Genomic DNA, 288,358 nt, shown 5'->3' with positions numbered 1-288,358 from the left:
CTCTTTGTAAAGGAAAAATTATTTAGAGATCATGATGTAAGACCTAAATGTGAGCAAGTCACTTCTGAAGCAGCAGTGAAAGAAACATCTTTGCTGGCCTGAGCAAAACAATTTATCAATTATTAAACATGTAAAGACCAAATTGCTTGTCAGATCAGCTATAAAACTGAGAAATTGAAGGCTTGTAGCAGCCTTCAAGTTTCACATTTTGAGTAACTATTTTTCTTTAATTCTATAAAAATCTATATTTTCTTTCCAGTTCCACTGGTTAATCTCCAAGAGATGGTATCAGTAGGGCTCCAAGTGATTAGTCTTTTTTGTCAAAGCACATAAATTATTACTGGGCTGTTAATGCTAAGTGAATCCAATCCCAGGTCACTGTTGCTTTTGAAAGAACTAAGTCCTGCTCTTCAGCCTGTTTAGCAAGGCTGTCACCTGCTATCTATACGAACTCTTTTCTTCAGCTAGAGATTCAGACAGCACACGCTAAGCTTGCTTTTTGTGCCTTTCATTGAATACTCATAAAATCTAGATGCCTGAATGAATTACCATGCTACTAATACAACCTTTAAAAAAACCATAGAAAGTACTAATAAATTTTTTCCTAATTTGAGATTTTTAATCTAGAAGGAAAAGAAATTAAAACATACTTAGTACTATTGGCTTAATGTATGTGTATGCAATATTTAATTCCAAAATTAAGAAGTTCAGAAGTTCTGAAGTGGAACAGAGACATAATTGCCCTTTCCAAATTGTACTTTCCTAAATGGAAATAGCAAAGGAACACTAGATACTGTTTTAGGATGGTTCTGCACTTAGTCTTATGATGGATCCATTAAGTGGTTTTGTTTTTTAATCAGAGATACTTTTATGCTTTCCTCAGCATACTTTCCTGCACATCACATAATTTTGTGCATATGTCCATAATATCTGTCTATTTTAGAAAACTGTTATTTCAGTCTTCCTGATGGGAAATTGAGGCACAGAGAGACAAAGGGACATTACCGAGATCTCAGAGGACATGAATTAGAGCAGGCTAAAAGATCTAGAATTTTTGGTTAACTTCTAAAGTACTCTACAGCTTTCCTTTGGATAAATCAGTGCCAGCAATGAATTAAACTGCTTAATGTTTATTTGAAAATCAAGCCAAACATTATTAATTTAATTTGGTGAGTAAAAGAAAACCCAGCAACCCAGAGTATGTCTGGAATTAACTTTATTTTGATGTGTATTTTGTGGTAAGAGCAAGATTGTTATTTTTTTCCCATCAGAAACATCTGTGTACTTTGCCAATATCTGCCTTGGCAGTACTTTACTAGTAATGTATATATTTTGCCTTTCAGAAAACTGTTTTCCCAAGGCTGAGAAAAACTGTGAGCAAAATTATGTCAGGAAACACTTACACATGAAAATATGAAATATAATTCAGATTTGATAAATTCAGTGTGAAAAGACACACTACTTTGCAATTCTTAACACTCATCTTTAACCTAAAAATATTCTATTGGTTGAGGGGAAAATGAAGGCAGAAATAAAAATTCACACATCTACAAACAAGAGTAATAGCAATGAATTTAAAACTGACTCTGGGGAAATATGGACAATTGATACAGGAAGTTGAAAATATCTTTAAAAAACTCTGCAGAGGATGGAGGGAAACAAGAAACAATACATGAAGTATATAAAGAAAAAGTGAGATCTTAGTGATGGTTTATATCCTGTTCTCAGCAAGGATAGTAAAAACATGGATCACAATGTGCAAAAGGCAGATTTGCTCATTCATATCTGTTTTGTCAGAAAAGGCAGGAAGATCTATTTCTACCTTAAAGCTAATGAGAAGTATTTTATGCCTCATCAGTAGCTAGAAGTAATGCTGAACGATTTTTTTTTTCCAAATGAGCAGGATCAGACAATAGTTTTGATGCAAGCTAAGGTAGTTTATTTCAGCATACTAATATTTTTTTAATTACAGAATGCTGGGGAAATTAAGAAAACTTAATTAATGCAAATATTTTAAAAGAAAAATCTGTTAAAAATCATACAAAAGACTGACTAAAATTGAGGTAGTAAGGAAATAAGTATAGGTGAGGTATAGTCACGGGGGAAAGTATTTCTAGCGTGGTCCTGTGAAGATCTGTTCTTTCTCCAATACCATTTAGCATCTTTAGCAAAGTCTGGAAAATGTGAGATTATCAGTAGAAAAACTTACAAGTGACAAAATCATCTGTTGAACAATTCATGATGATGAAAGAATGAGCTAGTCTGGAGCGCTCATTGCAATAAATTCATTAAAACACAATATTTTTGTGTGGTCAAAACAGGCCAAAGGAAAAAGAATTTACATAGCAATTATTATTGGAAAATCTGAGTCCTCTAGAAAAGATGCAAATACTAATTTGAAGGTAAGCTACAAGAAGAAAGCTGTGATTAAAATGTAAGATGCAATCCTTTTATGTCTAACCAATGGCATATGGAAGGGATGGTGCTACTCCATCTGTTTATGTCATTACTGAGAACATTCCTGGAATACTCCGTCCATTTATGCTTTGTCAAGGACCTTTGCAAGCTAGAATGGGCTCTAAAGAAAACTGCAAGAAAGGTATGAGGTCTGGGAAATGTGCTTCATCCTGAGACACTGAAGAAACCCAGTTTACTCTGGGCTAGAAGGAGACTTCATCATAATGGAAATTATATTCTTGACCAGTTTTGTTACAAATAAAGTCTAATAAAGTATTTTAAATTAATTTTTAATTTCTTGGTTATTGTTGTAATGATCATAGTCCAATTAATGTTACAGATGGAACTGCTGGAAATTTAATTTTGACAATTCTGAGCTGGAAACAGAACACAAGTATCAAGTGATAGTAGCTAATGTTTGGAACAAGTTCATCAATGTGCTGAATTTTCCATCTGTTGCAGTTCTTTAATTGAGTTGTAACATATCTCTCACAAAGACACCCAGTGTAGAACAGACAGTACAGCTGATGCAGAAATTGCTGTGCCTTGGTCTATAGTTTGTGTACCAGGTCAAGTTAGAAGACCAAAAGGTACCTCATGGGTATAAAATCAGCCAGGAAAAAGTAACTAGGATATACATGGGAGTGAAAAGCAAAACACTCATGTACTATAAATACCAGTATCACAATAAAAAACCACAATGGAATGGGAAAATTATGTTAAATAACAGAAGAAAGTATCACTGGTTTTAATACTTTGCTAGCAATTAAAAGACTGTATTTCTGATACTTAGTCTGTCCTTAACTTCCTTACTTTGTACAAGTATTTTTTGCTAAGTACAGTACTATCTAATTTGCTGTGCAATTTGTACTGATGAATGAGTTTGAATTAAGTTTAAAGTAAATCAAACACAGCGAACACTGCAAAAATTACAGAGTTTTATATATGGTTGTATGTACCAAGGAGGCACAGAAAGTTTTACTTCAGCTATTCTAATAAGAGCTGGAGTGCAGATGAGTCTGACAGAAAAAAAAAAACAAAACAAAACTTATACAAATGTATCACATATGTGTTTATGATCTTCTGTCCTTCTTAACACAGGTTCTCCACAGGCACTTCAGTCTACTCCACTGCTAAATGTGTATATTAATGGCTACAACAGAGCAAGAAAAGACTATAGGTATTAACACTTTGAGGTTTGGTTTTCTTATTTTGGTTGGTTGGTGGGCTTTAGGTTTTGGTTTTGGATTTTTTGTTCATTTGGTTGGTTTTGTTTTGTTGGTTTGGTTTGGTTTGGTTTTTCCCAAACAGAAAGCATTTAGGTCTGTGATGAGAAAGTGCCTTATAAAGCAGCAATGGCACATGTATTAATTTAAGAAACATAAATCCTCTAGTGTCATCTAGCAATCTTTGGGAAGGCCCATAGATTCAAATGTGCATTATGTTTTGTGCTCCACACATATGGGCCAAAATACAACTGTTGGCTCAAATCTGTATATAATGTTATCTGATGCATTATCTTCTCTACTGAAACAGGCAGGCTTCTCTCCAGTGACCTAAACCATATATGGTTTTATACTCTGCTTAATTTTGAGAAAATGCCCCTGTTTATATTTCAAGCCCACTTATTAAAACACATATGTGCTTCTTGGACTGATTACAAAAATGACTGCTTGACAGTCTTCATTACAGACACTTTATTACTTCAACAATGATGAATTGAAGGCTTCTTCAAGTAGGCAATCATTTCATAATACTTTACCTAAGAGTTTTGACCATTTATATTGCTTGGTCTTTTCTCTGTTTCCTCTTATGCTTCTTCTGCCAGTGTTTAGTATTTGTTAAACTTTCTCTTCTAGTCAGAATATTTTTTGAGCTTGGAAACATTCCAGATGGAAAAAAAGGCTTTCTGTGAGCATTGATAAATTATTACGTTAATCCTGAAAATTTACCAATTTCAGTTCTAAGTACAGGGACTATGTGATTTTGTTTATTTGCTTACTTTCTCTGTTTTTGCATCCTTATAAATTATTCTGCACAGGTTTTGTTCATTTTTTAGTCAGTTTTAGCCTCATACAGGAAGTCTTTATGGATTTCATCAATATCATTAGAAAATACTGGGGGTGAGAACATCTGGAAATAAACTGTATGACCCACTTTAGCATACTTTGCACTGTGAAAGCTTGTATATTATTTCAATGGCCCCCAGAGCTGCTGTTCTGGACAGTTTTGCTCAGCCTGCACCTCAAAACAATTCAGCTCTTCTATCCTTTGCTCCCCTAGAATAAATTCGAAACATTGAAGATGTGAGGGAGGATTGTGAACATATTAATGTGTAGATTGCATTTGGTTAAAGATTATTTTTTGCAGTATAGCCTGTATTCTTCCATTTCAAGGCTCCCAGTGCAATCACGAAGAAATTGCTTCTTTGTCTCATCAGGAGAGTCACGATGTATGCTTGTTGCTGCTGCGTGGTGTTTTAAAGGCGTCTGTGTTTAATCATTCATTGGTGCAGCCATTTGCACACGGCTTAGTGAATGGAGCAGTGAGCTAATGAATGAACATTCCTACTTAAAACAGACATATATATCTTTCAAGTTGGATTCCTTCATCTCGGTGGCGCACCTCAGCCCATTGGTTCAGTCCAAAGTAAATCCATAACATGTCATAGCTGGACAGACCTCTGATGAGATTCTTTTCAACAAGTTAGCATACTGTTAAGCCATTATTTTCAAGGTCTCTAACACAGAAGTCCTTGTTGAACAACTTTGCTTTATTTGGCCAACTGTGTGAAGGCACGTTTGAGTGGTATTTTAAATTCCCAATTCATGAATAGTATTCCAACACAAATGTAAATCTTTGTAAGCGTTGAACTACTGCTGTGCATTCTAATAACATATGGAAGATAATATTTTGCCCATTCATAATTAATTAAAATAATTTCTGCAACAACTTTATGTAGTAATATATAGTTGTTTGGGGTGGTTTCTTTATAAATTTGTGTTTTTAGAAGAAGTCATGGGAAGGGATTTTTACTGACTTGTCAATAGTGGTGAGTCTTAAAGCAATAACTCCAGTAACAAGACGCTATATTCATTCCCAGTTGGACAGAGTCTTGAAGAGGACAGTGAGGCAGTGGTGTGAGCTGCTGGCGGGACATGTCTGGGGATCTCCTGGCTCTGCTCTGGAGAGGAAACCAAGGAGAGTGTTGGTTGGCTCACTGAGCCTCCTGGCTGAATCTAACCTGTCACATTTTTAAAACACCCAAGCAACTGTGGGTGTCTTAGAGGAAGTAATTGCTGTTAGCATTCTTTTCCTATTGCTTTCTGACCATCTCAATACTTTCTTAAGGTGTTGCCTTAACAGGAATGTGAACTGTATGTAGGCCTGAAGAAAATTAACAGTGACTCAGAAAATGAAATTTATCTGGAAAAACCACATTCCTTAGGAATACAGTATCATGGAGACTTGATTATTTCTTCTTGTGGAAGGGGCCAAGGTGTTTTATGATACCATACAGTTGTAGCTGAGATTGGCCTCTAGCCCAATCAACTAGTCATTCCTTTCTGGTATATTTCTGTATTGGACTTGTGCTGAAATGCCCACAGGAGATTTGGGTAACTCTCTACAAATGCTTTTGCAGGTAGTGAGTGTTAATATAATTTAAAAAATCTGTTGTTTTCCCACCCCTCTCCTTCTCTTCACCTCTCTTTGTGAAAAAGGTAAATCATTCAGGGGTTGCTTTCAGCATAAACCAGTTTGTTGAATTTAGAGGAAGGGCTGCAGTTCCTCTGTGCACATGATGCTTTCTAATACATCAGACTTCTAAAAAAAAATAAAAAACATACATGAAACAAACAAAAAATACTTTCCTCTCAAAATATCCACACAGGAAAATGCTATGTAGCTAAGCATGTTAATACAAATCTACAAGAAACTTGTGGACCAGATTATGCTCACTGAATTGTGGATATTCTTTTTAAAAAATGAGGGCATGAGACTCCTTCTTTCTTCTACCACCACAAGTTGAAAAACCTAGACATATTTAGCCGTCAGCTGCCTAAGGAAATGTCACTTACCAATGTTTAGGATGATAGATTGCATCCTTTAGATGTGCCATTCTCTCTCCTTCCTCTCTAAGGAGATCCATTCTCAATTTTTTACCCTTAAAACCTAAAAGAATCATAACAAAAGCTTCTCACTTAATTAATCACTTCCACTTCCTCCATTTTGGGAGCATTTACATAGCATAAAATGTGGTGCTTGTGGCACTCTGCTATTTCCTCACATGTGAGCTTAGAATCAGCTATGCTGGTCAGACAAGCAGAACTGCTTTTTAAAAAAAATTTAAAGTAAAATCCTGTCTCAGCTGCTCTTAGAAGAAATACCTATGTGAAAAGGGTTTGTCTCTTTCTCCCACATATAAAATTACTTCTAAAATGTTAAAACAACTTTTGGATTATCAGCATTCAAAGGTAAATGGGACTAGGAAAAATGAGAAGTCTAAGTCACCAACTTCCTATAATTTCACATCAAAAGGTCTGAAATATTCAAGATTATTCACAAATGCATAAATGAATATTGGGGATCATGTAATGCCCAAGATTGACAGGATAGTGGTGAAAACAGCTCAAACCCATCTTGACCAGCTCTCAGTCATGGAAATCAAGCTTGAGATTGAGGTTCCTCCCGGGAAGCTTTTCCCAGTGTCCTGTACTGCTGGGGACAGTCCCTAGTCTGGGTTAGAGCACCAGCCCTGGGGTATTCCTTCCTATGTGCAATGTCAGTATTTGGAAGTTGAGCCTTTCAAGGCCTTCAGTCTTACAGCATTGCTCTCTCCTCTGCAATGGCAGCTAGACTCAGTATGAACTAGACTAGTACTTATACACTTCTTTTTAGTAATTTATGAGTATCATCCAGAATAAGAAATATGCCTTTGAGCCATCTGAGCTGGGTCAGACTAGCTCTGGAGGTGCATCATTATGGAAATAAACTCACATTCCTCCTGGATTTAAAGCAGCCATACAAGTGATACAGATCACAGAATATTCTGAGTTATAAGGGACCCACAAGGATCATCAAGTCCAGCTCTTCAGTGAACTGCGCATATAGGAACTGAATTTGCAATCTTTGCTTTATGGGCTCCATGCTTTAAAAATTGAGTTAATCCCTACTCTACCATATCAGTGTTCACCTGTGATGTACCTGGACTAATAACTCTTCCTGAGAGATATCCAGTACCATTTCTGCCCCAAGAGAAACAGTACTGCAGAGATTGTGCAGGTCAGTAACACACCACTGCAAATGGACAGCAAGAGACAGAAGTTCAAGAATAAGGGAAGAAAAAAGACCAAATAAACACATTTGGTATTTCAAAAAAAAAAACTGCTCAGACCAACATTCTCTCATTCACAGTTTTTCTCATGTTTAATAGTCACTGGTTATAGACATGAGTTTAGCTGGTGACCTTGGCAAACTTCTAGCATCCAACAGCTTCTATTGTTCCATTTGTATGAAGAGCTACCACTCAGTTCATTTGGAAGCTGGTACCTACTCCCTTCATTTGATTCTCACTAGTTCCTAAAGTGGAGGAGAAAATGTCATTCCTTATTTACCCTTATCACACCACGCATCATTCTACAGGCATTAATTATACTGCTTTGTTCTGAGACCTCCTTTAAGTTTTAGAATTAGCAATGTTACTGTCCTGTCTATTCAACTAATTAAGATCTGAAGATCTTGTTTCTTATCACAAGCTGTTTAGGGTTTTTTTAAGAGGTTTCGTGAAAGGTCTTGTAAAGAAACAAGCTCTATCTTTTTCCTTTTATTTAAGGAATCCCCTCTGTAATTTCAGTTTATTTATCCACTAACATTAATGTTTATTTTAGCTTTTACTCATTTTCTGCAGAACCAATGTATTGACCTACATAGATCCATAGGTCTCTTATTTCTAGGTATTTGGTATCAGTTTATCTGCCTTGTTGTCCATCAGTACAAAAGAATTTTTAAGAGGTGTCACTGATCTGAGCTAATACAGGTTTATGTCCTATTAACATGAAGAAAAGGGAATTGAACACACTTATCATCTGGCATGAATTGCACCCCTGATTTTGTATAAGAGTGTGGATCCACCTTCAGTTTTGTGAATCATACCCCTTGTTTCTTTAGCTTTCGTTTACATATCCATGAAAACATGCTGTTTTGCTTTAATGCTATGTACATTCCTTTGCATTAAAAAAAAAAAAAGTATTTTGATTCAAATAGAATAAATTATGTTTTTCAGGTGTGGGGGAATTTTCTTCTTTGTCTTGAAAAAATAAAATCTCTATTTGCACAGAGTAAATACTTTTCAGGAAACCGCTTATGATATTTTATTTTGTTCTGATTATGTATTTGACTTTTTTCCTGTAAACTCAATACAATGTCTCAGATCATACATCTGTGAGATCAAAAATGCACTGTTCCAAAGCACTGGGTAGGAAATGTATAAAAAAATGCAGGTGTCTGAGCAACAGTTTGACAAGCAGAGAGACAAAAGGAACACAGGGAAAGGAACAGTGTCAGAGAAGTGTGAAGACAAAGGGTCTGGAGGCAAGGGTTCGTGCTCAGTGTCATAGGGGAAATAGAAACTCTGCTGGTGTCAGCTTTCTCTCTATAATGCATCTCTGTCTCAATTCATGCTAAATAGATTGGCATGTACTGCTGACAGCCTATTATTTTAAAAGCCATGTGTTTTTTAAATACATATATAGATAATAGTACAGTTCAGTCCCTTAGCTACATTATCAATAGGGCATAATGTCAATCCACATATTTATAGATTTGGTTTATTTTAGTGTAACAGTGAGAGAAGTGTTTTCTTTTCTGGGGGCTCTGGTGACTCCTCTAATGGAGCAGAGAGAACTGGTGTCTTAGTTGTCTCTTTCAGCTGCCAAGAGCTGTTTGGAGATTGAGTCACAGGAGCTCAGGGAATGGCTCAATCTTATGCAAAGCAGGCATCTGCAATAAGGCAGATGAGCTGTGCTTGGAAGTACCTGCTTCTTCCAACTATAAGTTTTCATTTTGTCTTTAGGCTACAAATGGTGTAAGTTACACAGGTGAATCTCAGTTCAGGATGCAGAATCTTTTTACCACTAATGCTGCTGTATTACTTAGCCAGCACAATAATATCCAGTTCTGCTCCTGGAAACAGAAATATTTCAGGGTAAAAGTAATAAAATTTTAGTTACAGTTTGTCTAGCTTCTTTAATATTGTTTTAATTAGTTTTAAGACAGAGAAAGTTGGCAAGCTTTGTATCTAGCCCCTGTAAGAGGAGAGGAGACAACAGCAAAACTTGTCCTTCCAGCTTGTCATGTGCAAATGTCTCACTTCCAAACACCGTTGTACGCCACTCCCCCAGCATATCAAGAGTGGCACATCAGGAATATCCACATACAAGGGCAGGTGTAGGTAACAGGTGTCATCTGAGACTTGGTTGCACTGGGTCGTATATTCCGCTATATGAAGGACATACTACTAATAGCTTGTGCATGTGTGCATTTTCTGCCATAAATGGCGGTTTGCCAATCTCCAGGCCTTGTTTAATACATTATCCTTCTGTCCCACAATGCTTTTTCCCCACTGCAAATTCTTTGTACTGCTCCAGAAGCGCCTCCCCATCTACAGCCGGGCAAGTGGGTAGAGAGGCAGGTGGCAGCTGCAGACATCCCTTGTTGAACGGGGATCACTGTTCAAGCCCTTTGGACAGAGTAATGCGTGAGCAGAGTTCCCTCCAGGCTGAGGTTCAGTCCAGCTGGGGTGACAGGACCTTGCCCTACCAGTCTGCATGTCCTTGATTTTGAAATAGATTTCTATAGAACAAATATAAATCCTCATCTGTGGAGCCTAGATACAATTTCAATGAGCTGTTTTGCTTAAACTAATTAATGAGGGCTGTACTGAAATACATGTGGTCTTAGGAAAACTCAAAATGTATCCAAAAAACTGTTTTCTGCTTGTTTGTTTTAAAATCAGTTTAATTAAATAAATTCACATTTACACCTGATAAAGGCAAGCTATAACTTCTATATTTTATAAAAATAAAGTAAATTCATGTCTTAAGGTTATGACAATATTATTAAAAATACAATTTATGGTTAAAGTTTACCAATGTGTCTATATCCAGATGTTGAGAAATGCTGAAAATTTGTATGCCAAGGTCTTAAGGATACCTTCATTCCATGCCTGCTCTTTTGGACCATACTTTTTTTCCAAGATGCAGTATAATTCCACATTTTAGCCAGACTCCAGACTCATGCTATATAGGCTGTCAGTTGATTCTTCATCGTCTTGCTTTTCTGCAGCATGCCAACACTATTTCTTGCTCTCCAGCTTTCTTTTGGAGAGCCATTTAATTGCACTTGAATGCCTAGTCCCTGGACTGCTGTGTGGAGCCAGATAGCTGAAGATCAGGAAGCCAGTCTTTGGAGTCCAAGATTGCAGCTGGAAGCTGCTGGAACAGACTAAACTAATAGGAGCTGTTAAAAAATAGACCAGAGGCTGATACACATGAGCTGTAAAAGATTTTCTTCAAATTCTCCCTCCTGTAGAAGGAAGGAAGTGCAATCCTTGCTTTCTTGAAAATCTCGTGAGCTCCCAGATCTACAGGGATTTTTATTTTTTTAATTAAAAATAAAATATAATTGCTTGTGGCATCTGAGTGTTCTCCCATACAAGACAGTATATGGGGCTTCTTTGCAGTTTTTCTTTTGCTCCTGCTGAAATCAGCACAAAATCACAGTTTATTTGGGTGGAAACAGAATCTACACAAAGTTCAACTGGCTTTTCGGCTGAAAGCTCACAAGGATTTTATCACTGGTCAAAGCCTCCTTCCTGTCTTATGCAGAATTTTCTATTAACCATACAAGCTGTATTTTTCCACACTGTCATATGTTCACAGAAATATTAGAACTGCCATACCTAATCAAACCAGTGGTCCATCTAGGCTAGTATCCTTGGCTCCAGATGCCCCAGAGGAAGGTGCAGGGAAATTCATATTGTCATTTCCCAGGGGAAGTATCTTCCTAATACAGTCTTTGACTAGCTATTGCCCTGACCATGAGTGCTCATAATCGTTATACACTTTTATCCTATCTACAGGTTATCTATCATGTATGTTCTATTGTTTGAACTATTCCCTACAGGTTTAGGCATAAAGGTCACAATAGGACAGAGGTCATGGGTCACAGTAGATCAAAAGCTATAGCGTGTCAAATGTTGTAACATAATTCATACTCATGTATACAGCATATATATAAAGTGATAGTTCATGCTAAGGCATTGCCTCACATTGGTCTTACAGCTATAGCTCCCCTAAGAGTGTTATAATATGCTATTGACTTTCTTGTGGATTCATCGTGCTGTGAATTATTTCTGGCCAGTGGAATGCATGGAGTTACCTTTTGGGTATTACTTAAGCAGGCGTCTTGTGATTGTGCCAAAGATCTTTTTTGCAGGAGTCAAGGTGTGTATTGTTTCTCTAGATTTTTATTATTTTTTTAAAGGAAAAAAAAAATAGGAAGGGGAAGAAACTGAAGATTTACACTTTGGCTTAAAGATATACTGGGTATATGAAAACAGCTCTTTTTTCACTCCCATAAAGGAACTGATCCCATGGTCTCAGAAGGAATATGTATATGAAGCCATATTCAGTAAACCTTAGGTGTTACAATTTTTCTGTTTTCTTTTAAACTCAAGAATGGACAACTGTCACCTATAGTTTTGTCCCCAGCATTCAATCTTTTAAATTTCCTACATGTTGTTATTAATTTCCACCCCCCCCCCTTCTTTGTTCTGTTCCTCTTGGAATAAAAAAACAGATAAGAAATAAAATAAAAAAACTCTGTAAATGATCATCTTCCTAAGGACGCTTTACTCCTTCTAACAGTTTGACTTTTCACCTTTTGGGTGCTTAGTGGAAAAGCCATTACTTGCTTGCTGAGGAAAAAGCATTTAATGAATCACAAAATCATTCAATTATTCTTAAAAACACTTCACATCACACATCTTTTTCCAAGTAAAGTGTGCATTTTTCACATTTAAATGGTGCATAACTGCCTTGTAGAATGTGTCCCTAGAGTTAGAGTCATTTTAACAGAAAGGTTCCAGGAGTATACAGAGCAGTTTGATATATATAAGCATTAAAAACCTTGCATTAAAGATGTAGAATTTCCTCTTCTCTCTTCACTGTCTTTCAACAACATCTATGCAAAGCTGCCTTTCTGCTGTTGTGAATTGTCTAGCTTTGCGAGGAGCTGAGATCCACATGCTTTGCTTACTTCAGCTTGCTGCACTACCACACGATAAAAATGAAGTAATCGTAAAGCTAATATGGGGCAGCAAAGCATTTAGAATGTTTGGGGGTTTTGTAAATAAAATGAAATTTTCTCTAGGAGGGGGTAGTAAGATATTTTTTTCAGAAAAGTATATTATTTACAATCATTGAGTCTGATGCTGGTCTCACCATTTTTTTCTCTGCTTTTGTAAGAGAAGTGGTTTGTGCAGACTGCAGTAGCTGCCATTTCCTACACAAAGATTTCTTGTTAGGTTTTTTCCCTTTGAGGGGACTTATGTTTTTTAATGGACTTATATTGTAAAACTTTCTTTTCTGTATTTTATGAAAATGTATGTTCTTTGCCCAGCAGAATCAGGTGGCTGACTAGGCTTGCAAAACCAGCTTGAAGGTTGCATTTTTGCCAGGGCAAATATAAGTCAGCCTGTTTATTTGAATGCTGGTATATGAGCTGTACCAGCTAAGGAGCTGGCCTTGAATTTGTAAACTTTCCTGCGCTTTTATATCCCTGTACTTTAAACAAGTAATTTTTTCCATAGCAATAATTTTTTCCTTTTCTTTTTTTCTTTTTAAATTTAATAGGAAAGAGTGATATTTATACAACAGCTTTAGGCTAACTTAGATATCTTACTTAGGCAGAGTTTTAAGAACTAAACCTAGGTGTTTGTACTGCTCTGCATAGCTGGCAGGGAGACAGAGGTGCCGGGGGGCTTTAGGCGAGGGGGGAACTGCTGCAATTCAAAGGACCTAAATCAGATGCTTGAAGTAGACAGTGTGAATAGCCCTCTAGATGGCTGGAATTATTAGACCACATTAGAGAGAGAGGAAAAAAGTGAGGCTGGCATATGGTGAGTGTCCTACATATGGTATGTTGTTTATATGTGTTTTTTCCGTTAGCATTTCTCTTTCCTTTGTTGCTCCACCTCCTCCTGCAGTCTCTCCTAACAACAAAGTTAATTCAAAAACTTCTGCGGTCGAAGGAAAGTTTTTGGACCTGCACTGCTCTCAAAAGAACAAATACCAGGCAAAATGAGTTAGCTCTCTTTTCCATACTCTGCCTTGCTTGAACAGTGCACCACGTGTAATCTTCTATTTCCTTTTATTTCTTTGGAGCCGACAAGGTGTGCATATGTGTTAAATTCACTTGTCATAAAATTTACCATAATTCACCTCCCAAGACTGCGTTTTATACTCACTCAAATATAAATATTTTTTGCAATACCCAGAAAGGATAGGTGCCAATATGATAGACACACGCTCTTCATACTGTATTAATTCCGTTGGTCCAGTCAAATCCTGGTCTTATCCATTGTTGCTTCAGGGAGAAGCTCCCTTGCGCTGCAAAAAGCAGGCTCCACCTGGTTCGGATTAAGTTTGCACTGGTTGGATCTGCCCAGTGATGGCGTAAGAAAATATGAAGCAGAGAAGCCTGCAATTCAAGCTGTAGATTCATGGCCTATAAAACTAAAAGGCCATTATGGTCATCTACTCAGTCTGTCCCCCCCTGTGAAAGGGGCACCAGAACTTTTCTGAATTACTCTTTTTGTGTGTGTGTGTGTGTGTTTGTGTGTGTGTGTGATTTTAACAGAAAAAAAATCATACATCTTGATTTAAGCCTTCCAGTGTGTGTCTCCAACTACATCTTTTTACCACTGGCTTCTGTTACACCTTTGTCACCAGACTGAAAACTCTAGTGTTATCAGATTTCTGTTTCTCACAGAGTTATTTATAAGCTGTGATCAAGTAGCATTTTAAACATCTCTCTGATAACCTAAATAGATTGATCTCCTTGCGTCTTTCATTACAAGGAATGTTTTCCACTCCTTTCATCATTCTTGTTGCTTTCCTCTGAACCTTTTCCAATTTTTCAACAACCTCTCTTGAATTGTGGACACAGTGTTTCCAGAACAGGTTGCATCTGTGCCAAGGACAGAGGTAACACAATCGTGTTGTATGTTTCTCTGGTGATGTACTCTTCGGTTGTTTCAGATTCGTGTCTACCCTCCTGTGCTCACAGCTCTTGGCACTGATTGTCTGCTCTCCAGGCTTTTTCTGGCTGCCTTCAGTCTATGGGCAGGGTCTTTACCTTGTAGCAGTGGCACAGCCTTTGCCTATTTTGTCTATTGACCAGTGTCTTACATTTCCCTGGATCAAAATTTACCATTTATTTAAATGTGCCCAGTTTTCTGAGCAATCTGAGTTCACAGTGACTTGGCTTACTCTTTATTTACTAATCTTCCAATAATTTCAAATGGAAAATTCTAAATATATATTTTTTATAACTGATAGAAGAGTCACCAATAGAAAAAAAATTATAGGGTCATGCATCTGTGGATCACCGTTACAATAACCAGCACTGATCACTTTTCCCCACTTGCTGCATGCTTGAGACTGAGATTTGATTCTATTTAATAAGTACAATGTTGATTTTAATATTTTTTTCAAAATATTATGATTAAAAACTAAAAGACTTTCCAATATTCCTCTACATATTTAATAGTACTAAAATTACCTTTATCCTACCAAATTTATACTCCTATTAAATGATATCAAGTTCACTTCGGCAAGATTATTTTCCAGAAAATTCTGTTCTCATTGCTTTGATTAAAATGAACGAATATTCCTAGAAACTGTTCCTTATTTTGCTTGAGATCAATGTGTGGTTGAAATGCTTACAGACATTTAGGTCATCATATTTATTTTATTTAACTATTCACAAATTTTTTTGTATAGTTCTCTTGAACCTCCCTAGTTCTCCAAGACGTAGTAAAAATCCTCACTAACCATGCAGACTTCTCTGCCAAATGTATTAAAATACCTCCACGAAAATTATTCAGGTCTACAGATTTTAAGAATGTCTAGTTTTATTAGCTGCTATTTAACATTCTCCTGTGCAACTACTGAAACAGAGCATCATACTCATCTGATATGAATACATCATTTGACTTTTCCTCAAAATACAAAGAAAAGTATTCAATGATGCTTTTATTTTTTAAATGTTCTTACAAAAATGCCAGTAATTTCCACTTAGTAATGGAGCAAAACAATTTTTAAGGTTTTTTTGTACAGACTAAAATTTCAAAATGTCTTCATATCGTCCTTATTGCTGTTTTCTCTCTGTAATATTTGACTTTAAATGCCTTGTAATTCCCAGCTTCTAATTTATATTAATTGCTACATTTCCCCTGTACCTCCCTTTCGGTTTTGGGTTTTCTTTCTAGTAGCTGCATTCAAATGCAATGTTGTTTTATTTTCAACAGAAGAGTAGAAGGTTGTTCCTCCATTGTGACTCTTTATGACATGTCTTTTACAATGCATTTAGCAGACTGAAGTTGTCGGACAAGTATTTCCTTTAATACTTTCTTCAAATAACTGTTTCACCCTCACTGTCAAATTTGTAAAAGCCAATTGTTTTATATCAATCAATATAAATATTAGACTTCAATTAGTTTTCTTATAACAAATATTATCAAGTTTTAGGTATGTGCACATAAGCAAATAAATTTTTTTGTTCTCTATTTCCTCTGTCACTAGACTGAGGTCTAGTAGAGAATTCCTCTGGATGCACTTAGAGAAATTGTAATTTTTGATTTGCTTAATGCAGCTAATATTTTGTTATGGACACTCTGAGGTCTCCAGTTTATGTTAATACAATTCCATACCTCATAAGCATTTTTCCTTACTAAGATGTTTCATGACCGGTATGAAAGAAACCCAGACTTTTACAAGTTTTTATTTAATTTTGACGGCAACGAGAATCTTTAAAATAAGGCATATAAAGTGAGATATAAAATGTCAGCCTGATTCAACAATTTGGATCATTGCTTCAAAATAAGTGTGATTTTAAAAATATTGACACAGTTACTGAGGGGTGTGAAAGATTTAACACACAGAAGCCTTTTGGTTTTTTTGTTAGGAGTAAAGTGTTAACTTGGAGACACAGCGTTCTCTCATAGTCTCTGTTTATTTGCAGTAACATATGCAGATTGCTCACTTCAATGCTTTAAGCAGAAATACAAAACATACTGAAAATGCAGCTACAATTATAACAAATTATAAAATTCTGGAAATAGGGTCTGAGGTTCCAGGCTCTTTGAAGTCCGAAGCGCTCAAACTGTTAGACTTCCAGTAGTTTTCTTCATAAAATGCTGTTCCATATTATAATGATTTAACTTGCCACTAGCTGCATGCTAAAGTTTGTTAACTGGACCATAACACCCAATTACCTCACCCTGATTTAATCCTGTTCTTAAAGAGGGTGAAACCTATTAAAAATGGTATAATTACATAAGAATGCTTTCAGGGAATGCATCTCCTAATTCTTTTTACGTGATTCCGCAGAAAAAATTTTTAAAAAGAAATACTGCGTTTCTATTTGTGTCACAAGCATGTGATTCTTAATGACAGACCTGAAGTAAATGTCTACAGTAGACATTTCTAATGTTAAGTATAGCTGCCTTGTAATTATCTGATTTAATTCCTTTGGCCTTTTATATTGCCTATTTAGATGGAAAGCTCTCCTGTTCAGTGCACAGAACCTGACACAAAAGGGCAAAGATCGCTACAGAAATCCTATTAAACTGTTACTGCTAATTCAACCAGTCACCATCTGAACTTATTTGGTGAGGTTTTACATATTTTATCAGCAAGAAAACAATATATTACCTGTTCTCAGTAATTTTTTTGCCAGTCCCTTATGAATGTACAGTACTGACTTTTTCAGTCACGATATGTCAATTCGGAAAGGAAACACCGAACATATTTGGAGAATAAAATCAGTATTAAATGGATTAACAATAGATTTGGCTTCAATGCAATAAATCCAGAGAGTCTCTGCAAACACAGGAACTAGCTACATTTTCTACACAGATTTATTTCCTATTATTTAATGTACATAAAACACATGAATTTAATTTGTTATTGGTATTTTTTACCATGAGGAGAGTCAAGGAAAATCCATGCAACCATGCATGAGTGTAATGTTAAATATTAAAAGAAAATAGCGTATTGTACCAATCAGACAAGAATTCACACCAAAAGGGTTATTAGGGTACGTTCAGGCTGATTTGAGGAAGGCCAAGGCTGACTGGGCCTGGGGGCTAATACACCCTACCACCAGTACAGAATAGTCCTTGAGGCTACGTATCTGGGAAACTGGACTTTCTCTGCTCATGCTCTTTCTGATCAGACTTGTCTTTTTCTGGCAGCTTTTGCCAGCAATCAGATTCACTGAAAACATAAAAGAGAAAATGATTGCTGGAGTTCTGCTGAACAAGCTCAGTGTTATCTTTCTTCTCACTCTGTTTGCCCATATGCACAATGAAAGGAAGCTGGCAGAGGTCCTGGTCCAGGAAAAGAATTAGGGACTTTATCATCAGACAATAAGTTGAGCAAATTGCAGACCACAAACTACTTCTCTTCAGAGTACCCATAAAGGACTCGTGGCTGAACTCGGTGCCTTAGAGCTACAAGGAGGAAGTACAGGGAGGTTGTAAAGATGAGTAGCCAGACAATGAGGGAAGATTGTGCAATGTCTACTGTTGAGCACTGGGCAACGAACACATGAAAGAGTCTAAAATTCTTGAGCCTTGAAGTCCTGGTAATTTTAATTCATTTCAAAAGCTGCAGAAACCCGTCATACTTTTTATTCCAAAATTTTTGTTTTTTCACATAATAGTACCCCAGGGGTTCGCATGGACTATCAAAGATATATAATAAAGCTGTTAACCAAGAAGAGGACTATTTGTTTAATAGTGGTTCCATTCAATTGGAATCAATGAAAGAGTATTTTAAAACCAGGGAGCTAAAAATCAAAAAGACTCGCATGCCCAGTGAAATAAGACCTTTCTGCCCTTTGTTACTATACTATTCTTCCTCAGATTCTGATTCAAGGTGTACCGGGAAGAGAGATTTTAACACTACATATTGTAAAATTAAAAATCATAAAGCAGGACTTTGACAGAGTGACTGAATTCCTTAGAGCTTTTGAGATGATTTTGGAAACTTGGAAAGAGTCCAGAGTTTTGCTAAGTCTTTGTTTTCAATCCAAAATAATCTGGAAATAATACCTGTAACATGAATGACATTAACGTATACCTGTAAAAAGTACATAAACTGGTGGAAATACATCTGCTTAGTCTTCGCAAATAATGATATAAACTTCATCTTAACATGATCACCTCACACAAATCCTTTCAAACATTTGAGTGTTATTTAAAGGCATTATTTCCTCGTTATAAATTGACGTGCACACAGAAAGAGATCTGAAAAATTTTGAGCAGAAATCAAATCCACCAAAAATCTTTATGGATAAACTGTTCCCCTAGTAATCCCTCAATCTGTAAACACCTCAATAAGGCATCTAGAGAAAATTTATTTAAATTCTTATAGACTCAGTTCCTCTGAAGATGCTGCAAAGCTGGTCTACTAACACTGGTTAACTAGTTACATAAGGAACTTGGGAGTCATAAGCACTGCTCAATTTGCTGAAATGAGAGGCTTTCTTCTTTTCCCTGCCTCTAGCTCGAGGATCAAATTTTCTATACAAATTGGCATGGTGTGGTAGATTTTCCCTCTGCTATTCCATATCCTTGATATTCTCTGTGTGGGGAACTGCCACTAATGCCAAAAGGATGCTTGGCTCGTTGTGCTCTCCCGATAGCTACTTCAGAAATGCTGTTAGATTAAATAGCGAGGGACAGCAGAGTTTCAGTTGTGATCCATCAGGCGGATCTGAGAGGAGCCGTTTGCCCTGAGAGAGGATAGACTTTCGAGACATATGGTGCTATAATGGGGGGGTGGGGATTTTTCAATTCCAATCCACCCATTCCGGATGAGAGAGACTGAGCTAATACCCTCGTGTACGGTGCACTGCATCTAGCTACGGAAGTAGCGTTAGGGTGGAATTTATGGACTCGCTAAATTGTTTGCCAGGAAATGTTTACTAGCTATGCACAATAAACGACTGTGAAAGCGTATTCCTGTGTTTAATACGATATGGGTTTTTTTTCCTTATATTTGGGTCATACTATTATGATACCAATAAAGGAAACTTAAAAAAAATGCAGAAAAGAAAACAAACTAGCAATGTATGTTCATATTTATGGAACTTCATTTGGGAAAGTCTGATTGACTACAAATTGTACAGTATAAACTTATTGCCAGGACCTCTGGATACACGCCATGCCTTCCATATTAGAAGTTAAATATATGACTTATTTTTAGATCCAAATATTCTCATCAATAAGTCAAGGTATGTCTTTAAAAAAGGCTCATTACCACAGCTGCAGGGGGTCATACATAATGAAATTAGTGTACATGTGTAAGAGAAGTCTATCTACCAACTTACCAAAATGGATACATAGCTTCCCAATTTAGAAATTAAATGGGCAGTTTTGGATCACAGGAATCTTGGAATTTTGCTCTGGGATGTGACTCTCTCTTCCATGTAGCTCACTGTTGTACTAGGGACTACTGTACAGTTTTATAGGGTGTCATGTATAGGTATAGGTATAGGTCATGTATAGGTATACATTCCCAAACATTTTTCTCTGCTAGGAAGCAAAGTCAGAACTTTCTCTGGTAATCTGTGCGAAGAGTTTTTTCTGCTCCTTCATTTGATTTTATGTGAGACTTCTATTTTAATATAATGCATCTAAGAAATCTCCCTGTTATTTAAAGACAGTGGGCACTAACGTAACTTGTTTTAATCGTACAGTAAGGGTTTGAGCCTGGAGGTAAACTTGCACTTTTGCACAGCCGAACACCCTCTTTCAGCATACACATATGTGTATTTATACATCCAGCATGCTGTTCATGATGGGATTTTCAAGTTTAGTAGTTTTGTAACAACAGTTTTGCAGTTTCTACTTGCATTTTCTGCAAATAAGAGTAACTACAATAGACAAACATACCTTCCCCCTTGCTTGCTATGAATATATCAGAGGAGACTAGGTGATAAAAATAACAAGGAAAGAACATTTAAAATTAGATATCTCAACTTTTATAGCAGATAATTTAACAGTTTTAGTGCAATAAAACTTTGAAAATCAGTTAGTAAAATATTTTATCCACCAGATTTGTTTCAAAATACAATTTTCAGTAGTGTTGGTTGTTTAAATTTTTTTCCCCTGCACTTTTTAAAATTGGTATTACAGTCTAACAAAGAAATTGATGCTGTGAGGTCATTGGGGAGAAGACTCAGCACTTCCTCAAAGTCAAGTATGAAGACAGTTCTTGTTGTAAAACAGTTTAAGTGCAAGTTGTTTCTTTAAAATGTTTTCAGAGTCTTTAGCAAGCTGATCACAATAGTAAAAGTATATGAGGAATACATTATCTCTAATACTACTAGGGATAAAAATGCAGTAATAGCAAAGAGGAACTTCAAGTCATCTTAGTAACAGCAAAGCTTGTTTGTAAAAATGGGAGTGTGTAGATATGGATGCACTAAGAACACATGATTCATACTGTGGGATATTAGTTTTGATTCAAACGTCATTGTTCAAGCTAAAGAGGTTTATGTAAGAGGTTTTTTTATTTTATATAATAAATATCTATCTCAGCTTAAACTTATTGCTTACAATTAGTGACACAAAAAAGACAAAATGCTTCAAAGGCAGTTTACCTGGACAGTGTCTGTTTTATTAGTTTTAATCGGAGTTGCATTGGGTACCGAGAAGGAAAAGACACGACTTTTAGAGTAACACAGCCAAGAAGCTGACATGTCTCGTGCCTTTCTCTTCCATTAGAGACATGCTATGCCTCCAGATGCTGCAGTCTGGATTTAGGGGCATATACCGCTCTTGCACAAGTAAGAGTTGCATATGTTATGAGTTAATTTCGTTTTGTTGTGTTCTTTTGCACATGGCTTTTTTTGAAACAGTGAAACGGAAAATATTTTTAGTTTACCATCTTGTATTGAAATATACTTGGGTTATTAAATAAAATCTAAATCCCTAAGTGATACGTTCTACAGCTTAAATGTACAAATGCTTAAAGTTCATGGACAAATTACCTATGAGGGAATTACACAAATCCAGACTGTCCCTATGTGCTGTACATTGCATGTGTCTCAGTCAGTAAAAAGTGTGCCAAATAATACACCTCTTTTTACAGCTGACCTTCACTAAGCCCACAGTGTTAGACATTTTTCATTTGAAAAAAAAGGATACAAATAAACAGAAATCACACTTTTATTATGGGCACCTAATTTAAATGAAATGTATGAAAATGAATCAAAGAAGAGAGGAAGGTGGCTACTTAAAGTGATTCAGTGCACCAGAGTCCAATATGTAAACTTAGTTGATGTGAAAGTGCTTCAGTCTCTTACTGGAATACTTTATTGAACCCAGCCTGAGATCTATCACATTGTATCAAAGGATATGCAAGCAGGATGCGTAATAAAGCATGACAAGCACAAATATCTTGGAAGGGTTTATTCCAACAAGTAGTATCATATATTCATAGCTCATCAGTAGAGCTGCATTCTGTTTTGGGGAAATAAAATAAAAAAAATAGTTTATGCAAACACAGCTTTGGAAGGTGTAATTCTCAAGGTATGCCACTCGGATGCTTCTTCATTGCATTTAAGAATTTATTGATGTTTTTTAGTGTCACTGATGCCTTACAATAATTTTCAGAATCTTTGAGACTATCTGCAAGTTAAGCACTTCTTGGCATATATTTTTTAGGGAAGTCTAGCTTGATTTTTTTTTAAGTCTTTTCATTCTTTCACAAGACAGAATATCTGCGTCTAAAAACACCCTTACTTTAGTTTAATCTAAAATAATAATTGCAAACAAATTTTATTTTGTATTTAATTTCTTCTATCAAGTATCTGTTAGCATTATCTTATATTAGATTTTGGGGTGCATGATGCTGCTGTGCATTAGCAATTTTTAGGTCTTTGTTTCCTACACCTACTATTAATTAATGTTGCAATCCTGAAAATGTTTCTAGTCAAGCAAATCACTATGAAGACAAATAGGACTCTGTAAAAACACAGGATTACTCCCATGTGAAACTGGCAGAATGAATAGACCCTGAGCTCTGCGGGACAGTGAATATCTTTCTATTCTGAACACTAGCTAGTTAGGGGTTTCTGCTCCAAGGCTAGAGCTCATCACACTATAAATCATAGCAAACACACCTGCAAAGTAAATAACATAATCCCAGCAGCTATTAAAACCTAAAGATTTTGTAATTATTTATTCTTGCAACATAGATACATGCCCATGTGTCTTTTTCTCCCTTCAGAGCAAAGAAAATCAGGAACTACTACAAACACACACTGTAGTAGTATTATACTCACTAACATGTAAAAGAGATGACAAAAATTAGTGACTTACCACTCTCCCAGTGATGGAGGCAGAATTATGAAATATGCCCCCTGCTGCTGGTCCTGCAAGGGCTTGGAAACGTCAGCCAGGAGACAACAAACATTTCAGATATTTGGTATGTTTTTGTTGCTATTTCGGTTTTGTTACTGTAAGCCTACTGTGTATTTACCCCGTTAATCGATGTAAGTCATAGCTTAAATCTGATGCACAAAGTTTTCAATCATCTGTATTTTTCATTCTGGGTGACTCAGACTTGAAGAATAATCAGCACAATATTAATTTTGCAGCACAGTTAGAAGCAAACATTGTTAAAAATACAGAATTATGAAAATGCCCTTCACCTTTTTTTCCATGCACAACAGTGTCTGTATTTTCAACTCCAGTGAAATGACTTTTAAATACATATACAGATCAAAATCCCCAATGTGAATTGTATCAAACAATAAGATGCTTAAAGTGTAAAATAACAAGCCTTTTTTTTTCCCTCTGTGATTAGTATTTTTATGAGGAAAATGGACTGAGTGTAGCATGTAATTGTCAAGATCTGGAGACAGCAAAATCGAAAACATCTTTTTCAGGCATTAATGACTTGCCTGCATATGCATTTTGAGTACATTTCTAAATACAAATGAAAGATATGTATTATTAAAGTGCCCTACAAAGCTAGTCATAGCTGTTTTCTAGTTCAAGTACTCTTAAGTGGAGATAATACTAGAAAGAATAAAAAAATGCTTAATTGTAATGCAACATTCAGATTGGGAAACAAATTGTATTGTGCAAGAGGGTTTGATTTATAAATAAATAATTTATTTAAAACAAACACACCCCAAAGTTTTGAATATGACTTCTGGGACTTTTGGGTATCTAATGTGAAATGCAAGTTTCCCATAGCATGTGAAATGCATAGTTTCCCAAGTTCTAAAAGCATTCCTGAAACATCATAGTTCAGGTGTGAAGCCTCAAGTGCATTCAGAATTTTAATATTTCATGAGTTTATTGAAATTAAATAGGAAGCATAAGATATTTTACTGGTTACAGTGGGCTGGCAATTCAAATAACTTTTAGTGATGTAATGCAAACTTGTAAATCATTTTCAGTGAGGGCCTCATGGCTCAGCAAAACTTTTCTGTAGTATACTAAATTGCTGGCATAACTTTAAAATTTGTAATGCTTGGAGATCATGAAAATAAGAACAGAAGCCATATGTATGTGGGAGAAGTAGCTGAAAATATGAATTCAGGCTTAAAAGTTTTTGCAGATCTGTTGTCTTTAAAGCAAAAATTGTGTCTGATAAGTGTTAAACCATGGCACATGTAAGCGCTATAGAGAGTGAAATGGAAGTACACCACAGAAATGCAATGTTAAAATTATGAGGTACACATTGTGGTCGTGCAATGTCTCAGGAAAAAAAATGTTTCTATGATGAAGTATTGTAAAGATACTGGTGCAGCATAGGTTTAGAATAGTAAATGTGATTATTGTCAATTTTAACTAGTCAGAGATTCAGTATTTTTGATGAGTCTAGAAAATTATTCATTTTCTTTGCTAGGATTTACAGTTAAGGTATTAAAGCGTCTCTGAAATGATGCATAATCCCCACGCTTTATTACTGCTTATATCTGTGGGTTTATATTGCAGCACAGGTACCAAGAGAAACGAATTATATTGCTTCAGAGGGAGTTAAACTGGCAAAAATTTGGGAAAAAAGAAAAGGCTGAAAATAAATATACATCTGTTGTGAATCTGGATTGATTCTAAGGTTAAATGATGCCTGCATTGACCAAATTGCCATGGAAAAATACGAACTGATCATAATTACCGTAGAATAGAACTTTGTCCTCTTGTTTGGTAGGCTCTTGGGTACAATAAAACTTTGGCTAAAAGAAACTGAATTCATATTTGTAAGCTTTCCCTTTGACAGTAAGGAAAATATTCTTAAATTGTGTAAATTGCCATTCTTTTGCTGACTTCAGCAAAGTTATGACAACTTATATCACTCAAATGGTGGTCCCCAAGTATGACTTATCTATCTGATTTTACTGTAATACACATATTGCAAATATGCAAACCACACACTAGAAAGAACTGACAAGAATCCTACTTACATTCTGATAAATATTCAGGAAGGTGGTTCTTTCAGTCTCCAACGTAAAAAATCAGAAAGACTACAAAAGTCCTGAAGAGGAGGAATTGTACACTGGTTCATTCAGGTCAATTTTACATATCTCCTTCCCCATAAATGGTAAGTTAAAAAACCAAAAACGACCCACCAGCAAAACCAAGAAACACAAAGTGAATGCAAATAGTAGCCCATACATGAAAATATAAAGGATGTTCCAAACAGTGTTGGCTCCAGATGTTTTTATGAGTTAAACAGTTTACTGTTTTCACATATTTAAAACATTCTATTTTTTTCACTCGATGTTTATAAGCTTTGGGCAAACTTGCTGGCATTGATTTAAGTTATGCTTTTGTACCACATGTAGGTTAAACACACATTCTGAAAAGGTACAATGCAAACAAGAATTCAACCATTAATATTGAGAAGTAGCAACTGCTTACAATTTTTTCCAGTAATTATTCTGCTATTACTGAGAAGCTTTGCATTGAAGCTATAACTAAAAAGTTATAAGGATGCTATCATATAGCCATAGGTATTTGGTAGCTGCACAGAAACTTTCTGAATCATTTCAGAAAGTGTTTGAAGCTGCTTGTTTGCCTTAACACTAATTGCCTATATTTGCATTCTCCTTATATAGTTTAAAATGAAAGCATAAAGCTCTGCAGCGAAATGCGTGCTCCAGTTCACGCGTGCTTAACACTGATTTTTAAAAGAAGTAATAAGAAAACTTGATATAGGACTTGTGAACTTATTTGGGAACTCAGAAGCCCAGGGGAGCACATTCCTGAATAGAGAGATTTGGATATGAAGCTATTGACAAACACAGATCTGTGCAATTATAGCTTTGCTATTGCATTCTTCTTTTTCTTCTTCACCTTTAGGAATATCTCCTACCTCTCCCTAAAATGTCCTATTTGGCTTGTCTCTTATTTCTCTTGGAAACCTTATCTTTCTCCCTCTTCCTCGCACCCTCTCACTTTCATCATTGTGCTTCACTTATTTCTTTTTTTTTTTTTTTTTTTTTTGGTCATGTGCGAGAAATCCTGCATGGCCATCCCCTAGAATTAAGGCATTTTTACACCGCCTTGGCTTCGGGACTTCCCCGACCTCTTCACAGCTGTGGCTGTGTGAGGGCTGCGGCAGCAGCGGCCCTGGAAGGAGGGGTGCTGGCATTCCTGCCCCTCCGGCCCCGGCCCCCACGACGGCGACTCGCCCCCGTGGCTGGGGCGGGCGGGCGGACAGCAGCAGGTTGGAGAGCGGCGGAGGGCAGCGGTGCGGTGCGGTGCGGTGCGCGGGGGCCGCCCCGCCGCTCCCCCGCTCCCACCTGGGGCCGCCTGCGCCGCCCGCCCGCCCCCGCAGCCCTCGGGCCGCCGCCGCCGGGGCCGCTGCGGGCGCGACGCTCCGCGCCTGTCGCTGTCTCGCAGTTATTGCTTCATGGCAGCGCCTGTTTGTGAGGGACAGCAGCACCCCTGTGCTGGCAGTCCGGCGTGTTCCCAAACTCAAGAGGGGTTCAGCCATCGAGATTTCTTTGTATTCCTCCCTTCTAATATTAGAACACATATTGAAACGATAAACACAATGAAAAGCACAAAATATTTCATCAGTGTTGTAACTGTATATTTCCTTTATTCTGAAGAAATATCAAGTTTTAAACGGTGCACAGAGGCAGCAACTTCTGCTTTGGACGCCGCTCTCTTTGTAAAGACCGCGTAGTTACCGTTAAATCTAAAGACAGTTATTAAAAAGAGTTAGATGTCAGAAAAGGGGGGAATCTTACCGTCGAAAGACTGCTGCAGGTTCCAGCTCAGTCTGAAACTGCAGTGAAAAGCGAAGCAGCTGCTGAACAAAAGTTTTAGATTTTTTTTAAAGAAAGTCTGCAAAACTAATTTCCCACAAAATAGGACTCAATTTCCGTTTAAGAAACCAGCTCTAGCAAAAGTCATACAATTGCTGATTTTTTCCACTAGCAATCTAGCAATTGAAATTCATTTTATCTTTAGCACATGGACCCAAGAATTTAGACTTGAGAGAAATATTTTTCCTTTTCTACTTTTGTTGTTGTTGTTGTTGTTTTGTTTTTGTTTTGTTTTGTTTTGTTTTGGGGGGGGGAGGAGGAGCAAGGTACATCGAGTAGGAAGGGCTGAAGAACAAAACCTCTGCGCAGTGGGCACCTCTTTGGTCATTGATCACTAAATGCGTTATCTTGATTTAAACCAGTTAAGAGACGCCTTGGTGGCTACTGTAATTCCACTACACGCATCGCATGTTAAAAAATAATTTTAAAAAAGAAAAAAAAAAAGGCCCAGATTTTCCAGGTTGTTCCCCAATCCACTAAAGACATTTGCAACGAAGCAAATGAAGATAAAACAAATAAACATTATGCGACTTCTTGTTTTGAAGGGGCAGAGGGCAAGAGGAGAAACTTCTCTGTGCAGCCAGCGTTGCTGGCACGGTGGGCGCCGGTAGGTTCGTTGTAGAACGAGCCAACCAGCCGCCGGTGCTGGGGCACAGCGTGAGGTTCTGGAGGGCAGCCGGGGCAGCGCCGCGGCCCATCGCGAGTGCCGGGGCGGTGGGCGCGGGCGAAGCGGGTGGATGACCCGCACCGGGACCCTCGGAGCGCGGCAGGCGGCCCCGGCCTCGGCCTCGGCCCGCGCGGCCCCGCACGCCGGCGGCCTCGCACCTGGGCTCGCAGGTGAGGCGCTGGCGAGAGCGATTCAGCTCCGGGGAAACGGGGCGGTGGTGGCCCCCGCGTCCCCCGCCCCAGAGTCACCCCCGCATGTCGCCTCACGTCTTTACTGCGCTCCCTCGCCCGCAGCCCCCGAGGGGCGGCAGGACCCCGAGCGATCCGTCAGCCCCAACGGGGCGGTGATGGCCCTGCGGGGGCCGTGCGGCCGGGGGGCACCGCCGCCGATCCACCCGGGGCGATGGGGGTTCGGGGCAGCCGCGGCGGGGAGGCGCGGCCCGCCCGGGGGCAGGGACGAGCGGGCTGCGCCCCCGCGGAGCCGCCCCCCCGCCAGGCCCCGGGCGCCCGGGGCGCGGGCGCGCAGCGCTGCCGCCCGCTGACGGAGCGGCTCGGCGCGGGGACGGCGCTGGCGTTTTGGAGGGAGTTTGCATGTGGTCAGTGCTGTGCTGCTGAGCCAGCCCCCAGCTCACATTACACACTACTGTATTTATAACCTCTCGAAGCTGTTTCCCCCTTCAAGCAGTTCTCTGGGACCACCTTCTATTGGCTTCAACCTCTCCCACTTCTTGACATCTGAGCAGATCTGAGAACGGCTCATCTAGGTCCGCGTGTTTATGCAGCGGAGACTGGCCACTAGGGCTAAAGACCTGGATTATTTGAGCTCAGCTGCCTGCTGCAGAGTCTGTCGGTGCCGTTTTGGAAAAAAAAAATCCCAGCCCCGATCTGTTTACAGTGAAAGTTGACAAAGGGTGGTGAAGTTGGATCTTTCCTAAACTCTCCTGCCTGGAACCTGAGACTTGCATGCCATGGATCACACACTCTTTGGCTGCCTGCGCAGCCCCCATGCCACTGCGCAGAGCTTGCACCCTTTCTCCCAGTCTTCTCTTGCCCTGCATGGAAGATCTGACCACATGTCCTACCCTGATCTGTCTTCTTCTTCTTCCTCTTGCATAATAGCGGGATACCCCAATGAGGAGGGCATGTTTGCCAGCCAACATCATAGGGGGCACCATCACCATCACCATCACCACCATCACCACCACCAGCAACAGCAGCACCAAGCTTTGCAGACGAACTGGCATATTCCTCAGATGTCGTCTCCTCCCGCCGCGGCCAGGCACAGCCTCTGCCTTCAGCCTGACTCAGGAGGACCCCCGGAGCTGGGCAGCAGCCCCCCTGTCCTGTGTTCGAACTCTTCCAGCCTGGGCACCAACACCCCCACGGGGGCAGCATGTGCGCCAGGGGACTATGGCAGGCAGGCTCTGTCCCCGGTGGAAACAGAGAAGAGGTCCGGCAAAAGGAAAAGCGACAGCTCAGGTAAAGGCTCGCGCGTTCCCCAGCAGGGCGGGATCCCCGGGTGGCGGGTGTCGGGGGAAGTGGCGCGGTCGGGCCCCGCGGACCTGCCGCCGCTCGGCTGGGCTCGTTTAGCTCAACACGTTTGGCTCGGCTCAGCTCGGCTCGGCTCGGTTCGCCCGGCCACGGCCGCCGCCGTGCTCTCGCCGCCGGCTGACACCCGGCTGCCGGGTTGCTCCTTCCCTCCAACGCGCTCTCGGGATCTCCATCACTAACGCAAGCTTTATTAAAGCTTCGGGGGGAGAAATAGAAAGAAAAAATTCAGCACGTGATAGAGTATGAAATCAAGGTGGTGGTGGGGGAGAGTTTCCTACAGCCAAGAAGAGAAACGTTTGTAGTTCTGGTGCGGTTTTCAGCATCTGGTCCCGCGGCCCCCTCCCCCTTGCCCGATACGACACCTCTGCTTCAAAATTCAGAATCCAGCGCGCTCCTTCCCCTCCGCCCCTTCGCCGTGGAGCTGACTGCGGCTCCGAGGCGATTGCACAACGCTTGGAAGCTCTGCCTTGGAAGCGGGGATTCGGGAGAGGAGTTGATGCCTTGCTACCCTGTAGGATCTGAGGATCCCTGTAGGATCTGAGTGATCTCTGCATCAAATCCTCAGCGTGAAGGGGCAAAATTTGGACTCTGTGAAGCAAACGGGTGAATGGGAGTTTCAGAAAGCTGCTTCACTTCAGTTTTTTTGGTGTCGGGGACAGAGGAAAGGAAGGAGCAGTCTGTCTTTTAAAATCACAGTAATTCTTACATAAAAACATGTAGACCCACAGTCATTCCAGACTGATGATTTGGCATCAATGAATGGGCAAAAACCCTTGATATTATCTCTGCTTTCTAAAATAGCAAAGCCTTTCAAAGTCCTGCTCTGACAAAAGCCACTCGGTGAAGGCAACACAACTGATGGGACTTCCGTTAGGGCTCACATGAACCGAGGGGTTACCAAAAATATAGTGAGACAGGCAGGAGGCACTTGAGAGAGGGTTCAACAGATTGAAAACTTAAGAGCTGGCGTAGCAAATTATTTGTTATCACAGAAGAGAAAGTGAAAGGCTTTTCCAGATATGTATGAAGTTCACAACTGAAACCATAACTTCTTTCACTCAGAATGCTGTAAGCTTGGTAGAGTGCAAGCAACAAAAAGGATTAAAAAAAATAACCCTCAAGAATACCACCACTTCCTTCATTGTCCATTACATTAGCAAATATTAACAGTTACAGTAATTTATCTGAATTTCGTCTTACATAGCTGGTGTAGCTGTTAAAAACTCGTCTTGCATTTAAAGCTGTATTTAATTCGAACAGTGCTGGTAAAATCTTTTGGTTTGTCTTCTTTACTTTCAATGAGAAAAAGCATTATCTGATTTTGTGAGGTATATGAACAGACCTTGTTACAACTGAGAAAATAACTGGATGCCTGCTGGTGTAAGGATTTATTGTATTTGTTGGTCTATTTAAAGCTAAAGGAAAAAAGGAAATTGGTCCCTTTCACTGTCAGGGAAGTATCTGAATCACTTTCTGTGTATTTTATTCTGCATTGCAAACCAAAAAAACACCAGCGAGGAATGTCCTAAACCTTACCCTGAAGTGACTGGAGTCTTCCACTGGATTAGTGGACAAGAGTTCGAGCCTTTACCCATGGTTATGTTTATCTTGCAATGCACTTCAAGCCTCACTTTCTAAGACTTTCTGAAGATCAAGGCAGGTAACTATTTCCTCCTCCCTTCCGCTAAGAAAAAAATACGACTGTTCGCACAATTGTAAATCTCTCAAACTGAAAATAGCTGTCTTTTGACAACAACTGCATAGCTGCTGTATATTTGGTTTTTCTTCAGGAAAAGCCTGTGTTTTGGACTGAATATTTAACCCCACCCCTTTATTAATCCTGAGCTCTGGTGCTAGATATTTAGTGCTATTCTCATAATATGGCAGCAAGAATTATTTTAATTTGCTGCGTTTCTATATTTGTCATCCATAATTGCCCCTCATTTGATTAAACATCATCGCCTTTATTTCTCATTAATCTTTTTTTTTAAACAAATGACTGTGCTTGAAAGAATTTCTTCCATGCCTTCATCAGACTTGGAACTACTTCAATAGACATTTGTAAAAAATCCTAATAGTAAATAACTAAGAGGTGAAGAGAGAAAGAGACTGCTTTAAGTTTCAGTGCCAGCATTCTGAGGCAATTATTAATGCTTTTGCTTATTTACACATATATTTCCTCTTAAGCCCATCACTTAAAGCCACAAAATGCTCAGCGTTTTCTTGAGCACTGAATCTGTTCTGCATTTCAGAGCTGAATTAACCTTAGGCTACCCCTTTCTTCCACTACTTAGGTTTTGTTTCTGTGTATTTAAGATCACAAAGCTGAGTTTGTAGACAGTTTAAAGAATGTAAAACATGACCATTCCTTGTATCATTTACCTTCCAAATAAGCAACTGTTTCTTAGCCGTATAGCTTCTCTGAAAATTTACCAGAAGGGACACCCCATTTTACTTATTTGTTATGATGATGGGAGTGCAACATTATAAAATTATAAAAAAAAATCCAGAAGGCAAACAGAATTTAGTATGATAGACTGTGTGTTTTTCCCTGGAATTCACATATTGCAAGGGAATGGGAGGATATAGAAATATTCTTCTCTAATCTGTTACAGTTTCATTTGGGATTGAGAAAACAAGGTGAAATGTGCTCTCATGATAGTTATATAAACTGATTTACAGTTTTCTTTAGCCCTAACCCAGATTTTAAGCAGTTTGGAAAGTTCCCTTTGAAGATATTGAAAAGACTGCTACAGAATAGGGTGAAATTTTCAACTGTTCTCGTTGCAAAGGACTGGGAAATACTGCTTATGTAGTCATCATCCCCTGCTTGCTGCAGCTGTCAGTATCGCCAGGTTTTGTAGTTGCTCTCTCATAATCTGCAGAACATTCCTTTCAACCTGCGTAGGCCCAGAAGTGGGTCGGTAAAGTTGCCTGTGAATTGAGGAGTGGTGCGCACAAATCTTTTTATGTTAACATTTTGCTGTGAATAACGGCATCTGCATCCTCACCTTTGTAACTCAGCTCTTTGGATGTCAAGGCTGTACAAGTAGAGGGACAATACTAAATTTGAGGGTTGGTTGCAAATGAAATAGCTTATTTTAAAGTGCCCTAATGGTCAGAATTATCTGTGTGCTAATGAGGTGCGGATGAAAACCATGCTGAGTGTATAGAAAACATATTCTTGGAGTGCTTTGTTGCTTTGTGGTATGAGTTGTTCTATATGGAATATTTTGGATTTTTCTAATGCCTCCCCTTCTCATTACTTGCCTGTGAATTTCAGGGCCATTTTATTTTTGTTTATTATAAAGTAGATTTTGATTCTCAGATGATGCAAAACACATAAGATGCAAAATTACTTCTGTAATTTCCTAAGTTACGTTACTTAGGTCCAAGTTTTCTTAAGACTTCAGTTAGGAAAAAAGCATATTAATGCCAATATAGGACGTGCTATCTAGATTTACTGAGAAATATGAAAAAAAGAGTGAATCTGGTATCCTTAAGGAAGTCTAAAATGCTATGGTGAAAAAAACATCTGTACTATGCTGAAAAGACCAGGGGGAGGCTGAGTACAGTTGAAGGAGTTCTTCTAAGCAATACAGCTATTCAAACATTAAATTGCAAGAGATAAATATATAAGGAAATTGCATTCCTGTTAAAGTCTAATGTAATTAAACGCTTGCCCTCAGGCATGAAAAGCCTTTAAAAAAAAAAAAAATAAACCAAATTTCGCCATGGGAAAGTGCTTTCTGTGTGGCACAGGATTCCAAGAAAAGGCTAGCAGGTAATAAAAATTATTCATATTTTTGAATGTATTTACAATAGTAGCATTTAGAAAAGCATTTCAGGAATCCACTGTTTCACTAGTTCGGCCAAGTGTTTCAATACCTGTTCTGGTGGGTTTTGTTCATTGACAAATCACATGAATAAAAACAATACTTTCCCCCCGCCAAGTTTTAATATTTTATAACCTACCTATTCTCAACATGCAAGCAGCAAAAAGTTGTATCTCCAGGGAATTTATTTTAAACATATCTAAATATCATAAATCATATGTACTTGTTTGAAATGGTCTCTAAAAAGCAGGTCATTTTGATAAATGATTATAAATACTGTGAAATCATGAGTTTTGAGGACTTTTGATTGGTTTCTGAAACATGTCAGTAAGAAAAATGAGCTGCATGCTTGCAGTCAAAAAGCACTGTGTAACTGATTCATCAATATGTCTGTGCTTTTCAGTGTGGTTGTAAACGGAAACAAGAAAAAATACACAATAAAGCATAGCTTTTCTGGAAAGAGTTAATTTGTTTGGTATCTCGTATAAAAAGCATCACTTGCCCATAAGAAAACAACAACAACAAAAACTCTGTAGATTTTATAAATGAAACAATTTCAAAATCCGATGAATAACACACACACTTTTAGGAGAAAACCTTCAAGACTGATTGCTTATCAAATGATGGGCTTACTAGTAAGCTAATTGCTGAATTGTTTTAATAGATGAAAACTTGCAAGAAATTCACCTTTGTTCTCAGGAAATATAATCAAGAACTTTTCTAAGACTAAAATTCTGAAGGACTCTGTAGCTGATACATTTTCAAAATTCCTTGCCCCTAGCCAAAGAAGAACTTTGTGTGGACAAAAAGAAAAAGAACTACTTATGTCTCCTATTTATGCATTTCTGTCTGTTTGTATAAATGATTCAGTAGGATTTACGCTTCTTCTTCTCCCCTTCCTCATCCACCCACCCTTTTAGAAACATTGGAGGGCTGATCCAGACCTTTACGGGATCACAAATGTTTTTTGTGAGAAGGTCCATTGACTCCAGCAAAACCACTGAAGTGCTCAAGGTTTTTTAAGCAATCAGAGCTTAATTATTTTGCATGGGCATTAAAGAAAAATGCTTTGTAATTCTTGTAGATATTTACTGATAAAATGTTCAGATTGTCTGAAAATTGCCAATGGAGCACTTTATATACACATTGAATTTTAACTACACTGGTTTTAACATCCTAGGATAAAATTTGTCCTAGCATACCTAGTGTGACTTCTGTAGTATTTTCTAATGTAAGTAATCAAATGAGTCTTTTTTTTTGTCTTTTTGCCATTTTTAGACATGTCAGTTGTTTAATAAATGTTTTTTAATTGATCCTGTTGATCTGCATATTGTTTGCCGTGTGGAAATACTCGTTCTTTAGTGATGCAATGACTTTATATGCTCTGTCTCAATTCCTCAAGAGTAGGATTGAGCTCTGTGTCTTGAAATTCAAAGGCAGGTGACATTATCTTTGCTTCTGTCTGCTGATGCCCTAATATTGCTCACTGGATTATTGCTTTCAAAGACACTGTTACTTGGCAGTATGAATAGTCACTGTAGCATGTTTCTCTCAGTAGCAAAATGTACTCTACCAAAATGTACTCTACTGTTTTGTAAGTCTCCTGAAAGTAAGCAAAATAAATCTGGTTTCATCTGCTAGACTGAGCAAAGTTTAAACCCATCAGTAAAACGTAGTTATGGTGGGGAAGGCTTCAACCCTTACTTTTGCTATGCTACCCCGTGTCCTTGTTCTAATATACTTAAGAATGCAACTTGAAAGGATGTGAAAGGAAAGTCATATTTTTTAAATATAAATACTTGCATATGTCGCTAATAAGGTTTCTAACTGAAATAGTGTGGTGTTAGAGAATTTTGATAAACAGTGCTTGAGGCTACTTCATTACATCAGTGCACAGCTGGGCACTGAACCCAGTCCTATGATCTGTCTCGAGCCTGTGCCCTGTCCTTTTATGACTGTTTGCCCAACTTATATAATGGCCATACCAGTGCTTTCCTTCCACTTGGGAAGTACTGTAAACTTTTATGAAACTAAAAGCTTTGTGTGCGTGTGTGTGCGTACATGCTTTTTATTTTTAGTAGGCTTTAAAGACTTACAGATCTGCATCACAATTTCTCTAGTACTGCTAGTTGCAGAATACAAGCAAGATGGTGCACAGCCACCCTGCAGAAAAAGCCTTCCTCCTGCTACTCAGCAGGGCAATTGCATCACCTTTACCAGCATCAGCTGTGTGACTGCACGCACGGCCAGAAGCCATTTGACTTCTGGAGTGAGTGTCTGGCGTCTTCCATGAGCATGTAGATGCTTTTCTATTGTGTTAAATGAAAATCTGAATTCAAAAATAGCCTGATGTAATTGTGCTGGGTACATACAGTCCAGTCCTAGATTTTAAGTATTTGAATCAGTAAAAAGAAAGTTATTGAAATAAATGGTTTATAAACAGACATGCTAGGGGAAATTTCACCAGGAAGATACTAATGACAAAACTCCTACTGATTTTTGTTAGGACCACCAGACTTTAAGTTTTGAGTTCTTACTCTAAATGTAGATTAGCTTGGAAGAAGGAGATAGACCAGTTAGCCATAGTAGTGCTTAAGTTTTTTTGTTATACGCTGTCTTGAATTCTTTCAGCGGCAAATACGGCAAAGGAATGCTTGTTTAAAAAACCACTGCTGCCATTGGTCTTGGCTTTCTAGCATGTGTTGTCCTTGTTACTTATTAATACATATTACAAAATCCGTGTCCTTTGATAAGTTTACCTAAAGCATATCCATTTAAAATAATATTGAATAGACAATAGTATAAATCACAATGATGTTATTCATTTTACTCTGCAAATTTTATACATGCATCTGAAACTTCACTAGTGCAGAGTTGCATCACTGCATCCTAACATTCAATAAATGATGCAAAGTGAAAAATACCCACATTAATAAAACGGGATATAGTAGTAGACAGTGCACTGTAATACATGAAAGTTTTCTTCTGAAGTCTTCTATGAAACACTGTAAATAGACTACTTAGGTTGTCAAAATTCTACTTGCTAACATTAGTAATATTAAAGATGTAACGTTCACTGTAGATTAGAAAGGATACCTTTTTTTTCAAGATCTTGGACCTACAGAAGATACTAAGGCACCCCCTATTCAGAATGTGAGTTGATTTTCTATGTGGAACTGTAAATTTTTACAAATAGTTTTGGGGACAGGTCACTTGACTGGAATTTGTACATATTAATAAAGAGACATATGATTATATGCCAAAAGAGAAATCTGGAATAACATTTGGAAATTTGCTACTGAATATTTTATTATTTAATGCTGGATGTAATCACTGAATGCTGTGCATTCTGAAATTCCTGGAGCTTCTTACTCAATGCAATGGAAAAAAGTTGTCTGAACTTTGTATTGAAAACTACCTGTGCTGAAAAAACCTCATAAGAAAATATCTATGAGAAGTTAATGGTCATGTGAAAGAAAGTGATATTGTACTTGATTCAATGTTTTCTTTTGTTCTTCTTTAATAAATGAAACAAAATAATTGACGAAACCAAAGAAGCAAGCCTCAAAGCAATGAATCAAATCTTTAATTTATTATAGAAAAGAATAGTTTTACTAAACCAATAAAATCCAGTGGATTATGAAAATCCAGTGGATTTTTGTTTTCTTTCTTTCTCTCTCTTTCTTTCTCTCTTTTTTTCTCTTTTTCTCTTTCTCTCTCTATTGCGCTCTCCTCTCCTCTCCTCTCCTCTCCTCTCCTCTCCTCTCCTCTCCTCTCCTCTCCTCTCCTCTCCTCTCCTCTCCTCTCCTCTCCTCTCCTCTCCTCTCCTCTCCTCTCCTCTCCTCTCCTCTCCTCTCCTCTCCTCTCCTCTCCTCTCCTCTCCTCTCCTCTCCTCTCCTCTCCTCTCCTCTCCTCTCCTCTCCTCTCCTCTCCTCTCCTCTCCTCTCCTCTCCTCTCCTCTCCTCTCCTCTCCTCTCCTCTCCTCTCCTCTCCTCTCCTCTCCTCTCCTCTCCTCTCCTCTCCTCTCCTCTCCTCTCCTCTCCTCTCCTCTCCTCTCCGTGCTGCTTCTTGGACTAAAGAAAAACTAGCTGATTGAACATTATTTTATAGCAAATAGGATATGAAAAACTAAAACTGAAACAGATTACTGCAATCTTTTAAAAGTCCTTCTTCCTTCTGCATTCTCTCATATCTCTAATAGCTATTTCTTATTTTTAGCAAGTAAGTCTGGAAAAATACTGCCTTACATAAACTATTCGATGCACTTCAGTATCCTCTGCCACTATTGTGAGTTTAATTCTTAGACTGTGATCTTACAATGATTGTAGTATGCATTTAATTTTGTATGTTGGGAGATGAATGAAACCTCAGGAAGCTGAAGTCAAAACTAGCTATTGAGTGGAGCCAGGACTTCACAGCTGAAGTAGTCATGAAGTAGTACTTTGATATGAACACTGCCGAAGTTAAGTGTATGTTTACACATTTTGGTGAATTGAGGGCATTAGTCACTTAAATTTACCAAGCGGAAAAAACTGTTTCCCACTTTGGTCCTCCTAAAAATAGATACTAAAAAAATCTGTTGGACATATGTGGATTAACAATATAGCTCTGAAGAGAGTTGAATGAACTGTGGAGTTTTCTACCTGCCAAGCAAAAATTGGCATATTCTAGATGTATGCAATATATCCTGAGTGTGCACGGAGGCCTCTTTGGCAGGGGGTGTTTTGACACGGTGAGTGAGGCTCCTCAGGCACATCAGTCTCAATAGCTTTTCAAGCCTTTCATTTTCTTTCATCTGGTGAAGAGTACCAGAATGCTGTAGGCTTCATAGAATATGTGGACAAGTAAAAACTACTCATTAAACTGTGCTTATTACTGTAAAAAGAATTGTAGGAACAGTGACTAGATTTGTGAAAATATCTCCCAAATTTGTGAAAATATCAGCTTGGTTTACAGAAGAAAAAAGAATTTAAATTAGATGTGTTGATAAGCTAGACGACAACATATTTTTCGAGGCTTTGGTACACTGAATTGCTAAAAATGGTGTAAATGGAAGCCTGGGCAGCTACGGCAATGTTGACCACTCAAAGATTTCTTGTAAAATTTTGCTTAGAATGCAAAATAGTATTTTCTGCCAGAAGAAAGTAGCAGTATAACTGGGGCTGAAGCACATTCACGCCTTTCAAAGTTATATTTTCAGAACTAGACATTAAAACCTAGTAAAAGTCTGCAATTCATACCCGCCTTATGCAAGGCTTAGGAAGAGCTGAGAACGTTACAAGTTCTTCGCAGTTTGGTTTGACTGACTCAGAATTGACATAGTAATATTAAGCTCTTTTTCTTCCCCTCTGTTTCTATATTCTTATTTTGGGAGTACCACAATGACCTCAAGCTGCAGCTGTGTCTTAAGTCTTTGCGTTCCTGAGGACATTAGAACAATACACACTAATGGTCTCACTCCTGGCTCCCTCTCTCTCCCTCCCTCCCTCTCTCTCTCCCTATTTATTTTTTTACACAAGTCTATTTCTGAAGAACTGAGTGACTATATAGCCTTTCAATTTCCATTCATCCATGCAACATGAGCACTCTCTTAATTTCAAAGTAAAAAATACAACCCTTTATCTTAATTAGATTTCCATTAGATGTAACCTACAATAACTTAAGAACTGCAGTGATCTGCTAAATAAGGTAACATAATGTTAGTTCTATTTGGCAATGCAAGATGAAACAATTATGAGTCAGATAAAAATAAAAGGCTTCATTAGCAGTTGAATTAGCAGTTGAGCATCTTGAATATGCAGAATTATCTCTTTTTTTTGGTATTATTAGCACATTAATTTACATAATTTTTTAATAGCTTATTGGGTCAATAAAGAGAGTGACAATTCTGTTGTTTTTATGAAATAATATACTGGTATTAAAAGTGGCAAATGCAATGTCATAATTTCTAAATTTAAAAAAAAATTATGTGAACCTGCACAGGAGAAAAAAGCTGGAGACAAGAGTGAAATTTTGATTGCTCCATATTATGAAGAAATATTCTGCCGAACTTTCTTGCAGTTTGGCTTAGTTTTGCATTTTAATTTTTACTCCACTCATTCTAACTCCTTTGCTTTTACACTTCAGTACATTGCTACAACTTTATGAGGCAAATATCTTTATTACTTTAATATGAGGGTACGTACAGAAATCTAACAGTATTCAAACCCTATACATCTATCTTTATTTTTCTGGTTCCAAATGGAAATATAGACAAAGACTATTGCTAATTGAGTTTGCAGTCTGCTGGCATGAGAAATATCAGAGATTTCAGATTTTTATATTTGCAAACATATTGGGAATTGATGACACCCAAACAAACACTTTTTTTTGGATAGAGGTTGTGTGTTTCAAGTACAGTGGCTAAAAATGTCCAGCCATTTTAAAGTATGTTTGGTGAAATATAACTTAGAGAATGACCCAGTCCTTTAAAGTTCCTGGGAAAGCCATTTCCTTTCCTCCTGCAGTAGTCATAGCTTCGCCAGTCTGTTACTCTAATTCTGTCACAGCTTAGGTTACTGTGTATAATTTTTCTGGAATTAACAGTATAATGTTGACAAAGTTAAGCACAAGCATGTCATTTACTACCCTGCTGTTGATTCCTTCAGCTCGATGCTCTGTGGCTAAGAAATGTTCACAGCTTTACCACGTATGGGTAGATAAACTGAAAATATTATTTATGGAGACTTTGGCTTATCTTGTGTATTTCGAGCATGTTTCCACAGCTAATTGACAGTCTTAATTCACGCACAAACTGAAAGATGCATCCATGTTAACCGGGAAACATTTGGTTGGGTTTCTTATGTAGATAACTGGAAAGCTTGGTGTTACCCATATAGTGGAGGCTGGCTGCATCTTTTTGCTGGCCTGTTAATTAAAAGGACTTTGTTAATCTAACAGCAGAGTCTTACTACAAAAAGCAGACCTGTAATCTACAATGAGGTGGAAATGCAAGAAGTATTGCTCCTATCTAAGGTGTTAATACAAAACTACATGAAGCCTTTCTAGTTCAGAAGATATTTAGAGGGGAGTACATATTACCTAAATACCTCTGGAAGAGTATTTCTATGAGTTTTGGAACTGAAACAAGTCTAGGGAATATGTGTATCCTGTTGGACAACAAGCACAAAAAAGGAGGTCTCGCTAGTCAGCCTTTGCACCTTCCCTGCCATGTCATTTAATGGCTCATATATCTCTGCTCTCCATAAAGCCAAACTTTATGTGGTAAAGGTCAGTTTCTTTACAAAAGCAGACAGCATTTCCTTTCCTTCCAGGGCAAGAATGCACAGATGTAGGAAAAAAGTGCTCACAAAAGAGACCTAGGGTGAGCGCAAAGCATCTTTTACAGGCATAAAAAAGCCTTTGTCCTTGGTTTCCCCAGTGCAAGGCCACGGGCTACTGCTTTTTCTGACCAGGTTGAGAGCTATGATTTAGAACTTATTTTGCTGTGAGGCTTTGCAAGTTGTTTCTTTTTGTCTTCTCTTTTTTCAACATGTTTTCAGATTGTTTTGCAAATGAATTTTACACCACTTAGCAGAAATTAAATCCTGTTTTTTCTGCCCTGGTCCTCTCCTGGCTCTTATTTTAAGCTTTCCAAAACCAAAGCTGATGAAATGATCATATCTTTCAATCACATCCTTTTGAAATTTCCTTCCCAGAATCATTCTTCTGATTCCACCTTATATTCTCAGAGTTAAACTAATTTCACTGCGAGGCGTTGCCCAGTGCCTCAGTCAATATTTTGGATCCTGTTTCTTACCTACCTCAACATTTTCTCCGTGCTGTCTTAACTGTGTTCTTCCTTTTTCCATTCACACTTTTCTCTGTCTTCAGTATGGCTCACATACATGCAAGAAATATCTAAAACCAATATTCTGTCATTACCCATTGTCACCAAGCTATCATCTCTTTTACCGTGCACTTCTTTTTGGTAACTGCTGGTCCGTCATGGCTCTTCTGTGGACTTATGGTCTCTAAGAAAAGTGTACAAGACAGGAAGTGAACAGGAAAAAAAAAGAACAAAAATGGTCCTTCATATGCCCTCTCTTCTCTAGAGGTTTTTACTTCAAAAGGGTGTGCACCACAGAGAAGATTCTGTAAACAGCTATAGCAAAAATCAAGCGTGAACCAGACCTGACAATACTGGTTTAGGATCTAATATCAGTGATATACCCAGTGTTGAGCAGGGCTGTGTGTAAAAATGAAGTACTTGAATCTAAGCCAAATGTGTGAAAAAAAGTTAACTTTCTTAAAATGCACTCTTTTAACTCCAAGAATTTAGGTAATTACTTGTGGCAGAAGGAATGTGGTTCAAAGACAGTAAAGTCTCATTTTGAAGGGGGCTGTAAACTTTTTAAATAGCATTGGCAAATTGTTCTTTTACTCCAGTTTTCTGTAAGAAGAATTTTAAAAACAGTAAAATATTTTTATGTGATTTGATTTCACTGATATAATAGACATGCGCATATATCTGGGGTATGTATGTTATTTTAGATTTGATATATATACATATATATGCATATATGTATATATGTATATATGCATATATACGTATATATATCAAATCTAAAATAACAGTAGATAGGGACCTGGGTGGTCCATGTGATCTGACTGGAGCAGCATTTGGTTATACTGTGTTATTTTATTTCTAAACATGTTTTAAAATCAGTTTGGGAAGGAGGAGGAAGCTTTAGGAAGGGTGAGAAAAGCAAAGTTCTGATGATACCTTTTGAATGCTTGGGCTTGGCAATTTTTCAGTTATTTTCAATGTCTAGAGTTTTTCAATGTAATATCAGCAAATAGAATGCATGGTAAAATTACAGAATATCAAATCTAAACTCTGGAGACATAAATTCATATGAGGATCAGCTCACAAGATTGGCTGCTTTAGGGCTAGTCTCCAGTGGGCTTTTTTCCGCATCAAAAAAATCACCATAAAATTTGGCACAACCTTCAGGCTCAGTGAAGAGGGTTTTATTCCAGGACCAAAGTAGACAAAACCAGTAGATGCCAGAATTGAGGTGCATTTGCAGAGTAGGACAGAGACAGTTTTACAACTTTTGTCTCAACTCTTCTCTTCCCTTGCTAGGAGTAAATCTCCTTGGCTTTTTGGTAAGAGCTCTGTCAACTTTATAGAGGAGGAAGGGAGGAGATGCTAACAAAAACCTATAAGTGTGTTATGTCAGTAACTCACATTTCTGGAGGACACATAAGAATTTAACTATTTGAGAAGACTTTTTTTTTTTTTTTTTTTTTTTAAACATAGACAAATGATCTTCTGGTCAAAATTTAGAAAAAAAAATAGAAAAGTTATAGACTTCTGACAGTGATGGAGTCCTCCTCCCTTCCCCCACCTCTCATCAGCAAGCTGATGTTTCCAGTAACTTCAAAAACAGAAGACCTCTCTGTAATCCTAAATGTGCATAAGGAACAGATTAAAGTCTTGATTTGTGAAAAAAATTGAGCATATGCTTAAGAGCCATTGACTTCAATGAGAGTTAAATACATCCTCACACACGCTTCTTGAACTAGAGACTAATAAGGATATGAAAAAGGATCAAGAGGCTGCTCCTCTTCAGGAAATGCGGCAAAACTGCCATAGCTGAAAAGTATTTTGGTCATAATCATACTGACTCTCATCACCCCTCACCTCACCTCACTTCCAATCTACACAGAAGAGTAAAAACCCTTCTCTCCATCTCTTCCCCTCTCTTTTCCTCTTTTCTCCATGCTGGTCTAAGCCAGGCTAAGCTTACTCTGGTTCCAAAGAAGAATTACAGACTCTGCAGTGTCCATTAGTGATGACATTATTTCCAGTGTAATGAATGTGGATGATGGTCAGATAATACAGTGGATGGTGGTTGAACAACCCCCCTGAGAGAATTAATTATAAAATAATTAATTACATTTCTGTATGGCTGATTTATCAAGAATCTTATGTACAGAGAAAAGGTACCCCCTGCCAAACAGCAATCCATATTAATATTCTTTTATTAGACGAATGACAGATGAAGTGAAATAGTGATGACTAAAAAGCTTGAGTGTGGGTTGATTCCTTTCAATTCAGTATGACAAAATGGGTTACATATATGGTTTTTGAGTGTGGTACTTATTTATTAAATGCTCATTTGGATTTTAAAAAATAGCTTGCCTTCATTAGCCATCTTGGGAATCAGACTCCATGGTGTAATAAATCTCAGTTGCAGGAATTTTGGCCTGCTACTCATCTTAAAAAAACTCTGAATTTTCTTTTTCTGAGCCTTGTCTCATACTCTACTACAGTCCTCAGTAACTTAACCCTTCTCTTTGTTATCCAGTTTTAAAACACAGTTCTCATACATTCTTATAGACAGGAGTAGCCAGTCTGGGGAGTATTTGTTTTCTTCAAGTCACTCATTCCACATTTTTTGTTTATTTTTCTTAATAAAAACTCTTTCTATGACTGAAGCTCAGAGTTAATTTTGGCATAATGGCCATTTAGCATAGTATCATTTAGAGGACATAATTTTTGTAAGAATTATAGAGCAGTAGAAACTTTGAACCTAGTTTGGAAAAGAAAAACTGATGGGAAGGGTTCTTATTCAGTAAAGGAAAAGCTGAAAATCAACTGTATGTTTTTTTCCACACATTATATTTTACTAAATTAGCTCATGTAAATTAGCAAATACGCTTTCTGCTAACTCTATTTATGTGCTTCTTGAAGAAAAATATCTTCTTGCTTCAAGTCAGAAGAAAACCCAGATTTCCAACTTTTGTATGTTCACTAGTTGCTCTGTCCTTTGCTGCTATATGTGCTGTAAAAATAAAGTGAGATACTCAGGTATTATTTCCTTTTGTCCAGTCATGAACTTGCTTGAACGTGTTTAATATTTCAGTATTCTCTGTAACAGAGAATTTTGCAAAATTTCTGTTTTTTTAATCAGAGATTTTCTTAATATGTTTGAATTCACACTTTTCTGCAGACCAGTTTTCCCACAGGGGGAAGAGGACTGGAAATGGACTATTACTCCCCCAGGGTTAGTATCAGGCAATGCTGTACATTTTCTGTGTGATCTGTTTGAGTTGCAGAGGTGTAGTACTACCATAATTCCTGTCTGTCTTAATAGTTGCCCTCTAACATTTAAATACATTCTTATGATTATTTAGTACAGATTTTAAACATGCTAGGATGTATCAGGGTCCAGGCACAATGATGTATCCTGGACTGTTGCAGAGCATTGCAGCTCCTGTATCAGATTCCATGCCACTGTAGGTTGGACGTAGTTGTCTTAAACAGCAGGAATTCTGTACATTTAAAACTTCCCTTAGCAGGGTGTGCTGATGCACACATTAACTTATATGCTATTTCCACACCATGAAGTGATCTCCTTTTTGTTTTCTTGTATAATTAACTTGGTATTTTTTTTGACTGCTTCTGCTGCTATGTTTTGCTTTGTGCTGATTTTCAGTCTGTATGCTGTTTTCAGTCTTCAAATCCGTGAGTTAATGTTTGACCACCTTTGAATAGCCAAGTAAGATGGATTAATGTATTAAACATTAAACACATTAAACAAAAAAAATTTGTTCTAAAAGATATTGCTTTGAAAGATATAGTTTTACAATGACTCTATTTATACCAGCTACAAATAAAAATAAAATACGGCAAATAGTCCCTAACTGAGTATTCTGCAAAGTTAGTGTTTTATTCATCTAACTATACTAAGGAATTTAAAAGCTGGAAAAGCTGGCATTAAACTTAAAGGGCAATGGAAAGTTAGTAGCCTAAACATTTGTTTTGATTCATATGGAGGGAAAGAATTTGGACCAGATGCTTGAAAGAGCTCAGAACCCAGAAGCCCCCATTGTTCTTCATTTAGGTGCCTAAATGGTAACAGTTGAGTGTGCAGTTTTCTTGAAAGCTGATCCTTTTGTGTTGAGGCAGCTTTTAGGTTTTAGCCTATCTCTTCTTGGCTATAGAACTTAACTGTTAACATTATATTCCAGAATTGTCCCACTTTTATATCCTTTAAGCATTTGCTTATTGTTAGGAGGTCTATTGTTAATATTACAAGGCCGCAACCCCTTCAGCGCGTCCTGAATTTTAAAAATACGTGTCCTTCATGTTGCTTTCATCGTGGAGACATTCATTCTCTGCATCTAATGCTTTGGTAACACCTCTACAAGGAGTTCAAGCAGAGAGTGGACTCTTAAAATGCTGTACATTCATATGCTTTTGTTTGCTTTAGGCTGGCTATCCTGCAAAATACAAAATATTTTAGAGGAAGCAGGGCTTTGCACTTTCTTCCATGAAGTAAGCTTCCAGTCCTAGAAAACGTCTCAACTGATTCTAGTGTGTAGATGGTTGCATATACTTTAGGGCTGATATGATATAGATGTGCTTATACTTTAGGGTTGATAAGATATAGATGATCATGAAATACATAATAGCAGGATTGGGTTAAATCAAGATCAAGCAAAATACCTACTGTGCCTTCTTATAGTTAAGAAAATAATATTAAAGATTAGCTCTTATTTTCACCTAAATTCTGTATGTATGCATGCACACACGTACGTACACACACACACACACACACACATATTTGCACACACACACACAACAAAAGTACCATTTGAAATTCTTCTGTGCTGCGGGGTGTTTAAGATGTTGTCTATGATTCAAAAGCACCTTTGGGCTTCATTCTTGGGTTGTACATTTTAAAAATTTAGAAATACTAAAAGGGTGAGGCTATTAGTAGGCTTAAAAGATGAAGACTAAATTTTAATTAAAAAAGCCCTCATGATACCCTGCAACCTAAAAGTAGAGAAGATGAGTTGCTTTGAACTAAGACAGTGTCAGGAAATCAAGGAAAAAAGTTTAGTTTTCAAAAACTTAGCATTATGATTTTGCCAGGCAAACTGCCCCTGCAGGGAAGCAAGTACATTACTTTGGGCAGATCTCCATGACTATGCTCCCTACAGGAATCCCAGTGTAGATCTTCTAGTTTAATTTCCTTCAATTATCTTGAAACAGTACTGTAGTTACTCTATACTTCAGATCTTCAGTCTATATAGAGGACAAAACCAGCTAACATTTCCTTATGTATAAACAGAAATAAAACATTTAGGATGTCAAACTAGACTGGGAAATAGGAGGACTCAAAATGCAATGACAATGCCAGTTACTAAAAGCTGGGTAATTTACCTATCAAGGTATTTTTGAGCAGGTATGTGTGTCCAAAGAATAAATAGCACTCTTTATTTTACCATCTTAAATAGAGGTATTTTTAACATTTTGATGATTTTTTGAGCCAATTATTGGCAGATGTGCTTTAGCCAACCATATGTCTTGAGGTGATGTACAGATATATTTCTCTGCCTCAACAAATATTCCAGCTTCTTTCCAAATGGTATGTTTGTTTGGCTGATGCACGACCTCAGTCAGCTATTTTTCTGAAATTGAATCCAGATCGAGTGGAATGCCCTGCTGGTTGTGTCTCAGTGCTTGCCTTGACCAGTGTTCTTCACCCTAACAGAGAACCAGCAGTTGTCTGGTTATCTGGGATTTTCAAAACAGGTTCCTGTATGTTATTCATAAGTCTGTTTTACCTTCTTTGACAGATGCAATTATCACAACCAGTTATCATTGGAAAACTATAGCAACGTAAGTCTGGTAGTATCTTTCTCTGCAATATTTTGATTAACTTTTTTCACATTGAAATTATGCAATCCTCGGAATAATCCTTCATACATTGTAAACCTAGCAACTGCTGAAACTCCTTTTCCTCTTGTATTGTATTTGATCAACCTATATTGTACAACCTATATTGAGTCTCAGTAACTTTCATATCAAGTTTCATATTTAATTGCTCCAATGTAAATTTCTCACCCACTAGGAGATATTATGAATTGCCAAATTGTAAATTGTCTCTCCAGAAATAAGAAATTCTCTTCTATCTTGAGATGTAATAGGAAGATAATGCGCACCCATTTTTTTCTTGCCTATCACTGTCTGACTCATTGCCAGGAGATATTCAACAGTCTGGTTCCTTTTGCTGCATTTTCAAGCCTAAATGTAGGCCATCAACATACCTGGATATGTTGGATATGTGGTTATTACATTTCTGTACAGAGCTCTCGGAAATTGTGTGAAAGGTGTAGTATAAATGTACAGATTAGAGCGGAGTGGATTAAATAGGACTGGACTCCTGGAATGCACATCACCCCTTACTATGAGTTCTCACAGTGTGGCTAGAGCCAGCCTGTGCTTCATGAAATTTTTTTTGTGATGTCCATTTAACCAATAAATCTGTCATCACTGAATGGTCTCCATTTCCTCTGAAATAAACAAATCACTATAAGGTTCTTTGAAGCAGCAGACTGCCAGGAAACACAAAAGTCACTTTTGCTTCATCCATGGAGATAAAGTAGTTAGAAAGTGGAAATGAGCTGCAACTGAAGGAGCCTCAGTGTTCTCACACCTGCTAGAAAGTACAGTAGATTTCCACAGAGCAGGAATTCAAACAAACCTCAGATCACTGTGTTCAGTGAAAGTAAGCTTGCCTAGCCAAGAAATGAATTGCAGGCCCTTGGAAACTACTTAAAGCAAGCCAGTTTCACAAGGACAGAGGAAATTTGAAAGAGTCCAGGAAACTCTTCTAGGTCTGTGATATCCATTGCATTAGCTGTTGTTTTCCTGGTCCATATTTCTGACTTCCACACTTCCCATGCTCCATTTTTCAACTAGATGGTCCTCTGCTTGCTGCACATCGTGTTTCATTCCACTGGTCACCCCTCTGGGCCTTGACTGCCTTTAGTGTTCTCATGTGTAAGTTTGCATCTGCTTTTTCTTTACTCTTGAGCTGAAATTTATTTTATTGCAGTCTCTGTTCCCAACAACCTGTGGCTTAAGTGTTATCATCTACCTCTTTTCAATGTGAAAAAATAGTCTTGGAAAGGTAGTAAAGTCTTTAAATTGATCTAGTTGTTTGCTGGTGGTCTATTTCTGCTGAAAAAGGCTGTGGAAGTTAGGCTTCTGATAGGCAAGTATGGTCATTATGAAGGGAAAAAAAAGTATTGATTTTTGCTTCTGTAACTAATTTTTAGGTTAACTTAACTAACACAGTTTACTTAGTTATAAAATTGAAGAAAAAAGCTGTTGTTAAAAGTTTGCAGTTACTTTCAGCAAAGTAGCTTTAAGCTTTCTTCCCAATAAAAATCTGATTCTACTTGTACAAATATCTGTAACTATAAAAACTACAAGAAGCTTCTAATTGAAGGTGAAATCATGGAAGGAAAAATCACTAATAGAAGAAAGCCAACATTTTCAGGAAAATCTAATGAATCTTTGTTAGGAGTGAACCCCTGGCATAGCAGAAACTGAGAATTTTTAAATGGGACAGTTTTACAATGTAGTTTATAAATAGCATTGAAAAACCTTTCACATTTCTTTATCCATTCCATTTTTTAAAATAATTTAAATCTTGTTAAGAGTTTTGACATCAGTATTTCCAGTGACTTTTTTTCTTTGTTGGAATACTGTTATTGTTGGAAAGCAGTGTTATATGCTCAGTAAAAGTTCTATCTTGGATTTGGATTCACAGCCAGTATTTTTTTTTCTGTTAGTCCCATAAATAAAATATTAAATTTGCTCTTATATGAACAAATCCTTTTAAACTAATGTTCCTTTTATACTACTTATTTTTCCACTCTACTTTTTATTGCTATCAAACTTAATGCTTCACATTTTGAACTTACAGTACAGTAGAAACTATTATTATAATTACTTCAAGTGTAACCACAGGCTTCAGTTCTACCCTGTCCAAAGCTTATTCTAACTCCTGTATTCAGATTGCCTTCTGATGCTCTCAGCATATAGTGATTTTTGTGAGTTAATATGGGCATTTAAAAAAAAAAGTTATAAAAGAGTGACTTAAAGAGCCATTCTAGCGTCTGTCCCTTTCCTGCCATGGACCAAGTGTTTGCATGTTCCCAGCACAGTGCTGAAGTGTCTCTATTTTCCTTAGTGGTAATATACTGAAGTATTGAAAGGAATTGAAGATAAAATGCTGTGTAGAACCAGTGAGATGTATAGCACCACACCCTGTCCTGACCCAGGATCTTATTTCATCACAAAACCTCCTGTGATAGTGGGATGGAGCTTCCCTTCATCTTTTCTTTATTTTTTTTGTCTGTATTGACAATGGATTGCATTAATGATGGGGAGATATAAACCAGACCCATAGTAAGATGGTGTAAATCTACACCAAAAGAAGTATAGCACTTGCTATAGTGGCAGATACTAAATCTGATTTTGGAAAAAAATTGGGGCTCCAGTTGATCATATATATTTTCTAGCTCATGTTTAATCCTATGTGGCTCTTTTTATCAGTAACAAGACAAAAGCAAGGAAAAGAAAGGCATGTGTATGTCTGCCATTTGTATGACAGTTCAATTCCTACAAAATATACTACTCCCTTTAAAAAATGGAATCGCTTTCCAAATTGCAATTGCCAAAATATTCTGAAATGAATCCATGTGCAAACTGAAAATGTGCTTACAGATGATTTTTCCGAAGTGATTTTGGTAGCTTTAAGCCCTGGAAAGGCCCTGTTGTTGAAACTACACAACTGTTCAGATCTTGATGCATCACAGGCAAAATGTGATGGGGAAACCCCCATGAGATTAAATAAACTCAGTTATAGCTAAGGGAGGTATGAATGAAATTGCATAAGGATTCTTTGATTATGTCCTTAGATGATTTATTAGTGTTACTGCTAAAGCACCTTGTTACAGGATGAAAGAAAATTTGAGGGCCACTAAATACTTAGCTCTATGTTACAGGCACTTCAAGGAATATTACTTATACAACAACTGTAAAGAATGTTTCTGCATTTTACTGATCAAGGAAGGGATCACTTTTCTATTGGTTCAATTAAAGTCTCTGAAGTTGTAACAAATGTAATAAAGAAGTAGATTTTTTTCCAGATCAAAAATAGTTGGATGAAGTAGCGTTAAAATTGGATCTTCAAGCCATTTTAAGTAATACTGAACTCATAACTTTGAAACTTCTGTTTTTATTTTGATAGCTAGTTTTGTAACAGTTAAATGTTGTGAATTTCCTGTTTACTTTGTCTTCCAGAAAAAATTAACCTGAAAAAGCTATTGTGCAGGCAGCATAAATCCAGTCAAAAAGACATATTCATTTAAGAGTTGGACCTTGTGGGTCCCTTCCACCTCAGATTATTCTGTGATTCTGTGATTCTTTCCTAAGAATTACTCCAGACACAGAACATAAGTTTGGAATGATTGAACGAGCTCTATGTAAACATCAAAAATGTTCAGGTGTTCAAAACAAAAACTGCAGTTGGTTTTTCAAGGCTGGTTCACTGTTTATATTTTTGCTGGTTGAGTACTTCTAGAATGAGATGAACTGAAATAATAAACAGTTTTTAAGGTGCTTTATGAGAACTGAAAGGTGTCATATTCATGAATTCCATATACTAATATGGCAGAAAAGAATTAGCTTCTTCCTGTATGTAATACATAGACCTTTTTTTTGTGCTGTGTATATGTGCATAACTTATTAAATCAGTGCTAAGAGAGATTTTGGTCTGCTCCTATAAACTATGAATTCACTTTTATGGGAATGGAGATTCAGTGTCAGCAGGAAAAAAGACCTGTCTCTGCATTTATGAACCTCTCACACTCCTAAGTTTTAGAATCATTTCAGTAGAGCAGTTGTCTTGGAAAACTCTTATCTTGGAGAGAAAAATCTGCCAGGTTGCTTATTCTGTTTCTGCTGAGGTCTTTAAACAGCTGGAGAGAGACCTTGAGGCAGACTCCTTACTTCAAAGGGGAGCTGGTGTGCAGAGCAGGAAAGGAAAGTGGTCATGTGAATCTTCACACTAAGCAGATTACTTGAGTGTTTATGTAGCAACTCATTTTTTTTTTTTTTTTGAGGATGCATGACTTAATACCTGCATATGCATTACATCAGTTAGCAAATTCTGCTCATTGGTGCCTGCTTTGTTTCGGGTAGGACAAGGCATAATCTCCATCATCTGGAGAGAGAGTTAAGCACAGTGAGCATCAATCCAAGCAAATACACAGGGGCTAGACAGTGACAAGGGCATCTGCCTGCACATCTTAACATCAGGAGGAGGGGGAGTGAGGTGGAAAGCATTCAGAGAGAAGGATGCATTTCAGACAAGTACTTTGGTCTTGTCTAGAGTCAGCTATGCTTTGTCCAAGTGATGACTTGCACCGGATAGAACGTTGCCATTTCCTACATTTTTCTTAATATTGATTTAGAGCAAATGAGGAGCTCAACATAATTTTTGACACTTCAACATTATTGCCTTACTGCTTCCTAACTGCTTTTTTAGAAACATTGAATAGAAATATTGAATACTGAATGAGAAAAGAATGGTACGGATAGTCCAGGACATTGTACTCATAATGATTCACAAGGTTCTGTATCTGAGAGAAAATTCTGTAATAACCAGTAAAAATGGGATAGGTACATTTTATGATCAGTAGCAGCAGAAGATGTAGAGAAATTACTAAAACAGAACAGTACTTTGTTTCATCAAAGTAATTTTCCTTAGAAAAAAAATGGGTACAAAATGCAATGTACTTTTCTGAGCACTTTCTTCTACTTTCCTTTCTTACACACTGGGAGTTGTGGAACAACTTATTGTTCATATCCTACATTTGTTCTCTGTGGGATTGTGACTTGTAAACAGGTTTTCAGAACTGGATTTGAGGTAATGAACTTCGTACACTATGTGTGTTCTTTTGTCAAGTTTAAAAATTATTTTGATTGCCTTAAACATCTCCTGTGTTGAAAAGGAATTTCAAAATACCTCAATACTTCTCAATATACTTAGGAAGGTAAAAATCTAAAAATTGATCTGTGATCTTACTCCTTGGCAACTTGACATATGAATTGCCTAAAAATAAATGTCTGATTTTCCTAGTTATCTTACTGACAAATGGTTATCTTGCATTTGCAATAACACCTGTATAATTTCAGAAATTGCTGCCACTCTGGAACCATCTTTGGATAATTGTTATTTCTGCTTCTTAAATATATTTCTGGTTTATTAAGTCAGATTTCAGGCTATAATGATCTCTTCATCTGTTTAAATTCTTAGAGTTCATGAAAGGAATATATCATACCCATATTGCATAATAGCAATTTGTCATGTAGAAGATACTCTGATTATACCTACAAAAACCGCTTCTTTCAGCTGTTAAATTACAATGTAGCTCAGCAGATCTGGGTATCTATTGACATAGCTCTCACAAAAGGTTTGCACACTTCTTGGAGATGTCTACAAAGGTTTGCTAAGGACTATATATTGTATTCATGTTGCTTTTGCCCTCTTTTATTCTAGGTTTAGACCTTAGCATGTTTCCTTTCCTTAGGCTTTTGCTGAACCTAAGTCTGAGGATATTGCATATTTTGACCTTTTCCTATGATTCTTTAGTTTCCCTCAACTTTTGAGAAAAATGCACACTTTTTTTGGTCATAAGCATACTGCAGGAAATTTCAGAATCAGACCACTTGAGAAAAACATGTTGACTTGGAGAAACAGACTGTGCTGCTGTTGCTTCTGTAGTTGTGCCTCAGTGGGATGAGACATGAACGTCATCTTATGCCCTGTCAGTACAATCTGAATCATGCACAATCTGAATCTTCTTTGCCCTTTTTTTTCTCATGAACTGCTATTTAAAATGGGAATTTTGTCCAATACTATTTATATGTAAAGCAGTCTGTAATTATAAAAAAATTGGTCAGTATTGCCACACCTTTCTTGAACAAGAATCAAAGTCTTTTCCAAGATGGGAACTGTTGTTGTGAGAATAAATTGAAGGAGGTTGTGAGATTTTCCATCTCTCCCTAAAGCCTTCTCTGGTATAATGCCCAGGAGGATAACAGCAAGGATACACTGATGAACTTCCACGTGTTTGTTACCACCATGGAGAAGTGAGGTGCAGCATATGATAAATGTATTGTGAGCTCCTGGGAGCATGGACTTTCCTTTGATAGCATGCAGTGTCCAGTACAATGAGGTAGCCCTTTAAGCACCACTGCTGCACTAATGCAAAAGAATAATACATTTGGAACTTTGTCTCATACATGGGCATATAGTATTTATTCAAAAAAAGAGCTTCTGGGTTCTTTCTACAGCTTTTGAAACAAAAAAAAAAATGTCCTCCTACCTAGGGAACTAGCATTTCTAGCTTCAGTCTTTGATTGACTTGCTGTCTTTTCCAAGTCATAGTATAAAAAAGAAAATTATTAATTTACTTCCCTTTAAGTCTTAGTAGGGTCATGCATGAGGGTCCTGATAAAGCCCCTTCTCTCAGAATTAAGGATGAATATTTTCAAGTAGTAACAAACTGTCTGAAATGAGCTCCTATTACCTGTAGTGTGGATCTATTCCATAGTTTGTGAAGGGCAGGTTCTCTTTACAAACAGGACACCATCCACACAAATAATCGTATTTGGCCTCCATGTTAAGTTATGGGTAAATTAATGTCCTGTTGAAGGATATTTAATTTGAACTTCTTATCTGGTCATTATTGGTGCAATCCAAGAAGGAATGACTGGTGGTTTTTTGATGTTCTCAGTCTTGTCTGTATAGATGTGTTCTCATTTTGTCCACAAAACTGAAGATTAGCTTGCATGGCAGTTGACTCAAGACAACTTTTATTATGTCAAGGGCTTACTGGGCTGTCATAATGAGAATGAGTGAAGAAAGAAACAAGTTGATACTGAAATTTTTAATAAGGACTAGATCAGTTTTAAAGAGTTGAACTAGGGATGGAAGCCATCATTGAAAAACAGGTTCATTTGTGCATTTTTGAATAGCACCAAATAAGTAAGCAGTCCAAACCCCAAAGCAGAGTAACTAAATGATGTAGCCAATGAGGTCTTTTAGGGTGACAGTAGACCCAAGTCTCCCTTGTAAATAAAGGAAAAAAAAAGAAAAACAAAATAAAAACCCAAAAACCAAAACCAACAAACAAAAAACCCCAAATAAACCAAACGAAAACAAAAAATCAACAAAAAATAGAGAGAAGTCAGACTTTAAAGTAAAACTACAATTCTAGAATCAATGTACATGGTTTTTCTGGTGGGTTAGTTGACAAAAAATGATACATAATACAAAAATAATTGATTTTTTTTTTGTTTGTCTATATTTCAAGGCATGAGAAGACACAGATTTCCTGCTTTCAAAAAGAAAGTGAAAATATATGAGAGAAGGAAGGCACCAAATTTTGTTTAGAAAAAGCTTAATGTTCAGCTAAATGCACAGATGCATAAACTAAACACTTTTTATGCTTATACCACTGTTTATATAGTAATGAGGATTTTCCATCAGTTTTCATCAGTTAAACAGTAGCTGCCTTTTTGCTGTTTAATGGAAACAAGGCAGTCTTGCATAAAAACATCAGATGTATCAGCATGTTATGGTATTTGATTTTCATATGAGTTCAGCATAGTTATAACCATAACAGACCAACATTTTAACTTCCCTTCCTTTTGATTTTTGACTCAGATTTGTGAACTGAACTGGATCCAATTTTGCTTAAGGAGAAGGCTGGATTTTTGGATGATAGAGAAAGTCAATATCCAATTTTTCTTTCTGTTTTGAAAGATGGAGAATTCTTGTTTATGACTATGAACATCTGCCAAATGCTCTAACACCAGCAAAAATTAACTATTTACTCAAACCAATGTTTTCAGTGCCCTAGAGGCCTATAAATCCCCTGGAAAACATCACAACAATGTGAAACAACCAGTGCAGTTATTCAACAAAAACCATATTTGTAGGGCTGTGCTGTACCAGAGCATGCTCAATCCAGCCTCTACGATAACTCCAAGCCTTAGTGACATTTGTTCTACTGACTGGAGTCACTAGGGAATGCAGAAAGGAAGGGAGATGCAAGTTATGCCAGTTGAACACTTTAAATAGCCAAACAGCAAGCAGATGAATCCTAAATGTGCTGTGGTGCTAAGGAGCTCTAAGCAGAACAGTGGGTAAGAGAGGGAATGAAGTTGTTCAACACTTTACAGCTGCCTTTTGACACTTTGTCATGAAACAGACAGTTGAGATCAGATGGTTCAGGTTTTGTTTTGCATCAATAGAAACTATCAGCCAGTACATTGCAGGGGTGGTTATGAGAAGCAAACAGTCCCTTGTCTGTAGGTGTCCCCTTTGCCTCCAAATCCTGAGCAGCAAAAGCAAGAGGCCCATATTTAGGGTGGCTATTAATGTGTAAAAAAAGATTGGAAATGGTCTTTCAAAGATATGCAATTTTAAAATAAGATACCCTTGATAAAAATAGTGTAATATCCAATAATTTTATTCAGTTGGGTGGAATTTCCATGACTGAGTAGTTTAAAAGTAGATGAAACAAAGTTTTATGCTGAAAGGATTAACGCCCCAGGGCTTGTGCCTAACTGCTATAACTCTTTTTTTTTTTTTTTTTTTTTTTTTTTTTTTTTTAAAGCTTCAGACCTTTATTCTACTTCTATGGATTCCTCTTGAATTTGAATGCTGCTACATACTGTTTTTCAAAGATGCCAGACCAGAGTTCAGGAGAGTTTTTTTGAGGTTTAGAGGCAGATTTATCAACCACCCTCTTCACCCTGTTAGCACGGGCAAATGCAGAATGCGTTACTGTTGCATGAAGCCCAGCCCTGGAATTGCTGGTTACCGGTATACATACTGGGATTTCATTGTTGCTTTGAGCCTCTGCTTTTTAGTGTGTATGCCTTCATCCCTCAAGTAGGTATGCTAATAATTTTATCGACATTTTTCCCCCTGTTTCTGGGATCTGATAATCTCAAGTACTGTCTCTCTCTTACTGCAGAAACCCAACCCTGGTTGGGGTTGGAAGAAGAGCAAAGAAATGTAACATCAATTTTAATGTCTTAGAAAGTTGTAGTTCAATACTTATGACAGTCAAAAGGCTGGACAATGTGTTACCTCCAGCTGCCAATCATTACAGGAGGTAACAACTGATCACATTAAAGAATGTGGGTACTGATTTGAAATGTTTTAATTGTACAATTAAATGACCTCTTAATTTGTTTTTGGTGTTACAACTTCTAGGATGAAGAAAAAACATTATACCTATCCAACTTTTATCTTCAATATTTATAAATGTTTTAAAATTTTCTTATCCCATTAGAGCTAGGTATTTAAAATTAGCTTTTTTGAGAAGAGTAAAACATATACTGTATAGGATTGTAAAAAATATATAGGATTTACTAGGCTTTGACATGCACTGTCAGAATATTTCATTAGCACAGTACTTTAGCAGGAGGGCCTTTATTCTCCAGCTTGTAGGCAGCAAGCTGTGGGAGGTGAGTGATGGAAGAGACAGGCCCTATTATTTAACATTTGTCTGCCAAATGGTTTCCCTGACTGAAGAAAACAAAAGTTTTAAAAGTTTTTACTTTTGTATGAGTTTAGAGATCACAGAAAGACTTTGCATTACCGATAAGGAGCTAGAAATAAAGCTGGAGAAAAAAATTACTTTATAATTTGAATAAAATGCTGTGGACATGGGGTTTAATTATTGGGTGCTTTTGGGTTGTGGGGGTTTCTTTTCTTAGCATATTTCTTCTCAATGGGCTCACTTGAGACCAGAACTTTATGTACACACTGGCATGTTTGCACAATCAGTCCTTTGTTACTGTATTTTCTAAATGAAGAATTAAGACTTTATAGGGAATATCAACTCCTTTGGAAGTAGCAGACCATTTTTAAAGGTAAAAGAAGGTTTATAATTTTCAATTACTATAACTGTAGTCTCACTATACAACATAAAAAGGAATAGTACAAGTATGGCATTAAAATTTTGCCATTTCAAAAACTGTTCTTGAACCCATACTTGAAATAACTTCCCCTTTTGGATATATAGTATTTTTTTGCACACTAATCTTAAAATACAGGAAGGCCTCCAAAAATTACACTACATCTTTTTGCTCACATGGAAGTTGAAGGATTTTTTAAATTGTACTCTGCCAAAGCTTTCATTTATGAATCACAGGTTTTAACTATGTAAGTTGACAGTTAGCAATCAAGAAAAATTAGTCATCAAAAAGACCCCCCAGACTGTAAAATATTTAGTAAAATATATCTAGAAGAAAATTTAAACCTGAATTATTAGCTAGACTTTATTTCTTTTACAGATTTATTTCCTTCACCCAATATACTATCTAGAGAAGTATTTTGGGTTTTCAGTTTAATTATGTGAGCATTTTTCCATCCTTAACTATAACTAAGCTGTACTATAGGATGAAAATGAAATTGTGTTAGCATCAAACATGACAAATCCCTTGGGTGCTTATAATAGATTCTGCCATTTACGATAATTATTCGAGAAAACAAAAAGAAAGGAAAATGTGGCATGGTGCTAAATAGGGGAACTATTAGGGTAAGTCAAAACCAGCTGATATTCAGAACTTCCAAAGCAGTCATTAGGAGGATTTTTATCTCATATTAACAGACAGTAAGAGTTTTAAGTGAAAAATGAAACTTACATGGTTGGCCTGAAAGCCAGTGGTATAAATAGGTAAAGCATCTGAAAATTTTATTTTACATCACTTTTTGTTTTGGCTTTCCCTGAAAGACAGGTAATTCCATTTAATTGTATGTGGGAAAGTACTTTTCACTGTTTTTCCAGTTTTATAGTTAGTGTTATACTTCAGCACAGTGCTGTAAAGTAAACTGTGAATGAAATAACAGAAGACACCCAGAAAAGCAACCCTATTGGGTACGAGTTTGTATGTGTGTGTGTGTTTTTCTGTTTTGAAAAAAGTCTGGATATCTGCTCAGGTGGGTTATGAGCACAGCTGGACCTGTTGGTTTCATTTTAATGCTTTCTGAGGGATAATAAGATTTACAAAACATGTCACTAAAACATATGCAGGCAAATACATTTGCACAGAAACCTATATTTCTTAGAGACCCAGACAGAGATTACATTTGTGCCTCATGCTGAAAGCTGTAATGCCACACTAGCTGAGCCATGTCCACTAGGGACAGCCACTAAGGCAGAGAATGACCACATGGAATTGCATGTGGGGGTTGTGACACTCATCAAGACTGTGAAATGGAAGGTGATTTGTGATCCTGCAGCTCTGCAAGGTGCTACACATACTTTAGAGGCCAGATATGGGTGTTTAAAAAGGACAGGTTTTAGAAAAACATTTCAAGCAGACTGAATTAAAAAAAAAAAAAAAGAGAAAGGGCACACTAACATAGGATTAAACAGAAGTATTGGATGTTAGATTTGCTCCAGACACTGCTTTTTTTCTGTCATATGTTCAACATATATAAAATTTTCACTACATCACTAAGGGGTCCCAAATAAATCTGTTTCGTGATGAATGGGAAAAAAAAATTAGCTAGTGTAACACACGTGGAAGAATTACATTAAAAATACCACTGTGAAATGGCTTCCTGTTTCCTGTAGCAGCAAAATAATTCTTAGAAAGAGTTAAAGTGGAATTGTTGGTACCCATTTATATTTTCCTTTGTGTAACTGTATCCTGAAGCTTTGAAAAGATGAGTGAATTAGGCAATATGGAGCCCTCAAGAGTCCGTATTAAACTGCTGCAAAGTGTTTCAACTTTTATTGCTAAGTATGGAAAACTAAAATGCTTTATTTTTTGGCTTATGTGCAAAGTCCGTAATTTTTTATTCAAACAGGAGATTATGCAATTGCAATACACTTTTTTAAAAAGCAAACTTATAATTCAGCATAATTTTGACTGTAAGTTCTGCCTGTATATTTTAAAAAAATATATATAAAGGAGCCTAAGAAAATACTCTTCTTTATTCAACTCAAGATTTCTCATGATCTTACACAAAGTAAACTAGTACTTTCAATGGGAGCAAAACCAACTCCGATACCCTTGTGGTTGAGAAGAAATTCCACTGAAATTCTTGAGCTTCTCCAGTTTGCTCACTGTAATTTGGGGAAGAACTTGGCCTATCCTAAGAAACTGGCCTAGATGGCACTAGGGCAGTTTTTCTAGGGCATTTGCTCTAGTGAAGGTACATATTGTGACATAATGATGAGGTCTGTTGCAAGACCTACAAGAATTACTAAAAATTCTGGTTTTTATTTTTTCTAATGTAAGGTCTTGTGTGTGAGGAAGGAGTGGAGGCAATGGCACCGCCTATCTCAAGCACATCAACTTTGGAAGAAAGATCTCAAAGATCTCTAGGCTATATACTTGGTGAAGCCTGTAATCAAATTGCACCTGGATTTCTGCAAACTATGGATAATGTGAATAATGTATAAAAAAAAATTGAAGCCTGTTTGCTTATAGGTAAAACACAATTGTTTATCAGAAGTATGTTTGGAATTTCACAATGCAGATTTATTATAATGGCAGCAGAAAATTAAAGAATTGACAGCTTTCCATGGAGTAACTAAGTAACCACATTAAAAATGCTTTACTCACTGATTCAAAGAATAGTATCCACAAGGTCTGCACTTTCCAAGCAACAGAATTATTATCAAGTGCTGGCTGCTATTTGGGAAGCAAACATGGCTAGTTTTGGAATGTACTGCTGCTTAAATATAAGGGACTTTTAATGCCAATGTGAAAGCACATAAAACTAATGGCCATTTATATAAAGAAGTTACTATATAAAAAAAGGTTTGTAAAATGCATCACTTCATGTATGTTCCTATCCAGCTGTGATTTGGATTCTAATACATTAACAGTGGCAGTCTGGCTTTGCAGAGAAAAAAAATAATGTATCTATTTTGATGATGTTTAAATTCTAGGTAGCACATACAGGAAGCATACTGGTATATTCTGGTATATTACTGGTGACTTTCTCAGCAGCAAGTTGCTGCAACAGTTTTTGTATTCCTTACCCACATCTCAATTTTTGCTGGCAATATCACTTAAGTATTTTTCCTTTAAAAAGGTTTCCTTTTTTTTTTTTTTAGATGTGAGTTATATATGGCTTTCTGTTTAACCTGAGTCCCAGGACACTGCTTAGTATTTCTGACAGGACAAGGGTCTCTGATTTGCAAAGCTAAAGTAAAAACTACAGCCTATGATTTTAGGGAGATACGACTTATTGAGAGGGGATTATCTAAGTTGTGTGTGTCTTACACTCATTTCTCTTCTCAAGCACTTCCCTACAGTTTATAGTACTTTAGATCTTTCAAATACCATCTTGGCAAAGAAGACCTATTTTCCCAAGTAAATTTTTCCCAAGTATAATTTTGATAAAATAATGTAGCGCCAAAAGTAATCTTTTAATGCCTCCTTGGAGTTCTGATACAGCTCCTCTCCAGGGAAGAACTTTCATCATAATGATGAGAACCATGATGACTGAGGTATGCACAGTGTTTGGGCTGGGTTTGGTTGGTCTGGGTTTGGTTAGTCTCTTCCTCTTGGTTGGAAAGAGAAATTATATAAACTTCTATCTCAACTAATATTTTCTTCACTTGTTGATCTTTGTTCTAAGAAGCTCCTGTATGGAAAATCTTTTGGTTTAATTTTATAGGTCAGATATTACTCTGGAAGATTCACTCCTAATTATTGGGGAGATGGTCTTGATAGGTCTCAACATCATTTAATGAAGCTCCTCTGCATGAGAGCAAGTTATAAAACTCATTTGGTAAAAAGCCAAAAAAACCAGCACATGTTATTTGTTGCTGCATGTAAGAGATGTATCTGCAGAATGTACCTGCAAATGGCAATTGTCAATCAGGTGGATAAAATGTCATATTAAAATGCAGCTTGTAAAGTTATTTTCAGAGAAATCCTGTGTCTCCTTTCCTATGAGAAGCTGTGATTATATGCACATTTTGGACAGAGATTAGTGTCTCCCACGCGAAGATCTACTCACTAGATCACTACTATTCTCACTCACATGAGATAAAACATATGTTGTCTTCCATATCTGCACGGCTGGAAGAAGCAGTCGCCTGTATATGCTATATGGTTAGAAGGTAGAAGAATATCTTTTCAAGCAGAGTTGTCTTCAAGAACCGGCAGCATTAGCTGCTACAGTGTTATGAATCAATGTTTCCGATACTGCATTATAATTCCTAGACTTTTATTTTCAGAAGGCAATAATAACAAAATGTTGGCAGCAACAGCCAGTAGGTAATGGTTTAGGACAGTATATAGTGTGTTTCAGAATACCCACAGGTTTTGCTGTGCCAGGTCAGTGTTTTCTTTGGGTGTGGATATGAGGCTGTTTTAAATTGTTAATTGTCACAGACTGTTAGAAAGCATTAACTCAATAAGCAAACAAAAGTTTGCTTTCCTTAGACTGAAAAGAAGGATTCATGTAGTTTTGACATCGTACTTGTGCTACTGTGCAGTTTTGCCCATTTGTACATGCAGAGTTGTGAATTATGGAAATGATGATGTTGTCTGTTCCAATATTTAGTGAATTGCAGCTCCTGAAATACTTTTAATAACATTCTCAAAAGAGTCACTCAGACTGAAGGCGTTCAGTGATTTGGAAGTATACTTTTTCACTAGGCAAAGTCCTTTAAGAACATTATTTAAATGACTGTGAAGAGAAAGGAAATTATGAAACAAAAATAGATTAATAAAGTCTGCAAAATTTTGTGCAAATAAGAGTAGATGCATGAAAGTAAACATAGATACATAGACTTATTTTTTCTTCTGTACAAAGATTATACACAAAAGTAGGGAGTAAAGGTTTAACTTATGAACCTGCAAAGCATAAAGCAGTGTTTTGGGTACAGGGTAAGTTTTCTTATTAATTCTGAGCATCTTTGAATTGAAAATTTAGAAAAAAAAAAGTCATATAAAAACTTAATATTCTGTATTAAATGTCAAAAATGTCTGAAGGTGACTGTTTCTTGGTAAATCTTGCTCTCACATGTAGTTTCTGGCAAAAAAATAGGAACCATATGGACACCTTTGCACCATCTCCTTGCTAATTTTCTCTTAGTTCATATTGCTCATATCTTAAAAGAAAAAAGAAAACTAAGCAAGCATTTTGACTTGAATCACATATCATTATTGTGTTCTTTTGATTTTTAGAAGGTTTTGTTACATATTAGTTATTTAAACAAATATCAAAGATTTATGTTTGAAAGAAATAGTCTTTCAAAAAACATTAAAATACTCAGAAGTAGCAAGATTTTTGCTTTTAATACTTTGCATAGATTGCTTCATTGCAAAGTAGATACCTATGTAGTAGTTGTTTTCTGCAAACACTTGATCATAATTTATAGGAAGATATGCAATTAAGGACATATAAATGATCCAATTTCACTATAAATTAATAGTGAAATAAATTTAGAAATTGTTTGCTAGTGCTGGGGGTTTTTCAAGGGTAAGTGCTGGAAACTGTTAGTGAAAGTTGAAAACCTGAATGTTGAGCAATAAAGGCGAAATTCTTACGGCCTTTTTGTCAAAAATCATTAGTGGTTATTGTCACTACTCACTCTCAGTGTGGATATGAGGATCTGGTAACCTTTTGTAACTACCAATAGAACACTAGCACTGATTTATTTTTGAAAATTTTTACCGGGGGATTTACATTACTGGTATTAACTGAATGTTCATTTCTGTCTGAGAAATGAAGGTATGTCAGCTGTTGAACTAGTACAAGGAAAAAAATAGGTGCTTCTTACAAATTTTACCTTTGATTCTGACCCTACCTGGTTACTAGCAGATCTCTGTAACATAAATATCCCCACCAGTCTCTTTCCATGTTCTGTAATCAGTCTTTTTTTTTTTTCCTTAGGCATGTATCAGAAGTAAAAACATCAAAATTATCACTGTTCATATTCTACACATAGGAGTTTGATCCTGTGTTTGCTTGGCATGCTTCAGCTCTTGATGTAAAGAGAAGGAAACAGAAACTCTGCTGGGATAATACAAATGTTTAGATTAAGAATAAACCATTCCTTAAAGTAAAGCAGAAGTAACTTTTGAGGGTGGGGAAGAGTGTGATTAGGAATTATTTTTTAAAAAATAAATCTTGAGCTGTTATTAAATTTGGCAAAAATCTTAGTCTTCAAAGATTTGTGGAACTGCCATTTATAACTCTAATGTCTTTCCAAACAGTACCTTCTTACATCAGTTACCAACAAGTATTTTTGTCTAACAGGAGATATTAAAGATGCTGCCTGGAGTTTTTGAAAAGTGATAAAAACAGTTCTAAGAAAAGGCATGACCTGCATCCCTCAAAGCAGTGTTTAACTGCCTACATTACTTGACATCTAAAGAACAAAGGTTTCCAAAAGAGAGACTGATAAGGTACAAATACCTGCATGTAGGCTACATCTTCTGAAAGTGTGCCAGAATTTGTCTGGCAGAAGGCGGAAGACAGACAATATAGATTACTGTATTTTTCATCAAGTGGTTAGTACCATCTGTATGTATTTTATGTGTGCCTTTTGAGAGGCAAGTAGTCTAACTGAGTTCCCCCTAGCTTTGTTCTCTGCCTCTACACCTACCACTTGGCATAAGATGTAGCCAGTAGAAGAAAACTAAGGTTCTTGGGACCTTTTTCTTGCCTTAGTTGCAACAGCTGCAAACCAGATGTAGGCTGATGTGAGTTCTGCCAAGAATCTCTTCCAAGTCTCCCACCCATTTTCCACCGAAGAAAAGCTAGTCAGGTGATATGAACAGAGTCCTGAAGGTCAGAAAGAGATGGGAGTTCCCAATCTTGGCTTTATAGAGACTGTTAAAAAAACAACAACCTATTAGTAAACCTAGATTCTTTCTCCTTGGAAATTAAAACAACCCCAAATTTTAAAACTAAAATTCCAAGCAGTACAAGATCAATAGGACATAAAAGGCAACTGTCCATGAACCACAGGAACACTGCAGCAAACAGGTCAGATGACAGCAAGAGACTCATAATCACTTAACTAGTGTCCATTTAAGTCTCTTTTTAGATATATTTTCAATATCTCAAATGCATTAAGCAAAATACCATTGTCTTGCTGGCCGTATTTTTGTTGAAACAGATTTCCTGGGATTCCAGTTGCTCTGTTGCATTTACCTCAGTATTGAGAGGGAGTAAACTCTGTACCTGTCCCACTGCTTTCAGCAGTGTTTGAATATACCATGTGATTTTTAGTGTATTTCAACTATTACAAATCCAATCAATGATATTCTCAAAAACAAATAAAACCCTGCAACTTTTCCACTGTGTCAGTCTGCTGGTGGAATCTTACTGCTGACAAAACTATGGCTGTCAGGCATTTAGAATCCAGCATTGAATTAAAGGTAGTATCCAGCAATGGAAGAAATGTTTAAATAACCAATAGTCCAAGAATGCTTATATTTGCACAGGTTCAGTGTGGGCTAACCTTGATAGCAGTTTTGAATCCTGTCTGTTGTCAAAGATGATGGACATATGTTACCTGTGCAGTTATATTTCCCTTTCCTTATCCCAGTATTCCTCCTCTTCCCTTTTCAGTATCCCAGGAACCATTGTCTCTGAATGTTATGAAAAACCATTTGCTGCTGTACAGCAAAACCATTTTCCTCATGGAACCATCTGCTTGCAAAAATTGCTCATGTTACCAGTCTCAGTCACTTACAGAGATCTGTATCTTCCTGGGAGACATTTGGATCAGTACTCCTTAATTTTTTTCCTTCAAATATTCACAATAGAAGTAGCTACCAAGGTTTTATAGCCTTGACCCCTCTTTCTGTTGTGTATCCAGACTAATGTCTTCATTTCTAGTATTTAATTTTTGCTATGGTATCAGTGTCATATGTAGGTACATTACTTTTATTTAAGGACACAACCTCCAGTCTGAAAAGCAGTGAGCCATGGATCTTTCTTACAGCAAGTACTGACATGGGAAGACTTCTTGGCTCATGGCCTCACACAGGCACAGGGTGACCAGGACAGTTATAAGAGGACTTTAGAAATTACTTGCATAAAATTAATTTCTGTGTCATGCAGCACATAATGACTATGCACACCCATCTGCTTTCAAACCTGGATGAAACATATCTGGCAGTATAAGAATGGTAATCCAAAATGGCAAGAATAATGATTTAGGTATCTCTCTTCAGTGATTCAATGGAATGGGGATATACAGGTTTGAGTATTTAAATTCAGGTGATCTACTAATATTTGGACCTTATAATGGGATAGCAGACAGATAAATTTAAAGGAAAAAAACCAATGCGCATGTTCCTGAAACAGAAAAACGTGGAGAGAAGTTACAGTGACTCTAGTTTGCCTACTAGTATAAAAGAAGAAATGTGAATTTCTAGGTGTAAAGTAGTTTTGAAATATCAAGTTTTCTATGTTGAGTTTGGAAATAGACCTTGGCCCCACACTATTGTCAATGGGCCTGCCATCTAATGTGGTCCTACCCTAGGAAATCCCTACTCCACTTGTGGCTGAACAACTCCCAGATACACATAACAACTTTGGTACATGCCCTCAGTCAGACAGCCAGCACTACACTTCACACTTGAAGCAAAATTCTGTGTGTCATGTCAGCAAAAGCAGAGGTTTGGTGATATGCAGCCATTAGCTTTAAAATATTTAAATTTATTGACTATACCATTGAGTCAAGAATCAACAGCTCTCATAAAAAAAAACCCAAAAAACCCCAAAGTTCCCTTCCAAGTAACAGAGTGACTGACAAAAAGTGAAAACATTCTTATACCTTTATAGAAAGTAGATTTGAAACCAGACTCACTGGCCAGTTGGACAGGCTCAGGCATGCTGATGATTCATCTGACACAGAGTCCCAGGGAGTGATTTTTTTGCGAGCCAGTTCATTTGGATGTTGATGCACGTTTCTATTTAAATCAGCAGCTGAAGTGTGAATTAATCTGTGACATTTTTAAGATGGTTCGTGAGGCCAGAATTTGACTAATGATACTTGTACTGATCTCCTGCTAATTTTGGATTTATAGGTGGCGTATCATACCCAAACATACAAATGTCTGGTCTTTTTTTCTTTCCACTCTTTTTTTTTTTTTTTTTCCTAATGGTCTGAACATTTATTTATTTAACGTGACTTCACTGACAGCAATAGAATGGCTGTCACTGAGTTACTGAGTTCAGTAGTTTGGGTCAGGACCAAATATACCTGTTTCTGAGAGTAAAAGGAATTATGACAGTGATAATGAAACTTTCAGCAAAGCTCCTCTGATTTTGACCAAAGTATTCCTTAAGTAATGAGATTTGGAGGCAGTAATTTTCCTATACTGATACAGCTGTGCCAAAAAAGTTCCTACCTGCACCATAGCATGAGTAGAAAATCCCATGGGACATGGGATAGGACCAACTTCCTTTTGACGTGTTCAGTTTCCTGTGCTTTGTCTGTTAGCTTTCCCTGAAAGTGTAACTGCACTAAACCTTAAAGTGTCTGCTGCAAAACAGCTTTGGCTTAAGGTATTAGTGAAATGATAGGGGAGAAAGATTCTTGTATTACTCATTATACAGTAATCAAATGATACATATCCTGTACTGGTTGGATGCACTGAGAGTTGTCAACAGTGGGAAGGAATTGAAGCTTTGGAGAAATTCTTCAGAAAATTGTTAGAAAATGAAACACTGCAAGGTTTTAAGCTAGAGTTTGATGTGTGTCAATGTAAGCAGCAGCTCAAGTCTGCCAGAATTATTTCTGCTTTCCTGATTTACAATGAAGAATCCATAGGAATGAAAACAAGGGTGTGTTTCAGAGAGAAAAAGTTTGAAAAATGTAACTTTAGCTTTTTGTTGTCTTTGGGCTTGTTTTCTATTTAGCTATACACTTGTTGTTACATCCATTTTTGCCTTTTTTTTCTTTTTCAGATTCCCAAGAAGGAAACTACAAGACAGAGGTCAACAGTAAACCCAGGAAGGAAAGGACAGCTTTCACCAAGGAGCAAATCAGAGAGCTAGAAGCAGAATTTGCTCATCATAACTATTTGACCAGGCTGAGACGATATGAGATAGCAGTAAATCTGGATCTCACTGAAAGACAGGTACTGATGAAAAATAATGGACTTTAAATGCCTGCCCAATATGTACCAGTTATTAGTAGCTCCTCACAGAAAAGCTCCTGTTTATAATGCTAATATTTATGTTGATACATCGGATTGAATGTTTTTAGCAAAATTATATACATTTATTATCTCTCTGCTATGAAAGCAATTTATACTTTTATATGTACCACTTACAGATTAATTTCATGTCTTAGGCAGAGATGGAAGATAAAAGCATGAGTAATAATCTGTTAGATGGGTGCATGTCGTTTCTAATCTGTCCACACTGATGTCATTGAAGAGGGGGTAGGTCCCAAACACTGTATGCACAAGTAGTTGGTTTGCCTGCATGCAACAAATACAAGCATCTTGATTCAGTCTATTAAGTATATGCAGTGGCCATTAATGCAGAGTTTCTGAACATCCTGTTTCCAGATGGCAGCAAAAATGGGAACGCCAGCAAAACTGGGATACAGGCATTTTAAACCCCTTTATCTTACCCTGCTCTGGGAAAGCAGAGGAGATGATGGAATTTCTTATCACTGTTATTGGTTTCCTGCTCACCAAACCCTGGTCCAGGAAACACTTCTGCATGTGCTTAAGTTTCATCATGCATGTTGTCACATTGATTTCTAATGGAAATATCCATGTTACACATGTATTAAAGTGTTTCAGGATCTCATCTCTATACACTAAATAGGTAGTGAAGTCACATTTCAAATAATGATTACATGAATGTACACATTTTGAAAATGTGTTTTAGTAAAGACATTTAGAATACCAGCCTCAAGTACACAAAATCTGATTAAATATTTCCTACAGTTTTAATATTAAAATAGAAAGCTTTTTGCCCACTGATAGACGGTCATTCTTTTTTCAGGAATCAAAATGAGATTGAAGGATTGCTTTAGCTGCAATCAGTAAGATGATGATATAGTCAAAAGTAGGTATCAAAATAGCATAATGATTTGTGAAGTCTACATATAAGATTTGCAATTTTCTTGAGTTTCATTAACACCTGCCATAGGTACATATATCAAATCCAGCAAAAATCCAGCCTTTTCTAAAAGAAACGGAACACATTTTTTACTCACAAAAGCAAATGCAACAGCTTTTTGCTTTGAAAGCTTCTAGAGAATGGCTGTGCCTTCAAGCTTTTCAAGAAAACACAGCAATTTCTTGTTTGATTTGACCACAGTGCCAGGTTTCACTGGGGTAATTTTCAGTTACTTAAGAATGGTAGTTACATTTGTGAAGCACATTATTTTGTATCAAACAATGGGTAGAATTTTGCCTTTTTTCATTTCCACTGTCTGTGCTATTTAGACTCACACCTGATTTTGACAGCTGAGGGGAGAAGGAATGAATTCTTGTCTTGGTGACAGAAGTAGAGTCGGCATGAAACTGAACCATGATAAATAAATTAAAAAAAAAAATCTGATGGCCAATTTGACAGTAATCAGTCAGCTGGGTATATCCCTACATTTAATAATGGTGAATTTAGCCTGGAATTTAAGTGTTGACCCTAATAAATTCTATATTCTTTTCTTCAAAGACAATTTTGAGTAGTACAACTAAATCAAGAGACAGTTCACTATCCTGAAGGGAATAGTTAATCTAAAAGCATTTAGCATACTGAAAAGGGACAGATAAATATTGAATATTATTTCTGGAGGAGAAAACAGAGTCCAGCTACATAAGTACAGACAATTTATTTAAGTCATGACAGTACTTTCTGTTCTCCAGCTGTCACAAAGCATCAGTTTTAAGCATTCTGTGGATTATCGTGATAATTTCCATAGCATTGTCATTAGTCTATTTAATTGTGTAATCTAATCCTCCTCTGCTTCCCCAGATTATCAGAGAGGGACAACTGAGCTCCTAGAGATAACTCCCTTCCTTCCTTCCTTCCTTCCTTCCTTCCTTCCTTCCTTCCTTCCTTCCTTCCTTCCTTCCTTCCTTCCTTCCTTCCTTCCTTCCTTCCTTCCTTCCTTCCTTCCTTCCTTCCTTCCTTCCTTCCTTCCTTCCTTCCTTCCTTCCTTCCTTCCTTCCTTCCTTCCTTCCTTCCTTCCTTCCTTCCTTCCTTCCTTCCTTCCTTCCTTCCTTCCTTCCTTCCTTCCTTCCTTCCTTCCTTCCTTCCTTCCTTCCTTCCTTCCTTCCTTCCTTCCTTCCTTCCTTCCTTCCTTCCTTCCTTCCTTCCTTCCTTCCTTCCTTCCTTCCTTCCTTCCTTCCTTCCTTCCTTCCTTCCTTCCTTCCTTCCTTCCTTCCTTCCTTCCTTCCTTCCTTCCTTCCTTCCTTCCTTCCTTCCTTCCTTCCTTCCTTCCTTCCTTCCTTCCTTCCTTCCTTCCTTCCTTCCTTCCTTCCTTCCTTCCTTCCTTCCTTCCTTCCTTCCTTCCTTCCTTCCTTCCTCCCTCCCTCCCTCCCTCCCTCCCTCCCTCCCTCCCTCCCTCCCTGCCTGCCTGCCTGCCTGCCTGCCTGCCTGCCTGCCTGCCTGCCTGCCTGCCTTCCTGCCTCTTTAACACTACCTTAGAAAAGGAAAGCAGTAAGATTTTTAGTTTGATAGAATCCAGTTCTGTATCTTCCCACAGTAAAATGGTCTGAGAAAAGGAGAGGAAGAAACAAAAAAAAAAAATGCATTAAAACTGTATTGTTAATCAAAAAGTGAACACTTGAGGGGAAATTCTGGACATATTTTTCAGTTTCTGAATCATACTAAGCTAAGTAATATTGTAAAGTAAAAATGTCTCTTTTAAACCAAATTTATTGCTTTGATAGAAAAATGGTGTAAATAGCATAGATCTGGGTATGGGTTTCCACGGTATATGGCAGACTTCAGAAGCTGAATGCCATAAATCAAAAGATGGCTCTTCTTGCATACTTGTTTTAGATCAGTATTCCTTCAGTGACTTAAAAATGTACTTCAGGGTGAGCATGGTGTGACATTAATACTTCTTTTCTCTCCAGTTAAGAGAGGGAACTCTCCTCAGGACCTGTCTTTACATCATTACCAAAATGATTCATTACCCTTGAGTGAGATAACAGCACTTATTTTCATTCTTACTAGCATTATTACTTTTTTTAAAACTAGCTGTGCCTACAGAGGAGACCATATTTGATACCTACCTTAAACAGGTGCAAAAAAAAATTATCTAAAGTATATTGATGGAATTATCTGCCGTGCCCCCCCTTTCTTATGAGGTAGCATTTTTAGAAAATTGCTGTTTGCAGAACCATTTTTCTTTAGTATTTTTCTCCAAAGCTGCATTGCAGAAAATGCAATAGCTGATAGTTCCTTTGTTTAAAATAAGTGAACACACAGGTGATAGCCTTGATCTCATCACATGCTGTAGACCTCTTGGTGTTGGGAGATTTCTTGGTCTCTCATTGAATTTGCATACAGAGAATTGAAACTTCCTTGAGATAGTACAATGGCAAAATAGTAACATTGACTATTGGGTGAAATAATGCATCTGCTTGGAAAATAGGTTTGAGAGCAGACCTAACCTGTGATGGAATTATTTGTTTAGCATTATTTTTTCACTAGGATTTTTAAAAAAAGACAAGCATATTATTCAGATAAAGAAGAACAACAAAATAATCTGGGGAAAGTATTGTTGGGTCCTCTTAAAGCTACAACTTTCAGTTATTCCCCAAGATGTGAGATAAATCATGTAGCCTATTATCTTGAAAAATCTCTATCTTCCTCTTGACTATAGTGATAATTTCTACCATACGCCACAGATTAAAAGAGGCACTGACCAACTAACACTTCATAATTACCTTTCTGGCATTTAAACAAGCTGTAGAAAAAAACATATGTCTAACCATATTTAAAAAGCTATATAAGGGTATTAAAGTTTTCTGCAGTCATCAAAGTAAGGGGTATTAAAGTTTTCTGCAGTCATCAAAGTAAGGCTTCATTTGACTTTTGAAATAACTTACAAGATCAATTCAAACATAAATGACTCATGGAAGGCCATTTTACAAAAAAATAATAATGAAAAAAAAACCCTAACAACATATGGCTCAGGAGAAGGAAGTAATCCTATCACTCCCTAAAAAGGAAACTTGAGTTACAAGACAGGAGGATGACATTAAATAAGTGCCTCAATTGCCTAGATATTAAGAGTGCACTATGAGAGCATTATAAGCACATCTGGTGGTAGGATGGCTCTATTATGGTATTGTAAGAACTCCAGAAATATAGGTACATATAATTCTTGCTCCCTCTCCTATAGAGTGCACTCACAATCCAGATCAGGCAGCAGTTAATAATTTTCAGCTGGCTGGCCTCTATTATATTTTGAAGAGCTAGTTAGACTAAAAACTATCTAAGCTCCCTAGATATTTGTAACCTTGACAAATGCATTCTTGGCTTTTTTGTACCCCCAGATAAACTTGGAGAAGGTTCCATGCAGACTTTTTAATATCTCACCGTGGGATGAGGGGAGGAAGCAGCTGCACTGGGGTATCAGAGGAGTGGCAAAATGGACATTTTTATGGAGTTGATCCTGCCAAATATAGAAAGAGTAGGAGATCTTTCCATCTCGCAAGATCTTTTTGCATGGAGCTAATCAAAAGAGTAATGTTGCAGTTCTTCAGGCTAGCTAAGGTTACCGGAATAAACAGTCCAAATATGTAATGCTTCAGTTTGCCAACATAAACGGAAAATCCCACCTAGTCAGATTAAATTCTGCTGATGGCAACGAGAGGTTTATTTCTTCTCAAATTTAATTTCCAATATCTGCCTAGAAGCTACCAATCATTTATAAAAGGCCTAAAGCCATTGATTTTGCATAGGCAAAGGACAAAATTTTGTCCAAGTGAAGAATGCTTTTGTATCAACTGTTTGACTTCCATGCATGTGGTACCAACATGGAATGAGTCACAAAGAAAGAAGTTTTGTGATGCCTTTTTCCTTCCAGAAATGGAAACAAGCAGCCCTATTATTTAAATTATACTTTGGTGTAGTACCATAACCCACACTGTAGCACTGCATTGTTAAGACCATGCAAATACTACATGAAGTTCACCATTAGAAAATTTTTCTCAGGACTTGGTTACCTCAAAATTTCATCACAAGTGACTTGATTAAAATACTTCTCAGCATTACAAAGGTAAAGGGAGGCTAATCAGTGCATTTTTTAGACTTCACTGGTAAGGTAAGAATGGCTTCACTTGGTCACCCAGGCAAGAAAACAGGGGGATCAATATTCATTCCTCCATCATGTGTTAGTCCTGCATAGCCTCTGGAAGTGTAAATGTCTCTTCATGCATTAAATGGCATAACTAATTTTCTACTTTAGGAAATGAGTTTTCTGAGGTTAGGTGGTGAATATTTTCAAACAGAAATCAATCAAAACCAAACTATATTGAAAGGACAGGCTTGACCATATCTGTCTGTCATGCTGTGACATCTTTGAAAGGCAGCTGCTCATTCCACACTTCTATGTGTTAAGCACACTCTATCCACACTATAATAATGAGAATGTGTGGCTTGAAATCCTTTAGATTTTTTGTTTATTTAAAGTAACACTCTTAATAAAATAAAACTTTGCTATTTGTCTTGAGAAATAGAAATACCAGCAGTAAGAGTTACTGTGCTACCTGTGCTCTTTCTCAGGAAAGAATGCAGCTAGAAAACTTAGTTATAATTTTGATTTGTATGATAATTCTTTTTAAAAAATCACATGGGAAAAATTAAATCAGCATATTTAATTTGCAGTATTGATTGAATTCAAACAAGCAATTCATATTCAAAGATCCAAGAACTTTAAGCTGTTAGTTGTGAATGGACCCTACACCTGCAGGGGAAACCCGTGAGATTCTGGGAGGGGAGAAACCTCTGCCTGTGCCAAGAAGCATATATGATATAGACAGCAATATTAGCAGCTCATACAGCTGCTTTTAAAAAGTTTGTGAGGCACTGCCATTACCTACCCCTGGTCTTTCTTAGACTCAAGTTGAGAAAGATGTGGCTTCTTCTGCCACCTCTTTAGGGAGAGGGGAGCTTATAAATCTGTAATTTGTAGTCACTTTAAGAAATAGAAGAAATCTGTGGAGAACAAATTATTTTGGAGAGTTAAGAATGAACATGTGGAATAAAGGAGATTTTTTTTTATGCAGCCCATTGAGAAATATTGATCTGTGCAAAATGGGTGCAAAGTAATGAACATTACAATTTTTTTATCATGAAATAAAATACTCTACATGTGAGTAATTCATGGAGATAAATGTCTACACAAAGTAGAGGAAAGTTTAGCTAAAGGCCATTTTCCCCACAGATTAGTTTGCCACCATTTGTTTATTTTGTAGATTTGGAATCACACGATCATAGAATCATGGAATTGTTTGGGTTAGAGTACCTTAAAGATCATCTAGTTCCAACTGCCCATGGGCAGGGAACATTTCACTAGACCAAGTTGCTCAGATCCTCATCCATTCCAGTCTTGAACACTTGCAGGGATGGAGAGTTTACAACCTCTCTGGGCAACCTCAGCCTCACAGTAGAGAATTTCTTCCTAATATCTAATCTAAACCTACCCCTTTTTCATCTTAAAACCATTCCCCCTTGTCCTATCACTATATGCCCTTATCAAAGTCCCTCTCCATCCTTGTAAGCCCCCTTTAGGTACTCTACATATGTAAAGGAATGGATGAAAGTAGACTCTAAAAATTATAGGTAGAACAGACCTCTAAAAATAATAGGTAGGAGAATAAGGTAGAGGGAGTTTTAGCAGCAGCCCCACAGACTGCCTTCCTTTGCCTTTAACCAAAAAAAGGAAAGACTAATTAAAGAAAAAATACATCCTTAGATTATGTAAAAGAAGTCACTAGGAGAAAGATACCTGAAATAGTGTTCGTCTTTCTGCTTAAGATATGTTAACTGTGAAATCAATGTTCAGAGGTTTTGATTCAGGAGGATTAGCTGCTTGATCATGAAATAAATTTTGAAGACCTTTGGTGGAGAAGGCAACTGTTCTTTGGATGGAGCACAGGGAGGCAAACTGAGTGCTCGAAAAGATTTCTGAAACTGGAATGAAATACTGCTGCTACTGCTGTCCTCTGAAATATAATGTCTATTCCATCCCTGTTTAAATGTGGGAGGTAGAAAGGAGAATGTATCACCTAAGCAGTACCAAAATCTCAACTGACTTTTATGTAACGATAAACCAGAACTCACTCCTACACCTTCCTGGGTGCCAAAAGCTCCAGCTGTCCTTTGTGCACCTGCCAAATCCTCCCCTTTTTCTCAACAGCTGCTGCAAAGTACTTGCACACATTCAGTGCAAAGTTCTGTAATGTAACATGAAGCAGATAATTTTAAATAAGTGAGTAGGTGACTTAAATAATTTTAATCACAGGGTTCTGGTACCACACCTTAATTTCCAAAGATAAGTCAATTTTCTTCAAGTGATGGATTTTGGAAATATTTTATAATAACTAAGAAGACATTTAATACAAAGATTTATTTAAATTAGTTTTAATCTCTAAAATATATTTGAGATTTTTATAAGAATTTATTTGGAATAGAAAATGGAATTTCTTCAAGTCATATTCTATGAGCACTTACATTTATTCATAGGTTGTACACTTCTATTTACTTCTATAAGTTTCTGAATAAACTATCATGAAAATACTATTTGTATGCATGCAAAAAAGGCAAGCTTCAGCTGTATAACAGCAGGGATTTCTGTAAATTTCAGGAGTTTGACTTTCCTTAAAACTTGGCAGCATAAATGTACTTTCTAAAAATAACAGGGATGTTTTCAAGGCCAAAGAAAGTTTAGAAGTAAACCTTATTTTTTTTTCTAATTTTTTAAAACTCGGGGTTATTTTTTGTTATTCATATGTTTGTCTGTATCAGAGGAAAGTAAATTGAAAGATTTAAAAATCATAAAAGCAAAAGAAAATGGACAGCCGCTGACTGAGGCAGAATGCTTTAAAGACTTGATGCTTTATGCTTTTATGCTATTCTGCTTGATGCAGAATGCTTTAAAGACTTGGTCTTCATGACATATAATTTAGGTACATTAAAACATGGAATTTAGGATACTGACTGTAAAGACTCTTGCTTAGAAATATGGATCCCTTAAAGCAAAAGAATAATTACAACTGGCACAGCACTCTTTCTAATTTTTAAGGCTCTTTAGATATCAGGCCTCAAATTTTAATCTTGTTTGGGATTCATGCCACTAAAACCTAGAATAGAAAACTGGATTTTAGGAAAGAATTTTTAATTTCCAGAAAATAGCTTTTATGAAGAGAAAGTATTTTTTCCTAAAATAAGAAAGGGAGCCAATAGTAGAACTGCAATAGTTTGAATTCAGTCATTACTTTTTCATTCAATTATTCTTAAAGTTAACATGACTGAAAGGTTCTGCTGAGGAAGGAGCACTAAATCAGAAGTTTAGGAAATATTTACATTTTGAATCAAAATGAGTTGTTGATGTCCACATAAGGAATTTATATTAAAGATACACATCCAACACAGCCCATCGTGTGGCCCTTAAGACTACTAAGGACCTATATATCATAAGTATGCAATAATTATTTTGGCAATGTAGACACTAACAATGTCAACCTCATTGTTTTGACTTCCCTCCTATGATTCCTACAGAGCAGACCTTAAAATAAATTGGTCACAGCAAAAACATTTATCTTGTAGATCAGGAGATACACGATGAGAAATAATTTAGTCATATCTAAAGTAACAGTCTAATTATCAGATGTGGAGATGCAGATGCTAAACAACTTGTTGACTAAGGGAAAAGAAACAGGGCTTTCGTGCCAGTAAGCAGATGTGCTCAATAGACCAGCTCATAAGTGCTGATTTAGAAACAGCTGTTAATGCTACCATCATCTTTAATATAGCTCATTTCCCTCCACTTTCTTTGTTTTCTGTGCATACACATGCTTACTCTATACAGTCAAGTTGTGCTAGTCAAAGGGTGGAGATGAGGGAGTGCATTTCAATAAACAGTAGGCAATCAGGACTTGATTCTGAGAGGTAGGTGGTGAGCACGGTCAGACTCTGCTGGAGCTAACTTAGCCTTAAAAGCTTTGTAAATCTTACTAAGTTTGTCACAGTAGATCTTTAAACTTCTTTAAAGGATACAATTTTTTGCAAATGTTGTAAATGTCACTACTAGTTCTTTCACTGGGGGAAATTTCAAACATTTTTCAAGTTCACTTCAGTAGAGATTTTTTCTCTTTATATTTATTTAAATTTTTATTTATTTCTCTTTCAGTCAGTCACTGTCACTCTTGATCTATTCTATTCTATTCTATTCTATTCTATTCTATTCTATTCTATTCTATTCTATTCTATTCTTATTTCTTTTATTTTCTATCTTCTTTCTTTGTCCTCTCTCCTTCATGTTTCTCAGGGTGTTTTGTTTTGATTCATGTTTTTTACAAGACCTGAAACATTTAAATTAGTTGTGTGTTTAAAAAGCATGTTTTTCCATGAACCAAGATAAACTGATGCTCTGAATTGCTTCACACAAAGTTTGCTTCACTTCCTTTCCATTACTAAAATATCGATAGATCACATATCAGTAACAATTATACCCTCTATAACTGACCTTTAGTTCCAAAGGAAGTTCAGAATTCCAATATCTAAATTTGATCTCTAGAGGAAATGACAAGTGAAGTACCTGTCTCATATTATTAGCACATGAGCATTAAAGTCTTCACTTAGAGTCTACTGAGCTGTATGAAAAAACTCACATTGACATTAGTGTACTTTGGATCAGATCAAAAGTGGACTTCAATACTTCATAATGGAGGGCATAAAGAAATATATAGTAAAAAATATTTTGTATATGTATAATGCATTCCCTTATATAAGAACCCTGCTGTATATTAACGCAGCAAATGGCATCAAAATAAATTTACAATATTTTCAATTATAAACTTGACTATAAATGATTTCTAGTTTTTGAGAATAATCTTTGAAATACCAATAAGGCAATTGCTTATTTATATTCTGTAAGTAAATTAGATGCAGTTTATTTAAAGTAATGAACAAAAAAGCCTTTTTTCCCCTTTTTAACATTGTTACCATTTTCTCTTTATGGGAAGGCTATATGTTTGTCAGCAGTATATTTCCTCCTACGATATTGTCAGGGTTACTTTCATCCTTCTGCACTCAAGAAAGTGCATGCAAAGGTAGCTGGAGTAATTTCAGCCCAGCTTCCCCCAACTGCAATGTTTCCCATACAATGGGTCGCATGCAGACATAGTGCTGTATGCTGGATCCTTGGAGGAATATGCAAATGTATCTTGTACTCATTCTTGAAAAGGGAAGTCATCATCTCTTAACTGATTTATATCAACTAATATGCAGATGCTGACCTCTACTAATCCCTGGTGGAGGCACTTTAAGGCATGATCTTATGAACTGATCTGAAGGCTGGTGATCTGAGTGAAGAAGTACTCCCCAGCCTGTATTCAGTTACTCATTACCTGGAAGCTGAGGTCAATCTTTTGGGTTTAATGCTCAAGGAGACAGACTCCACTTAACTCTGCTGTTGTCAGGTGGCCTGAATTATAACAAGCAGAACCAAAATGTATTGTCATAAAAAATGAAAACCTGGATAAATTATTAAATAACAGTAGACAACAGTCAAAAAATGTAATCTTAGCAGATGTGAGAATTAGTTTTGTCTTTGAGGGAACAGAAAGAACAGAAATGAGCACCTGTAATAGAAGCCACACAGTAATCATCCTGTTCATTCCTGTCCCATCCAGGACAGTGTCTGACTGCTCTCAGGAGTATTAGTTTCAGTTTCTCATCCACAAATGAACTGACCACATCCAGAAGGCCTGGATATCTCCTGTTCCAGTAGCTCTCCTTTCAAGTTAAAGTAGGTTGTATCCAGGCTGTGCACTGAAACTTTTACTTCAAATGCATCATTGTCATTTTTCTTGAAACCATGTTTTCTATACATTATTGCTCTGTTCTAGGCTTTGAGTCATATGAATTATTCTGTGAATGTTCAAGGACATAAAAATATACAGAGAATTGCTTGGACCTTTTAACAATTACTCCAATCCTATAATTTCTTCTTACCAAAGAAAATTATCTTGGCCCTTATTTCATAAGAAGTTTGATAATATCCTGTGATAATGGGTCTAATCCAAAGTGTATTATTTTTGATGTTCAGATAATGATTGCAGTTGCATCTACTGCACTATCTGGCACAAGTAAAGCAGTGTCTTTTGCAAGGGAAACTTCACTGTTAAAACTGCAAAAATTAAACAAAATAACATTATCACTTCTCCCAGAAAGCAGCCAATGCTGTACCCTTTTGAAGATGTTGTTTCCACGGACACTTCTGGTACCAGTCCTGATAAATTGGTAATTTCCAATACCACAGCAGCCAGTAATAAATACCTTCCCTTTTACACATTTTTCACTTTGCAAGCTAGACTTTTTTGGCTCTGATGAGTTGACTAGAGGAAAAGATGTGCTCTGCTTTAAGGTTCTTAACTAACCTGGAATAATTTTTCTCTGTTCCCAAGTGATTTGCTTTAACAGCTCACTTTGGCATTAACAGGAATATAGAGTATTAAAAAAATAAATAACTTCTCTTACTTCCTATATATATATACACAAAGATAGTGATGCTATCTATCAGTCAGTTGTAGTAAAATTTTAATGTAAAATTCAAAGTGATAGTAAAGGTTAAAAACTGTGAGGTTTCCTGGATGTGTAAGACAGATTCAGCAAAACAGCATTTTTGTGGCTCTATTACTCATGTTGTACAATATGTCCTGCTGTGCCTAGTGCTTGCTGATTCTTTTAAAACTCTGAAACACATTCTGCTAAGCACAGCAGAGGATATACCGGCATTTCTTGCTCTTTTTCCAAGTTAAATGTTGCAGGCATTGTTTATTTTTCTATGGAACCTTCTTCATCTGAAGAGCTGCACACACACACACACACACACACACACACACGAGATTTTTCAGCAACATTAACTCTAAATGAATCAAACCTAACCATATTCTATTCATACTGTTCCCAGTGACAGTACTTGAAGCTGATCTGAAATCAGCCTTTAATCTGGTCTAATATATTTGACAGCTGCTATGCACATCTTTTTTTTTTTTTTTTTTCCCTTTACTTTTCTTTTGGCTATTGAAAAATATTGTGGTTTGCAGTGCAAATAATTTAGGTTTACTTTTCCCTCATATATTTCCATACAGAGATGGGGAGGAGAGGAAATGAGTTTCAGCTGGAGTAAAATCTTGGGGTTTAATGTGACTTAAACACAGATACATTTTTAATCTTCCACGTTATGAATTTCTTTTTCATTCTTATCTGAAATTATTTGCTAATTTTGACTTAAATTTATAAATGCCTTGTCTTCTGACTTTGGGGGTATTAATTTGTCTAAAAAATTTGATCAGGGTCTATGGTTAAATGTAGCAGAATAAAGGATCAGTTGACTAGAATAATTTGAATACCTTTGTGAAATAGAAAGGGAAGTCTTAAGCTCTTATAGTAAGAAATGGTCTTTTAAATACTTCAGCAAGTTAAAAAAAAGGCACCTTTAAAGTGCTGCACCTGAAACTCATCATCAGGTTACAGAAACAAAGAAGAAAGCAATGCCAACTTTTCAGGCAAGTTGCTTTGCAGAGTAACTACCCTCTGATGAAGGGTTCTGTTACTCAAAATGTATGTTCTTTTGCACAGTCCCTTGATGGAAGATATTTTTCTTTTGTTTCTCTCCCTGACAAATGGCATTAACATGTTTTTCAAGAGTATGTTATCTTTCCAATGTTTTCTAAAAGGCTCGGAGATGTTCCTACAGAACTGTCTGCAACAGATAGGCCAGCTGTCTTAAGAGTAACCCCTTTTCCTCCCTTGCAGTCATTATCCCCAGTGTTCACATTCTATCCAAAACTGAATTGCCTGATCTTCAGGGAAACCTTGCTAAGCTCTTTAGTATCCAGACAGAAAGGCACATTAGGAAAATACAATCCCCAAGTGCTGTGCTACAGGTAGAAAGTTCATTTTTACCTTCAGTGACCCCGTCTTTATTTTCTTGTTTTGTCTTTCTTCTGTGAAGGTAAAAGTTTGGTTTCAGAACAGACGGATGAAATGGAAGCGTGTAAAAGGGGGCCAGCAAGGGGCAGCAGCCCGGGAGAAGGAACTGGTGAATGTGAAAAAGGGCACGCTGCTCCCCTCCGAGCTCTCCGGCATCGGCGCTGCCGGGCTCCAGCACACGGGGGACTCACTAGCCAACGACGACAGCCACGACAGCGACCACAGCTCTGAGCACGCACACTTATGATACACAGAGAGTGTCCGAGCTCTGTTCTCAGGAAAGATGCTTTGCTGGAAGGCCTTACACAGGCATCGTTTACTTATGCAAGTGACTCTGGCAGTGATCTTTAAAGTTGTTATGGAAAATTCAGGCTTTTTGTGTCTGCTTTTCTTGATTCTTAGATGGTTTACAGTAAGTGCCATGTCTTAAAGGTGCCTCAAGAGTGGAGAAGTGGAAGACAAACTTACTTTGAACATTCCAGATTTGTTTGTCGTTTTTATGACAGCGGGCAGGTATTTTTGCTTAAGCTTGCACTGAAAATTACATTGCTCTCAAAGACGTTATATTCTGAAAACCACAGTGCCACAAAATCACTATCTAGTGGATAAGAAATGTATTTTTACTCTGTATATATTTACCTTACAGCATTTTCCTGTCTTCACTAATTTTTAGCAATGCGTTCATATTAGCTGATGGCAATAGTCACTCATGACAATAAATGGCTTTTTGTCTCTGTATCTTTGTTTTGTTTTACCAAAGACATACAATACATGCAGATACTTTTGTTCAAGTAGAGAACAATACAATAGTGTCTGCTAGGACACATCCTTGTATGACAGACAAAACAAACCTTATGTTGCATTTACTATCAACTGCTGCTAATAGGGTATTATTAAATTTACCTAGCTCCTCAATTCTTCCTATCTTATAATTGCAAAAAACTGATTTTTACAATCATAAGGATAGTCCAGTAACCTGCCAAAAATGTCATGATCCACTCATGCTCAGTGGAAACTTTCCAAAGGATTATTTGTCTCTACTTTGTCATAATTGAGTACATTGATAAATGCTGAAACTCTACAGAAATGTTGTTGCTTCATGTTCAGTTTGAAAAAACAGGAGATAAACTGAAAGCTGTTATCAACTGCTTATGTTGGTAGGAATCAAAATATGAAGGTAACTCTATATTGTGTCCCATGAGTAAAATCAAAGCATATTTTCTGTTATAAGCTTTTGTGTACATATAGGCAAATACCAAACCCCAAAATTTACTGCAAACTATTGATTGTACTTTGTAAAGAAATATGTTTAATAAATAATCCTTTTTAAATAACTCTGGTCTCTCTACAGTGATTTCATAGGACTCTAAAAGGGATTTCTGCCTAAGCAGCTCTGTCTACTTTTGTGTCTTTTGGAACTTCGTCTGAGGACAACACAAAGCTGCTTTCAAATTTAGGCTTTTAATCTTGGACAAAGCTTCTACCTTGATCCATTTGGGAAACTCTTTCCTTTAGCGGGAAAAATTTAACTAGCAGCTAATGATGTCTTCAGCCAAAACCAACAAGAGTCTGTTCCCCCATCTTTCCAGATTTAGAGCAAATGTAAAGGGTTATTCTGTAGAACATGTTGAACTGGATGAAAGGGAATGATTATAAGGAAGGGATGCATACTTATATTAATCATGCCTTTGTTCAATAAAGTTGTTTAATAGAAAAACGTCAAAGCATCTCCCCAAAAATTCAGAGATTAATTGGACTGGGTAGTGTAATAGAAGGAAGTGGGTGAAAAAAAAGAGGGAGCAAGAAATGTGCACATCCTAGCAGGTACTTGTGAGCATTCACTGAAACTCTGCTAAGTGAAGCAGTAGGGCACCATGAAATTTAAATGCAATCAAGAAATCTGTGTCTATTTTCCAAATCCTTTCCACTGTAAGTTTGATCTTTCTTGCACATTAATTGTTATCTTGACCACTTTAGTTTAAAATATCAGAGCAATGGGTAATTAATTTCTTAAAAGATTTCAGAGCATTTTATTGATTCCAGCACTTAAGGGGCTTTGCATTTTTTTCTCAGTTCTTTCTCAAATCCCTTTGTCATATAAAAGTGCTGAGAACTGGAATGGGATAAGACAAGTAAGCTAACTATTGTGAACACTTATATTTTTAATTTTATGTCTGGGAAAGGTTTTTGGGTTTTGCAGGGATTATCAGAACAGAAAAAACTTACAGTGATTCATACTAAAGCTTTTTACTCTTGGCTATTTTTTCCTCCCCCTTAAATGAAATATAACTACATTTCAAAATGAAAAATTACAATGGAAAGTTGAAAATAAGTATCTTTAATTTTCAAATAACACTTCTTAATCACAGAGATTTACTCAAATATAATGTGACTTGTTTTGCTAGTAAAGGGGAGAGAATGTCTCCCAAGTACTCTTGGCCAAAAATACCTTTTGAGGCAGAATTGTTTATTGCTGTCATTCATGAAAAAATTACAACTGCATCTGAAAACAGATCAACCCAGTTTTAGCTGACCCTTTACAAAACAAATTGAAATGTTTTCTTTACATTACCTGAAATGCACCAATGTGTTCCTAGCCCAAGGCATTTTGCGACATGTGTTACTCTGTTAGTGGCACAAGGATTGGACTGGCTTACTTGCCATGGGGAAGCCAGCTTTTCCTACCAGCTTCAGCAGTGGTGGACACTATAATGTCAGATTAATAATGACTCACTGGAGCTCATTTGCTTTTATATATTTCTTTCCATTTTAATTTTAAGCCCAAGGTCTTTTGGCATCATTTGCAGATGAGAGCTGTGGTGTAGGAATCAGTTTCAATGTAATTTAAGGCCCCTGGCTGTTAGTCAGGGCCTCCATATGGCATAATAAGAGGTTATCACATTCATCTGTAAAAACTGCAAATGTTTTAGCAGTTTCTCAGTCCTTTATTACCTCTGTCCAAGTCATGCATGCAGGACTATCACCTGAAGATAGAGTTGGTTGAGATCAACAAAAAGAGAAGACCCCACAAAGCAGTGTAAATGAAGAGTTTGTTAAGTAGTAGCTGTAGTAAGAAATAAACCACAGTTCCTTTTTTTTTTTTTTTTTTTTTTTTTATCTCTTCTTTTTTCTTTAGGAAAACTCCGAAGATTTTAAAAGGGTACTCAAGAAATTTTTACTGGCCACCTTGTATGACAGGCCAATAAGCCTTGTGGGATTAGATTCAGGGCTCTAGTAAATGTCCTGTGATGGTTCTTTCTTTTTAAATATTATTTATCTCTTGAATGCCTTCTATGACAACCTATTCCAACTCTTGCAATCCTCACTCCTTAACTGTATTCACAAAAAAAAGAACAACTATGTGGCTCTTCAAAGAAGAATTGAATAACATAGTTAAGATAAGGTGTGAGAATGTGATTCAGGATACTAAATAATTATTAAAAGGTTGCTAGTTCTGTTCAGAGGACTAATTAACACAAATAAAGTGTGTTGCCACATTCCTGTTCTTTCCATAAATGATTTTTTAAAAATTCTTGTTTGGAATTTGTGAACTAAAAACTTTAAAAATCTTTGTGTATTATGTTTATTAAGGTTATATACTCAAACGCAAATATTTAATTCTGTTGTCTAACAGAATAAGAATACTAGCTCACAGATTGGCATCTCTCAAGAAAGAAAAAATTTGGACACAAATACTTTTCTGCTAATGTTTGGATTATTTTTTGGAAATTTTGAAAATTTAGTATCCATTAAGAGAAATTTTATGAAATGTTATTTACATTGGTGACCAACAAATTCATGATTCACTCATCCTTTAAGCAAATATCACAATAATTGATTTCTGTAGAAACTTTATTGTCTCATAACCACATGACCCTATAATGAAATCTGTATAATAAAAGCATGCTCCAAAACAATATAAAGCAATTAATGTGGCAGATACCTGTAGGAATAGTTTAGTATTTAGGGATAGATTCTCATCCCTAGTGTCACCATGAACATATAGACACTGTATATGTAACTTATGGTTGCATATGGACTTCAGGGTTTTTACAAATATGTCTATTCTGAATGCTCACCACATTATTTGCCAAAAAAGTCACATGCACAGCTGAGAAAATACTGAAATGGGCATTTGCCCAAATTAAAAATGTATCTTGAAAAGCGCGCTTAGAAAAATTTTATAAAATCACCACAGAAATGCATTGAAGGGAGTAAAACCTAGCAGGGAAGAAAAAAAAAGCCCCAAAATTTGGAATTACAACACATTGTAAATAATTTTGTATACATATTTCTATAATTCTTGCGTAGATACCTATTCACTGGAACTGTGGAAATAAAATACACAACTTTTCTTCCATAAGTGATACTAAGTACAACATAGAGCTGTCACTTTTCTAATTTTAGCATATTTGTGTAAGACATTTGATTCTGATGACAATATTATGATGAAATCTCAGGATTCATTTTATATGGAATATTTTTGCAAGAAAGAAGTGAAGGTCCTTCTAAGGCAGCAAAGGACCTCATCTAAAGCCTATAGATGGCAATGGAAAGATTACGATTGATTTCACAAGGATTTGGACTTAGCCCAAAGTACACACAAAAGTTCATACAAATCAGTGAACAGTCCAGGATTAAGACATTAGCCAATAATTTCCAAAGTGACTGCTGACTTTGTGCCTCCATTATGACATACAGTATCCTGATTTCAACAAAGTTTTGAGCACACAGTGAAAATTAGGACCACTTTATTGAAATGTGACTTGAGAACCCCATATTAAGGGGTTATGAAAATTCTGGTTTTGGTTCTAACAGGAGGCATAATGCAGGATTTGTATAGCTGGCAAATCATCACATTAAGTTATTAAATTGTAGGTTTCATAAGCAATATGAAAGAATCTTGTTATGCTGCTTTCATTCTGCAATTTGTGGTATTAGCAGATAAGAAAAATAAAGTGCATTATACAAAAAGGTAGGTCTGAACAGATGTTCCCAAATGGTGTCGGGGGGTAGGGCTGGTGAGGAAAGTAAAACTTTCCTTCCATTCTGATGTCTGACTTGAATTTCTCACAGTTTTTGCAGACAGTTTGGCTCACTTCCAACATACATCGTTGCCTGTCTGGTATGAAAAATGCCATCTGTGGTGTATGGAAGTTCTTTCTTTAAAAGTGGCCTGCTAATTATTCTTCAGGCAGGTGTTACCAAAGTGAAGTCAGGTGTCAAGCAATAGCATAAACTTTAAATTGACTAAAATTGCTCTGTTCTTCTGTACTGTTCTTTCCCAAAAGAATAGAATGGAATATAAGAGAGAATTGAAATGTTGGTTGATACAGCATTGAGATGACTCATGCAGCAGTATATATTGTGGTGACACTCAAAAACTGAAAGGTAAAGGATGTGGGTTGAATGAAGTGTATACATTTAAAATAAATGTCCTTCTGATACTTACTGGTCCTTTACGCTTGCATTGCCATGCTGCAAAATGTTAAAAATCCTGATGTTCTTAGAAATTTCAGACAGGGTAAAAGGTGGAGGAAAGAATTTCCTTCTGTGCTTTGGAAGACTGGGAAAGCTGTTTGATGAAAACGGTGTGGAAGATGGCTGTTTCGTGTGAATGACACCTGCAAATTCTCACCTACATTCACTCTCCAAACCACTCATGCCTTAAAGTTTTTTGAAGATTAATAGGATGGTTAATGAGCCAGAATCAACACATCGAGGGCTGCAGGCAGCCATTCAGCTGATCCACGAGCCCCAGCTCCCAGGATAAGGACTGCTGCTGCCTCTCATTTGCAGCAGTTAGTGTGCTGCTCTGTTCCTTACATGACATCAGCCCTCCCAATTGAAGATGAAAACTCACCACACTGAGCCAGATGTTACAACATTTCTCTCTCCCTCACAGATGAGTGTTGTTAGGAGGTGAGGGATCACTAGTATAAACGCAAGACTTCCTGTTTTCTGTGCCGTTTTCAGAAGATTTTTTGAATAAACAATCCTTTTACTATTTGTAATCTTGGTGTTCAGAATGACTGACATTGTTAGTGGTTTGAAAAATGAGGATGAGGAAAGCACAAGCACATTTACTCCTTTTGACAGTAAGACTTTGCATTGTTTGCTTTATCAGTGATGAAAGTAATCCACTTTCTCTCCTGCCTTAAGCAGACCCTTGCCAAAATATTTACAATAGACTGATACGATGCTGAGATAAAGAGCAGTCCTGTAAGTAACTGAGAATATAGTGCTGTTACATTTTTGATCAATCCTGAGACATCTGGATGATTTTGAACTACTGGTCTTCTACTATGAAGAACAGTTTTACTTCCATAAGGACTTCCTCTCGTGTTTTCAATATCAAGCTTAGCCTCTAACGGCCTTAGCATATTGTGATAATGAGATGTACACAAAGCACTGGCATGCAGCATTATTGAGATGATTTCCTTTTTGGCTCAGCCAGATTCCTGTTAAAAGTTATACAGACTCTTAAGAGACTAACAAAAGAAGAATTAAAGATTCAGCAATGGCACGAAGATAAGCCTGATGAAGCTGGAGTTAGGCTCTCATGAAATTAAAAGCAGACTTTGTATGAATACATTTATGAAATATACCATTGCAATTTCATTACACAACAAAACCACAAAGCCCTAAAACCATTTTTTTGGCCCAGGTTGAATACCTATCAAAATCCCAGTATTTGTAGAGTGCGTTCTTCATTAAGATTCTTCATTACAGAATAGAGGCTTGGATAAACACATTCCAACTAAAAAAAAAAAAAAGAAAACAAAGCTGAAATTTGCACTGAAATTGTTTCTGGGCTGTAGTGCATTAATGGCTAAATCCCATCCCATACCTGCTCACAGTATAGATTAAATGAGGATGAAGCCATAAGTTTGTGATCAAACCCATCCTACAACAGCATTTTAAATTATTTTGAGAATAGAGCATTTGACAGTTAAATACGAAGATTTCTTTTCAATCTAGAAGGAGACTATCATCTTCTAACATATTTGCAAATATGTGCAAACATCTTCTACTGCCTCACAATAATATAAAATCACAATGGTTTAAAAAAAGGCTTCTTCACTGAACACTCTTTAAGGAGTCAACTTTGCTGAGTCTGATAAAACTCTGAGGACAAAGGCAGATATAATTTTATTAGAAATTTTGTCAGCAAAAGATTATATTATCATAGTGATATTTAAATTGGCATCTAAGGAATCATGTTGAAAGGTATATGCAACTTTAAGCAAACCATAGGCACCTCTTATCTGTGCTTTTGCCTATCACTACTGTGCAGCTCTTTCTGAGGAGAAACTTCACAGCTGTGGAACAATTCCGAGAATGGCAATGGAAGAAATGAACATGAATGATGATATATCTACCTGCAACTGCACTTGGCTAGAATGCTACCTGTATATTTAATTTTTTGTTCCAATTAGGAAATTGATAAGATTTTGCTCTGTCTCCACACTATTGCAGTGGCTTAGGCATTCTGCATAGGTATGATTCAGAAAAACAAACTCCGATTAAGTACTTAAACGAGAAATTGAGCAATTTGGAGAATTTCAGTTGCCCAAAATAGCCAAGAAAAATATTGTAGAGATCACTGCCCTTATATTTTGAAAAAGTAAAATGAAAACTCTCAGCTTCTGAAATGCCAGTTGGCATAAGGTCAAAGACATTATTAATATGACAGTGTCAGTAAAACAAGATGCCTCTGAAAAAAAAAAACCATGGAAAAAAAGGAAAGATTCCTTTAAGAAGCCTTTACACTGGCAGTTTAATTTTCTCCCTACTTTGGAGCAAAATTTGGGGATTGTTCAGTTAAAAAAACTGAAAAATTATAAAAGCAAAAAAGTGTTGTGAACTAAATTTGAAATGTAGATTTACATGTTTTGAATTCCTTTAGCTTTGTGATGACACCTGGACTCAATAGGCATACCCATATTCAGTGGAACTTTCAAAATGCACCTGATGTTAATATTAACTTTCTTCTCTGAATTCTGAAGAGTTGATAGAGATAAGCCTGTGTTTATTTTCAGTTTCCTGCTCCCCATTTCTTCCTCTCACTGCATGCCAAATTAAAAGACATACCTATCCATGGCCCACAGGAAAGGACTAAGGAGGTTACAAAAGTAGCTAAAATGTCAACAGCAGTTTTACTGACTGAGAACCATGGCCTAAAATCTTCATTCACATTCACAGGTTGAGAGGTCAATGTACATTTTTAATAACTGAAATGTACTATTTTTAAATTGAAAAATGTATTTTAAATATAATTTACTTAAAACATCTTATTAATTGATTCAACTATTCAGATTATGGTAGATTTTGTAGTCTTTTAACTATGAACACATTCCCCAAGTGTCTCATAAATCCCTTAAAATCTAGAGAGCTGATTCATGTAAAAATTCTGGAACTGATTCATTGCAAACCTACTCTAAGTAGATAGAACTGACCTTGATAATTGCATCTGGACTCCTGAAGAAATTTTTCTAATTTTCCACTATTTTGACTTCTAGTATCATGACAAACTGCCACAAAAAACACCCACAAACCCCTAAGCATTCCCCAAAACACTACGCATACAAATCTTACCAATTGGGCTTTGGCTCAGATGCTAAAACAGTAAGTGTTTCAGAACAGGTAAACAACACAGCAAGGAAAACCATACAAACATCTTGATCACAGCTGCTGTATAAGTTACTCTGCAAGGATTCCCCACAACTAAATATCAGGGAATACATTCCATACTTATGACATATGAATTTGAAGCCTATTTGATTCCCCAAACATAAAAAGAGATTAGAAACATTCATGAATATATGGGAATGTAGAATGAAGGAGGAAAAACTAGGCATTCCCTAAGTGAATTTTGTAGTTGATAGTCTTTTTTCCCCCTCAAAATGGTATGCATCCCTAAATGAAATTTCATATTGCTTTTCACTTACAGTCATCATATAAAAAAAGAGGACAAAAAAAAAAAAAAAGCAAGGAAAAAGCTTTTCTATGGTAAAATGTGACATATGTATTACATGTAATTTGAGAGCATACAAATTTCAATAATTTGTTTTTATAAATAACTTATATGGTTATTCTTGCTTTTTCTATATTAAAGTGTGCAGCATGAAATGAACTTCAGGCTCGCAAAATGAAATTCACTCAAAGATTGAATACATTTATCTTTAAGTTTAACATCCATTTCCAGCACTTATATATTACAGTAGTCCTTAATTAGGTCATCATATGCTACCTTGTACTGGGACCTCTAACTAATTACTGGTCTAGATTTCAAATAGCCAAAAAATTTTGGGGTGTTAATGAATTTTCACTTGCTTGCTTTCCTTTAAGTTTTTTTTTCCTTCCTTCTTTTTCCACTAGCAGTTATTTGCAGATTTTGGTGTATTTATTAATGCTCTTGTTTTACTTTTTCTTCAGTTCACATTTCAGCACTTAGTTCTTCTGTAAGCTTCCAGGACCTTCTGGAGCCACAGCTTCAGCCAGTTACTTTCTGACAGGAATCCTGTTAATTAAAAAAGACCTCCAGCTTCTGTACCTAATGGCTGATTAAGAAAGAATATATTTAGGTCAGCAGGACTTAGCGGAGAACAGATATTTAGTTAGCACCCATTTGGGCAATTAAAGAGCCAGATAAGCTGTGGAGAGCGTGCCGCAAATGCCTTCAGGTAGGAAGCAATTGTACAGCATTGCAAGGTTTAGTTCTCAAAATGTGACCTATAAATTACCTGAAGTATCAAAAGAACTGGAGCAGTGAGGCATGTCCTTATTCAGGTTTAGGCTGCAGGGACTTCTTTCTGGGGTGGTCTTACAGTGGGAGGTGGGCTTTAGACACTGGGTCAAAGTAGTAGTAGGAGGATGTGTGTGACCATGCGGCTTCAAGCATGGCAGGCAGGTGATGGGCAATGTTCTCACAGTGCCCCTGGAGCAGCATGAATCAAATAAAGGGGAGAAAGAGGCTACTTGTGGATGAGTGGTGGGTGGTGACCTTCTGAGAGGAGAAGGCTGTCAGCTTATGTCTCTGGGCAGCAGGAGAAAGGCACTTTCTTTGCCCTCAGACCTGAATTTGTGGTACTGATGCACTGACTTAGAGGTGAGGAGTGAGAACAGACTCTGAGAAACAGGGGCACAGAGGCAGCTGGGCCAGAGTGAGTGTTTGCTCCAGAGTGGTAGGGGACAGTGGCTGTGGATTCGCTGGGGGGTGGGGAGCTGGCAATGTCCATCTCTGTACAGACCTACTGGCACAGAAGGCTTGTTGCCTGCCAGAGGCCCTGGTAAATTATTCCTTGGAAGTAAAGGGGATTTCCACCTTTCCATAAGTGTTCCACTGCCTTTAGTAGCTAATTTTTGTAGTCTTTTTAATTTATTTGTACACATTAATTACACTCAGCATTTATAAATCACTGTAATTTATTTAAAGGAGTCATCTACAGAAAACAATCTGTTTCTCAAGGACTAGGGATTTGCAGGCTAGAAATAAGTAGAGTCTATGTGGTTTTCTTATGAAAGAAAAAATATTCTCTGTTCCTTATAATAAAGAAAAACTGCTAATTTAAAGCCAGATGATTCTTGAAGATCTCAAGCTTTAAAATATTACCCAAAGACTTTTATAAAGTACATCTGTTGCTGATACTAGAGTAGATCTTTTAAAAATGTCCAGTGTTAACAGACAATAGTCTTTCTGTGAAGTTCAAATATATAGGCATACTCTTTATAATTCTCCATGACTGTTCCTTATAAAAACAAAGCAAATCAGCATTTTGGTTAGCCATACTTGAAAAGTTCTACTTTCTATGCTTCCTCTTAGAAATTATTCAAATGATTCCTACTTGTGCACAGGGAGTAAAGTGGTAGCATGTGCTATAATCTCATGTGTACTTCTTGTGTCATGAGAGGTCTTATAATTTGGGATCTAGTGTTGATATTCATCTGTTCCTAACTCAAAAACATGAGACTGTTCTGGTGATAACAAATAGTAACTTTGTATCACTGTCCACGTGATACAAAGAGCTACGAAATAGGTTATAACATGTCTAATAAGATGATCTTGATGTCTAAGATAGCTAACATGTAAGCTACATAATGCTAACTTAACATGTAGTTTGCAGCACACAGCAGCCTGAACCCTGGTGTTCCTAAAAAATTAAACTAAAATATGGCTTTCAGAAATAAAAGTGCAAGAAATTGCACAGCAGAGAGTGCCAGATAAGATTTGGAAATATTCACAACAGGTGGGCAGGCTGTTCTTCTAAAGTTACTTACTTGATAAGTCTGCCTTGAAGATGGAATTTATTTTTCCAGTAACTCCCGTCCCATTCCCTCTCACACAAAAAAAAAAAAAACCAAAACAAAAAAAAAAAACAACAAAAAAACAACACATTTTTCCTCAGTTAGAACAAAAGGTTAAATTATTTCAAGTGCATACAAAGATGGAAAGGATAACAAAAATACCCCAAAATAGTGTCTGCCTTACTCTTCAACCTGCTTGAGTATCCTGATGACTGCTCCCTGCTCTATGGCTACCAGTTCTGTGTAGAAGAAATGGAAAGTTAGCAGTAAGTTGCCAAGTGCATGGCATAACATTGATTAATATGCAAGAACTTCCTTATCTTCAGGTCTCTGGAGTCATTAGTTCTTATTAAGACTTGTGTATATATATATATATATATATATATGGAGCTTATAATAGAAACAAATAAGCATTTGACTTTTTTTTAATGGTAGGGTTTGTTTAATGTGATATAGGGTTTATCAATGGCAAAGACAACACTGAAAATATTTTATAATACCAGTTTTATAATAAAAACATACATTTAGTGCTCCTGTGATGACATCCACTGCAAAGCATGAATGTAGGTGCTGTATATTTGAAGTGGCGATACAAAAAATTATGACATCTACTTGTGTACTCATTTAAAGTGTACTCCTTTAAAGTTCTTCTATTCACAGATACTACTGCATAAACAGTAGAGCATACTAAGCCCAGCTAGGTTCTGGATATGATTTAGTTTACTGTGAATGACTGCCAAGGCAGACTATATGGCCCATCCCAATTTCAACCTGCCCTAATTCCCTTTATGACTTTATTATTTAGTGCTGTTTTACTGCTCAGAGAGACCTAAACAGGAAGACTCTGGGCGTTCTCTGTTCAAGAAGTGGGTGGGATGAAGTTCTTCAGAGAAAACAAAATATGATCCACCTACAGATCATATTAGGCCAGCTCCCCAATTTCCTCTAAGTAGAACAGAGGCCTTTGTTGCCTTAGTTACTGGAACTATCTACTAGTCAACAGCAGGATTCCAATCTCCATACAGAACATCCTCCTGAGTTTTTAATGGCAGTTTAAGATGGGAAATATTAACTTTTCTGTTTGTTGATTTTATTGTAAAGAGGAAAAAATAGATTATTTAAGTCTTTGCAGAAAATAAAGTAATAAAAAAAAAATCAGCTCTCACAAAAAATTCTGCGATGTGACTGAATAGAGGGAGCATCATGTGGAAGAGGCTTAGTGCCTCCAATGAAGCAACATTCCTTTATCTTCCATTACTTTCTTAACAACAGAAAGAAGGAGCACTGAAAACTGCATGCTAAGTTTCAAGGCACAAGTCAACAACAGCATCTACGTTGGCAGAGCCAGACCACTGAAGCTTGTGAAACACTCATAAATGCTCCAGATAAGATTTCAAACTGTTTCCCTCACCAGAAATGCAGGTATTGTAGTGTTATCTCCTATTTCTTCTTGGACATGGAAGCTGGAAAACACAACCTATTATTTTTCCCTGTGAAGCATGATCAAGCCCAATTTCCATCCTTCCCGTTTGAAAGCAAGAGTTTTAGTACAGTCATACTGGGGTGACAACTTACAATGACTTGGAGGTCCAAAATAATCTTTTAGAAAGTAGAAAGTCCTAAAAACTTGATGGACTGTCTTCTTTCCCAGAACGGTGTGATATGATGTAGTGATTCTATGATACTTAAAATGTATCTCACTTTGCGTGGCCATGGGCTCCCTTGCCTGGCTAATCATTCTCACCCCAGAATGGTCCCCAGTTCACTGATAACAATTTTTGTGGGATTAAGTGTAGGCCATTTTACCTCTGAAAGCTGATGATGGAGCAAGATGAACACCAGCACAAGACCAAGGTTCTGGGTCAGATGGCATAGCTGAGGTGAGGCTGAGTTAAAGGAGCTTGAATGTGAGAGTAATGTCACAGAAATACTGAGGCTAATCTAAATGAACAAGCAAATGTTTTCTGTCATTGCCTGCCATGGAGATCTAGTCAGAATGCTGTTGATTTGTGTGATTTTGAGTAAATCTGGAATTTTTATTTAAATCAACTCAGATTTTAGAAGTTAACAACTAGATTTTTATAATAATTTTAGATTATCATAAATCACCAATGAAGTTGAGAACACTAGGATGCAATTTTAAAGCATTTAAATAAATTTAACAATTTTTTTACTTACAGTATTAGAATAAACTATACATATTAAGAGTGTCCAACTCTTATTTCATCATCAATGCCCTTTTACAAGACTTCTTTGTTCAGCTAAAAGTAGAATGTTTTATTGGTATTTCCAGTAATTTCCTGACAGCCATTCTCTACAGTAGCATTATTCAAACTGCAAAATATTGTTTAAGTTGACCTTCCACACTGTTGTTTAAATGCAACTTTTTTAATACAAACATCACGTATGTGTAATACTTCAGTTTTTTTAATGGCAATTTCTTTGCATAGAACTTTTCCTAAGCAGAAACTTTGGCTGAAATTACCCAGCGTAGTTCCTTTCCAAAACTAAAGGCTGATGCAAAGTAATTTTTTTTAATGACTATCAGAATTTTAATTGTGATAAAATCTTTTACAGCAGGATTTGCAGTCTATTTCTTCTGCAAAGACTGTAAGTGGAACTGCACATTTGAGATGAAGTTATTGTTGAGACATTGTGTTATTTTATTTTTGGCTAATCTCTTTAATCAGAAATCTTATTTGTACTAAGACCAAATATCAAGCGTGATTGACATTTGACATGCTCCTGAGCTTCAGACTGAAGGTCTTGAATGCACAAAGCCTGCCTTTGCATTTCTAAAAGTAATTTTCTACAAGGATCTAGCATATATCTCTTTTCACTCTTTCTGTTTCCCTAGTTTTCATTCCTTCATAATTGAAAGCATAAGAGATGGCTCCCAAAGGCTACCTTTAATGCAGTGATGTTAATTGAAGCTATACAAAACGGAGCTATGATAAGCCCTATTAAAAAAAGAAAAACTTTCAATGGGAAGAATGCTGGACTAGTCCATACAGCTGAACAGGAGCCAACGGGCACACCTTGGCTTGTTTCTCAAAACCCTCAACATTTTATTTTTATGGAACTCCAAACCTGAGCAACAATTTCTGTTTTTATGTGGAAATCTGTGTAAAATTGAGAAAGGGTGACTTGAGCTCTGCAGATTTTTGAGGGTGAGAAGGGAGCTGGGGTGTGCGAGAGCTTTCTCCCAGCTTCCAGAAGTGGGCCAGGCAGTGATGACACATACAAAAAAAAAAAAAAAAAAAAAGAGCCCCCAAACATATGCAAACCTCCAAAACAACACGATGCCGGGGAACCAGAACTGGGAAGCTTTGTCCAAGGAAGCCCTTAAGCCCTCGGGCCCATGGGGTAACGAGGCGAGGCCGCGGCGGGGCGGCGCGGGGGGCGGGCGGTGCGCGCAGTCCCGGCGAGCGCAGCGGGCGCAGCGCGGCCTGGCCATGGGCGCTGGGGCGGGCGGCCCGCGGGACACCGCGCCGGGCCAGCAGCTCCGCGCTCTCTTCTACGCGGTGGCGCCCGGAGAGAGCTCCTTCCGCACGGTGGAGGAGGTGCCCGACTACGTAGAGAAGGTGAGAGTTCCCTCCTTTCCCATCCTGGCTGCATCCCTCGCTCTTCCCTTCGCCCACCTGCGCCTGTTTTCAAAAGCCACGGGCGGCTCACAGAAACCATGTCCGCGAAAGGGCACCTAAGTTATGATAAAACCGTCTTTCTCTCATGGGCTTTCTGCCTGTAAGCTGCCAGTGTAACTGTGCCCTCTGTTTTCATGTATTTAAATGATGATTTCTCCTGTACCAAGAGCTGGAGTTTTCCGAGAAGCACCCAGATATCTGAGGCTTGGCGCTAACATTATATCCAGCAGCACGGATAAGATGAACTGTGACAGCAAGCTGAACTGAGGAAACAAGTATGATACTGTGTTTGGCTCTTATGGTTCTTAAAGCAAGCAAAAAGTCAGGTCTCTCTTGCCCTTAAGTCAAGCTCAAAGACAGAAAAATAAAAGGTTTCTAATTAAAATAAAAAAATAAAGATTGTTTAAGAGAATTTAGAACAAATATTTGTGTTGGGGCAGTGCTGTGTCCTAAATATCCAAGGCAAGAGTACAGAGGTCGTGGGTGAGAACTCCCTTGTCAGCAGGCAGCAGCATATCCTTCTGTCCCACCCTGCCAGTTAATTCACTTCCAAGAAGATACCTTTGCCCCTTTTGTCCTACCTATTGCTTGTATCTTGATTGTCAGCTCCTTCTGAGCCCAGATCGATGTCAGCTGTTCACAGAGACAGCACATAAACACTATTTTGTCCTTATCAAAGTAAATTCAGCCCAGCTTCAATAAAGAGCTGCACTTTTTACATGGGTTTTGATAGTTGTGACTAGCTCCTCTGCCAGGTGTGCCTTGGACTGCTGTGCAGCAGCTGCTGGCAGGCTGCAGTGTGGGTGTTGTGTGCTGTGCAGAGCAGTACAGCGCCGTCAGCAGCTTTCTGGGAGTTGTAGTATGCAGCAGTCCCTCACTGAGGGATGTTATCAGCAAAGGTAAACCCTTTTATGTAAGGTAAGCAGAAAGCTGCTGCAAGCCCAACCTGTGTATGCGGTGTCTGGTCAATGGACTGCTGTCCTCAGAGGTGTTTTGCAACTAAGCTATAGCACCATGATTAAGGCAGATCGGTGGTTTTGCCTAGTCAGCCACTCTCTCCCTCCAGTTCTCTCTGCTGTCTCGGTCCCTTTTACTATTCCCACATTTCCGATGAAATATTATTCACTTTCTTGTCTGCAACATATCTTAACATCCTTGGGCTTTCTTCTCCCATATGCAATATTCAGGTCAGACATTAGCCAAAGCTGGAATTTCTTTTACTAGACACACAGTTGTAAGTCTGTGAAAGGTTTCTTAATACTTTGCATTATGAAAGTGCCTGCAGGCTTCTGCTGTTGTAGAGCAATGTTGTCATAAGCTTGTAAAGGAATATTTCTCACAAGAAAACCAAAACAAAACAGCATTAAAAAAAGGTTTCCCATTACCGTTATACTTTTCTTCAATTCCTGTCTTAGGTTGTCTGTGCTAGATTTCCCTCCTGACAGTGCATTTGTTGCTAGAACAGATCTTTTGATGCTTGTCTCGGTGAGCATATAAAAATATTTTTGTGGCATAACTATTTTAACTCTTTGGCTTTGGTCTGAACTTAGGCAGAGTTCATCCCTCCTCTTCTGGCCTTGTTTATGGGCAGATGACAGCTATCTACAGTCCCTCCCCAGCTGCTATTCTTGACTGTTTAGGGAGCAATTACACAAGCAGTATATCCATTGGATTCATCAGTGATAGATTTAATAGTGACCTGATGAGCCTTTCAAGGAGGTCTTGGGAGTGCTAACTCCTTTAGTTAGTACAGACACAGAAGTGGGTAAGTGGATATCTGAACTCAATTCAACACAGAACAAAAAAAATTCTAATGTAGACCTGGTAACAAATGAAGGCCTCAGCTCAAATAATTCACTCTAAAATACAATAATGTTGATGTGTGTGTGGAACAAACTACTAATTACATTAGTGTCTCTAAATGGTGTGGGATTTTTTTTCTTTTTTTTTTTTTTTTTCTGAGACACTGTAGTGGAATTTGCATCTCAGATCTATGATCTCTTGGGTATCAGATGGATGAAAGTATTTCTAGGACATTAGATGACATGGCTACAGCTGTGGGGATAGGCACCTTTCAACATGGCAGGTGGCAGAACCTCCAAATTCACCCAAATATTTGTGGGTTTAGCAATCTGCAAAATTGAGATAGTTGGCTTACAAAATACAGGCACTTCACAGGAGTGGCCCCTTTGAGTTAGAGTCACCTGTGCTGTTACATCTGGGTAGGAAATGACAGCAGGGGGTGAAGCAGCTCTGGTTCTGAGAACAGAATAGTTAGCTTAACTTGTGCCCTGTACTTTCTGTCCCTTGTTACATTGCTTCCATTTTCAGAAGCAATGGTCCTTGCACTGTTGCTCTGTATGGTGGCAGAGCTCTATGTAGAGGCCTCAAGTCCTGTTTATGACATAAGCTGATCAGCTGCTACCAGTGACAAGCAGCAAAGCTCTGTAGCAATGCCCAGGGAAAAGTCACCCTTTCAACAAATCTCCAGAATTCTGGGAAAAGGGGTGTGAATCTTGGATAATCATAATAGAATTTATTATAAGACTTTTTGTCATGTAGAGTTCAAATCCCTTAATTTTTCTGTATTTCTGGGAAGTATGTCAATTTTCTTTGTCCCGGACAGGATGTACTGATGCTTGCACATTCATTTTAAGAGCATCGTCTTTTCTATGGGTGTAAGATTAGGCTCTGCAGGCTTTGTTGGTTGGTTTTTGGTGGTGGTTTTTTTTTTTTTTTTTTTTTTTTTTTTTTTTTTTTTTTTTTTGGGTTTTTTTTTTTTTTTTTTTTTTTTTTTTTTTTAATTCTCTCACAATCTAGAGATGGGCAGGTGGAATGATTCTTCTTGTTTGCCGAACATAGTTTTCATGAACCATAAATTTGCTTTGTACCTTGCTATAGTCTGAAATTATCACTTCTGCTCTGTAAAGACTTACATGAGTCAGACTTCTGAAGAGACAGTCCTTCTGCTGAGAACTCCAAAATGAAAACTTCAATAATCACTGTTTTCCTTTTCAATGTACTCTTTTGAGAGCCTAAAGAATAAGTTCACATTTAAACTCAATTCACATTTCAGGGTTTGCTTCTAAATAATGAGGCACAGAACCTTCATATTTAGTTTTACTTGAAAGTTGGGATTCTCATGTTATAAAGGTCTGGGACTTTAAGGAAACAAAAATTGTTTCAAGAATTGCAGTAAAACTATGAGTATATGCTGAATTTCAACCTAGAATAGTATTCTTTGCAACAGTATAATGTGGAAACTGATTTTAATTGGTCCTTTGCATTCTGTGGAGTTGGTTACTTAAAATGGAACCCTCTTACACAGTACTCAGAGTAAGGCTTTCATGTTATCGATCAGTTATTCAGCTAAACCACAAGCTAATGCAAATCTCCATGGAGTATTTCTGCTGTTGGGTGAAGAGAAAAAAACTGGAAACAGAGAATAAAGCATTTATTGACCAGAAGATATCAAAAGGATCTATCTTATGTCACTGACCTGTGATGTCAACAGTGGCTATTTCTTAACTTTGTGCCATTTTGTTTTTAGAGAAAACCCTTGAAAACAGTTGTAGAGATAGCCATCCTCAATGGGTTCCTTAAATGTCTTCATTGTCCTTTTAACTTAAAAAAAAGTAAAAAAAAGCAGGAAAAAAGAGAAGTAGTGGTTAGGCTAGTGAGACTATTTTCTCTCTTACTGTCTCCTTTTTTCCTGAATTATTTGCATTCTTCTTCTGTTGCATTACATCTCATCCTTATGCTGTGGGCAGTTTGGGTCAGGGAATGCCTTTTCATTCTCCATGACAGTAGCTGTCAGAGTTATATCATAAATAATACATCCTAGCCTAGATGCATTTTATCCCATTGATCTACTTTGGACCAAGCTTAATGAAGGTATGTGAGAAAGATAGTAAGGGGTATGCCATATATCTTTTCTTTTATAATCTCCTTGATGAGCAGGAGTTTAAGGATAAGAATGTTTCTTTCTCCTTGCTATGACACTCCCCTTTTGTGAGTCAAAAAGTGGTGCCAGCTGCTTGGCTGTTTCACAGCTGCACAGTGGGATGAAAATGTTTAATGAAATCAATGAGACAGAAATTATAATAGTATACATTAATATAAAGTCAAGTATTTCAGCTCTTTCAGAGGTTGCTAGGTAAAATGAATCATCACACGGAATACAAACATTGTACATTTCCTATTAACTGTTTTTATTTCATGAATAAAGCACTTCACTTTCTCTGTTCTAAGCCCATTCAATTTGCTCTGCAGCTTCTGCTGTTCCATACCTTAAAACTCCTTGTAGTCTGTGCTAGAACTTCCTCTTAATATTGTATATTAATAAAGTGTATTAAAGTGCATTTGTATTAAACTTCTCTTTTCTCTGCTGGAGTGTACAGCTATGGTCATCAACCTTTGTTTGCTAAGTTAGGAATCTATTATTTGATTATATCAGTTAGGAAAAGTACATTAAAAGTCTTATCTACTTAGAAATTAAATAGATATAGAGAGTAAAACAAGGAGTATTTATTTTTTCCTAGTATGTTTCATTGGTTCCAAATGGAAGGTTTTAGGGTTTCCTTCTTCTTTTATTATTCTCTTTTATAATATATTTTATTATTTTATTATTTTTTACTTATTCCAAATATTGAAAGATTTGCCACATTGGTTTTCTTGGGTGCTGTTTAGGCTTTATGGCCTTTATGGGTCTTCCCTTTTTTTCTAGTTTTTTATATCATCAGTTGGTGCCTATTGGAAACAGGCTTTTAGATGCCTAAAATGCTGTTACAGAGTATAAGCTAGGCACCTAAACTGAAAGGTGTCATGTTGATATTACGCTCTGTCCATCTGTTATTGTAACCTAACCCTATGCTGCTGAAGTGATGAACTTTCACATTTTCTAGACGTTATAAATCTCTTGCTGTTTGCATGGTTTGAATCATCCAATTCTTTTTGGACTGAGCAATCTGTTCTGTATCCATCTTAGTCTCTTTAGTGTCCCAGCCTAGTCGGAGTTCCCAGATCATATCTCACTTGGCAACAAAAATGAGCGCCCTCCAAAATGCAATGGTATTTGCAGAGACAACATGCTTCTATTAAAATGTTGTATGCACAGGAGCAGCCGCTGTTCAGTTGGGAGGGTTCCAGGCAGTGAAGCTGTAGGTGTTTGCAGGCCATTTGAAGGGAGGAGAAGTAGCCGCAAACTTCCAGGGCAAGTATGGCAGTGTGGTGCCTCCCAGAGTGGTGCAGAACTGGTCTTGCATTTCTCTTGCCCTGCAAAACATGGTGGGAATTTTATGCCTTAATATAACCAAAAAGCAGTTGTCTAAAACAGGTGTCTCAAAGGTCACCTAAAGTTTTCTTCAGATCAGGGGAGGCTGTTGAAGGAACATTTGCTTGCACAGAGATGTGATAACTCCTTCCCATTTTCCTTGCCACAGGCCTTCTAGATTTTGGTGGCGATGGCTAAAATATTGTCACTGCCTCATTCCTTCCACACGTGAAGTGCCAGAACTGTTAGGACTCCAGTGTTAGTAAAAAAAACCAACAACAACAACAACAACAACAAAAAACCACCAACCAAAAAAAACCAAAAAAAACTCTACGACTTACTGTTATTCAAGCCTTTTTCTTGTTGACTGAGAAGATAAAAAATTGAGAACAGGTCTGACAGTCCTCACCAGTTACATCTTTCACTAATGAGTATTATTGCTGTGCATTTTCAGCTTGCCAGTTGATTGGGGATAGAAGATGGACAGTGAGAATTGAATCACAGACTAAAGCAATGTTGTGAGTGAGAAAGTTTCGGTCTTGCTCATCATTATACTTTTCTGCAGAAAGGCAGAAAACTATTTTGCAGTCAGTATAATGCAAAGAAAGAGGGGAACATTGTATAATTGTCACTTGGTCTGGGAAGAGAACAGAGTATGGCCCAAATTGGCACGGGCTGCATAGTTACTAGGTTCACTGATGAAAGCACATACAGAAGAACTGTTGTTGTCTGCAGTGAAAAGCATGGCAATAGAAATGCCAAGTAGAAAGAAACTCACTTTACTATATCTTTCAGATAATAATATTGGATACCAAATTCAGTGGCTGAAAATAGTCAAAAAACTTCATATGCTATCAAACCCAAACCAGATTCTGTTCTACTTTGTGGTTGGAGGAGTCTCCACAAATATTAGTACTCTCACTGATTTACTTAAATATGAGAAATATTAGTTTGGAAAGACTTTTATGTTTTGTTCTGATAATGTTTGAGTTTATGTGCAGAATATACAAAAGAAAACACTGTGGGAGGAGGTTACTGCAATAGATTTATGCTGGTGTTGTGGATTAAATGGTAGCCTTGGTTGTTCTGATTTTCAAGGTCCATGTTATGAGCTCTATTACAGGAGTAGCTACTGAAGTGACAGCCAATCTGAGAAGCATCTCACAGCATAAAGTGCTAAAGTTAGGAAAAGTGTATCTAATTTTATTTTGTTATGACTTTTTTTTTTCAAACTATTTTAGAGTATCCCATTCTTCATTACTTTCATTGGGCTGGAGTTTGCTGTCAGCTGGATTCAGAAGCGTAAGCTGCCGGGTCGGATCAATGATGGCATAAGTTCTCTTTCCTTAGGTATCCTGTCCCGACTACCAGAGTGAGTATATGAATACAGTCTTGAGATTGCTTGGGTTTTAATCACTAAGAAAGAAGAAAATATAATTATGTATTGAAGTTGTTACTGCTAATCCAAAATTATTAAACAAGGCATCTGGACCTTTCTTTATGCAATTAAATTTTAGTGACATGTATAAAATCTTTCTAACCTGTAAGGCTAAATATGATTCTTACAGGGTGTTTTCCAGCTCCACAATACCAATTTATCATCAATTATATTAATCTGTATTGGACCTTGCCATCACCTTTTGCTATTTCTGGGACTTCACCTGACTTTACTATATCTTATATTAGACTACATTTTAAAATCTGGGTTTTTATTTTTTCATTAAAATACAGAAAGATAACAAAATAAAATCAACATACCAAGTCTATTGTTTTTGTTAATCTTTAAAAATAAAGCTGGGTGCATATAACCAGATCAATAGAATTGTGAATATGCATGTGATCCAAAGTGCTTTGAACACAGTCATAATCTTATCCTTGACTTCAATGGATTTTAATCACTGAGATAATTATTGCAAACATGATCATATAATTCACTCTCCAATTTAAAGGCCATAAGATTTACCTGAATTAGTTTGGTGAGCAGAATTGTATTTTAAGGAAATAGCCACTGTGGATTAACTGTGAATCCCAGTGAAAAAATCCAGCAAATTCTTTATATAAATAGCTCTGTTTTCCAGAAATTTTAGTTATTTGTAAGTAATATCATGTTTTAGATATGCCTTTGCATGACATGAGCTTCCAGATGATAGATTTTATTGCATATTTTCTTTTTGAATGGGATTACATTTCTATTCCTCATGTATGAATTTGCAGGTAAACATCAAATTGTATATAATCTCTTCATTAAAGGAAGAAAAGTTTTTATTATTTGAGTTTTACTATATGGTGTATTTGCAAGCCTTTCAGTTATTCCCCCAGCTTTTTTTCAGAATCCTCTGCAGTTTTTCAGCCTTCTTAGTGTTGATGTCTCAAGTGCACTCCATATTTCAGAAATTACTACATCAGTGCCAAATAATGAAGTCATTTGTTCTCTATTTCTACTTGTTGTTCCTCCCTTTATATATCCCAGATCCTTTGAGCCGTCTTTCATCCCTGAATACTTTCTTGGATTCTGTGGCTTACATTCCTCATTCATAGGCAGTATGTTCTTATATTTGGCCACATAGAAATACATGGATTGTACATTTGGTCCTCCTGAAGTAGCCTGAATCCATGAAAAATTGTCTTTGTTACCTAGAGATCTCTGGTTTATGTCTGCAAATTTTACTAGGAATCTTTTCTTTCAATCCAGATTCTTGATCAAATACATTAACAGTGCATAGCAACAACAACAAAAGATGATCCCTTCTGGCTAGTAGAACTCATTTTGTGAAATGTGTAAATCACCTTCTTTGTAATCTATTGATCATTTGCCATTTGGTTGATTTTTTAAGCTTTCTAATCAATACAATGTTTTACAAGGTCCATTAGGTACAATTTCTGATAGACTGTGTTAATTATCAGTAGTAAATACACCTGATGAAACCTTTGAAAGACATGCTCCAAAACTCTTCAAATATCTGAAAATGAGAGTAATGAGCTTTCAATATGAGAAATACTCAGTCATAAAGATATGTCTTCAAACAAAGTTATGTCTAAGTTGAGAATTTCATGAAGTTATTTTTACAGCTAGTATACATATTCAAAGTATATATATTCAAATAATTTTTAATGAATTGTGAGCATGATCTTGATGGAGCAACATTAAACCTTTCAATATGTTTTATGATTTATTTAAATATTTGTCAAAAAATGAGATTTGTGTGCAGTAACACACAACCCTGATAATGGGTTACTGTAGTCTGCATGAAGCCAATATTGAAATAGATCAAATGCCACTTCTTCAACTTAATCCAAATTTTTTAAACTTGACAGGCATACTATGCTGAATATTTATCTTTATTCATCTGAAATATTCAGAACTGATTAAGTTAAACAAAGGGCCTGAGATACATGTAAAATAAGTTTGAATGGTTTTGCAAGTCCTTTTGGCTTTATTTTAATACTGAAACAATTGAGATACACTCATTCCTGGAAGAAATGCTTGCTAAGAAAACTAGTGTTGTGTGTGTGGAATGCAGCTTTGCAAGGTGCTGAGTACTTTTATTATTTTGGCACTCAGTTCTTTGCTGCAGAATTTGGCTTGTGGGCTATGCAGTTTTCTTTTGCAAGATTGTTACAATTGAGTGAACCAAATGAACCTTAAGGACTCAAAAGTTGGCAGGGTCAGGCAAATCTCCAAGATCAGCACACCTATTTATTGTTACACCAGCGCAAGAAGTCTCTTCCAGGTTGCTTGTGCAGCTCTCATGACTGGAAATACCAGACCCTCCTCAGCAGTTCTTTCCAAAGAAGAGTCCTGTAACACTTTATCTTTTTGGCTGAATGTGGAAGAAACAGGGAAAATACAGACTTCCTAAATTATTTAATCTCATGTTAATATTGCAGTTCTAATGGTGACTGCTTAGTGTTACACTTCTTTTATAAGTAAGAGGAGTTGTGAATTACAGACTTGCTACAAAGGCTCTAACTGAAGAAAAAAGAACGCTTTACCCTTCTGTCTTGTGCTTCCATGGTGTGAAAGAACTGGGTCAGACCAAAAAAGGGAGGGAATAGCACAGGCAAAAATCTGTTGCGAAGATTTTCACTTCAGTCTGTCCCTTTCAGGAAGAAAAAAGGTAGGGAAAGTTGACAGAAACTGCTAAAACAATATTTTAGCAGAACCCACAGCATCAGGGGAAATAGTAGTGCAAATCATTAACAGCTGAAGGTTAGATTAACACACCATTGATTGTATCCTCTCCCAGGGACTAATTTTCATTTTCTCAACTAGCAGCAATGGTTTGCCACTTCCTTAAAAATCTGTGGTTGGGTCTAAAATGGTGGCTTCAGTCTATTAGTTAAAATGAAGCTTCCAATGTGTCATTGCAAAGAGGTCTTTACATTTAATGAAAAAAATTAGGAGTCACTAACCATAGTCGGCCTCTAAGTATTTTTTCCATTTCACAGTCTGTATAACAGAACTATTGCATGTCTTGAGGGCAAACGGTATTTATTTAGTGTTTCATACTTCAACTTTCTGTTGAGAAAGTGCAAGTCATAAATTGTTGATACTTGTATGCCAAGTGTTAAAAATGTAGATGCAAGAGGAAAAGTCTAATCAGACAAGGCAGTTGTTTTCAGGCTTATTAGACTCAACAGCATGCAGTAAGTTAAATGGTTTGTGCATACATATCATCTCTTGTAAAGTAACCCATACATTTCTTAAGTATAATTTTCTCTGCATTAATACATACTATGCATTCCTCTGCATGTATAAATACTAAATGTTGTATGGAATGAAAATTAATTTGGGAGAAACTTGTATTACTATGTTTACTCCCAGGATCCTAAATGTTAGTAAAAAAATTCTGAGAACTTTTATTCTAAATAAATAAATAAATAACTTTTCTAGCTAACCATTGCCAAGAGACTTTAAATGCTGCTTTAAAAATATTCTCCCAAGAGAAAGTTTATTTTGGGTATGAATATCCATTTTACAAGTATATGCATTATTTCATATTGACCCATTTCTTCTTTTAAAAGCAGCAGAACATAAATCAAATCAAAAACTGTTTGGGGGATAACTGAGGTAGGTATGTTTTCAAACTAGTTGGGAAAGTATTTGTTCTTTATGGTCGTGCTCAATTGCCAATTTTTAGTTGTGCAATGTATGAGTGCATATGTTTATAATGTCTGACACAGTTTGGTCAGTCAAGTCTGCAGTGAACTTCTCCATTTCTAAAGAGAGTATTACAATCTGTATACATTATTTACCTTGATTTTTGAATCAGAGGAAGTTGGAGTTCTCTGAATTGTTGAACATGAGAATGGAATGAGTAAATGCTTTTTCATTAGCTCATGCTAGTAAGTATCTTAAGATATCTACACATCAGCAGTAATTAAATCAAAGGAGTACAAATCCTGTTTCTGCTGTAGACCAGTGTATTCAGTTCTGTACATCATCTGGATTTTAAAGAATCTTTTTTTTCAGAAACTGGATTGAAGAGGCAGTTTCATGTACATTTTAGACCATCAGTGCTCCCAAATGAAGCACCTTTGATTGACTGATACTTCTCGTTGCTCATTCCTCCCTCTGTGCCTTCAACCCTCTTTGGCCAGCATCAGCGTTTGTGTTGTGGTGAAGTGGCTTGGGAAGCAGGTTCAGTACCTCCCCATCACATTAACCTGCATCAATTCTTACTATCTCTGTGCACAATCTTGTGCTAGAACAAGAAATGGGATTGGAAAAGAGCAGCCAGGGTTATAGGACAAGAAACACTCAATGCTTTTGTAGTGTTACTGAGTTATCTGCTCTGTAACATATATAAAATTGCAATCTGAAACCAAAGGTTTTCAGTTTTTAAGAGTAACAACATGCAGTGCTGATTAGAATATACTCGCTTCAAGTTGGTGCAAGTTATTCACAACCTTGTGGAGCTAGGAGTGTCTTGACAGAAGAGAAAAAAGTTGCCTACATGGATTTAACCATTTGAAGTATGTGCTGGTTTCCTGAGGTATCTGTTAGATACATTGTATGTGACTATAGAAAATTATAATCTCATAAATTACTGATTGCATTTCTTAGAAGAAAATTTGATACATGCAGTTTCTTGTAAATTATTTTTTTACTTCAAGGCTTATTAAGTACATTTTTTCTTCACATCTGTTTGACTAAGACTTTGGGCAGATGTTTGTTTAGAGCATGGTCAGATGTGTTGCTTCTGGTCCAGCTGCCCCCTTAGATCTGCCAACTTAACTGCACATTTAATTGCTCCCTAACCTGGTCCTGACAAAGCGATCTCACTAAAAGCAGAAACAAAAGCCTCCCAAGAACTATAAAAGAGGTGTTTAAGCTCAGCTGCATTCATTTTGACAGAGCCAGGTCAGGGAGCAGCTATGCATGCAATTATGGTGGCCGGTCTGAGGGCTGGTAACCACCACACTTAGGGCAGTGATGAGCAGATGGGGCCAAACTGGAAAGGTAGTCACTTAACCTGGTTAAATGGGAAGTGAAGCTGCTGTGCCATGCCATGCCTTTAAACCAACTGAACTTCTGGCTACTGCACTTCTGCCTTTCTTGTACTCACTTATGTAGTCCTCTCTTTCTCTTGTGTTGGTACTGGTGCTCATCTGATCCCAGAAGGAGTTATTTTAGTTCACTCTCTGAGCAAAATGGTATTTGCTTTAGACAGAGAGACAAGGAAGTTGTCTGGGAATGGAAAAGGGGCAGCCAAGAGCTGTCAGGCTTTAGGTTCAGTCTCTACAGAACCTGCAGTCACAATCATGCCTGCAGCAGCTAGTTATGGCAGTTTAAGGCATTATCAATAGATGTGTCAAAAAATATAATTTTTAATAAGTAACAGGCCTGAAAAGACAGAATCTACTCACCTACCTATTCCTCTCACTCCCAAGTAGCACTAGGTAGTTACATATTTCACAAGAGCACCCTCCTGGCTTCACTCTCCCATATACACTGTTGATTGTTCCCACATTTTGTCAAAGGTCACAGCCCTCACAGCTCTGTCAAAAGGAACAGGTTTTGAATTAACTCACTAATCTTCTGTAGGTAAAGTAGTCAGAGTAAGATAAACAATTTCAGTAAGGGAGTAATGCTGTGCACCAGGATCTGATAGGATTTTCAGCACATAAGCCTGACTCTGGAAGGGGATTTTCAAAATCAGTTCATTTAAACTCATGGCAGTGACTGTCTTACCTGAATGGTTTTTGTTTAATCTAACTAGATTGTGGGTTTTTATTTGGTTTTTTTTTTAAATCTGGTCTGCATTGATGAACCAATTGGGACTAAGTTAGTAAATTAGTTACTCCTGTGTGGATTGATTATCTTGTGTTCTAACTGTATCACTTTAACACAGTTTATAATTTTGGCATAAATCATGCCATGTCTTCCAGTAAATCCAAATCCAGCTGTGCCCAGTAAAGATGCTAGTGCTTCCTGCCTGCTCTCTCATGCTCATCACTACCTCCCTAATCCCCTTTTACCATCTGCACCCTTCCCAGGCATATCAGAAGCCTTATCTTCAGAGGTTTAAACTGTAGAATTTTGGTACTCTGGTTCCATTTGTTTGAAGCAGGCTGGAGAGCACATGTGGGCATTGCTGCTGGCAGAACACAGGAATATCAGTGAGACAGAGCTACTTTTTAGTGATGACTAAGGAAAGATCTGAGCCAGAATTTGAATCTCTGGAGTTACTAATTAAATGACTTATAGGCTACCTTGCAATACAAGGAAGGATTTGGGAGAGCTTGGATGTTCTCAAATTAATTGACTGAAACAACTGGTAGTCTCTATGTTCCATAATGTTCTGCAGATTGCTGTATTTCACACAAACCTATTAGGGATCCAGTTACTCTTTTAGGTTGTAACCTCTTACATGGAATGCATATTTTTCTACATCCTTAATATTGTATCATGGTCTTTTTCTGTACAGTGGGGCCAGTATGTGGCTTGGTGATTGCCCTTTCCTAATGTCAGAGCCCAGCTTTACACTTGCCATGTCTTGAGAAGCAAAGAGAAGCTGTCAGGGTACATTTTCAAATATACTTGTGCTCTTCTGTGAAAGTACTGTAACTGAATTTACAGTACAACTTTTACAACTTATTGAAAATATGGTAATAAGCTCAGTGGTGTCTGTAGGTCACAAAATTTACTGGTTTCTCAAATCCATTAAATGTTGTGCAGATTTTTTTATTCCATTTTTTTTGGTATTTTTGATAAGCTAAATTGTGTCATTTTCACACATTTTGAAAAAAACTTGAAGAAATTGCTTCTGCATAGAGTACCCTTCTGACTGAAGGACATCTCTGCTAAACAATGAATTAATCTTAAATCAGGACTCCACTAGATGGAGCACAGTGGTAGCATTTTTAGAGCTGGCCAGTCATTTCTTGGGTCAACACTTATAAGTTAGGAAGATTGGGGAAAATGTCTCTTAATGATTGTGTAAACCAGTGTTACAGATCTGAAAAGAATAGACTTTCACCACTGTGTATCACGGACAAAAACAAACTATTTAAAACATTCAGAAAGTATGACCAAAGGAGTTCAACATAAAATCTCATGTAAATATTTTTCCTTATTTAATCATTTGATGTGCTATGATGTTTCACTGAAGTTATTTCACTGTATTTTTATAGACCATAGGAACTCTTACCAGTTCCTTTGGTTTTTCTGAATCTACCTAGAACAATCTGAATTGAATAGAGTACCCTTTTCTCATTGCTTGTTTATATGTGACCTTTGAGAATATTATAGGCTTGTTCCCAACTCAACTTAAACTATAATGCAAATTTGCTCATCTCAGTGGAACAACCAAGTAGGACAGATCAAAATCAGACCCTCAAATGGAAAAAGGTCCTATTCAAGCATTTGTATTAAAGACACATGGTGATACTTGCACAAATATTGAAAAATCAGGAGCATTGCCTTGTAGGAGATGACGTTGCAGAATATTCCAGTTTGGTGTATCCTGAAGATACTGGAATATAATTTACTGCCCCCAGTGCTGGGCAGGTATAAATAGGTATAAAAAAATACAACTTTCATTCTCATAAAAGAGGAATAAGCTACAGTGCCAGAAGCTCAGTTGTACTGAGGGTTTTAAACTAGGCTTTTTAGTCTTTTAAAGATAACATGTAGTTAAAAGTATCTGAAGACCTTTCATAAATTTAGGGCATAATGAGTTACTAATGTGGATTATATCACTGAAAGCAGTAGAACTTCTCATGAAAATATCTCTGTTGTATTTTTAACTGATACAACTGAAAAATTACATATTTATGAGCAAAGATAAACAAGTGACTTGAATTATGTAGCAAGACTAGAACTTAATAAAAAAGTGAGCACTGTTGCTATTTTTCTTCCAACACCTCTTGTTTCACCTTTTATGCCAGCCACTACTGTAAATTAATATTAATGTCATAAATTAGAGAATAAAAAGTGAAGTGCAACAGGAATAGGTTTGGTGAATAAAAGGGCAGCTCTGTCAGGCAAAATATTGTGCAATAGTGTGTAAAATACAACTAGTAGGGATACCTGAGTCACTTTCCTTTTACTTCAATTTGAATTTGATATTTTCCTTTGTCCTTGAGGAAACCTGGAGGTTTCTATTGTTTAGGCTAAAATGCTGGAGAAGAAAGCCATACTGAGGAAGAGGAGAGGCTTTGATTCAGCTTTTGTGTCTGGTGGGAGCATTTTCTCAAAATGTAGGTGCTATTTCCTGTAATCAAGGGTTTTCCAGAGCCTGATAATAATTTCCCAGCTGTATCATTTTGGTGAATTATTCTTTAGCCTTGGGTTTTGCATATTGAGAATGGGAGAGGAGATATATTCATCTTGATGATAGAAAACAGGGAATAGAACTCCCACAACTCCCTCTCCCTTTCCTTCCACCTTGTGGGAAGTTTGGCTTTGTGGTAAAGCGTGAAAAAAGCCTTGACTGCAGTGTGTCAGGCATATTTCAGCTCGATTTGTGTCAACCCTAATAAGTCAGCTGACAAGGTAATAAATTGGGTGTCTGTTCAAGACCTGGCACCTGTACAGGAAATAAAAGGGGATTTCAGTTGCAGCAGACTTGCTTTGTTTTACAAATGAATCTTTTCACAAGGCTCCTCTACCTCCTTCCCCCTTCTCTTTACTGAAATCATGTTATCAAAATGTTTATTTCAATTGTGGCTGGAGCCAGTGTTTTATCTGGAAAAGAAAGCTCTATGAGTATCCTTGGGAATGGAAATCCTTATGATTTCCATTCTGAAATAAAACCTTACAGAGCATTTAATTATTCATGTATCCTGCTGTTACATAAATGGTCTGAATATCTTCGAATTACTGAGAAACTGCCTTTGTTCAGCATTTTGAAACCTTACATTTATATAGTTTGAATCAGGCTAGGAAAACAGAATTTATTTAACCCAGGGAAACTGTAGTAGTAAGATCTCACTATTTTTAATGATAATATAACCTTGTGACCAGGGTGTCTTAACATGGTTCCCTCTGTGCTTGACCTCCAAGGATACAAGTCTGTTACAGCCCTCGAGAGCACAGCTTTTGTAGGTCCAGCTGTAGGGTTGTGTTTTTAGCTCAGGGGCACCAGGTCAGTTCCCAGTGTGATGTGAGGTGGTGACTGCAATAGTGGTGAGAGCTGAGGCAGTTTCCTTGGACTATTCAATTTTGGTACACAGATCTTCCTCCATGCTTGGAAAAGAGAGAACAGGTCCTGTCTCTGACCCTTTTCATTTTTGGTGACTGTCCGGGACACCATGGAAGGAGTTTCCTAAAGGTGTGGTTTCAGGCTCTATGGCTGGAGGAAGCACAACAGGAACTTGTATTCTTTGGAAATGGGCAGCTGCCTTTTCTTCCAATTGAATTTCTTCCACTTTTTCCCTCCTTCATTATCCCATAGGGATCTAGAATAAGTAGATCTTCATTTCCACATGGAGAGTTCATCTCCCAGAATTTCCTTCTTGGAGTTTTTTAATTAGAGAAAGTGATAATCTGACCCAGTGGAAGGGGGAAATGGTTTATTAAAAACAAATATTATTGCCATTAATTAAAGTACGTACTATCTTTAGAAACAAGGAGACAAGAACTCTCAAGGTCATAACAGTTGCCTAAGTGTGCTTTGCACATAATAAGAAAATTTTCAGCAGTGATGTTCAAAACCCAAGAAGATAAATCTATGTAATGTATATAATAAAGTTTTCTATACAGGCTGTCTGATTTAGAATTTATTATTCTTTATGCAGAGGATTGGACTAGATGACAAAAGCCTTACCTATCCACTTCTATCACATTTATGGTTACAACGTTTAAATGAGGAAATAAAGTTTTCTTAAGTTCTCCTAGTATTTTCAAGAAGTGAAAAAGGAACTTGAGGGGAAAAAAAGGGGGATTATAAACCTTTAAAACTCCAAGTGAACTTTAGGAATTGTAATTGAATGCAAGCTCTGGTCTTTCCTAGCACACTGTAAATTTAAAAAAAATAGTTGAGCAACTCTTCTTTCTCCAGCACTGTCTAGTAAATATGATGGATTACTCTAAATTAATTACAGTAATCAGCTAACGTTATGTGCTGTAGAGTTAAGATTCAAGCATGAAGGAAAGAATGTAGAGAAAATTGCATAGATGAAAAATGTATTGCAGGGTTAGCTCAAGGTTTACACCTTGGCCTCAGCCTGTGGAGAAAAAAAAGAAAAGGACTCAAGGGTGAAATACTGAAAGCTGATCAAAAATGGAGGAAATGTTCCAGGTCACATATCTTTGGATGTACTGCAAAGGCATTATATGTTAATAAAAGCAGAAGAATAAAGTAAGAAAACAGTACCTAATAATAACTGATACTGTATGTTGCAAGAGGTGTTTTAAATTTCCTGGTCATTGAAAAGATGTTAAGAAATGCCCATTTCTTTGTGTTTGAATAATATCAGCTCCCATCTGACCTGTTGTGAAATGGATTGAGAATTTATACTGAACTTTACAGATTCCTCATGAGGTGAATTGCAAAAATCTGCTTAGACACATATAATCTTCTTTAAAAATATTTATAGAACACAGCTCTTATGAAAATTAAACATGTTCCAGGTGTGTATGGTCCACCTTCTGGACATAGCCAAGTTGTTTTTGAAGTTGTAGATACACCTGTCCTTGCTAGTCAAGAGAAATTCTTCATGGTCAAGCTGCTAAAATGAAATGAACTTTCATGGGGTTTGTTATGTCTTGGTTTTATTCAAGAGAAAAGCCTATGTGATTATAATAAAGCTGGGAATGAATTGTAGGTAGGATGTGCACCTGGCTGTGGAAAAAATATTAGTTCTTTACTTCTGAGCAGCAACTACTTGCAGTGCTTCAGCTCTCCGGATGAAATGGTGGATGTGATACTATTATGCTTGCAGGTTCTTATTGGGAGGTTCAGATTACTTTTTTTCTTCATTACTAGTGGCACCACAGAAACTTAAGGTGTTTTCATCTAGCTTTATTCAAAATACTTATGGGAAGAGGTGCAAATGCCAGGAGTATAAAAGCTCTGAGTAAAGCGGATAAAACAAAAAGATGGAGTTCAGCTATAGCCGGGTGGGGATGGCTTGTAAGCTGAAACAACCATGTTTGCTGAGCATCTCTTCTGTTTCAGTGCAGCTGCCCAAAAGGACAGGGCATGGCCAGACTCTTTTCAGGGATGTTATCCAGATGTGTGAAAAAAGTCTTTAAAGGGGAAGGAGTATATATTTTTAGTTTTGCAGATTCTAGTATTTTTCTGGCCATGCTGTCAACTATATCAAAAATAATCTAGCTGAAAAAAAAATTAGGCGAAAAAGGGAGGGTATTGAAAGAAATACCTCTGAGAAGTGGTACTGAGGCAAGAATGATCAGATGTGACAGAGATGCACAGGGAATCTTTCAGCTGATTTCAATGTAAGGTGAAGTTCTAGATGAGACTAAGGTGAAATACAGAAGTTGGTCTGTGTTTTGGGTGAGATTTTGCATGGCTGAAACACATACGTGCAATTTGTTGCCACTTCCATTTAAGTAGTGTCTAGAGGTGTGCTATCTGCAGTGTTCTTTGGAAGCTCCCTGGATTTGTATCCCAGAGTCTTTCTTCAGCTATGAATATGTTTTATAGATTTTCAAAGCCTTACTTGATGTTGTACAAAAGTGTTGCTGATAATTTTTCTACCTCCCCCCCCCACGGAACAGCAGCAGCATAACATCTGAGAAACACATTTTTTGTGTGTGATAATCTTATTTCTTACTCTTAGGCCCTAAACTGAGGTGAATGTCACCCATTGATATATTAAAAAAGTATATTTGTGACTTTTCTATGATTAGTATCTTTCCCTTACTTCTCTTTTTTTTTCTGTTTGCTGCTTTTCAGAGGCTGATTTAATTCAGTTCACCACTGTTTCACTACATTTTCAGCAGCACAACAAAGGAGAGTAGTAGGAGATGGTGTGAGGAATCTGCTACAAATCCTGCTATGGACTGGTTTCTTCTACAAAATTGCCAGTTTAAATATATATACATCTGCATCTGAGGCACCATTTCATAGCTACCAAAGCCACTTGTCACCTGGGCCATCCCAGTGCCTACAGCCTCTCAGTATTCAAACCTGGGTTTAATGCTTCCTGATTCACCCAAAATCTCACCCAGCAAAATCAAAGTAATTTTTTTGGAGGTAGCTCAGCGCTCCAGTTGGTGAAATCAGGGTGCTGAGAGAAGGGTGTGACCATGGCAACCCAAATTTGTATTAATCTGAGCAGCTGTGGAGAGTTACTACTAGGTTTGGCCTGCCCATTCCAGAGGTAGTTTCTCTCTCCTTCTCCTGGTCTCAGTGCTGAGCCTGTGTTAGGCCAGGGACAGCTGTCCTGTCTCTGTAGATCAGGAACTCAGCAGCAGTGAGAGCTGGTCGCTTTCCTTGCCTTTGCAGGTTCATTATTTTTTAATTTTACTTTCTCAGAATCCAATTGCCCTTCCCCTTTTTTTTTCAAAGGCACTGGTCTTTGTCTCCTCCTGCTGCATTTATCCTCCTCTGAAGTGAAGCGATATGATGAGCAGATCAGACATTTCACTGCTCCCAGAAGTCCTGCCCCCTTCCATGTTCTTTCTTGTAATAGAAGCAGTCAAGGTATTTTAATGTAATATGTTAGTGTTTCGGCGTAATTGCTGCTACACTTCAATCACTTCTGACTTACTAGTTAGCAAGTATGGGTTTCTTCCAATTCTGGGAAAACAGGAGCACCATAACACCTGCAGAGCACAGGAGTGCTTCAGCCTTTGAGTGTACCTAATGCCATAACACAGGTGATGAGCATGTGGGAATTGGTTTTTGAAACCTTGCAGAGTAAGCAAAGGTTCTACTGAAGTCAATAGTAGTCTTACTTGACAGAGGTTGAAGAACTTGGACACTGGTTTTATGTGTTGTAAAAAGACTTCCAGCTGGTAAATTGTAAATATATAAAAGTTTCTGAAATGAAAACTGACAGAATTACTGATAAAAAATTCTGGATCTCTATTTCAGTGTTTTATTCAGAAGTATTGAGTTAATTAGTTACATATACGTATGGAATAACTACAGACTCTTTGAACTGCCCTGGGACTCGCCGTGGACATGGTATTTGACACTTCTGGGAGTAGACTTTGCATACTACTGCTTTCATCGCATGAGCCATGGTAAGACTTCACAAGTTTTTCGTGTTTGAACATGCAAAATACTTTAGTTGTCTATTAATAAAGTGAGGTATTCATTTTTGTTTCTATAGTTGATCTACTCTAAGCATATATAGCTGCTCTTCCTTCCAAGGGTAAGCAAAGAAACCTTTAGCATGGAAAACAGTTAATGCATCATAGTCTATACAGTAAACATGCTTTTGTGGAAGGAAGGAGTATCATTTGGAAAGCAGTTCAACCGAGAAAGCGAAGCATCATGAAGAAAAGTAAGGAAAAAAATAGTAAGTACATAAAAATTTGGGTTCAATATCCCTATATACCTATATGAAAAATCCAGCAAAGTGTGGATACTATTTCAAAAGAATCTGGTGGATGTACCAACTAGACAGCAGTAAAAAGCGAGGTGACCAAAATAATGGAGTCTGTGTAAATAATGTCAGCCATTTCTGTACATATTTGTGTGTGTCATTACATATTTCAGTTCCATAGTGAAAACAAGTATCAGCTCTAGCCTTTTATACCCTATCTGAAAATGCAGTAACACTTTCTATCAATTCTAGTTCTGGGCCTGACCTAGAGTCTGTAGCAATGAAATAAGCAATGAAATAAAAAGATAAAAATCTTTTTGTTCTTTAAGAGGCCTTGGACTGGGCTTCTCAAAGCCAAGTGCCCACAGCTTGCAGAAGCTGTGGGATGTAGTAATGATACTTTATGTAGTGTGCTTTCAGAAAGGGAAAAAGCTCTGCTGCCAGTAGGTCAGTGGAATATATGGAAGTAGGTAAGAAAGGAGCCTGAACTGCTGCAAGGAGTGGGAGAGAGGAAGGGTCCCTCCCAGGTGGGGATGGCAGGCGGGTGTGAGAACAATGCAGGGTGGGTGTAAAGGGATAACAATGGTGGGGGGACGGGCGGGAGGTGAGGAAGCAGGGGGAGCTGGAACAATGTGTCGAGGGGGACATCACGGCTGGGAGCCCTGCGTGGGTGTACGGAGACTGGGAATACACTTCATAAACAATGACATTAACAGTGCTGGCAGGGCTGCAGCCTCGGGCTAAGAACTGCACAAGAGCAGGAGGCTATTCCTGTGTTTTAAAATAAAAATAATTGCCTTCAAGTGTTAGAAAATCACTAGCTTGGCTGAGCTTTCTCTGGAGTCAGTGGTAAAATTCCCACTGGCAGAGAAGGGAACAGGGCCATCTCTGCACTTTGTAAAGCAATGGATATATTTCTGTTCTTGCAGCAACTTTGCATTTTTGATGGAATGCTTTGGAATTAATCTCAGTAGGTGTTTTAGAAATAAAACCAAGCCAATTCTATATGTAATGGAGTTGAAGAAACTTTAAGAAAATGCTGCTCTTCTCTTAAGAAGGTCAGTGCTGAGCTATTCTATAAATGTTAATTTACTTTTCTCCAGGTTACAGAAATATTGTTCGCTGTTAGATCTGTGCTACTTAGCAGGGAACTGATGAAGCATTGTAGAAAATCACTCTTAAGTGGAGATTTTAGTTTAACCAACGCTCTTCTCTGGTCACACAATGATGAAATCTATAGCACAGCAACACAGCTGTGAAAGTCAGTTGGATTGGAAGTTGCTGAGGAAATTCAGGGAGATGGTTTTAAAAAGTCAGGAAAAACATCTTTGCAAATTGAGACAAAAGGGCACTGGAAAAGTTGCTGGTACAAGCAGACAGAACACACCTTTGCGCTAGAAAGTGACAGGGCCTGGTGATTCAGGCTTGGATCCTACAGCAAAGTTAAAAATTAATAGCACATGTATATCCCAGGAAGTTCAAGCTGTGTGGGCTAGCCCTAATTGTTTCAAACTGAAAAACTAAAATTCAGATACATTTTTCAGTTGTTTCTTAGAATTTGATATAATTTGATACTAAGAATTATCATCATCATGTAGCTTTTCCTGGCTGCAAGCAATAATTTAGTAACTCAACCCCTTGACATTTTTACTACCTTATTTCATGTTGTCCACAAATAACTAGATTTTTCATTCTAGTATTTCATAAATTGTCTTGAATCACTACAGATTTTAAAGTTTCTTCTGTAGGAGAAATCCTACTTAGCAATATAAAATTTTTACCCAGCATTTGTGGAGATATTTTTTCCTCTTCACTATATGCATGTAATAGCTATTATCCTAAACTGAAGTTATACAGCAACAAAAGGAAGTATTTTTAGGTGTGATCTCATTTTGCAAAGGATAGAGTTATTCTAAGTATGTACTTGTATTTTCCATTGTTTGCAGTAGCCACTGAAAGGTTAGAAAATAAAATGCTTCACCACTTATTCCAGCATTCCTCTGGGTCTGATCCAAAAGCCATGGCAGTCAATGGGTCTACTTAGACACTGCTCTTTCTCATGGCATTTTAATGAATTTATAAATCCATGTTACTTTTCCCTTTGTTTCAGTAAAAACACCCATTATGGCTGTACTACTAAAAAAAGTATGCTATAAAATCACAGGTTTTACTTGAAAACATTTTTTTAGGGAGGGTATGTGTGGGTTTGAAGGATTTCTACCAGGTATTTTAATCTAGCATATATGGATTACTCCTCAAGTTTCCTCTCCAGGTGCAGACCTTGTGGAGTTAGTCCTGCTAGTCAGGGGGATTTGGTGGTCCCAGAGCAGCGCTGAGCCCCAGCACACCCTCCCCGCGCCCTGGCCTCAGTGATACTCCTGTTGCAGACAAATAACAACGGCAGTAAGGAATTTGGAAGCTCTGTAAACCGATTTCTTCAGCAGCCACACCTTTTAATCACGGGGGAAATCTAGAGAATTCCAGATCCATGCAAAAACACTGGTGCTGGTGCAGAGCCAGCTGTGGGTGTCTGATGCCCAGCTCTGGTGTGGGGTGCTGTGCTGGATCCAGGGCCACCCCTGGCCTGAGCAGGTCCCTTGGCAACAGCTGTGTGCTCAACCCTGTGCTCCAGTGGGGAGTAGTGGGGGGTTGCAAGGCTCTGGTGCTCTGTAAGGGAGTAGTTTTTAATCTATACTTCCTGGAGGATCACATCCTGCAGAACAGAGTGTGTTTCTGTCAGTTGGGGGAATCTCCTCTCCTCTGTCAGGCCCTGGAAGAAACTGTCTCTTCTTAACAACAGCTTCCAACACCTCTTCTCTTGTTCTCCTTTACTGCTGGGGAATTTCCATTGCTTCAGCGTCCCTCCCCTCAGACAACCTGGGAGAAGCGAGTTTCCTTCGGCAGGGCCAACCTCCGCAGCAGCTGCATTGTTCTGCCTGGGCCCCGCTGGCCGGTGTCAGCCGCTCACCCCATTGTCCGCTGGTGGCTTCCAGCTGCCCTGCGGGATACGTGACATGGTCCCTGTCAGCGAAGGGCCGAGCCAATATGAGCTGATGGTTTGAGTTACATCTGAGGTCATAGAATATACCTCAACTGATGAGTATATCCTCAGCAGATTCCCCAGCTGCTACATAAAATTTCAAGTTATTGGTGTGTCTCTTAATAATTCTGAATTTATTTATAGTGGATGAGAAATGAGCCTTCTACACCAGGTGTATTGTAGAGCAATAGACTTCAAGCTTTTCAGATTCTCCCACCCCACAAGACTGACCTTTTGGCCAAAGCCAGCTTCTGAAGGGTCAGAGGACAAAGAAAGAAACCCTGAAAACTAACATCGGCGTTGTCCTTCAAAAGACCATGCCTCAGACTGTGGCAAAATGTCTCAGCTGAGGGTGTTGAGAAACTTTTCTTCCTAAGACTTCAAATAACTGGAAGTTTTGTGAATTTTTCAACTCCTGTTTTAAAGAACTTTTAGAAGGGTGTTTCTCTTAGCCATGGCTTACATTGCTTCTGCCTCTTCTTCCTGTGAGCATCTTTTGTTACAGTTCCTTCAGCAGCAGAACTGACTTCAGAAGTTTCTGGCTGCTCTTTCCTATACCTTGCTGCAGTTCACAACCCACTCAGTCCTAAAAAAAATATCATGTATGGAGACTGTGTGCATAAGACCACTTAGAAATAAACCATGTTAAAAACCAAGGTTGTGTTGCATTTCTTTCTTAAAAATTCAACTCAGTAGTCATAGGGATCAACTTAGCCATGGAGCAGGACATAAACCAGATGTGCTAGCTGAGAATCTATGGGATTAAGTGGAGACTTGAGAGAGAGCAGACAATTTTCTGAGTCAGTAGTGCATAGGCAGGTAACTCATTGTTTTATAAGGAGCCAGCGTGGATAAATTAGCACAGGTAGCGTCTCAAGATTTATGCAGTTAAAATCACTGGAATGTGCAACAGTAAAGTCCAGTCCTGTTCTTTCTGATAATTATATATGTATTGTATAGTAGTATTAATCCTAATGTGTTACTGGATACCAATGCAATACTGTGTTGTTACATGAGGATATGAATTTAACCTCGTTAGAAGAAAACACAGCTCAGAGGCTCGAAGTCTCTTCACCATCTATACTTGCTGATCTTTTTTGGAGGGTGTATTGAAATCATATGATTGTACTGTCTTTATTTATCTGACCCATTCCTGCCTTTGAAGTGCCCCTTGCATCTGCATTTTATAATGTACTTGTCTGAACTCAGTATATTAGTATGGACTTATTATGTAGATATTGTATTAAGAATTGATACTATATTGAAATAATTTTTTTATTTACAGGGTTTTGGATTTATGGGAGGTTCATTATAATAACATGACATCTGACTTTTCTTACAAGATTTTTCAGGAAAATCTGTATTCCCCTAGAAATACAGCAAATTGTGATGCTCTTTTGCATGCCAAAGGGAGACAGGATTGGGTGGTGGTGGTATTTTTAGGCTTATTTTTGCCTGTGGGAAAATACTGTTTTTTACCTGACTAGAAATTCAGTACCATATTGATTATCCAAAATGAAACAAATTTAACTTTACCCCAGTGAAAGACAGAAAATGTTGGGAACTGTCAAATGACTGGATGAGGCTCTGCTCTTTTTCTTGTCACAGCTTGTGTTCATTGCAAAGGGAATTGATACACAGTCATTAAGAGAAAAATATTCTCTTCTTGTGAATGGTACAGAAAACATTTTTTTGCTATTCTGTCAGTTGTTTTTTTTCTTTTTTTTTAAACAGGCTTGTGAGAGCAGGTATTAAAATGCTGTCCATACTAGCCTCACAAAATTAGCAAAAGCAATAGCTGGTTGTCATATTTTCTATTCCATCTTCTGATCGATTCTAGTCTAATACCTGCAGACAATACATCATGAATTAAGATAAGTACATGGTTCAGGTGATTATGACTCATTCATTGCCATTCAAGTTGACTGTAAATAAACTACATAATTATTTAATTTCTGTATATTTGTTCTTGTAACTTGTCTTTTACCATTCTCTTATGTTTACACAAGAAGAGGTGCTCCTTTAATGTGTCTTTTAATTTTTTTGAGTGAACACTGAATTTGTAGAAGACCAAAGTCAATCTTAGCAAATCAAGATATTACCATTCCTTTTCATATTAAAAGATACATTTTCTTGAGAAAGTTTACCGGAAAACTACATCATCTGCAATGAGGCTTCCTGATATGGAATGTCTAGAGTCCCATAAAATTATAGGAGGCTGCTTGTATTGTTTTCAGGTTGTTATTGTTCATAACAAGTTCCTGTTGTTTGAAATACTGATTTCATGTGTGCTGGCAAGAATAATATCCTGATATGAGGACATTTAGTCTGTTAATTTTATTGTGGCATATGCAGATACCTAAAGCCTCTTCCTATTTTACTTTACATGTGGTGACATAATAATTGACTTTCTGAAAATTCTATGTAACCTGAAGAGCTCAGAAGATGGAAATATGAGGGAATTCACTAGAGAGTTTTTGCTTAATTTTATTTTCTGAATATCCTAAAGACATTCAGGTGAATGGATTTTCTAAGTATTTTAAATGTCAGAGATAATTAAGAATAATGGTAGTAACAAATCTGCGAATAGGTTGGATGTCAGACAAAGTGATTGGCTGTGGATTTTTGGCTCTTTCTAGCTGCTGTAGGATGTGGTCTGAAGTGGGAATACAATGTAGTGAAGGGTAGGACATGGCTTTTTGTTATAGGTGAGGAGTTCAACTCCATGGTCTGGATTCAACACTATGCTTGCCATGATTCTTACAGGATTTCTGTAAATATCTGGTAATTGTGGTTTTTCCCCACAGGATACTGGGAGAGAAAGGCCTGACTGTTATGAATTAGACCTTGATAAAGTACAAAAGCAATCTTTTTTTTTTTTTTTTTTCTGATTCCAGAGACAGTGTATTTTAAATATCATGAAATACATAGTAATGAAAGTGTGAGCTGACAATATTATGACACAATTTTTATGCCAAAATTCAGGTGCTAATTCCATCTCCTCTCAGCACTATTCATCTTCTCTCAAGCTCCCATCATGAAAAGACCTGGCAAGCTCCCTAGTACAAAATGAAAAAGAAACTATTCCTCTGTTTTCCTTGTTTATCATTTTATGGTTGGGAAAGTGGCCAGCACAAGGTTAATAATCTTTTTAAGTATTATGTATTTTCCTGCTTTGAGGATTTACATAATACATTGGCATTCAAGAGGCTCTCTACATAGATATGCCTTAGATGTATGGGTGTCCAGACTGTAGAATTTCATCTTTTTTCCTGCCTGCAGTGCCTGGGTTTTTCCTGAGTGCACAGATTAAGGAAAAAGTTCTGGATCTGCTTGTACAAAAGCAAGTTTGCAACATGCTTTTTCAGTAAAACATTAGAAAATGTGGTGAAGTGGGAGAAGAATGTTTGTTATAAATTAGCATGGGTTGGCCATTCAAAAAATCAGCTGTCTTCACACATTCGTATCCTTGGCTATTGCTGCCCTCTAGGCTGTGTTCAAATTTTAAACACAGAAAAAAAAGAATCCATTTCATTTGAGTAGAGATGTGAGTATGAAAACATCCAATTCACTGTGCAGGGAAACAGTTCATTTGACAAACTGTTTCAAGTGTGCTGCTGAAAACCAATGAAATGGTGCATAACACTTGTGTTTTTTAAGGTGTTACAGAACATAAAGTAAAATGTGAATTATCCAAGTTTTAAAGTGAATCTTTTTTGTAGTTAGTTAGTGTGGAAGAGAAGAAGCTAGTTCTTCTGAATAGTTTGAAGATCTTACTGAAGTTTTGCCTGAAAAAAGGTTTGAAATAATTCTCTTGTACACTGTTTGGCTTCCTAAATGTTATAGAACCACCTTCAATCAGGTGGCTTCAATAAGCTGAAGAGAGAGAACTGTATGTTTGTTAGTTCAGCTACTTATTCAAGGAGAAAAGTCCAGCTATGTCTATCTTCTCTTCCTTTTTATTTTTTTTTTTGTTTTAAACTTTGAATATGTATCTTATGCTAGAAACTTGTATTTCACGTATAAGTGAAAGCCCATCTGAGAATATATATTTCTGTTTCCCTTGACTTAATTTGAAAGTTAAATAGATATTAACCTTTAGCTGAAGTTACTTACTTCAGCTAAAGGTTAATATCTATTTCCTGAAGAAGTTGCAAAAAAATCACTTAATCTAGGCTCATTTCAAACCAAAACCAACTGCGGTGATTTTGGAAATGCCACCTCAGTTTATGATAGAGCAGCTCTGCACACTGTCTTGCTAGAGGACTATGTCACCTCCATGTTATACCAATCTGTTGAAATCAGCAGATCAGCAGTAAAAGGTACTAAATACAACAACTCTTTTTAATCTGTGATGTGAAACTGTGATTATAAGGAATTAGATTTTGAGTAAAAGCACACTCCATTTAATTCATCAAACAGCCAGCAGTGGTAACTATTTTTTTGTCACAGTTTTAAAGTAGAAGCAGAGGCCTAGAGGAATGAAAGGCATTGTTAAAACAGATAGCCCACTGAGACGCTTGTGCTTTCTCTGTTACAAAAAGAAGTTTTTTTCTCCTTCTGTGCTGGTAAAAATTGCCTGGTCGTTACTGCTCTATCAGTCTGTATAGTTTTAGCATGGAGAGAGAAATGAACAGAACGCTATCTCTGCACTTCCACTCCGAAGCAGCACTTTAGCTAATATGCACTGTGAAGATGCAACTTCAAACAGCTCTTTTGAAATTTCTTTTCAAACTGTGCAGAATTTAGCTTCGGAGCCTCTTTGACAGTGTACCTGCAGGGAAAGGTAAGGTGGTTCCTGTGGCCCATATGTGATTGTTTGGCTGGGACATGTGAATTGGTGCACAGACCCAGCGCTCCTCCTTGGGCAGGTGTGCTCCTCCTAAAGGGTTTTGAATCACATTTCTGTTCCCTGGCGGGACATGGCTAAAATATCCTATTTCTACAGTATTAGGACCAAGAACAATAAGAAACTCAGAATGCCTTTTTAACCCAGAATAAAAGTGCATTCCATCCCAAGCCCCAAAAGGCAAGCTGTTTCTTTCAGGATGTTACTCAGATTTCCAGAAGCTTGATGTCTGTAATAGTTTTCCTTGCTGGCTAAACATCTAGTGAGGCCATTACCATTTAAAGTACTTTACATTTCAAGATTGGCAATTAGCATTTAAAGTGTGTCTGGAGCAGAAAAGCCATTATTGTATCTGGTCAGTACTCTTTGCATATATGTTTCCTTCAGTGCATCTTTATTGCCTTAATAAAGTATTTAAACTGCCAAAACTGCTTTTTGAGTGTAGGAAAGGCAATCTTTTCTGCATCACGCTCTATCTAAATTGATAGCATGCTGGTGGAAGATGTAACTTAATAAAAATTATCAATCAGATTTTTACCCCTTTTTCTTTTGTTTTTTTTAGTAGCTAAAATTATCAGTAAATCCTTTTCTGGTATAACTTTTTTTTTAATAACCAACACTATTTCTCAATTAATTTTACTCAAGGATCAGTAAATATCAAAGCTGAATAAATTCATCAGTGCTAACTATTTTAAAAGTAAAATTACTTTTTTATTATAAATGAAGAGGTACAAAATAGAATGTCAACATCGTATTACCAGAAGATACCTACCATGTTCACATGTATAAAGCTGTATGAAAGACAGGTATCCTAAATAAGAGTCGCTGTTTTATGGTCTTTATAGTTGGATTTTGTAACGTACTTGCATTTAAGGACTAGATGATGACCTCTGGGCTACTTATTTTGAGGGCTACATGGGAACAGGAAATTTCTTTTTGCTTCTGGGAAACAAAAATTGTGACTAATCAAATCATATTGGTATGTATGTGTGAGGAAGTACAAGATTTTGTGGGGTCCAGGAGGAGAATTCTTGATTCTATCTAGTTACTTATTTTCCAGAAACCCTTAAAAATTTTCCTTCTGAAAAAACTGTGGCCATTCTCAGCCTTTCTGATGAGGACATTGCACCCACTGACAGTAAAATGGTGTGGCTATTGCTTCAGGCTGTGTAGTACAACCTGGACATGTGACCTTGTAAAACACAGGAGAGATTTGCCTGTGCTAGTTTTAACTTCTATAAAATTAGAAGAATTCCTTTCATTTTAATGAGCAAATATCGTAAATATCACTGTCATTATAAGCATACCTTGCCATTTGGATTTTGTAAGTTCAGGAGGGTCAAAGCTATTGCTAAGTATGGAAAGGGAAGTGCAAACTCTCAGCCTGTAGTAACACTATGGCATGTGACATGTTTTCACAAGGAATCATTTCAGACATCAATGATGTCATGTTCATGCCTTCCATCACCTGGAAACTGGCCTGTTAAATTGAGTCAAAAAGGTAGGATTTTATTGATTTTACAGCAGTGGTAAGGAAAAGATATGCTTTCTATGTGCATCATATATTTTACATGCTTTTATGCTTTCTTTTATTTTATTTTAAATTTTAGTCACTATTAACACATACAGATACTGAGATGCTAAAATTCTGTAGTTATAAAAATAAAATCTTGTATTTTTCAAAATTGGTAACCTATACTGTGTTATAGAACTAAAAATAAAAGGAGTTTTTCACCCCAAGCTATCTTTTAACTTAATGTACTTCTGACTGGAGATTAAGATACTAAAAAAATCCCCAAACAATATAAAAAAGGAACTCTTCTTGAGTTGTTCAGTGGCTAGAATAGATGTGAAGCAGGAATGAGCAAATGTGTCAAAGCCAACACTCAATTATTTCCTACTATTTCCAGATTTGCTCTTCTGAGGTCTCTTACCTACTCATGCTAACATGACTTTTTTTTATTATAAATGTTGTTTTGCTACTTAAACATGGTGGGGGGGGTGGGTTTAGTTGATTTAAAGTTGAAAAATATATCTAAAAATATTATGGAGAAATTCAGAATTTAGTATGTAAGCTTGTTACATCATTAGCAGATTCCCTTGGACCATATGATTAAAATGAATCTGAGTCATGAAGACTTTGCAGCGTTCCTATTGAGCAAATGACAACGTGCAAAGTGCTGACAGTACACATATAAAATAAATTCATACTAAATTATAGAATTTTACCAAGCCATAATATTATTGTTTGCTCTTTTGTCTTTAAATATGGGTATGATTATTATGTTTGCCTCTCTTGTAAAAGTACTTCAACTTCACCAAGCAGAGTTAAGTTGGAAAGCATGAAGCTGGTTCAGAGAAATTATTGGGAAGAACTGCATGCAACCTCAGCTAAACAAAAAAACTTCAAAAAAACTCTTTACATTGTTTGAATTTTTCATTTCTTTTCTGAAATTTTTTGTGAAGCAGTTTCAGATTGGATATCAGGATAGAGATATAGAAACTTTAAATACAGCAGTGTCTTTAAATTACTGAACAGTAAGAATAAACAAGCTTTGTTTCAGAAATTATTCACATTTTCCTTTACTCAGTATCTATCTTTGGTGATAAAAATTGAGTTCCTTAGGGTGCTTTTTTTTCATAGTTAAACTGCAAATGTTTTGCAATGGAGATGATTTTTATTGTTCCCTTCTGTAAAAGAGAGGAAGGGTAGCACAAGCAGATGATAAGACTTTCCTAGCACAGTGGCAGAAAAGGGACTACCTCAGGAATGACTTCTTCAGGCTGGTACCTTCAGACCAAAGGCAGTACTTCCATTACAATAATTCTGCAAGTAAAGTTGGTTTTTTTTCCTTTATTTAATCGTACATTTCCTGATTTTTGTCTATCTGAAGTATAATTGACATAAATTTTGCTATATAGTCTATTCACAAATCATTCTGTATTCTTGTGATTTTAGTATATACTGGAAGTATGTAATATATATGTATACATATAAGCCAAAAGGTGTAGGATATTTTGCATGCATTGCAAATATGACTGTATTATTATTTCAATTGCATATGCATGTACCCTGTGACTACAGAAGTTCATAGTTACAGAATAAAAACCAGTCAGAGGAATCCGGACTGCTTATTTTTATACTTACTGATATCCCAGGGAAAAAGGTAAAAAGCAGTTTATAAAACCTGGACAAAAGAAGGATGTAACTTTTTTTTTTCTACTCCCTTGGGCTGAATCTCAGCTGAAACAACTGACAGTTTTTGGACTCACTGAAGGAAATGATGAGTGAAGATAAATATCCAGATGTTTGCTGGCCAGATGTGTAAGGTTACATTTTGGAAAGTATGAATTCTTTACCTGTGTCTCCTGAGAAGGAAGATGTAAATAGTAAACATGCTATATTTTTATTTCTACAGTTTGGAGGGAAAAACAGGGTCCAAAGTAAAACTTTGTTTTGTCTTCAATATAGTGTTGTAAGAATGGATGTAGGTTGAACATCTATATTTGCACAGCATGCAAGTGGCATTTTTTTATAGCCATTATGTCTGCATGGCTAACTTAGCACCCTTTGTACGTTGTTTGAATTCAGAGGAGATGCAGCTTATGGAACTGTCTTAATTTTCCAGCAGTAGGATAGAGAAAGTCACTGAAAGTTTCCTATTTTCTATTCCCATGTTTCAAACTTATTATTTATGACAATGAAAAATGCAAAGCTTGAATTTTCCCCTCTTTCCCCAGCCTACACTAGGTCTCTCCCTTCCCACCTAACATACAGATCTCCTTTTCAAATAAATAGTTGGAAGCGGCTGCCTGCTAATACAGCAGCACAGCTCATCTCAGCCTGTGCTTGCTCTCAAACTTGGGAAGAGGAAAGAAACGTCTTGTTGAAGTCAAGTAAATAATTTAGCTGCTAGGCAGTAGGAAAAATATTGGATTTGATTGTGTATTATTCCCATATGGGTGAGATATATTTAAAATTGAAACAGAAACCACCTCCCTTAAAACTTAAAGTGACAGATTTTCAAAAATTGGCAGCCAATTTTCGCCTATAATTGTACTTAATGTGGAAGGGCTTTTCCTCTGCTGATGAGGGATAAGAGGGTCTTGCCACCATACTAGCAGTGAGGCAGAGGAGGCCCCTTCCAGCATGTAAAATTTGCTGGCCAGATATTTCTCCACTTCCTTAGGCTAAAGATCTCCTGAGGGCTGGAGACTGATTCAATGCATGGGAGGTGTTTAACTCATTTTTGTGAACTCCCCACTCCTTAGGAACCCCGAAACACGCATGTCAAGAGAGAAACCTTAAAAAACAAAACAAAACACAACAAAAAAAAAACCAAACCCAAAAACAGCAACAAAAAAACCAAACCAAAACAAAAAACCCAAACACGAAACCCCCCAAAACTCCCACCAAAACAAACAGCAAACAAAAACCCAAAGAAACCCCCACCAACATTTAAACAGGGTTATTCTTCTCCTGGGCAGGCAGTGTTACAGCATGTTCTAGCACTGCAAATTCCCTTAACTGGCATTGCCTACAATTTTAAATGCAAGCACCTGAAATGGTTTCTAATCATGTGCTTATGTAGACTTATTTTGTGTTCCCATTCTGCCATTTTATAAACGTTAGAAAATATAACAGCATATAATTACAGGAGCCCAGACTTTTCCTCCTCAGAAAACATAAAGAGCTTTTCCAAATACTTGTTTCGAAGGCATAGGATTTACAACATCTAAATTCTTCAATGACTTACTAATTTCTTCTCAGTCATATATGAGAACAAATAGGCTCTGGAGCATGACCTGAAGATTGGCAATTGCAAGGATGTAGAAATAACTTGTCTCAATTTCTGTGTAACGCTCAAAACATTGCTGGAAAGTGTTATGTGCTCAGGATGAGGAAAGATGTTAAAAAGTGCAGACTGTGGAAGTATCACCAGGTGTAATTCTTGCTGAGTCTTTGCATACAAAGAGGGAAGGAGAGCTGTTCAGAAGAGAGAACAAGAGAGATGGAGAGTGACCATGAAGAAAAAGTGACTATAGAAGTGGCTTAATTCTGTTTCTGTGAGTTTAACCCTGCTCCTAGGATAGCTGCTGCTCCCCATGAAGAGAGACCAAATTGCTAGCCTCTGGGAAAAAACCCTTCAGCTAAAGGTTGAGTAACCAGGTGGCACTTGGAGGCTACCCCAGTCCATCACTGCAGCTATGGCAACACAGCTCCCAGGGGAGACAGGGGCTCTGGACTCTGCCACCACTTGCAGCTGTGGCTTCCTTTTGCAGGTGGGAGAACACGAGAACAGACTGACGATGTCATTCAGATTTGCTACTCAAACTAGTAGTTTGTCAAATGTGTCATGGTGGTTTATCTTTGTGAGTTGCCAGGACTTTCAGTATCATTCTCTCTCTCAAAAACATTTTTTGTGGTGTTGGCTTTGAAATAATTCTGAGAATATTTTTCCTTGGCTTTGACTTTTGTGCCTATAGGATACACTTTGGGGTATTTTTTGCTTCTGGGAGTGAAATAATTTTTGTAGTAGTTGTTTTTTTTTTTTTTTTACAACTCATTGGGTCGACTCACAAAACTTTAAAAAATGTTGTTTTTTTAAGTTGCAACAACAGTGGAAGCACTAAGAAATTTTGGATATCACAACAATTAGAAGGAGAAGCCTGGGACAGGCAAAATGGGGTACTTTCAAATAGGAAAATACTTTATGTGCAAGTGGAATATGAAAGCATTGCTGGGTGGGACAGAAGGATGTGAAAGAAAACAGTAGGCATTGAGGGCAGTACAGAGGAATAGACGCAGAGTCAGGATGAGTTTAGGAGGAGTGAGGAAATTTATTGATGGACTGATTTATGGCTACTTCATAGTTCAGGGATAAAGCACTGCAGTATAGAAGCTGTTAGAATGCTTGATGTTAATTACAAAATTAGAGTTTGCACCAAAAATAAATTAAAGTCTTCTCTTTATAATTAGACTCTAAGAAATCCTGTAATAGCTAAGATGTACTTTTGCCATAAAGTTGGGCAGCCCTGTTTGTCCTGCTGAAAATACTCTTGTTGCTTCCCAAATAGTTATGCTTCTAAATTTTGTGATTACCAAGAAAATATAATGATTTTCCAACATTCAGAAGTAGCAATAGTAGTTTTAACCAGATGAGTTTGGTAAAATTGCTCTCTACACTGTTACCTCTATGCTGTTGTAAAGGAAAAGGCAATGGCAAGTAATAAAAGACTATACTTTTATGTATACTATGTATATTATTCTTGTATACTTTTTACCTCTTTGCGGAGGTCTAAGATTTTTTCATTTTCTTATGTTCAGTAAAAGGCTGATCTAATATTTTTTAGTTACGTACAGATTTATATCTGTTAGTCAAGTAACACAAGCATCCCTTGAGAGGTGGGCTACTGAGCATTAATGTAATTGCTGAAAAGTTTCACACTTATTTTTTAGTTGGGAATAATATCCAGTATGTAGTGGGGGTTTGTGTGAGATGATAGCACCACATTTTACATATTAATCAAAATAATTCACAAAGCTTACTTCATCTTCCACTCTAGTAGGATATGGTTACTACACAAATAATTTTAGGACAGGAAGTAAGAATAATACTGTAATTAACTGAAATTGCAGGGGAACTTAGGTAGTCAGAACGTAATTATGCAATACAGAACTCAGTCAGGAAACAGGATTAAATTTCCTGTTCTTTTGAAAAATGCCAGATGATTGCTAATATTTATAAATGGTTTTTACACATCAACTGAGTGATGATGCCTGTGACAGAGGAGCTGCCTTTAAAATTATGCTAAGCAGTTGGTTCCTTTCTGACTCAGTGATAAAGATGCTTCCTCCAGAAGCAGCTGTTAAATTTTCTTCTTGCAGCACAGATTTCCTTAATGGTGTCACATCCAAACATCAGCCCAAACTCTATTACTTTGTCAGAATTAATCTGTTTGCAGTATATCCAAAGTAAAGTCAAATTGAAAATGACTGAGTAAAACTGTTTTATTTTAGGGAAAAAACCCCAAAAGTGCTTGTTGTGTCTATGTTATGTCAGACACTGACATAGGAAAGTTCAGTTGGCAGATGCTGGTTTAATAGTGAAATGCACAGTTATCTCCAAGTTTCAAATGGTTGCTATATCCCTGTTAACTTTGGTAGAAAATGTTTATATAACCTGTATCGTTGCTGAAAGTGTTTGCCATGTGGTTCAGAAGTAGTGCAAGAGAAGTAAAGTCAGAAATAAACTGTGCCAGAAGAAATAGAAAACAGGGTTAGCTCCTGAGTAATGACAACTAAAATACAAATACAGGGAATGATACCTAGTTCAGAAAGAAATTCACTGTATGTGTGATTTGTTCCAAAGAGAGCTTTGGAATGCTAACTGAAGCCAAAGTGTTGCAGGCCCTAAGTTTGTCTCAGGTAAATGCTGTATTGGCAGTGGCTTTGAATGCTAAATATCAGCACAGTCAAATGGGCAAGAGTGTAGTCCAGAGCGTAGCTGTTCATTCCCATACTTGAACCACAGGAGCTTTAATTGTAGGCCTGATGTTATTCTCAAGGCAATTCACCTTTGATTATTTTGTTTACTTATTATTTATACAATTTTGTTTGCAACACTTCTAAGGATTTGAAATCTAAATCATAGACTACGATGTTAAACTTTGAAAGAGTTTACAGTTGTAAGCTATTTTTAGACTGCTATTTATTTTAAAGTAAAAATTAATATTTTTTCTTCTAAATTACTGTTCTATCCATAACTGAGAGTAACTCCATGAATTCTTTATAATCCACAAGGGTGATGTACTACATTTGTAACATGTTGCCCATTAAATGTTTTGTTAAAGTGGGCATGATGTAATGTTGATTGCAGTCTAGTATAAAATACTTGACTGCAATAGTATTGTAATATTGCAATCTGATACTTGATATATACATATATATATTCATATAAACAAGAATATTATTTGCAATGCAAATTAATATTGTTAATTCTATACCTAATTTTACAATATTGACTAAGTTAGTCTACAGGGTAAAATCCCAGTAAATCCTCTGCCTTCTTAATGATCTTGAGGGATTTGTTCTGCTTTTGGCATGTATATTTGAATGGAAATAAGATTTCAGCAAGCAGTGTTATATACATTACGTGCCTAAGGGCCAGTCTTTCTGATCAATCAACATCCTGAACTCAGAGTCTGAGTTATGACGTTTCTGTACCTTGCTTTAAGGAAAGGTTAAAGTAACCAAAAGGTTACTTCTGCCTTGGGTTCCCATAGTGGTGAGCAGATCAGCAGAGAGATACAAAATGTTAATCCTTCATACTCACTAAAGTATGTCTGACATCATGAGCTTAATTCTTCAGAATTTCTTAGGGAAATACTTGCCAAGACTGTAAAGAAAATGTTTTTACATGGAGCCTTACTTTGTTCTGACATTTATGCAAGGACACAATTCGCCATGAACCTTTTAGTCTTCCTCTGCCTTCAGAGCATAATGAAAGGAGCCTATTCATCCCAGTCTCTTGGCATTTTTGTGGAAAAATAATAGTTCAACTGCACAGGCCCAGTCCTCATCTGAAATATGAGTAAGCCCCGGAGCTGAAGCAATCTGTGCCCACTGCATATTTCTACCAGGTCATTGGACCATTGCCATTGTTAATAAGGTTGAACCCAAACCCAAAATGAAAGAAATAGATAAAAATACTTATAAAGTATCAATGCTTATAGTATAAATATACAAAAGATCATATGACAAAATGTATGTTGTATAATTGTTTATTATTACATTAGGTTTTAAAATATTTACATTTATAGAAATGACCCTCACTCATTTCGTAGTTGGGGAATATTCCTTTGGGAGCAATGGCAGGATGTTTTCTGTTAACCTCATTTATTTTATTTTAACTAGAAAAGGAAAACTTCTTTAGCCAAGTTTTTTTTTCCTCCCTGTAACTAGGTAATAAACTTGTATCTAAAAAAACACTTGCTAGAAAGTGCTGTTATCTGTTGAAAATTTACGGAAACGCTGCATTTTAATGCTACAATAACTAATGCTCAATTATAGAGGAATTCCTCCGGAAGAACAAGTCATGACTGCAAGTGCCAAATAAATCTGGTGGTGTGACACGGATAGTAAAATTTCATAACAATAGTAATGTGAGGGCTATGTTTTCAAAGCAGATTGTGTTGATAATACTACAGCTGACCTAGTCATGTTTGATTTTGTGTGTATGTGAGGTATAATATTCCTAAATCATTGAGGATTGAACACAGTGATTTACTGTATATTAAGAGAAGATTTATGAAATTATATCTGGATTAAGAAGTTAAAAGAAAAAATTATGTCATGGCTGTAGGATTGTATAAAAATATGGGAAGTCTCATGTTTCTTTCAAAATCTGTCTGTCCTCTGATTGGTACCCCTGCCTGCAGTGCTGTAACCCAAATGCATGACCATCAAAGTAAAACAAAACATTTCTGGAATACCCTATGAGAAGAAAGAATATTTAAATAATGAAGGTGAGAAATCAATGAGGAGAACCCTTTTCAAAATAGGAATATTATAATATATCATTAATTTTAAACCCAAATTGCTACAGGAAGTCTCCAGGTGTAATGTGTAGGAGAACGAGTTACAACTTCACTGCTACTATAAATTGCAAGACTGCTACTGTGATTAGAATTGCAGTTAGCAGGGAAATGGAGACATTTTTTGGATTAAAAAATGTTCTTATTTTTTCCCCTAAAGATTCTTAAATCTTAAAAAGTGAAATCTGTTGTTTTCAGAGAACATGTCTGTTTAAAATGCTTATCTTTTTACTAGATGTTAAAGAGAACTAAATATTAGTTTATGCTTTTAGACAATATAAAAAGGATTTATGTTGCTGAGAAGTTTTGAATACAAACCTGCATCAAAATTTGATGGTATTATTTTATTACATGTTAATATAATTGCTTTAAAATTCTGAGAAAAGATATTCCATACTTCTTTTTCTGGAGTGATTTAATTTTTTTCTAGAGTATCTGCTAAAAATGCAAAGCTGACTTCTAAAGGAAGTCTGTTCCTCATTTACATTATGGAAATGTGATGAATTAAAGAACCAAGGTTTTCTTAGAATTTCAGATTTCCAATTAGATGACACAGTCCTGGCAATAGAAAACATGGGTTTGTATGGAATAAGATTAATTGTTTTTAGGAGTATAGGGGTTTTAGATGAGAGGTTTTTCATTGTTTTCATTTAAAAAGTGAATCTTTAATTTTCTAGTTGACTGAAGTGATAGTTTTTTGTAGGAGCATGATTTCCAGTGGTGTAAATTCCATACCGGGTGCGCAAAATAAGATTACTTTTAATCTTTAACAAGCTGAAGAAATTAAGGACTGGGCAATTCACTTTACACTTCCTTATTGAATATAGATAACATAAGAATCATAAATAACAATATTATCTCAGAAGTAACTCGTCATTTGGTTGCTGGAAGTATAATTCCTTAGGACAGCACAGGGAGTAATTGCTGTAGTGAATGGTTGTTTTCAGTGTCTTGGATGTAATGATGACACTGGCATTTTAAAGGAACATATATAGAATTTAAAATTGGTTTAACAGAATGGATTTAATTTTTAGTCATAATATTAATTTTAAAATAGTAAGTAATCTTTCTGTAATTCAAGTATCAAATCCTAGATTTTAAAATTTAAGATATCAAAATTAATTATCAAGGTATGTAAGTCTGTGGAAATAGCACCGTTCTGAGAGGAGGTGCTACACAAAGCTGATATTTAACCATATCTGTTTTATCTGCGTAACTCTGTGTGTGTGTGTGTTGGCAAGGATTGCAATGAATGTCTGAGAGCTGGTGACATTAGTGCCACAGTAGACTAAGTCTCCTAGTTCTTTGGGTCACATGAAAAACTGTTCCATTGCTGAGAGTTCCAAGCACTTTGGAAATTTGAAAATTAGGTGACCTGAGGAAATAGTACAAACATAGCTGACCTGGTGGTGGAAAAATAAAAGGGTGGCAAAGAAAGGCTGAATTTCTTAGGAAAGTGCTTCTAGTTTGCCTAATACCTTTAGGCAAGGGATTGTGAACTGTTGCAGAGTAAGGACTGAGAAGGGTTGAGGCTGTTGCTTGGGAGATTAGGGTGTCCTTTGAGTTGGAGCCTCGTTTACATGTGGAAAAGGTCAACGGAAATGGTGTTGGGGATGTGCTGAGACTCTACCACTTCCCTGCTGGCTTGGGAGGGAGGGCCTTTCCCTCACTGCCCTGTGACTTGTAATGTACTTTACATCCAGCCATAGTGGAGGAAGTATGGAAAAGTCATCTTTGCAGGAAAAAATGTTTTTGAACCTGTGCACATTTAATAGATGGCTATTTTTGTATGCTTGTGGCATTGCAAATATATGGAATAATTTCTATTATAAAATGTTTACTTGAGACAAATGAAACCTTTAGACACGATGAAGAGTGAGGCCACTAGGGTAACAAAATGTATTGTTTCTTAAAAACATGCCTTTAAAGTTGAGTCATACAACTGTTGAATGGCAAACAACTTCTGATAGTCAATATCCTGTGCATCCCTGTGATTTTCTGTGTGTATATTGGCTTCAACTGCTACTAAATGTTACAATTGTTGCGTTGCACACATGAAAATATAGCCATAGAAAATGCCTGAAGATTTTTGTAGGTAATATTCATGCTATAGTTTTTCCATGCCACTTTCAATATATTTTTAATTGTGTTTAATTTTGAAACAAGAATTTTATTTTTTTAATTATGTTGGTGATATCCTCACTATGAAGATCTCTTAAACCAGAACCAGAGCTTTCCATTTGCCAACCCAAAGTGAATTGTCAGTCACAACATATTCAGGACCTATCTTGGAAGTCATGGACTTGTGAATCACTTGGCTCTATTTTTGGTGGCATAACTTGTAAGGTGAGATAAATCAGTACACTGAGATAAGCCAAAATATGATGAAATTTTCTAAGTCACTGGAGTGGCCCCAAGCTGTAATCCTGAATCAGTGTAAGGATTTAAAGAACATTTATAGATCCATATTTGACCTGAGCTGTATTTGAGCTGCTGTTTTTTAAAACAGTTTGCATTTAAGGGAGATCAGTAGTACTTTCTCATGTCCTCAGGGAAGAACCTAAAGAGTACTTCTTTCTGTGAAGGTCTGAAGAATGTTCTGTCTTACAGAATGGTTGTGTTCTGTTGTAATTGCTCTGGTGGAACTAACTGCTGCTCATGGAGACATCCTTTACCTAGCTGGTTTGTTTCTGATAGCCATGGAAAAACACCTTATTGCAAGCTCTAAGCCTCTGACAAAACAGGATTAGTTTGTGTTAAATTTTGCTGTCTTGGTTTGCAATATGCAAAAGAGCTAACTGCAAATTAGCTTGGGTAATTCTACACAACCTACGGTCACCTAGGAAAGTCTTCACACTTGGTCACTTACATTGCTTTAAGCAGGAATGTATGCTCCCTCTTAAAGCATCCTGAGCTGGCTGCTGTTCCACTGCCTCCAAAATTTATGCTGCGCGGAATCATGAGTAAGTTTTTGGGAATCGTTTTAATTAATGAAGGCAGATACATAATTGCTAATATTATCTTTGTAAAGGTAAGCTGATTCAGAAATTTGTGGTTTTAAAAAGCATTTTTGTATGTGCAAAATGGGTTGAAAGAGAGAAAAATATGGTTTTGTACAGCATGCAGGTTCTTGCAGGTTCTTTGCCAGATTCTTGCTTGATAGCAACGTGTGCATATATTTCTGAATGACTTTTCCAACTGCTCAGTGTTCAGGATGAGTTTATTATGAAATATTAAAGAACCATTAATGTCCTCTGAGCAAAATAACAGCTTTTGTGTGGGGTCAATGTTAATTTGATTTCTTTCCTTACTGTTAAAATTGTCCATCATGTGAAGGATTTGCTTCACTAATTACTCTCCCACGAGCCAAAAAATAAAGCAGCATGTTCTGATTTAAGATGGGTTAACCCCCATTTCTGTACACAGTAAATGGACATATCAGGGACAGAATCTTTGTTCCTTCTGTTTTATTAAACTTTGGAAGCAGTAGTCTTTAGTTTAATAAAGGCCCTGTCCTCCAGCTGGATTTGTGAAAGGAAATGCTCCCACACAGAGCTGATTTCAAACTAATGCTTCTTTTATGTGAACATGTTATACTTAGATCTTATGGCACTTGATACAGTGAATACAATCTACTAGTCATCAGTATTTTATAAAAGTGAACAGCTTAGTCTGTGATGTCTCAATACTCTGTCATATTACAGACTTCTATTTATCATTTAAATAATTTGCACTGTATAGTGCTCAGGGTTTCTTTATGTTGTTTACTTTCTATATTCACTTCAAAACTTAATTTAAATTCCTTATGCCTTTTGCATTAAACTACCAATAAATGCTTCTTGCACATTGTTCAGTTTATAGTAGAGAATATTCCTTTCTTATTGGTAATTGCACAGCAGATTATTATGTGGTGAAAAAAAAATCCATTCTTTTCCTAAGGCAGAAACCCAAGTTCCTGTCTGTTTTGCGGATGTTAAAAATCCCTTGACACTCAAAGAAGAAGAGTGGGAGTATTAACTCTCAGGAACCCTTGGCTGAATATTCATGAAAAGAGTCTTTCTCCTTCCAGCACAGAAAACTAAACTTGTTAGGAATGCTTACTGTGAAAGAAACACTTTATGTAATCTTAATGAAATGAAATAAATTTAAGAGCATTTAAGAAATAAATGAAATAAATTTAAGAGCATTTTCTTAAGCAGGAGAGGAGGATTGGGAAAAAGTTCAACTTTTTATTTTATTAAGAAATATACAGAGAAGGATGGATTATCTAAGTATTTGTCCAAGCTTCTAAGCATGAACTTCTTTGGAGAAATTGACTGTAAAAATAATTTTCCCCTACCTATTTTTATATTTGATAGCTGCAGTGGAAAAAAAAATACCCTCTTTCAAATGATATATGCAATGAATAGCCAAACCACTTGCACTGCAAAGTGGTTAAGAACCTTGGAAGTAGCTTTTAACATGGTAGCAAAAACCTCTCAATTATTAGAATTGACAGGAGTTTTTCAGTCAGAGTGACTACTCTACATAATGATATAGTAGTGACTGGCACATAAGAATAAATGGTCTTGCACTGTGAGTAGAATCAGAGGCTCTAAAATAATTTTATTAGTCCACCTTGCAAACTTTTTATGGATTTTGCAGATTTGCAAACTTTTCCTAATATGTAAAGGTATAACCCCACCAGCTACAGGAGTCAAGACTTCATAAACCTGAAGTGGGTTTTGGAGGTGTGGGTTATCTCAGCTGACACAGGCCTGGCAGGCAGTGGGAAACGGGGCTACCGTGCCTAAGGGAATCACTGGCCATCCTCGCTAGAGCCGAGGGCTTTGTGTGCGCTGGTTGTTAAGACAAACAGGGAAAGCGAGTGCCAAGAGAGACCGCCCTGCCGAGCTGTGGATAGATGTTATTATTTTTAAGAAGAAGCCCTCTGGTGATATAACAGGGCTGACCCTGTTAGCGGAGGCTTCATAAATCTTTCTCAAGTGAAAGTTCCTGGCTGTGCAGGTTGGAGGGCAGACAAAAGAATCAAAAGAGCCAGGATGTGAAGTCTCTGTACTGTACATGTGAGCGCTGCCTATGGGACTCTGCAATAATACAACAATAGCCAAGATTGCAAGGCACAGCTTCAGTTCACTGCCTGCTTTCAACTGCTTCTAATAACAGTTTTAATTTTAGATTCCTCATGGCCTTCTACATAAAATCTTAAAAATGTAATGATTCTTTAGCAAGAAGAAAAGAATGAAATGTCATTGAAATATCAGTTTAGAAAATTCTCTCCTTTCTCTGTTAGTACTCTAGTAATAATTAAATATAGTAATTAGAATAGAAAATGCAAAAAGATAGAGTGACTACAATACAAGCCACTCGTGAGTGAATGTTTGATTCACTTTGACTTCCCACACATTTGCTGTGCTGTGATGAAAAGATCTTTATATAATGTATTACCTGTCAACCTACAGGAGACCTTTTTAATCTTGTTATCATCTGTTAATCATTTGAGTTAGGTGCTTTGCAGTACAGGACCTTCTCAAAGCTGACTGAAGAAGTGTCCTTGGAGCATACTGATGACATGCCAATCTCACAGTCTTGAATGAAATTGAGAAAGTTTCTTTGTGGTTTATACTTGCACCTGTTCAAACAATATATGTGTCTATGGAATATACATATCCTCTCTTATTCAATCAGTACTGAAGCCATAGACCTTGGTGTTTTCCAGCTGTGTACTGGTGACCCTGAAAATGGAATAGACACTTCTAGGTCCAAAAATCACAAGACTTCAGCCATTTGAGCTAACTGAATTTACAGTACCATTTAGGTGGGTTTGCAATGCAGCAGGTATTAGAGATTACATAATCCTTAATTCTAGGCTGTACCTGAAGCTTTTCTTTTATCCCTCAGTGTCATTGTAAATAATAATAATAATAATAATAATAATAATAATAATAATAATAATAATAAACAGAAATTACTTGTGTTACCCTGAAATTCATGTTTCTTGTGCAAGAAGAAAGGGAGCATACAGGAGTGAAAGTATAATAATTAGACAAGTATGCAGGGCCAGCCTGAAAGCCATTTGAGTTGAAGAGGGAGACTTACATTTTTGTACTTGGAGCTGGGAGAAGAGCAAAATGTATGTTGGTAGAGTTTATGTGCAGTAGAATTTCTAGGGCAAGTTCTCCTTTCTTTATTTGTTATTTTAACATTTCAGCATTCCCCAAGTGGAAACTTTACATGAGGTGAAACATAATGAAAGCAAATGAGGAAGTCTTGATTGGCTTTGCAATTTACTTAAAATGTTGGCAAGAGCTTTGATTAAGAGTTTAAATTCACACAGGCTTAATCAAAAAGAAATTAAAATCCCGTAAAGAGGCTGCTTGGGATTCCCTTACAGAAACCAGAATTGTCAGCAAGAGCTAATTTGCTGTGTTTATATCAAGACTGGGAGAAAGGAGTTGGAAATAGAGCATAATTGGGCAGTTGAAGTGTAATTAATACATGTCCATAATGTACTCACAGAAAATAGAAAAGCTACTTACATGTTGTAGATATATGAGCTTAAGGCAATGCTAGCCAGTGGAAGACCCAACCTGATCTGCTTGACAGAAAGATGTACCACCCTGGAAGGTGAGCTGGGAATGAATGAGAACAACTCTAGCAACTGATGGCAGGTGGATGCAATGTTCCTCCACTGGAACAGCGCACAGCTGCCCAGACTTTATCTCCTTATGTTGCAACCTATGCTCTTTTGTTCATTAGTTCAGAAAATTCTTACTGTACATGCTAAAAATTTTCTAGCAACATATTAGACCTAGCCAGAATTAGACTATATTTTTCTCCTTAGGACTGAGTTGTCATTGTCAGGAATGGAAGTTCTACATTGCTGTGCACAGTGATTACGTACCAGACAACAAATGGAAAAGTAGTCTAGTAAGTTCAGATTGGAAGGAAAAAGTGAAAAAACCAGGAAAAATTTGGCAGGAAGATTCTCTGCATTAAAGAGAAGACAGTCACATTCTTTTATGCTATCTTTTACAGCCTAGCCCACAGGAGAAATGTGATTTTTAAAGTGAAAGAGAGTATTTCAGGAAAATAACTTCATTGTTTCACAAGAAAAGATAGAATTTTTATGCTGCTCGTTGTTGGTATTTTATTATTGGGGCCTGAGCCTCCTATGTTATAGCAAAATTCACAGAGATCTGCAAATAATGTAGCCCTATAAGTCTCAGTGTAGATTCATTGACAGGCCTATGCTTTCAAGTCTGTATCAAATGAAAAATATCCATTTTCTAGTGTTTGAACTTAATTATGGAAAATTTAGATGGGAAATAACCCCAGTACTTTCACTAAGAGAATGTTAATACTGGGATAGCTAATCGTTTAAGAGTTTCAGCTTTACTGTATTTGAAGCTATTTTGTATTTTTGGCAGGTATTTCAAAATTGTGATTAAATTTGAAATATGCCAAGTGTTATGATCTTAATGAACTCTATGCAGACAATAGCTTATAGTAATTAGGGGAAAATCAATGTCCTGCACATTGGCATGTATGTTGCTGCCATACTGGGAGATCTATATTTTATCCAGCTACAGACCTCTTCTTTTATGGGGAGAGTAATAAATAAATTGTGTGCTAGTAACAACTCTTCCATGTATCACATCATATTTCTGTATTTCTGTTTCCAACAAGGGTAGAAGGTCCTCATGTTCTATTATACTGAACTGTACCTGTTCAGTTCCCAAAGCCAGGTTAGAGGTAGTTGTGTTCCAATTCACAGTAATTGCAATGACAAAAAAAAAAAAAATAAAAAAATCACTTCCTTCTGCCAAAGGGGAACAAAGCAAGGCATTGAACAGAAAAATCCATTTACCCAGTGTTCTTTCTTCCTCAGTGTCTGTGACCCTCCTATGGAATTGCAAATTGTGCAAAATAAACTAGTCTTTTTAAGAAATCTTCAGGACTAAACCACTCAAATAATTGTCACCATCCCTTGAAAAAGTCAAAGCTGCTTTTGACAATAACAGTGTAGATGCTTTGACATTGGGATCTGAAATACATAGACTCATTTAGGAGGACACCATTTTTATATACAGTTGCTCTGAGTTTATGTTGCAGGCTGTAGATACCACATATGAGTGCATATTCTGTGCGTGATTCTGCAAAATACATTTTAATCCTGTGAAAAATGGGCATGGCCCATTAGCAGCTTTCAAGTATATGTTCATTTAGTAAGTATTCAGAAAACACCAGGTATGTCAAGTCTTGCATTGGCAACAAGTTTCATGGAGTTGTCGTTGTTTATAACAATGGTGAGATGAGAATGAGGAACCAAAGCAAAATGCAGGATAAAATGGCTTTTGTATGCTTTCTATCCAACTTTTAGGTAGCCAGTCTTAAGAGTTGAATGAAGAAAGAGACCATCTTGAGTTAATCAATGTAATTGCTAGAGATTTAAATACTGTTGCACACAAGTAATTTTTTATTAAAACTGATTTGTGAGAGTCTGCATTTAATATAAAAAGCAGGCTTTTCTGCTGGCATGGGAGTGAGAACAGCAGCGTGATCTATGATGACAGCACGTGACATGTCCAGTGGTCTAGGATCCAGTGGTTGTTTTGCTTGGCCAGTGTCACACAGCAAATTCCATAGGATTTTGTACCCCATTCACTGTGCTGGTGACAAGATCTGAAGTCACTCAGCAGACAGAAAATCAACAGCTGTTCAGCCTATTGCTTGCATGTGCTTGACTCTACTGTTTTTTGTAAGGTTTATTAGCTGCTTTCATTATTTTTGTGGTAACCATTGCATTTTCTGATCCAGAACAAGTTTAGACAGCTATAAAAGGTGATTTTGTGCTGCTTTGTGTGTTTTTAACTGTGTTTAAAAGTAGAAGCACATGACTCTTTATTGACCTGCATTGATTTTAATGAGTTTTCAATAGGTCATCTTGGGTATTTTTTTTTAAATTGCAATTCCAGTGTGAAATCTCCTCCCTAAAGCATGTTAGTGAGTTGTTCATATTATACTGTAAAATGAGAGATTTCCTTTTTCTTCTTTACTTGCAAAAGTTGGCATACTCTTTGTTTCTCAGTATTTGAAAAAATTGCCCAAATACCCATATTTGTTTAAAATAATTTCCAGTTTTGTGTATGGGATCCTCTATGTCTGCACCTGTGAAAAAGAGACAGAGAACTGGAGTTGAATTCTCAGCCATTAGCGACCAAAATTCCATTTTGACCTGTACAGTGATTCATATGTAATGTTTTTGTATGGCACTTACAACTAAAATATCTCATTACTTCACAAATTATATAAATATTTCCTCCCAAGGGGACGTTTTCTTTTCACGGTACCTTTTTCAAACATCAGTGGAAAAATAAAATTATGTATGCTTAAACACATCTTTCATTTCAGTATTTGTTGAAAGACAATGTACTTCTAACAGACAAAACCAATTTCATTATATATCCTGTCTTTATTAGCAAATAATGTCCTCCTAGGAAACGGAGAAGCATTTTGAAATACCATTTAATGGATGACGTTTTTGCTGTTATATTGATTCTTATGCTAATTTATGTCTAAAAAGCTACTGTCAAGCAAGGGCACGTATATATTGGTTAGATTAAAGTATTTTTTTCAGTAAGCAGTTAAAATGAGTATTTTAGCTCTGCCATGACAAAGGATGTCAAGTGGGTTTTTTACTGTGAAGGGCCTAGGCATTGTTTTTATGTTGCATGTTTTGGTGCCACGTGTGTATCGGTAGTGAAAGGAAGATGCCTTTTCTCTTAACATCTTTACTATCCATGGTGGGAAGCAGCTAATGAGTGCTGTGAGTTATTCTGCTCCTCCTGCTCATCTCTTCCCCAACAACAAAAAACATCCATGTAAAGCCATCCATTGGCCAGCAGGTTGAGGGAGGTGATTCTCTTCCTTCTGGTGAGACCCCACCTGGAGTAGTGCATCCAGGTCTGGGGCCCTCAGTACAAGAAAGGCACGGACCTATTGGAGTGAGTCCGGAGGAGGGACATGAAGTTCATCAGAGGGCTGTTGTACCTCTCCTATAAGGAAAAGCTGAAAGAATTGGGGTTGTCCAGCCTGGAGAGGAGAAGTCTCTGGGGTGACTTGTTGCAGCTGTTCAGTACCTCAAAGGAGCCTACAGGAAATCTGGAGAGGAACTACTTCCAAGGACATGCAGAGATAGGAGAATGTGGGGAATGGCTTCAAACTGAGAGTTTAGATTAGATATTAGTAAGAAATTCTTTACTGTGAGGGTTGTGAGGGACTGAAACAGGTTGTCCAGAGAAGCTATGGATTCCCTGTCCCTGGAAGTGTCCAAGGCCAGGTTGGAGGGGGCTGTGAGTAACCTGGTCTAGTGGAAAGTGTCCCTGCTCTGGTCTAGTGGAAGGAGTCCAGGGGGGTTGGAACGTAGGTGGCATTTAAGATCCCTTCCAAGGCAAACCATTTTATGATTATATGAGTTTTTTGTACCCCTCTTGCACTGATTCAACATATGAATATTTTGTAGGAATACCTGTCTTACTAATACTCATATTTGATTTCTTTGTAAGGAACACTTGGCTATGAGTAAGCCCGTACCAATGTCCATAGGAAGAAGTATAGGCACCTAGGTTGATTTTTAAGTCTGAAACTTTGTACAGATGATAAATGAGCTGAGAATGGTCTCTCAAAGATGACCATAAACAGATATCTGTTCAAGAAATAAAAAAAAAAAAATTCAAAGCATGCCAGAGAGCAGGATACCTTTAATGTGAATATATCTATATACATCCCTGAAACTGTTTTTTGTGCTTTTCAAACAATCTGTCTTCCTTTGTACAAGATCTTTGGCTATGGTTCTGTGATGAGTTTCAAGAGATGGTTCTATTATTTTTGGTTGGTCTTTTAAGTGTGCAAAATGGTTGAAATTATTAGCTTTTCTACAATGACAATTAAAATCTTAAGTTGCATTTTGGAGGCAGTCTGGATTCACGGTCTTATCTAGGACTGGATAAGATTTACAATCCAGAGATCTCTGCATCTACTCAAATGTTACTGCTTGTGCTGTGACCAACACCTCTTGCCATCACACCAGGGAACAGCAGATCAGTCATCTGTATCCAGCAGCATGGCTTAAGTCCTTTAAGTAGCAGCCTTTCATGTGAGGGGTCCTGCTTTCCCTTTTAAGGTAGATCTTGGGACTGCAGGGAAATGATAAAGCATAAAATAGGCTTTCAAAACTGCTTGTTCAGTGTTTACTTGCAGTTGTCTTAGGTTCAGAAGACTGCCTGCCTTCTGGGCGCCCACACCTTTCCCTATGGATGTGCTGAGTGATAAAAACACTCTCTGATCTTCATGCCTGACTTTTAGGTGTTTCTGTGCGCACTGCTTTTAGGACTGTGTTTTTATAACTGAGTCCAAATGCTGTCCATACTGGGAAAAGCAGGGGTTAAAAGGAAAGCTAAACAGATCGTAGAGCCAAGGATGACAGTCCACTTCTCTTGTTTTACATTCCCAGCCAGAAACTAACCCAGTGAGCTGAATTACCCTGCTGAGAGTTGTCGGGAGTGCCAGAGTGAGCAAGCGCATGCGTGTGGGTGTACAGGAGGACAGAAGGGAAGAGCAGCCAAAGAGGGACTTGGGATCATCACTCTGGTTAGAGCAAATGACCAGATGGGCTTTGCCGTGTGGTCTGACTTTTCCCTGGAGCTCTGCTCCCCATCCCACAGAAAAATTTCCTTTCTGTGCCTCCAGATGCAAACTGAAGCAGGACTTCCCACTTGGGGAGAATCCAGTGCAGCAAGGGTGGCATAAGGGGAATCCCTATGGAGCTGGAATTGGTAGATTTGCATTGTCCCTCTGTAGATCCTCATATTTCCATTATTTTTGATGGATGCATACTATTGAGCACTGCCAGGGGAATCATCAGGTATGCAGAGAGAGCTCCTAGCTTTCAATTGCTGCAACGGGCAAGTACTAACCCAGGTACCACTGGCAGAGATAAAGTATCACCACCTTCTTGCAGGGCTTTGGAGAAGACAAACTGGGGAGGAAATCTGTTTCAGCCTTTTGAGAGGGACAAGTTTGTATCCGTACAAAGCTGCTGATTAAAGAGAAACAGCTCCCAATAGGGCTTGTAGGAAGAGGGAATGAAAGTAGGGACTGGCAGGAGCTGTGGGAGAGGCGGGAGTTTTCCAGATACCCAAATGTCTTTCTGTTTTTCTACTATTTCCTGTTTCTTCTGAGATACAGTTTCAGTGGTTGCTAAGCATTTTCCAAAATTTCTTCTGGATTTTTTAAATCTTATTTGGCCTTTTTGCATGAGAAATTAAGGGGTGAGTTGGATGGTTTGTTTTTCCCCTGTTGTTTGTTTTCTGTCAAAAAAAAAAAAGTTTCAGTGACTGTTCTGTTACTCCATTAAAAATGTGCCACTGGCACTTTAATTCTGTGGTATTCTACCAGAGGGGAAGAGAGAGGAATTCAGAATAAAAGATCCAATGATAAGCGACAACTCTGACAGTATGTTTCCATTTTCTCTTATATTTGGTATGCTGCTTCAGAGTCAGCAGTTTTAGTGATGTTTGACTTTTTACATTCATTAAAACTTTTGGACAAGCTGATTTAGAATACATCAGATACATAGAATGAGTAAAACTTGGTTTTCTGTGCTGGCTTAAAGTCATTTTTAGCTTAAAACCACTCGCTACTAGACTGGGTTCACTGCTTTTTAGGAGTCTATGTGAATCTGAAACAAAGTAGCATCATGATGCCACGGGAAGACAGCTTGAGCTAAATAACAAGGGAGGGATGTGGGGTGTGACTACAGGGGTGTTGTCTGTGGGAAGCTGCCAGAAGCTTCTCCCATGTTGGATAGAGCCAATGCTAGCTGGCTCCAAGATGAACCCACTGCTGAGCAAGGCCAAGCCAGTCAGTGACAGTGGTAGTGCCTCTGGGATAACAGATTTAAGAAGGGGAGAAATAGGTGTGGGAGAAATTGTTTCAAGAGTTAGTTTTTATTTCACATTATCCTACTCTCATTTTGATTAGTAATAAAATTAAACTAATTTGCCCAAGCTTAGTCTGGTTTGCCCATGACACTAACCGACAGTGAGTGATCTCTTCCTGTCCTTGTCTCAATCCACAAGCCTTTTGTTTTGTTTTTCATATCCAGCAAAGGGAGTTACAGTGGCTTTGGGGGGCACCTGGGATTCAGCCAGGGTCAACACAACCCACAAACAAATAACTTTTATTCTTTAAGAGGCAGAATGTTGACTTGCTGTTCTGAAATTTTTAAGACTATAAGGAGCGGCTGTGGTATTTACATGCCCTCTGAACAGAGAGAGACTTAGCTTTCTCAGAATTTCTCCTGAGAGAAGCTGTGAGAGAAGCAGAGAAAAGAGAATCAAAACAATTATTATCTCATTCACTGCTTCTGTGTTTGTGCCCATGTGGAATGTGGTATGGAGATTGTTTACCCAAGGTGATTGCTTGATTGGATTCTGGTGATGGTGTTTTGGATTCATTGACCAGTTGTATCCATGTGTGTGTTGGGACTCTCAGGGGAGGGTCACAGGTTTTCTAGTTAGTTAATTAGTGATAGTTCTTATTAGTGCAATATAGTGTAATAATGTTATAGTATAATATAGTATAATAAAGTAATTAATTAGCCTTCTGAAATCATTGGAGTCAGAGCATCATTCTTCCCGAGTCGGGGCTGACAGCACCGATAAATGGCCGCTGGCGTGCTCCAGAAAACATTAGCAGATGCTGATACCCTAACACACTGTTACTGTTCATTTTCTAAAACTACTTTCTTCTTTACCTCTCAATGGAGCAGAAGTACTTAATTTGTTTTCTGGATGTTTTTATTTAAAATGCTTGACACAAGGTTAAACTTAGTGGACTGCAGAAAATAAACTCAAGGCTCAGAAGATTTGTAGGTAGCCATAATTATCTCACATTTAAAATGTATAAGTGAAGTATTAAAGAACTCTCAAATAATCATTGGAGTTTAATAATTTAAGCACAATAAGCATTTAGCTTAGATTTCTAGAATATGCTGTTACCATGTTCATTTTTACAACATATGAGAAAAGCCTACACATAAACTAATAAAATGTACTTCTAGTGGCCCAGCAGGATAGAAAAAATATATCTGTTTTTTGTTAGCAGTATATCTACTAGCTGTTTGAAAAAATTCATAATATAAAGACACGCAGAAAGGAAATAAATATTTTATTTTATCTCTTTGTTTCTAATTTAAAGTTGAAACGGAAAGTGAAGCTTTTTCTGTCTGTAATAAATTCAGATTTCCTAGAAGGACACACGGATTCTTTTGCACTTATCTTTCAATTTTTTACTCAATAACTCTTCCAAACCACAGTGCATCATAAAATATTATTTACATGAAACATAATAAAAACCTTTCCTTTAAAACCAGGTATTTGTTATTTCTGAGTAGTCCAAAGGCAGAGACATAAAAATGATAGCATCTCTGGTATAGCCATTTGTAGGAATGGAAACGTCTTCTGTTTCAAGCCTCTGCTTGCTTTATATCTCCTCTGATAAAGTCTAAAAATAATGAAGGTTGTTTGGTGCTGAGTGGTGGATTTTGGAGACTGACAGAATGTTGTATGCCCAAGAAGACATGAGGGTCAGTCTAGAGAAAATCTTGCAAAAAGCTCTTTGAAACATTTGGATTTGAGAAGAAAATTGGCCCTGTTTCCTTACATCAGTCAGCAGAGCTGGCCTGGGCCATCTCAGATGCTGCAGGTACCCGTGCAGATGATGCACAAAGAGTCCTCTCTTCAAAGCAACATAAAGTTTCAATTTGTCCTGTTTGTACTTCCAGCAAAATGACCAGGTGTTTAATTGTTAATCCAGACTGGTTTTAATCTTCCGCAACTGAGATCCTGGATATTTTTGCTAGTCATCTAAACACCTTTAGTGTTTTGACAGAGGAAGTTTGTACTGCACAATCTGCTGAGCAAGGAAGCTAAAAAGTACAGCTCCCTTAATTTTCCTGTGGGCTCTGGGATAGCATGTGTCCTCAGAGCAGGGCTGGAGAACTGGGCCAAAAATCCCACCACTGTGGAAAGATTCTGCAAGAACAGCCTATGAGGACAGTGAAGGTCTCCTGGGAATGGCAGCATTGGGCTCAAGTGTACTTTTCCCACTGCCTGAGGTAATAATTTGGAAAAGTCTTTCTTCCAAAGTGTCTTCCCACTGAACTGGGGTATGAACTATTTATCTGTTTCCTGATTAGGGGAAAGGCTGCAGAAGGAGATGAAAAGAAGATTCAGGTTTTGTTCCATATGTGGAGGATTATCTGTGGCTTTGGGGAGGACAGTGTCTGCCCAGCCCTTGTTTCCAGGGTGTTTCCAGCCACACCAAGTACTTTCTAGAGAAGCCCCAGGAGCACAGTATTTTGCAGGAACAGGATGTATTTATTTGCCAGTGAGTGGATTTAGAGACTGATCACATTGGAAAATCTTGTTCTTAACCTTGGGTTACATAGATGTAATTTGTGTATGTGTCCACACTGTCTCTATATATATTTATACACACATTCATGTTACCTGTGTACATGTAACATGTACAGTACTTGTGAGCTGCGAGTATCTGATTCAGGAGAAGAAAGACAACACCAGGACAGTATCGCTATTTTTCTCCTACACAAAACTTAAAGTTTTGATAATACTGCCTGATTAATTCTAGCTATTGCCAATTTTGTAAGTAAAAAGCAAAATTTTCCAGTTTTTTAGGCAAGCCCATAGAATGCTGAGAAAGGAAATTGTATCTGGCAAGTTAAAGTAGCCTGGATTGCTATTCTTTACTTCCCAACAACACACACCCACACAAACTTTGAACTCCATTGCATCCTGAATTCCTACTGGCTGCATTTCCAAAGATTCAAATTATTACTAATAAAAGAAGTCATCAGCCTGCATTTCCCTCTGAATTTTGAAATAGATGGTGTGACCTGCACTTGCCAGTTTCCAACATTAATGGATGAATCATAAGAAGACACACTTTATTCTTGTTTATAATTTGAAAATGTTGGCCCTTGTGTTTAGGAACTTCTTTTTTTAAAACTTTCTTTTCATTATTCACAATATCATTATTATAAATGTGGGAAAAGTTCCTAGTGGGAAAAGAATGCTTCAGACACACAGATCCCAAAGCCAACCCCCGCACTGCAATTTTCCTATTGCCTCACATCTGGAATGTGTAACTAGCAAACTCACCCATAAAAAGAATTATGGTTGAGCAAGTTAAAAAGTTAGTATTTGATGAAGAGAGGCATTAAGTTGACCCTGATAAGGATGGTTTCTTTACAAGAAGCCACATCTTTTTTTTAAAAGGAGAGGAAAAAGAAAAGACATGCTAAGTTTTAGCCTAACTCAGGAAGTTAACCCTGTTAAGGAGAGCTCAAGCTCACACAGCTGGCTTGTAATCAGGGACTGACTGTATTGCGCATTGTCTTGCACATGTATCCAGTTTTCTTCCTTTAAAAAATAATCTGTATGTTGCAGCTGGGATATAATTATTTTTACAGTTTATAGTTCATAGCTCATATGTAGTGAACACTGTAGTGAAGGGGTATTAGACTGGAGATTTTGATTTTATCTTCCATTAAACATAATTATGTATTTCTGTCCTAATACTTGGAAGGAGTAAAATAAAACCGAAATCAAAACAATAAAACTCAACTAAAATTATTACGTGTTTCAAAGTATGCTAAAATCAACAGTAACAGGTTTCGTAAAAAAGTAACAGGTTTAATCTATTGACATAATTAAATTCAGTAAATGTATTTCATAGATGATTTTTTCCTTTCATAATTTCTAGTTGGACAGTGGAGAGTTGTAATTATGGAAACATTTGCAAACCTGATATGTCTGAAATCCCATTCATAGATTTCATGTGAATTGATAAAACATAGTTCATTACAAGTGTCTAATTGTGAATTCATGTTCGCATCAGCTTTGCAAGGGTCTATCAAAAGGTGAATCTAGAATTGAACATTAACTTTTTGTATTCTCTAACTTATTTTAATAGATAACTGTCTGAGTTTATAAACATCTAATAGAGGAAGCCCTGAGATTCAACAATCTTACAGTCTTCAAAAAAAAAAATTAGAAGGGCAAATTGATCCAATTTCCATTTACCATGGTCCAAGTTATGGATGGAAAAATTACACAAAAATTCCGTGAGTTAATAACCACCAAGTTTCCTTTTTTCAAGGCTGATACTGCCAAGTATATATTTGATTCTTGCCAAAGGTAAACTCCATCCTGCAGGAGCAAAGAAATGGAAGAACTGCAGGCTGACAGATCAGGTAAAATGCTTGCTGAAGAACTGTAGAACAGTAGGAAAATTTCACTGTGAACCCCTAAGAAAAATTTCTCAGGAAGTAGTGAGTCAATAAACCCACAAAGACCTACTGCATTTTGAAATAATAGGAACTGAGGAGGCATTACTTGAAAGGTTTGCTTATATAAATATAACAATGTTGATAATAAGAAAGAAATATAATCAAGCAAAAGAAGACATGGATCAATATCAAGCCATCTTGAACACTCAGAGAACAGAGGCAAAACTTCATGACCTTACTAATTCTGAAGTTGAATAATTTTTTACAGATAAGTAAATTTTTACAGATGAGGTCTCCACAGCTACAAAATAATCTTTCTATTTGCTACTGATGAATTTACATTAGTTATTTTGTTAAAAGATGGAAAAATTCCTGACTACTGCAGCTTGGTGTCTAATATGTTCAGCACAAGTCTTTCAAATGTGTGCAATGAAAGCATCATGCATGGAATAACCCTCAAGCTGGAGTATGCTATCCTGAGAGCTTAAATCCTCCCTCTCCCTAAGTGATCAGATAAATATGAAGACTGATTGGACCATTCTGTCTATGTGATTGCATTGCCAATCTGTAAGAGAACACTGTAAAATATAGGTGCACATATGATTAATATATCAAATGGACACTGAAATTTGCTCATCATCTAAAGTTCAAACCATCAGTAGTTCAGTATAAAGATGTTCACATCAAATTACTCCATTTGGGGAAGACACAGTATCTTTTTTCAAAATAAGTTGAATTGCCTAGTGGCCTCCTAAAGAAATGCAATGTATTACATTAACCTGTCTGCAACTTCCTTTTAATAGCTCAGTTTCCAGACTTGTTTCATTTCTTACAAATTCACTGATGTACTTGATGTGGTCTTGGTGGTGTTTTTTTTTTTTTTTTCCCAGTTAAACTGCACAGAGGCAGCTAAACAATTTAAGAAGGATAATATTGGCTATGCAAACTTGGCCAAAAGAGATGCCATTGCACCTATAGGTGTCTAAAATGATTGGATGTGAACAGGAATCTGTGAATGATGCAAATTTTGAGTAATTTGAGTTCCAGGTACTGAGTCTGACACTAAATGTATCTGTAGTAGCTGTGAGCAAGATGGTAAAATAAAGGCATTTCCCTTTTCATCAGCTTTCCTCTTCACTACTTTCAGTCAGGTTGTTATCTTTTGGAAATCTGAAACTGGTTTGTGCTGACAAAGAGTTTGAAAGCCATTAATATTATGGGCTATGCTTACCTTCCCAGTGTACTGCAGAAAAGGGGTCAAACTTCTGAATCCTACAGAGGCTTAGCTTTCTCAGGTCACTATGAGCATGTGGTGTGGGGGTTGAAACATCAGCTTCACCACTTCATTATGCTTCTGCAGTATGCCCCAATAAACAGGAAGTAAGAAACCCAAAGGAATGTAAATCCTAAAATATTTGGTACTGTCTTTATTTGACAGCCGTTTTCTGGCTGGTAGAAATCAGCTGGGAAATTAGGGACTGGTCTCCAAAGATGGATTAAAATGTCTAAAGAACTACCATGTAATGCTGGATAAAAAATCAAAGCTTGAAAAACTGGATCTATTTATTTTTAATTATGTTTTTTAAATTTAATTTTGATGGGATTTTTAGTCTTTTATTTTCTGCTATGGTGCGAGTTTGCATGTTTCTACCAATAAGATAATGCCAACTAATTTTCATGATTTAAAGATGTGTAAAATTTTGGAAGGAAAATTTTGCCTCACTTAGGAAAAATCCCTTTGAGGAATTTTTTGGAAAAAGCCCTCTGCATAGAAAAAAATTGCTTATCTTTTCTGCAGCAGCAACAGCTTTGCTGTATTTTAAAATTACAAAAACACCCATAAACCACAGCCCAACACCTGCTACTGGATTTTATTTGGAAATATAGCCATATGTTCACCATCCTTTGCTATTATTAAAAAAATGATTATTGTAGCAACAACTGTGTTTCCTCACTTTTGGTGGATCTTGAGTTCAGGATACACAATGGCTTTTCAGTCTTTTGGGGGTAATTTCTGTGGTGATTAAGACACTGGAAATGTTTAATGTAAATTTGTTTTTTTACAGCAAATTTTGTTTTTACAAAGCTCTAGTAAACACTGAACTTAAGCCAGTAGAACTTTGATGCCATGAGTTGTTTTAATTTTTGGATTATTAAAAAGTTATTAAAAACCAAAGTTAGGTATGCTTTATTTTCTGATGTGTGAGAATAGCATGAAAAGCAAAAATAAGATTGTGCTGTTTTTAATATGCAAATCTGTTATTGATTCATAACGATTGTTTCTTTGGTTAACAAAGAATCAGATTTCTTGGATGTAGGCAAAATTTGAAATGGGGAGATATAGACTTACTATTTCATTTGTCTGTGAATTTAGTCATGCCTGTGCCTTGTAGAAAACTGTATTCAGAATTTTAACTAATTAAAAGATCCTCCTGAACCCACTATTAGGCTAATCAGTTTATAAGTGCTCTCTACTGTTAATAATTTCTTTGTTCTTAAGTTACATACTCTAACGTCTTTCCTTCATGGCTCCTTCAGCAGTACTGAGGACAGACATAGCAAATACCTAGCTGATGCTTATTTATAAAGAATTTGCCCTATCCCTTCTGCTTGCCCCTTGAAACTTCTCTCTTATGACCTCAACATTTCACTCAGTCAAGTCCTATAAAATTCTCTTTGTGGGAAGTACTTTTTATTAGAGAATATAGTATCATTTTCCTTGGGTTTGGCTATTGTCTTCACAATTGCTGTGGTAGATTTGGTTGCACAGATGTTGCATTTTGAGCTGAAAATTTTCATGGCAGTTATGTAAGGCTGCCTTAATCACAACAGGCTTCCTCAGCTGTGCCTTGGCTGTGACCTATGACATCTTCACTCCCTCACTTCTAAACCCATTTCCTAATAGAACCCAGCAGATCTTGTCTATGATAAATTGTTATTCTGGGTTGTAGCTGGAGATCTCATCATATGTGCAGTGTATTCTGGGGCTTATTCATTAATCCAGAATAGTGGCCACAGGCAAATCCCTACATGCACCCTTCAAAACTCAAGTTTTAGAGTTCAGTTGTGATGAAAACTGGCCTAGTAAAATTGGCTATGAGTACAATCTGTCTTCACACCTCTGCCTGTAAGCAGCATGTGACTGTACTGCAGGGGGATGTCATTAGGTAATATATAGCTGCATATTTATACAGAAGTACACAGAGTATGGGATGATTATGAATGCAAAATCCTAAGTGCATGTTGCTCAGATTTCTTGATTTTAACATATGTATGCTTTTACCTTCAAATAAGCTGTTGTGTTAAGAGCTCAAAATTGCAATCTCCTTGTGTGTTGTACATAGCCAGCTGTCTTTTCTGTATTTTTGTGTACTGATCTCCTGGGCTGAAGAAGCATCAAATCAATCTTGATGTGCAAAGTGATAGATTGAATATTTAGGGCACAGAGGAGGATTCTTGTTCTTTGTCAAGGGCTTTATTAGTCAGTAAAAGATGGTCATGAATACCAGGTGGTGCTTTTTGACCATGCTTTGACTTCCATAAGCATCACTTAGGTCAATTCTAAACCAGAGTTTCCCATGAGGATGTTGTTGAGTAGGGCAAAGCCTTGTCTAGGAAAATCAGCAGCAATGTATAAGCTGGAGCTGGTGAGTTGCTTCCACAGACCCTGTAGCTGTAATTTGGTCAGTCCAAAAATATGGTTGACACCCAGAGATCAAAACACTGGACATCATACTGAAAGGATTAACTTACAAAGATTTTTGATAAAGGTTTCAGAGGAAATAAAAGCCAGAAATTTCAGGACAGGGCAGATATATTTGTCAATGATACTCTTACTAAGTTTTTCAAGTACAAAGAAAGATTAGTCAGTATGTTAATTTTTCTTATCAAGATTTCCTCCAACATTTTGACTTACTACAAAAAGTTCTGAGGAAAACCACTTTTTTAGTACTCTGCCATCAGCAAATTTTTTTCTATCCAGAAATACAAAATTAATGTAGTATGTTTCTGTGTTGCATCCTGGGTTTGGGTTCAGATTAGGGGTTCTGATCTGTGTTAGCTAGCCGAGTTCTGGGTACCCCTGTGCACCCCCCATGTTTCCCCTCCCCCACTGGTCAGCTCCGAGTCTCTTACCATTGGAGCTCACTCTGTAACCACTCCCCTGTAACCACTCCCCTGTCCATTCCAGAGGGTTCAGTGTCTGTTTCCCCGATCCCGCAACCCCATTTGCCCCGGAGCCCGGGGTCCTCCCCGTCGCATCCCCGTTGGGCACCGTGGTCCATGTCATCTCCATGGTGCCTTCCCCATTGGGCGGGAGGGCTTCTGCTCTCCTTGTCCCGCCCTCAATAAAACCCCATGCCTCCCGGAACTCGGGGCCATTTTCGTCCACGCGGAGTTGGGAGTGGTCTGCAGCTTTTCCACTGCGGCTCCTGCAGCCATTAAAGCCTTCCAGCCGCCCTCGAGGATGAATTTGGACAATTCCTTCGCCTCTTTATTTCCTCCCTAGCGCCGATGGCAAAGAGCAGCCAGCCCACCCCGGTGCGCGGCAGCAGAAACGCCTGGGAATCGCGACAAGCCCCAGCCCCGCCGAGAAGCAGAGGCGCCCAAGCTGGGCACTCGGGAGCCGACTGGGGCCGGGAAAAATAACACATTGTCACATTTCTAAAAGTGACAAGGAACAATCTTCTGGGTATTTATAGTTGGTGATAATATTGGTTTATCTGAGAATGGAGTGCAAATATTTGTCATTTGTGGTTCACTCTTCAAGATGCAAGAAAACCAGCGCATCTGTGGATTTAGTGGTGCATGAGGTCATAAACTGCATACTCTTTGGGTCATGATGTTGGCAACTTATACATAAGCTTCTAATATCCATAGGACACCAGTGGTGTGAAATTTTTCTGGATTTATAGTCCAAGCAACTTTTCCTTGTTTCGCAGGTTTTATTATCTCTTGTTGCTCAAGTCTAGGACTGCAGCACAAGAGAAGACAGCCTGTATACAGTATGTACACACTGCTGAGGCCTCAGCACCTTGCAGGATTAAGGCCTCACTGAAAAGCTGTTTGTCTGCTCTGTTTGTTTGATAGAACAAATTATGGTAAGAGTACTTAAACTGTCTCCAAACTACTGAAGTAATATAAAGCAAAATACAGAAATAGTAAATATAGTAGTAAATCAGATCACTTTCTGATTTTGTGTTTTTTAATAAAAAATAATTACAGAAACAATAATTACTTTTTTTTATTAAGCTGTATTAAAATTAAAGTTTCTAAGTAATTTTAATGAAAAGAGACTGCTCAAAAATATTTAAACCTAAAAAAAAATGCCAATTCTCACAGCAAAATCACTCACAGTTTTTTTTTTTAAACATTTCTTTGTCCCTGGTTAGGCTCCTGAAAATGTGAGGTCTGATTTAATCTTTCCACTTGATTTCTCTACTGGAAGTGCAGAGAGTTGAATTAAATGTGAACAGGAGGTTGTAACCATGTTATTTATTTAGTGATTTTGAGAATTCTTGAGGAAATGTGCTTTCTATGCTTCCAATTTTGTTCATGTTCATCTCTTGATCTAAGAGTCAATTAGGATATTAATACACTTGAAAATATGATTAAAGAGTCATAGAAGAGACTGTGGTGGCTGGCATAGAGTATCATGGGTTTTATCTTCGCTTTTATGGTTCAATTTTTAAGTGTACTGCTGATATTTAGACTGATGATGTACAAACATTCCACTCTTCTCTGCTGCATTGAACCAGGGGAGAGTAAGTAGTCTACAATAAACATTTTCATTAAATTATGCAAAGGCAGAATAGAGTCTGTATAACCAAACATCTTCATATACAGTCTATCTCTAGTCTCAACAATCTATCTCTCTATTTTGATGCACAATAAATTCTTTCAGCTCAGTTTTTTGCATTAATGCTTATTTTATTGTTCTGAATGAATGAGGCTGGCATAAAGTACTGGAATATATAGCATAAATACTGAGTTGTTTCAGTTGTTCAGATACTTATACAAAGGCTATCATACAGACATGGTGCAAAACAAAGACGGAAACTTTAAATTTCTGTGATTCTGATTGAACAAAACACTTGAACACACAAATAATCACATTTCTATGTGAGAAAGTCCCTAGGTAGTGACACCCTTAAGATACAACAGCTCATCTGACTTCCCTTGAAGAGAGAATACTGGAATATGGTAAAGCCTTACAGTCTCAGAAGTTCTGCCTTACCACAACAGTGGATACATTTATAAACTAGAACAAGAAAATTCTTTGAATTCAGATACTTAAAAACTTTGAAATGTGTCAAAAACCATATACAGCCTGTCTGTTGTGACATCCCAGAGATGCAACTCTGAGATTCTAATAACACCACTCAGGGGGTTTCCTCCTGTGCTATGGGGAAAGTCTCCTTATTTCTACTGATTTTAGCTGTGCTCACTTCACCTGTCATTCCACTGACAGGCCAGCCTAGTATATCTAGAAGAATGTGCTGTGTTCTGTTCACTATAAATGGTAAACAAACCAGCCAAAACCCCATACCATGTGTAAATGAAAATGTTTGCATGTCTGCAGAGCCAGGGTCAAGAAAATTTGTGAAGTTGTTAAAGCTATCCCTGAAATATGATCTATGCTGGGTGCCAGAGCATATTTTGAGTTCCAAATTCTTCCTCCAGCATTCCTCTGAAATAATTACAAAGAAATGAAGCAGCAATCAATGACTATGAATATCAGTGGCTGTGGGATATACCACATTCCATGCATGCTTTAATAAAAACATACGAAGAATAGGTATAGATAGTTTATACATTTTTATGGTTTCTTCTAAGACTCCTGATTGATGTAAACTGGAACTTAGCAGTTCTTCATGTGGCCTCAATATGCCTGCACTTGGAGTGCTTGAAGAGCTTAGACTTTAATTGACCGAGATGATATTTAAAATGTAAATAGACATAAATGCAGAATAATTCCTAAAGTTTTATAAAGTGTATGATAGGCACAGTTTGCTTTGTCTCAGTATTATTATGTGTGATACCAAGTTATAGTGGAGAGTGCTACTTTGGAAAATAGGTATAGATTGGTGTTGAGTGGATTGCTCTGAAGTCTTGTCATAATACTGTAAATCTTTTCACTCAGTTGACTTTTTCACTAGATTATCAGGCTCTTTTACAGCATCAGAGTATACCCCACAAATGATAAAGTTTGCTTTGCTAACAGTAATCCAGATCTGCTGTCACAGAAAAGCCACACTCATATTAGTTCAAAGTTCAAAATAAGCTGTAGCCCACATGTAAAAATTGCTTGTATAGTTTTGAAATAAGTTAATGCAAATTGGAATCTTAGAGATGTTACTTTTTCCTGTGCACCTGTGAAATACCATTCTGATTTTAAATTTATTGCCTCTGAACTGTCACATGTTAGATGAAGGAGAGATTTAGACATGGTTGGTGCAGTTGTAAATTAATGGGTCATGCAATCTCTGTGACTACAGGTTAGTCATGCCCATTAATTTCCCTTCCAAATTTCATATTTTAATGTAGGAAATATGGTTTGACTTTAGATTTTGTTTGTATCTAGTAGCACTTAATCCTCTAGATTAAGTTTTTGGGGATTTTCTTGGGTTTTTTTCTTTCCTTTTTTATATGGTTTGCTATGGAATTGGTGTTGTTAAAGGCAAAACTTCTTCTATTACACCTACCAGTTTCTCCTCTGGGTTGGCAGCATTGTAAATTATTAAATAGAATTACAGACAGTGTCATGATAAGTTTTAATGTGACAATGAAGTGAGAGCATTGATCTTATGTAATTTGAGTCAGAAAAATCTGAACAGGTAAACTATTTGTAATTTCTTACAGCTGAATAAGAACATAAGTAATATTAGTAACAGAAAAAAGGCCATCTGGTCCAGCTTGCCTGAGTTTGTTTGCCTGGTTGATCATAATCTCAACCACCTGCTTTTCCACTGAGCTCTACTGCACCAGCCCTATCTAATTCCAGAAACAAATGTATCTGTCTCTTGTACACCTTTATAAATCTTTCCTTATAACTTTGAATATTCAGACCTTATGTGATCTTACAGCACAGAAGATCCACAAAGTCTCAGAAGAGATCAGAGCTGGTAGGTTCTGTATGCTCAATAAATGCACAGAAAGAAGTGCTCCTGATCTAAGGGTTTGAATCTAGTTTCAGAGGAAATATGTAGCTGATTAGAAGCCCATTGTAATAGAATTAGATTAACGTCTATGCGGTGATAGGATTGCCCTAGCCAGTTGCAAAATGCAGATGTTTGTTTTGCTTTTAGATTTGGAAACAGACACCTGTGCTGTTTATAATCTGTACTGACATTGTGCCAAAATATTTATATTATTATAGCCAAATTTTATCTAGACAATACTGTCTTTCTTGCAATGTTGGTGGGGGAATAAGAAGAGTATTTAGTACTCTTAAACTACAGTTCTTTTTTGGCTAGTAGCAGAGGAAGTAAACAATTGGCCTGTGAAGTAAAATTTTCTTTGAATAAACTGAGGAACAATTCTGACCATGTCTTTCAATTCCCACTTGCTTTATCAGACATGCTTCTTCTCTATGGCAGTGGTTAAATAATTGGGAATGTTATTGAAGTGGGATTAAAATTATTTAAACAAACACTTAAAGTTTTGATCTGTTTCTGAAAGATCATGTCTATCTTTATATCATTCAAGTTCTTTATAAACATGTGAATTAACTGTTCTGATGCATTTCAGCAGCTGTCTCTAAGTTAGGTTTGCTTGTGTTGCTACAATGCCCCCCTGCTGCCTTTTTTCTTAAATTCTTATTTCCCCCCACTTTTCTCTGCCTTGAAGTGAAATTAAGAAGGTTTCTGTGCTATATCCACTATCTTAGATATTGGAACCTGCCAGTTATACTGATTGGATTATCTATGTCCTGATTCCCGAGTGTAAGCTCCTAGCAATACCTTTGGAGTTTTGGCTAAAGAATATTCTTAGCCTGGACTGGCACAGCTGTGCTCTGCTTCCCCCAGCCACTATTTTGCTGCCACTGAGTGTCTCTTGGCTGGGAAGTTGGAAAAAAAAAAAAATTATCCATTGCTGGGATCTTCTGTGAAAGACTAATTTAGTGGTGAGATGAATATAGGGTAGTCCTTTAACTTATAAGGTTTGAAAGCTCCCATGCTGGGTATAGAGATAATGGGTACTGGAGTGCATATAAAATATCCTATGAAATTATACATAAATGTGTACTGTTCAGTATGTCTTAACACACTGTAAAACTTTGTACTTAAAAGTATGTTTTCCATAAAAAAATCAGCACTTTTCAGATAAAGATTCTCTGTTTCCCTCTCCTCCCCTGCTCATCGTAGGTGGAGATTGGCTATGGAGTAATAGGACTTTTTGGTAGACTAGAATCGAGTTTGGCTCAATCTGCCTAAAAAAGCCAACAGCAAACTCGTTTTGGGTCAGTTCTTTTATCTAGCAATGGATTTTAACCAGAGATCTCAAAGCAGAAAAAAAACCCTTCTATTTTTATATTGAAAATGAAATACACTACCCTTGCCAGATAATAATCACACTATATAAAGTAGAGGAGCCTATTTTTCTTTGGCAGATCTGTTTCCTATATACAACTTCAGTGGTTGAGGTAAGCCTGCAGTCTAGTATCCTGCACTTCATAGCTTTAATGCTGACTTTTGTGTGATTATAAAGTACGAGGTACAACAGTTGCATCCTGCTTTGAGCTTTCAGTCTTAACTTGTTCTATAACTTAGAACAAACAGATAAAGGATAAAAAATGAATGGATTTACAGTGGGATGTATACAAATGTCATAATTAATCAGCTAAACTTTTTTTTTCCATACTTGCTATTTTCTGTCTCTGAAATCCTTTCCTTTCTGTTAACTCTGGTACTAATTATCCAGCCACTAGCTATTGGCCTTTAAAGTCAGAAAATGCAACATCATTCAGGAGACATGTGGCTGCCAAACCCAGTGAGCATGTAGGAGGAGTGCCTTTACAGGTCAAGTGCTAGAGCTGCTCTTTGACAAATCAGTCTGAATTAGCATCATAGGAGTCTGTTGGTATTCCTGCTCCCCCGCACCTCCGGCTTCATCTGTTAGTGCTTGGTGTTGCCAGCCATTGTTTTGCACTCCCAGACCTGCAATCTGTTTCAGTGCTTGCTGGTAGTGCAGGAGCACCTTCAGCTCTCCAAAATTATTACCAGAACTTACAGAAAACGTTGAAATGAACTCCATACCTGAAAAATTACTGCATGTGGCTTCACCTGTCTTCAGCTAGTAATCATTTGTCAATATTTTGGGGAAAGAGGAAATGTAATATAAAGTTACTTCTCTGACTGATATTTGGATACTGATACTCCTGATATTTGGAGTTCAAGAGTTAGCACTAGTAGTAAGGGGCACTCAGTAAAAGGGTTTCTTACAGGCTGTTTCATGCCTTTTGAAACAGTAAAAGGGTTTCTTACAGGCTGTTTCATGTCTTTTGACTAAATGTGAGCATGCTGCCAGTGTCTGTATCCTTATGGATGGCTCCAATGTTAAGACCTGTTTGTGTACTCCTAATTTAGGGTCATGTCTGTTCCCTGATGAAGGGACAGGACAGGGAGTGATGGGAGACAAAACCTTGAAGGTAACATTCTAGTGCTAGAGGCATCCTCTAGATAATCCCAGCTGACACATTTAGGGGTGCGCTCTGCCAAGTAGATCCCAGCTTGGTGGAGTATGGAGGCAAATTTGTGCCTTTCTTCTCTACATTTCAATGAAGGCTGCCTGCTTTGACAATTGACTGTGTTCTGTTCTCTTTATCTAATCTGTCTAAATGGATTCCATGTCCTTCTTGTTAGAATGATAAATTAAAAAGCCTATTAAAGTTTTAGCATGCTTAATAGTGTCCAGAGCATCCATAACAGATGCAACCATAGGTAATTACTTGATAGACATAGAGGATCTATGGTCAACCATATGCTCTTAGGAAAGGGAGCATAAAATAAGTACCGACAACAGTGGTCCAATGTAGTTTGTGGAAGGGCAGGTCTCTTTTAGCACACATCACGTACGCTATAAATGAACTGGATGGCTACCAAATACAACGGAACTACCACTGTTTAATAAGCACAAGGCTTTCCCAATATCTCTGTAAATATCTGTAGATTTTTTTGCAAATCTTGTCTGCATTTCCACACATCTATCATTCAGGAACTTAGCTGAAGAAGTCATTTAAAACACTTTGGAAGAGAAAAGTAGAGAGCCAATTCCTCTTTTATACAGAATAAATTGACTTATCTGTGTTAATTCTTACTGTATCTAGTTTGAAAAAAATGACTAACCAAATAAATGAATGCAGGAATTCAGCCTAAAAGGTAAAAGATAAATGAAGGGGCCATGGATATTTCCTTTGAAAAAGTATGTTTATGCTTTTAGGTTGGAAGACTTTCATACTTTTTTTTTTTCCTTTTTTTCACCTTTGTGCATGTATTTCCCTAGTATTTTTTGAATGTATTGTTCTGAGACTAATATGTCTGAGTTACTATCAGTTATTGTTTTCTTCCTAATATCCTCCAGCTTTATGTTGCTTTAATGTATGCACATTCAGAGTTTTTAACATTGTGGGAAAAGGTTTCACTGGTATCCATTCTTGCCATAAAGTGCTTCCCGTCTGAATATTGCCTGCCAAAGTATGTGGTATCCTGCAGAGCAATAGGATGAGGACATAGATTGCAATGAAGCTGAACAGTTTGCACTTCCTAACAGTGACACCAGACATCAATCTTTTGTAAAGACAGCCCAGAATACAGGAGGAGAACTCTCAACCCCACTCCCCCACACAAAAAAACAAAAGGAGAATTATCTCTTTTTTTTTCCCCATTTCATTTCAGCAATTTCCTTCTAAGATCCTCCAAGATGAATATGTTCTCAAGTTGCATAAGCTGACATTTCAGTGGCTGAGACTCTTTTGGGGAAAGAAAAAAAAAAATGGAAAAAATTGAATTAAAACTTGGTTTTTAGTTTTTTTAAAGTAACTTTTTTTTCCTTTTAAGATTTTATTTAATCTAGTCTCAGTTCTCTTTTTATCATCAGGCTAATGAATACAGTGCTAATTTTGTCACAATTAATGTGTTTCACATGTTCATACCACAGTTTGACCTCAGTATTCAGTAACACTAAGTTATACAGGTTGGCAAGTGCTCAGAACTAAAGACTGCCAGTGCTGTAATTGGCCATACTGGGAGAAGCTTGTATAAAGTGGGACAGACCTATAGAAGTCATTTTGAAACAGCTGCTGGGGATCTTCTTTACACAGCAATTTGTTATAGGTTTTATTTCAATACATAAATGTAACTTCACCAGCACAATGATTTAGGGTTGTGAAATTAATGAGCCATATTCTCCTCTTTGTAGTAAAAAAGGTGCAGAAAGAGCAAAGTGCTGCAAAAAGTTTCTACATCAATGAATTTCAGAAGTTAAAATATGGTGTGTCACTCAGTCAGGAGGCTGTGAGGTGTAAGGTGGATAAACCTTGCTATAACCAGGAGGTACCCTCACTGAATAAAGGGTATTTGAAAAAACTTGAGGCCAGTATTTGTGGGAAGTGCTTGATAGGGCTTGGGACTGGGTTCTCAAAGAGGATTTTATGCTATAGTCTGTTTATCCTTGAAACTGCCATGACACCATTTTATTATTTTTTTAAACAAATCAGAGTTTTTGAACACTTTTACACATAAAGAATCTGTTACAAAATCCTTAACAACTGGAAAACAGAATACCTGAATCAAGCCCTACACACATGTGAGAGACAAGTGAGAGTGCAACAGCTGCTGCCATCATGGTTGCTAGATGGTCTAGAGACTCCTACCTTTGTTACAGAGATTGTCCAGAGCTTAGAGAAACAAAGCTTTGACTAGCTGCAGAGCTGCTCCAGACAGCTAGAGCATTTGAAAATTAGCTTCAGGAAGGTGTGAAAAACAGGCTGGTCAGGCAAGTTGTTGTAGCAGAATTTTTGTGAGACCTACTGTGGACTGAAAGACTTGGCAAATGTTCCACTATTTCCAGAGTTAACTTATATACACAGTACTAAAACTTTATCCCTATTGTATTTTTCTTAATTTTTAAAATTTTTCCTATTTGTCTTTGTGGAAGTGTCCAAATCCAACAATTGCATGCTAAAAGTGCTTTGGATCATTTATCTTCTCAGTATCTTTTTGCACAAAGGAATGCACGTTCATTTTCTGTTAGAACTATGAGTCAAGTCAGAGATTGAGTCACTGTTATTTATTTCTGAATCTTACCTGATAACCTTTATTCCTTTGTGGCTTTCCATGGTGTATGTAGAAATAGGCTGTTCAGTTCTGGAAACTGTATGAAAAGCTCACAGGCCATGGGTTAACGCTGTCCTAATGTAATAACTGAGATTCTTACTCTGATTTATGTGGATATAACAATGCTGCATGAAGTTTGACTCATGCAGCTTAGTTTCCAAGAGAACTGCTCCTACTGGTTCCAAGAAGCTGAATCTTTGGGTACTCTGTGGCTTTTTCTAGCCTTTCCATTGATGTCCCATGCTTATGAGGATGCCGGGAAATAACATAAGGCACGTATGGGTTGAGAGGACCATTATTTTTGACCTGGCCAGCCTCTGCTTTCCTAACCACATGATCTCTTAAATATTTTACAGATTCAGAAGTGTATCTGAGTATAATTCACAGTCCCCTGGATTCTTGCTAGAAGGGGATAGGATCTGGCCTGTTGTTTATTCTGGGTAGCATGTGTAATACTTTGGCTTATCTTGATTCTTCCCACGTTTCCCCAGACCATTCTGCATCTTAAGTTTTGCAGATTGTATTGTGGAATTTTTTTGTGTGGGAGCAGATTTGTGTTTTCAAATGGTATGGCAGCAGATCAAGCAGGAGGTTTTGGCTTGTGCACATATTCTGGAGGCAGGTTTTGTAGAAGGTTGCTCGAATTTTTGGCTTACAAACCATGGGAGTGTATACCATGTATTACTTGATTACAAGTTAGCCCACTCACTAAATAGTTTGCTGACCACATAGAGTAACATAAGAATAAGGCTGAAAAACAGAGACAATCCTGACTAAAGCTCAGAAAGAGCACATCTCACATCCCAGAAGGATCAGATGCTGAACACCAAGTGAAATTTACTAATTAAACTGCTGGATTGTGATTTTATAAACCACAGGTATCTCTTGGTAGCATAATTTTCTTTTGATACTGGCTTTGTATGATAGACTGTATGATTGCCTATCTTGGCATTACCAGGGTAGCACAATGTGTATTTCATTGCAAAATGACAAAGGAGGACTAGATAATACTGAGGCTGAAAAGACGCTTTTGAGTTGTTCTCCTTGTGCTGACACACCAACTTGATGAGCAATGGCCAATATTTTAAACAGTGGTGGAACTCCTACTTTCTAAAGGCTGAGAACTAATCTGAGTCAGGAACATGCACAGATAGGTGCTTCTCAAGAAAAATGAGAAGAAGAGGTAGGTTAAGAAAATCCTTTGAAGATCTATAGTAAATCAAGTCTAATTCACCACTTGAACTCAGGTCTCCTTACAGCCAGGCTTTTGATTTACAAATGTGATTATCTTGAGAATACAAACTGCTGAAACTCACTGTAGCCAAGACCGCAATTTTAGAAAAATGTGTCTTATTAAAAAAAAAAAAAACAAAAACAAAACAAACAAAACAAAAAAAGTGTACATTTCCCTGTATACATGCTTCCTAGTGTGTGGTATATAACAGAGCCTTCCAGATAAATTCCTTGGATCTAGTTCTGTTCTCATTAAACCCGCACAGTTCTGTGGTAACACTAACGTAACCGAGGAAAGAATTTTTCCTATAAGAATTATATTTCTAATAAGCAGGAAGCAGAGCTTTTTGGCAAATCAGCTATCCTGCAACTCTGCCTGAAGAACACTAAAACAAAAAACATAAAGCAAAATTGGCTCAGAAGAGTCACAAAATAGGGGCTACACCATAACAGACAGAACAGGAGAGTTCCACACAGTTCATACCTATTTCTGTTGTGGAGATGATAGCTAATCTGTTAGATTCTGGTTTTATGCGAGGTGGATCTCAAACAGGTCCCAAAATACAGTTTTTTAGCCAAGTGTTATTAAAAAAAAATCTGGTAATTGTCCTTTCCAGTAACAAAATATAAGTGGTACTGTATTGTGGGGTTGCTCGTCCAATGCAAGTGTAGAATCAAAGAGGGAACAAGCTTCTGTGAAAGAGCTGTGCATGAGAAGAGATTTATTCAAATTCTTAAAAAGCATCAATAGCACACTAAATTGGCAAGAGCTGTTGACTCCCTTAAAAGCAGAGCCCCTGCAGAGAGACCTTGTCAAATTAAAGGTCTGGGCGATCATCAGCTACAGGAAGTTTAACAAAGACAAGTACTGGATTCTGTACCTGGACCAGAACAACCCTGGATGTACAGACAGACTGGGGAATGAGATGCTGGAGAGCAGGGCCAAGGAAAGGGACCTGGGGGTCCTGGTGAGTTGAACATGAGCCAGCAGTGCCCTGGCAGCCAGGAGAGCCAGGTGTGTCCTGAGGGGCATCAGGGACAGCATTGCCAGCCAGGCAGGGGAGGGGATTGTTCCCTCTGCTCTGAGCTGGGGCAGCCTCACTTCGAGTGCTGGGAGCAGTTTTGGGTGCCACAACATAAAAAAGACATTAAACTGTTAGAGAGTATCCAGAGAAGAGCAACGAAGATGGTGAAGGGCCTTGAGGGGAAGTCGTATTAAGAGTAGCTGGGGTCACTTGGTCTATTCAGTCTGGGGAAGAGGAGACTGAGTGGAGACCTCATTGCAGTTACAACTTCCTTGTGAGGCAAAGTGGAGAAGCAGACACTGATCACTTTTTGGTGACCAGTCATGAAGCTGCATCAGGGAAGGTTTACGTAGGACATCAGGAAAAGATTCTTCACCCAGAGGGTGACCAGGCAGTGGAACAGGCTCCCCAGGAAAGTGGTCACAGCACCTGACAGAGTTCAAGAAGTGTTTCAGCAGTGCTCTCAGACATTTAGGGTAATTCTTGGTGCTGTCCTGTGCTGGGCCAGGAGTTGGACTTGATAATCCTTGTGGGTTCCTTCCAATTCAGCACAGTCTATGCTTCTGTGATTCTATGAACACATCAGTTAGAAGAAGGCAGTAAGGTAGTGAGTAATCAGTTGGGGTTTTTTGGGGGGGAATCAGAAAAGATAATAGTTTAGCAGATAAATTATTTAAATGCTATGTATTTTCCTCTCTTTTATCTTTTTAGGTAGGATTGAAATGCATAGAAAAGGGGTGACTGACATTTCTACTTTCCAGGCTGTTTTTCCTTCCTCAGTCATCCTGGGGTTTCTATTAATTTTGACTAGAGAGAAGTAAACCCAGGACATGATCCTTTTTTGATTGCTTGTAGGTGAAGGCAGCACAGAGTACCAGCCTCTGAAGCCCTGTGGGTTACACCTGCTTTAGGAATAACAGATTTCATACTGGGGTCAGTTGGGACCATGCCATCTTCTTAAAGATGGCTAGCATAGCAAAACTGAAGGCTCTGTTTAAATTTAAGTAGGTGCTGAAGGGAAACTTTCACCTGTTCTCCTAGCTACAGCAGGTGTTTACTATGAGAGAATGGAAACTTTACATGACTCATCTGTATTTTTTTCCATATTACTTAAGATCCAGGTCTAGTAAAGCTTGTATGCATATTTTAATTAAAAATTCATTTCTAATCTTTTTTATTTACTCAAGAGTCATCAAATCTGTATCATTTCACTGATTCTGAGAATTTCATAAAATGGCTGTTTTCATTTCAATCACTCCTTAAAATTACTATAGGTTTTTATTGGTATACATGTTTTTTCCTGTTTTTAACCAAAATGTGTTGGGCTATGGAAATCACTTAAAATTGCTGAAATGAACAACAAAAAAATCTCATTTTGACACCTCTGTATTTTGTATTCTGCAAGAGGAATCTTTTGTGCACAATCAACCTTTTCTACTACTAAAAAAGAAATACTTTAGAAGCAATGAAATATGGCCCAGGCATTGAATCTTAGAGATTCATAGAAAGGAACTTGATTAGTAATGAAAGATTATTTTTAAATAAAAAAAAAATTAAGCCTAAGTAAAATCATTGGTTGCCTTACCAATATGATTTTGAAAGTCTGTGAAACATTACATTTTATGAATTAATTAGGAGGAGGAAGGAAGGAAGAAGTACGAAAGAAGGATAACATAAATAATCTTTCTTCATTTTGAAAAATCCCAAAAAAGAAGATAAATGGGACTGCTGAAAAAAGCTTCATTGCTGTTACAAGGCTACTAGTAAGTTCTCTCAAAGCCTATGTTTCTCCAGGCTGGTTACCTCAGCTTCTCATTTTCTTTCTTCTAATAACAGAATTTATACGTTGAACTAATGCTTAAATGACAAATCTTCATTTTCTTTTGAAGTTGTAGGATACAAAGTTCTCAGCTGCTTGGAGCCCACTGATTTTAGCAAGTGCAGGTCTGATTCTGAGATGATGTCAAAGAGACTTAAAGAGCTAGAATGAAAACTGAAGGACATAACCTGTCCTTCATTCAGCAGTTTCACCAATTTTCCTTCATCACCTAGTTACATGGCCTCATTTATTGTCTGCTGGGATTACATGCTGATTCTTCAAATTGGGTGATGGATGAAAATATTAATTGATTCAGTAGATGGTGGTAATGACAGTAGTGATGATAATAATAATAGGAATAAATTCAAAAATTTAAGTACCAATTAATTCAAGTACCAATTCTTCGTACTCCAGTACCAAGATGCAGTTGCCCTGTTGTTCCCCAGATGAGAATACCTCATCATGTCTCCATCCATTAACAGGAAATTGGGGAAAGCCACAACAGGAAAGGAGGCCCTTGCTGTCCTGGGTTATAACTTGTATAACTTTACTCACAACTACATGAAAAGGAAATGCTACCTTTATCTTAACTGACAGGTAGTTCTTCATAATAGCAGCAGATTCAGAGGTTTTCCGAGACCCAGGTGAGTCTCAGGAACTTAAAGCTAGTCTTTCTGTGAGCAGGAGGTTGGACTAGAGACCTTTGGTGATTCTCTCCTACCTGAATTACCCCACGATTCCAGGAGGCTCACTCTCCTCAATCAAAAATAGGGGGTTTGTGTATAGTGTATTGAAGTTATCTATTTCTTAAATTGTATTTAACAATCACATTTGAATTATGAAACATCAGACATTCCATTAGAACACTGTCCCAGTGGCTTCTCCAATTCCATCGCCTACTTTTTTCCTGTGGCTTCACAGTAGGATTTGATAATTTTATAAAATGCAGTAATACTTCCTGTTTTCTGCATAATTTTTTTTTAATCTGTGTTGGAATTGGCTCAACCTTGCTTTCTCTATTGGTCACTATGAGACCAGTACATATGAGAAAGTCTGTGTGAGAGAGTCTTTTCTAATTTTATCCTCATTCAAATATTTTTTTTTTCATTTTCTTTCAAGTTATCATCATTAGAAATGAAAAAGTGAAACCACAAGTCTTCTGTGGACACATACAATTTCATTTCTCTTGCAGGCAGTTGGTCAGCAGTCAGCTTTATTCCATGAAGAATGCTTGGTCTGTTTCTTAGATTTGAGAGATGGCTTTTTGGCATTATGGTTGTAATATTTTTAATATACTAATGCTTACAGACTGAGTTTTGGGGTGATCTATTTCACCCATTCATGTTATTCTTCTGCTTCAGATAAGAAGTTCTTGATTATCAGTTTCTTCAGATTAATTTTAATACAATTTTTTTTCCAATTGAGTCTGCATATTTCTCAACGGAATTTAATGTAGTCTGTGCCATTGGTGACATCAACAATAGGATTAAGGAGCAGGATTTAATTTACTTACCTATAACAGAAGTCAGAAATATCTGTAGCAGTTAAATAACTTGTGGAAGAACTGTTTGTTTATCTCTCCAATATTCCTGTGGTGCATTTTTAAATGATAGATCACTTAAGCTGGCTCGCACATCTGAATAACTAACATTTTACCAATATTTGGTTACCTTATTCCATATAATTGTTAATGTAAGAGGCAGTTTAACTGAAAAATGAATCCTAATAAAATGCCATTTTAGTAATTCGTTTTGAAAACCTTAACTACAATGAAAGTAGACTGTAAAAATCATCATAGATTCCCTTCCTTGAACTTTCCATAATGCTGAAAAATGACTGAGGGAAAGAAGAAAGATCCAGTTACTGTACCATGTTTGCACAGCTGTACTTCATTGAGTGGAGGCTTGTGTTACACACAGTTTGTGATAGGAAGTAAATGCTTTTAAAACAACTAAGGAGACAGGTCTTTAACCTCCACCTTTTCAGATGCTTTTTTCACTCATTTAGCTTCTGTTGAGGTCTTGAGAAACATTTCAAACACAAATTACTATTTAATATTGAAGCTCACCTGAATAATTCATTTCCTAGTGTGTTTATTAGGCAGAGATGCATTGAGATGAGTTTGGTTGGTTGGGCTTTTTTGGGGTTTTTTTTGAGAGACATCACTAATTATTGATATAGTGAACACTTGTTCCTTCAGGAACAAATGCATTTAAAGAAGAAAAAATTCTTAGACTCACTGTTAAGTGTTTTTGATAGTTGAAATTACAGATTCATTTATGCAATTTTAAGTATTTTTAAGGTCCTAGAGGTAATTAAAAATTATTTTGTGATGTTAATTACCAAATTGTCAAAATTAATTAGATTTAAAAGTCCCAGTTGCTGGCGTACAAGACTGTTACCTCCTGTTACAAGACTATCTAGTCCCCTAAACGATAAAGGTGCCTTCAGATTCATTAAGAGGATTTTTTTTTTTTTTGCCTTACTTTATATTGGAAGTACATGTTAATCACCTAAACTGTTTGATGTAAACTTGGGTGCAAATAATTACAGGACTTTAGTCAGCCATTATAAAATCATTTTCTGAATGTGATTCTAATATCTGCCAGAGGCACTTCTCTAATGGCTCTGGTGAAACAAGGTCAGTGCAGTGGGAGTGTGCAGCTGGCGGACAGCCAGTCAACTTTTAATTTCTGTAATCGGCTGAGGCTTTGTGTGTACTTCATCCCTTGAAATATATGAGACCTTAATATATTAAGGATTATGATAAATAGGCTTTATTGGGCTATATTGACCACATGCTTTTTCCTTTTTTCTGTAATTAAGGTAATCCTTATAACTGACGGCCATGAATATTTTTGTTTTAACATCCCACTTCACACTGAGCAGATACACTGCAGACAGACTACCCATATCTGCATTTGAGTGAGAAAATGTCTTGAAATATATTCAGGATTTAAAACTATTCTTCATTTCAGTGCATTAGAAGTGTCATGACTTTGGAGGACATGGCTGACACTGATTTTGCCCTTATTCCAGCAATTTTTTTTTTTATTTTTTATTTTTTATTTTTTTAATTGTAACAATAGAGCCACTGCTTTCCTTTGGCTGGGTCAAGGCTTCCCAGCAAGCATTGGTTTGTTTTTCCATTTGTCACTAGTGGGCAGGCAATGGCTGTGTTTTGTGGTTTGTGGCACACGTGGGTTGAAGATTCACACATTCCAGAAAACTGTAAGCATAAAAGCTGACACCAGTTAAGTTGTTTAAATTTGATGCATACAATTTTTAGAACATTTTGTGTCTCCTTCTAGTCTTTAAAAATATCAAGTGCAAACATGAGAGCATCCTCAGTCTTTGTCCCTCTGAATCCCATACAGAGCTCCTACTGACTCATGCTACCAGAACTCAGATGAGGCTTTCTGGCTGTTTAATTCTCATCTCACACATCCTTCTGCTCTTCCAGGAATGATTTTAGTTCCTGATACAGACTCACCTTACTTCAGCATGAAATTTACTGACTGTGTGCACTGACACAATGTAACCTTGCCTACACAAACTCAGCTTTGAGCATTTTAGGTTTTATTATTTTATGTTCATGTAAAATAGCAAAGTGTAAATTGGGGGATTAGTTGCTTCTAGCTTAAGAAAAAAGGCCTAGGGAAACAAATGTTGTTTCTCTAGCACAAACCTCAGAAATTTTGTCTTTTGCAGAGGTTAATATACTGTGGGCTGCACACCAAGTACACCACAGTTCAGAAGATTACAACTTATTCACAGCCTTGAGACAATCTGTACTGCAGAAATACACCTCCTGGGTAAGTTGCACAGGATTTGACAAACAAGTTAATATCAACAAGGTTCAGTAAAAGTTAAAACATAGTGTTTATTTCCCTTCAAAGAAAAACACATTTTTTTCCAAGTTGTTTGACACTGAAGGCGCAGAAGATGAAACTGAAGAATCTGATAATCATAAGTTTTAAAATATATTCACTAATGTTGTACAGCAAACATGAAAATAGCTAAAAAAGTTAAAGAAGGCTAACTATATAACCCGAATTTATATGTTCATAACTTTTTGAGTAGAGTGGAGAATTTTCATTCAGTTATTCATACATGAATACAGAAAAAAAGCAGAGTATAATTCAACTATTTCAGAATATGTCTGTCTAGCTAAAAGGAGCAGGGAGAGAAATCGTCATTAAAATTTGCTTTGGACATGCAGATGGATTTATTAGTCTCTGCTCATTCATGTCATATCAGTACCCTTGTAGGTAAGAGCAGTATGTTACATAGCTTTATTTCAGATAAAATTAATTTGAAATGATGAGCTGTGTACATATTCATATTCAGTATTCATATACTGATTTTAAAAAGTATATTTCCAAATGCATTCATAAATGTAACATAATATTTAGGGTTTAGTTCTGCACTCAGGGTAACTGCTGATTTCCTAAGTTGAGTCCTCATGTTCTCTTTTGACTGCTTTTTTCAGTCCGATTGTAGTTTGTCTGGTTGTGTTATTCAAAATTAATAACTTCAAAATGTAATTTTCAGAATTAGAGTTCAAAAGGGATATTAAATGCATTTACATATATAAATACATATATATAATTACATAATTATATATATTCTCCTATGAGATATAATATGGGTGGTGAAGGAAACCCACAGTCCTTTGGCAATCTCTCTATCCAGCCTGTGAGTGAATGACTCAAAGTCAAGAGAGTATGCTCACCTGTGCAAATCCAGTATAACTCCATTAACTTTGGTAAAGTGGATTTATGCTTTTGTAGCTGAACATGGACTTAGTCTCTAGTTCGTAACTGTTTTAAGTTCATGACATTAAATTAGTTAAAGTGCTATGTTCCAGGGAAATTTTCTTCTAAAAATCATGAAGCAGTACTATTTCTTAGATCTTTTTCTTGATGTTGTCTATATAAATTATTGTTGTTTGTTAATTAAGAAAATAATCATCTGATGTTAGCAAGATTGCCTAGAATTTAAATTACTGTAATGAACAATAGCGGAAGGGATGTCTGTGACAACCCTGCTTCCTCTGTAAATACTGCTGTGTTAAAGATTTAACCTTTGCCCATTTACCCATTGGGACCATATGTGCAAATACTTAACAAAAACAATAATTCAAAAAAGACAAAAAGCCTGTGTGTACATATGGGTGTGCATATGAGAACTTTGTCTGATGCCATGATTTTGAGGATGATACCTCAGAGAGCATAAAATACTTGGAAGACCAAGATGTCTGGCCACCTGGGATTCCAAAGACCATCCTCAGGACCACACTGGTATCACTTGGAAAACAATACACGTGCATTTAAAATCCATATGCTTTGTGCAAAGGGAAATGAATCTAGGAATACATGGTACTTTTGTGTGCCAGGTTTTTTTCACCAAGTATTTGATATTAGCCAAAACATATGGTTAATGTAAATACTGTTTTGCTTTCTCCCTGAACTTTTCAGACATGCACCAGTTTTCTTTCTGCAACGCCTTATTGTGCATGATTACAATTCTTGCAGAACCGCTATTTTTTGGACTGACAGTTTTGTCCAGAACCATGGATGGATCTGCCTTAGTTAATCTCAGAGTGATCTGATCTTGTTGAATGTGTACTATACTGTTCAATGAGTTTGACATCCAATTTTTAAGAAGCTTATGGTGGATGGCGTGGGATTATGTGACTGTTCTGCTGCCAGCCCTGTTGTATTTAAGTTAAACATTGTAAGATAAATAAATCAGCATGTTAATCTATGACTGAAAATATGTGAAATGAAAGAGAATAGAAAAACATACTTGACAATCAATGGTGTGAGATGTACTCATGATTTTGGAACCGAATCTATAGTGCTTCATGTTTGCATACATGGTGTTTCTGTTTCTCCACTGGAGGGGCCATGGAGAAGCAAATCTGCTGTGTAGACTGAGAGATACTGTTGAGGCCCATTTAGTGGGAAAAAGATGTCAAAAAAAAGAGTATATTAATTTTTAAAAGAAGACAGCAAGCTAAAGCAAGATAATACTATGTAAATGAATATATTAAGTGACGAAACAGTCAAAGTGCAGTTGTGAGAGATTTGCACATGCACTTTGAAAAGCTATGATTTAATGCTTTGAGTACCATTCTCAACTTTCCTCTAAGGGTGAAGCTTAATTGCAAATATTAAATCCACAATAATTGGATCTCTTTAGATAGTACATTTAGATAAAATGTTGAACTATGTCTTGGTATAAAAGCAGTGGAAACATCTACATACAAGTCTGGAAATGGAACAGGGAGCACAGTTTTCTGCTCCCTGCTTTCTGCACGGAAGTGACTGCAGTCAGTCACTTCTCATCTACTGAGGAGTCTGCCAGGTCTGGGATCTGTAAAAAATGGGTTGGCTTTTTTGATTTTTTTTTTTTTAATTTTATCCTTGCCTTTAACTGCTGCAGAGTCCCCACAGGAGTTCCTGCCCACACGAACTTGCTGTCAGCAGCTGTCCTGCAGCCCCCCATGCCCCGCAGATCCTCTGCAGCTGCATCAGCAGGTGGCCCCAGAGACCCAGCATGGAAACTCAGTGCTCCTGCTGAACCTCAGGAGTTTCAATGCACTCCCTTTCTGTAGTGAAAGGGGTTATAACCATTTACTTACAAATGGGAGGGAGAAAGGAAGAGATGCCCACATGGAAGAGTGGGCAATGGACGTTCCAAAGGGGCAATGCCTTTGGCATGAAGGCCAACAGCTGCAGTGTGGCAGCCCCAGATGCAAATGTCTCTGTACCCCTGCTGTGGGTGCTTTCCCCATCAGCTACTGTAGCACTTTCCCAATCTCTGCTGCTGAATTCACAAGTGACAAAAGATCTGTCAATGCGATAAAAGTTTTCTTGTCGTTTTGACCAGAAATTCCATTCTGGAGCCAGGAAAGCTTTTCCTCTACAAATTTGTTAAAGCTGGTACATTGCCATGACATTTTTGATTTGGTGAATTGGCATTTCCACTAAAGAACTGTTTAATGTTTTTTTTTGTTTTTTTTTTTCCTGAGATTGCTCTTCTTGTTTCAGTGGAACCACAAATAGGAAAAGTCAAATCTTGGTATGAGAGAAATTTTCATTTCTCCCTATAAGTTCTGTAAATGATCTTTAAAATCATTTCTGTGCAAAAATAAAGCTTACACTGCAAGAAAATGTGAGGCAGTTAGTAATGCATTCTCCTTTGACAGTTTCAAATTTACCTGTAGATTTATATAAAATTTCCTTTATCCCACCACTTAGCAGGGAAATCCTAATACTCTTGTGAAAAGTAAGTTAGGAAATAAATATGAAGATGATCCTTCTTTCCTCTTTGAGTCATCTGTAAATACCACCAAATTGCTTCTGATACTTTTAGGGAAAAAGCATATAATTTTTTAACTCTGCTTTCAATCCTGTAACCACTTCCATGAATAATCTGAAAACCATCTGGTTTGGTTTTTTGGTTTTTTTTTTTAATCAATTTCCTCTCCATTCCTTTTTTTTTTTTTTTTAAATCCTGCTGTTATCATGCCATTAGACAGAAACTTAGTCCCCCTCTATTACCTTTTAATTCCTTTACTTCTTAGAAAGCAGCTTCTAAGAGAGAAACAGAAACACCCCATAGGTAATTTGTGGGGCATCTGTGATCCATGAAGCCTTTAAATGTAGGTTTTGAAATCCCAGCTGTCGCAGCCCTGCCAGGTGATCCTGCAATGGCTTCAGGGTTTTGTCCTAGTGTTTCAGACATTGTCTGGTGTTGAAGCCAGCACACTAAGGTGATATTGCAAAGGCCTAGTCCTCCATTGGTTTGTTACATGAGATGTGTCTGTGGTGACTTTTTTGAGAGCATCAGTCACATCACTGGGGTGGAAGTGCAGTTGTTTCACAGCCTCAGTGTTCTAATCTATTGGGCAGCCCTGTTGACTAAGACTGAGAGAATACTGGTTTTACATGCTATGTCCAGACCTACACTAAAGGAATTCCTGGTCCAGGAGGCTATTGGACTGCCTTCTTGGATGTTAAAAGACTTGATTTTTTGTGAAAAGGATAACGGTAATTCGGAAATATATTTTTCTAATTTTCCTGTGCTTCACAGGAAGCTCTTGTTGGCTAAACAGATATTCCCTGAGTGCTAAAGAGATTTAAAGTTTTGAAGATACCTCTGCTACCATTTAGCTTAGGAAAAATCTCTGTATTTTAGAGAAGTATTAACTTTTCATTGCAGGTGATATAACAAAATGTCAGGTAAAAGGGAAAATAGAAAGATAAGATCTTTCAAGATCTTCCTTTTTCTGAAGAAAGCAGACTGACTTTTAACATATGAAGGTCTTAGAAGTTTTATTCTGTTGCTCAGCCAGTTAAGTAATTAATTGTGAAATTCCTAAGACTTCATGTGTATCTAAGATACCAGGATTTCCCAAGTAATCAGTTTTCTGATACTTTTTTTCATGCTAGCATGTTTTTAGGACTCAGCAATATATTGGGACTTTATGGGAGATGCCATGAGAAAGTTAAGATGAGAATTACAATTAACTTTGAAAGCAAAGTAAGCTGCCTTACCCTCATGGTGCTTATGTAGGGAGTTTGGATGGAAAACCTGTAGTGTTACAAATTTGCACCTTGCTTAATCTGTGATAATTCTTCCCTATATGGCAACCCTGTGTTGCTGTCTGCTCCATATAGTACACAGCATAAACATCTGATACCCGAATTTATGAATTCTCATGTTGGATTTTCTACTTGCTCAGTTTGGTTTGTGGGAAATCACTTTTAGATCAATTTATGTCTCATTTGCTATAGCACATCAAGTAGTTACATAATAATCACTATCTATGTATGCTATGTAATGTCTGCATTACGGATGTATTAGAAGCAAGTATATTGTGCAGTGCTTTGAGCTCCTCGTAGTACTTCATTATAGCATCATGAGTTTAGAATTATATATCTAATGTATGTTTTCTTTCTCATTTTTCAGATGTTCAACTTGCCCATGGCTCTTTTCATTCCCCCTTCAGTGTTTGCTGTTCATTTACAGTTTAATCTGCTTTACCAGTTTTGGATACATACAGAGGTAAACCAGGTTTTTAAGCCATACCTAAACAGTTAGCCTGGAGCAGTGTCTTGGAAATCCACTAGCAGCTGATTTATTGTGTAAGAAAAATCTTTGTCTGACTTCTTTAAGGAGAAACATCTGTTCATTTTTATTCCTTTTTCTGAATATATATTGCTAAGTTTATAAGAAACAATGAGGCCAGTTGGTCCCAATTAGATTTAGAAAAAAAAAGTAACTGTAAGGAATCAAAATTTTTGCTATTTTAATACTGTATTTTCCTATCTTGCAGCTTATTAAACATTTTTGCCAGATACTGAAACTGATTTCATTCCTAGGATAAATATTTTAGGGAAAAATACCCAAAAGTCAGTGCTTCTTAAAGATCATTTAGAGTTGCAACTGAAGTTAGATATTGTTTCTTTCTTAATGCAAGTAATTATCAGATGAAGAATGCTCTGTGATTGTCTGATGGCTATTTGTTTATGATTACACCACTTCATTTCTGTTTTGTGAGCCCATAGACCATATCTAGTTTACATACATACATGGCTAATGACACACTGTAATTAGCAGGGTGTTTCCCACACTTCTCAGGTAGTTCCATGGCCTTTGCCTTCTTCCTTGCATTATAATAGAGATATTTAAAGGTACTTTATGTTATAAGTCAGTAGCATATTTCTCAGTAGCCCCAGGTGGGTTGTGGGCTAATTATTTCTGTGACACTTACTCCTTTGTTTAAACTGCCCAGGCAGATGCCTTTTCCTCTCTAATTTCATGATGCAATATATAGGACAGTTCTTCGGGAAAGGAATTTTATTCTCTTGATCTGATATTTTATGTGATTATGTTGTTTAAATTGCAGATTTTTCTTTTATTTTTTTCCTGTGTGTTTCATTAAAAATAATTAAAAAATTAAAAATAAGATAGTTTTGGTGGACCAATAGCAAACTTTGATTGTTGATGTTTTGTTTCTGTTGGACACATTTCTAAAATCATTAACATATGTCTGATGATCTAAAACACCACATGAATAGGAAAGGCTTAGATAAAATGTCACACATATCACCAGAAGTGGCATGAACTGAAACAATACACATTTAAGCTTTTAAAAATATTTTGAAAATATTCAAGCACTCTTTGAAACTATACCAAATGAACAATAGGCGTCATATGGTAGCAAAGTTTCTTTGACCATGCTTTAGGTTCTACAAATTTGTTTTAGTGTTTTGCCACTAAAAAAATTATGAAATGCCTCATCTATATCTTCTCTAGTGTTTGAAGCCATCTCTTCCCTGGCTGAGAGGTTTCTAACATTCTGCTGTGTAGCAGTAACTCAGTGAATCTCAGCACTGGTGCCACAGTACATGGCTAAAGTTTCTAAAGTGAATTTCAGAGGCTTATGAATTGCCTACATCCCTCTAAAGTGCTTAATCCTTCATAGGGCTTAAAAGGAATTTCTATAGCATATGTGCAATGTGCCAAGTTTTGACACTAGTCTAAACAAGAATGAATTTCAGTCTCAATGAAAAGATAAGCACTCCTTACTATTAAATTATTGTGCTGGTAGAAAAACAATGGATCTTTTGTATTAATCCAATTGATCCACTCATAGAACTTTGCTTACAAGGGAAGTTATTCTTAATGTTGATATTGTTGATTTTATAGCACAGCTGAAATCAGTTGAAATATGTTGGAGTCATGCTTTAAGGTCAAAAATTATGTTGAAATAGAAATAGGGTTACACCATGTATTAGCAGATTTCCTGCTCTCAAGGGCAAGGCATTGACAGAAAAAAGTAAGGAAAGGAAGGGAAATGGTATCAGCCATTCAGGCTCATATTACCCTATGTTTTTGGTGAAATTAATATGATGCTTCACCATTATATTGGGTTTGCTTTGCAACAGCTATCACAATTTAACTGTTTAAAGATATTGCTGCTCTTTTTTTTCCCCTAACAGTCCTTTTCTGAATTTTAATGATCCTAATTATCTTATAAAGATTTTATTAGTATGAAAATCCTTTCTTCAAGTCTCTGTTGCTGTCAGTTTACTAACATACAGAGTTTGTTCAGGGCTGTAGCCTGGGGTTCTATAGCAAACAGCATCCTGTCTCAGTAAGTGCTGCTAGCCCTTGCTCTGAGAGCAGAAACTCATCATCCCCCAGCAGCTCTGGTGTCTCCTGGGAGCCCATTCTAAGGGTGCTGTTACATGTCATTAGGGGTCTAGGGGAGACACATGTCATTATTTCCATTCTGCCAATGAAATGTTATAGTAATGCAATAGTTTGCTTCTAAAATGAAGGAGCAGTTGATAATTTTTTTTTCCCCAGATTTCTATTGCTTTTGATCAGTGTCAATTTCCTGATACAGTTTGGCCCCACATTGACTAGTCAAAGATGTTTGGAAATTGTCACTTCACAACTTTTGATTGCACGTCTTTCTTTTTAAGAAAAATAAAGAGAATATACTAGATAGTCAGATAGAGGGGGAAAAAATCTCTTTTCCTTAACAGATGGAGGTTTGTTTGGTTTTTTACCACAGGACTGAAAAGGAAAGTACATGCAGAATTGTTTGGTTTATAGAAGAAAAAAAGGTGTATTTAAGTAATAGGAAAGAATTTAAGTACATGAAAAAGTTTCTGAGGGAAGATGTTTTGTTTTGAGTGTAATTTAAATTCAGTAATTACAAAAGAGTGATCATGCTGTGTTGAAACTTTTTGTGCCATGTTTCAGCCTAGAGCAAATGCTTATAGCCAAATACAATCCCTGGTATTTTCCTATACTTAAATTTTACATGTGTCCAGTGTTGTTTTAAACAATATTAAGAGATGTTTCCTGTGTTATAACTTTGACCTGTCTCATTATTTGTTATGTCAGTTTTTGTCCAGCTTTATTACCAGCAGATCAGACATGGTCTATTTTATTTTAACTCAAGTGACTCATATATTCTTGTGACTACAGTATCATAAAGATCAAAAGTACACATTTGTTCTACCTCATTTAGACTTCTGTATTTCCTACATGCTTGATATGCATTCGTTTTTGTCATTTTATATGGAATAGTAGAGCATTTTAAGCTCTATAAATCTTATACAAAAGTTATACTATTATTGTGGTGCTGGATTTTTTTTACTATTGTTTATTATTAGAATGGGCTATTGATACAGGAAAGGCATGCCTGAAATTAATAAAGTTGTGTATGCTAGAGTGAAAATAAAACTTTGAAACTTATGTAATGCATTTGTGTTCAACTATTTTTTTTTTCACTGCATCCTGGATCAATGGGCCAAGACCAGAGATATGAGATTCGAAGTTGAGTGCCAGGTCTTGCATTTTGATTACAACCACCCCAAGAAGGGCTGCAGGCGGGGGAAGAGTGGCTGGAAAGCAGCCAAGCAGAGAAAAATATGGGGGTGCTGCTTGACAGCAGCTGAACCTGAGCCAGTGTGTATGCCCAGGTGGCCAAGAAGGCTAATGGCATCCTGGCCTGGATCAGCAATAGTGTGGCCAGAAGGACCAGGGCACGGATTGCCCCCTGTACTCAGCATTGGTGAGGCCACACCTTGAATCCTGTGTCCAGTTCTGGGTCCCTCACCACAAGACATTGAGGTGCTGGTGCTGGAGCATGTCCAGAGAAAGGCAGTGGAGCTGGGGAAGGGTCTGGTGCACAAGTCTTACGAGAGCGACTGAGGGAGCTGGGGGTGTTTAATCTGGAGAAGAGGAGGCTCGGGGGGGGCCTTAGCACTCTCTACAAGTGCCTGAAAGCAGACTGCAGCCACGTGGGAGCCGTTTTCTTCTCCAGGGCAACCAGTGGCAGAACCAGGGGAAATGTGCTGGAGGATATTCAGGTCGAACATCATGAAAAATTTATTAATTGAAAGTTTGGTTAAGCATTGGAACAGGCTTCCACGGAAGTGGTGGAGTCACCATCCCTGGAAGTGTTCAAGAAATGACTGGACATGACACTTAGTGCTATTCTTAAGTGATGTGGTGGTGTTTAGTCAAAGGTAAGAGTTGATGGTCTTGTAGGTCTTTTACAACCTTAATGATTCTATGAATATTGCACCATGTACATGACAATCTGAAATTATATCAGGATTTTGTCAAGGATTTAAAATAAATCTCTAAGTAGCACCAAAGCATTGAAATAAATTCCTAGTAATTTATTTAAATGAAAAATGAAGAAAAAAAAAAGATAACCCAAAAAGACTCCTGAGGAAAACATTTGACAGTGATGGGTTAACTACTGGAGTTGATGATCTTAAAGTTCTTTTCAAATCTAAATGATTTGATATTTCTGTGATCTCAATAAATCAAGAAAAAGAATTTTTTTTGTTCTATCCAGTACTGTTCAGGTCAATTGAATGGCTCAGGTCTCCTCTTAAATACTCTGGGAGAAATGCTTCTGTGACGTGACAGATCATTCTCATCTAGATCATAAGGGAAGTAAAAAAAAACTTTAGTCAAAGGGCACTAAAAAACTAATTTTTCAAAAGCCACAGAATGTTTCAGGACTGTTTTACTGACAGACAGAAATACTCCATTTCAGTTTATTTTCACAGGTGATTCAGAAGGTCTATGGCTTATATTAAACTATATCCTTCCATTATGCATTTATTACAACCAATAAGTTAGGTGTGTTTATAACCTGATAGAGACACCTGTGAAAAACAGAAATTAGTTTCTGTTGGTTTAGCTGTAATTTTTATGAGATGTCAAACTATATTTAGAAAGTATCAACTGATCCAGTCCCTGATGGTAGTAATTGCAGCAGCAGATTATTCCTTGCCTATTTGATCTTTGACATGTATTGGTTTCTGTTTAATTTTCTAATTTAAGGAAAGAATATGATCTGCCCTTTAGCATACTCACGAAAGTCAGATTTTTAAGGCATCTCTTTTCACCTTGTTTAAGTCTTTCTACCTCATCCAGCTCTGGGAGCAGAAAAAGGTGAGCCACAACTATTAACCGTGTAACATGGGTGAAAACAGGTGAGGAAAGGGAATAATTTTAGCAAGACCTTATGCAGACTGGAAAGAGAGGCATAAAATTGCTACAGATATAGGGAAAAATATAATTGGTTTTATCAGAATACACCCATTAGTAAAACTGAAACTTGCTGAGGAAGTGTATGTTATTTGTCAAAAGGATATTTTTCACTTATGCACACATATTGTGTACTGGTCTGAGTTTTTGTCTGTCTTTTTTTACCTTTGGCTTCTGCTCAGTTTTCTTTAATGAAAAGCTTTGGAAGAGAGAAATTGGGAATTCTTCCTGCTTTCATGCCCTGCACAGCCCATCTGGGTTCCCTGAGTTCTGGTGAGCTCTTGTCGCCCAGTCCTTAAATTCTTGCATCAATCATATCATACCTAGGAAGATGGCCAGATTCAGGAAAAAAAACCTGTTTTGTTTGACTTTATTTTCCAATAAGGAAATTAAGCAAGCAGATTGAGGAACCAGGTAAAATTAAGGAAAATAGATAAAAAGTATACATAAGTTCTTCTAAGTAGCAGTACACCTGTGATTACCATCATATCAATAGCAAAAGCTATTCTTGAAACTCTAGAGGAAGTATTTGTCTCTTCAAGCAGAGTCTGTTTGAGACAAAAATCCATTGGATGGTGAAAGAATTGGATGAAAGAATCATAATTAGGACACTGTGATAAATAAGTGACAGTATGAAACAATAGACAAAATACTCAGTTATCCAGGTCCTAACAATTGAGATTGGTTTATTTCTTTGCAAATTTTATTTTTCAATTTTCTTGGACCTATTTTCTCGGACGTATTTTCTCTGCATTGTGTGCTGTTGTCTCATTTAAATAAGCAAGAAGGGATTTCAGGGTTTCAAAATAAAATGCTACAAAGTCTATTTAATCTATTTCAAGTACTCGCAGTAGGTTTTTAATCCATTTCTCAAAACAGAAAAGTAAATTTTATCAAGAAATAAGACTTTGACTTTAAAAAGCATTTTAACAAAACTGGTTTGACTATTACAAAACTTATTTGACTCTTACATGTTTTACTGTTTGTATTGGAAAGAAGATAGTTTTATTTTTGTGGTTGATTTGTGGAGTTGAAGGAAGATTTTGATAAAGAGCGAAAGTATTGAATAGTTTGCAGATAAAAAGAGATGCTTTTTTGGGAGGGAAACTATCTCTGGGCCTGGTTTACAAAGTCATATATTTATTGTTTATAATTCATATATTTATTATTTATATTGTTATATATTTACAAAGTGTATATATTTATTCATTATTAGATTACTGGACTGTGAATATTTTCTATAAGGTTAGTAAGATATGAGTCAAATTTAACTCATGAAAGTGTTTGCAAAATCATGGCATACAGGTGGTATTGAGTGGGTCACATTGGAAATAGAGTTTGGTGGACTGATCTGATTTTCTGGCCAGGATGAGAGATGTCATTTTGCTTTTGTTTTGTTGCTAGTGTTTTGGTTTATGTTTGTTGAGGGTTTTTTTGTTGATTTTTTCTTGACCTAAAAAGTATAATCTGTAAAAGGTAAAATCAGTAATAATCCAATGTATTGAGTAGAATTGTGAAACTGCAATATCTCTTGAATTTGGTTCTAGAAGGTCACTTTGAATTCAAATACCATATGCCAAGAAAATCTTTATTTTTTCATTCTAGTAGATTGCTTAATTTAATGAAATAATGAATTTCTTTCCTTTAATTTGGCCATATTAGCCAAAAATAGACACCGCTCTGTCTGATGTTCCCTTTCATTTAAATTAGAAACACACACATCTGTCCCTGTCAGATTACAAGGAATCAGAAACTTGCTATTCAGAAGACTTTTGCTAAAAGTGATCAAAGGGATGAAGGTAATTAGAGGTGATTACAGCCATTCTCCTAGTCTGATGTTCAAGATTGTGTCAGGGAACATTCAATGACATGATGATTTAACTGGAATTCCTAGAAACAGGTGACATCATCCACAGCCTATTGCGTACTTTCTTACTGTAACAAAGATTGAGGAAAAGAATTAATTGTTGATTTGCATAAAGAATGAAACTCTGGTTTACAAAAGAAAGTTCTTGCCCCACTCCTGATAGCTGATACTTTTATCACTGATAAATTCATTATTTGTCAGCTGTAAACTCTCAAATCACATGCTTACTCTGGAAAGAAATAGAACAAATTCAAAATACACCAGGAAGATAAACATACTTTCTTTAATGCAGACAGTGACTTTGTAGGTCCAGATAGGCTATTTATGCAATACAGACATTAAAATTTAAGCATGATTCCAAGAAACAAAGAGATGTCATTGCTTCAATCCAGCCTGTCTGCCAAAATGGCTTATTAGATTTTCTGACCAACCTGTAGGATCAAAGTCATCATTGCACTTGCCAGAGCACAGAAAAAGGCAAAGCTGACAACACTATCATTAAACACAAAATACTTGCAATAACTCTAAAATATGTTCCAGTTTTCTATGTTTCACTTGCCCCATGAGGGGAGAAAAGTATTGTCTTTCTAGACATGTAAGGCATACAACCCTGCTTTTTGTTTTAAATAAAAAGAATAACAAAAAGAGAGAAAATAAAACATTCATAAGAGAGCACACTGTTCCTGTCCTGCTAAGCGTAGGCTGTGCTTGAGCACAGTATAATCAGGAAAAACATAGCAGGATGAAGTTTGGAGTTCCTTCCTTGGCACCTAAAAGCTCAGTGATGATTCAGAATGCCAGTGTTCCACTTTAGTAGTGTCAGGATGTGCCTCCTGTTTTAACTGTGTGTGAACTCCTATTTTAACTACGCTGTGCACCCAATAACTCTGAATTTGACATGCAGCACAGGAGCCATGATCTTTTGCTTTCAAAAGTGGCTGCTCCACGATAATAGGGTTATGTTGGTGGTTTGCATTTGATGGGCAGCAATCCAGACAGAAGAATCCTCCCCTATCCCTGTTGAAGCTGGGTCACTAGTGGGCCAGAAATAAAAAGTTTATGGGACAAGAACATAATTAGTAATTGCAATTTGGATCCTAATAGTTGAGTCCTAGAGTTTGAGTGTTGGCTTCTGTTCCATGCACCAAAGACTTCTTGCAAGCAACAGCTGTGAAATGTTTACTTCAGCAGCAGTGGGCCTGACTATTGCTAATCTGCCTGCAGAAACCCTAAAGATTGTACTTAAAGAATTTTATTTAGGTCACTTCTTTCTATTATGTCCCTGGAGAATTATCAAGATTAAAGTGAAGTAAGCTACTTAAACATGCAGCACAATTCAGTACATTCTGAATCCTGGAAAAAGAATCTAAACAACTCATTTACCAAATAAATTTAATGTAATAATGAAAGGATACCACATTAATAATGTTTGAGATGCTGTTCTTTGTTTAAAAGCTCCCTCTTTTTCCATCTTAAAATATTACACATAATGCTTTTTTCTCATGGCTTCTACTCATTGAGAATCTATTTAAATTAGTTATAGCTTCAAAGACAACAGAAAATTTGAAAGACCCTTCTTTGTTAAAATCACAAAGTATAGGCTGCTGACTATTTTTGATCTGTTTGGAAAAGAAGATGAAGAGCCTCATTTGGCTATATTTTAGTTTATTTCAGGGCTGGCATACTGATTTATAACTTTTGGAGTTTTTTCCTGCAATTGCCAGAATGTATTTGTCAGGCTGCTGAAAAATACTGAAATTGTATAGTGATTTTTCTCCTGGAGTTTGTTTAAAATGCTTAACTTGATATATGACTGAAAGTGTGACTTGCTCCATGCTCTGCTATTTGTAATGCTGCAATTAAACCAATCAGTTACTGTAAATTTTTTTCATTTCTAGTGGAAAAATTGATTGAAATTTCCTATATGTGCTCACCTTTCCCACAAGGTTTTATTTGACCTATAAAAAACCCAAAAAGTTTGCGTCCACTTGTTGAAACCGTTAACTTAAATATTCATGTAAGATGCCAATTTGATTGAAACCTTACCTCCTGGTTGAGGTGTAAAACAATGGAAAGTGACAACAGCCTGCCATCAAGATAATTTATTATAGACACATTTTTTAAGTCTGCATGTTTATTATATAAATATGCCCTAAAGCAGACTGTCCATTAAAACTAAGCTTTCACGTCCCATTCCTACAATGCAGATTTATCAGAAATTCACCCTCTATGAAACTCTGTATGATCCCAACAGGCCTGATTCCTCTTACTTGTTTTATTTCTAAACTATAAATATTGTTTTTTCACTCCTCAGTGTGGAAATTCAGCTATATCCATTTTACATGCTTACTGGAGTAGAAAACTGCCTAATCAGATAGGAAAACAGTTGGCGGTGTATAAATCAGAGTTTGCCAAGGATTTCAAAGTGTGAAACTGGCAGACGAGCACATATCCTAGGAGTTCTGCCTTTCCTCAGCTTCCCTGTAGAGATTTTACATGGCAGATCTGGTCACCAGAGCCATCTGTATAAATACATGGGTGTGTTGTCCTGAATTAACACAGCAGCTCTACTGGGAAATGTAATTAAGGTCATATTTTAAAATTTCCCCACCAGACTGTCTGAAATATAGATTTATATACCAGGAATAAGAATCTTACCTTGATTTTGATGAGGAAATTACTTGTAATATGTGTTTTACTACCAACTAGTCTAACAGAAAATCCAAAGTTAAGTTCAGAGTGCTCCATAGTGATGCTCCAGGGATGAATTTACCCTCTTCTGTCCTGCAGATCAGAAACACTATGATATTGAAAGTAATGCTGTGCTACGAACATCTTTCCTTATGCTCAAAGGAAAAAAATCAACCCTGAACTTTTTATATACGGATGGTTTTACTGTAAGGTTGCCTGCTTTACTCAGTTGACATTCCTTCCTAACACTGACGTTGAAACAGAGCTAAGTAAAGATTCATGTGGTAGTGGTGACAGGAGGAGTTGTTACACAAGACGTAAAGTTTCCCTTGGATTTCATGTCACGATTTTTTCTCATTACTTGAACAAGAACTACATTGAAGTGGTGCAGGTACCAGGCAATAAAGATTTCCCTTGGTGCTGACAAACTCTGAGACCGCAAACAGAGGTGCTTACATGCCACAAGAGATATTGCATAATGTTCTTTCCCTTTAAAGGCGAGGGATTGCTGTCACAAAGGAAACATCTTTATATAAGATCGACTATTGTAGGGAAAAAATGCATTTAGTTTCTATCATCTATACTTGAAGATTTCATTTCCAGGGGATTTTATTCAGTAATGTATGAAAAATATTTCTAAGTATGCTTTATTTATTACACTGCTTTTGGAGTTGCTTCAATTATTGTCAGTAATTCTGCTTTATTGTTAAGTGATACCCAAGTGTAACAGAGGAAATACATTGGTTTTTAAAGAAAAGAAAGAAAGAAGAATACATGTTTTATAACATATATATATATATATATATGAGATGCCTACATATTTGATTTGCAGTTAGTTTATTGAGTCCATTTCTAAGGATTTTGACAAGTGAAAAATTATTTTTGTGGCAATGGGATTTTAAAAAATAAAGGAAACAGGAAAAGAGTTTTGTTGGAATGTTGCAGTTCATCTATGGGTCACTGGCATGAGAGTTTAGGTGCACATGATGTGTTAATTGAGAAAGGAAAAATTGCAGACAGGAGTTGATTTAGAACAGAGGTATCTGTATCAGGGAAACAAACACAAATGTAAGCCCCCAGTCTTAATGGTCAAAATACAGATAAGGTTATCATTGGACAACAGTTGGGGTATTTCAGCTTTTAGGGGATTGGTAACTATTTTCCTGTATTCCCCAAATCACTTTAAGTTGATGATACATAAAATAAAAATATTTTATATTGACAAGCATACTTTTTTCTTTTGAGTAATATGAAATACATTTTGAAGTAGTGATAGTAGAGTTACTGAACAATGACATTTCAACTATTGTTTTTTTACTTTTTAGAATACTTTCCAATAAAAAGGTCAGATACAAAAATTAGAGTAGCAGATTCTTTTAAATTACAATCCCAATTACAAGCATCAAAAACTAAGCTGATCTTCTTATCACAGTTGTTTGGTGTTCTTTAAAAAGTTTATTTTTTTTTCTGATTTGTGAACATCATGAAAGCTCTTACTCTAAGAAACCAGTTTGAATAAAATGATATTGTAAGCTGAAAATGTTTTTCTGTCTGAATGGCTGAAACTTAGTGGTCTATGTCCTTTGGTGACTGGTTGTAATTGCAGTGTAAGCCAGGTTACTGCTACAAAGAATGCTTATGAGCTCCTTTGAAATTGCTGTTCTCCAAGGAAAATGTCTGGACATAATAAAGACACAGAAATGAGGATAGACTGACAGATGAAAGGTAGATGGGTAAGCAGGATACCTGCCACTGCCCTTTCTTCTTTCTGGAGTATTCTTTTGAACCAGGGCTGTTGCTACACCACATTAAATTTTGTTATGAGTCAGTTCTTAATAAATTAATTTCTTTCAATATGACTGCAGTAAGTTCCTGTCAGCTTGACATGGCCGTGTCAGAATTTTGTCTGGCAAAAATTGTCTTGCTATCCTATCCAATTTACTTAGGTGAAAAATCTGCTTGTAGGAGTTTTGCCCCAGGTAAGATGGCAGAAAATAGAAAAATTCAACTAATTTAAACAAAGGAGTTATGTTGTTTGACATGTAAGTGCTGCAAGAGCCTTCAAAATCCAACTTTTCAGTGGTGATATATTTCTGTTTCTTGGAAAGATTATTGTTATATTTATAGCATTTATGCCTTTATAAATATTCTGGCACCAAAAATTTTTCCTCTGACAACAGTTTTTTATGGTTTTTTTTAGGAATGAGCTAAATATCTACACGTAAACTTACTGATGGCAAAGGAAGTTTCTAGAAATAGCACCCGTACTATTTTGACTATCTGGTGAAAAAATATTTTTGATGTGTTTTAGACAAAGCGTTGATTTATGGATTGCTAATGTCAACATAGTTTGCGTTCTGCACCCCCTCTGAGCTTTAAAGTCATGTGATTATGATTGTTGTCTCAGATGATATTTTTGTCACAGTGGGGCTAAAATGTCTTTGCAATGAAGGTGACCTTGAGTGAATAATTAATTAAAGTAGGCTTGGGTATCAATCACTAATTATGACATAGAGAATATATGTCCATAGATTTTTAAATTTCATCACTTGAAGAAAGACTGTTTAAAGGATGAGAACAGTTTTGTTATCCAAAGAAAATACTTCCACTATTATTAGTCAGAAAAATGTATTTAAAATTCTGCATATAAATTTATATACTGGAGGTCCTTAGAGAGTCCCAAGACAAAAAGTTTTGCTTTAGCATAAGGATATACTATGTAGACTTTCAAAAGGATGAATTTTAGTTTTAAAATTTTAATTCAACCGGCTGGATATTGAGACCTGAAGGCATTAATTATGAGGACATTTTGTTGCAATCCACCTGTAGGATAAAGGTGAAGACTACTAATCCTTTCTGATTCCCTGCTCTCTTAGTGCACTTGGTTTATTTTTACAAAAACTGTTAAAATATTGAGCTAAGATATATTAAAACCAACTGGATCAAAGTTAGTTGTGGTCTATTAGATAAATCAGTGCTCTCTCAGGTGCTGGGCTGCAGTTCAATTCAAAACATTTGTCTCAGATTAAATTAATTTAATGGTCACATCTCACATATCTTAAAACAGTGGAAGGTTCTGCTTGAGAAAGGCAGAAAATGGAACTAGCACAAATGATGGATTGTTTCTTTCCTTTATGTGGTCTTTTCAGATGTGAACTTATTTTGAGGGAGAGCTGATCCTGCTTATGTTGTCCTTGGCTTCTGAGTTAAATGAAACAAAACAAATATGTCTCTGGAATCTGTTTTTCCAGTCAAGTGTGAGCAGGATTTTGAGAAAGATGGTCCAAATATTGCAGTTCTCTGTATGTGAAGATTTTTTGTATTTCTATACTCCTTTAATTACAGAAATTCTCTACTTAACCAATTAAGTAGGTGTTCTTTTTTCAGTTATTGAAGAGAAAAAATGAAAAAAAAAAAAGTTTTTTTTTTCCTTTTATTATCTTTACCTGATTCATAACCATTTAAATGCATCTGAGGAATATCCTAAGTCTGCTTTTTGAATCTAAATCTACTTGCACTTGCAGAACTGTAAATTAAAGAGACATGGAAGTGCCATATTTCAGGACTTTGTTCTGTAAACCTTAAAGGAATGAAAATCCTTTTTATATTAATGGACCTGCTCTCACGAGTAATGACTGTCCCTCTAAATGGTTTTTTTTTTTATTTTTGCCATTATTATCTCTATTATTACATTACAGATCACCCCTTTTGGCAGTATGAGTATAAATTTACTAATTAAATTCTCTAAAAGGAAAAGAATTCTAGATTTGTGGATTTGTTTGTTAAGGTCTAAGCATTTTCATTAGCTGTTTTAATGCTCCCTGCTCCCTTTTAATTGAAAGACATTATGGCCATAATCACACCTGGTGAATAGATACCATTTCAGAATATATTGTGAATAGATGTCTTTTTTGGTCATCCAGTGATTGCATCAATTTGTGACAGATGGATTGTGTTTGGTATTAAAGAATGATTGATGTGTTCCAAGAAAATACTTCCACTATTATTAGTCAGAATTTGTTTTTATTATCATTTTATTTATTTATTTATTTATTTATTTGTCCACACACTTCTGTTGAGCTAACCAAAGCACCAAATTTGAAGTCAGTGCTGGCTTTCCTCTTAATTCTGTAGTAGCTGAGAGTACCTAATTCAGCAGAAAGCCCGCTGACAGAAACTTACTTCATCAGCATTTTCTGACAAAGCTTGAAGCACTAGATTTGGCTTTTGGCAGTGGATACTGTCTAGCATTTTTAGGTTGGTACTAAAATGATCAATGCTATCTTTCTCTACTGTCAAATCATTGCCTCAGATTGTAGCTCCATGATGAATTTATGCTGATCTACTGTCTCTTCATGCCTCCAACTCATGACAGTGTATTTGTGACCATATATTGAACCAAAATCAGGATCTGATCCAGTTAAACTGACTTAGAAAAACAAAACAAAAGCAGTTTTGATTTGCATCAGTTCCCTAGTCAGGTTTCTTGGGTTAATGCATTTGCATCAGGGTAAAAGGAGGTTACTGATGGAAGAAACTAGCAGTCAAATGTACTGAAGGGGGAGGGAGTACTTGTTTCTGGGTCAATGGTAGCTATTTGCAGACATAGTGTTTGCAAAAGTGGGATCATAGAGTTGCACTGAATCCCAAGCAATGTCACTGGATATGAAGAAGAAAAATGAGTGAAACAATTTGTATGGAATCACAGAATCATCAAGGTTGTAAGTGACCTTCAAGACCAGCAAGTCCAACCGTCAACCCAGCATCACCGGAATCACCCCAAGTGCCACATCCAGTTGTCCTCGGACTTTTCCAGAGATGGTGACTCCACCACCTCCTTAGGCAACCTATTCCAATGCCTAAACACTCTTCCAGTAATTTTTTTTTTCTAATATCCAATGTGAACCTCCTCTGGTATGACTTAAAGCTTTTTGCTCTTGTCCTTTCATTTGGGACATGGTAGGAGAAACCAACCCACACCTCACTACAACCTCCTTTCAGTGAGGTAGAGAGCAGTGAAGTCCTTCCAAGCCTCCTTTTCTCCAGGCTAAACAATCCCAGTTCCCTCAGTCACTCCTCACATGATGTGTTTTCTAGACCCTTCAGCAGTTCCATTGCCCTTCTCTGGACATGCTCCAGCACGTGAGAGGCCCAAAACTGAGCCCAGTACTCAAGGTGCAGCCTCACCAGTGCTTATTACACTGGGACAATCACTTCCCTGTGATTCCGTCTTATTATCAGTTCATGATTGCCAGTTCTCTCAAAGGTTCTCATGGAATAATGATAAAAACTATTCACTTTTAGATCAGAAGAAATTAGCTTCTGGATCAAAAAGAAATTTCATTTATAACTTGTATTTTAATATTTTAATGAAAATTTTTGTAGCTGTAATACAGTGATATGGTTCAGAAAAAAATATTGCAGTTCTATATTTTTATGTAGTTCTCCAGGAGATAAACATCCTTGTCACCAGATGACACAAGGAAAAACGACACACCACAGCCTTGGTCACGATGAAGAGACTAATTTATTTTTTCTGACTCCAATCTTTTATAGTTCTCAAAAGATGCCAGTGGATTGGAGGGTGAACGTGCCACCTCTCCAACAACACTGGAAAAACTACCTGTACATCAAATTTTTCCGCCTCTTTGAAAGAATGCAAAACAATAGGTTGTTTACAGAAAGTTGTGTGGGAAAGTTCTCTACAAGAATGTAAACTCAGAAGGCTTTAGAAAACTCTTGATAATCAGGGTGACACATCCTCTCTTTAGCTTTTCCTTCTTTTCATTTCCCTACTTCTTTTTGGTCTTGTACAGTATTTTCAAGTTCATTGAAGCATTATGTTTTTTAAGGTTATCAACAAACTTGGGCCTCTGGAATGGATACTTAATACTCCCAGTCATCACAGAGTTCATCATGGTAAGATAGAAGTGGAACCTCTTATTCCTTTTTTTTTTCCTCAGGGTCACTATTTGTATAGTAATAGTAATATAGTAAAATGGTACTGTAAAATCAGTTTTACAGAAAGATTGTAATTTTGACCTCTACTTCAGAAACAGTCCCTGTTCAGTTAGAAATTTCACAGTTTTTAAAAAATATATAATCAGAAGTTAGGTTTAATTTAAATATTTTTATGTTTAAGATTAATTATTGAGGAGAAATTAAGTCTGGATAACATGAAATAATTTGAAGACTTTGAGAAAAAAAATTCAATGTTTTTAAGTATGAAGAGGGATAGAAAAATATCTCATCCTTCCCTGCCTACGGAATTATAAATAAACACACTTTTATACTCAAATTCAAGCACTGTATCTCTGAAAAACATGGCTAGGTTTTAGAAGAACTTCTAAATATTTTAGTGGAATTTGATTTCACGTGTTTGAATTGTCGATAAATCTCGCTTCACAGAAGTGCATGATGATTGATTTTTTATGAGTATTCAGAGGGCTTCAGGACGGTACTGCATATGTAAATTGTACTAATAACTCCACTGCATACTGAGAAATGTCATGAACGTATCTGAGACACTGAAGTGGATTTCACAGATGTCCTTAGCTCATTCAGTGTGCAGAGACAGTAAGTTTAAAAAAAATTAGGGGAATGGAAGAACAGTTTGAAATAGACTCAAATGGAGTTACATGTATTACTAATGTTTATTGTATCCTCACAATTACTGTATCCACAGTGGTGGTGCTCTAAGTGTTTAGTCCTTAAAATTTGCACAACTACTGGTAATCCTCAGGGAGACACTCTGCTCTTATTTGGTCAGCTGTGAATCAGAACTAATGCTCTCATCCTGATTGGAGTTAAGCTGAATCTTTATGGAAATGATCAGGGGCTGTACAGTTGCTCCAGACTATCTCCACAAACTTAGGGATGTGTAACCAATTCTTCTTCACTCATAACTTTGAGAGGACTGCTTATATACAAATACATTCCCTAGAAAACAGAAGGATCAGTTTTCCTCACACTGAAATGAATAGTGTGGGATCAGACATATGACATAGAGGACAGAGACACCTGACAAATATTAATGAGATAACTACCTGTATATGTATTTAGCATATATTTTAAATATAAACTGGTGGAATCATTTTTGTTTGCTTTTCAATTTGTATTTTATAAATATATTTTGACCTGGTTTTACTCTCTGAATTTCACAGAAATATTGGGCATGACACATTGGATTTTTATGTCTGAATCTGAATAGAAAGAGATCAATAAGGCTATTAAGGAATAAAAGAAATATATATATAAGTATGAGAAGTGGTGGGTTAACTATCTTTTAAAGTTATTTTTAGATTGTAAAGTGATGCAAATGGTAATTTTCCTTCATAATTTAGTTCCTAGTATGCTTCTTTATCCTATTACTTGTCTCATAATTGATTTTTATTATAGGTAGAAATCCTTACTGCATTGACAAAAATTATGGTGGCACGCTCATTATCTGGGACAGGATATTTGGTAAGTAAAAGAAGATGTTCTCTGTCATTTTTAATCAGTGTGGCAAAAATATGTATACTTTTGAGTTTGATTGTTTGTCATTCTTTTGTTTTCTTCTTCCATCAGGAACATTTGAGGCCGAAGATGCAAAAGTTGTATATGGCTTAACACATCCAGTAAATTCATTTGATCCCATCATGCTCCAGGTGCTATAATTTTTATCACTGATTCTAATATCTTCAACATTCAGTCATATTCAAAAGAAACTCCTCTCTTAGGCATAGTTGAGGCCATCCTTGCATTGCTGACCAGTCAATTACATTATCTACAATTTCTTCAGTATTTCATTATGAGACAGGCATTTCTACTCACTGCATTGAGTTTATGCAGAGTTTGTAGTAATCATGAAAATACGTAATAGTAAAACTAACAGCTTATTAGAACAGTGTTGGACTGAAAGAGATGTTTTGCAGTGCAATAATACATAGTGAAGCACAGACAAAAGCATATAATAAACAAAAAGAAAACTAGTTAGTGTGGTGCTTCTCAGGTTTATTGGTTCAGGTTTCACTTAAGCTAGGTAAAAATTCTCTGCAAAAACATGAGAAGCAGTGGAGTCCGTATTTGTTTTTCATGACCGTTCATCCAAGGAGGAATCTCAAAGAAAGAGAAATTTTACTCTCAGGGCTGTCAGGGCTGCAAAGTGGGAGGATGTGCAATTATATCCATTTCAGTTGGATACTAAGCAATTTCATTACTGAGAGTGTGTCATTTCAAGGTCCCAGTAACCAAATCATACTGCATAAATATAGCTATACAATGTACCACTAATACTCAGGAGCTATAGCTATACAATATGCCACTATTGTATAGCTATAGCTATACAATATACCACTAATACTCAGGAGTGATTACAGGAGACACAGATGGAAAAACAGATTTTCCTCTGAGCAGAAGTCATTGTAATCCTCACCAAATTAACCAAGAGCTTCATATTGCTTTTGCCTATTTCAGCCAGGTTTTCTGAACTGTCTTCATCTATTTCTAATTTATTCTCTTTACAGAGTTGGAAAAATAATTTATTTGAATCATTTATTTGAAAACTAAAAATTAATCAAGTACAATGTTTTATTAATCTTTATTTTGTGAACAATGAAAAATAACTTTTTTTTTTTTCAGTTATGTCCCTTGGCTCATATTTGGAACACATTTTGGGCCACACCTGGATTCTGCAATAAGCTTTCTGTCATATTCAAAGGGCCAGGCTGGGGACCAGGCAAACCTAGACTTGGCCTTCCTGAGGAAATCCCAGTGGTAAATAGAACATGCACAGGCTTTCAGTTGTGTGTAATTTACTTGGGCCTCTTAATGCTACTGGATCAATGTTAAAAACTCTACACATGCTATTTTAAATTAGCAAATTAGCAGTCATAAAGCATGGGGGAAGATGAATTGGGAAAAGAAACTGAAGGAAATTAATGTTTTAACTCTGGGGCTTTTTTTCTTTTTATTTGAAGGAAAAAGTGTGTTTTTAAAGTTATTTTTTCATTATTCATTTCCTGAAAAGATTTTCAAAATTTTTCTGTGGAGTAGAGTGATTTCTCTTTTTTTTTTCCAGCTGTGGAAATGCACAAACACACGAAGTTAAACTGTTGGAAACTAGGTAGTACAAAAGTTTGACAGTAGATTATCTTTCTTCAATTAGCTGTCACCCCTTCTGTGTTTGTAAGTGTAAAGAATATTAAGGAGCAACAGGCCAGAGCAGGTCACTCTTGAGGACAAGTAACTGTTTTGCTTTATACAGGTCACTGGAAAAGAAGTTCCCTTCAATCCACGTGTACCAGCTTATCTTAATTGCTATGCACTTGTACATTTTGCTGTAATAGTGGACTTGTACATCGAACTTCTTGCTTCTAGGACTGTAAGTAATTCCTTCCTTTATGAAATAATATCTCCTGCTAACAGCAATGACACACATCGTTTAAATATTAAAGGCATCGGTTCTACAGCCAACTCATATCTTATTTGAGCTACTAAAATAATAACTAGATTCTGTAAAATAATTAACCTAAATGGCTAAATATATAATTCTGTGCTATTAAATATACACTTGATATTGTTTAGTAAACAGTTTTTAATAGCCATATCAGTTATTTACTTAATATAAATAATTTGCCTAGAAGACATACGTGTCTGCTTCAGTTTTTAGTACCTCATGAGGCTTGAAACTGTGGAGCTTGAAGATGTTAAGATTGGTCATACCATTAGGTGCCCAGGCTTTAGAAGGAAGATTGCAATGGTCTTGCAGTGCTTGCAGATAGGTAGGTTGGTGTCAGCATGAGTTCAGAGCTGGAGGAGTGCAAAGGGCAATTTTTTCTTCCAATCTCCAACATACAACAGCATTGATAGAAGCACAATGAGGAAAGGCATGTATTTATCATCATGGGTTTGCCTGATGGGATCTCCATAGGGACTGGTTCCTCTATGGATGCCTCGCAGCCTGTGAAGGTGAGCTACAAGGCCAGGTCCACCTAAAAGAAATGAGACATTAACTTCTTCCAAGGTTTCACATCCTTCCAAGCTCCTTTTCTTTCTTCCTGTCTTTATAACTCTCCCTCACGTTCTAAAGCTAAAATTTCATAGCTATGAAGCAGGATTTAATGAATATAATATTCCCACAAATAAGTCAAAGACCTCTTAAGATGTACAAAAACACCACAAAATTCTGTTAGCTTGATAAAATGCCCTTTGGTCTTTTTCTTAAACCCTTTCTAAGTCCCCCCTAGTTAAAGAGCAGGGTTCTTGCTGTGTTTGGGTCACCCACGTTGCCGCAGGCAGGCTGTAAACACACAAAGGGCCCCTCGGTTTCTTTAGCCTTGTCCTGGCATGCTCACCTGGCAATCTCCAACCCTTGGCCAACAGTGGTCACTGTCTCCTGCCCACCTGACCGGACACTGCAGTACGTAACATTCTTGGGATAATATTAAAGCTACCTCAGGCATATTCTTTGGATTAGTATGGAGGTATTCTACGTATCATGTTTACCTCTGCAAAGGGTCACACTGCAGTTGCAGGGAATTAGGAGATTATTAAATCATCTGAGGCTTAGTCTATTATAAGGACAGGAAATTAAGCCAAAGATACGAATAAATAACTCCAAAATACAGAAGTCAAACAGTATACATGATTACCAATGGTCCTATATTGAGAAAAACCTCAAGATTTTCCAGAATACTTCTAGATCCTACATTTGCATAGGAATCAAACTCTGTGTTTGAGTTTTCTCCATTTGTTTCATTTTGCTGTTGGGTTGGGTTTTGTTTACTCTATGCTGTTACTTTTAGCAGCTAGAATTAAGGAGTCTGATTTTTATTCTATTTTATTATTTTTTTCTTTTGGCCTTTTTGTGGTCCTGGAAGGAAAAATGGATGGTCCACATTATTTTATCTGCAGCTGTTTAAGAATAAGTAATAAAGACAGTTGAAAAATGCACCCAAGCCCCAGATAATCACTAAATTCTTTCAGGCATGGAGGAAACACCCTGAAAGATCCTCCATTTATGAACTTACTGTAGAAAAGCAACTAGAAAATTCTCTGCACAAAACTGCAGGGTAATAAGGTAGTAAGGATAAGAAGGAGAGCTCAGGGGACTGGAAGCACCTCATCTCAGGACATAAACCTTCAGCGTGGGTGTAGAAAGTGCTGGTCCCAAGGCAGAGTTCCAGCATCGCTCTGCAGTACAGTGGGGAAGCTGTCATGAGAAGGAAGCTTGTGTATGAATAACTTTACTTGGCAAAAACCTTTCTTCAATATCAGTTTTCCACTACACTGAGTTATGAAATGTCTATGGATACAACTGGAACGTTCTGTCTGGCTATGAATTATGTCATAACTGTGGCATAGCTCCATAAATGGAGAAAACTAACTGTTTTCCTCATCTTTAGGTTTAAGTTCCATTTCATAATAGCCATAAGACACAGCACACAGCTATTACATTTCTCAAGTGATTACAGTTGCTCAGTGTTTGGTCTCACGCCCTGTAGAAGTGTTAAATTTCTCTATCCATAAAGAGCAACCATATACCTTCTGTCTGAATGACCTACATTTAACTTATGAAAAGAGCAAAACAGGAAAGAACAAATATATATTTTCCACAGGAGAGAGCATACAGTGTTTGTTTTCTGTATAGTGATCTGCACTACATCCAGCGAATAAAAATTGCTTTCTGAGCTCTACACATCTAGATCTGATCCAAAGCTCCTTGAAGAAATGGGATTTGGATCAGTCCCAGAGAGAGTGCTAGGAGTGTAAAACTTCAGTACATTCAAAACAAAAGTCCCATAGCTCCAGAACTTCAGGTATCATATAAATCAAAGTGAAGTGCACCTTAAACACATTTTGCAGTGTCTTTTTTTTATTGTTAATAGATACTATAACATTTACTGTGCTTATAATTATATGAATATGTGAGCATTTTCAATTAGATGGAAATTAGTAAGATAGATCTCTTGAAAGTTGAGAACACAATTAATGTATTTATTCAGTAGGGCATCACCAAGTACAGTGTATGTAATATTGCTAAGAATTAGAATTTTTTTCTAGGAATTCTAAGTTAAAATAAATTCATACAGATAATGACACCTAACAATAGAAAATTCATAGCATCATATTAGCATTCCTAATTTGAATGTATCTGATTATCTGATGTATGAGAGCAGGGCAACTGTTAATTTATGAAATGTGCTGATGTCATTCCTAGAAATTCTTTTGAACCACTGGAGAAATCAGAATGAGAAAATGCATCCATGTTATTCTTCCAAAGGAATAAAAAAACTGATTCTTTGCAGTATAAAAAGTCATTGAATATTTCAATGCTCATCTAAATACAGATTTGGAATAACATTTTCTTTGTTTAAATGAATTATTTTTTTCATTACTAAAAAACCATAAAATAATAACGCTATGGAATTTTGTTGGTTACAAAGCAGTGTAAATGTCTCATTAAATTCTATAATCCCCTTCCCCCCATTTTTTAAGGCTCAAAGATATTTTCAAAGATTTAAATGAAATGAAAATCCAACAGAAATATTTTTTTCTGCTTGATAGTAGCCAATAACCACATTGCAAAGTTGTGGCTGACTTGTAATTGGGGAACCTGCTGTGGTCCCATATGCTTCTCTGTTTATACAAATACTGCAGTATATAAATACTCATTTATTTTATATATACATCCATGCTTACTATGTTTAAGTGGAACAAGGATGCTAACACTAATGAAGGTGTAAAAGGCACATTCTTTTGGCACTGCTGCTTGCAGTGCATAGATTTAATATATGATGTTAGTTTAGTGATATAACCCACTGACTATTCTGTTGATTTTGGTAGAGTAATGCCTAGAAAATGGATGCCTCAGCTGCCAGCATTCACTTCATAGGGTGATGTGTGTTTGAAAGCAAATAAAAGAATCACGGCAGCATATTTCTATACCACTGGAACTGTAAGCGAAAGTTAGGGAAGCAAACTAACAGTGGTAAAAATTATGCTATGTGGCCGGTTTTCTAAAAGATATTATTCCCATTGGCATCATGGTGTATATCACTGAAAGTTTCTTGATAATCCTTGACTAGCAGTACAAATCAGGGATTTTTTTTTTTGTTGTATGTGAATGTGGTGCTTGTACCTACAGTGAAGGGTAACTTGCATCTTCTACCTTCATGTTTCCCAGTAAGGCTTTCTGCCTCACCCTTCACCACTCTGAAAGCTGATGTTTTAGGAAGTGGAAAGCTGCCACACCATGCTCAGGCATTACAGTGCCATGCTTTTGCATGAATCTGATGATAGTGCCAATTTGAAATTAACCAGGATCTGCGGGTTGTGCTTTAAGAGTCGTCCAGTCCTTCACATTCTGGGCTAGAGGGCATATTGACCATAAGGAGTTTTACAAATAACTAGTGTTCAAAACAGTATTGTTCAAGTCGGAGTGTGTCTGAAAAGAAATGGAAATTGGCTCAAAAAAACAGGTCTGTAAAATATATTCACACCTGGCTCAGGTAGCTATTACGCCAAAGAACCTCATATAGCATTTTAACCATTTAAAGATAAAGACTTGTTTACATTTGAATTTGATTTTTTAAAAAGTTATAAAGTTGCTTCAGTTCTTCTGATTTACAAACAGACATTAAAAAGTATTTCTATTCCCATTTTTTTGCTGGAACTCCATGTTTAAAACTGATCTTGATTTATTAATTATTTATTATTTATTTATTAATTTCCTGTCAAGCTCTTAGTCTGTGCTTTATTCTTCTGTGTTAGATATATGTGGAGGATCATTTTAATTCTTTTTCCTGTTCTAGTAATGTAAATTACAATATATCTTTAAGCTAAGAAAAAAGTCCGTGATAGAAGTTATGGGTAAAACCACCACTAAAATATGACCCAAAATTGGCTGCTTTTGGGAAGCATTTTCATCATCCACTGAAATCCACCTCTTAATGCAGTACCAAATGTAGTCTTTAGGCTTGTAATCTAGCTAATGGCAAGAAATGGAATTCCCAAGGTGCTTAGCTTTTTCACACATTCCCAGTGTGCTCTCTCCACAAGTTTCAGCAAAAGTTTAGGTTTTAGGGCACTTCAGTGAACTTAAAGCCAGATAGAATGAATCAGTGTTATCTTACCTGCAGGTATCAGTTTTCTGCAGCTGGAGTCACAAGGAAACCCAGATGCCTGGGGCAAGCTAGCCAGCTTGGGATCACTGGAAAGGCAGAAAAGTTTGAAATCTTTCAGCCCTTTAAATCTGGAAACCAGGGATGCCCTTGCTCATTCATAGCATGTACTGTTGAATCCTTCCTCAAGTCCAGTATTAGCACTTGTATGAAAACCATTGCAGTTTCATTCATTTTCCACAAAGTGTGATTTTAGCCATATATTGTAATGTAGCAACTCCCTAACTTGATGGAAATCTGGATTTGATGTTTAGTTCTCTTTCCTGCCTAGGAAGATACAAAACCTTGCTTCTCAAAATAGTGCTCTACCACTGTGGGAGTATTTTTCAGGCAGTCTGTAGGACCTGGTGCATCACAGTGGAAAGAAAAATCAGACCCACCTGGCAAGAATAAGTAGATTTTAAAGAAGATGCAATTTTTCAACTTAAAACTGAGGACAGTCTTTAAGGAGAAAAGTCAGTCTTTGTTCCCTGGAAGACTCCTTTATTAGACAAGTAACAATCATTGAAAAGCTTATCAAAGCATTTCTAAGAAATTTATGGGTGAGTTCCCTTATACCTGTGCCAAATAATATTTTTCTTTGCTCACTTATTGAATTTTTGTATGAGCCAGATTGTACAGGAAGCTGAAGTGGAAGTTGAAATCAGCATGGCTAGATGAGCAGTTAAAACACTCCTCATTTAATTAAATTCAAATAGAGTCTGTGCCTGATTTTTAAAAAAAGGTCTGTCCAAATATTTTGTCACTTCAAAACAAATTTCTCCTATTGCTAGCAATGCAAAGTTTATCATAAAGAGGAATGGAACAGATTGGTAATGTGGGAATGCAGTAATAAGTTTGATTCTCACCTGGTACAAATCTGTGCAACAGAATAGCTTGACAGGTGTCATTTTTGAGAACCGTGTTCTGGCTTGTAGACTGGTGAGGCTGCTGTTTAGTTTGCTCATTGCTGGGGTTGAGTTTTCTTCGTTCAATAACTGTTGAGGATATCTAAGTAGGTGTTTGTGATGCTTCAGTAAAACAACAGAAACTCGCCCAGACTGAGTGTGTGGTTTGATGTGTTTTGCAAACATGGGCACTCTAAGTTCACACAGCTGTAACACTTGAGAGTATCCTCCTGTGGCCTCCCATGCTCACAGATCTCTTGGAGGGGTTGGGGCCACGAGCAAAGGAAGTTGGGCATGTCACTGAATGGGATTTATGGAAATCAGGGCAGACATTTCTGGAGTTTTATTTTTCCAATGCCTGCAAATGAAGCGCAAGATGCTGTTCATAAACGTTTTTGCTGCTGAAGCAAGAAAGGATTTCTGTAACTCAGTCAGATCCACTACTTTTGTTTTGTTTGGTTTTTTTTTAATAAAAAATAACAGTTTTTTTTTAATTAAAAAAAAAAACAAAACAAAAAAAAAAAACCAAAACCAAAAGCTTTTCAAAACTAATATTTGAAACAAAATCAGGGAGGGAAAAAAGGAAACCGAGTAAATATTTGATTTTCAAAGGCAGCTATATAGAATACAAAATAAATATTTAATAAATTTTAAAAATTCGAACTTTACAATCAAAATAATTTCTGTTTTTATTTATGTCATTTTGATGTAAATTTTGTTTATGTCATTTTGATGTAAATTTTAAGGACAGAAATGCTCATGCTGTGATTCATCTAAATACTTATGCACATGTTAATGTTTAAAAGTGTTTTAAGTCTGATTGAAGTTAATGATATGAGCTAAAAGGTTTTGCTGACTTGGGACCCAAGTGTCGAGTTCTCATGAAGGGAAAACATTAATTTTGTTTCATCTTAAATATGATCATGTCATGTGAGTTGTTATTCTCACCAGTACATTGGCTTTTGTATCCATTGGAATTCAAAGATGGCTATTGTAAGGACCTGGTAACATAATATGAAATTTAAAGAAGAGGACTGCTGGGATTTTTATCTAGAAGTAAGTTTCTTCCCTTTTGAGTAGAATCAAAAGGAAATCAAATAACTTTGGGAAAAAAAACACATGGGACAGAAGGGGATAACTTTAAACATTAATACAGTATTCAGGAAACAACTGTGAAGGTGGTTACTCCAGGTATGAGTGCTATCCATAGCAGATTTTTTTCCTAAAATTTAAAGTAGCAAATTACTTTTAAAAGGGGACACTACCTTCACTCAGTGAGTAAGTTCAAGCTACTGTTCCATAAAAATTCAATTTCTCTCCAGAAAATTACTCTAAATGAAATTTTTGTCTGCCTTTTAACAGATGTTGTCACAGGGAACAGTTTTCATGAGAATTGGCTTTATCATTTTCTCCCTGGCATCTTTTGGACTACTTATGGAGAACAAGTAAGATACAAAATATGTGGGTTTTTTTATTCTTTCATTATGGATTATTTATAACTATATGTACATCTCAGAAATTATATCAATAAAGGGATATATTCACCCAGACCCACACATAGTTGTCTGTTGACTAGAAAATAACACATGACTAGCTGGCACCTAAATCCAGGATTGTTCCCATAGCAGGTAGTGACTATATCTGTATTATCCCTTGCATAAATGTTTTGGGAAGGGTTCTTCATGTCTTCCTCTGTGCTTGGGTCCACTCCTCTGGCTTTGGGACGGTTGCAGCTGAGTGGGACCTGCCAGCTGTCTGAGACTGTTCAAGGTCAGATTGTGCGAGCCCTGTGTAGCACGCCATAGGTGTCAGATGCGGTGACGGTATATGAAGAGCACACAGTGTAGCTCAGAGTAGGCTCAAAATCATGTGAAAGATGGTGTTAGACTTGAGACTAAACTTAATAAATATGGCTTCAAATGAAATTGAATCTTGAATACACCAGGCCAGTGAGATACATTATGAAGTAGTCCATATGGGCACTGTGGCCCTAAAGAAGGGTAAGTAAGTAGCATCCACACTTTCTTGCAAAGTTATTTGCCCTAACAGAGAAGAAATGTGGAGTAGAAGTTTCGTTTGAGACTGGGGTGCCAGTACTGCTTTGCACCTGCTGTTCATCATGTTTTCTAAGAGGAATACCTTTCACTTTTAAGGACTGAACAGCTTAATTCAGGATAGGTAAAAATTTGTTAACATGCCAGACATGTGAATAACCTAGGGAGTTAAAAAAGAGGCATTAGTAAAAATTTATGGAAGTAGACCATGGAAAATATTCTGGACTACTTATTTAGCAGTTCTCAGAATTTTATTGTGGTAATTCTTGAGATCAAAGGACAGTAACTAAATATACAGCTCCATTCATGTTAGTTCAAATATATTTTGCAAGTATGGGTATTCTCACCACTAGGAAATTCATGGTTGTAAGTCCATGTAAGATATATACCATAAAAACTTAACTTTAAGAAAGATGACTTGATGTAAATGAAGGACATCACAAACTAATTCTATTTTCTCTTTTTCACTGAACTTAGCAAAGAAGAAAAGATTGGGTGTAAATCTGAATTGATTCCCTTTTCTAGGTCCAAAGCAGGAATTTTGGAAATCATCCGCTGTTTAGTCTTCATAGGTGTTTACAAACTTGGCTACTTTAGGAGTCATTTTTCCTTCTTGGGCTATGCATATGAGGTAAGATATTTATTTTAAAACACCTATGCTGATTATTCTAGATTTTTTATCTTTTTACAAAAAAGAAACATTTACATTTTGCTTTCTTATTTTTCATTATGCTATTTGAATAGAGTATTATTTTTTCTTATCTAATTATTTTTCACTTTTTATGATTATTTTGTAAGAAAATTATTCCAGTTCACTACTGAGATGCCAGTTATCCTTGGAAAAATGGTCATGAAGGACTGCATTTACCACTTCTTGCAAAAATAATTTACTTGTGTCCATATGCTTTGAAGTGAATAATAGTAATGCATTGCTGAATTTGGATTGTTTAATTCCCCTTCCATAAGAGAAATATGAAAATTCTTGGAGGCTGGAAGACTTAAATATAAAGTATTCTGCTCTGTATTTATCCTGTGCCTCAGAAACATACTTTTAGCCATTGACAAGGAGTAGATACAAGACTAAATAGACCTATGGTTTGATACGTGTGGTTACTTTTGTGTTCTTAGCATTAACTGTTATCCTGTTTGCGCCTTTTGCTTTTTTATTATTTTCCTTCCAGTACGGTTGGTATTTCATATCTCTTTTAATATTATCACAATGAAATAACAATAGTGACTGTTAATATTCCTATCTGAACAACATTACCAACTTATGTTGGTACAACTTATTACCAACTTATGTTGGTAATGTTGGTAATGGTAACCTACTTACTGTTTGTTACCAGAAAATAATGATTATTCATAACCTACAAGGTTAGGGTGGCTGGATTAGTAGAACCTCATCAGAAAGTTACTCTTTTGGCTTCAAATCAGAAAACAATTCAAATAAAACAGTAGGAACTGAGACTCAAACAAGTTCAGAATGGTTCCTTTGACTTCAAACATATGCAAAATTTTTAGTGTCTTTCCCAGTTGGAAGTGGTCTCATTTCTTCTGGTTTTCTAAAGGAAAAGGAATTAGAAAAAAAAAAAATAAAAATCTACTGCTGCTCTGGATCTGGGTGGTTTTTCTGGTTTTCTGGTTTGGTTTTTTTTTTTCTTTGTTTGTGTTTTTTTTTGTTTGTTTGGTTTTGGGTGGTTTTTTTGTTTGTTTGTTTGTTTGTTTGTTTCTGGAAAACAATAGCTATTGGACAATATTTAAAGCTAGATAAATGCCACTAATTGAGAATTGTTTAATTTTTCCCCTGCCCCCCTTGTTACATTGTCAAAGCTTTGGTGTATAAATCAAATGGTTCTTGAATTCCTTTGATAAGAGGCTGAAAGAATTCAGCAGATATCTTAAGAAATTTACTTAAATATAATTTGGAAAATATTTGTAAAATTTCCTGAGTAGCCTAATACAGTAGAAAGGCTTGAAGTAACAAATTCTAGAATTTTGGAACAGTTTACCTTGCCCTTGAGACATAGCTTTCAGACTTGAATTATTTGGGTATTCTAACTGAGCTCTGTGAGAATTATGTCATTATATACACCCTCAGTACCTGCCCTGCTGAGTTCTTTATTCATATATAAAAGTATCTCTTACTAAGAAACGAGTAGAAGATTAGATTATTATTCTTACTGTTTATAAGGAATTCTATAGCTTCCTTTTCTTTCATGAAGAAGAAAATAAAATGAAGTGGTTCTTGCTCTGTTCTTTACATGTCATTAAAAGAAATCCTTCATTGTCATCTTGAATTCTTCTCTACTGTACTTTCCTATACTTTCTTCCTTTTGTTTATTCTTTTATCCTTTTGTCTTGGTTTGGAAAGACAGGTGTCTGCTAAGGAAGACAGGAGCCTCCCCTGAAATGGAAAAACGTAAACCCCGTCCCTCTGAATCATTAATAAATTTGAAATTAAGAGGGGCTCTCAAGCAAAAATATGGGAGCAGGAATAACAGTTCTTTATTAGGAAGAAAATAAAAAGATAAGATAAAATAAACAATGTAGTGAACCAAAACAACACTGACAGAGTCAGAATACAACCTGACACCCTGTTAGTCAGGGTGTTGGCAGCAGTCCAGTTGGGAATTATGTCTGCAGTCCTCCTGGAGTGGCAGGTGAGGTTCTCTTGCAACAGTGATTCTGTAGAAAAAGGGTGTAGTCTTCCTGCAATAGAAGAGGCAGCTGTTCCTCTGGGAAATCCAGTGCAGAAAAAGACATGCTGGTGTTCCAGAAACTCAAAATTATATCCAGGTAGAAATGCTTGGCTCCTTCCTCTGGGCGGAGCATCTCACAATGGGATGTTATAGTTCTTATCAGTCATGCAGTGACATTCAATAGGCCATTAACAGCAGATGTCTCCCCTGAGAGAGGATTGGTTGTGGAAAAGATAAGGAAAACTGCCCACTGAACAGAAGACAACTGTTGTACAGATGGCAATTGGAATACATCTTGCCTTTCAATCTGGGATACCTTCATAACACAATTTTTGTTGTTCTTTTTTTAGTCCTATGTTTGACACTGACTATGTAGTCCATTTTTTACAAGAGACAGGACTACTTGCACACAATTTTTCTTTGAAAATACTGAAAAAAATAGGTGTCTTTTAAATAATTTGCTCTTGGGCAGACCAGAATAGATAATGTTTCTGAGTGATGCCAGTATTTCCACCCTTGAGATTTTATCACAAATCAACAATTTCATGATATTAATAGCTTTTGTGATCATAGAATAATAGAATAGTTTGGGTATGAAGTATAAAGATCCTCTAGTCCAATCCCTTGCAATTAGCAGAGACATCTTCAACTACATCAGGTTGCTCTGAGCCTTGATCAACCTGATCTTGAAAATTTCCAGGGATGAGGCACACCTACCAATTCGCCGGACAATTTGTTCCTGTGTTTCACCATCTTCACAATTAAAAATGTTTTCCTTTTTTAGTCTGAATATTTGTAATGAACTTCAAAATGTTCCCCATTTTAAAATGAATGACCCACTTTTAAAATAAATGATCCACTTTTACTCCCAATATATTATATGCATGGTAGGCATGTTCTTATGGGTCTAACGGAATTTATGTAAAAAAAAAAAATCTGAGAGATTGCTGGAGATTTGTCAGTTCATGTTGAAAAGTCTTCAAACAGTAATGTTTTGCCTCAGTGTTGATGTGATTATTTTGAAACAGCAGTACCAGAAAGTATAAGAAATATATAAGCAGATGGTTTTCCCAGAAGTATAAAATTTATCCTAAAAAATGTTTCTGTTCATCATTCCAAGTTGTTTATACTTCATAACATAGTAACATAGGTAATCTGCTTGATTTCCAACTTCCTTTTCTCTGTTTCACTTTCACATTCTCTTAAAAATTTTAAGAGGTGTGAATTAAAACATTTATTTAATCATTTTGTTTTCTTCATCTAAATATCCTGTCTTTAACATGCACCTAGATTTAGCTTTGATCTTTTTAATCTAATATTTCTTCTAATAATAACCTGTAATAAGCTTAAAAATATCCTTTTTACATCTTCATCCTTATGTGTTACCAAATTAACAATTATTTAGTAATCCAGTGTTCAAGAATGAAAGCACAACATCACGTGAAAGAGTTTGTGTTGACTTTTTCTATAAATTAAGCCTTCAAGCGCATAATTTCTTAAGGATAAAGAAGTGTTTCAAGAATCTAACAAACAATTCTTTCTCAGTATTTCTAAGTTAATGGTGCACATTGCAGCAAATTGCAAGACTGATTTTACCAGTAGCATGTTCAATAATTAGTGAAAGTATGTTACTGTTTTCCATATGTGTGGGGGATTTTCTGCTACTATGTTTCTTATGTTCCTATTTCTCAAGGCTACTTTAGAACCAGTAAAGATTCCTAAGGAACATATCCTTGCAATACTATTTGAAGGGTATTCTAACTGCCAAAAGTAGGTGCTTTAAACTGAAAACGATTGTGTTTAGCTCATAAGAAGACTTGACAATTACCAGAATTACTGCATTGGAAGAACACCTTTTGGGGGGAAACTAAATGGGAAATAAAGAAGAAATGAGAGAAGACTAGGGGTTCAGTTAGAGAAGGGAGAAGAGCAGGGGAAACAAAGAGCAAGCCTTTCCCACTTTGCCATTAGATTAGCTCAGATGGGCATGAAAAAAGCAGCTGAAGATGGCAATCTGAGTAGAAGGAGCAGTCCTGCCCTCTGGCTCCCTTCTCTTACCCTCCTTGCTGCCCTGCTAACTGGCTTTGCCAGCTGGGCTGACTTAGCCAGACAAAGATTTTTTTCAGATAAGTGATGCAACTTGCTGTGGAACAAGAAAGTTTCTTAATGCTAAGGCTCAGGGAAGGAGAAAGCAAAATTATGTTGTAGGTGTGTAAGAAAAAGGAAAGGCTTCTGCTTTTGCTGAAGCTGCAGTCTTAGTATGTTGTTTTCTGTGTCTGCAGTCAAGTAAAAATAGCATTGGTGCCATCAATATTTTGAAGTCATGTGTTACCAGATTTGGTTCCTTATGAAAATTATGTTATTTTTCTGATCATTTGAATACATTTTCCTCTCTGCTATTGTATTTGAATTCATTCTATGTTATACTCATGGGGATCTCTCCCAGTGTCCTTTTCTTCTCCAAGAAAATAATTTGAAGCTATCATCACTACAAAAGTGACCACAGGAGGTGGAACAGTGTACATTCCTCCGCATGCATTTTCTGTTCCTTTTCCCGTATATATTTCATATGGATGATTAGGTGAATGTGGAGGAAGGAGGGAATGAATTTTTTTGTTGTTATTTCTTTGTTTGAGGTTTCATGTGTTATTTGTTTATTTAAGAAAAAAGTGGTGATATATGAGGAAATTCTTATATCTTAAGAAAATTATTTCTTGGGTGTAGGTCAATAAAACCTTTGGTGACAGGGAATATATTTGACTGGTTTGAAGAGCTGGCGTGTTTCTTTTGAGAATCTGTACTGCCACATCCTATACTAGTTAGCTTTCTTTAGGCTGATTACTTCATGCCTGCATAATGTGATGATTGTGTGTATTACTAAAGCCAAATCATTTTCTGTCAGACTGGGCCTGGAGCCTTCTAACCACCTGGAGGTAGCAGAAAACATTGCTTGTGTGTTCAGTTATGTGATGGTTCAGCAGGCACGATATGTAAAAATAAATCTGTGATGATGGTCCACCTCTTTAAAGTGTTTCCATCCAACTGCTCTGGTTTGGCATCAGCCAGCATATTCCATGAGCTGAATTTGGTCGAACACTGGCTGTTATTTGACAGTAGTACTAATGAGGAGCAAGTAGAAATGAGAGCCATTGACATGTTGTTGGAACTCTTGTTTTAAATATTTTCACCAACTCTCATATTAGCTGCAACTCAGACTCTTAAACTAAGAGGCTAGGAGTGAGGAAGAGGGAAGAGGAAATAGATGTCTGTCTTGATGTGTTTATCTTTTATCTTTGTTGCAGCTAAGGCATTGTATCTAAGAGTTAATCTTTTCATCCTGACTTCTGCATTGCAACTTAATGAACTGCCTGGCTATGCCACATTGGCTGGCATATATTAATTTACAGGTAGAAAGGACAAAAAAAGACAACTTTCATGGTGGAAAAGAGTGGAAAAGGGAGGTTTTATATATGTGTGATGTTTTAAATTAATAACTTGTTTTCTGTGTGGGCATGTGGTACATTAGAAATATAACCAGCTTTGGAAGATATACAGAATCTTGTGCTGCAGGGTGTAATTCAACCCTTAACTAATGAAGGTAGAAATGAGCTTTATTGTGGTCAAATAGCTTATTTACTCCTCCAGAGTATTTGGTAGATGCAGCTGTTCCAAAAACTTTTGAAGACAGTATTCTGTACCAAATGGACTGCTTCTCTGATCTTTGATGCAATTCTGGTATTTCTTGTGGCACAGAATCTAATTGGTCTGGATAAAATATAAAATATTTCTTTATTAAACAACTGATTTACACTGTATCATGTGTTCCACAGAAGTCCCTCTTAATGTGATATATTATCATACTACTTATTTTTCCTTTCATCATACAAAGAGTAGCTGTTACCTCACTTGTTTCTTAGTATAATTTACCAGTGTTGGAAGACTGACTTACGAGTACAGACATAAAACAAACATTTACTCATAAGAACTTATTTCCACATCAGCGATAGTTTTCTGCTCTGTAGCATTTTTTCTTGGTCCCTCGTTAAGATCATCTGTGCCACATTTCAAAGAGCCGTATATCCCATATTTGGTTTCCATTAAGGTGAAAGCTCCATGCCCTGTGCTATGATTTATGACCTCAGCATTTATGCAGTCTCTGTGCTATAACTAGATTGGCTGGTGTATTTCAAATGTATTTTAGAAATGAAACTGGGGATGGAAGGAGACTCTGCTGCCTATGATAAAAAGCCTTGTCAACACACATGGAATTAAACAAACATGCGTTGTAATAGTTTTTTTCTATGTTAGCTTCATTCAGAAAAGTTCGCTATGCCATGCAGTGTATCTCAGGGACTGGACTTCTAATATTCTTGACAACTGCCCTAAGGGGAATAATGTCCCTTAGAAAAAGTCACAGTAAAATCTGGCAGTAGATTAAGTTAGTTTCCACTTAGGTGTGACAGCAGAGTCATTACTGATTTTAGACTTAGCCAGTTTGAAAGTCGGCTTCACCACCATCAACTAAGGACTATGATGTATAGTTCCAGATGCTCTGGCCAATTGACCGTAAAATTGCTCTGCATTTCTGGCAGAGCAGTTGAGCTGGAGCTTTTAAAATCTCCACTCCCTGAGCTCAACACCCTTCCCCCTCTGCTTAAAAGCTGCTCATTATTCTTCCTCTGCCCGCTGATCTTAGGAAAAGAAAAACTTCTGGAATCAATTAGAAGTGTCTGCGCTTGATGAGATTTGCACGTGAGTTCAGAATTGCGAGGCTTTGATAGTGTCAGCCAACAGCTGCAGTTTCAGGTGGTAAAATCTGGGAAGGAATTTTCCAGGGTTTATTTACAATCATAAAATAAAACAAAAATCAAGACAAGTTGGAAACCATCTAATGTGTTGTTTTAAAATGAAGCCTGAATTGGGTTATATATTTATTTTGTCTGGAAAAAAAGTAAACTGGCAGTTTATTATCAGGATCTTTTCAATTACCTTGCAATTACTAGGCTGTATAGAGCAGCCATAAAAAATGCAAGCTGTTGTCTGCTTGCTGTATTTTTACCTATGAAAGAAGCATCTGCTATTACTTTTGTCACTTTAATTGTTTGACAAGACAAGGAGGTAGTCATACTTAATAGAAATCAGAAGCATGCAGTCAAAGATAAAGCAAAGGTAGTAGTACTCTGAACATAGAAAATACATGTTCGCATATACTGACTGAAATTTTGTTTTTTCTTTTGTCAACACTTCCAATCATAGATATAAAGTTTATTTTCTAACCCTTCTTATCCCAAAGCAGTCAGTGATTGGCATGTAGCTGTATGCAGTATTTGCATTTTAAAGGTAACAGCCATGCCAATGAGATTATTAATGTTCAGTTGTATATCTGAGGATGTCTGCAAAAATGAAGCTCTAGTATTTCACACATCTTGTTACTGATGTGATTTGGTTTGTAAGTCAAAGCAAAATTTTTCTATACAACAGTAATGCTACAAACCATGTCAAACTGCATTCTTTTCTATATCATAATAACACATGGGTAATGATAGAGATCTCCATACTAGCAAATCGCTTCACTGATATCAGTCCCTAGTGACAGCTGACATATTCCACATGGGTAGATACTTGTCTGTGTAACTGCAGTTGCAGTACTGGAGTATTTTTTTGGGGTTTTTTGTTTTTTTTTTTTGTTAATGCATAAATGCATTTCATGTTTCATACCCCGTATTTCCACAGATGTGGAAGTCATGTTTCCTCCTTGACAGAGCTGTTGCTTATTGATCACTTTACACTCTCATAAATTTTACATTCAAAGTTGATTTAAAGATGTCATGAAAAGTACAGTGCAATGTCTAAGAGTCAAAGGCAGGGTAAGATGGGCAATTTGTATGTCCTAGGTGAACAACATTGGCTTACTTACGGAGATTCCCCTTCCAAGCAAGTCATGTGCAGAGAAGCAGAAGATGCAGTCTGAGGAATGCAGAAGGGATCTCCCAGCCATGAAGAACACCCCTGAGTGGAGAGCCTTCCAGCATCACTGTGCATGGCCAGTGTGTGTTTTCTCTGGGCTGTCTTCAGCCCATCAAGCTCACCCACATGTATGTGCTTGTCAGCACAGCCTGATACTCAAAATTAGTAGACTGTTTTCCAAAACTAGATAGCTTACCTCCAAAGCTATTGTAACAGGCAGGTTACAGGAATTATCCTAAAGAGAGAAGAGTGGTATCTGTGTTCCCAAGACCACAAATACAAATTACTTAGTTTGAATTTTGTCTTCAGACATGATAGGCAGAGGGATTGAATTAACTTTTAAGAGATAAAAGCTGTAGAGAAACAAACTGTTTCTGATGTGGAAAAGAGCTGGGTTTGGCACAAAGAGCCAACCTAGTATTTAAAATATTTTGGATATTTCTATCTCCTACACTTTAAATAGAGAAACCCCAAATATTGAAAATACATGCAGTCCAGGGTTGCTCAATATTTGCATCTTGCAACAGAAATGGTAGCAGACTCTTCTTCCTATAAATGTCTCTTCCCACTTCTGTAACAGTGAGCAGCTATGAAAACTTAACATTTCTGCAACAGAATGTCTTTGTAGGACTCACAGATTTGGACTTTAATTTAGCCCATTGGAAATCTTAATCAATATATTTGTGTAGGAAAGCAGAAATTAATTCAAAATGTTTTATAAGATGTTTTAGTACTTTTAAAAAATCATGCTATCTTCTGCTCAGTCTGTTTTTTTCAGATTCTTGTGAGCAACAAAGGAAGAAAAGCACAGTAAAAGTTAAGCCTCTGTTTTCCTATTAGTAGCACCTGAAATAACTACAGACTGAAAACTAGTTCATGACATCTGGGCAATTGCATGCTAAATTCTAACCAGCTAGTGCCTTTTGTCTAAAGTGGGCAATAGATCAGTAAGATAAAATCAAGCCATTATATGTGTTGTGATTTATTTCCTTTATTACTGTCTTGTTATATCATTCCCCTGTAGAAGTTCTGTTTTCTATGAGAAGAATATAGAGAAAGCGAAAATGCTATACTTGATTTTATATTTGGGTATTGCGCAGCACAAAGAGAATGTTTTAAAATTTCCTTCTCCTGCCAATGCCAAATAAAAATTGCCTGATGAAAGAAGATTAGCAAATGCTGTGTTTAACAACTGATTACCAAATGCAGAACATACAAAACACTTTGTATGTTTAAAAGTTGGAAATAGGTGTTATGAGAAAAAAGTAAATATAAAGCTCTAGTTATCACTTGAAACCAAGGCAAAATAATACAGCAACCCTCTATAGAGTCTGGGAGTGATCACATCTGTCCTGACAGAATTTGTTTGGTTTATCTTCATGTGGAAACCATGAAATGTTTGAATAGGTTGTTTATTTTGCTGATTGGAAGCTAATACAGTTGAAGATGCCTGGTTTTAGTTTGAACATTCTAGATTTTGTTTTATGGAGAAAGGGATGCTATATTTTGTCTTTAGCTATTACCTGAATTCATTACACATCTGCATATGACTATAACTCTCTAGATCTATTAATTTCTCCTTTTTTTGGCCTCATGTAGTTTGCTTATAAGGAGTGGTCAGATGCGCCTGGCTCTTAGCGGCCACGGGATGGAGGCTCGCTGGTCGCTGTCCCACTTGTGGCCGCAGGGCAGACACGCGCGTGGCCGCCCCCGAGTCTCTGCCGAGACTGTTGCGGGTGGCGGTGATTGCTGTGGCGTGGGTAGCACAGCAGAGGCACAGAGCATGAGGAAACTGAGGCAAAGGAATAAGGGAAGGACACTTGTCTGAATCTCCAAATGTTCAATGTCGAAGTTGGAGCAGAGCAAGTGACAAATCTGAACCTGAAGGGGCTACTTTTATAGGGTAGAGGGAACACGGGGAGGACACAACCTTTGACCAATAGGAGGGCATTAGGGGAGGGGTGCAGGGTAAGGGCTCCCCAATAGAAGCCAACATGGGGAAGGACCAAACCTTACAACCCAATTCTGCCCTGAGGAAGGGATGAAAGACAGGGAACATTCTAGAACCAAAGGAGTGTGCTGTCTTTGACAGGCAGGGATAAGACAAGGGAACAAGGGAGGTATACAGGTGGATTGACATGTGGATTGACATACATTTTGGCAGGGAAAACTGGTAAACAACTCAGGACTGAACCATTAGGGAAGCCAAATGTGGTAAATAGAATGAAAAATTCCAAACTTATAACAAGGAATATTAAAGCTTACTACAGAAGAACAAATTGTAAAATAACAGAATACCACAGTCAGATACATACTAGGAAACAGCTAAAGTGGTAGTGAAGCAGGATGCTAAGAGGCAGAGTCTGGCCATTAACTGCATTGTTTCATACCTACTTCATAGCTCTTTCCACTTCCTTTTGAGACCAACCTAGTTAGTTTGTAACCCCTTAGAGAAGATACCTGTCATTGCACATACATAAAAGGGCCTGTCCTGCTTCTGCTTGCTGTGTAAGCAGTGAGTAGAGTTGCCATCATTGTGGCTGAATTCCTGGTCAATTTTTTTTCCTAGCTTAGAAATGAAACCTATTAGTGAAACAGTTGCCTTATTTAGAAAAGTTGGGGGTTTATGTATGCATATCTTTTAAAGTTCTTTGTCATTTTCAGCTAAGAACATTCCAGCATAGGATGAGAAGTGTTCAGGAGTATGATTCTAACATCTTTTTGGGCTGTCTTTGCTTCTGATGAAAGTGTTACCCTAAAGTGAATCTATTCCAAATATGTATCTTTCCATACTATGTGCATAGATGGTAATTAGCTCCTGGAATATCTGAGTCTTATTGAACTACATTCTCAGACCATAAAACACGCAAAAAGTAAGAATTCATCTGTCAGACTTGTGAATTGGACCTAAAAATGTGTTACCAAGATACCAACAACTGAGAAGAGCTTCTTGCTAGAAGCTTCTTGCTAGAAGCTCTTCTTGTTTTCTTGCTAGAAGCTCTTGCCGTGCCTTCTGGATAGCAGTCTAAAATGTACAGTTCAATAAAAAACCATGGCACATGCTTTGATATGTTTTAACAAGTGCTGAAAAAAAGTTGAGACTTTTCTAAATAAAAGGATACAGAACTCTTTACTCCTTCTCTTTTATTACTTTTGCTTTTTTTTTTTTCCTATGTATGAGAAATGAAAAGATAGTAGAGGAAAATGGAGAGGATTAGGGAAACGTTTTCTAGTTCTCTAACCAAATAAAATTAAAATAAAACCTATAAAATATTTTGAGGTACCTAAAAATTGGAAATCCCTTTTTTTACAAAATGTTAAGATAAACACAAACAGGTGGGAGGTTTGAGGTGGGTACTTAGAATGTTTCATCTTACCTGGGTTGATACATTTTTATTTCACTTTGTTTTTTGGTTTTTTTTTACCCCACTGCTAAAAAATAACAACAGTCAAATAGCAGAGCAAATTATTGCCTGAAACAAAAGCATCTCACTCAAACTTGTTGGTTTAAAATAAAATCAAAAGTCTTCAACTTGCTGTGAGTTCATTAATCTTGAAATAACACATTTCAAGAAAAAAATTATTTGTTTCGGTAGTTCCATCTCTACTTCTAAGAGCAGAGAGAGAAGTGGGTGTTTCGTCTAAGAGACTATCTGAGGATCTTGCTGTTGAACGTAAGAAGCTTTTCATTGACATAGGGAAACTGGATATTTGAAAAAGCAAACACTCTCTAGTTTTAGCACAGTCCTGGGTATTGGTAGAACATTAGTGCCTTGGATTCAGGTCAGCTTTTTCACACTGATTTTTTTCGTTACATTACTCAAGGGTAGCTCACTTGAAACACATAAAGAATTCTAGAGTACTCTGATTAAGAATAGTGATAGAACCAATATTGTTATATAGCCATAATTTTAAAATAAATTGTTGTGATCATAATTTGATGTTTTCAGGACTCTTACTGGACTGTTTATGACCTTCTAAATAATAGCTAATTTCTACCAAGTTCTTGTAAAAAGTCTCAGTCCACTAAATGAATCAAATCTGCTCTTTCCAGTGAACTCCTGATTAGTGGAGAGTTAAGAAGGAGGAAACAGGTTCTTTAGTGGATCTAGGTTTATTTTTTTGGCTTTGCAAGCTCTCTGGCTTTCACAACTTATTAGCATCAAATAAAAATCAAAAGCATCAGATTGCAAAAGTAACAAGAATAATAGCTGCAAAAGCAGCGTGCAGGCAAAACTGATCCACTTTTCCTAGACAGTCCAAATAAAATCTGCCTGACTAGCTATTTTGAATCCTCTACTGCTTTATTTTGATCTTTTTGGAGACTAAATTGCATGATCTTCATAATTTTATTTTCTTTGTGCAGTAATCCAAACTCTACACAGAAGCATACATGGGCATATATGCCAGCAATTTCAGAGAACTCATAATAGATTCGGCAGGAGACATTCTGCTTTTCAGAACTGTACATGTGTGGACAAATGTTTGTCTCTTGGCTTAGACAGAGTTTTTGGAATGTAAATATTCTTTGGAAAACTGTTGTTGAAAGGGAACCGTGTTGTTAGCTTAATTGCTAAGAAACAAGCTAGGGTTGATACCCTACAAAATTCTGCTGAATGACTACCTGTTTGAAGGACAACTCAGAAAAGCAGGAGTTCCGCCTTTAGTCCAAAGTGTGGTCCTTGGGGAGAAGGACATGAAAAATTCATGCCAATCAAGTATATTGTCAAATGGACAGATTAAAGTTAATTAAATGGAAAGGAAATGGCATGAGGGATGGGCAGGCACAGACCCTCCCCAGACCACGCAGGGCACACCTGTTCCAAAGGGTACCAGTAATGGTGTGGGAGAGAGGGTAAAGATGGAAAGCAGGAAGGATCTGTGCATTCTCCCAAACTCTGTTATTACTTCATTTGTTAAGGACCTGAATGATTAGAAGTTGCTTATGTGAAACCACCCCTACAATACTGTAGAATTCATATTTTGCAAAGAGAGTGGGAAATGAGAGAAGAACCTTGGATTTGTATAGCGTTATCTGCAATTATTAATTATCTTATCTGACACCTTTCCAGCCCAGATGCCCTGATTTCTAAAGTCTTTAGACAAGTCCTTGCAGGCAGATTATCTCTTTGAAATTTGGTGACAAGCTCATGAAATCATGGTCAGATACTAACAGGCACATGCTAACCTTATTTGCACAGTGGTAATGAGTTGCAGAATCAGTGATTTAAGCCTAAATGTGGTGTTGGATTTTCTGTCCTGAATTACAGAGGAGACATTGCTATTGTTAATATTCATTAGCATAAGTTTTTTTTGTTGAATTTTTATGAAGTTGTCAAAATTGCAGGTTCAGCTAATGTTGTATTAATGCCAGGCAAGAATGCTGTATGACTGTTTTCCAGCATCATTTCCCTATTACAGCTAATGCAGTCCATCTCACTGAAACCAAAAAGCTATTGCCAGTACACCTCTTAAATTATTCTCAAGCTGCCAGCTGTGCCATTTGCCTTTGATCCTTTCTTTCATGGTAACTGTCATACTGAAAGGTAAAACTAAAATATATTCTGTACCAAGAGCCACCTTTTCATACTTCTGGAGGATATTTGTCCTCACGAGATTGCTGCAGATTTTACATACTATTAATAGTCTTCTCTATGTGCTATTGCTGCCATCAAGTGCAATTATATAATTATGCATGTGTAACTATTCATGTACAGTCATTTTTAAGTAATGCCAGCTCTCTGGAGCTCCAGCATTTCCTTACTGCTTAATTTAAAAATAACACTTAGCATTACATGAAACACATGAAACACCTCATTGTTTTATTTTAATGGGAGCTAAAAATTGAAAAATTCAGGTTGAATATGCACTTTGAAGTATGTTGCTAACCAGGAGAATAGATTGCGTTGTTAATAGATGAGATTTGGTAGCTTGGTGACTTGCTTTTATAGTTTAATTTACTATCTGATAAGATAATTGATAAAACTGTGGAGTCGTCAGTGTAAACAAATCTTTCCAGCAGGGAAAACAATTTATTTACCTTACATGTGTTATTACATGCAAAGAGAAATACCTCCAAGATGTTCTTCTGACCAATGTGGTTTAAAAAATGCTTTCCAAATATCAAATTTTTTATTACTTCTGATTCATGATATTTAGAGAAGAAAATACTTTTCAATTGTTTAGGTAGTGCTTTAGGAATCTCATTTAAAACATTTGTGTGGTTTTGATCTTTCCTGTATTAAGGAGGTCCTGAAGCATCATACTGTCCATTGGCTCTACAGAAGTAAATCAGGATTTTAATGTAGTAATGAGATGCTGGTCTGCAAGTAGCAAAGCATTTCATCACTACATTTTCTGCTTGCAATGTGATACTTAAGAATAAATATTTCCTTTATTAACTCTGAAGTCAAACTAGTTGACATCCAGGCATTCTAACAAGTTGCTGTCAAGTCCCACAACAAAGCAATAGTCTTGTTTCCAGGTATGTACAATGTAAGCATGAGATGAAAGGCAGCAGATGAAAATAGATACATTTTAGACCAATAGACAAATATTACGACCAATCAGAAAGCATTTGTCTAAAAATTGAGCATGTTTGTAATGAAAGATACCAGAAGCAGGTCAGGGAAGAGAGAGATGTGCTGAAAAGATCCTTCAAATGTTGAAAATCACCTCACTTTTGAAAAGGGAGCTAATGGAAACATAGATAGGAAGTAATCACTTATCCGAAGGGACAGTCTAAGACCCATTTGTTTCAGTAGTACTGTGGGTGGACATTGGTGAGGTGTGAAGGTTTTGGCAGAGAGGATTGCTGTATTGGAGAGATGAGAAAGCAAGGGCCCAGATGAGAATTGTAGATCCATGAATGAATAAGACTAATTATCTCTGATGTGTTAGAAAAGAATCTGTGGATGTGGATATGGGGAGTCTCAAGAGAGGTGGGATTTAAGATGACATATAAACAGTGATGATATCTAGAATTATGGGAAAAGGAGAGAAGATTTATTTGAAAATAGAGGAGATTAATTTAAAGTATATTTAACCTAAGCTAGCATTCAAACAGATAACAATATTGGGACAGATGGAATTTCTGTGGTGGGTTGAGGGGCATGAGACTTGAAGAGTGGGATCTGCATAGAGATGATCAATTTTGTGCTGGGATTAATAATATATAGAGAAGCACAGAAAAAGGAAAAGGCTTGCACAAGAATGGTGTATCTGAGCTATACAAGATGACATAAAAACTTCATGTTACTGAGCCCTTCATATTGGCTTAAAATAAACTTTATTTATAAAATATCTACAAATAGATCTTTTTGAATAAAAGCAAAAATTATGGAAATCTATTTAATTAAAGAAAACTGTTCAGATACACAAAAGAAGAATATATTTATCCTTTTATTCATGATGGTGAAACTATTTTTTGTTTGTTTTTTTCAATACATGAAAGTTAAATTTTCTGGAAACCGGGACCAAACACGTCCCTTAATATGTAGCAATAGAGTGCTCTAGCACCACAGACTTTATTAGTGTCAGAGAGGATTCATCTGTGACATAATGATTGTTCAGCCACCAATGCCTTCTGCAAGAGCAGAAATGGACTGTAGTGTTGAAAAATCAGTAAATAATGTCTATGACATATCAATAGCCAGTAGAATTAAAGAGGAGGATGCTAAATAGGATTCAAATATCTGTCATTAACTGTCCTGTCTGTTGCATGACAAAACGTAAATTCTTCTCTTTAATCTGTGCAAAACTATATTAGCTGTCTTCATATGGAAAAGAGCCCTCTGAAATACACCTTAGTATTTAAAAACATATCCAAAAAAAGGAAGTAATTAATTCCATAGAAAATCTGAAGTAATATATGAACAACAGTAAAGATTTCAGGAGAGAACTTCAAATAACTGAAGTGCTAGTCAGACATAAGGACACTGGAATACTCTAGAATGGGAGATGAAGAAAAATAGAGTGATGAAGTTGTGTAAATGGATTTAATACAATGAAAGGAAAGAAAAGAGAAAGCAACATGGTTTATCAGGTAAAGAAAAAATATGGAAAAAAGATGATCATTATTATTATTACAATAAATAGTGTTGCTATCACTTATTTCTAAGAATCAAAAGTTAATATCTATTCACTGAAATGTTCTCATATAGTTCTAATAGGTGAAAACATGAGTAAAATGAGTTAAAAACATATCAGCACAAATGTTTGAGAAGTCTCATAACAGCAAGTTTGGTGCCATTTTAAACAAGTAAATAGCATCCTGAATGAGATAATCTGAGTTGTTGAGCTTTTTCTAAAACAGAGAGAATGAAGATGTATAGTGAAGTATTTATGGTAAAAGTGGTACACGCTCCCTTTGAAAATATTTTAATTTTTTAACAACTTTAACACTCTGCATGACTTGGGACTCTTCTGGATGATCTACCACACCTGAGGGAATGGCTCTGAAGTTTCACTATGATTTTTTTCATTATGATTGCTACTACTTTTTTCTTTAATTTTTTAAATTTAATATATGCATGCATTTTCAGGAATAGAAGACATTACAGATTGACGTACGTTTAAATAGCTTCTAGAACCCATAAGAAATTATTAGCTTCTTGAAAAGCAGTGCAGTGGGGAAAGTCTTAGATAATTATAACATCTACTGTGAAGTTTTGCATTTGATACTGCTATTTAAAAGAGCTGTAGTACATACTTTGTGTGTGAGTGAAATACATAACTTGGAAATGTTTACATCTGACTGATCTATTTTAAGTAAAAGACATATATTGTTTAGGTGCTAGTGAGAGGTGTGAATGTTGTGATTGGCTACTGCACAGAAACTTTCAGACAGGTAGTATGTGGAGAGCAAATGAATTGCTACTGTGTAAGTTTAAAACTGTAGATGCAAAAGCTAAAATAATATTTAACTATATGTGGTATAATGAATCTTTATTGGCAACTGGCATTCAGAGACTACTTGAAGGGCGGTATTGGCCAGACACAAGTTCTTTGGCAGAGACCTTGCCTAGTATATATTTGCAGAGCCTGTCTGCATAAGGATGCTGGCAGGTTTATCCTGATTTCTATTCCAGGTGACAAATTTCTGTCCAAGCATATGAGTGATCAAATATTTTCCACTGGAATCTGAGCACAGTAAAAATTCTGAAGCTGAGTAGAAAAATTGAAGGATTTGCTTCAGCTATAATAGTCTCTGCATACCAAGGTGACGGCAAAATATTTCCACTTGGACAACATCAGGGTGAACAGTGCAGAATTGAGCTAAACATTTTTCTGGAATACTGATTGTATTTTGTTGCCACTTCTCAGTGGCATCTTCTCCTAACTTAGAAGCTGTGATCACTGTACTTTTCAATTAATTTCTGCATGAAAATTAAGCATTGGAAAGTACTAGTGCACAGACTGTCTACCAAAGCAAAAAGCACTGTTCAAACCAGATGAAAGCTATACCATAATCCCATTAGCTTTTTTTTTTTTTTTTTTTTTTTTTTTTTTTTTTTTTTTCTGATGCAAAGCCAATTAAAAATAGAATAGTTTCCATTAGTTTATTTGTCTTTCCTGGAGCAATTACAATTGCTAAACTTTCCTAAACTATATAAATGTGGAGTCTCCCCTTGTGACAGGTTGTTTAAATTTATAACTAAAGCTAGCATTTCCATCTCCAATAAAAACCAAACAGACATTTAATTTTGGTGCATGATGTTTCTGACTAAAATAGAGCCAACAGATCCTGTCAGACAGCCCTCATTGTTCATGGATTTTGAACAAATTGGGGATCTGTGAATTTATAGCCAGGTTTTTCTCTACTATTGTTTAAAATAGCACACATGGAAAACACGCCATGGGTGTGTTGTAATTCAGCTTTAATGATGTAACACTTGGTTTCAGTCAATCGTTGGAGGATTGCAGTAACACTGGTTTAGTGCTTCAGACGTTGCATGTTCCGTAGCAATTATAGTCCAGCTTTCAATAATGGCTGTTGGCGGGGTATCCACAAGTGAAGTCATAGCAATTTCGAGAAAGAGCTAATAAAAATACACCTGCCTTGTAGTGGAAAACGAGCCTTTAATATCTTTGCTTTGAAGTTGAATGAAGCCCACAGCATTAAATAGACGATATCAGTATTATGATGCAGTAATCTGCTTCCCCAGGGAAAGTCAGGGGATTGAAATATGAAAGGCTACAATTTTCTAGTCACATATTTTTTAGTCACCATAACATCGTGAAGGAAAAATGGAAATAACAAGGCGACAATAAAAACTGGAAGGGTTGTTAGCTCTAAAATTAGGAATATGCAAAGCAATCCCAATCCATAATTCAGGGATGCTGCATCTTTAAGTGATGCATTATGATTCAGTTGTTAGTTTCAATGCAGTTCCTTACGTAAATATATCTAAATCTACTTTTTGTTGAAATAATATATGGAGTATTAAATCAGCATTTATGGAAAAGATTTTTTTTTTCAGACAAATTGTCAGCTTTGTATTGTGGATCAATTTAGCTTTTGACAAGATTTTTACTCAGGCATTGACAGTCATTAATAATCCTCAATTTGTTTTCTTGACCAATAGATCTAGGGTGAATTCCTTTTGTCTTTTTGTTATGCTTTCTTTTGTTTTCTATCCTTATATACTTCATATGTTTTGAATTCTCCTTCAGTTTAGGAAGCATTAGTGGCTACCTCTTTGTGGCATATACAGTCAAGCTATGTGTCTTTCTAGGGCAGTCCATAATGCACTAGTTATATGTAGTTATAAACTTCTGCTTGGAAGAAGTGTAACAGAGTATATTTTCAATTGATGGGGAAAATTGCAACCTCCTTAACTGCTCCTAAAATGAGAATTAGAACTTGGAGGATTCGTTCCTGCCTTTGCTAAATTAGTGACTGCTTGGGCAAATTACAGTCTTTCTTTGTGTTGGTTTAACAGAGTGGAAAATGAATCCAAGAATGCCCACATTCTAATGCATTTATTAGGTATGATTACTCTGGTAGCAAAGAGGCTCTAGAATTACCCTATCAAAGGCCCTTAAGCAACTGGAATTTACACTGTCAAAAGGAAACCGGCTCCTTGTGTCCTTGGTTTGTTTTCTTCTGCTGAAAAACTCAGTTGCCTATTGTGACACAGTCCTCTTGTCATGCAGATGGTTGTACTGGTCTTTAGGTGTGGTGAGTATGCCTAAAGAGACTACAAGTCAGACATGTATAATTAGACCTCAGCTTAGGCTCACAGTTGTTCAGTGTGATGTATTATGCAGCTATTTTGCAATCACTGTTGTTGACATCAAAATCCAAACTGCAAAAAAAAATTGTATGAGTATATAAGCAAATGGATCTCCTATTGAAGTAAGAGTGGCTAAGAAATGAAAATGATTGGTGTATTCTTAGCACAACAAGATTAATCAGGAGATCAGCAGAACTACTTCCATATTAATCACTAAATGTAATTTATGAATAAAAATCTAGAACATTTTGTCAGGAATTTTTCTGCAACCTGGAGCAGCTCAGGAACTCACAGGATACAAATCCTACAATTGGACCTCCAGTTTCAGCTGTGTTAGAGATTCCTCTTAAAATAACCAGAATTTGTGTACCTTCAGAGCTGGATGTTGCCTCTCATCCTCATCCTCACACTCACCAACATAGTAGGGTCCTCTAAGTGGAGAACAAAAAGATAAAGGGCGCTTAACCCCATGCTGGTCTGATCAAACACCATTCCCTGCTAACACAGGAAGAAACATTCATCAAAGGGATATCACTTGAGAATGACCCTACAAAAACATGCACACATGCTAAACTTCACGTTAATGGGTCTATTTAGGTGCATGAAGTTAAGCATGTGTTTTAAATCTTTGCTGGATTGTGGTCTGTATTTCCCTTTCCACTAACCTGAGCCTTTACGCAGGGTAGTTACCTTACTGGTCTGAAATGCCAGAAATTCTCTCTGCCTATGAAGAAGATTTTATATGTCTGAATTCGGTTTTAGATCGTCCCTAGTTGCCATGGGATTTTAATCTTGCTATGTCTGTGGTTTCTATTTTTTGTTTAGGGTTAGTAGTGCATTTTTTCAAATTTCAAATAACTTGTATAGGCTTGCTACTTTTTTCATGGCAAGCATATATATAATTTAATTTAAAATAAAATCCCCAAACAGTTATGATTTGTTATTAAAAATACTATTAATAATGATACAGGTTTCTAACTGTTCTACTAGTTTTTACTCTTTAATGAGGCTTTAACTTTCTCTCAACAGTGATTTAAAAATAACTAAGGGAATTATCTGTTTTAATGATTTCTGTTTTATCATTTTGGGAGTGAGCAAATCTGTGCTGTGATTGCCAGATTTCCTATTATGTGTTCAATTTAGTAAAAAGAATGTAGAGAAATTATGAACCGGAGCAAAATACTTAGGCTCTGGAACGCAGTGAGCTTTTAAGTAAATACAATGTTGAATCCTGGACCTAATTTAAATACACTCTGCAGTCAGTGATAGTCACAGAAGTTTTGTTTTGCTGGGTAAACCACATATATCAGGACGCTGAGCTGTTACACTTCCTACAAACTTCATACTACTGCTACAAGACATTTTGCTGCTGTTCTTTTCTTTGTAAAATTCAAATGTGCAATTTACATAGCTACTCTGAACGTAAATTGCTATTGAGTCTTGACACCTGCCAGCGCTGGTATTCAGTTCAAGCTGTAAAGCGCTACTTTGAAATAAATATTGAGAAGCTCATTAAATGTTGTCAGCTGTGTCATCTGTGTTAGCATAAAATGATATAACTAAGTATTTCTGGATTCTGTTTTCTACTAAAAAATGAGCAAAACTCTTTGTGAATTCTTTTCTGTACTTCAAAATTATTTTCTAGATGCTACACACATCAATGCTACAGACACACAGAGTTTTTTCCATGTGTTTCTTTGAGAAGCATGTACAGTTTCTGGTTTTATACTTAGATAATTCAATATCCAATTAAGGGATTGCATGGGCCAAGTCAGAAAAGAACTCTGAAAGTGAATTTCCCCTAGCCTCCATTATTTCCAAACTGAGACAAAACCTGAATTTAAATGAACTTAAAGGCTGCACAGTGCTTAAACACAGTAGAACCTAGGTTTTGACTCTGACTAGTTCTGGATAACTCCCAGTTGTTTCAGATGAATGAAGTGTAATATCCAGGGAAATAATTTTTTATATTAGGAATTTCATTAATGTGTATGGTAATTTCTCCTTTATTCTTTACTATCTGGAAACCTCCCTGCCTCTTGAAGCATATTTATCAGTTCCATGTTTATGTATACTATGTATAATCAGCATTAGTGGATCTGGACTGAGAAGTGTCAAATTCAAATAACCCCTACAAAAATAATGTATTGAGACAAAGATGGTTGTAATCAAACATATTAAGCAGATATTTTCAGCTAGAAACTGTATACAATTTAGTATTAATTTTTTGCTGTGTTGATAGGCTTATTTTTCAGAAGATGAAAGGGAGAATGTGAGAAGGAAAAAAAAATGCTCTTGTCATTAGCTTGATGAGCCCTTCATACTTGTGGTCCTACAAACCCAAGTCCCCAATCTAGATAAAAAAATATTCCAAATTGTTTTTAATTTTTCCTCAAAGGGAGGAATGTGCTACATGAGAATTCCTGAAAGATGACTTGTGATCATCCCACAGTTTTATTGAACTTTCACCAACTCCAGTCCTAGTGAGTTCAAACTTCTTGTCTTAATCTTCAGATCATCCATGCAAATTCCCACTCTCCTCCATGCACCTGACTGCATGGAGTTGTCTCCCATCACCTCCCATGTCATTGGGAAAGTCAGCCTTGAGCCTACGCCTGATGGTTTAAGTGTCTGTCTTCTTGCTGCTCTCATTTGTTGAGCTGATTTCTTAACTTCTTATTTACTGATGTTTCCCTCAAATCCTCTCTCAGGATCTGTTTATTTGTGGGCTTCTGAAAGACAGGAACCAGCGTGTTAGTGTTGGCCAAAAAACCCCTTTAGATGGCTGCTGGCTCAAGGTGACGTGGTACAAGCATCCCTCACGATTGTCTCTTATCTGTGAGCTCTTATTCGTCATTATGGGTTATAAACTCATAAGAAAAAAGGCAGATTAAGGCTTGTTTGTATCCCTTCACTTACTGAAACTGTGATCCTGATTTCAGCTGCAGAAGTTGACTATGTTGAAATAGTAAAATTACAAGGCTACCCTAAATGAATTGCTGAATTGCAGGTTAATAGGCACTGTTGGTGCTGTTAGTAGGTGGTTTTCAGCCAAAGATATATTATGAATGTGACCTCTCTGAGGGCCCTGTCCTGAGCCATGCAGCAGATGTGTTGTGGTGGCTGACAGGGAGAAATCTTGGAAGCAATTACAGAGTATAGTTTTATCTGGAAATCATCGGGGAATCCTTCAAATAGTATTAGAGAGCATTGTTTTAATGAAACCTGTGAATCTCTGTACAAGACTAGAGATGGAAACTAGCAGCTCAGAGAGAAGCATATAGCTGAATTTATGTTGGGAGGACAGAAAAGAGTTGTAGATAACAGCCATGGGGTACAGACCTTTCATGCTCAGAATCATGGCCTCAAGAAGAGGTGTTAAATCAGTGTTTCCAGACTAAAAATTTTACATCACCACTGAGACAAATTCAAGCTTACTGATGGAGCCATCTGATGGAAGATTTGAGCAGGGAGTTGGATTATGATCACATAAATTAGACCAGATTTTCTGCAGAGGAAATAATGCACCCATATACACTTACTGAGTTGGTTTTTTTAAGTGAAATGTCATGATGAAGTATATAGACACTCTGCAAGTTTTTTGAGGTATAATTTATAGCTACTGACACACTGAGGAAGGTAACTTATATATTGAAAATTGTGTAATTGATAGCCAATGACTAAGCATTAACCAGTTAGCCAAATAAAAATTTTGCTACTTTTGGTAAAGAAACTTGTGCTGGTGCTTGCAATTTTATGTCTATTGCTAACTTCTAGTACAAAATGGTAGCCACTGAACTTGAGCCTCTTGAATCATTGCATTTTCTTGGATCTGCCTAATAAAACTACTGCCATTTATGTGTCCAAATCAGTTTAATCTAGGCATAAGTCCATGGGAAAAAAAACACCCTCTATTTTTGCATTTACAGTCATAAATCAAATAGATTTTCAGTTATTTACTTTAATGTTTTACATGTAAGATGGTATGAATGTCAATGTTGTAGCTTTTCTGTGTATTTTGCACATTACACTTGGCAGTTTGACAGAAAGCTGTCAAAGTAAATGACCAGAATTAATTACCATTCAGTAGAGTAAAAATTAGACAGGAATGTGGAATCCATAGGAGCTCCACAGAGTAATATACTACTTTATATTTCTCTATGTTATGGTTCATTAGGTGTATAAATAAATCTTTTCAATACACTTAGGCAGTATGGAAGTAAATTGTCATTTTAAATTAAAATCTCATTAGCAAAATGGTATACACCTCAATATCAGAAATGCACTTATTCTTGTAATGATGCCATGTTATTGTTATTGAACTGTCACTGTTCTCCAGTCACCTGAACTAGATAACAATCAAAAAAAAAAAAGTGAAATGATTCTATTCATTTTGAATTTGAACTTTCTTATACCTCTTCCCACTGCTACATACCCAAGGGAAAAGAATTCTTTTATCAAGACTGAAGCCTAAAATTCCACTGCCTCAGCTCTTGAGAGAATTGTAGAAAATTAAGAAACCTGCCTACAAAAGAGGCTGAAAAGGGGAAAAATAGCCAGTTTACAGGCCTTGGGGGATTAGTAAGTCTTTCCATATTCCTTGGAATCCCATTGAACTAAAGTTACAGTGAGGCTATGGAGACAAAGGTCTGGTGTCTTTTTCTCTCCTGATCAAAGTGGAAAATATCTTTTTCCCCACTTATTTTATGTCTAAATTCCTATGCCACCATTTGTTTTATAGATTGTAAATTCAAAACTTTGGATTAGTTAATTAATTTACCAAATAAAATTAATTATAAAGGTTTTTACATTGGTATGGCTAGGACATCCTACATATTGAAAATAAAAATCTCTATGTTATTGTGGGAGTATTTGCAAAATATTTCTGTAATCTGAAAGTACACTTTTTGTGTCCATGTTGGAAAAATCAAAACAGATTGTCAATCTGAAAAGAGTAGAATAAGAGAATTAAAGGATTTGTTTGTTCTCATCTGGGAATTGCCATGATAGTACTCCTGCAGTGTGCTTATTTGAAAAGAATTCATCCACTGAATGCAACAGAAGAGTTGGCCAAACTTTTTTAAACCTAGCTGTAAGGACAGAAAAGAGGGGAAGGTTGGTGGAGAGTGTTTATTCAGGGAAAAAAAAAAAAAAAACACACTCTTGGGTAAAAGGAGCTACTTTCAAAAATATTTTTAAAGCTAGCAACAATTAAGAGACAAATATGAAAGGGTGGGGAGCTGTGGAACAGGCCAGCAAAGGAAACAAGAAAAGAAAAAAGTGTCAAAAAGTTCCAAAATACAATATTTATAGTTCAACAGGAAATTAGCAATAAAGTCACAGTGTTTGTGAGTAGAGTTGAAAGGAGAAAGTGGACAGCACTGCAGGGCAAGCTGAAGTAATCCTTTCACTTTCCACAAGCAGCAGAATGCAAAGGGTGGTAAAGGAGGTGTGTTTCTGAATGTAAACCTGTGAGTTGTGTAGCTGTGTGTTTATCTTACTTTGGCAATATAGCAGGAAAAAAGGGGAAGTTGGGGTATTGTGCCTCTAGAAATGGGGCCTTATTTGAAAATGCCAGTCTTTATATTAGAATGGCTTAATAGTGCATTTGGAAGGTGTTGTGGCCTTGTATTAGGTCCTGCGAACTGAGAGCAGGATGCAAACGTGGGAGAACATCACAGGAGTGATGTTACATGAAGTTACACGTAATAGTAGCTCATACTCTCTTTGTCACCTGCGTGTCACTCATGGTCACTGTGGTGGTTTGCCAGCACGCTGCCTGTGCTTGGTTTGCACAGATAGAACTGACTAAACAAGGGACAAAATGGCAGAATGAACTGGTGTGAAGATGTTTGGTAAGAAAAGCAGGGAAGGGGGCAGAAAATGTATCACTTCTTCTGTAGCAAAGAAACATGGGTCACCTTTTCACTTGTGAATTTGCTCAGGCCTCTTTGTGTTCTTTGCAGACTAATACTGGTTTGACAACACTGGAAGGCTTAATCTTTTTTTCTAGTAAAATATCACTTTCATAGAAGTCCTGTATTTATTTTATTTGTGGAAATTAATTAGCTACCTTATAGAAAGATGAGAAATATCAAATGCATCAATCCCAAAAGACATAATGGTGGATGTGGTTTCAAGTCAAAAAGGAAAAAAAAGACATAGATATCTCTGAGGGATTGTTGGGTATGGTTTGTTGTAGTGGCATATAATTTAAGGCATCTAAGTTTATTTTGGAGTTGTCCCCAAGTGACTTATATAAGCCTGTCTGTCATTTCCCATTAGTATGTGCTAGTTGCAGCAGGATGTGGGAAAAAACAGTGGATTAAATATTAAATGAAGCTTGGATCTAAAATAAAGGAAATGCTTCCAACTGTCAGAGGATTCTTCCACAAAAAAAAAAAAATAAAAATAAACCCCCTCTTTCCCGCTCCCAAAATATGTCTTTTAACCATTAACTTATGTCATTATTATAAACTTAATTTTTTTAAAATATGATTTAGTGCATACAAGCTTAATGACACTTCTTTATATATAACCCTTTCTGTCAATAAGTGTTTCATGTTAAAACACTGTGAAGTTATTTGAATGCTGCAGCTTAACATGTATTCCTAACATTATCAGGAAACTGTGACACATTTTTGTATCCAAGCCTAAGAGAAAATTCCAATACAGATTTAGGAACAAAATCTTGTTGGATTTGCTTCATTATAAACTTTCCAGGGAAAATGTTATATGTATTTTTAGAACCTTTTTAACCTTACTGTTAACTATTTCTGTTTAAAATCTGTATTCTTAGCAATATATTCTACCTATTCAATATTCAGGATTAGTATTAAAAAAATAAGGAGACTACATGGTGCTAAATGTAGTATTTCTACTCACAATTATAGTAAAAAGCATCCATCAAGTTACTGACATCTTCTTCCCTTTCAGTTCAAGTGTGGTGAACCATTTGTTAAAGTGCCAAGAAAAATTTAAAAAATCAAAGGTAAAGACAAGAAGGTCATTCATGGCTATTTACTCCCCACTGAAATGACTATGAAAGAATGTTATTTGTCATGAAATTCCACTTTTGTCCGTTTTTTAACAGAGATAAATGGAGAAAACAAGAGGACCCAGACATTAACTTAGAAATGGGATTAATATCGATGTATTCATATATATATAAACAAAAATAAAATACACATATATTTATTGAAGACATAAAGTAATACACATGCACAAGCATTTTATATATTAATATAGTATGTAATATAATATGCAATATATATTAGAAAATGCATTTTAAAATTAATTAGTATTTGTCTTCATAAAGATAAGCCTTTCATTCATCCTTTTTCTTGCCTCTAGACTTTCGTCTGAAATATTTTGAGTTTGGTTTGCTTATCAAAAATTCAGTAACAGAAATGGGATCACAACTTGCTAGCACTTAGACTTTGATATATTGTTTGGCAGTAAAGTGGGGGTTTTTCCACCAATATTATGATTGAGAAAGCAAAATCCTTGAAAAACAGCCACTTAGCTTTAAATATTTGTTCAGGGTTTTTCAAAAGAAACATCCTGTTCCCTTTTGTTAAAAAATAAAAAAAAAAGAAAAAGAAATGCTCAAAGTGAGTCTGAAATCACCAGCTGTTCTGTCCTATTTTTGTCCTCCAGGTAAACTAATATTGATTAATTTTTTGTGCAAATTTGGCTGTTGTATTTTGTCTCATGTTCAGGGTTTTCTTGTTACTGCTCCTGTGTAATCCATAATTTACTAGACATCACTCATTTCTTGATGAATACCTATCAAGTGCTTACTCCATCATCCAACACCATTATTGTTATTGTTATGGATATATTGTTCTTGTATTGAGCTGTTCAAGAGGGAATATTCTTAAATAGCAAAATTTCATTGCATTTTTGATTCATACTTCTAGATTCTAAATTCACCTGTTAGTCCTACAGCACTGCTGTGTGCTGTAGCCATCAGCTGCAGTATGTTCAGCAAACATAGGATAATTAATAAATTTAGACTAGGAATTTAGCAATTAAGTTCAACCTTTATATATTAGCCTAGCTTCTTAAAAGGACCTTAGTAAACAGAGTATTGAAATACTGAGAGTCTCTGAATATACCCTTAGTCGTCTTTAACCAATCTGGTGGCAGGTGTGTAAAAGTTCAGACTGAACCATGTGCTTGGGTTTAGTGATGGGACATAAAAACTAACAGAACTGAGAATGGTTCAGCCAGGAATGGTAACACAAAATAGCATGCTTTTCTACTGGGGAATGCCCTTTAGACTTCACAGATGCAAAATCTGAATAGTATTCCAATTAAAAAAAAAAAAAAAAAGAAAAAAAGAGGAAGCCCTGAAATTATATTTGGTGCATTGTAAGTGATGGTATTTTAAAAATAATTTATTGCTCCCCCCTACTCCCCAGTTAAATCCACAAACTGTTCATTTTATAAAGTCCCTTTATAAATATATTAAGTTAGAAGGAATCCACAGCTGAGGAACATGTGTTAGCTCAATGTAGCAATGAGAAATATTTAGTTATGCAGCTTGTGCATGTTTTCATTACCAGGTTTCAAAATGGACCTCTGCTTCATTGATGCAGTTTGTAGTGCACTGTTTTTATGAGAACACAAAGGAAAAAGTGCTTGACTGTTTGCCATCAACTAAAGCTAATATGGCATGCAAAACAAAACAATAAAAAATGTAGTTGATGACAAAATTTAGTTTTGGCCTTGAACTTCTCACGAGAATCATGTTGTAAAAACAGAAAGTTCACAAATTTTTAAGCAGGTTTTTATACAGAAATAAAGACTTTGAGAGTTTAAGATGTGATGTTAAATTTCATTTGAATTCCTCTGCATAATACCTGATAATTATTTCTATACCAGTACACAACTAAGAAAGCTCTGTCAGCCTGGATTTAGAGGACTGCAAGGTTCTTCTTATTTGAATTCTAAATATCAGCTTTCCCTGAAATTTGGCTGTTTTGATCTTATAGGTTGTCATCAAGAATGGCACGGTTAATTCCTAGAAGTATCTGCTGGTAGTACACTAATTTGTATTATATGAAAAGTTCTGGTTTTCAGTCAGTGATCAGGGATTACACTTAAAAAGAAACTGGAAATTATTCACTGATTCAGAAAAATAAAATTAAAGAAAAAAGTCTGATTTCTTTAGGAAATTATTGTCTAATTGTCATAATAATAGAGCCCAACTTGCAAGTATGGACAGATGCAGCATGTATGTACATTAGCACAAAATACATCACTGATTTTGGGTAAGGACTGTATGAGATTTGTACCTGAATGGCTTTTCAAAGAATAGTGAGAAATAGTGAATAACTAAGAGAAACAAAAAAACTTTATACTGTCTTTTCCTTTTGTATCCAAACAGCCTACTTTTCAGACAGAAATGTGAATTTTCACATACTAGCGTGTTTACAGTAAATTTTATGGTAGGTACACAGGTGAATATAGATATATAAAGTACTTCAGCTTTCAAATGCATATGTAACATATAGGAAGCTTTCGTTATGGTGTAAGAGGCTGTTATGTTATTATTGAAAGGGTCTTTTAGATTATTAAGGTCTTTTCCTGAAGTCAACAATGACAGCCATGTAAAAGAAACTTTTATGAGTTTGCACATATTTGACTGTAGTTACAGATACTGTAAGAGTGTTGTCAAGCTGCAAATAGTTTAGGAAATAGTGACAGTAATGATTCCGTGACTGTATTCCAAAATCTTTATGTGGCTGATTGTCTTGAGATATTTTCCATAATCCTCAGAGAGCTCAGAGTAAGGAAAGGTGAGGCAAGACAAGATATTCTGCTGGTTTCCAGGGCCCTGCTGCTCCAGGACTAGACACTTTAGTCTATTTAGTACTTTTGTCACAGGAGGACTTGGCAGTTTCAGCCTTGGCTCACTTCCTTGGCTAAACTGCATGAGGGCCACCACTGTGCACAGCAGATGAAAGGTAAGACAAGGGAAACGCAAGGAACTTTGGGATTACCCTCTAGCCTTGCACTGCTATTTGCATTAATCAAGAAGTGGGTTGCTATTTTAGCCAGCTGAACTCTTAAGGATTCAAGGACATCTGAACTTCATTGCAAACAGTAAGCAAAATAAGAAACATTATAAAAATAAGTGGGATATTTTCTCTTCATTACTTACTTGCCTTTTAGTAAGAGCCCCCACAGACTAAAACATCAGCTAAATATCGCTGCTGTTTAAAATTCTTTTGCAATCAACTTTTTTTTTCTTTTTTTCTTTGTTTTTTCTGAAAAGTATTAAAAACGAAGAAAAAACTTCAGGTACATGAAGCACAACAAGTTGTAAGGCTTATTATCTTGGTGGAATGTTATGATAACATGACATAGTCAGTGACATAGTCAGTGCTATGTCACTTTGGTGCCTTAAGCTAATATGCTTAAGTTTTCTCAGGCTGCACATGGCCTCTACCCTTGTGGGCAAGGTCTCTATTTAGTGACAGCTTTTTAAAAATGGCAAGAAGTATTTATTTCAGGAAAATAGTAATTTTAAAACACTTCACATATTTAATAGTTATTCCAGAAAAAAATCCAACTTGTAATAAAGCCTTTGATCAGATATTTGAAAAGGAAGTCACTGCTCAGTGAACAAGGTACACAGTCCTCTTGTGAGCAGTGATATTACACCACACCAATGAATGCATTTCCCAAGCATTTGTGTCTTCTTTACCCTTATAGAAAACACAGAACCTCAACTCCCTACTTGTTTTCCCTCCCACTTGAAATTCTCTCTAGACCCTGACTGTAGTAAACCATGTCATTCTCTCAAACTCTGCCCAGTTCTTTCCCTAACATACCAACAGTGCTATCAGATACTGAGGAGATGGTCCAGTTTCACCCTTAAAATAAATAATACTGAGACAAATATAATGGAGAGCCACAGGTTCATAGAAACAGGATAAGTGAGATGATGGGTTGTGCTCTGAAGGGCACAGAATACCACACAAAATGGATAGAGTTAGTGACAATGGACACTGCACTGTACGGCTGAAAGAATCACATATAAAAAGCCTCTAATCCTTCTCCCTTCTCCAGTCATGGTCAATAACACTTCCTAACTGGCAGATGGATTTCTGATCTATTACAGACACTTTGAACAGTGGTCATTACCCAGACAATAGGCAATATATTTCAGTATTTAATTGTTCTTGCAATTAAAAAAATTACTAAGCCTGAATCAGGCTTGCTATCTCTTTTCCTGTCTAATGTGAATATATTTTTATTCAGTTTGTTTTTCATACAATTATGCTAGTTTTTATGCTTTACACATGTATTTGAGAGGATATTTTTGTACATATATCACTGTTTATAAGTAGTTCATTTGACCTTTTGTTACAGCATGTTTCAGGTATTTACTGTGCATTCTATATTGTCTTTGGAATCAAGGAAATTTTAAAATTTGGGCAAGATATTACTCTTTCTTCCTAATGATGGTTTTGTTGTTTTGCTGTGTTGGTTCTGTTGTTCACTGTGATGGGGTTCTTTTTAGAATTTACCTCTTTTATACTGGGTTTTTTTAAGGTATTATGAACACTCCTTAATTCCTTTTCACCTTAGATAAGTTTTCCTAAAAACATACAACCAATTATGTAAGTTCATTGAAAATTTCATTGCTGAAGTGAAATTCATTGGTTTCATTTCTTTCTTAGTCCTTCTTCCTACCCTAACCCTTCCAATGTCTAAAGATATTATTTAATGATCACTGGATGCAAGTTATCAAATTATGTTTTGATATTCTCATTGTGTTACTTCTGAAAGTAAGAACCAAATACAGAGGGTCATTCCGTTTTACTGTTTTTATACTTTCTGTCTCAAGAAATCATATTGTAGTTAAAAAGTTTAAAGGACGAGCTAGGTAGTGTTGGTTTGTTTTTTTTTTTTTCCTGAACAAAATGTCATCATAGTTACATTTTACATTTTTGCATTATTACCACGATTCATATTATGGATTTTGCCAGTTGCTCACAGAAAGCCTCATACTCAATAAAATAAATGATTAAACAGCTGAGATATTGGATATGAACTTCAATAATATTAGCTTGGACTTGTCACATCTTGTCAAGTAAAATTGACTCAAAATGGAAATGCAGACGTCTATGAAGATTTGGTATCACAGTGAATATTTTTCTAGTCTCCTTGAGAAGAGGCAGTAGATTTTCATATGTTCCAAACATTGGCAGGTTTTTTTATTATTATTTTTAGCATTATCTGTAAGTTAAATATATAGAGTAGACTAAATCAAATATTATTCAAAGCAGCTCTATTAGCATGTGATTTTGAACTTAATTATAAATGACATACTATAAGCAGTAAGAACTATTTCACATGAGAATCAATTAATTCGCATTATCAAGAAGTCTGTAAAAATAATTGCTAAAGCAAAAATCTTTAAGATTCTGAAGCATTGCACTACCTGGAAGACAAGCAGCAGGCAGCAGAAATGCTATAAACCAGGAATTTTGCCAAACCTTCTCAGGCTGAAGTCCAAATGAAATTTTTTTAACCCAGCCAGATTTTCCATACTGAACCAAGGAAATTGCAGCCCAGCAGAGTCCTAGGAGCCCTTGCCTACACTTCATTTCAAGTAGGATGTCTGTCTTTTTTCTTTTAATAGTGTCTGTATTAGATACCAACAGAAATGTGTGTTAACAGGCTGACAGAAAATAAGACGTGAAAATAGTGGAAATGGTGCTTGCATGGTGCTTGCATAACACAATTTATGATGTGATGTGCATAATGTACAAACTGAGGTTCTGGTGCTGCAAAAGTTTACATACATTACTAACATTATGTACGTGAATAATTCCTTGAGGATGAGATTCTGTAAGTCTCACTCAAGACCTTGTTATTTGAACATGTTTATGACTGCACGTCTCAGCTTGCTTATCGGAAGGAATGAAAGCACAATCAATTTCAAAGATCTGTAGCAACCACATTGCTGTTTGTTTATTATAATGTTCTTGTAGTCATTTGTTTTCATAATGCCACAACGTTTTCCTTCATTTGACAGTTTCACCTCAGCACACTTACCCATTTGAGTCCATGATTTAGACTTGCTTGTCACTGGTGTGCTTTAACCATTAGGCTGAAAATGTAGCATAATTCCTAACCCAAAATTTAATCATTCTTTCAGTCAGCAGACCTTTAGTTGTCTCATAAAGTCATCAAAATAAGATAATTGCAGTTCCTAGGTCTACGTGACAAATGGGAAATCATGTGGTAGCAGAAAGAGAAAAAAGAAAGTGGGAAGTCTGTATGCAGCATCACCTTAGTAAGTTGATCAGGATGGCCGAAAGGTGTTGAGATGATAAATGGGCAAAGACTAACCTGTTCTGCCATGACTGCTGGGGCAGAGGTCATTCACACCCTAATGACTTGGAGAGTGCTATCCAACTGAAATGGGGGAAAAAGAATGAAAACCATTGCTAATGTGGTTGAAAAGGGAACCTGTAAGAAAGGGGAACCTAAATAATCACAGCTTTGATCACTTACTGCAACTGTTCTGGCTTTTTTAAAGCTTTTAATGTTTATTTATGTAACATTAAGGACTAAAAAAGAATTTCTTTAAATGAAAACCAAATCTGATCCACCAAACATGAGCCAGATTGTTCAGATACATAGCTGCTCCCTGTTGCAGATACTTCTGAAATAATTACCCTGAGAAAGAACAGAGATAGAATTTTACTATGATGTGTAACTGATGAGTGATGACTTATTTAAGTGTAGAAGATGAATTGCAGTTTTGACTATAAAAAGGATGCACTAGAAGCATTCCTATGCCTAAGGTAACCACCAGTAAACATGATTTAAATGAATTTTGTTTTTAGGTCTGGGAGGAGGTGGGTGTATGAGTCTATATATGTGTTCTTTTGAGGGCTTGAGCTGTACCAAAGGATGAATAGCACAGAAAAATATTTTTGTCAGAATAGTATAAATTGCTGTCCATGTGTTCTTGGTAAAAAAACTCATTTCAAATACTTAAATTATGGAAACTTTTTACCCAGATTTACATTCCAATGGGTGTTATGAGTAAGGTAAAATAATTGCTACTCTTTCAAGTAGGGGCAGTCATAGAGCACAGCACAGGAAGCAAGGAGTCTAAGATTCCCGCTCGGGATGCCTGTGATGGGAGGAAGTCCTTCTGAGGGTGGAACCCTGATCTTGTGTCTCCTACCTACTGAAACAAAAATTCAAGAGAAATTTTAAAGCAACTGTCTTTCAAGGTGAGGGAGTACTGTTGTCTGATAACATCTGCCAGATTGCAAACATAAAGCCGGTGGTCCTGCCCTGGTTTGATGCTGATGTGCATGGCCAAAGGTAAAACCTCATTTGGGTCCTTGTGGTAACTCTGAGTATTAGACTGAGATTTTTCTGCATGAGTAAGTTGCAGCCACTGATCTAAGGCTGGTTCAAATCATAGTATGATTTTTATACAGTTTGAAATATGTATCTTTACAGCATGATATCAAGGCAGCAAAGCTTTTGCAGATACAGCTTATTCATGGATGAGACAGCAGTCTCTTGCTCTGACTTTTTTTTTTTTTTTGTAAGAGTGGGTTGGTTGGTGTGCTGGTTTTTGGTTTTTATTTCCATTCTCTCAATTATTGTATTACATTGTAGTGATGAATAAAATCTTGGGCACACTGACACAATCTGCCTAACGCTCAACTTGTGAACATTTGAGTGCTAAGTCACAGGCACTCCTTTAGTAGAAAGGAGTAATTGAGTCAATATACTCATTGCCTAAACAAATATATAGGTTTAACTTCTTTCAACAAAAAAAAAAAAAAAGTCAGTTTGTCCATTTTCTCTTTCCTGGAGATCTTTTGGTGATCCTCTGTTAATTGCTGGAGGATCAGAAGCAGTGCCCAGCAGCACAGGCTGTACCCTTCCCTTGCACCAGCTGTGACAGGTCAATGTGAACAGTGCCTTTCCAGCAGCTCTGCCATGTCTCATTCAGGGCAAAAACTGTTAGTTTGTGGAATTGTATTTCTAGCTTCACTCCTTGGAAACACTTAAAACACATCTTTCCAAGGCATTGGGAAATAGAGTCTGAAGAGCTTGTTAATCTCATTACCAAAGTTTAATAATGTTTAGGATATCTCCACAGATTGGAGGGAATAAAGGGCTCAAAAGTATCTGTGACTGTGAAGAGCAGGAGGGGCAGATTCTCTGCTAGACCTTCCAGTTCTGCTGCTGGCTTGGTGTCAGGCTGCAGAAAACCTCTGTGTGTGCACAGTCTCATTCCTAGCACTTAGATATGGATGTTTTGGTGAGACTTGAGTGCATTTTGACAGGCCCTTTGTCCGTGTCACAGGCGAGTCCATCCTGTGTGAAAAGCTGCTTCAGAGACACTCTTGATTGTCATTGTGAGCCTGGCAGGAGCTGCATCCGTGCTGTCTGTGGGCAGCTCTGAAGCTCCTTGTCAGACACCCCCACCCTGCAGGCAGTGAGCATTTCACGAGGCTGTAAGTGAAGATATAAAACATGCCCTGTGGATTGGGGTATGCACCATAGACATTTTAGGCTCCAAGCAGTGCAAGCCCTGAAATAACAGTTTTATTAACATATTAGTTTTTACTGAATGAATATAATTTAGCTGATGTATTGAGTAAGAGCTGTTGCCTTTACCAATAGGCATTGTGCATAATCTTCTTTCAGGTAGATCTTTCCCTTAATTTTGTGAATTGGAAATCACTGGAGAGTGGGAGAGTGTTCTGGAAAGATATCACTTCATGCTTGCCCTGTACTAGCATTTTTTCTTAGGTATTTGCTTTTGGCCACTGTTGTAAAGTGGATACTGAGATAAACAGCCTTTTTGATTTTACTACTATTACTACCACTAATAATAATAATAATATCAAGAAATGAACAGAACCAAAGATGCAAATGTTTTTATATCATTTTTCATACTACATTGTGAGTTCAGTTTGCTCTTTCATTCAGTCTACACAAATGCATCAGGAAGTGCTACTACATAAGGGTAATCCCCCAAAGAGAATCACTTTGAAGTGCTTTTTCTTTTTTTTTTCCAAGCTCTATATTATACTTCTCAAAGACTCTCAAATTTATACTGAATTTGTCTCCCTTCTGAAAAGAAATTCCAAATTCCTTCATTCCTAGTGTCTAAAGGTGTGCTTGAATAAAATAAAAATTAATAAATAGTGTCATACATTTAGAACTTTATTAGACAGCCACACATTACTGTTTTGAGATTTTGGTTTTATTGCCAATTAATTATTATGACAGTCTGCTTTGAGTTATCCATGGCAACTTATCTGAGCTGTAGATGCACATTCTAGATAAATACAGAGATGCTGACCTTGATGACTGAAACCTGTATTATCACCCCAGTGTTGCTATTTGAGAAACATGATTTTATTTTTTCTACAGAGTTTTTGTCCAAGAGCAGGCTACCAGTTTTTGCTCAGAAAAGAGCATAAACTAGTGAACCCAGTGAGACATGGATTGCACAGTGGATCACACACATGAGCATCTGAGGTCTCCCTGCCCATGTTCCCAGTCAGTAGAGCTGGGGGTCTCATGGCTGCCTGTAAGATTCCATAGTGCTACTAACTGCAGGAACACTTGTTATTTGCACTGTTATCCTATAGTTTCACAAAAAGATGGCTCACATCTCAGTTTGTGCCTATGTTGACAATCTTTCTCTTCCCTAAATGCTGTTTTTAGTGAATCACAGTCTCAAAGTACCTGTCTCAAGTCTCTGCTGATCAAAGAAAGAGAATTTTTCTTTTTTTCTGCTGGCTAAGGACAGACCAGGTTTCACCTGGACTGAGCTTGCCTCTGTCTTCTACTCCTCTGCTTTTCTCTGTTCCAGATGGTACTCCAGATGGCCAGCATGATGATATATACCAGATAGGTGACAGTGTTTGCGTTACTCTTCAGTTAGACAACTGGAGTGCTTTCTCAGAGATGTGAAGAATTTGTAATGTAAGGAAGAGACATAAATACATAAACAGAGGGATCAGGACAGAATGAAGCAATAATATGTGCTTAGGCATATTATTCAAAGTCACTTGAGTTTGAATTGAAGCTGTGATAATAATTGCCCTTTAGAACTCTTTTTAAAAAGTATTCTTATTGCAGAGTGGAACACAGGATGTACAAGATTTTTCTGGGTCAGGCCTAGAGGAGAGACCATAGAGACACTGAAAGACCCTTGATCTAGTCTTTTTTCTCAAATACAGGAGATTTGTGGTTCCAGACTTCAAATGGAGCCCATAAACATGAGTCTTTCCCTGCTTCAGTGGAGGAAAGGTTTTTCTCATGGCATGCTTTTCTGATGTTTTGATATGGTAGGGAATTGTGGTGGTTGCTGTGTGTGATTTCTGTGCATGTGTCATTTCCTCAAGCTTAATGGCTTTCTTTAACAGCACTCATAATTCCTTCACTTTTTTATAAGGGTCCTCATGTTAAGAAGATGTTTTCAGTTTGACCTATGTAAGAAACAATCATACTGGAGTACAAACTGAACTTTATGCTGAAGGTCTGTTCTGGAACCTGAGGTTTTCTGTACACTTTGGTTACACAGCTGAGTGTATAAAATTCCAGGTTTTGGATTTTTCAATTTATTGGTGAAAGTTTCTAGTTTTCAAGTTCCTATTGTAGTATTCAAGTTATTATTTTTCATACTGATGGCAGTAAAAAATTTTGTGATATATATAATTGTGAATGAAAATCACACTTTATTCAGATCCTAAACCGTATAGGACAGTTCTTTACCATTGCTTGTACATACAACATACAATTACTATTAATGGGCTTAATAGTAGCCTGCCTTACATGTATTTTGTTGATAAATATGCCTTGAAAGTGATATATTTTGTTTAAATGGTGCAGGGTAATGTCAGACACACAGACATTGCAACAGATTTATTATTTATTTATGCCTACATTAACTAATAAATGAGACAACATCATCATATAAGTAGTTTTCCAGAAAACTAGTTCTAAAGTAAAAAAGAGACATGATATTTATCATTCTGAATGATAACAAATGAAACATTCACTCTATTTTAATAAGTTAATACTGTCATGTGCAAACCTCCTTAGATACTTGGATAATAAAATAGCTGTCGCTTTTGCTTGTGGAATTAGATACGTGGTGATTATATAAAAATGAATATTCTTCTACTTCTAAATGTGAAAAGCTGACCTTTTAAAAACACTTTAACAACTTCTAGTGTTATCATAAATCCTACCAGTTCTTTAATGTTGCAGGTTTTGGTTGCATATATTACACTAGTTCCGTGAGTCAACTTTTGTTACAGGGAAATTTGGGCCTGGGGCCAGGTACAGCTTTGGAGAGCTTTTAAGTTCGAGAGCCTGTTTCACAGCTGGAAAGCTCCCCAAAGTGAAGTGATCCCAGAAGAATATGTTTCCCATTACCCAAATCTCTACCAAATCATGCCTTGTAGCTCTAAAATAATTAAGACTTTGGAAGCCCCAAGAGGTCTTTTTTGATCCATGAATGAAGCTACCCTAGGTTCAAATAACTAAAACCTGACTCCTTCTTAACCAATGAAACACAAAACCCCTCCATTTGTCAATGTAACATAAAGAGAATGCTCAAAAATGTCAGAGCCTTTACACTTTAATGGATTCAACCTCAGGACATGTCAAGAGTTTTGATTGCAGTTGTTGGAGATGAGGCTGAGGTGTCTGTGAAAGTCCCCAGGGCAGAAAAATTAATGTTCTATAAAATATTATGTAAAAAGACATGTTGCTTTATACTGAAGTTTGAATGATGATGAAATTCATAAAATCAGGAGAAAACCTTCAAGTCTCTGGCAATGCTATTAGTAATACACTCCTTAGCAGAGTAAGAACACTGATTAAGTGTAACAAGGGCCACTGCTATTACTATAAGAATGAGATAGGGAATAACTATTTGTTAGAAAAGGTCTTAAGAAGCCTTTTCTTTATTTTAGATTCAATTAAAATGATACAGTGCTTTATTAGAACCTGCTTTGGGATTATGAAAAACAATGCAGTCTCTAGTCTACCTCTGATGTCTGTGACTTCAAAAAGGAGAAAATATTGCCACATGCTAACTTCTGAAAATTTACTCCTGAACTCTTGTGCTTGCTTAGTGATTTGTGGAAAGAAAAAGAAAGTGGGATATGTGAAAGAAAGTGGGATTTAAAAGAAAGTGTTTTGAGGGGAGAACTGATGTCACTTGGACATCTGAGAGTTCAAATCTGCTCACGAATCAGCCATCCATTTAAATTTAATAATACTCATTTGGAATTGCTGGTGAAATATTAATCCTTCAGTTATGGGTGCCTACAAAATCTAAAGACTCTAAGTATATTCCTTAAGTAGAATTTTTTTTCTTGAAACCAGTCTACTGACTAGAATTTCTGATGTCTAACAGGTGGCATTAATATACTATAATTCTGTGTTTTAATACAGCATAAACCCATAGAAGTTAAAGAATTCATTTAATCAGCAAAGCTGTAAGGAAATTCATCAAATACAGTAGAAGTATTTACATACCTTCCCTTTAGTGTGTGCATATTTATGGTGGGACTACCTACTGGATGATGATATTGAAATAAATGAGGTTTAATAAACACTGTTAAGTTGGCCAGTGTGCCTCATTTTTGGCCAGATGAAAGTATTCTTTTATTCCACTGTTCACTGCTTAGACCCTGTTTTGGAAGATGAGATGCCAGCTGATGAAGATGTTTTGCAAATACAAGTATTTTCATGTCATGCATTGCCAATGTTTCATCAACTGGCAGCAACTCCAGACACGCTGATTTATAGCTGGACTAATCTGGTGGCTGAAAGATTTACATCCTCAGGAGACATTACTTGAAGCACTTAAGATTGTCATTAAAAATTCTTCTTTACAATAAAAGTACCCAGAATTGAGCTGCTTTGCCCTCATAGCAATAACTAAGCAGCTGCTGCATCTTGAAAGGAGCTTGAACCTGCAAGTGCCATGACATTTTATACCTTCCTGTGCAGTACCTAAATCAGCAGACTTCCCCATCCCTTGGAAGTGTTCAAGGTCAGGTTGGATGGCACTTTGAGCAACGTCATCTAGTGGAAGACGTCCCTGTCCCCTGGTAGTGGGGTTGGAGCTAGATGATCTCTTAAGGTCCCTTCCAAACTGAACCATTCCAGATTTTATTATTTTATCTGTTGGTTGTCCTTTTTATACAAAGTTTCAAATTGAAGCTGCATAAAAAGCAATAAAAGCATGAAGTAGAATTTAGAGTTCTCAAGACAGTGGTCTGTAGACTCATGTTTGCCTTTGTTTTTTTTTTTTTAACATTTCTCTCAGTTTTTAAGTCTTTAATTGTATTCTTGGGTATAATTTCAACTGAAGTGGAACAATGTTTTCCCTTTTTCAGTATAGATTTTTAGTATGGCAGTAGGAGCATGCAAAACAATGGATGTGGGTGTAAACTCCCTTGGGCTAAGGAGAAAATTGATGTAATCATCCTAAACAACTTACTGAATTACTTTATAATAAATAAATTTTGGAAGGGGGTGCAACGTTGTAAAAGGCTGGTGCAAATATCAGCATCTGCCTCTGCCTACATTTTTAAAAAAGGGAAACTTGTTCAGGTCTTCGGGGCACCCATTATTTTTGGTGTCTCAATTTAGGCTTGAAAACCTGACTCTGAAGATAGACTTGTACTATAAATGATCCGCGAGATCCAGGACTCTTCGATTGCACTCTAAATTGGACTGCTTATTCTCTGTGGAGAAAAGGTATTTTTCTGTGAGTGTTGGTTGGGGTTCTCTGTTTTGTGTCCTAATCCTCTTGAACATAAATTTTAAAATGTTTTTTTTCCATGTACATTTTTAAGGCATCTAAGCATCTGTGTAGAGCGAGCGGAATCTGGATTACAATTCTGTAGCAGGTGCCTAAAGTTTAGGCGTTGTACTGTGGGTCCTGCCCTTGAGCTTGAGACCTAGGGATGTAAAATTCCATGTTATATTTCCTGTCATCTATCTCCATCAAACATATTCTTACTGTTGCTAGAAATGTGCTACACATTGACTGCTGACAGGCTCTCTTTGTCCAATTGTTTAACGTATTACCAGGATTTCTACATCAGACCTGGCAATGTTATTCTTTTGTGCTTATATATCAGGATTAATAGCTGATTAATAGAAGAAATAGCTGCAATAGAATTAAATTTATTGTTTCATTTTCTAATTTTTCTATTCACTTTTATAATTGAAGGCCAAATTTTCAGCTGGAGTGAATTCCTTTAATAAATTCCTTTCCTTCCATAGTTCCCTTAATAAATTATCCTTTTTCTTGAATGTGAAAAGAAATGCATTGATTTGTGCTTTGAGATTGCATGGATTAACTTTGACTTCAGCTTTTCATCTGTTGCATTGATCATATGTAACAAAAGACCTACAGAGACAATATGTTTATTAGGACTGGATGTTAAGTGGGCTGTTTCCTGAACTGTAGATAGCAGACATTGTTAGTAAAGAGCCAACTATATTTTATTTTATTTTAGTGTTGCCACATGGGAAGTCTGACAGTTAAAATCTCTCATGTGCTCATTTTTCAGGAACAGTGTGTTATATTTATACCTATACTAGAAATATTTACACATCCAGCTATTGGAAAATAAGAATGTTTGCCTTTTTGAAAGAAAAAGATGATGGGGTGGGTGGTTTCTGGATGAGAACGATTAATCATGCTCTCCATGTGATGAGTTAAGAGTCCTAAATTTCTAATTTGAAGATTTATATAAATTATATAGAATGCTGATGAATTACATTCCCAAATAGAGTTGGATAAATATTTTGGTACTTTTTTAATCATATGGGACAATGCTAGAGTTATTTATTGCTTCAAAGTTTATAATTAGTAATTCTGATATGTTGTTAAGCACAGTAATGGTCTGTGGAGAGTCAAGGAAATGGCATATTCTTTGATTTGTTTCTAGAATAGAAATGGCCTGGTTATGAGTAAGTTTATTTAATTTTCTTCTTGCATTTCTTCCGCTTCCTCCTCCATTTAGCATTTCATACCTACCTGAACAAACACACTTTCACTTCCACAATCAATAATTCATTCTGACTTTCAGCATCATTCATACTCCTTGCATTCCTTTTTAGCAATGCACACTTGCTCACTCTTATAACAAAGAACATGCACTGTGGTTAGGCACAGAGGTCAGCACTAGTGTTGTGTCACAGGTCAAACAAGATCACTTACATTCTTTATCAGGATCATTTCTTCTCCCTGGGTGGGATGTGAACTTTTCTTTTTCTCAGAGAGGAAACACCACAGATGTTCACCACTCCTTGTTCAGGATTTCTGCTGCATGGTTTGTCATCATTTTTCATGTAAACTTCCAAAACAACAAGGCATGAATCACCCATAACTTATCCTACTTGTTATATTCATTATTCAAACAGCAAAGTAACTGCACACTGTATTTAAATACACTTGTGATGTATGTAAAAGTTAATTCCATATTGTTTAAGTTGCATTTTGAGATACCTCAAGTACTGGAATATTTCCAGTACTTACAGGAAATACTTATAAAATGCTGAAAGTGGTTATATCTGGATTTTCATAGAGACATGAGCATTTTTTTGTTGCATATGATTTCATATTTCTTAATGTAACTTCATATTATAAATTCTCTTTTTATTTCTTTCTTTTTCAAGTCTTGAGCAAGATCATAACATTTAAATTAAATTATTCTGATTAAAAGTGTTTGCAGCTTTTTTTGATAATTTTTCTCTAGGTAAACAAAGCTATTTTCCCCATTTCTTCAGCTGTTGAAATGCAGTGTTATCAGTATTTCATATTATTCTTGTGTTTTATTGAGCCTAAAAGAAAATAGGGTATTAATTATGCTTTCACCACCAAGTATTTATCTTTTGTGGAAGAATGAGGTAACACAGAATAAATTCTCTTGGTAATCTTCCCATTCATGACTGAATTTTTTGCCAGTATGTGTCGGCAATATCCCACTTCTAGGTCGTTTTACATCGTAAGCGTTTCCTAGAACATATGTCATTCTTTATTCTTTTTATTCCACACTTGCAGGTTTCTTTTTTCTAAAAAGTAAAGATTGAATAAAAAACTAAAAAAACCCCAAGCTACCAACCAAATCCACAACAAATCTTTTCTGAGAAGTTTCATCATTTCAGATGCTTTCTTCCACTTTTTAAAAAGCGTGTGTTTTTGTTGCATTTCAAAAACAATAGGTGTTCCTAGCTCTTGCTTCAGAAAGCAATATTTGTTTCTTGTTTTGAGACATCAGTACAACTACTGGGCCTTTCTGGTTCTCTCTTGAGTGCCTGTGTGATACAGCTCTGGCTCCACCAAAAAGTTGCACAGCACAACAGAAGCTGATCTCTAGAGAGAAATGGTTGGTGCCAAGGACCTCAGTCTACACTGAGCATGTTTTACTTGGGCCTCTTCTTCAGACTGAATGCCCAGCAGCAGCTGGAGAGCATCAGGAGAGCTGCCAGAAGGCATCTTCTAGTTGTGTTTCACTCCAAAGGAATCCAATTCTAACACTTCAGAACTGCAATGTGAACCAAAGCTCAGGAAGCAGGGATGACTAAATCAGGAGGTTTGGTTTTGAATTATGATCTCAAATAAAACACTGTGGTAAACATCCTTGCACCTTAGAATCTTCCCAGTCAAAATTTGAAATACATATTGAGAACAGAGTGCATTTATTTCTCCCTTGTCAACATCCACCTCATATTCTCATATGTTCTGTCTCTAGGTTGGTTTGTCCCTTCTTGCACTCAGGCAATGAGGAGCTCAGTTTCTTATGCTCTTTTAAAGGCTATATCAAACAGGTTGAGGGGTTTGGTTTACATTTTGAGTGAGCCAGGATTTTATGCTTTAACTGTGTATTCCCAGCGAAAGCAAGTAAAAAAGGAGAAAGATAAGGATTGTGTGAGGCTGATGTTCCTTATGGAAAAATGTACATTGTTTGTACCCAGAACGACGGTACAGCTGAGCCCACATCTAAAAATTCCTGACTCATATAATAAGAATAATTAGGTAAAGTCAGTTCACTGACTTAACAGCACCACCTTATGTTATTATTGTTTGTCTTACAGTAATACGTAGGTTTCTGTTAAGTTTCACCATTCCATCATGCTAGAAAGAGTCTGTTTTCTACAGTCCAGGGTTAGCACAGACCTTCATGAGTAGGTAAGACAGAAAGAAAAAAGGTCAACAAAAAAAAATTAAAAAAAAAATCCCAATTCATTTTAGAAACGACACGGTGGTTATGTTGCAACACATTGGCAAGGTATTGGAACAGGTTAGGGTAGTTTAAATGAATAGCATTAGGCAAGCAGTATTTGCATGGATACCTTCTGAAAGTTACTCTTTTTGTTCAAACCAAGTAATTTCATGTGTTTCAGGGGTGTTCCATAGCACAGCAGCTGTCTTGCTGGAATTGGGTTTATCAACTTAGACATAGTTAATGGATATTATAATTTAAGCAAAGTATCAGCTGTTTTATATAACCAGTCACTTCACAAGAAAGTGCAGATATACCCTGTATGAATTAACTATAATGTTCATACCACTACTATATACCATACTTACTTCACATATATGCTTCCTGAACAAATACCTGTGTATGACTTCCTTTATTGCTTTGCATTTCTCTAACTTCACCCAAAAAGTTACAAAGGGGTCAAACTTGCCCAATAATGCCATTTCGCTTCAACACAGGTGTTGCACCTGAATGCCACATCTAAGTGTAAGCCATCAATTTATATTTCAACTCCAAATCTTCTAGTATTTTTTTAATCACAAGGTTTAGGGTGTATGTGCATATAATTTTTCTCTAGTTTTGAAGAAACTAGTTCACAATACTTTATTTGATTTATAAATGGTTCATAATATTTTTAATACTTTTTTCATATAAATCAAAATTTATTGTGGAGATTTGTTAAATGATTAATGCTGGGTAGATTGACAAATCATTCTGTTTGGTGAAAATCTAAGAATTTGTTGATTTCTTTAAATAGATTAACTTACTGCAGCCATTGAGCACAAATTATAAAATACACATATCCATAGGAGCAGAAGACTTGTCATCACTCTGCCCAACACTTGCATCACATTATAATACTGAAGAAGCTTACTGACTTATTTCCATGAATTTTGGTAACTTATTTTGGCTGTTGTGTAGTCCAATCCTTGCAGAGTTCCAGTACTTAATTTTAAAATTTATGTGCTTTGAAAAATTGTATAAGGCAAGAAATATTCTTTCACTTTTTATGCTGTAGCTCAGATTTACATTTTTAGAGCTTCCATCAACTTTGGCAGAATGAAGATTAGCTTGATCCAACTTCTGAAGCTGGGAGCTAAGCCAAAAGCTTAACTGGTAGTCAGAGATCTGCAAAAGCATGTTGCTGCTCCATTACCTGACGTTTCTGGCCCTATTTTCCAGATTTTTATACACTCATTTTATTTTCTTGTATGTATAGGACTCATATTTTCTTTTTCTCTGAGGCTGGAATCAGATTCTATTTTTACTTAGCATCTTTTGCGCATCACTAAAGGCATTATGAAGCAGTTCCCTAAGGCTAGCTCTACTACTCTATTTCATCCTAATTAATAAAAACAAGCCTAAATTTTTCCAAAAAGCTGATGCATACCAGAAGTAGCCTTTGTTAGTTTTCTCAGCACCTGAGCATTTATTCTGAATGGAAAAAAGTTTCATACAACATGCAGATGTACAGTTGAGCATTAATAACCAACCCAGTTATAATCAATCAAGGAAGGAATGGTCCAATTATTCCACAGATATTTTTTTCTGAATCAGTATGTGTAGATTAAGTTTGTCACAGTGTAACTAACTGCTGAAAAGATAAATGCATTGTGAAAATAGTTATATCATTAAGGGAATCCTCTTATCTGCTTGTTTCTATACTTGCTCTGCAAGCAATATTTAAATTAATTTATGAAGATACACATTTCAAATCCAAAATTTGCACAGCTCTTGTTTACATATATTTTTGAGAATATCTTCTTCAACTTATATGTTATGAAGCATTTCAGAAATGGCTTTGAAGGCCATAAAAAGTCAGTCTGTTAATGCAGATAGCTTAACCACAGAAAAAATCTGTATTATTTCAGGTAGAGCTATCCACAGAGATATAATGATACAGAGGAGGAAATAGATATTGATTGAATAAATGGATTTTTAATCTTTTAGCTATGTGGGGTTTAGTTTTTGTTTACAATTGAGTGCCATAAAACTTGTCACATGGTGAAATTTCATCTGCAAGATAATATGTAACCTTTGCAAATTGAAGGTTATCAAGGTATTTTAGGGGTCCTTTTGTAACACATTAAAAAAGCAAAATAAGGGAAGAGAATGGAAAAATTGGCAAATGGTCTTATGGTAGTAATTGAAAAAAATAATCAGAAAAAATAGAAGTTAATTAAAAACACACTGAATGAAAAAATCAGAAATGCATGCTACTCTAATTCTCTTTCAAATTAAATGGCATAAAAGGCAATGTTGCTAACTGTAAAGTATCACATTGTTCATTAAGTCAAAAAAACATGACAGAATCATTGGAAAAGTAGAATGCTTTCATTTTGCTTTCTGATATAAGTTAATTAAATATCAGATGCTTTAGAGGTAAATTTTTTACCAGTGGAATGTTTGGAAAATTTAATATTTTTGAGGTTTAGCATTCTGCTAGTAGGGTGTTTTTTGTTTGGGGTAGGGGACATTTTTCCCTTAGTGTCTAAATACACTTTTCTATCTTTGGAAGAAAACACAGTCCTTTTCACTTTGTTCCTCTTCCCTCACATCGCTATCAATGCTCATTTTCAGGGGAAGAAAAAGGAAATTAAAGATGTGGGTGTAGGAAACTTTTGTCACACTTTGCAACACAACAAGACATAAATTGAACTCAAATGACTTCAGCAATTTGTTTCAAATGTTTTCAACTAATCCTCCAAGGCTTTTCCCTTGACACCAAAAGAATTTTCCACCTTTTTTAGGTTCATTCTGTTGTCAGTGGCCTACACATGCATGTGCTTCAGCTTGACAGGTCGCAGAAAGTATAGACCAGCCATTCACCTCCAGCTGCCCCTTCACTCAACTTCCTCTGAGCAATATTTGCTTCTGCAACTAAAAACTGCTTTTTACATATAATGAAATTCACAAGTGCATTGGAGGAAATGTGATTTTTTTTCTGCCCCCACAATTCCAATAGCAGTTTATTCCTTTAAAAGGCAAATTGAAGAAGGGAATAACTTTGAAAGCAAACTGGAAATATAAAGACAGGAAATGAGTCTGTGACTGTATAACTGAGTTCATAAATGGGTCCTTTTTTGGTATGAAACTGGGCTTTTAAAGTAGAAAAATCACCTACTTAACAAAACCATTCGCTGTTTCAGCACTGCAGGAGCATGAAATAAATCCATGTTTCTTTCTAATATATCATTCAGTCTATCAAACTACTTCCAAATGACCCGAGTTCTAGCAGTGCAGCAGAAGGTTCCATACCTCTGCTGGGACAGTGAGTTTTTTAATATAATCCTTGTTCCTTCAGGTTTACAAGGATGCCTATAAATCGTCCCTTAATCTGAAGGTGGGGCAAGCATACTCTTTCTCAAATGACGAGCTACAGACACTCTAACTTCCCTCAGAAACCCCTTTCATTTCTTCTGTACAAAGAATTTATTCATTTTAATGCATTCAAGCCTAGTCTCCTATATAAGTCTGTAGAGCATCTGTACATGCTCATTCTGCATCAGCAGTTATTCAGAATCAACAAGATTGTCCCTAGTCACTGAATTACAGTGTTATCAAGTCAAACAGCATTGATAGAACACGTAAATCACTTTATTAGCATGGCATTAAAAAAACCTCAACCCTTGCCAGAACTGTTTAGGGCACCATGCAACCATCATAGACTTCAAATTTCCCTCTAGCTTGACTCCATTTCCCAGGTGAAAAATAGAAGTAATCAGCTGATTTGTGTTCCCCCCTCACCCACTTCCCCAAGTCAATGTACACACAAGGCATGCATATTGTCAAACAGTTTTGTGGGATTTAGATTTAATTGACTAAAAAGAGCATTTCCTTTAAGATTTCCTAGATTTTCTACTTTTTGAGAATTTTTTTTTCCTTTTCTGAACTTTAAGAGAAGATGTGCTGAAGTATGTTTACCTATGGGAACAACTTTTCTTGAGAGGTTTGAGAAGAAAGAAATATTACAAATTCTCTTTATGCTAAATGTAAAAAAATCTTGGGAACTTTTGCAGATTTGGGTTATCTCAGATTGTGTTGTGCATCAGAAGGTGAAAACGCTGCATAGCAAACATACTTTGCAAGCAGATGGATAATAAAGGGCAAAATAAATGTGCACATTAGATGATTAGCGACAATTTGTAGATATACAAAGTGTTTGAAAAAATTGATGATGGTGAATGAGGTGGAGATTAATTCGGTGTCCTGTTGAGTCCATGTGGCTGGAGCTAGCAGCTATGATGGATGGCTGTGTTATCTGCAGGTTCAAATATTCTGCTTTCAGTGGAACCAGAAAGCAGGGAACTTTAGAAATCTTCTCCTTTTCTTTAATTTTTTTCTCTCTCCTTAGAAGCACCCCTGTGCTCTAAAAGACTACTTTATTGCTGTAGTCTAAATGTATCATGATATTACCTTAACGTATGTGACCTGTAGGGATCACACTTAAGATGACTAACAAAACAGAAGGAACATCCTGTATGTCAGAAATTTTCATCTTGGTCTTATTTAGCCTAATAATTTTTGTGTTTGTTTGCATTTTTCGTTTGTTTGGTTTGGTTTTTTGGGGGTTTTTGTGTGTTTTTTTAATTTTGCAAGGAGATATAAAACTGGGAATGATAATTCCTACAGTCTAAGCAGAGTAACAAAATGCACTGCTGTTTAAAATTTTGATTATATATTGTAAAAGAAGCTATAGAAAAATATTGTGTGGGCGAGAGAGTGGAGGAGGGTGCAAATGGCAGGTGTTTGTTGTATTTTTTTAAATATTAAAGGTGTTACTCTGCTGAGTCATTCTGCTATATATCTCAAAATGGCTGATTTAAAAGCTGATTTAAAATGGCTGATTTAAAAGCTGATTTAAAAATCAAATTTAAAATTTGATTTTACATTTATTGATGGTCAGCAAAATCTGTGAAGCTATCATATTGCTTCCTCCTTTTAATTTTATTTTTAAAGGCAGTTTTGTCTGTCTGTCATGTTAGAATGTGGGTTTTTTTCCTTTCTTTTGATAGGTTATGTAGGAATGGTATTTTCATTATACTTGTGGAAGGGAATTTTGAGAAACAATTTAATTGTCTTCATTGACAGATGAATTATATTTTTTTAAGGAAAAAAAGAATGGACTGGATAACATCTTAAACTTATTTAAATATAATTCTTTTTATGCCGTTTTAGAGAAGAAAACGTCGTCTTGAGTAAAACAGAATAGACTGAAAACATCTTAAACTTATTTAAATATGATATTCTTTACTGTGTCTTATGGAAAGAGTTTCTCTTTTAAATTCAGAGCCAAATTCCACCATGCTGCAGTCATACAGTTTATATCATTTTAATATTAGTATTTTGAATGCAAACTGTACATTTTGCATTTAAAATTAAGATATGCTACCTACCTCATAATTACCCAAGGGCAATTAATAGCATTTAAAATTTAATAGTTACTCTTCATCTGGTCAGACTTGTTAAAATATACAGCTTTTAATTCATATGCAACAATCAAAGTTGATTTAAATATTTTCTTTCCATTACATATTTGTTCATTATTTTCTTGAAATTTATTTTCAGTATGTTCTTATGCTTAATTTTTCTGAGTTTGTTTCCTGGACAATTTTCACTTAAGTGTGTTTGAAATAAATCAGGGTAGCTTGTATCCATTGTAGCATGCATATATAGTAAGTTTTGAATGATGGAGTAATCCTTATAAGCAGTACTACTTTCTAAATGACTGCTTTTCACTTAAAAGAAGATCACTTAAGGTACTGTCTTTCCACAAGATGCTTTTATCATATGTCTAAGGGTATTCAAATTCATTCATGTGCAAACTATAACTAAGTTACATAACTAAGTTGAGTAGGGATAGATACCTGCTCAACTACCTTTCTGCAACTACATCCAATTTCTTCATCATACCAAAATTCTTCCTTTTCCCTCTGCTGTTCACTACACTTGATACTGCAGAAAAATTTGTCCCTTAAGCTCTGAGGTAGCCAGCTGGGGAGATGGCCTAAGCCACCAGCATTTCAGCATCAAGGTACAGACCAGACAAGTTCAGATACAGCTCTGATGGTCAGGCTGCACACAGAGTCTCAGACATATTATTTCTCATTTATTCTGCTGGGTTACACTAATTTGCCAAAGTTCAGAGCACAGTTACCTAAATATTGCATCAAGGATCATCATAAGTGAAATGATTAAGAGGTTTTCTAATCTGGTCAGCATCAACTCTTCCCATTTCTTAGGTATGTCAGTGAAGTGAGCCTAGCTACTACTGGTGTCACTGGTTTAACCCATGAAACTTAGCAAAAGGGTAGCAGCTGCCATGCCCTTCTCAAATCTGTCTGGGACTTGAAAGGAAGATTCAAGTTCACCATGCTTTTCTGCTGTTTGATTTTGCCCAAGCTTTTAAAATTAGGGCCTCCAATGGTAAGGAGAGAGCCAAGGAACCTTTTGGGGGTGCTTGCATTCTAGAACTTTTGGTTGATGCTCTCAATTTTGTATCAACATTTTCAACATTCTGTGAAGAAATTGAACTCATTTGTGAGGGGTAAACTGAGTGATCAAGCCACAAAGCTGTACTCCTTGTCTGTCTGGTTCAGTGGTCATGCTGACCATACAGAAGGTGCAAGACTCCTCCAGTTTTTACTTTAAAACGAATAACATTTCCAGGCACTAAGATCCAAAGAAGAGGTGAAAATATTGAAGGGTAAGAAAGAATTTCCTTCACTCCTACATCTTTGATAGACAGGCCTAAGCCTTCTATTAAGTATCTTAGGTGGATCACTCCTCCATTTGCCTGTATTTATGAACTGGGGTTTTTGGTAATTTTAAAACTGTGTGTTCTTTATGGAGCCTGCACATCTCAGGCAGACTATCTGAATGTGTATTTGTCTTCAGGTGTTTGCCTGCAAAGGTTAGACCTTGACTATCTGAAAAGTCAAAATAGTCCTTACAAGTTTTTTGCTTGTTCGTTTATGCCCAGACCTTATAATTGTTTAAGTTCTTTCAGCCATCAGAGAAGTGTTTAGTCCCATGACTTTATGTATTCTTAAAGTTCACTTTTTATCACTGAAGCATCATATTCTTGGCATATTCTTCTAACTTCTATCTTGATTAACAAAATTCCCCAAGGTAGCCTTAGTTCAAACCCAGATCTCTGACATAAGTCTTCTTCAAGAATGCTATTCCACACCTATTTGCCAACTGTTTCTTTCTGACCTTCCTGTTGAAGCCTTTATCCACCCTCAAGAAAGCTTGCAAGTCCCTTGACATTCATTATCTCCCACATTCCAGGCTTAGTTCCCTCCTGTAACTATCCTGGTCCCCCACCCAGCAATGTTATGAACTCCTAGGCTTCAGGACAAATTTTCTTTCCATGTATCATTAACTTGAATTCTGGGTACATAGTTTACTCTTATTATTCAATGTTATTCTATGATAATTTGTGTTGTTATTATTTTCTTCAGAGTAAGAATTGTGATAATTATTAAGTCTGGTAAGGAAAAAAAATCATTCATGTATTCTGGGTGTTGCTTATGATTATATGTGCTGAATGAGTCCTGGAAGAAAATATCTATGTAGAGAGAAAAGGAAGATGATGAAATTCAATTACCTATTCTACAATTAGGCTTTCATTATGGAATTAATGGAACAGATTACTGAACTTTAGCCTGATTTTTTCAGAGGACTTACAAATGTTTTGTGTGTCACCAAAAAAGCAAACATAAGTGAATGTTTCCTTGAATCATAGGCTAATGATAAACTACTCAAGGCCATCTTCAAAACCTCCACACTGTTCATGAAGATCTTCCCTTAGAGAAGGGAATATGACCAGCATGTCTTGAACTATGGTGTTTTTTAACTGACTGCATATATAACTGAGAGCTGTGTATAGCAGAATGATATTGCTGTGACCCTGGACATTTCAGGAATTGCTTTTCAGGGCTGGGTGGGAAGTCCAAGGGTTAATAGTGAGTTATGGTTCTTTCTGAAATTCTTAAGTGGTGAAAAATACCTATATTCAGTCTGAGCACTTTGTTAGGGACAAGAAAAATCACCCTAAGTAGTTCTTTGTCGTAAAAATAAAAATATTCACAAAAATTGATTTTCATCTCAAGAAGTAGAAATGAGGGGATATGACCTGGGAATATCCTGATAATCAGTTCAGGCAGGAATTGAATGTTTTAGATTAGGTAACTCTTCCTGCTGAAATCTCTTGCACCAGAGTGTCTGTTAAGCAGATGAAGAAAAATTGCTGGAACTCATTTTACTAGAAGAATTTCTTTACATTTTTTAACTTTAATTGGTTACCTCAGTACCCAATAACAAGATATTGAGAATACTGTTCAGAAGCTGCAGCTTCCTGTGTTACCTCATTGAGCTGTCTCATTAAGGAGAGGGCAGGAGTACAGACACCAGTCAGCTCAGGATTTCACCCATTGGAACATACTATTTTTCACAAGAGAGAAATGGAATTTTCTCTCGTTTTCTGATCCTTCTGGTTACTCTCCTACACTCTAAATCTGTCATCTGCTTACAGTTTTGTGAGTGCTTATGTGCATCTATCTGAATCTTAAAGAATTGCAGATGTATGTGTATTTTTGAGAAAGGCATGCCTATCATTCCTCTTTGAGTTAAATGGTCTTTCAAATATCCTTCAAATACATATTTTTTCATGGAAAGGCTTTCTGCTACATGAGAGTATTTCTTCATCAAGATAGGTCATGGTTATATTATTGATAATTCTTAGTTAAATAGTCTTAGAAATTTTAAGAAAAGTTCTAGATGATGTGTTGGATACCCCACTATGCAAAAGAAAATAGATCACCTTGATATACTTCTTGTTTCATACACGTTCAGTTCCGTAAATCCATGCTGCTGTGGTCTACACACAATTCTATGGGTTTGACTTTCTAGTGGAAAGCATTCTTAGACAAATTCATAATTCTGCTTTCACTGTTTATGTTTGTATCATTCTGCAGTCTGTTTTGTTTTCTGAGCTTCTGATGTGGTTGATTCTTAAGAACAGCACCATCAAAAAGATGCACGGGGGAGGACAAAATTAAATGAGGGAATGAAGCAGTCATTAGAAAGGAAAACTAAAACCTAAGTATATCACCTGCTTAGAATTAACCCCATTTTAACATGTTATAGAGACTTAGGTGAAATTTGATAATAGTACTCAGCAGGTATCTGGTATTTCGCATACATTGTCTTCATGTATTGTCTTTGTCCTCTACACCTTTTCAAAGTCTCTCAAATCTAATTATAAGTAAGAAAAAAAAAAAAAACAACGAAATCAAACAAAACAAGGAAGATGTACTATTTCTGAGATCTTGTTTTCTTCTCAACCAAAATCTCTTTGCTCAGTTCAGCCACCTTCTTTCTATGGAATTTTAAAGTATTGGCAGTTCTAAGCATCAGCAGCAAAGGAATGAGCATATGTGCCATATCCAAGGATATTCTCACATGCAGTGAAAGCTGAAAGCTGATTGCTTTCTTTTTTGGTGTTTCCACCACTAGTGGTATGATCACTCTGCTATTTCCACCACTTTCAATCTCAAGAAAAAGTGCACAGAAGTTTAGTCACTTAGTGCACAGAAGGAAACATTCACTGAGGAGAACTCCTCTGTGCATTATAGCACTCCACATAAATCACTTCTGGTGTAGATGATGCATATTTTGATGTTATACCAGTTCTAAAATTTGATCATGAACACTCAAATTAAGCTTTGTATTACCTTTTACATTTTTCTACTGTAAATTTTTTGTAAATTTTTCTACTGTATTTTACTAAGAAGAGAAATAGATCCAAAATGAGTAAAAATTAATATCACATGGAGGAAAAGTGATTCAAATTACATTTTGTCTCCAGTAGTGAATGACCTGTTAGAGAAAACATGAAATACTTTCCTACAAAACTGAAAAATTAAAGATTTCCATGAATTCTGCTATTTACAGCAGTCTATATAATGTGGAAAATACTATTGCACTTCAACTTAATTTCTGTCATTCCTGTGTGAGTTAAATGGTCTAATGTGTATCAGGGAATCGGGGAATCGTAGAAATGTTTAGGTTGGAAAGGGATCTAGAGATCTTCTAGTTCCAACCTCCCTACCTTCCACTAGATTGGATTACTCAGAGCCCCATCCAACCTGGTCTTGAACACTGCCAGGGATGAGGCATCCACCACTTCTTGGTGAAACCCTTAATGAAAACCTATTCCAGTGCCTCACCACTCTCATAGTAAAGAATTTATTCCTTATATCTAATCTAAACATATCTCTTTCAGTTTAATGCCATTAGCCCTTGTCCAATCTCTATGTGGCCTTGTAAAAGCTTTGTGGCCTCAGCAGCTTTCCTGTACGCCCCCTTGTAGGTACTGGAAGTCTTCCCAGAGCCTTCTCTTCCCCAGACAGAATAGTCCCCAGCTCAGCCTGTCAATGACTTTTGTTATCAGTTTGTTGAGCTGCTGAGTATAAGCTGTTAAATTTGAGTCTGTTTCCCAGCAAGTCAACAGAACACTTTCAATTGACAGAAAAATCATGACTCAATGGGAGAAAAATTACTTAAGTAAGTTAGTAGTAAACACAACACATTTCTATCTAACCTTGTGTCTGTCCTTTCATGGATTTTTTTCAATCATTCCAGAACATGCTGTTGTGTAAGAGAGATTCTTTAGCAGAGCTAATCACAATTTTAGCTTTTCAGCAATTTCTAAGTGTCAGTAAAACAAAAGCACCAGTAGATCTTTGCACAAAAATATAGACAGAATTTCTGAAATAAAGGTGACCCTTGATGTTTTTTTTTCTTTCAGTAAATGCTGGTAACACACTGAGTGAGAATGTGTGCTGTATGTGATGTGAGCATATCACAGAACTGGCAGCTGGAAGTAGGGCAGCTGTAAGTCTTTGATAGCACTGACTCTAGTCTGCTCTGGGACCAGCACTGACAAGCCTGGCATGATTTAGAAAGTCTGGAAAGCCAGATTCATTCTGCCCTACAGTACCCTATCTCTGTCTCCTTATGGGCTGGATCATGACCCAGTGTACCTGTGGTGTGAGCAGGTTGTCTTGATTACATGGTGGTGGTCCAGCAGTACCCTGCATGATTCTTGGAAAAATAGTTTAGGAGTGCATTTGTGTGCATCTGTCCCTGGGAGACTATTGCTGGTTTATGCTTTATCTTATTTTATACTCGGGATGTAGAGTGGACAAGAATCTGAACTTTTTTCAGCATTTTAAATTTTATGTTTGCACATACCCATGTATACATGTGCTAAAGAGAAAAGCACAGAGTCATTTTGATGGGCTCTGTATACGGTATTCATGTGGTATCCTTATATTGTTTTGACTTACCTGAATTAATGGAGTTAAGCTTTAATATCAAATTATACTAGAGATGCATTTGCAAGCTGCTGTCTTATTATTTAATAATGGTTGACTGATTAAATTCTGTCCCTAATCCACTTTCTGTCATTCACTAGAATTGTGAGGGAGGAGAAAATAGAATTTTGAAAAACTGAGTAGATATAAAGTGGTATAGATCAGTTGTTTTTTTTTTAGTATTAATGGGGTAGTGCATCACACCAAAGCAAATAATGGTGATTTTAAAGTGTGTTGGAAAAGATGATTGAAAGACATTCACACAAAACCACCAATTGCTATGGGCAACCAGCTGTGCGAATCAGTGAATTGCTGCATAAATTCTGGCATTGTCAGTCCTCCGTGTTCAAAAGCATGACCACAAAAACTGAAGTAATAGAACAGCAAAGGCCTACTGGATTAATATTGGGGACCTGGAATAAAGAAATGACTGGCCAGTATTTGCTAACTTCATCTTTCCTTAGCAGAACCCCAAGCAGCCATCCTGTGTCACTCACCACATGAGCTCCAGGGCAGATTGTCCATTTCCTCTTTATTCCATTATATTTTTTAAACATGAAAAAATTTACTTGAAGCAGATCCTAATCTCTTATCAATAGAAGAAATAATTGGCTTTGATTTCAGCTTCTAGAAATAAGTATAATGTTATGATTTTCCTGTCAGCAAACACATTTTTAAAGGGGGAAATACTCTAAAACTAGGCGAGAGAGAAGATGAAATCAAGCGGAAATGCATTCCTCCCAGGAGATAGGCTGTTTTTTTCTTCTTTTCTTTTTTTACTAAGCAGTCATTAAAATCTGTTTCTGAAATCTTAACTTTATCAACTGCAGATAGGAGGGAAATATGTGTGGAGAAATTCCTGTTTGAATGAGTTCCATTTTCCCATAACTCCAGTTGGGATGCATGATAAAATTATCAATGAAATGTCCTAATTTGATCCTTAACCAAAGGGATGTTGTCCTATGAATCATCTGTGTTTGTGGGAGGCAACACTGGAGCTAACAGAGCAGGAATGGGACCCAGATGTTTTCTGAGAAGCTGCTTGCACTGCAGGCTGTGTGTATTACCTAACGTAGGCGACCATATGGAAGAAAAGGTTGGAAACATCCCATTACAAGTCATATATCATTGAGCTGACAGCAAGGATTTCAGCTTATTTTTATTTAAATCATGAAAGCAGCTGCTCAGCTGTCCAGCTGTATTAAATTTAACCCTTTTTCTGTCAAATGAATTTTGCTTTTTGAAATGGCAGCCAAACAGTTTGGTGCTGTTGCAGAAATACCCAGGTTAGAGGGCGTTGTGATGACCCTTGTCCTCTCCAGCAGAACAGCAGTAATGATGGCAGAGTCTGCCACTGGGTGACAGTGTCGCCACTCCATACACCTGGACTTCATGAAATACCAACAAGCCTTTTTGCCTGCAAGGATTGCAAAGGAAAGGCATAGGCACTGTATAAAGGGAGTACCTGGAGATTTTTTTCCCCTGTTGTTGCACAGCTTTAGAATGAGTAATTGAATGTTTTTTCATACTTGTTCCCTTCCTTTTTTGATTTTTCTTTTCTATTATTATTGATTTTTTTCTTCCCTTAGATTTCCTCCTTTTTTTCATTTTTGTTTGTATATGGTGTTCATCAAACTCCATCTCCTGTAGCCTCTCTTCTTAACTCTCTGCTTTTCCTTTTCCTGGCTCTACTCTTTTTCTTCTCTGCTTACCCCCCTATTGTTTTCTTTTTGTCACCAGTACATAAGTTGCTCTGAGGGATTGTCCCTGAATTGCTTCTCTGTCCCATTATATACACTGCACATTCTTTACTGTGGTTTTTCTTAAAGAATTTCCTTTTTCCATAGATTTGGCATTTATTTAAAAGAAACACTTAATTTACAGAAAGGCTATTCCCATCAATAGGAAACAATCTTTGGCTTCCAAATCAATCCTTTATGACATGTTTCAAGCAGCTTATTGATTTGTTATTTTTTAGCACGCTTTTGCTAAAGAAAGAGACTTTTAACTGAAGCCTAACACTTACAGTTAAGTAACAGCCACACAGTAAGTACAGACTTTAATTTCCTGTGTAGAAATCTGTAGAAGAAATAAATAAAAGCAATATCCAGCATAATACTAAGCCAGATTAGTAGTTTTGGTGTGCTAAAGCATGCTAAAGTAAGGTCTTACTGTTTTGGAGACTATATGCTTTAATGTGTGCTGTGTCAACCCTGCCCACCTCCATGTCAGAGTCCTCTGTTTTTCTGTCAGAGCATGGAGGGTTTTCTTATTTTTCTTCCTTCATGTTTTATATTCTAGTCATAGGCCTTTAAGTCTACAGGATATTTTATAAGGATTTCATTCACATCCACCAATGTGAAGCTTTGGAATAACGAAATGGTATGCTTATATTAGCATTTCTATTTGATACAAATATTTACATCCAGATTAATTCTCTCTTCCTTGAACACAGTGGAAGCACGAGGAGCTTAGCAGCAATTGCTTCCAACCAGTGCTTTCACTCAGTTACTGCAAGAGATCTCCATTCCATTGCCAAGATGCAACTCAGAAATAGCATCCACCCCTAATTAGCTCTAGGAAAGATCAGGAACTGAGGTCTTCCACTCTGAATAAGATCAGCAGAAGGTGTTTTACCTGGCCACAGGAAGGTTCTTCATGCCCAGGTGCTGTGAAAGGAAGCCAAAACACTGCCCTATTGAAGAAGTAACTTCTATAACACTCTGTCAGTAATTCCATGTGATTTCTCTAGTTCCTGAAAGTTTAGCTTTATTTTTCTTAAAATTACTTTTTTTCTCTCTCTCTCTCTTTTTTTTTTTGTTTCCACTTCCATTTCTATCTCCTTAGGCTATTCTTGTGAGACACACAACTGTATCTTAGGGTATTATTTTCATACCCATAACAGATGGTGCTTTCTGCCAAAACCTACTGTTCTGACTTTTCAAGATTTTCCTCCTTGCACTCACCTATTGTGTACAGGGTAAGGTTTGAATCTCACAATTTCATTACAATTCCTTGCATTGGAAGTAATAATCCAACCATTAGCTGTAGTTATCTTCTGGACTCATGCTGATCCCACTTCTGCAGAAGCAGCCTTTCTTTCCTGGTGTCATGTCTCTGTGTCAGGTAGCATCTGCTCCTTTCATGAATACACCATGACTTGGATTTTTGGGAAGACTCCGATCTGCTCTGACTAGCATGTATCTGCTTGACCAGCTAGACTTGCAACCAAAATTATCCTGAAATATTATGTTTCTTCAGGGGACATATGGAAAAGGTTTAAATTTTTTTTTCTGAAAAGTTTTCCTTCTTGCAAATATGTCATTTTGGAGAAAACAGGTTTTTTTTCTTGCTATCACATATTATTCTCACTTTCTACAAAGTTACTGTGCATTACTTTAAAACCAGTTTTCTATCTCTGGTTGTTTTAAGGGACTTGTCTTTACAGTCATTCAATGTAGCATAATCTTACTTTGCTTCCCAAATATGATGTCTTGTGGGTACCATTTACTATATTTAATCAGTAGGGGTTTTTTGGTTTGTCTTTTTTTAAAATTGTCTGAGTTCTTGACTGACTTTTTTTCCTAATTATTTGCCACAATTTTAGGTAGTACAAATAAACTGGAGAATTTAAATTCTTAATTTTGCTTTTGGCTTTCAAGGAGCTGTAGTCTCATTTCCTCAGCTTCTCATATGTGGTTTCTAATTGAGTCAGTGTCAGACCTTCACGATTAAGACAACTAATTTTATCATTAGTATGTACACTAATGTACAAGGCAGTGTGGAGGGAAGGGGAAGTTAGGGAAGTCTATCTCCTATTTGCATTAATTACCAAACACCTGGTTAGGCTTCTAGACATTTTCCAGGCTATCTCGGCACTTTCCAGGGCTTGTGGAGGGCAGTGGGAACCACGGTGGGGTCTCCCCCTGCAGCACGAGAGGCTGCTTTAAGTCCTGGAGTCTTATCCCCGGATCTCACCCGAGGAATTCAACCTGACTTTGCCGAGAGGCCCTCCAGGTGGCAATGCAGACAAGCTAACAGGTCACAGGCACAGCTTGGAAATACTGAACTGAGAGGATCTAAAGTTTAGATTACCAAAGTGGTAATTTTATTTGTGTTTAACGTAAATTATCCATCATTTGGACAGGACTGGTAAGTTCACTTAAATAAAAATAGGGCACAAAACAAAAGGGATGCATTTGGTCTGTGTAATTCCATTAACATCGTTAGTTACTAAGATAGTTGTAATTCCATTAACAATGTTAGCAACTAACATTGTTAGTTACTAACATTAACATTGTTAGTTACTAAGATATAAATGTTAAAAAAAAAATTAACACAACATTTTAAAGACACTAAAATTAGTCACTTTGATTTTTACTATTGATGCTTCATTCTCTGGAGTCATGCATATTGGTAGCCACTTATTTCTTGTGGAATTCATATGAAATATTACTTTTTATGATTTAATGTTATTTATACCAATTTTACAAAGTTAAAAATATGTTTATAGTTATAACAGATGGAGATAGAACTTCTAGGTGATATAAAAATATTAACCATCAGGAAATAAAAGGCAGTTAATATGTTTAAAACTTGAGATTTTCAGACAATGAAATTCAGTGTGTATATATATTGCAAATTATTTATCAAAAATGTCTAACTGGTGATGTTTCATGTCCAAATTCATTATCTTTAACTTGCAGGAAAGCCAAATCCAAAGTCTTAGTAAGGAAACAAAAACTCAACCCTAAGTTACATGAAAACTTTGAATAAGATTTTTCTCTATACTTGTTACAGAGATGTTGCAACAGCAAACAAAAATGAAAACAAGCTCCTGGTGCCAACCTGCAGGAATGGATTACTTAAATGACTGTTATTTTTGTGATTATTTGCAAAAGTGATTAACTTTTGCATAATGTCTCTATTTCTATTCCTTAACATACCAACCTGGTAGATTGGTTGGTCAGAGAAAAGAACTTTAAAGGGGCTTGATCATCTCAATGAGACTTTACTTGCCAGGTGCACCGATTTGAAGCTACTTGTAAACTTTTTTCAGAAAGAAAGCATCTTCAGGAGTTTTATGAATGTATCTCTGATTTCTTAAAGAATATTTTTTCAACCTGATCCACTATCTATTTGAACTGCACTACTGAGTTATTGCATGAAAGGAACAAATACCTGAGTGGCCAGTTTGAATTGGCCACTCAGATGGTTAATATTGATAAACCTCCACTTTTCTGATTTGGAGAGGCGTTGGGGTTTTTTTCCCTGCCAAATTGCAAAATTTAGGATTTATAGCTGAAGTTTATTACATGCATTTCATTTTTCTTGGTATATTTTACTTGTTTATGTCAATTCCTTTGTTTGTATTTCACTTTCATTTATAGTTCCATGCCACACTGTTATTCTATCTATGTAGAAAACCTTTAAAGGAAATGTTATTGACATATATGTTTTGTTTTCTTTTTTTTTCTGCATTCATTAATATGAGTGCTACTTCAGCTAAACATTCCATAAACATACACAATAAATCTTTTGAGACAGATTACCTGGCCACACAATTATTTACAGAAACCACATAAATGCTCCAAGGGGTTTATACAGATTAAAAAAAAAAAATCAACTCTAATGCTGTGTAATTTAGAATATATTCCTTCTAGAAAATTCCAAGGCACACTCTAGGCTACATTAGTCACTTCAGAAACTCTGATATGGAAAATATAGTTCTATTTAGCAGTATATTATTAGATTATAGCAAGAACATAAAGAGAAAAGCTGGTTTATATACCCATGAATTTTAGGAACTGTAATCCCATTGTATGTGTACTTCTTTGAGTGTCACCATGGCTTCCCTGAGCTTTCTGTTGTATGTAAGTGTTGTAGATTTTGTGATTTTATTGCAGACTAAAGCTTAGCACAGTACTTGAGGAAATAGTTCAGCTTCTGTTGTGTTCTGTAGGCTTTTCAAAATATTTGTGTGTTTTCTTATCACTGTAGGAACCAAACTTGTTTCCAAAAGTTCTTCCTGTCGTGTTTCTGATATCCTTATCTCATGAATCTCCTGTACATTTCTGTTTCTTATTGTGGAATTGATATAGGTAATGGATTTCTAATGGATTTCTATAGTGTTCTCATCACTACAATAACTGAGAAGGAAAGTAATCCAAGTTCCAAACTGATCCATCATGTTCCCTTTGCATGCAGGGGACTTGTAATGCTTGTATTTGTCCTTTAATGCCCTAGTTAGAGAAAATTACATCCTACCTGTAAGCTCCTCATTTGCAATTCATTCTCTATCTGTCCAGGATTTTATTTTGGTTTGGTTTTTGGTCTTTTAATACAACCTGAGTTTTTAGTCACAGTTTTCTGCTAGGCTTTCAGTGGCATACCAATATAAAGTAAAAGGTATAATTTTTTCCCTATGTAAAGACAACATATAAAGCAGCTTAATGATGTGAGTATATAATTCCTTAATAGTGTTTTCATTGGCTAAAATTCTTTCTGAACTTTTTGCCCCATAATTCATTTGGGTGTGTTATCACTATCCACATATTCATAGATTTGGTCCAGTGTGAGCTGTCCAAGACAGGAACTGGGTGTTTGAGGGGTAAGAGTCTCATACAGGATATGTACATGCACACAGTTCCTACAACAGGTGGAATGCCAGGCCAGGATGAGTGACAAGATAAAGTGATTGAAGAGGGAAGAACTAAAATCAGCAGGGGGTTATTGTTTATTTTAAGGCTGTTGCTGGTGCGATTTTTGGTGCAAGAGCAAGATGTCAAGTGTAATAATGGAAAGAAAAAGATAAAAAGAGACAACTATGATAGGAGTCATAACCATCAGTGTTTGAGGAGCATTTTCCTTAGGAGAGCAGCAAAAATGAAGTTATGAGAGTTCTACTTCTGTTCTGGGGAAGAGGCGAGTGGACTTTGTATGTTTATTTGTCATGTGTCCCAAGAGACAAGTGCACTTTATATGTTTATTTGTCATGTGTCCCTTATCTTTTTAACTTATCTAAGCTTAACAGAGGTTTTATACCAACATGCAAATGTTGCTGACCTGTTAGCTTTTGGTTATCTCTTTAACATTAAGATGTTACTGACTCAATACAAGTAAATAAGCTTCCTTGTGCTGCTCTTCATCTATGAGACAAGAGTTGATTCTTTCTGAATGGTTCTTCTTCCATCATATGCTGGCCCTGGCAATGGCACATTGTAGCTCTTCTCTTTCCTCTGTATGGCAACCAAGATTCCTTGAATTCAGAGCTTTATTTTGAGTGACCACCGGTAGAGTGGTTTGTCTACTTGCTATCTCTTGAGAAATAGGAATTTAGTTTCAGTCCATAAAATCATAGGATCAGTTAGGTTGGGAAAAATGTCCAGGGTCATGGAGGCCAACTGTTAATGCAGCACTGCTAAGTCCAACACTAAACCCCATCTGTAAGCATCACATACACATATCTTTTAAATACTTCCATGGGTGGTGACTCCACTGCTTTCCTGGGCAGGCTGTTCCAGTGCTTGACAACCCTTTTGGGGAAGACATTTTTCCTAATGTCCAATCTAACCTCCTCTGGCACAACTTGAGGCCATTTTCTCTTGTCTTACTGCTTGTTCCTTGGGAGAAGAGACTGATCACATGCCTTACTACATCCTCCTTTCAGCTGTAAAGAGCGATAAGGTTCCCCCGAGCCTCTTCTTCCTCCAGACCAAAACAATGCCAACTCCCTCAGCTGCTTCTCTTAGGACTTGGGCTCCAGACCCTTCACCAGCTCTCTTGCCTTTCTCTGGACTCGGTCCCACACTTCAATGTCTTTCATGTAGAGAGGAGTCCAAAACTGGACACAGAATTCAAGGTGTGGCCTCACCAGTGCTGTGTACAGAGGGACAATCACTGCCCTGGTCCTGCTGGCCACATTGTTGTTGATACATACCAGGATGCCATTGGCCTTCTTGGCTACCTGGATACACTGATGGTTCATATTCAGCCAGCTGTTGAGCAGCACTCCCAGGTCCTTTTCCACTGGGCAGCTTTCCAGGCACTCTGCCCTCAACCTGTAGCTCTTCCTGGAGTTGTTGTGACTCAGGTGCTTTGCTTTCTTGAAAATTCACCTCATACAGTTGGTCTCATCCCATCAATCAAGCATGTCCAGATCCTTCTGCAGACCCTTCCTGCCTTCAAACAGATCAAACACTGCCTGTGATCTTGGTGTCATCTGCAAAGAGACAGAGGGTACACTTGGTCTCCTCACCCAGATATAGATAAATATATGGCACAAAATTGACCCTAAGACTGAGACCTGAGGAACACCACTTGTGACTGTCTACCAGCTGGATGGAACTCCACCATTTTTTTTGTGGCCAGTCATTCAGACAGGTGTTTTTACCAAGAAAAGAGTGTGTCTGTCAAAGCCATGAGCAGCCAGTTTTTCCAAGAGAATTCAATATTTATGCCAAAGAATGTTCCCACTCAACAAAAAAGATGTAAATTTCCATCTGATTATATCACCTGGAGAATCAGCATTGTTGGGTACTGTTAAACCTGTGTGTGGTTTTCCCTAGTTGCCAGTATATAAAAAGGATTGTATTAGACTTGATGGACCAGATGAACTCAACTGGACTCAAGAGAGGAGAGAGTGTTCTTGGAGGCTTCTCAGGTGCTGCCTTCCCAAAAGTTGTCAAGTCGTCAGGTTTTTAGAGGGTATTGTCTGCAATACAACGGGATACCTTCATATAAGGTTAGATGTGTGTTTAACAAAGATAAAATCGAGTTAATAGTATGATGCAGGCACATCAAGAATTTGTAATAAGACATGATCTGCAGGAAAAGTAGACTCCATACAGAAATAGCCAATTAATTTTGATTAATAAATCTATTGCATAAGATTTTTGTGTAGCAGAAGGGATGAAATGCATTGAATGGAGTTATTTTTGTAAATCTAAACATACCTTACATAAACATAGCAAAGCTTTTTATGGAGATCAATCATTTTCCACTGCTTTTTTTTTTTTTAGTGCTAAAACACCCAAGAAAGCATACTCAAGCATACCTAAGAAAGCATACCCAGAGTTAGGTCTTTTAGGTTGCTAAGTTCTTCCTCTCCTCATCTCAGTAATAGGCTTCAGTTATATCAATCCCACATGAGTCTCAGTGCAATTTGATGGAATAATGATAGATGTACATCTTTACCATTATTTCCTAATTCCAGATTATATGTGCCATACGACAAATTTTATTTCATTTTTACTAAACCACACATTCTGTACAGTTCCCTGGTTAAGGTTTTACACCATCAGAATGTAACTCTTATTTTATTTGGTTTTTAAATTATGTTTCAGCATAGTACTTCATAAAGAGAATACGGGGTTATGGAGATAAAATCATTAATATAGGTCTAATTGGTTTTGCATATGTCTTTTTACTCTAAAATTGGTCAGCTATATTAAAGATACATAAATAAATGCTACTTCTTTCTATCTCACATTTTCCAGATAATTATATTTCAGTACTGAGTATAAATTCACATAGGAATCAACAGACTTGGAATTCATATAACTGACAAACCACTGGGCAAAATTACAAAAACTACGAAGAATAAATTTTTCACTTTTCAGTTATTACATGTTCTTGTTATGAATGTGTGTGGGAGAGCAACTTAACAAGAAGCCCATTCAAGGCCTGTTTTGGAAACCAAATACCATGAGAAAGGGGACTTTACCATTGTTGCAGCCTTTTGGAAGATACTAGGTCCAGCTCACCCTGTGTGGATGAAGAGAATGTCTAGGAGTCACTCCTGATGCCCCAGTTGCTCAGTATTTTAGCATGGCTCATAGCCCAGTGAGCACAGTAAAGCAAATTGATCCAGTTCCTCATCTGTGGATTAGAGCCAGCCCTGTGAGAGAGTCCCACAGAAAGCTGCTAGTTACAGATAGAACAAACCTATGCATCATTAGATAATTGTGGGAGTTTATGAATTAAAAACTCATGGTTGTCTATTCAGAAACACAGTGTCTGTGTTCAGACTTGTTTGGTTCTTCTTCACTTTTGTCTCTGTTCCTAAATGCATTTACATAAAACTGTAGACTGCAATAAGCTTTTTTGAATCTATAGATAGCTTACTCATTTCTTTTTCTCCGGTTGGTGGCAGGTGGAGGTGCTTTTAAGTAATTTTTTTAACCAGTTAGCTTCTCCTTTATTCAAAAATAAAGGAGCTGTTCTCTGATGGTGTCATTATGATATCAGTAGTAAATTCCTTACGTAGACTAATCTTGTGGTATCTGACAGTATTTTCTTTTCTTGAGTCTTTCATAAGACTCAAAGCCATATTCCAAGTTGTCTGTGCTCGTCTCTCCTCAGATTCTATTATCTGTCATCACTAAAGATGTACTTATGATTATTCTATAAGATTATCTTATTGCTGAGCTATTTTACACATTTGGACATACATAATTTTTTAAGGTGTAATATTTGTTCTCATTGCTGAAAAAAAAAGGATTCCTTTCAGATTTTCAGGCTTAATGCTGTATTTTTAACATGTGTCCTCCTATATACTTCTGTAAGATTATTTTGTGAGTAAGGGTTGTAACATTAGTTCTTATATCACATATATATATATATATATATATATATAAATTTGTCAGAACTGTGTCTACACTTCTGTTATCTTGTTTCCTTTCATCCTCTTGCTCTAATGATTATAATGATAACACACTTGTTTTCCACATTTCTGTATGATTCAGTTTTTAAGTATGCAGGCTTACACAACATAGAAAAAAAACAGTGTGTTTTCATAGTACTTCTGAAAAAATGATATGGCTGGTATATAACTGCAAAAAGCTTCTATTCTGGAAGAGCTTGAAGGATGTAAAAAAGGGATAATTTCACTAAATATGAAAGGATTCATTATGAATGAATTTAGGAGTAGAAAAAAAAAAAAAGAGCTAGCACAGCAAAATAGTTCAAATAATTTAACTAAAACTAGAGATAAACATATCACCTAGATTAAGTAGTCCTCAGAAAAACCTCTTTGATTCTTAGTGAACAATTGAAAATGGTTTCATTCTTACATTTAAATTGGTAGTTAGGGATCGATTTTTATTTTTGCTAAGGGACACTTTATCCTGACACCTGACTTTTTAAAGACCTCTGTCAATTATTTTGGAGAAAAAATAGAGGATTGATCACTTTTTAGCTGCTAGAGCATTAGTTTCTATTTTAAAAATAATGGGACAAGAAAGCAGAAAGATCAGGCACTGATGCTTTGGAAGTGCAATACATTAGTTGCAAAGGAGTGAGACATGGTAGAATCAAACTTTAGTGCATATTACAGGAAGCAAAATTCCCATAACACCTTTCCCTGTTTGAAGAGTTTTAGTCAAGGTGTGGCTTCGATACAGTAGTTCTTTTTCTAAATTGGTGAGTTTCTTAATAGCTGATTTGCTGACTTCTCATGGCTTGGTCAAGTGAAACCACTTGCTTCCTCATTCTTTCTTAGAAGGATTTGTACATGGTCCATCTTGCTGGTGGTTTCTATCTCTTAAGAGGGGAGCAGAAGTTATATGGCTAAGCTATGAGTTCACCACCTAGAGAAGATCTAACTTCTTATCCTTATCATTTAGAAATATTTTATCTTCCATGATGGACTTGGCTTCACCACCTTATGGCTTCTCTGGTTTGAAAGAGCACTCAGACACTCAACAACAAAACCTTTGCGGAAACTGTCAAGCCAAAGCTATTGCTCTGTACTGGCTAGGAGAGCAGCTTGTCTTTTAGAGGAAGAACAGTGCAATGTATTTTGATCCCTGAGCTGATGTAGAAAAAGGTGTCTGATGTCTAGGTAGCAATCAAGACATAAAACCCAACAAATTTGGGGGATTGAATGTAAGTGAAAGGTCTTGAAGGTCTTGATTAGCAACTGGGTGGAGAAGGATTGCTCTGAGGAAAAGTGGTCAGTGGCTGTCCAAGCAGCCTGATATATGAACATCATTCAGATGGAGAGAGTTCATTCTTGTGGAGAGAATGCCCTTTTGATTGTCTGTTGGGAAAATTAGCACTTTTATAGAGCTACTCTTTCCCAAAGCACTTTCCCAAAGATTTTGCAGACATCAGTATTCATCTGCTTACTTCCCTTGTTGATAGACAGATTTTTTTCCATTTCATAGGAAAAAAGGCTGTAACAGGAGGGGCAGGCGTTGACTGCAGGTAGCAAACAGGTGCAACTATGAATGAGATGGAGAGAGCTGTCCTTATAATTAGCAAATAAACTGGTGAGCTGTAGTCTTAACTCAGAGTGCTTCTGCTGATTAATTGAGCAGTGAATAACCATTAAATCCAAGGCTTTGCAGTCTTATATATGTGCTGTTCTGCTGCTAACTTATCAGCTATAGCTATCTGCTATTCAGTTTCTACTTACTAGGTCCACTTATTTACTGTGTTTTAACTGGACTAATTAATCCCATTGAAGAAATACTTATGTAGTATTTTAAAAGGTAGAACTTGAGGAAAGTGTTGAACAGTGGCAGTATAAAGATTTCAAACCAGCTATGTAACCTGTCCAGAACAGAAACATAGACTTTGATCAAGTGTATCCATGAAAGGATCTTTGGACATCAGTACGTATAGGCAAAAAATGGCAGGTATGAATAATTACTAAACATTTACTAAACAGTGTTGTAAGCCCCATCCTAATGTAATTTAACTTAAATGAAATTTGTGAGGTAGCTGATGTAAATACAATTCTGGGTCAAATCAATTTATATTATAACTTTGCATAAGTATTTTCTTTGACTTCAGAGTTACACTGGGGATAACTATGGCCCCACAATGCAAAATCAAATCCGTATTGTGGCAGTCAGCCTACTGTCTGATAGAAGAAACAAATCTTTCTAGAAAATGTATAGGATATACATATTTTACATGTCCTTTTGAATGTCTATGTATGTATATATTTATATTCATACAGACATCTCCTTCTATGAGTGATATCTTTTCAACAGTTAAAAATTCTCTGCTTTCATATCTCGGGTAATTATACTGATCACTAAATTTCTGCTCAAAATGGGAAGATGAGGAGCACCAGTACATGCTTTCACATTTTCATAGTTTGAAATCCAGAAAAAAAATTGGTTTTGAACACTTTTAGTGTTTAGGCATTCCATACCTGTGCTGCCAAGGTTTATTGAATGCAGCTGGATGCCTGCCTCTGTCTTTCCCCTTTCTTGTAACTACTGCCAGCACAGGTAGTCAGAAGTGGAAAAGTAGAGAAATATTTGAGCATCTGTGCTTTCTCTGTCTTTCTCTCTCAGGAAAACATCTGTGGCTTCCATAGGAAGCACTCATTTTTTCCCATCAGCAAAGACTCTGGATACCCTTGGGTCCAGTTTTGGCACAGCAAGCCAAGTAGGATGCAGTTTATGGCTTAAAACTTATGAGAGAAATCATTCAGGCAGTCCCTGGCAGAACACTCAGAGAAATTCCCCAGGCTACAAGCCACATGTGGGTCTCTGACCTTTTATTAGCTCACCATGGGAGAGGTTAACAATTGTTGAGACTTCAGTCCTCCCTTTGACATACAAATACAATACCAAATAACCTTTCCAAGATGAGCATATTCAGGGTGCAACATACTTTTTAATATAGGGTTCAATGCAGGGGGGGAGAAACCCCAAAACAAAGACCCAAAAACTTAGAACTAGAAAAAGGTATGTTGTGATAAAACAGAAGCCTGGATTGGTATTTTTTCCAACATTCTGCCATTTTTCATATTACTGTGATTTGTGACTTTTTAAAACCAATATAACCATGAGACTGAAACAAATTCTCACACCATTTTTAGCTCTTCATGTAGTCAGTGCTATAATTTATGGAACTAAGATTGCTCAATAGCTGTAGAGACATAAGAAATGCATGCAATTATCTGATTTTTAAGGATGTTTGTTGTATTTATCCAAGTACATTTTTGTTGAGATAAAAAAAGGATTCATAATTATTGATACGAGGGTGGTCAGAAGAAAAACACAGAAGGCCAAATCCATGTCTTTTTGAAATGTCTTTGTCTTCTCAGAAATTGCTGTAGTAAATGAAACTGTCTTGGATTTTAGTAAAACAGAGATTGGAAAGTTAACTCTTTTTTGGGGAAACAGTCACCCTTTTTTTTTTTTTCAGCTAAGAAACTACAAAGACTAATTGTTTTGCTCTATGCTGCATAATCTATGGCAAAGTATGCAGATTGACTAGCCCAGCATTCCAGGCTTTTACCATAACTACTTGATTACTCTTTCAGTCTTAATGGCAAATGATTTTGACTATGCAGTCCTGTGGCTTTAGTGTGGAGTGTGCTGAGTGTAAAACAGGAGCGAATTAGCTCATGCTTCTGCCATCAGCCTTTGCAGCTATTGTCTGAAGAGGCAATGCAAGCTGATCTCTGAATGTTACAGTCCTGTGACTTCTCTGATGGGAAGCAGGTTCAGCCACATTCAATGCCAGAAACTGAGCGGGAAAGAAACATCAGATTCTGCTTTTCATACTTTTACTAAGGTAACAACCACATATGAGACTGAAATTGGTGAAATCTTGCACAAGGTTGGTTATTGCAAAAAAAATAATTGCTAAGTCATATTTGGTCCCTGTGCTAAGCAGACATAACTTTATTGACCACTGTTGGCAAAGTAGATCTGAGAAAAAAATATTGAGAGGTGAATAAACAGAAATACCAAACTGGCAGAGATCCTGCACTGGAGAAAGATCAAGTACAGCTACACATAGACACATGCCTGTCTAACCATTTACAGACCAACTTCCATACATAGTTGATTCCAATGCTATACCATCCTTAAACCACCCATTATCTAATGAAAATTTTAGTTAGAAAAGGCTTGGTTTTTGTTTCCATTACCCTAAGCACTAGCTTATCATCATTTCTTTTTGTATTAGTCTTTTACATGTCAAAAGATTGATCTTACTCCCCTCCTGAGTATTTTTGCTTGTTTTCTCAAGAATACGCAGCAGAATTGCTTCAAGCTTTCCTACAGGTCCATTTTTTGAAACCTTTCTATAATTCTTGGAGTCTACTTCATGACTATATCCAGCTTATCTGTGTCTCCCTAAAGACTTCACCACCTTTCAGTTGGCTGAATCAATACATTAAATGCTTCTTTTATATAATTAATATGTAAAACATAATATAACATAGCAACATATATATGTTGTATAACAATTGTATATAAATGCTTCTGTTAAAATCTTTCATATTGATACTGATATCTTTTTGTATCAGCATTTTAGTTTGAGATATGTTTTGTTTGTGATCTACTCTATGTCCTACTGTAGTTGGATTCTCAGACAGTCCAGGCAAGGTGTTCAATTGCTGGATGCCCTCTGTCACTGCAGCTGCTATCCCAAATGCCCACCTGAGTCCTTTTGGGTCTTTAAAATACCCCCTTCGGAGGTAATCTATACCCAAAATGCATGGGGCCTCTGGGCCAGTCACAATAAGGTGTTTCTTCCACTCATTTCCGGTCAGGCTCACCTCAGCTTCCATCAAGGTAAAGTCTTGTGATCCCCCTGTCACGCCAGCGATGGAGACAGATTCTGCCCCCACATGTCTTGATGGAACCAATGTGCATTGCGCACCAGCGTCAACCAAAGCCTTATATTTCTGTGGTTCTGACGTGCCAGGACAATGGATCCACACAGTCCAGAAAACTCGGTTTTCCCTCACCTCTACCTGGCTAGAGGCAGGGCCCCTCTAAGCCTGGTTATCCTTCTTTCCTTGGGTATATGTCTTAGAGGTTCCTTCCAGGGGATCGGACATGTCATCATCATCATCATACCTGGAGGCTTGGCTATGGGCAATTGGGGCTGCTTTCCTTTTGGTGGAACTTCCTCTTTGAGTCTTACCTTCCTTCAATTCACGCACCCGTTGTGCCAGAGCAGCAGTAGATTTTCCGTCCCATCTCCTCATGTTTTCTCCGGAATCATGCAAGAAGAGCCACAGTTCAGCTCGTGAGGTGTACCTTCTCTCCCCATCTGGGGAACATCTGCGTTGGATACCAGGGCCTCTAATTTGTACTGCCGAGATTTGGAGAAGGTCCTCTTTAATCTCCTTCCTGAGTTTCTGGTGATTCTCCTCTATCTTGTCTTCTAATTTCTGTAGACATGTTTCCACTGCTGCAATTCTGGCACGTGTCGGGCCATGCACAGCGTCTGCATATGCTCGGAGCTTCTTTGCCATATCGAGCACGGGCTCATCCCTGTCATCCCGCTTCATTATTGCTAAAGCAGAAGTGTATTCATGTGGCCCAAGCCGTACAAGTTTTCGCCACATCACAGATGTACATGGTACCATGTCTGGATTCCCAGTTGTTATTTCATCTGAGAAGATAATCTCTGCCACTGCCATTTCTCTCAGGCGTTGGATCCCTTGTTCTATAGTCTTCCACTGGGTTTGCTGCATATAAAGATCATCTGTACACAGGTATCTTTGTGCTACACTTTCCAGGACCCGTGCCCAGAGGCTGTGAGGGTTAGCTCCCCTCATCATTCCTTGGTCGATGACAGGATCATGTGACAGGGATCCCAAATGCCTCACTTCAGTGCCATCCAGGATTGTGGCTTCACCTGCAGCATCCCAAAGACAGACCAACCAACTAATTATAGACTCATCAGGTCGTCGAGTGTAATCCTTTCTTAGGCCACGGAGGTCCTTTAGGGAAAAGGACTCAATATTGGCCTCTGATCTTGTACCAGTTGCTTTGACTCCTGATTTTATGTCAGGAGGCGTTAAGGGTCCTTCTCCTGCATCATAATCATTGTCATCCACTGGTCGATCAGTCTTCTCTGTGCACTTTCCACTTCTCGTGCTAGTAGCAACAGCCATTGGTTGAGGCTTACAGTCTGGTTTAGCTGCTGGCTTTGAGCCTGGGCTGTTGGCTGCAGCCTGAGTGACTGGGATAGCTGCTGGTTTATCTCCCTGCCCGCCTTCCTCTGTCTGCTGCCCTACAGTGTCTAGCAGAGTGCGATAAGCATATGCCAGGGCCCAGCTCACTGCAATGATCTTTTGCTCCTTAGGGGTATCATGGCACTTCTCTTTCAGGTACTTTGCCACCTCAGCTGGGTTCTGAATTTGTTCACATGGAAAGTCCCAGACTATAGGGTCAGAAAACTCCTTTAAGATTTGGCCCATATCCTCCCATTTCCCACACCACTCAGGATTTCTCACACCTGGGTCTGCTCCTGGGTCAGGGGTCTCATCAGCCCTTCTAGAAATCTCAGCCCTCATTCTAGAGAAGCTGCAGACTTCTCTAGAATGAGAGAGAATGAGAGAACTTCTCTAGAATGAGACTTCTTCTTAATAGAGAAAGCTTACCAAATTAAATACCAGAAAGATGGTCTCTTGAACATTCAGGGGAAACTGAACATTCTCCAATAGGGATGTAACAGATTCAGAGGAGAAGAAGGAAAGCAAAGGCTGAAAAGCCTCATCTCCTGCTTGTCCTCTAACAAACTGGGTGCACAACCGTAACCATGAACCATTCCTGAAACAGACTCCAGCACCTTTATAAACCTCCTGCAAGCCATTACAACCAAGCCCAGCCCGATGGATATTCTGGTCAGTGCCCCTCTACTGCAAAAACTATGTATTAGGGACAATACTGAAGCTACTTCTGGATAAGAAAATAAACCTAAGGACCATAGGGGTATTAAGATCTCAAAAAACCCTAGGGACCAGAAACACATGCAGGCCTGCACCCCAAGAGACATTATGAATTCAAACAACATAGCCAGTAACTGCTCTATACCAGCCCAGAGTAATTGCAACCAAAATATGATTAGAACAGGGTTTTTTCCACTCTCTCAAGCCCCAAGTTGGGTGCCAAAATATTTGTCCTAGTTTAGGGCAAAATTTGGGAGAAGACCTCTGGAAGGAGCCCCCAGAAAGCAAACCCCCCATGGCCCCTCCCCCACCTGGTTTGGGAAGGATTTCCTCAGAGAAAAATGGAAAAAAACCTGTTTATTTAACAAGCAAAAACATTCCCCAATACAAAAAAAAAAAAAAAATCAACACCAGATGACAAAACCCTTTCACCATTCTGAAGAGATGACAAATTCAGAAAGTCTCTCCTGGGAGTGGTCGCCCAGCTATCAGTCTCCGGCACTGGGGATGGCTGCTGCAGGTCACAAAATGCAGACTCACGGTGTTTCTTGATGTTTCCCAGGTCCAGGTCCAGAGCAGGTTCAGATGATATTCAGGAAAGGGAAAGGGAAGGGAAAAAGAAACAGTCCAGGGTAAAAATTGGACTGATTAACTAAACTAACTAATAAGCAAAAGCAAAAGCAAAAGCAAAAGCAAGCAAGCCAGCAAGCAAGCAAGCCAAGCCTCTCCTAGACACAGACCATGGGGGGAGGTGAGCCGGCTGATAACAAGACAAAACAATCCTTCACTTTCAGAATCAGTCCTGAAGGCACAGAACATAATATCAGGCATAAACAGAACACACGATTTGGCATACAAGCACCATACCGTCACCCTAGGACACTCTAACTCCACTTTTTTTTCTTATACTCCTCCTTAATGATTATTCCTCACAAGATATTTGTGTGTTTGGTTTCTCTCTACCATCTCTACTCAATTACATGTTTTCTTCAGCATCTCCAGATTTTTAAAAAACTATTAGGAATCTCACATTTTCCAGGAAAAGAGAGATATTTAAATTTTTGTTTTGTTTTGTTTTTATATTTTAGAAATGTTACAATATAAGTGTGTGCTTTTTCATCAAAATTCTGGTTTATCTTCCATTCTGTGATACAACCTTTAATTCTTCCTTTCTGGGTGTTTCTTCTCCAACTCAGTTCTGCATCTTCCATACAGAAGTCTCATTTGGACCATAGTTACCTTGTTTTCCTGTTAAAAAGTCACATAGATTTCTTCCATGAGGCTTTTTTTCTCTAACCTAATTAAACAATACAACTATATTGGCTTGTCATAATAAGTGAGAATAAGAATGATTTAGCTCATTTGAATGCATCTGTGGTTAATGTCAATAACAACTTCTTTTATATTTCATCATTCTTTATATTTCTCATCATTTGAAAGATGATGAGTTTTTGGAATAAATGGGAGTTTCCCCAGGCAAGAACAGAAGCAACAAATGACACCACAGGAAGAGACTTGAGAGCAGGGAAGAGAGACACCAACAGCCAGGACATCTACTTTTCCATGTAAAGGAATGGACAGAGGGCTGGATCAACCTCAGCAGATTTTTCTTCTCTGTGAAATTAGAAACTTAAAAACAGTCCCAGTTTATTGCCTTTGGCCTCAAAAGAGGGCTGGCCAGCAGGATCGCTGTGTTCCACCTTTAACATGGGCATGTGTCTTCCATGGCAAGCTTTTTCCTTTATGGTATCAATGAATATTGACCCATTTCCTTCATTCAGAAATTGGTTGATTTGGTTTGATTTTTTTAATGCTGAGGACAGCCTTCTGTGTTCTCCATTTTTCAATTAAAGGATTCATTTCTCCTTATGACATGTTGGCTTTAAGAGCAATCTTCATCTAGAGTGACTTTTACCCTTGATCTTCCCCTGTCTGTCTTGAATACTTTTCTGATGTTTGTTCACTGCACTGGAAATCCCTTCTGCTTGTCACTCAATTGTTTTATCCCTCTCTGCACATTCTTAATCCTGTCTTTCACGTTTGCGATTAGTCACAGTAGCCAGCTTTTCCCCATCACGTCTTTTCAACATCTGCAGCAAAGTTTTTCCCATCAGTGATCTAATGTCTGTGGGTTATACTTAAAGGCTGGGATTACTTTTTTAATATTTTTCCTCACACACAATGGAAAAATTTCCATTTTGGAGCTCATAGCTAGTCAGCCTTCTCTCAAGAGAATATTTAGTATACCAGTGAGTGGAGATCACTTTGCAGCACCTTTGTCAGAACTCTTTAAGCTGACAGAGCGCTCTTGGTTCTCTTCACCCCCTGCCAGGGTGGTTATGCACTAGAGCTGCACTCTGAAATGAAGGCTTCCATATAGAAACAAAGAATATTTTATGCCTGCTAATGATGGAGAAATTGGGCACTGCATTGCTTCAGTATAGTATTGTATTAAACTGAAATAAAAATTAAAGGATTGAAGAGATTGGAATATGTATGTAGATGCCTCTTTGGAAAATATTACAAAGTTAGGTACTATCTTGTCCAAATTATGAAATGTTATGTTTAGCAATTTTTCTTCCATGTTCAAACTACCTTTTTTCCCTGTAGTTGTAATTTCCCTGTATTTTCAAACTAGGATGAAAGCATAAAGGAGACCTCCCTTCTGCATTGCTCCTTTAAATGAATTTTTCCCATCTTTTAAGTAAAACTTCCTTCAAAGCAGGATTAAGCAGTATGGTACCTAAACATTGCTTACAGCCATGACCATAGAAAAAACCTACCCTTACTCTTACATATACACGTACAGCCTTTCTTACTTAGAATACTTAAAAAGCATTCAATTATTTAAGCCTAAGAGAACATTATAAATTTGATTAAATATAAGATCTGTGCAGTAATCTATCAGTTAAAATAAAGTGAGTTTTTTTTTTTTAATAAGGAAGATTAAACTGTTCTTTACATATAAATTAAATAATCTCTTGTGAAGTGAAATGCTTCTTTGCAGATGTCGGTTTAACCCTACAAGTTGTGTTTGAGCTAGAAGTGATGCAGTGGGGTGTATGCAATTATGCTACAGCTGCTGGCAGGTGTGAAAGTAAATGAGATGTTTCATCTCAATGCATACAACGCCTGTTTATATGTTGACGATAATAAATTCAACAACTTCAGCCAAACTAAGACGTGACTATCTCACATATTTCATTTCTGCAATGAATGACTCAATAACTCTCTCAATCTCATTTGGCCTGTTAGCCTGCAACAGATTAAACAGGTATGTTTACTGATTGGCTGAGTTTTTCATTGTGTTTTACCATCAGTTTTGTTAACTTCTCTGAAAGCCTTATTTTTAATTGTTGATTTATTGTTAATTTAATCGTTGATCTCATAAAATAATTGAGGAAATTTCCATGGCTCTTGTTTCTCAAATTTGGGACTAAATTGAGGATGAAAAAATTGATGACATTTAAAATACTAACAGTGACATTCAGAATTAAAGTATTCTGAAACTGTTGATCTCTGAAATTGTTTCTCAGAACTGTTTTGTCAGAAATAAAACTAAAGCAATATGAAAGAAACTCTAAAATATTGTTGTGCTCTAGAATTGAAAATTATAAATTATAAATTTTGTTCACAGGCTTTATGAAATTTTTAAGCTCAGGTGATGACAGATATATTCTAAACACTAAATTACTTTTTTTGGAAATTAATTGCAAAACTATGAAACAGGCTCGGTTCAGAAGTTATTTTTAAATATTTTTAAATTATAAAAAGGATTTTTCTCTTTAAAATGGTTTTAACTTGAGGTCAACTTGAGATAGATAAACATTTTAGGATGATCAAGAAATTTGTAGATGGAATTAGTTAACTCTGTGGAAAGTATTCTCAGATGTTTCAATAAAATACTATAAGACAAATTTTATACTGAAGCAATAGAGGTTTATATTCATGTTAATGAGTATGATGTTGATACTGTCTCCAGGTTGCATTAGGTCATCACAAGGTGAAAATTTAATAATTATTAACATATTTTGGAATTCCTCTTCATATGACTGACAGGAAAGCTTCCCACTTCAGTAACTATTTTTGTCTTTTGGGGAATGAGGTAAAATCTTCCTAATCCTGGTGCTTAGGTTGTGAATTATTCTCTGACTCAAGAGAGAAAGTAAATTGTAGGTAACAGTTCAACAGGATACATTTATCTACACAAGTGATTTGAGAGGCAGTGGACTGGCTTCTCGTGAGTGAAAGACGTGATGCCAGATAACATGCTGCTTGCACATAAGCCATTTTAGGCCTAATATAACTGCAATAGCACGGCCTGTGTAAAAATCCCCGCATATTTAACTGAGGAATGTGACTTACTAGCTTGTGTGCAATGCCAGGAAAGACAGAGTCAAGCTGGTGCTGTGCTGAGATTTAGCAGCTTATGTGCTTGCTAGCTCAGGCATCTCTGCAGTGCATTTGATTTCATAATGGGGATGTGTCCAGCTGTGAAAGCAACTGAGAAATAGATATTCTTTCTCCAGATCTTTCTTTGTCTTTTCTGTGTAGGTAATATAAACCTTTTAAGGTATTTGGGCTTTTGCAGCCTATGTTTTCATGCATTATCTGGCTTTAGAGTCTCAGACCATATTTTAATAAAAGAAGGAATGTTTAAAATATTTAACAGAATAAAAAGGCAGTGCATATATCTCTTCCCTATTGTTTTCTCATTATTTGTTAATAATGAAGTATAAAACCAATGAGATGTCATAAAAGAAGAAACCACTCTGACTGAACTATCAATATGCTTTGAGGATGTTGAAAATACTTGGCCAAATCCTGTGTGTGCCATAGTCTGGTTCCACCTTCCCTGCAGTGAGCAGGGACATCAGATATGCACCTTGTTCTAGGTCAGGGGCATGCTGGATCTGTGAGACCTGCTGCACCAGTGGTCTGAAGGTGTGTCATTAACCCTTATGAAGAATTTCCAAACATCTGCTGTTTTTACAAAAATCTTGGAACAATAGCTGTGAAGCCACTATTATTGTATCTGTCCCCATTCCCTTGTAGCCACAGTTCCTTCACCAAAAAAAAAAAAAAAAAAAGGAAGAAAAAAGAAAAATTGGCTTCCCACTTTCTTCTGCATATATTTTGAAGTATAAGGGAGTCATCTCAGAGAGGAGGAACCTTCCTGTTTCCTAGCTTCTCTTTCCATCTATTATTATTGCAACTTTTTTTAAAGTGCAGTCTTGGTCTGTGCACTGTACAAGATCAGTGATCTCTGGATTTGCTGCTAATGTTATGGTATTTCTCTACTAGCCTCAGACTGCTCGTCTCCAAACATTGTACTAAGGATGAAGATACATGCATTTGTTATCCAAGTCCTGACTTCCAGAAATAGTAAACCTCTTCCTCCACTTATGAGGCATAAATTTTCTATCTCTTCAGTGTATTTCAGCACCTGTAACAGTCATCTGTAGAGAAATGGGGAAAAAATATGGTATTGGTGAAAAATGCATCATTTGGGTACTTGTGAAATCTAGAGTAGTTCGTTCAATCATTTTGTTATTAATATTAGCAATTGTTCAGCCTTTGTATAATTTTATGATCTCCATCTTTAGTTTGAAAGGAGAGTAACATTACCCAGACACAGTCCAGACAGAGTATCAGACAAAGTCTAAAAATTACATTATCATTACTGTTGATGGTATGAAGTTACGTCTTCTATCTGTGAAAAAGTCCAAGTTTGTATATAAAGAACATAAAAAGAGCCTTAATCACGTTTAGTATCAGTTAAACTACACTAGCATCACACTGACAGTGCTCAGCATCACGTAGAGAGGACTAATTGTTCATCATATTTACCAGTATCAGGTCCACTTTATGATGTGAACAGCAAACCTAATGAAATATATGGATGTGCTGATCTTCCTGAGCCCCCTCCAGAGCTAAGAATACGTTATCCAGCACAGAGATGTTCAGAGAGTTCAATATAATAAGTGTGGCCATTCATATGATGTCGTACCCCTGAAGTTGTGAATAACGGCTGCAGATTGTCTCTGCAGCAAAATTTGGAGCAAATATGTCTGGGCAGAATCTGAGAAATGTCAGAGAATCACTGAATCATTTAAGTTGGAAAGGATCTGAGGTGGTGTGGTTCAAGACTCTTCCCCCTCCTTAAAGTAGAACTATCTTTGGATACTTGTCTACATTTTTAGACCAATGTCTAAAGCCTTCTAATTCTATCCAGATGAAATCTGCAGGAGAAAAGAAAGATATCATGTCTAGGCATCTCAGATATACAAAGACATTACAAAAGAGAAAATGGCAGAAAACAACATTTGTGTTCAGCAACAAAGCTAATCATGCAGAAGTCGGTACCTAAATTTAGTTAATGATTTTAAAGTACTTTACAGCCTAATAAACTTCGATTGCTCCAGTGGGAATTTCCTGTGAAGAGCAGACTCAGTCCTGCAGTCAATCCATTAGTTAAGCCATCTTTGTTCTTGTGAATAATGTTACTTGCATTTCTGCAATTCAGGGAGAGAATATGGGATCTATGGAAATTGACTATATGAAAGGAGGTAATGTAAATATTTATGCTCTTCCAGCAGTCTAAAGGACAGTCTATAATTAATCTGTAGTTACTTGAACAGGTAAATGTAACAAGTGTTTATATTAAAGTGGCAAAAAGTTAGCATTTAACTTGGCTAAATATAGGGTTGTGAGAAATCCTACTTTTAGACTTCTTCCATATATGAATACTGTCCACAGTAATTTTTCATTTTAAGACAGAAGTGAAACTATTGTTCTTATGTCATATTGTTGGTTGGGGAACTTTGGTCAGTGTAAAAAAGAAAAAGGTATAATACTAAGTTCTCTCTTTTTATTTCAAAACCAGATGAATTATGAAACCAGTATGTGAATATTTTTTATCAAAGGACAAATATTAGTGGGTTTGGACAATATAAGAAAGAACGAGTATTTCTGTGAAAATAATTTAGAAAGTGAAATAACCCAAAGCCAAACAACCAAAAAAAAAAAAAAAAAAAAACCCTAACCCATTTGCATGTGAGAGTGTTGAGTAGAAAATATGAAATATCTGCACATAGGATTCAGGAAATATGTTTTCCCAAGGACATTAGAAAAATAGTGGTCAACTATAGTTCAGCTTGCCTGGTGGAATGCTCTTTTGCTGCTCTTTTGCTGCTTCCTGCTGCCCACACTATTGTCTGCTCAGAGTTCTGGCACGTATCATCTCAGCTTTCCATTCCTGACATCACCTGATTGCACGATTCATTTAAGTGGGTCAAGCCTTGTAACTCCAAAATATGTAGCAGCAGTCAGAAGAAGCTGAACTCCAAACTACACAGCAAGTTTCTGCTTGGTAGCCCCATACAGCTTGCTCTGTTCAGGGCAGGTCAGCATTACAGCAGTACAGACAGTCAGAACTGCTGTCATGCAAGCAAGGATGTGGCCCCTTAAATTTTTATCCTGATGTTTGGGTTTTTCTTAGCTCCCCCACTTCCCAGAACCTTGCAGTGTTGTTGTTTCCCGAATGCGTTATTTCCATCAAGTACTGGCAGTCCTGACATTGATAGGCAGTGAGTCAACAATTTTATAGAATTGATATATTTTATAGAATTGAAGCCAAACTAGTTTTGCAGATCCACAGCTTGCAGTATGTGATTTTCCATTCTGGATATAATAACTGCAATTTGAAATACTCCCCCACAAGCATTGATTGCAAGCTTTAGGAAATTTACAGTGAAGAATTTAATTAAGAACAAAGAAACTGCATCACTTCATTTAAAAAAGAGAAATTCACCCAAGATATTTTGTTCATTTTCAGGCTATAATAGCAATAACCATCTTTAGCTGAGGACATTTCCTGGGGCTTAATGGCCCATGGCTGTGCTTCTTCAGGTGATCATCATCATCTCCCAACAGTCATTAATCCCCTACAAATGCCCTGCAACTCAGTCATTAAATGTGCTTCTTCTGAAAATGAAATAGTTCTATATTTAATGCATCTTCCAGGAATAGGAGTGATCTTTCTGAGGTGAGGAATGAAATAAGTTTATTAATGTGTCAAAGAAGTACTAATCATGACAAGTGGATAAGTTCTGTTTCTGGAGATAGCATGACAAAGAATTTTTCCACAGTAAGAGCGTTTTATATGTAAGTCACTGTTTTATGTACATCATGATTTACACTCATCTCAATTGCATAACAGCCAGATAAGAAATACAGATAGTTATTTGTAGTTAGATTTCTTCTGCAGAGTATCTCAGCGTAGAAAAATCTCACCAAACATGCAGTGTGTGACTGCAGTACTGCTTAAAAATACTTTCCTTTCCATAACTGTAAAAATAGAGCTATACAGCTTTTCAAGGTGTTTGTGGTAATGCAAGAAAATAAAAAGAAGTTAAATCTTCCATAGCTCAAGTCTGAAACTCTTACAAAAAAATCTTTTGGTGAGCATTTTATGAGTCTTTCCTACAAATAGGACCACAAGTACAGTGCCAACAGCATCATCAGAGGTTTTAAACATAGTAGGCATCCTACCCCTGCTCAAGTACAATTAAAGCCTTCAATGAAAATAATTGCAATTCAGATAAATTGAATGAGAATTGAGGGATTTTAATTTTATTTGAATTTTACTTACTCCTACATTGTGCTCTTTTCATCTTGAGCTACTAAGCATGCATAATGTACACCTAAAGTACACATTGCATGAAGCCTGTACCTGTCCCAAAAAGATTCTGAGAGGGATCAGAGCAGACGTGACCTTCACTGAATGAACAATTAGTACCTTCTGGGTATTATGGTACTTTATTATTTATGTTGGACATTCTGATCCCATGTACTTCAATGAGTGACTATGTAGATAAAGACAGAAGTAGACCTTTGGGCCATTCATTATTAAATGTCAAATGTTAAATTATGCTAATGTTAAATTTAGAGCTCTTCTAGTAAGCACCTTTAGATTGCAGATTGACCTGAAAAAATAATTATTACAACCTGACTCAAAAATTTCTTGTCAAAATTTTCTGTTTCTTTTAACAAGCAAAACATTACATTATTAAAATACCTTTCAATATAAACAAATTGTTTTGTTTTACTCACAGAAAAAAAATTCACTTACTTCAGTAACCAATAACAACTGCCTTAATTTTGCAATTTTCCAAGTTAGAGAAATTTTTCCTATGTGAAAGACAAAGGTTTCTTTCAGAAAATTTTGAATACAAAATATCACATGCGCATGTGTGCACACAAATTTTATCTTGCTCCATTGTGGGTTCTAGAATTATTACCTAATTTAGACTTTACTCTGAAATCTTTCCTACTCATCCTAATGCTGTTTTCACCAAGTAAATTTTGAAAAAAAAATTATTATATCTCTCAGTAAATTCACCAGATTAAAAATAAAGTTGCAAAGAGCTAAGGGCAAGATAAAGAGGACACTTTTAAGTTGTTTTCAATCAACTTTATATTTAAACAGCTGCTTGGGGAATAAGTACTTATGTATTCTATTATGTATTGTATTGCAATTAGAACACTTCTTTTGCTATAGATCCCGTTTAAGGTTATTCATACCCTATCATGCAACTTACAGTGTCAGCATTATCTTCAGATAATTTGTCAAAATTCAACAGGAATGCCCACAATAAAAAGTAGTAGAAAAAAGAAAGCATATTTTTCTAAAGTGAATTTATCAGTATACCTGGAATTCTTGGGGTTTTTTCCTCAAGTTCTCTGTTTTCACCCATTCATTATGTTTTCAGATCAATAGAACTAAAAAAATAACCCCCAAAAAACCCCAAACCAACCTCATATAATGTTTCTCATTCTAAATTCTGTGTTGTAGGTCTTGTTTTCCCTCTGTGCTGCATTCTGGGCAATCCAAATTATGAAGCGGATCACTTCATTCAAAGATAAACACCACTGAAAGAGCAGATCTACCATCACCTTAAATATGGAAACAGCACTTCAGAATAACCTTCCACGTTCCTTGGAATTAATCAACCATGAATCATGCTGAATTGCAATCAGTTCCCTTATGATACGAGAGATTTGTGATTTTTGTATGAAGGTTTGAAAGATTCCTAAGGGGGTATATTCATTTTTATTTGATTATTTAAAGAAATATTTAATTTTTTCCCAATTTAAATCAAATATTCATTCACAGCATAGATTTTTACATTCATAGGATTACAAATTCTTCAAAACCATGTAAAACTAATTTAATTTTTGCAGTGATTTTGTTAGTAATAATATAATAACAAGAGGAATAATTAAAATCATATCTGATGTAACCTGGTATAAAGTGATTGACTGTCTTTTTATTGAGGCTAAACATAAACATATGTGAATGTCATTTGTTCTGTAATGATTGAATTACACTAGAATCTCCATGTCATGCCCAATTCAGTGTTCATAACATACAGCTGCATGAGGATGAGTAGTTGAGGCAAGAAAATGATTAAAAACAGCATGATAAAATAACTCAACCTAGTATGAGTTGAAACATCTTCAATAAAATGAGCTGAAGCATGCGTTGTATAATGCAGACGTGCAGCTTAGGCTGAGTTATTTACGGAATACACCTGCGTCGCCAACTTTAGATAGTGATCAACCCAGGATTTACACATGGGTATCCCACTGACACTCACGTGACAATATATTTGCAAGGCTGGGCCCTTAATTTCTGGTAATTTCCTGCTGGTTGATGTCAGGGGAGATGCATGTCTTGTCTTTCAGAAGCTGTTGGAAAGATGATGTGTACTAAGATAGGAAAATTAAATACAAATGGTAAAGGGAGTCTCCAAACAGCAGGACTGGCAAAAATACTGGATCTAGGTTGTTTTTCTTTCCTTACACTCATCCAACTTTTTTTTTGGCTCCAAGCCTTTTAGAAGTGCTTAAAGTCAAGTAGCTAAAAAATGGAGTCTGTCTTAGATGCTTCAAACTAGTAATAATACCTGGATTTAAAAATGAGTTTGTGTTCTGTTTTTTTACCCATTTCATTTTCCTGTAAGATGTAAATGGCAGTCTAACAGACATCTGAGATTTAGACAGCCTACTTTGAATTAACCCATATTTTCAGTCTCTAGTTGTAACAGATGCCACTGTCCATGGAATGCTATGTTTCCAATAAATTTTCAGAAACACAGTAGTGTTATTTATATAAAATTGTTGCACTTTCTATTGATAGTATAATCTTAATTGTAAAATAGAATAATCAAAATGCTTAGATTGCAAGGAACCTTAATGACAGGTTATTTAATATATAATTTTAAAGAATAACAAAATCTGATTCCAGAAGTACAAGATAATTACCAACTTCTTATGTGGCCCTGTGAGTTACTGCACCTATATTTTCCAAATTTGTAATGGTGACATGGTCAGTTAAATATAAGAAAGAATCATATTGAAAGTCAGTTTCCTTATTGAAATAAATTCTTCAAAGAGACAGAAATGGGACCAAATATCAACATTTTATGTATTCGAAAACTGGCTGTTTTGGAGGGGCAACAATGAAGAATTAAGTAAAATTAAATTAATTTTAAAGCTGTCCTAATTAATGTCATATATTTACAAGAGGAAAGGAATGTGATTTCAAGGTCAAGTATAAAACGTGTCTGATGAGGA

At 36.6% G+C, this 288,358-nt stretch overlaps 2 protein-coding genes across 3 annotated transcripts; both read left to right on the top strand.

Annotated features, from left to right (window-relative positions):
• The first annotated feature begins 28,463 nt into the window (after positions 1-28,463).
• Positions 28,464-81,547, top strand: MEOX2 (mesenchyme homeobox 2). The gene is made up of 3 exons (XM_053947148.1): positions 28,464-29,247; positions 66,998-67,170; positions 80,253-81,547. Exons 1-3 carry the CDS (start codon positions 28,737-28,739, stop codon positions 80,475-80,477), a joined length of 909 nt encoding a protein of 302 aa, XP_053803123.1. The 5' UTR covers positions 28,464-28,736; the 3' UTR covers positions 80,478-81,547.
• Positions 81,548-94,971: 13,424 nt separating this feature from the next.
• AGMO (alkylglycerol monooxygenase) lies at positions 94,972-287,879 on the top strand. 2 transcript variants are annotated; one of them, XR_008434249.1, is made up of 14 exons: positions 94,972-95,121; positions 101,695-101,825; positions 114,964-115,115; positions 171,403-171,506; positions 176,674-176,769; positions 192,205-192,271; positions 193,751-193,816; positions 193,922-194,001; positions 194,975-195,109; positions 195,600-195,716; positions 202,767-202,849; positions 203,984-204,089; positions 284,556-284,765; positions 286,575-286,662. XR_008434249.1 is itself a non-coding variant. In XM_053960739.1 (13 exons), exons 1-13 carry the CDS (start codon positions 94,993-94,995, stop codon positions 286,653-286,655), a joined length of 1,347 nt encoding a protein of 448 aa, XP_053816714.1. In that variant the 5' UTR covers positions 94,972-94,992; the 3' UTR covers positions 286,656-287,879. The 2 variants fall into 2 exon arrangements, 1 of the variants encoding a protein (XP_053816714.1); XM_053960739.1 differs by lacking the exon at positions 284,556-284,765 and having other exon boundaries at positions 286,575-287,879.
• The last annotated feature ends 479 nt before the right edge of the window (positions 287,880-288,358 follow it).

This window comes from Vidua chalybeata, chromosome 1 (assembly GCF_026979565.1).
Source record: "Vidua chalybeata isolate OUT-0048 chromosome 1, bVidCha1 merged haplotype, whole genome shotgun sequence".
Classification (NCBI taxonomy): Eukaryota; Metazoa; Chordata; class Aves; order Passeriformes; family Viduidae; genus Vidua; species Vidua chalybeata.
Note: the sequence above shows the minus strand (reverse complement) of the source record. Positions and strands in the feature narration are given on the sequence as shown.

Coding starts and splice junctions, on each gene's coding strand:
- MEOX2 (XM_053947148.1), top strand. CDS start 28,737: ATGGATCACACACTCTTTGGCTGCCTGCGCAGCCCCCATGCCACTGCG. Junction 29,248..66,997: donor AAGGAAAAGCGACAGCTCAG/GTAAAGGCTCGC, acceptor TTTCTTTTTCAG/ATTCCCAAGAAGGAAACTAC. Junction 67,171..80,252: donor TGGATCTCACTGAAAGACAG/GTACTGATGAAA, acceptor TCTTCTGTGAAG/GTAAAAGTTTGGTTTCAGAA.
- AGMO (XM_053960739.1), top strand. CDS start 94,993: ATGGGCGCTGGGGCGGGCGGCCCGCGGGACACCGCGCCGGGCCAGCAG. Junction 95,122..101,694: donor TGCCCGACTACGTAGAGAAG/GTGAGAGTTCCC, acceptor AAACTATTTTAG/AGTATCCCATTCTTCATTAC. Junction 195,110..195,599: donor TTCCTGAGGAAATCCCAGTG/GTAAATAGAACA, acceptor TGCTTTATACAG/GTCACTGGAAAAGAAGTTCC.